At 41.9% G+C, this 288,358-nt stretch overlaps 2 protein-coding genes and 1 long non-coding RNA gene across 8 annotated transcripts; 1 reads left to right on the top strand and 2 right to left on the bottom strand.

Annotated features, from left to right (window-relative positions):
* Window positions 1-150,330: 150,330 nt before the first annotated feature.
* Window positions 150,331-230,987, bottom strand: LOC141946092 (uncharacterized). Its single transcript, XR_012629720.1, has 4 exons — window positions 230,746-230,987; window positions 213,592-213,718; window positions 158,172-158,474; window positions 150,331-150,477 (listed from the first exon to the last, which is right to left on the bottom strand). It is a non-coding gene; the product is annotated as an uncharacterized LOC141946092 (long non-coding RNA).
* Window positions 230,988-233,540: 2,553 nt separating this feature from the next.
* RMP24 (ribonuclease MRP subunit p24) lies at window positions 233,541-240,499 on the top strand. The gene is made up of 5 exons (XM_074875303.1): window positions 233,541-233,675; window positions 233,891-233,913; window positions 234,728-234,927; window positions 238,030-238,238; window positions 238,663-240,499. Exons 1-5 carry the CDS (start codon window positions 233,596-233,598, stop codon window positions 238,814-238,816), a joined length of 666 nt encoding a protein of 221 aa, XP_074731404.1. The 5' UTR covers window positions 233,541-233,595; the 3' UTR covers window positions 238,817-240,499.
* A 2,464-nt stretch (window positions 240,500-242,963) lies between these two features.
* RPRD1A (regulation of nuclear pre-mRNA domain containing 1A) lies at window positions 242,964-288,108 on the bottom strand. 6 transcript variants are annotated; one of them, XR_012629718.1, is made up of 8 exons: window positions 287,787-288,106; window positions 276,578-276,707; window positions 275,761-275,867; window positions 275,584-275,678; window positions 274,519-274,645; window positions 274,244-274,419; window positions 273,023-273,097; window positions 271,120-271,731 (listed from the first exon to the last, which is right to left on the bottom strand). XR_012629718.1 is itself a non-coding variant. In XM_074875255.1 (7 exons), the coding sequence occupies exons 1-7, from the start codon at window positions 287,935-287,937 to the stop codon at window positions 247,483-247,485; spliced, it is 936 nt and encodes a 311-aa protein (XP_074731356.1). In that variant the 5' UTR covers window positions 287,938-288,108; the 3' UTR covers window positions 242,964-247,482. The 6 variants fall into 6 exon arrangements, 4 of the variants coding, with proteins under 4 accessions (XP_074731356.1, XP_074731365.1, XP_074731373.1 ...); XM_074875255.1 differs by lacking the exons at window positions 271,120-271,731; window positions 273,023-273,097 and adding an exon at window positions 242,964-247,632 and having other exon boundaries at window positions 287,787-288,108; XR_012629717.1 differs by having other exon boundaries at window positions 273,023-274,419; window positions 287,787-288,105.
* Window positions 288,109-288,358: the final 250 nt, after the last annotated feature.

Raw genomic sequence — 288,358 nt, 5'->3', positions numbered from 1 at the left:
AGTACAGTTCTCCTTGTAGTCTCTCTAGCTGCTGCTTTAGGTTCCCACTGCAGTCTGATTTCTTTTCAGGCCCTGACAGTGTCAGGGAGGCTGGTCAAGATCACAAACTCAGAAACACCTTGTACTGCTTATCTGATCATGGACCCTTCCTATTATCTTACTTTGCCCAACTCATCTGACAGCTGCTAAATGTACCATGTACATCACTTTGTCAAATGACATCCTCTTCATTGTTGCTGGCAAGTTCTCACTACATTCAGGGTGAAATGCTGCTTAAACATTTTCATTCCAGAGGGACTCTACTCAACACTATGGCATTCAACTCTTTCTTTCTTCCAGGTGTGTCTAAACCCAAACTATTCATTCAGTTTTTCTTAGGGTTTGAAGTTTGAGAACTGCACAGGGCAGAAGGTGCTTGGAAACATGCCTTCAGTGCCCAGTGAGCAGGTCCCAGGGCACCCGAGTACCAGAAAGTGGGTGTTTGACTACCAGGTCCCCTTGCTCAGTTCAGACCTCTAGCAGCTAAGCCACCTGCTTGTGGCTCTCACTTCCCTTCTGGCTACTGTATGTGCACGGGTTCAGCTGCCACTTCCTGACTGGAATTGGTTTGTTCTATGAATATGGTGGAAAGATTATTTATTTCGCAAGTTCCAAAACCATTTTTGTATGCAATAAAGCCTAATGAGTAGCTGTGGTGGAAAATGGCTGAAGAACACTTTTTTAGTATAAGCTTCTGCGTGCATACTAAATATACCTAGACGCACACATAAAAATAATGAAAATATTTTAATGTGTGTCTATATGGTATTTTTGATGGGGTATTTTACAGATGGGTTAGGGTCACATGAACCATGTTTTCCATTTAGAAAAAGAAAATTGAATCATTCTCCATATTTATTGATGGGAATTTTATGCTTGTAAGTAAAGTTATTTTAAGAGTGTAGATAAATGGCCTGCAAAATGAAGCATATTCAAATAGGCAAACTGCTGTGTGTTGACTGAATGCATTTGACATGCTTAACTGCAGTTTTATTAGTCCACTGATATATGTTGCACTGATTAAATGGACACCTTTGTGTTTGGTTGCTGTTCCATGCACATGCAAGTGAACACACATGTACGCAAACACATCAAGCATAATCTCTTTGCATTTACTTGGATATTTTTTGTTAATCAATGCTCTGTGTGTAGTTGTTTAATCTGTAGATTTTAGCAGTGATATTTTATGTGTTGTTTTGAAGAGCCTGCTGTCCTCTGTGACTAGCGGCTGGGTACTGCAGAGTCCAGCTGGGCACCACCGCAGCAGCCAGGCCAGGGAGCAAACAGCCCTCTGCTTGTGGGCTGGGCTGCTTCGCTGCTCAACGTGTATCATCCAGCAGCTGAAACTCACCCATCACAGACCTTTTTCTGTAGGAGGGTGTTTATCCACCAAGTTTGATAGTATTTTTTTGTCTGTTCAGATAAAGCTAAGTTTTTTCAAGAAGATAACAGATTAATAAATTTTGGTTTATTGTATCTACAGGAATACAAGACAGGAACTTAATTTCTTGAAGTTTGGATTAAGACAGTGTGATATCAGTGGTGAGCTCTGAAAAATCATCACTGTTTGGAGAGCAAACCTGCTCCTGTGTTTTACACAGAGACACTGAGGGTCGAAAAAAAGTCAGGGAGCTTGACAGGTGCTCTGGGGTCTAGTGACAATAAAGGATTTTATAGATGAACAGACCTATTTATAGCATTGGAGTCCTATTTGTGTTCCCTGAGCTTAGTTTTAGGTTGTGTGCAACTTGCAGTAAATGAATTGCCTTACCAAGGGATCAATATGGGTCTCCTGGTGGTCCTTCTAGGTAGTGCCTGTCAATGAAGGACCCAAGGACCCTCCTTGCTCCAATGCCCGTCACCCTGCCCTTCTCCTTCATGCTCTGGCATTTGTAGCTGCTAGCATGCAATTGATTTGTTGGTGGGACGTAATGAGCCAGGAGGTGAGAGCACCCTGGAGTGAAGGCAGAGGGATGGCCTGCAGGCTTAACACTTTGCTTGTCTTGGACCTTGTAACACTTCTTGCTTTCTCTGTTTCTGTGGAACTAATGCCAAGTCAGGAATGGTGTTATAATTTTGTCAGAATTATAAAAGGCCCTTAAAATCAGAAAAGCAAAATCCTGGGTTAAATCAGGTTTGTTTTGGATATTATTTTCTCAGCGTGTGTTCTCTTTGTCTACATGTTTAAGTTCAGAAGTTTACTAGTTTGAACTGAAATCAAATCTTTCCTTTGCTGCCTTTTCTGATTGATTACACCAATATTGCAGCCTCAGAAGACATGCTGCCTGCTGGAAGTAGGCACTGGCCCCGGATGGTCTTTTCCTCCTTATTGTGCCCTGGAGCTGCAGTTGCTGCTTCTGGTTACGTGCCAGAGACAAGCACACGTGTCACACATCACATTGCCATTACTAGGGTGTTGTTGCCAGGGCCCAGCAGAAAGACTTCCAGCTCAAGGAGCAGTTGTTGAAAGCTATTGGGGACAAAATTAAAATGAGAGAATCACCTGGTGTCTTCAATATTGTGTGATTGCAGGAATGTGGAAAGAGGAAGAATCCTTAATTAAATCCTTTCGGAAGTCTTAATGAAATCAGATGTTTAATTCTGAAGGTAGACCTGCTTTTAACTAAATAAGGCATATTGGCCTCACATTGAAGAGAATGAACTCAGTTGAAAATCAGCTTTGGTTTCACATTAAATCAAAGTCTCTAGAAATGACAAAGGTTTTGAATAATAACACTCAAAGTTATAAATAGTTTTTTGAAAGCCCAGTTATATTATTAAAATGCAGTTTGTATTACAGAATCACAGAATCATCTAGGTTGGAAAAGACCTTGAAGATCATCCAGTCCAACCATTAACCTAACACTGACAGTTCCCAGCTACACCATATCCCTAAGCGCTATGTCGACTCTATATTGCCTCTCTCAAGGCAAGGTCCACGAGTTGGAGTATATGCATGTCAATACCTGTCAACAGATGAAGCAGGTGGTTGTCTCAAATGTACATCATCATCTTTGTGCAGACTGTATGTATGAACATATGTCACTGTCAGTGTGCATTTCTGTTTAGCTGATGTGCAGCCCCCACACTTTCTTTCCTTTCCTCCTCCCCAAACAGCCTCTGTGAATCTTATTTTTGTTCTTTGAATGTTGGCAACAGTAAGCTATATGGGAAAAAATGTCATTTCTTTGTCTATTTCTCTTTTTGTCCTCCTCCCTTGGGCCTTAATCTACAATTTGCAAATTCTTCACCCTGCCTAGGTGTTCATTCACTTGACTGGAAGTGCACATTGGTGTAGCCTGCCAAGTATTAAGGCAAGTCCTTCAGAGGGCAAGAAGCATAAAAGGGGAAAGGAAGCTTAACAAACTGGGAAAAAGTGCTTGTAGGAATAGAAAAAAGGGCAGACATATTGGGGGCAGGTATAGTGCCACACTTTGAGTTCAGTTTTGTTTAAGTGGGACAGACTTTAAGTTCATGTCTTCTGAACCAGTACTGTGTAGCACACTGCAAGTAATATAATATCCATATATCATATGGATATCTGTACCAGCCAATGTGGCATTCATGTTTATGGATAAAAGTGACCATTGTCATACATGGGTGGGATTAGTGCATTCTGCCTTTTTTTCAGCTGAAGTAGTTCAGAACTTGGTTTAGAAGGATCCCATTTCTCCAGACAGTGTGGGTGGTGGCAGAGCACAGAAGATCACAGAGGAGCAGTGACATGTTGTGCATCTTTCATGTCTGTATTCTACTGACTAGGTGTTGTTAAAATCAAACCAAATCAAAAAAGCTCCTGAAGTCAGGAGCAGTGATGTCTTGTATGTGTGCAGCTCCCTTGCTTACTGCCTCCAGCTCTTAGAGGCTATTCCTTAGATCCACTATGATTCTTCATTTATGGCCTCATCTTGTAAGCAGTGTCTGAAGGAGCAGGCTTGTATCTGTGGAAATACAGTTATCAGAACAAGAGACTCAGAGTTCACGTGGACAAAATTGCATTAAGAGAATAAATAACACCTAACTGCCCTGTTATGGTGTGACGGAAAGACAGAAAGTTTCATAAAGTCTGAAATGTGTTCAGTTTTATGGTGGAAGATGATGTGCTCCAGAGCTGACCTTCAGCCTGGTACCTCTGAGGGCACAAAGGCATACGGGATCTTCTGTCTGAGCAAGAAGGGAGCAGAGGTTAGAAATGAGCACTAGGCATGAGCTCATATTTTTGTACATGAAGTGGAGAGGAATAACCAAAAAGCTGATGTTACAACAGAGGCTTCTAAAAAGCAGTTGTTAATCAGAGCTAATCTGTTCAAGGAAGTAAAATGATGAAAAGGCTATTGGCTTGTGGATGGAAAATGTCTGTTACCACAGATGTAACTCTTTCTTAATTTAACAATTCACACTCTTTCACCTCAACCCCTCACCCCCAACAAAACTCAGCCTTGCTGCTTCTCAGGCTTTGAAATATGGAGTGAGTGTTCAGGATGCCATAATGCACAACCACATCAAAAAGCCATGATAATGTGAACACATCCTTTCTATCTAGGTTTCTAAGTAAGTATGTACACCGGGGTTTATCTAGTGTGGCAGTGGGCAGCAGCCTGTTTTGACCTGTTCCTTCATCTCCTAAGAAATTCCTCAGAAAGTATCTTGGCTGCTGAGTAAAAGGTGAGTTTGTGTAATTTGAACCTTAAAGAGGAATGATGATATTGCTCCCACACAAATGCATCTTTGTGGTAAGGATATGAGGTGGTTTTTAGCTGATCATTAACACTAACTTCGCAAAAAGAATTGTTGGAATGAAACAAAGGGTGGGGTTTTCTTTTTTCAGAAGTCACAAGTTCATGTGGAATAAAAGGTGTCTGTGTGTCTTGGTAAAAGGTTACTGCTTCTGGCACTAAATATCGATACAATCTTACATGTACCAGTACCTGTGATCAGTGTTTTAGATAACAATAGTTACTTCTCAGCTATCTCCAACTCTCAAAACTAGATTTAGTCTATAGGAATCTAAACAGACTTGGTGGTGCAAGACGTTAACTGGGACACACCAGTCAATTTAGCAGAATGATGGGGGTGATCACTTGTGTTGCAATGAGAAACAGGCTTTGTAAATGGATTAATCATATAATTTAAGCTCTGATTCTTGAGATACAATGCTCATGTGCATTCCTTCAAGCCTCCTCTATCTCCTTACCAACATAGGTTGTTGGCAAATTGTAGGCTGGTACACATAAATTAGACCTAAAAATTCCTGCAACCCTCACAGGCTCTGGAATAGCAAACCCAAATCCAGTAGTTTTCAGTTAACCTACTTGAATTACAGAAGACTCGGAGTTGCCTACTAAGCATCTGAGACTGGGACATCTTAGTGAGCATAGTGCTCTTAGGTATAGGGTTACCAAGAAGTTCTTGGAGGTTTTACCTGTGGTATTTCTTAGTGTCCTCTCACTACCAGATGTCCCTTTTCCCATCAGTAACCTGGGACTTCTGTCGCGCCAGTAGTTGCAAGGGTCAGTGTTTCCCTTGTGTGTTCTTTGACATTATCAGCTGACATAAAAGGCATGCTTTAGGCTCTTTGCTGTGACTAGTATTACCTTCCCAACAAAAACTGGCATAGGAGAGATTTACTAAACCATCATAAATGGCCCATTCCTTCAGTTTTGCTCATTCTCTGACAGGCTCAACTCAAACCAGGTGAATAAGCTATCTCATAATTTGGCATTTTATTGGAAGAGCTGAGTATGCAGGTTTTTTTATTGTAGTCTGGATTTCCCAGTGTTTAAAAATATGTAATATAAAGGCAGGGAGGTTAGGGGGATGTTCTGCAGATACTTATAAATGGAAATGTTGCTCTTGAGAGTGTCCTTAGGGTGAACTCCCAAACAATCCTCTAAATCAAGAAAATGAAATGCTCAGATAAGCCTTGATGCAGCCCAAGAAATCCCAGTTTGTTCATGGCTCTTTCCCAAATGATGAGTTGTTTTGCCTGTCTCTGTCCTAAAGTTTGAAGGTCAAGATATGCTGTATCTTTAGGATGTCAACAGAAAAATGTGTGGCTCCACAGTATTCAATTACAGTGAAGTGCACAGTGGAGTGTTAACAACATATTTCTTGTATTTTGGCAAGGAATATGTAGTAATGTTTGCATTCAGATTTTGCTTAAGATCTGATAAGGTCCACTCTGCCCTGTGTATGATGGAACTGGATTATCCAGTCAAAACTGTAGAAGTCTTCTAAAGTTTCTGAGCCTGAGACTGAGCCTCCTTATCAAGCAGATTTTAATCCAACACAGCCTTTATCTACTGGGTTACCACCAAGTCCCATTCATGATATATGGCAGCTTACGTTGGTTCTGTGGTATACTGGCCTCATTTGAGGATGATTGCAAAATTCACATAGATTTTAATGGCAGCAAGAGGGGATGTTTAAGGAGATTATGCAAGCCCTACCATTTGTGTTGGTACATGCCCTTCGTAGTTCTTCAACATCCACAATCCCAGTCATAAAAATTACACAGAATACAGCTTTGCCCAGTCCTTTCAGAAATCATTTATATATTGTCTGTGAATTTGTTTAATTCCTTAACTGGCTACTATCAACATCCACAGTTTCTAGTGGCAGCAAGTCCCAGAAGTTCACTACCTTCTGTGTAAGGAATTGGTTTAATTTTTTTAAGCTGGTTTCTAGCCAGATTCCTTGAGTGCCCTCTAGTTCCTGCAATATGGGTTCTGGTGAACAACAGTTTGGCATTCAGCATGGCCACCAGTTTTGATATTATGTCATTATATTGATATTGCTTTGTATGATATCCCTCAGCTTTGTCCTTTGCAAGTTGAAGACTCTCAGTCTCTTACCATCTCTCCTTGTTGGGCAACTGCACTGTCCCCTTAATCACTTTTGCTAACCTTCTCTGTAGTTTCTTTAATTTCACTATGTCCTTCCCAAGATGCAGAGACCCAAGGCACACACCATTTTCAAGATCTAGGCTGTGAAGTTCTTATGTGGTGGCAAAGTGTTCCTTTCTCTCTTGTTCTTATCTTCCTGAGGATGCCCAACATACTTTAGTGTTTTCTTTCTTCCTGCTCCTGTATGAGTTAGAAAGAGACAAGACCTGTCAAGAATCTCTCTTCTGAGTTGTAGCTGCCTCTCCCAAGCTTCACATTATGTGGGAATAGGTAGGCTATGTTTTCCTAGGTGTATTTCTTTGCTTACATTGACACCAAAGCTCACCTGCCACCTTTCTGCCTGCTCAGCTATGTTCAGCTCCTTCCAAATTATTTACCACCAACATATAAAAAAAGAGCTCAGCATCATGCAAAAACATGGCTATTTCACTGTTCACTCCCATCTCTGAGAAAGATGCTGGCTAGAAACAGTCTCAGCACTGATTACTGGGAGACCCCTCTGCTGACTCTTCCTCATCTTCAAAACTGATCACTAAGGCCTGCCGTTTCCTTCCCATCTCTTCTTCTATTTTTAGTCCAAAGACTTTTTTCTAATCATGAATGAGCTCTGTTTCTTAATAACCTTTGATACGGATCATTGCGTTTGGAAATCCGTGTTGGTTATATTCTCAGATCCTCCCTGCTGTGGGAGAGGGGGAAGGATGTGCTGCTTCCCATGGGGTGCCTGGTTGCAGTGGTCAGCACTGCCGTCTGCAAGGAGCCCAGAGGCTCCCTCTGGGAAAAGGTCTGTGCAGCCCCTTCCAGCACCAGAACAGCAATGCTGTGTTTTGTTCTGCTGAGCTGAAATGCGGTCAGCGTAGCCAGCTGGCATTCAAAATGAGCACCAGCAGAACAACCCACTGTAAGAAAAACACAGCAGTAAACTTGCTTGACTTGATTGATCAGAGTTTGTAAACAGGGAGGGACTCTGCTGCCGATGAAGTGTGTAGATAAAGGAATTGCAAAATGTTAGTACTGGATGTTGAGAAACATCCCACATGTGTCCAAGCATCAGCTGCCCTTAAGAAAACAAGTGGTCTGTAAAGGACCCCTGCCCTGATGGCTGGATTTGCACCTGGATTTGTCACAGAGGTCAAGCATAAGTAACCCTGGCCAGTAGGTAGGAGAGCTGGGATCTGAAGCCAAGATGTACAAGAGGTCCCAGGCCACATATAGCCTGCTAGCCATAAGATTAACTGGCTTCATAATGTACCTTTAGGAAATTAAAATGATTTTTTTAAAAATAATCGACCTAAATGCACTCGCAATAAATCTGCAAATCTACCTGCTTCTCAAGCTTGGCCTGTTAGGGCTGCACCATTAATTTCAGAGCTAGCTGTAAACTAATGAGGTAAATTATCCAGTCGGTCTCATGTGACTGCCGGGACCACCCTGACACAGCGGCTGACTCTCTTACTTTCCCTAGTACCTATACAATAGCAGAGCTGGAAAGTCTGGCTTGGGTATCTTTATACCGCACACAGTATGATGCTGTGTATATTGATGTGTGTTCAGAAAGCAGATTGTAATTGTGATTTATGTGATAAATCACACAAAATGTAATTATGTAAATATGTTAGAAAATGTATACTGTTTAAAGAAAAATGTTTGGTTGATATTGTGATCTGGAAGATGTACGTGTTGTCTCTATGTATGCATTCTAATGCCAGGTGCTACAATGTGCTAGGGTATGAGATTCCCTTTAAACTGTGTGTTACTCAACAAACAGCAGGTGATTAGTCAAGACATGTGATATGTAAAGAATAATTAAGCTTTTGCTTGCAGTTGCTGAGAATCACAGGCTTGGCTGTGACTAGGAGAACATGAAGACACCAGACTGAGATATTCATTGCCAAAACCTAAAATCAGTATCACTGCACACGAAGAGCTTATTTCTTTCAAGGAGAGTTGAAATCCCTAATTGTAAACTCTCTTTACAAATGAAGGTTTAGAGGACCTCCTGGGAACCACAGGGCAGTGAGTGTAACCCCCAGCAACAGGAAGATGATAGAGCTGATAGTGAGCAATAAGAGCACTGGGCAGGTAGATACAAACACAGCCTGTGCGAAGCCATCAGCATGGCTTCTTGAAAGTGAAACCCTACCAGACTAGCCCTCTGGTCCTGTGGGGGTGTCACTAAGTATGTGGATAAGGAGGGCCCAAGAGAGGGAGAGTGTGTGGCTTTCCAAACAGCATTAGGCAAGGGTCCACACCAGAGGTTACTAAAGAAACTAAGTTGCTGTGGGACTGGAGGAAAGACTTTTTTAATTTTTTTTTGTTTGAGGGACAGAAAGCTGGTTAGAGGATGAGATGCTCTGATATGCATTCCATTCAAATTTCAGGCTCTTTGAAAATGGAATAGAGTCTAGTCCAAGTCTAAAATGAAAATTCACATTTTAGCTTCCCTGTGAGACAAAATACTTAATGAAAACTGTGTAGAACAGGCTTCTGGGTGAGCAACCAGTGTGTTCAATGTCATCGATAATGTGCCTGTAGCCTGTTCTTTCCAGGGCTTAAAAGGGTACTTATAGTCAGAAGGAAATTAATGGCCCATGGGCTTGCAGAAGCCAAGTGCATAAAAAGAAGGGGTTTAGGATGTTGACCCTTCACAAGTGATGCTGCTCAGGCCACCCAGCTCATCCCATCTGTGAAACAGAGGGATGAGACTCTTGCAACTGAGCTACCAGTTAAAAAGAAGATGTAAGGAGAACACCACCACAATTTGCTTTCTTTTATTCCTTCTTCCTCTATATCCTAAAAAACCTGCCTGACCATTATTCAGACTCTCATTCCTGCAAATAACATTAATAAAAGTATTTCTAAGGTAGGAAAAGGTGTGTGAAACTTTAGCTCTGAGAAAAGACATTACATGGAAGCGGAAATTACTTTTTGCATTGGAAATATTTGTTCAGCCTTAATGGTATTCACTGGTCCCATGAAACAAAGCAGGGAGAAAGAGCAAAGCTGAATGAATCCAATGCAAGTTTTACCTATAGTTTTTTTTCCTTTACTCAGAGTTGAATTTGATCCATTTTCTTTTGTTTGCTCTAGAATAACAATGATCCTTCACTCCCCCAGCAGTAAACATTGCAGCCTGTGAACATCAGACTTCAGCAAGCAAACTTTCAAAAATCCCTTTGCAGGGTAAATGTCAGGTTGTTGTTCAATTAATTATTTTTAAAAGTGAATTCACATGCAGCGGTGACCTTTAGCTGTGCTGCACACACACTGCTCTTTTTCATGATCTCATTTGGTGTTTCATGTCATGGCCTAATATGAGAGATTGGTGTTGTGAATAGCAGCAGAAGAGATGCTTACAATGCTGTGGCAGGGGAGAGCTGTTTCCTTTGCCCTGCTGGTTTGGGGGGCAAGGAAGGGAGGTCAATGAGACACCGTGACTTCAGAGGGGGGATCTGCTCTCCCTCACCACCTGAGACCTGCTGGGGCCACCTTGGCCTTGGTCAGAGTCACCTGGGATTGGGGAGGAGGGTGAAATGGCAGATCCCCCTTGATATCTTGTTGCCCTTCTCACTGCTGGCATCCTCTGTCACCAGCAAATGAGACACAGCTGGGACTGGTATGCTGAAAGGGAACAAAAAAATGATGTGGTTTGGAGTCCTGTAAATGAGACTGTGATGTCTTGATCCCTCCATCTGGCATATTTTGTTGTCTTACCTGGTGTTGCTTCAACATTCAAATGAGAAAATAACAATGCCTCTTCACAGGTGGACTGAGAACAGCTCTGTTGACAGAAGGCATGCATGTGCATCCCAAGGGAGCAAGCAGCCAGCTGAGGAGTGCTGCAATTTTGTGAGGCTTCTCACAAAGATGCAGGTTTCCGGGTCCTAAGAAAATGCACCCAGAAGCAACAAGAACATTCACCTGAAAAAAAAATGACTGAAATTAATGTAAAACATCAGTGATGGAATCTGAAGTAATTACAGAGATGTTTAGGGCTCTTGCTTGCTCTGCAAGGAAAGAAATAATCCTCACCATGCACCACAGCTCCTTTCCTGAACTCAGAAACTTAAGAAATTCATACCTCACTGGAAGGAGAAAAATAATATTTTTTTTTTAAACTACTGAAGCTACTCCAACAGGTGATAATAATAAAAAAAAAAAATAGCAAGCAAGTGAAACAAGACAGGAGACTGGAGTGCCTGAGTCAGGAGTGCCCCGTTACATGCGCAGGGGAATAGTGGAGCTCTGTGCTACTGCTATGCACTGGCTGGAGACCCAACAGCTTTGCATTATTTAAGTCTATTTGAGTTTTACTCAACTCAAACCCTTACTTGGTTGTTTGAACTTCCCAGCTGCTACAAGCTTCATGTTTTGATTTTCTTTTGCCACCAGACAGTGATTTTTTTTGTCTAGGTACTATACTTCAGAAAATAGTGTTTAATGTTATGAAAATCCCTCCCTTCTGTTTTCTGGAGGATTATTATATCTTCTAATAAAAGCTCAAATGTGAGGCTTGATTTCAAACATTTCTATTTGTCTTCTGCATTTTCCATAATTCCCATGCTCTATATTGTTTATATTATAGACACAGATCCTAGTACTTGCTGTGCAAGCAAAAAACAGTTAGAGGAAATACATCCAGATGCATATATGCCCTTCGATCTTTATTTAGCCCTAGTGCTCAGCTGTTCCTTGCTTGTGGCATGTATATTCCAGTATTGTTTAATATCCACCAAAGTAGTGTAAATATTAGAAACTGTAATTACCCCATTTCTTGCTACTTGCACTGAAGAGTGTTTTCATATGTTAGATGTGTGCCCAAATTTGTGTGTGGTGGCTCAGAACTCAAGTCTGCCCTCCTCTGGAGCAAGAGGAGACCTCTATATATTAGCGGCATGACCATGATTTTGGCTCCCGAGTTACGTTTTCTTCACTATAATAACTGCTGGTTTTCTTGCAGATGACCATAATGGAGGGCAGATGAGGGGTTCGTGGGAACTAAGGACCTCAAGGCAGATGTCCGTGAGAAAACTTCAAGCTTGCGTGCACAGTCATTTCTGACTTACTGCACCTGATGACAGCATCCACTCTTTCACTGCTTTTGTGGTCATGCAACATTGTCAAGGGGTCAAAGTAAATGTTTTACCAGCTATTAAAGATGATGGTGGAGAATGTTTGTGACCAGTACTTCCTCTGAATATTATTTAATTGAAGAGCAGGGAAGATCCTTGCAGTAAGAGATGCTTAATATGCAACACATCAGTGTCTGGGTCCATTTCCTGTCATTAGCCTTCCTGGAAGCACTTTCCGTGACTAATGTGGTCCTTTTATACAGAGTGGGGTCATGCAGTTTGTACCCCTGGGGTAGAAGCACCTGGTTTCTGAAGTAATGCCGTAGCAGCTGATGCTGCCAGCATGACAAAGGGGGACTGAGGTGGCAGGGCTGAAGGGATGTGGGGTCCATCTCCCCCGCCGTCTGACAGGAAGGGAAAAAAAATACTCATAAGCAGTGACAACAAGCCAACTGGCTTATGGAAAATGCCCGGTTTATATCAATCTTTGTGGAAACAGGGCCCATTTCCTAGAAGCTGATACCAACAGGAAGCCAAAACTTGTCTCGGCTTCAAAGGCAAGATCTGGCTCCCCCATCATCCCTGCAGGTGTGTTCCTCTGGGCTGCTGAAGCATGCTAGAAAGAAAAAACAAGCTCCTATTGTCTGCCACATATTTAACCTAGAGATTAGTAAAATGTTTTGGTTTTCTGCGGTCTCAATGTGACATTCAAAGCCTATGTTGCCCTCAGGAGAGTACGAAGACCCTGAGTTATTGCCCCAATGCACCTTTATGTGGTGTTTTGATACTGCAGAATGTCAAATACATAGTATGGTGTAATCCTTAGCCTAGGTTTTCTTCTGAATTGGACTGCTCCTCAGTCTCCCTTCAGAAACATTGTTAAGGTCATTCACTTAAATACAGAAAGACAATTCTCCCTTTTGTCTAACAGAAAAGCATAGCTCTGCCACTGATACATAGGCTTGAACGGCAAAGGTTTTGTGTCTGAGTTACTCCTCTTAGGTGCTACAGGTACAGCACTGGAGTGCTGCTGGTTGTTCACCTAAGTCTTTTAGTCAGTTCCAGTAAAAGCACTTTTCTTTGAGTGAGAACATATTAAAATTAAAATTCAGCTTAATTAGCTGGTCACTGGGGTTGTGCTTATGCATAAAAACTAAATGCTGATGTGGATATGGGAGAGACTCTGGACAAAATAAGGCTAATTGTAGAGCAAAGACTGAACGTCTACAGTGCCTTGATTGCCCTGTGATGTTTTTCTTAAAACCATCCTCAGCAAAGAGGCTCTGAAAATGCCAGCTCAGTCTGGAAACAGGGAATGATACTGGGCTAGGTTAACCATACAGACTTGGAGAAGAAAGACAAGAAGCCAGACATGACATAATGATAAACTGAATGTCATAAGAGTTTCCAGTGGTATTAATATTAGATGATAATGTCCGAGAGCAGCTGGTAATTAGACAGGACAGCTGCTGAGGCCAGTCACTAGTGATGTTGATCTATTCACCCAAAAACCAGAAAAAAGTATTGCAGATGTTTCTTTGTCGCTTTTGTTTTGGCTGTAATGGACACAATAGCTTTTTTCCTCCATTGCAGGTAAAAAATTCATCCCCCAGCCTAACAGATTTGGATTGTTTGAATTGCCACAGGATGTTCTTATTTCTTACTTGTTGTGTTTGGCCTAGGGCTGTAAATCACAAATACCAGGCTGTGTAATTCTGACTTTTATTACGTTAATGTATTTTAAGAGCAGGAAATCTATAGGTTCTTGGCTCACTGCAGCAGAAGCAAAGCATGGTGGGGACTCTGTGGTCAGTAATGTTCTCAGAAATATGCCTCTTGCTGCAAAGGTGACCTCAGGATAATCTTTGCTCAGCTTTTGGTCTGGGTAATGAAGGACATCTCAACCTCTCAGCTCAGGTGTGATCTGGGACATGGGTTCTGGTGGAGGAATTCATTCCCTGAGCGTAGTGAGGGAAGAAGGGGTGAAAAAAATCATGTTAAAAATTTATGTTAAAAATTGTGCTAACAGTGCTGAGACCAGCTTGCAGGTGCAGGATCCTCTTTGTGCAGAATCACTACAATGCTCATTGTTGCATAGCACCAACAGCACAGCCAAGACAGCAGTTGAAGGCTCCTGACTCCCCAGCCTGGTGCATTTTCTACTGGGCCCAGGTGGCAGCATAAACTCTACCTGTAATCCCTTCGGGAAAAAAAATTAATCACCCAAGCATAGGCATTAGTAACTTGGCTTAGTGAAGCAGCCCCAGTGAGCTCCTGACCCACGCTCCACTTCCCAACAAATACCTGTATCCACAAGCAGTTCACACAGCTGCCCAAAGAAGGGGGACAAAGCATGAGGTGCATGGGTGGGCTGGGGAACAGGCTCGAATTCAGGGATATGAAATAATGACCAGGTAGCTGAAAATTTGCTCTGTCCTGCATGCTCTGCACTAGGACTCCAGTTTCTGCTCTTGTTGAAACATGTGTTACTGCTTTTTGGATGTCAGCAGGGAACAAGGGGACTCGACTGCAACCAGTCATCAAAGGTCTGCAGAGCTGAGGCTGTGAGGGACAACACCCTAGGAGGCTCTTTCCCAGTGTCTCTTTTTAATGATATAAGATAGAGGGACTGTGTGTAGAGGTAACATCCATCTCAGTTTCCTCAGTCTCTTTCTAGGTATTAAGCTATCTTAAATAAGCCTCAGTTGTTTCAGGAAGCTCCCCCTCCAGCCCCACTGGTGTTGATAGTGTCACAGCATGCAAAACTGATCTTCATGTGCCGTGGAAATATCCTTCAGGTTTGTGGCTGGCTACCATCAAAATCTACGTTCAGTGGGTATAGCTATGTGAGCATGTCATTTTCCACTCTGCTGTTGCACAGCTATTTTAATTTGGGGGGATGGAGAGGAGAAAAAACAGATTGATAAGCACTTGGTCTGCACAGCCAGGATCTCACCATCCATTTAGGATGGCCTCTGAGCTAACAAACTGTATAACTGTATATTGCTCTGCCTGGGGGGGGGAAAAAAATCTTCCCCATGTGAATAGTCTAACCTGAGAGAGGACTGTCAGTGGCGTTCAGCAGATTGTGTTGTATCTGTGAAGTTGCCAGTGAGCACAAATATTTGCAGGAGAGATGTTCAGCGAGCATCCATCTTTTCAAAGGCATGAAAGATGGATCACTCCTTTTTAATTGCTTCTGAATATCCTACCCTGAATATACTGCTCTCCTTCGACTGTGAAATTGTACTGGAGAGTCTTGAATGTAAGGGTCACGTTATGGCTCTTGACCTTTCTCATTCGTAAGTGCCCTGCCTGCTCAGGAACGCCACAGGTAAGTACTGCTGAACTGCTGGGGCAATTATATCACTAGGATATGTTTTAGACTTTCTTTTATCTGTCGTATGCTGGAAGAATTACACTAAACCAGGTCATAATAGAAATGTTGCAAAATGAAAGTTGAGATAAGAGAGACCTGCTTCAGTAGATGCAAAAGTGGAGAGGGAGGCATGTGAGAGAGAGGGAGATTTGAACTACATCTCCAGGCACAGCCTTTAAAGAAGAGAGGTAGTGGAAGCTAATGCAGTGAAATGAGCTGTAACAAAGCCACACCAGGAATTATTCAGCTGTTCACAAGAATTTTAGAAGAACTGTAATTCAGAAATGATGTGAATATCAAATAAAATGTCCCTTGACTGGAAGCCTTACAAAGAGGAGGAACTAGAAGAAAATTATGGAAAAAACTGTATTACATGTCACCCTCTTTGAGACACTCTGAAAGAGTTCCCCACACCCCACTTAGACCCTTTGGCACACTGTTGTGTAGCATTGTGTATTTCCATGTGGGGTGCTTCTCCTTGAAAGAAATTAAAATGATGGGAAAGCTGGCTTGTCACATTAAATAACATCACATGCTTTTCTGTCGGGGAGGGAAGAAAAAGGAAGAAATACTCTGCTGAGTTCCAAGAAAATAACTGCTGAGGAAATGAGTGCAGCGGCTTGGGTCCTGTCCTTGGAAAGTAACAGCCATGCCAGCATGGAGAAACATGCTCTGTGTCCTGGCAGGGTTCGTAGGTAGGCTTGAATTTCTTCTGCATGCTGTTTGCTGGTGACCTGCAGTCTTGATTGTTCACATCACTGATCTCTCCATCCATCCATAATGATTTTCCAGTTCAAATGTTGTGGGTTTTTTCTAAAATTTGAAATATATTTAAAAATATCAGGACTGTTGACCACCATTTCTGCTCTTGTTTACTAATATCCACTTTTTTCCCTCCAAATTCCCTATCTGCCATTCTTCTCTGGAAATAAGTCGTCCTGAAAGCACCTCGTCATTCTCTTCTCCCTCATCATTACCCTTCACAGCCAGAGCGCACCACCAGGTCGGGTCCTCTGGGCCCCTTGATGTTCTCCTCAGCACTCGCAGGTGTTACCCTTTGGATGACCTGTAGGCTCCCCATTGCTTTAATTTAACGTAAGCCTTCATCTAGAAACACTGAGAAACCACCCACTGCATGTAGGAACATAAGGACCATGGGGGCTATAGAGACCACTGTATATTTGGGGAGGGGAGGAGGACTGGCACCAGATTTGCTTTGAGGTTTACCCGAGCAAAAAAGTCCTCCTTTCTCATGAAAGGAGATGATGACAGCTCTGGAGGAATCACCCATCGAGAAGACAAGAAAAGTGCTCTGATTTCAGTTAGATAGAATTTCTCAGTGGCCTCACTGTGCTCCTTCTCACTTCAGATCTGCTGCAACTAGGAACTTAAAAAAGAGGGTAATATGGGTTTTGCTTGGTTAAGTTGCTGGGGTTATGTGGAGGAAAAGGTGTCTCAAGACACTACAGTAAAACAGTGAGTTGTGGAAATACGTATAAATAATGTATATATAGTATAATATACATTTTATATATATTAGTAATAGATATTATATTTTTGTAACAATCTAAACATTGTTATGCACCTGTTTATGCATGATGTTTAGATGATTTTATAGGCAACTCTACCGGTAAATATTTTTAAAGGCCTGATGAAACAGATATGTTGATTTTTATCCATAAACTGTAGTGACTTTGGAAATTTCCCAACTTGCTTCTTAAAATAATGCTTCAGATACAGTAAGCATAAGAAAAATCCTGCCCTGGAGTATCACAGCTAAACAACAAAACACTAAACTCTCTTCTGCTTTTCCCTCACCTCCATGGCTTCACTACAGAGCTGGGAGACACGTGCCAGCTTTAAAAGAAGAAGAAAAAGTAAATCCATTCTCTTGCTGCTAATTCTAGAGAATGAGGTCCTATAGTAAAAGTTTAAGATTTCTGGCTGATATTTCCTAATTCTGTCTTTCAGTGTCTATTTGATTTTTCTTTTAATTTTGTGTGTGTGTGTGCTGTTTCTAGTCAGTGAACCACCACCTCTAAATTACCATAAAATGCACGTGCATGCATAGGACCACAGGTGGGTGAGGCTCTGTTCTCAGCTGCTGGTGTTAGTTTACATAGCAGCCAGTGCATCTCTACAGCCTTGAAACAAGGCTGGTAGAGCACTTTGCTTTGTTGAGCCCAGGCAGTAATTCCCAGCTGCTGTGTCAGAGGGGAGCCAGGCAGGGGTCCCTGTACCCCACCACATGCCTCTCGAACACAGAGGGTGGGTATACGGGTTATGGGAGGTGATTTGGGCTGTCATCACTGTGGGCACTTCGCTGACAAAGAGAGAAGCCCAGTCAAAGGGTGCTGAAGAATAAATTCAGGTGTAAAAGACCCAGAGACATAATTTATTCAAGGAAGCTGGTACTGCAAAAAGCAAGCAATGGAGCAGGTCAGCATTAGCAGCCAGCTTCGTGCACCTTCTTAGCAGAAGGTTTTGGCATCTGCATGTTTCTTCCAGCCCTCTTTCCCATTCAGAAGGAAACATGAAACAATGTAGATGATTTGTGGCCTATTCTTATTCTTGCTACAGAGAATGAGGGTCCCTTCTGAGTCTGACGGGGAGCAGGTCTCATATCTCCTCTGTATCTGAGCAGGTCTTGTATGTCCTTCAGCCACACAACTCTGTTGTTTTTCTCCCCCTGCTTAAGGAACTCACAGAGGCAGACCCCGGGTGTATTTGTGCTTTTATCTTTAGTCTCAGTTATTAATGGGTCTAATAGTTAACACTCATTTGGATGAGACCTTATTAATCAAAGGCTGCCTGCTCTAGTAAAGATCTAATGGTATTTTAAAGCTCTTCCTCCTAGAGCAGAGCTTTGTGAATGGTTAACCAAAGTTTTCCCTGAGCTCTCTAGTGTGTCACTAAGGACTGCTACTTTCCCTTCCAGGGATGGCTGCTTTTTGGCTGATCTGAAATGCAAAGGGCAAAATCAAACTAAAATACCTGCTCCGTGTTTAAGTTAAATAACAGTACTACTGCTATTCTGAATTCGGTAGCGTTCCCTGAAGTAATTTCCTGGGAAAGGGTTTGGCAGACTTTACTTTCCGACTCATACAAATATGAGCTGTTCTTGCTGCTTTGGAGTGACTGAATTGAGGAGTTTGCATGCTGTGGTGTGGTTTTGATTTCCTTTTTACTTTATCCCTGCATTTTTTTTTCCCCAAGAACATTATAGAACATTATGAATTCATTTGAAAAACACTGTGGGGGTTTTATTTGCTGTTATGCTATACAAAGTTATACCATCAAATATCACCCTTCAGTGGGACTTTTTCTTGGCTAGTTGCGTGGCAAACATTAGCAAGTAACCCTCGATGTCACTATAATGTTTGGAAAAGCTTGTATTAGGATAAAGTAGTTTTCAGTAGGTTTAACTGCAGCGCAAAGTGAAAAAAAATTGGTGCATAACCAAACTGTTCCTGATGGCTTTGTTCTTGTAGCATTGTATCTGTTGGTCAGTTTTAAGTGCTACTCTGATGGCTCCCTCTAGCAATACGTTATATGTTATTACAAACCAAAGAGCAGAGTTCATACTCATGCATTGAAGTTTCGCACAGCCCAGGTAATCAATTCAGCTACTTCATGTTCTTGTTGAAACACCTGCTGGGGCGGGGGGAGTCTGGGGTGGCAGGTTTCACCCACAGGGGAGGGAGGGAAGCCTGTTTTGGGGAGAGCAGGGGCGGTGGTCTGAGCTCAGGGGACAATGGGGAGCAGTAAGGTGCCAATGGTGGGTGCAGCAGGCTGTTTGGCATCTGTGTGACTTCCCTCAGCTGACATCTTGGAGAGGGAAACCTGCAAACGAGGTGGAGGGGGGATCTCTTTGCACTTTGTGCCCCATCTTTGGCAGTGGGGCACTAGGAAGGGAAAAAATGGATTGTAGTTGTGTTATGGTGTCTCCTCCTGCCCTCTGCTTGTTCTGGTAATCTGAAAACTGCCTCTTTGCAGCACCAGCACAGTCAGATGCTGCTCTGTGTTACACCGGGCACCTTGTGGTAGGAGACAAAAGATGTGCCTATGAACACCCATAGAAAGACACTGAAAATAGCTGGAAGTGTCCCAGGACAAACAGAAGCAAACGTGCAGACACAGGGGAAATATTAAAAGAGGATTTACTGTATTTATCCAAGGTATGAAAAGAGCCGTTATTTCCAAACAAAGAGGTAACCTGAGGAAGCTGCAGCTGACAAGGAGGAGCAGATTGAACGGACTCTCCCTTTATTTATGTCATGTCAAAATGTGCCAGGGGCTTTTTGAGCAAATAAAAGGTAAGGCCCTGATATGAATAGCTAACAGTTTAAGGCTAGACCAAACAATGTGTGTTTGCAGGTAACAGTCTGTAGGTTAGGGAAAGGGGAGAGGAGATTAGAGAGGAGATAATCTGCACTCCCCAGGGGGTAGGCACACAGACTAGCCAGATCAGATAGTTCACCTACAGCATTAAATCTGTCTGCCACTATCTGGGTTAACTTGTGCGTTTTTGGGACGGGTACTGCCTTCGCTGCTGGAGCAATCTGACCCTTGAGCACCCTTGCTTTACAGGGTGCTCAGGAGGTGAGGCACCTCTGTGTGCTGCTTCTCTGAGCTTCCTGATGAGAAAATCCTGTAGACCCTGCCCCTGCAGGAGCCTGGAGTGGTGCAGAAAACTTTAAGGTCGCAGTCCCAAGACTCTGACCTAGAAATGCTTCCTATCACCTTATTTTTGGAAACACTAAGTTTGAACTAAACCCAATTCATGTTAACCCCATTTTGCCTTGTTTATCAAGGAATCCAAAGCAATGGTGTTAAAGCTGCAAAACGTAATTTATTTACAAACATGCCAGCAACTCTTCAGCCAGGATCTTTGCCTGGGTTGTATCCCTATTTCCACCTATCAGCTTTTTTCCCTGTGTTTTTTATGATTTTTTTATTGCAATGTATGATCTTGTAGCTGAGACCAATCTTCTTGTAGTTTTAGCTAGGGTCTCAAGTGATCCATGAAGATGGAGCATCCAGGAGGGTCACAGGTAGGACGATGTTGTCTGTGTTCAACTGACCTGATGTAATGATATGAACACTAACCTGTAATGCACGTTCAATATCCTGCAGCAGAGAGATTTTTATGCTGGTGCAGTTAAGTCAATAAACTTGGTAATCACAGTCCTCACAGTTAGCCTCACAGATCCAATGTCTAATCAGAACTACAAACTATTCAGAGGGGTTTTCTTTGCAAATAGGGTTACGTGTAATCAATAGCTCAGTGTATGTGTGTGTGCACAAATACTCATTTAGTAATTCTGGCCAGTGAACACATTCATTAACCTGACCGCCTGATGTTAGCTCAGCCTCCCTCCCCTTTTCACAAACAGGAAAAAGGAATGCATTCATCGATTACACTGCTTTAATTTATTTGTTTAGCTTTAATCTCTGTGCAAGATAAGACTGCTGAGAATTGTCAAATTGCATGCTTTGGAGAATTGAAAAGGCCATTTCCTCCCTATTTCCTACATTATATGATAATGCAAGACACATGGTAGCATTCTCCCTCTCTCCACAAAGCATCAGTTAATGGATATCGCTTTTAGTGTCACTGTTTTATGCTAGTATGGCCCATCATTTATGCACAGAGAAATTAAATAAATATTTAATACTGGTGGAACACAATTGGACTTCGAGTAAACAAATGGGTTTGTTTAGAATGAATTACCTACTAGTCCATCTCTTTGGGAAAGGCTGGCCCTGATTTAATAAAAACATACTGTCTCTGTTTGATATAGTAATTTTGATGTTGAAGGTTTATTTAATTACAATGTTTTTAATTCTTTTTCCTGTGAGTTATTGATGTATTCCCCCTGCCCCCTATCCCTTAGTCCAGTGTTGCCTCTCAATGACAGATTGCTCTCCGCTTGATGTACCTGTTGCTTACTTGTGAGAGTACAAAAATCTTTGCAGCAAAACAGTCCTTCAGCTGGTGTCGGAGGTGGTCTTTGTTATCAAATGCTGCAGGAACTGTTGGTTAAGCAGCTGCTGGCTTTCACTTGAAGCAGGGTTTGCTTTTATTTCAAGGAGGGAGACAGCACTGTTTAGTGCTCCAAGCTGTAGGCAAGTAGTCTAGTAATTTGCTGGGCTTCTGTGCTGGCATGTGGCATGGTGCCCTCTCCAGGGACGATGGCACTGTCAGGTCAACCCAAGGCTAATGTTACAGAAGATAAACTACAGGGGAGGAGACAAGGTGCAAGAGGGAAAGAGAAATGTCAGCAAAGAGGTGGGAATATGCTGGGAGAGAGAGGAACAAGCAGCAGTGAAGGCAGCAGGTAGGGAAGGAGGAGCAATCCTCCACAACCTTGATACTCCCAACAGCATGGATTGCCCCAGAGCACTGACCTTGGCACCCACATGGCTAGAGGCACCTGGAGATGAACATGTGGAGGCAACATTGTGCTATGCCCTTTCTGGAGGGTGCAATTTGGCATGTGTTTTGTTGTGCCAACAGATGGGCAGCATTTTGTTGTCAATGGAGAGCTTCCCTCTCCACCCTGACCACATTGTGTAATGGCTCCAAACTGTCTATGAGGGCACTGATGTTCAGCCTTGGCTTATTCCTGCTAAAACCTTTTCCTGACTTGGCCATGGATGGGCACCGCGCCTCACCTCCCCTGAAGCTGGGGGCTTCCTAAGGCAGGAAGAGGTCCTAGTCTGGGTCTGTGCAGGGCTTGGTACATGGTGGGGTCACAACATTGTTCCCCAACCTTTTCTGTCCAGTTTTTGTAGATGCTTCCCATCATTAGCCTTGGGTTTTGCCATGAGGATCTGAAATGTAGGTAATGGGCCAGAGAGGTCATTCTCCTTTTCCTCTGATATCATTTATACCCAACCCAGCTCGGGCCAGTCATGAATGAAATGCTGTTGTGCTTTCTCTCTGGAAATGGTGGTAGGGCTGACTGTTTCCGAAGTGGGGGAACAGTGCTGCACATCTTGATGGTGGGCCCTAGGAGCCTCTCACTGGTGGGGGGGTGTCCATCTGAAGAGTTAATGGGAGGTGCTGCTTAACCTTGCACCCCAGGGAAGAGACTGTGCTTAACTGGTGAGGAAAAAGGGTAAGGAAACTGAAACACCCACAGGACTTTTGCCTTGTTCCCCTGGGTAATGAAGTGCACAGGGCTTGGACAAGTTGTGGGATTTTGCTCCTGATTGACTCCAGTGGTTGGACAAGAGCACCTACATGCAGAGAGGTGCTAAGCTACTGTGATTTGGGGCATTTATTTGTCAGAGGTCTGTGTCCTGGGTATTTCTCATCAACTCTAAAGTCACACCAACAGCCCTAAAGTTATTGTAGGTTTGTTCGCTTTTTTTTTTAAGGGAGGAAAAAAAAAAAAGAAAGCAGAAATAATGTTTCCCTGCCAGCACTTGCTGTGTTCAGCCCCGGTGCATGATTTTGAATGTAGTGATGTGTATGGTATGTGACACACTCATATCCTCAGAATGGCTGCTTGCACTGGGGAAACACAGCATCCTCCTGAACACCAGCAGAAAGGAAAGGGGAAAGAGAGAGGAGGGGTGTTGCAAACACCATTTACATATCTGTGGGATGAGCTCATCCTCTTCTGCGCAAATGGGAATTGAGAGGATTCATTAAAAAATATAACTCGTTTAGTCTTCTCTGAAAAGTAGAGAAAGCACTGCTCTCTCCCGGTAATGGGCTTAGAGGAGGAGGAGGCTGCATTGCTAATATTCTGCAAGTGTGTAAACATCTCTCTGCTTTGTAAACGATGCTTCTTCCTTTAAAGCAAAACCTGCAAAATTCCCATATTGCTGAGTTTCTAGCCTTCTGGCGCAGGTATGTGACCTCTAGTCAGCAATTTCCACTGCCAGCTAAATGATAGATACCACCTGCATTTGGGAACCAGCACCACCCACCATCACCTAGGCACTTACCTAAGGAAAGAAAATGTTTAGTCTATGAAGTAGCCCCTCTATTTCCCTTGAATGATAGCAACTCTGTGTTGGACAGATGTCCAACTCTCTGCATCATGTCAGAGAAGTTCTACTTATTTGTCCGTGCACCGAACTTTATTACAGCACTTCCAGAGCACATTTATTTTAAGTTAACTTAGACTGCTCTGGAACTGCATCAGAATAAGACACATCTTCACAGCAGCACCTTTTGCTCACTTTCCCTGTCCGGGAAAACCTTCCTGCTTCTCCTCAAGCAGACTTTGCTTGATGTTTTACTCCCATCTAGTGCTTTTTATTAAAACTGCTGGTGCTCTGCTTTTGGCACGGGACTAGTCTGGGCTGGACAAACATCACCTTGTCTCTAACCCAGGTGTTTACCAAATTTCTTTCCATCTGGCTATGAAAACTCCCAGCTCTTTGTCCCTTCCTCCTTCTGGGGAGGGTAGAAGTGCAGGAAGGAGGAAGATCCCTGCAGACTTTTGCTCCTGTCTTTCATGCACAAGGTACTTCTTTCATGATGGTTTTCTTGTCAGAGGAAACTTGAGTTATGCTTGTTTGAAGGGGGCTTCTTAAATACATTCTTGTTGCTATTGATGGGAATGGAAAGACTGCTATATGAAATACAGCTTTTTTCCTGATGTTCAGTGGTGCCTGCTCAGTGTATGTAAAACCTGATTAAAAACTAGAGACGAAAAGTCATTTGTGAGGTAACCAGGTGAAACTTGCCCTATTCCTGGCCCCATATCACTTGCAAAATCTCATCCAGGTTCTTCCAAGTGTTATTAAAACTGGTGAGCCTTCAAGACCATGAAGTCCAAAATGGGGGTCAAGGGTCTCAGCATTTTCAGAGCACTGCATCAGTGTTATCAGTATTTGAAATTCCAGATGAAATACAATGACTTTCCCTCCACTGTCTTGGGGAAGCTCTGAGATGCTTCAGCCCTGAAAGATGGCAGGATACTCCTAAGATGGCTGGTGTAACATGAGGAAGCATTCAGAGGCTGAGGTGAACCTGCAGACACACTTGACCCTGACAGATGCCCCATGTGCCCATATGGCTCCGGGCAGTGGGGGAGCTCCAGGTTGAGCGGGGTTGGCTGTGAGCTCCACCAGCATCTGTGGCTGCTGGGTCCTGGGGAAGCTATTCTGCCTGCATGTGTCTCTAGTGCAGCACTTTCTATATATAAAAACCCCCAAACTCCTCCAGGGAGTACCTGTTGGCCAAAGATGGTGTGCTGGGCTCAGATTTTCCTGTGCAGTAGCACACTGTGCCAACAACAGTAGCACCCTGATGCCTCCCTGGGGACGAGGAGAAGGGAGGTGAGTACACTAAGGCAGCAAGGCACTAGCATGGTCCCGGTTGTGCGTCAGTGGAGATCAGCCCTCCTTCCCTCCCCTCCTGTCCCAGACGGGTGAGGAAGGGACAGGCTTAGCATGGGGGCCTGGCTCCACTGCCCTGCTTGTCCTTCGGATGCGGGTCTCCTGTCCCCACCAGTCACACGGTAGGACTTTACACCTAACTGGGCAAGGTCAAAAGTACCAATTAGTGCCTTGCAGCAAAGCTTCAACACTTCCCTCAGTTTGCAGAGCACATGCACTTTGCACAGGAGGTGCAGGCTTTTGTTTCAGCCTATTGCCTTTCCTTAAGTACCTTTCACAGCCCTCCTCAGAAGTTGCCTCTGGAGGCTTCTGCACCTGCAGCAGCCATGCTGGCAATGGGTTCCCACAGCATGCATCCCTGAAGATGAGCTCTCTCCATAAGAGTGGCTCCCCACCAGTTGCTGTGGATTTCAAAATAAGGGCACCATTGCTCTGGGCATGGTAAATGGTGTCACTGAGGAAGACTGTGGTCTAGTGGGATGAGCTCCTATGAATTTACAATAAAAGTCAGCCTCCTAAATTTGTCAGTGACTGAGGAACCATAGACATTTCCAAAAGTTTCATCCCATGACATTCCTTTTCTTTTCCTGTTTCATTGCTGCCAGGTTGTGGTGTTTTTGTCATTGACTTTATACCTCTTTATTCCTTCTAATTGAATTTCTGACCCAGACATCTCTTTAAACTAATTTGTATGATGAATGTTTTAGGAGCGTGATGAGGAAGTGTAGGGAACCTTATGCTTGTGATTGAATATTTACAGATGTAAGACAAACTTCAAGCCATCTTTGAGTGTTTGACAGTTCATGTCTGATGAAGAAATAAGAGCTCAGGTAAGATGACTGACTCTCATTAAAATTCAGCAGTGGTTATTAGTTTGCTTTTACCTCATGAGCTTTCTGTGGGTGGCATATGACCCAGAATGGTATGATAGTGTAAATATGAAATTGTAGTGCATGGGTTTTGGAGGTGTTCAAAGCAGGCAAATGGGCTATTTGGTCCTTATCATAACTGTAGTTTGCTCTCTTGATACAACTGTTAGCACATTAATTAAAAAGACATTAGAGAAGGTGATCATGTGGTGGGAAAACTGACAATTAAACCAGATTCCTCAGATGGAGGTGCTGTGTTTCAAAGCAAAGCAGCTTTCTGTGGGTTACTGCTGATCAGGTGGGGATCCTGCACAAATCCCGCCTCGGTTGTGCTGCCAAAATATTGACATCTCTCTGGCCTGGATCCCTCTCTACTCTGTCCTCTCCCACTATTTCTTTTCACCTCCAGCAGGACTCGATGGAGCAGGCTGAACATGGAATAGTGTGGTGTCTCCACATTTCTCTGATGTATCTACTCATGGCCACTGATAAATCTACTGCGCTCCCTTTGCTGAGGTTTCAGTCATGCTGAACATAAATGGTTCCTCATTTTACACCCATCACTGAACTTCACTGAGATGTTTTGCTTTTCTTCCCAAGTTTCTGCAGTCCGTCTCTCTCTCTGTCCCCTGTGCTGCTCACAGCATCAATTGTTTCAGCTTGGACCGATTCAACCACTGTGTTTCTTGTGTAGCTGCCCTTTGCTCAATGTTTTACCCACCTCTACACCATCAAAGATCCCTGCTGCTACGAAAAATTCAAGTTCACTTCCACCTCTGTGTGTTACCAATCCACTCTCTAGCTTTTCTCCTCATCTTTCTTCTGCTACTGCTTCATGAGTAAAGTCTATTTCCCTAAATGCTCGATATTTTCCTTCTCCACATCCTTCCTGGATTTCCATTTCTTTTGCCTTCCAGCAGGGTGCACCCTGCTCTGTTTTTTCTCCCAGTGAAGTGGCTTGCTTTCTTTTGCTATTACCCTTCTTTCCCTCTCTTCACGGTCAGTTTAACCACATCCGTGAAACCTCAACTGTATTCCATCTAGGAGCAGAGATTATATTGCTTAAAAGCTATAAAGTTCTGTGTTTGTTTAGTAGTAGCAAAGATAATTTTTGCAAGAAGATGATGAGACTGCAGAGTCAGAGTTCTTCCAACAGCAGAAAATGCACAAAGACAGGCAAAATGTTAAGCAATGTTTATAGGCAGATAAATATCAAATACAATGCACTGATTAATATTCCAGTGGGATGGACTTTGATAAACTGGCATGCCATTCTGCAGGTTTTATTTTTAACAGATGGGAAAGAAAAACAACATTTGGTCTAGAGCTTCTGTCTGTCTGAATGAGGTTTTGCTCATTTTGGGGGCTGTAGCTATTCCAAACATGGCAACCTGATTTAATTAGCTGACTAGGATCCTGCTTTGTCAGTGTGTTTTTTTGTTGTTGTTTTGTTGGCTTTTTTGTTGATTTTTTTTTTTTTTTTTTTTGGTGCCTAAATGCACTCTAACAAAACTGACAGTACTCAGAGCTCACAGACTGATCTGGCCAAGTTTCCGTCTGAAATGTGCAAACAGAATAGCTGATGAAATAATAGACACGTTTATGCTGGAAACCTTTCTCTTTCCTTTTTCAGGGCAAATTGAATATCTATTGATTCATCGTTTCTACCAGATGGGGAGCACAGCAGTAATTCCTCTGTGTTTTTGAAAGCAGTATCTTTCACAGAGTTTGCTTTGGTTGACCAGTTATTTTCCCTCTGATTTGAATCTGTCTCTAACGTGTGCTTTTGGGGTATTGATTACACCAACAGACAAGCTCTGATTATGGTTTTTGCATGGCTGCCAAGGTCCTGCAATGCACAGGGAGACTGTTTTAGTCTGCTCCTCTTGAAAGCCCAAGACTTCTTAAGGATGGGATAAAAAACATGAGGTCCATTAAGCAAAGAAGCAACTCCTGATGCCTAGGAGAGATGCAAAGGCAATCAGACTAGACAGCAATGCTGTGTCCTTTGTGCATATTTAAATATGGGGCTCATGCCAAGTGGGGCTCATAAAAGGGCTCATGCCAAGTCCATCCAAAATGTTTGAGGAATGCCTTGCTGAAAAAGGTCTGTTGTCTTAAATATGAGTTCCAATTACAGCACAAAACCAGCATTATGGGTTTTCATTTTCAAGCATGTTGTGCTGAGCTAAGCTTATAGTTGAGAAGACAAGAGAATTAGCCTGAGTTTATTAATTTTATATGACATTAATAATTGCAATATAATCACCTCCCCAACTAAGCCATGTGGTTACCCACATACAGTGTTGAACTGAAGGAATGGTTCTAGGAACTCGGCTGGACAGTTCCCCAAAAGCTGATGTGATATGTGTCCCTGACCAACTGTCCTTTCTTTTGGCTGGTTTCAAACTCATTTGAAAGGGACATAAAAGTCTCCGAAAAACAAAGTCCCTGTGATAGTCTAGAGGCAGCCAATGAGAAAAAGACAAGGTGTCAGGTCTTACTGAATCTCTTTGTCAGCAGTTGGCAGTGCCTCAGTGTGCGTGTTTACTGGCCGACCTGCTTATAGGTGTTTTCAAATTGTCTGCCACAGATGTTTCCCTTTTTTGGTGCTATCAAAGGCAAATGAGAGTAGGCAGTAGGAGTTATTGCACCTAGGAAGAGAAGAAAGTTTATGGGACATGTCACAAATCCATGGTAAAGAAAGTTCCATTAATTCTGCTGCTTATAAAACAGTTTGGGTATTGAGTTGTTTTTTTCTTTTACAAAAATTCTGAATTTTTCTGTTTGTTTGTTTGTTTTCTGGTTAGTTTATTCAGGGTTAAAAGTTGTTAGAAAAGTCAATCAAAGCAGGAGAATTTTTTTCTCCAGTTTTTCCCTCTGCATATTCCAGATAACACCCCTCTCCCATAAAGTGCTCACGATAGAGAAACCAAGCCAGCAGGTTGATGGCAGAAGAACAGGTCTTCTGCAGGGATTTAAGCCATGTATGTGAACAACAGTGAGAGTTACAACAGGGCTGAACCTGGGGAGAAGGTCACAGCAGTCCCAGGGCTGTGTGATTGCTCGTTTAGTAATTTAAGATGCAGTTGTGCTGCCCACCATTGCAGTTTTTGAATGCACTCGAAAATTATCATTGCATATATTTCCATACATTTACACATGTACATAAGCATACACCTTGTTTCCTGAACATGGGAGCATTTATTGCCTGGACTCCTGTGCTTGACAGAAAATGCATCTGAAATCCACTGCCAACATCTGTGTATGGGTGATTTTCTTCTAGCTATACACCATGTAATACACTCACTGTCAAGTGGCAGAGGTACCCCCTTAACTTCCATTAAAAATCCGTTCTGTGCAGAGCAGCTTCGTGCAGGCCGAGGGGTCATGCATGTGCCAATATCTTTCTGCATAGCCAGACTCCTGGTTTTCTGTCTTTTTTAAAACCTGAGGATGTCCTCCTACCTGTGCACAAACAAGGATGGGAAGAATGTTTGGGGCTCAAATACTAACTCCCAGGAGTTAGGGCAAAGCAATATAATATATCTGTAATTTGGTTCTGTGTATGCACAGTAATGTAGACTTTAATTAAAATATTGTGTTCTGTTATTTTTTCTGCAGATGGCTGCCTCAGTAGGTGCCCAAGAGAACAGCAGAAGAAACTAATGAAATGGAGCAGGACTGTGTAGTGAAGCTGTTTGCTGTCTGGAGGACTTTGGCTTTGCTTGCTGGAATAGTCTGGAAATGCATAATGAATGAGGCAGGATACTGCAGAAAGTCATAAAAAGGTCTCAGAAGGGAGGCTCGACGCCTTTGTGGAGAACTAGGTTCTGCATCTTGTTCAGCCACAAACTTGGTTTCTATCCCTTAAGCTGAAAAGTTGACCACAAAGTGCATGCTTCTCGCTTTCTACATGTCCAAGGCAAGACAGGACTTTTTTTTTAGAGGAGCTAACTGCAGAGGCAGTTGGTGGGAGCTTTGTCTAGATGATGAGCTATAAGAAAGCTCAGTACTCTGGAAAATGAGGTCTCAGCCTTGTTATTCAAAATTTTCAGATGCTTTTGATAGGCCTATACTTAAGTTTCCCCATCTCTTGGTCCTCTATTGGTAAAATGAGGAAAGTTATTCCTAGGTATTTTAACCAAACTGTAAGGAATCCTTAGTGTTTGTGGAATATAAGATGCTGCAGTGAGAACAGCTGGGAGGAAAACACCATTTTTGTTTGAGGCACGATTTGGATGATGTGAAGTAAATAAGGATAAGGGATGCATATTATAATAGCAGGGTAAAAATAAATAGAAATATTTAGCCACTCACTGAGGAAGACAGGGGCTTTGTATAAAAATATAGTCTACAATCATGTAAATAAAGGCTGTATTTTAACTTGAAGCTGAAGTAAGGAAGCTGTGTGGGTGGTTTTAGCTCTGATATTTCTTAGTCACTGAGTTTCTGCTTTAATAGGTAGCTTTTCAGATGTAGTTCTGTATGTAATGGCATGGTAATAACTTCCATAACATGAGCTTAAGATCCCATTAAAAACATACATCTTACTTTAAAACAGACATGGTTGACTAAACAGAATCATGCCTTTCTCTTCCTGACACTCATCTCCTCTCTACCCCCATTTTTCTTGTTGTCACCTCTGTGCTCTCTAGGACAACACACATGGGCCAGTGTCATGGGTTTGCTGCAGGTTTATCGAACCCCTGTGACCTGGCTTTTGAGGGTCCCATCCCTGCCTTTGGACCTGCACAGCTCCTCAAGCAGGCTGCAACGTAAATGACAGCTGGCAGCTTCATAGCTGATGCTTTAGTTGCCATCCCTGCTCTCTCCCCAGCTTTTGAAGCCTCCGTGATACCCAGGGATTTCACTGGAGCGTGTTTGCTGAGCATGAAACCTATCGAGTCAGCACCAACCGATGGCATTGGGGCTTTTTTGTTGGTTTGTTTTTTTTTTTTTACTTTGCCTCAAATGCTCCTGGATTCTTCCATTTAATCCCACTTGAATTAGGGTTTTTGTTTATTTTGTGTAGTTTTCTCTGTATGCATTGCCTTTGTCCAGCTGTGTTTTTTTACAGTGATATGTGATTTCTCTTTCTTTCTCTTGCAGGGAAAAAGGGGTGATGAGAAAACAATGTTGACCACCACACTACTGTACTTTTTGAGGCTGTGGAGTTGTGTGCATCTGTAGGAGTGAGTGATGCTGAATACAGGAAACCTGAAGCCAGAATATATTTTACAGCATGGCAGTTATAATGCAGGATCGTAAGAAATGTTTGCGTTTTAAAATGTTTTATCTTATGTTTAAAGGATAGTGTTTCTGGCAGGGGAAAAAATATATAAGGGCATTAAATGGCTTTCTTTGCAGGCAATTAAACAATGAAGTCAGTCTGAGGCATTTAAATAATTGTAACAGATGTTTATTGCCTAGTGCAGTTTACTGCATCCTATTATTCCCTTTACATACAGGAGAGAAGAACACATGGCAAACTATACCGTAAAAGAAATTCTTTACTGCCTTGTGAGCAATGTGGCTGCTTCTCTGACTTCTTAATTGAATCACCTTGGGAACGAGTCAGTAATAAATAGTATTTGGAGAGCAGACAAGTGACTAGCTGCCTGAAGGAGCAGCAGCAACTGGTGTGCAAAGACGTGGGGCTGGCGGTAAATACCTTTGAGCAAACAAACTGCAGTGGGATTGCTCTAAGAGTGATGCTTGGCTCACTCTCATTACAGATTTTGGTGCCTCCTGAGGTGCGTGTTTCTGGAAACTGTCCTTTCCTGGCATTTGTGTGCTCCACTGAGAGAGGATGGATAACCTGGGTCCTTGGGTAGGCTTTGGACAGGACATTTGTAATCCCAGTTTACCACAGATTTGTTGTCTGGCCTTACTTCTCGTCCCTCATCTCAGTGAGATAAGGTAACAGTTCTTTCCAACCTGCTCAAGATGTTGCATACAATGTAAGGGTCGATGTCCTGGGTCAGGCAAAAGGTGCAAGGAGCCCCATCTCCTGTCATGACCTCTGGCAATGGCCTCAGGTGGATCACTAGGCAATGGTGAAGGACACCATATAGTATTCTCTCCCATATACTCTCCAACCTTTTTTGTTGTAGGGCCAGATATGTTTGCTGTGTCTTTCATAATGTATATATTAGAAGATGTATTTAATTCTGTGTATTTAATAATTTTTTTTCATCCATTCTCACCTTGAATTCATGCAGATATTTAGTGTTCAGAGCAGCCTGCGTAAGACTCTAGGATAGTAAACGTCCTAGAGAAACTCATGAGCAATTCATCACCTAGTTTTTTCTTTAAAAAAAAAAAAACAAAACAAAAGGGTTTGCTCTCTCTGAACAAACAGAAAAGCCCCAACAACTCCCCTCTCAATCCCAAATCCCCAGAAAAAGCCCTGTAGATTTTTAAACTCTTGCCTGGTATCACAACAGTTGTCTTATCCTTGACTTTGGCTAAAATTTGAGGGTTTTTTCAGTGTTTCTTTTCAACTTTTTGGCTCAGTTCAGCCAAAGCTGCTTTGTGAATTTGGGTCAGACTTGGCAAAATTTGAGAATTTTTCAATGTTTAAAGACATACATTTTTTTTCCAGAAAAGTTTCGATGTTTTTAACTTACATAGCATTTGAACACCAAGTTTTGATTATGTAAATCATGAAAGAAACAAAACATTTGTTTGCCCAGCGCTAGTTACGTGGTGCCAAGGTATGCCCACAGGTACGCTTCTACTGTAATCGCTGCAGCTGTTACTCTAAATGCAAGACTTCTTTTTGCTTGTTTCTCTTTCACTCCTCACACTATAGCTTTCTAAAGCTCAAGCTGCCGGTGAAGTGCTGTGCAGGATGTTTTTGGTGTGTGGACTTGGCAGGGCTGTCTTTCTCAGCTACCTTCCATCCTGTGAGGACCGTCTAGGATGTGATTCTTGCTCCCACTTGTTACACTCAAACCATTTTTGTGGATGAAAATCAATCACACTTCATAGATAAAGGCAATTGAAATCTGAACAGTCTAATGCAAGAATTATTATTAGTGCTGATGTGGTTACAGAAAAAGAAGGAATACTTCTATACAGACAAAGTGTTAATAGTAACAATAATACAGTTAAAGTTGTTATTTATGTACCTTCTTAATTTCTACACCTTTTTCTTGGTGTTATGCTTAGTTTTCAACTGTCCTCTGGGCCCAATGTTGATAGCTCCAGTCTGGTCATGGTGGAGGGGTGTCAGGGCCACTCATTGGCATCTGAAGTCCTTCACTGGGAGGAACATGGTGCTGATGTTTTTTTCTTCCTCACTCCTCTTTCCTTCCTTCTTTCTCTCCCCAAAATTTGATTTGTCATTTGACTCTAATACCCTTTTAGACCTTGCTCTTTTCTCATTGTCTGCAGCTCCACCTTACATTGACATTTACTATTTATGCTGCCTTTTATGTATGTTAGATACTGTGCCTTTGTTCTCTTCCTTAACCCTAGAACCAGTTTTGTCCAGCTCCAGGTCTTCACTTCGACCCACCATTGGCGAATTGTTTTATAGTTGTGGGGTCTCCAGGGCCAGCCTGTGCCCCTCACATTATCAACCCATGTCTGTGCTCCTCTGCATCACCTCCTGTGTCTCTACCTCTCAAGGCCTCTGTCTTCTCTAGTGCATCATTATGTTAGAGTTGTAAATATCCCATTTTTTATGGAAAAACTGCTTGCTACTGTGATCTACATAAAATTAGTCTTATATTGTGCAAAGATAAACAAAAGTAAAACAGATTAGCCATAGCCACCTGGTCATCAGAAAAAATGCCATTACAGCTGAACCAAGCTTTGATGTTTCTGAATCGCTCTAGTCTAGTGGTAACCTGCCCTTTCCCAGTGCAGTATTTCACCCTCAGGTAAGTTGCTATTACATGCATGACCTTCACAGGGATCTGCAGTAAAAACACGGCTGGGTGGAAGGTGGGTAGGGCAAGGAGGAGAGGGAGCATAGCAGAATCGGTCAAACCCAGCTGTGGGATGCGGATCAGTGCCTTTGCTCTTCGGTGTAATCAGGAGCTTTTATGAAAAGTCCTGTCAGTTTGTCAGAAATCCTCTAGCAGGTTTTGATCTACTGCTTGTCCTGGCAATGTAAGAGTGTAGCAGATGATAGCTGAACTGGGAGTGTTTAAAATTTCTCTTCTCTCTCCTGATTATTCAAGGAAGCCTTCACTGGAAAGGCTGCATTGCTTCCAAGACACCTTAGGAAAGCCCATATACTTTTCTTAAAGCTAAAGAAATCCCAGTGTAATTTCTCAGCTCTGGTTTGGGGTCATTCCTGGGTGTGCCACTGGGCTTCCTTCAGGAACAGAAACCACCCCACACAAATAGGGATGACAGAAACTGGCTTGAGTGAACAAGGACAACATGTGAGTGACTGAATAACTTAGAGAAGAGACTTGTATTTAAGGACAAGGACAAGCTGAAAGGCCTCCCATCAGAAGTTGCCTACACCTGCCTGTGCCAGGTCTGAAGGGGACTCTCTGTGCTGGAGAGTCTCGCCCATAGCTTTTTTGGATATACCTTACCTGCCTTCCCCACAGACATCATGACACCACAGAGAGAGTGGAGTGATGTGTGCAGGTATTGTCTCTGCTGAAATCAGGGCAAACTTTTTTGCAGTGATGGGACCTGGAGTCTTGCTCAGAGCAACTGGGCCAGCCCTGGTCTCACCTTGGCTGACCAAGCTCAGTGGTGGGATTCTGGAGACCAGAGGGTGAGTCATCTTGGCCTTTAGCTTTCTCATCCCCACCTTTCCCATAACTTGCTAAAACCAGCTTTCTGTCATTTCTCTACTAAGTGAGGCTCTTAGCAACAACCTTTTTGTACATTAGAAAGCAGTAATCAAATCAGTCTGCCTTCTCGATGAAGCAGAACAAATCCATGGCTGTGTTCCCAGCTGTAAACAAAGGTAAACAGATGTGGAACTGTGGTCATCTCCTTCCCAGCAGGAGGGTTTATCAGAAAAACTCCATAAATAATGAAAATGTAAATGGGGCATAAAATTCATTTTTAGACAAAACTGGAAGTATTTTGCCTACCACTTTTCCAGGTTAGGTGGAGAGCAATCCCTGTCTCACCTTATAAAATTAGAGTGATTTTTCTTCTCGGTGAATTTTTTAAAACTTTGAACTTTCCACAAATCCCCTCTCATATTTGATTGTTTTCTTCTTGCTTTCTTGCTGTGTTTGCTGGCTACTTAAAATGAGGAAGTTTTCTTTCCTAGCCATTCTTTTTTCCCTTCCCCCCCCCCCCCCCCTTTTTTTTTTCTTTTTTCTTTTTTTCCCTATTTAGACCTCTTCTTACTCTGTCAGATCTCTCAACTGCACACTATCACCTTTCCCAGTCTATCCCAACCTTCTGGGCACCAACTCATGTGCATGGTTATGAGTTTTCACAAGCTGTATCAGAGTAACTGTAAAGAGGAAGTTGAAAACAATATAAATTTGAGGCAAATGCAGCTGCATTCTCAGTTCATGTCTCATCACTGGGCATAGAAAATGGTATGTATTATTATTCTCTATGTACATTGTCATTATCATTCCCACTTGCAGATCATTTTAGATACTGAGTCTGTTAGGAAAAAAAGCAAAGCAGAACAACCCACCCTCCTGCTATACCTCCAGTCCTGACACAAAATCAATTGTGGTGGATTTCATATTATAGTAACATCTGCTTTGAAATCAAGGAGCAGCTGAGCAGGAGTGGCTCTTGGTTGCAGCTGGCCGAGAGGAGACAGGTACTCCAGAGTCCCTCTGTAAACTGTGGGTCCTCTCTGGAGATTAAGCGGCCTGGGAGCTGGGTTTCCCCTGTTTGCACAAATACTCTGCATCTTATTTGGGTTGGGGAGGCTGCCTGAGCACCTATTCCTGTGCTTTATCTGAAAATCACGTCAAATTGGGGATGCGCCTGCCACACGTCAACATAGCAATGGATTTTTTTCAAAAATGGGATCAGGGAGCTCCTGGTGACTGAAGGCAGATGCCAGGCTGGCCTTCGGGAGAAACCTCTTCTGGAGGCCAAGTGCTGGACAAGCAGCTAATGTATTTTAAAAAGCGAGCCCTTGAAAAGCATTTAGGTTTCATTCAGTGATGCCATAGCACAGAGTCCTAGCTTTTTGGGAAAAGACAAAGTACAAATGCACAGCAAGGTTTGGTAAAAGGGTCTAGAGTCGAGGTTGTTCTTGAATTTGTTGAAGTTTGTTGGGTTTTGGCATTTATTGGGGGATGATGAAATAGCAACCAGAAGATTGCCCCATCATACGGTTCCTTTTAAAAATAAGCCTTACAGTGAGGCTTCCTCTTTGATATGAACAGTGTGGGCTTCCACTTATGCAGGAAAGTCAGCAGTGGGGAGAGCTGCTTGCCAGTGTCACTCCTGTGGGGTGTAGGAAGCCATCAGAGTGTGAGGCTGCACTTAGCCGCGGGGCCAACAGCCGGCACGGGAATTCATGGGAGACGATTTCCAACCTCCCAGTGGCACATTCTTCTTGTCAGAGGTCACAAATCTGCACTTGCACAGCGCTCTGCCTTGTCCACATTGGTCTGCCCTGAGACCGTTCCCTGTCATCCCAGCAGTTAGAGCATATCATAATCCGCAACGTGAAGAGCATTAGTGCTAGTTCCTATTAGAGCATTATGGATTATAGCAATCCTATCCCTTGGGAAATAGTTCAGAATTTCTTCTGTTTCAAATTGGAGAGAAAAGTAGAAAGCTATTTCTGTGGAATGTAAATTAAAGAAAAAACAGTTTGGAAATACTCATGAATTCTGATCATCTCATGTTGCTTCATTATTATTTTTTTTTCCCTTTTTTTGGTAATGTCAGAATATTAAATTGCATAATATTTTATAAAATAGATATATAGAGTTTAAAATATGACAGCAGGCAGAATGTAGTCCCATAATCTGATGAAGCCAAAATGATATATTTAAATAGTATCTAAACAAACTAAGGTAGTTGGAACTGCACCCTATCACACTCAAGTTTCCTCTCTCTCAATCTTGTTTGAAGTCAACATGTTCCTGTGAAAATATCTTCATTTTCATCAAAAAACATTTTTCTGTCTCTTTTGTTGAGAAATCTTGTCTGGTTTGCTTAAGCATCCATAATACACTGTATTTCATGCTACATCTTAACAAAAGCTGGTGAGGATGATGCCTCTGCAGGAGACATTCCCTCTCCTGAGCGAATAGTGAAGTTTTTACTTTGTGGTGGGGTGAGGAGAAAGTAAAAACCAGCTTGATACAATCCAGAATGATAATGTTTATTGTACTCCTGTTGAACTGAAAACCGTTTATTGTAGATTGGAAGAAAAGGATCGCTCCACTCAAATAATTTAATTTTATTTCTATTCTGAGCATCCCTTGGCAAAATCAAGGCAAATGCAGCAAAGGCTGGGTTTAGGCACATCTCACGGGTTATTGTGGATTATGGTTGCCTCTTAACACATATAACTGAATGTGAAGTCACCTGCTCTGGTGCTTGGAGCACTTGGAGAACCTAGTTTAACCTCATCTTCCATGGGAGGTCATTTGCACCCTCGTGTCCCTGGAAACTCTCCTAGCAAGCACCATGAATCAGGCAGTATCCTGGGATGGAGAAATGCTATCTCTTCCGTTAATGGTTTCCAGAATCTATAAAGCAGTTTAATGTTTATTGGAACAAAGTCTGGAACATAAGGGTTTCTCCTCTGAGCCGAGTGCCCTCACCAGATGACAACTGATCTGGCTCATTGAATGCTTTAGTCTTTGTGGAAATTATATCAATTCCAGCAGGAGGAGAAAATGAGGAAAATTTACCCCTGAGTGCCCAGAACTGTGCTGGTAATGTTGCTCTCCTGAAAAGCTGTGAATTTGGGCTCCAGGTCCCCTCCTCTAGTCTGACAGACCTGAAGCCAGGTTTGGGGTCATCCAGACATCTTCAATTTCATTTCATAGTGCTCCTAGGGGCCAGTATGGGAGGGGGGCAAAGGGGTCCCCAATGTTTTTAAGGGAGAAGTAGGAGATTGAAAATGTTGTAATATTAACAAATATTTGGTCTACATGCAGCCTACAGTGGTTTTCTCCTGCCCTTGAAGACAGAGACACAGTGTAACTCTCATCGTGGACTACTGGTCCTAACCTCTTTCTACATTTTTGCATTGGCTAATGCTTGGCTAAGCCGATCTCTGCAGCCACTTTAAGTGACATGATGAAGTGAATGATAGAGTAAGATTTGGTGCCAGTGAGAAAAACAGGGAGGTGCTGATTTAAGGTCCTAGCCCCTCTCATTTCAGCTCACAGGAGAGAAAGCAGAGAGGAGAGCTGCAGCTTGGGGACGGAGAGCCATGGTGCTGGTGCCAGAGGAGAGCTGCTAACTGGAATGAGATTGATGGCTAATAACTCGCATAAGGGCTTGAAGTTATCAGTCAGCGGTGCTCAGTACACACCAATAAAATTCCAGGGAGGTGACCTGCCTTGTCCTGTGCCATTTCTTTAGTTTGTGTCTTGTGAGATCTGGGGGGAGAGGGACGAATGATTTGTTTGCATTAATAAAAGCTTATTATAGCTCTGTGGATTTGCTTTGCAAATTTAACTGTGTTCCTTACTCCAAAGAGTTTATACCTCTAAGTCTTTCATAGAAAATCCATTGAATAAACTCAGTTAATTATTTGAAGAGGAACACTTGTGAGATGGGAATCATCTAACCCTGTTCTTAGAAGTGAATTTACGCCTGCATGAGGTGAATTTGAAACATTATGCTGACTTATTTGCTTCAGTGCCTGGCTAAAAAACTGACTTTTTTGCTTTCTTACTTCTGTCATGATTTGTGTTTTGTGCCAGAAATACACAAAATGGTGCTGTTTCCTGGAGCTGACCACTGCTGTGTCTGACCAGGCTATTCATTTCTTTCCAGCCCGTAGAAATGCCTTTTCTTGTCTGCATCCTTGTTATTAGTACCTCATCTGAGAGAAACATCTGCTACTTGCTCAGTTTCCCTCCTGGACTTGGACCTCCTTCTCATTCTGATCCAGGCTAAGAGCAACCTGAGGAAGAACATCTCCAACACCTTTGTGTGCCCAACCCCTGGATATTGTTTGCCTGTGGCTTCTGGTGGTGGATGGAAGATCAGGGAGGTGAGGTGGGTCTTGGCTTTCCCCCATGGCAGTCCTGGCTGTGCATCCCCTGGGATGTGGAGGCAGATGGATGAGAAGTGTGGTGAGAAGGAGCTCATCCAGTCTCCAGCCCTCATTCCCTGCCTTCCCACCTGCTGCTCCGCTCTGTGGCCTCTCCTGCCAGCTGAAAAGAAGGGCTGATTATCCTCCCTCTTCCCTGCTAGCCAGCAGTGCTGGAGGTAGGTAAGTTTTGGCTGAGCACCATGACAAACCATTGCTGGGGCCAAGCTGAGACCTAACAGATGTACTCTCACAGGATTGAATTGTGCCATCCTCAAGGAACTGGAAAAACAAAGACCTGGTACTGACTGAGCTTAAGGCAGTGATTTTACAGCCTTCATCAGATTGCTGCCCCAGCTTACCTCCCGCTTGAATTATGCCAAGGGAAGGGTCTGTATGTACTCTTTAGAGACCTTTACTGAATCTAAGGTCCTCAGCAACATTGAGCTAGTGAGATTCCTGGGTCTGACTGTAGAGTGGTCGTGCTGTAATGACTTGGCTTCCCTGTTTGTAAAGGCCTTTCCTCGCCCTTAAGTAGAGAGGAAGGGATTTGTGTCCAGTTAGGTGAAAGACACATTAGCTTGGGTCCATCTTTGTAACAAGCTGCTCCCAAATTTGAGTCACGTTCAGATCCAGAGACAAAATTTGTAGCTGGAGCCCACCTGTAGCATTAATGGAAGTGTTTCATTTAAAGCAGCATGGAGCTGGCTGGCAATGCTCGTGAGAAACATCTCGTGCTGTTAGCAGGCACTGGCCCTGCTGGGAAGGGGGGTAAATGAATTCTGCTGGCTCTGGGAGGCAAGAAGCTCATTACTTTCCTGGAGTAGGGAAGTAATAGCGGATGTGAGGAGGCAGCCAGAGAGAGAGAGAGAAAAGTCTTGTATGTGGACACAGCTGCTCTTGACTTAGTGGTGTGGATGCAGGCATGAGAGGGTGAAGGTAGGTGCTGAATGGGGCTGGGCACACACAGGCAAGCAAACCCCCACCACCCACATCCAGTGTTTGGGCTATGTGTCCAGACCTGATGCTGAAAATATGGCTCAAGTGTAGTGTGCGCTCAGTTAGCAGAAATAGTTGCCTAGGTGTGTGTGAGCTCTGTGGGACCCCTGGGCTGGGCATGTACCTGCTTATCCAATGCCCTGCATTACTAGGCTTGCCTGGTCCTGATACTGATGTGAGCTGTGACATCTTCAATAGCAAGACTAGTTGTATTGAGGGAATCCAGCCTCCTCAGCCAGAAGACAGAGACTGGGAGAACGACCCCCCCCGCATTCCAGGAGGAGACAGTCAGTGACCTACTGCATCACATAGACATACACAAGTCTATGGGACCGGAGGGAATACACCCAAGGGTGCTGAAGGAGCTGGCTGGGGTGCTCCAAGCCGCTTTCCATCATTTACCAGCAGTCCTGGCTGACTGGGGAGGTCCCGACAGATTGGAAACTGGCCAATGTGACGCCCATCTATAAGAAGGGTCGGAAGGATGATCCGGGAAATTACAGGCCTGTCAGCTTGACTTCAGTGTCCGGGAAGCAGATGGAGCAGCTCATCCTGAGTACCATCATACAACATGCCCAGTCAGCATGGGTTTATGAAAGGCAGGTCCTGCTTGACAAACCTGATCTCCTTCTACAAGAGTGTGACCTGCTTATTGGATGAGGGAAAGGCTGTGGATGTTGTCTACCTTGACATTAGTAAGGCCTTTGACACCATTTCCCACAGCATTCTCCTGGAGGAACTGGCTGCTCGAGGCTTAGATGATCGCATGCTTTGCTGGGTAAAAAACTGGCTGGATGGCCGGGCCCAAAGAGTTGTGGTGAATGGAGTTAAATCCAGTTGGCGGCCAGTCACGAGTGGTGTCCTCCAGGGCTCGGTTTTGGGGCCACTCCTGTTTAACATCTTTATTGATGATCTAGACGAGGGGATCGAGTGCACCCTCAGTAAGCTTGCAGATGACACCAAGTTGGGTGGGAGTGTTGATCTGCTTGAGGGTAGGGAGGCTCTGCAGAGAGATCTGGACAGGCTGGAGCGATGGGCTAAGGCCAACTGTAGGAGTTTCAATAAGGTCAAATGCCAGGTTCTGCACTTGGGCCACAACAACCCCCAGCAGCGCTACAGGCTTGGGGAGGAGTGGCTGGAGAGCTGCCAGTCAGAGAGGGACCAGGGGGTGTTGATTGACAGCTGGCTGAACAGGAGCCAGCAGTGTGCCCAGGTGGCCAAGAAGGCCAATGGCATCCTGGCTTGCATCAGCAATAGCGTGGCCAGCAGGGACAGGGAAGTGATCTTGCCCCTGTACTCGGCACTGGTGAGGTCACACCTCGATTACTGTGTTCAGTTTTGGGCCCCTCACTACAAAAAGGACATTGAATGACTCAAGTGTGTCCAGAGAACGGCAACGAAGCTGGTGAAGGGTCTGGAGCACAGGTCGTACGAGGAGCGGCTGAGGGAACTGGGGTTGTTTAGTGTGGAGAAGAGGAGGCTGAGGGGAGACCTCATCGCCCTCTACAACTGCCTGAAAGGAGGTTGCAGAGAGATGGAGATGAGTCTCTTTAATGAAGTAACAAGCAATAGGACAAGAGGTAATGGCCTCAAGCTGCACCAGGGAAGGTTTAGACTGGATATTAGGAAGCATTTCTTTAACGAATGGGTTGTTAGGTGTTGGAATGGGCTGCCCAGGGAGGTGGTGGAGTCCCCATCCCTGGAGGTGTTTAAGAGTAGGGTCGACATAGCACTTATGGATATGGTGTAGTAGGGAACTGTCAGTGTTAGGTTAATGGTTGGACTGGATGATCTTCAAGGTCTTTTCCAACCTAGATGATTCTGTGATTCTGTGATGCTATGAGTGGCAGCAGCAAAAGCTCCATTCTTGTCTTCTCCTCCTGGTGTGGCCCTTGGCTTGAGTTTGAACCAAAAGTACTGCACAGATCTGGAGTTCTTTTTCTTTTAATTCTGTCACTCTAAAAGATTTTATATCACTGTGATTTATACAAATTGGGAGGTACAGCTCCCTGGTGTTCTTTCTTTTCTGTCTTAACAGCTTTTAGAGCTGCATTACAGCCAAAAAGAAAGAAAAGAAGAGACAGGTGTTAATTTAGTGGAAAAAGAGGTCAACAGAAAACCTGACTGTACATCTACCAGGCACCTTTTCTGTGTCCAGGGAGTTTCTGCAACCAACAGAGTGGCTAAAGCAAGTTTGCTCATAGCTGCTGCTTGTTTGCTTATGAAAAGCAGGGGCCAACTTCAGAGTTGTGTGGCAGGAGCTCCAAAATGTCGAGCATTTCCCTGGGGTGGTCTGTCTCACTGGGTATGTGCTACCTGGTGAATTTTCCCTCCTGAGCTCAGTGAGCATCAGTTCCAAACACAGGAGGGGTCTGTTCAAATGCTGCCCTGTGTGCAGGGGGTGCTGATGGGCAAAATAAACCCTGAGTGATGGTGGCAAAATTTACTCGGATGGTTGGGTCTGTCACACACCTTGTTCATAACCTCTTTGAGTTTGATTCCTTGAACGTGTGAGAGGAAAGAGGGACTGTGCTTCCAAAATTACTCGAGAGGCTCCCCATAGTCTAATGCTGGACTTTCTGTCTCTCTCGTTAGCAAAGAGGTTACCCTTGCTATGCAGTCAAAAATTGATCCAGAGGGAAGCATTTACCCCTCTTTGACTGTTCAGGATTTGGTCCCTAGATGATATGATTGATACACAGTGTGCTGTATATTTTATTAGGTGAAAAAGTACCCACTGAGGCATAGTATCGTTTCCAAGGGTGACCTTGTGACAGTGGGTGACAGCAGTGCACATAAAAATGATAAAAGCCTGGCTAAAATCCCCAGCTGCATAGGTTGAAGAGATGGCTCAGAAACTGTTGATAGATGGGTAGATTAACAGATATGTGTAGGCTCAGAGACATTGACTTCTTTTAAAAAAGGCAAATTAGGGAAATAAGTTAATTCAGATGAGTGCACAGAAAATCAAGAGAAAGGCAAATGTAATGGGAGAGAGGAGAAAGGTTTGGGCTTTTTTAAAAGAAAGCACTCTTCATAAGGAAATAAGGCCAGACCCAGGTGTTGGTGTGTTGGTTTGCATTGTAGAGGGAAACAGGAGTGTAAACTGTTCTAAATTACTCATGGGTTTCTCTCTCACTGTTAAGTTCTCTCTCTCTGTCTTTACTTCACCTGGTTATTTGTGGTGCGTGTTTGTAGTGAGTTTTCTGGCAGCGTAGATAAATTATCACATTGATTTTTCTTTCTCACTTTTGAGTTGGGGGGGGGCAATGGGGAAGGTTTCTGTGTGTTATATAGAAAGCAGAGTGGCTGTTAACAATCTGCTGGGTTTAGTCTACCACAGGAGAGATGCCCAAACCAGAATTTGGAAACCAAATCCCTTCAACTGCAGGGAAGCTGGGGGTCTGCATCTGAATTTGCCATTCAGGATCATTTCTAGTACCTAATATAGGAGTAAAGAGTTGAATACTGGCTCACCAGGACTGTATATATCACAGTTCAGGACAAAGAATATCATAAATTGATAAAATCAGTGATTGATGTGATCATGGTCAGTGTAACAGATCTGACTGGTTTTTGAGCTGTCATTGCAGTGGGAGTATAGAAGTAATGCCTTCTGTTCAGCACCATTAGGATTTTCATGTCCTACTCTGGCAAGGCAGAGATATTAAAGGTGAACAGCTGAGAAAAGGGCTTGAAGCAGTCAAGGGAAGAGAGAAGGGATTAATATTTCTGCCTAGAACATGGAGATGAAAAGCGAGAGTTGTGCCCATGACAAATAGATTTGCTGACCACGTTGTGTCATTTCTCACTGTGGTTCAGACGGGAAACTAGTGACCAAGAGTTGTTACCTGAATACCCGAGTTACCTTTCGAGGCAGTGGGATCTTCTAGCAGATTGGGAAACACACATACTTAGCCTTCAGTTCCCCAGCCTGTAAAATGTCCCTTAGAGGGTGCAGAAAGTAGTGGAAGAGAAGTGATCATCACTGGAAGTGGTTATTTATTATTAACATTTGCCAACATTCTGCATCTAATCATTCTTCCCGAGTTTGTTGTTGGCAATAATGTGACTCCTACACCATCTTAGCTACCTTTTCATACCCTAGTGTACCCTGAGGAGCAAAAGTGCTGCCCATGGTAAAAGTGTTAATCCAAAGAGTACCATCAGTGCATTGTCAATTATGCTGTGCTGCTCATCAGATCTCCCTGTGGCTGTGCCACATTGGTTCATTGCGGTTTTGGTGGCTTCAGCTTGCATTGCACTCCCGCATCTTCTTGTGTTTTCATTTCTCTACTCTGGGGTGTTGGATAAGACATACGTATCATCTTTTAACTTTGGATTATACATGCCAATGCTTAATCTTAATAGTGTCCTCTGCCACCGTGAAGTGCATGAGCTGAGGCCACTCTGGGGGTTAGCCTGCTTTGTCTGCTTTTGTGGGCAGTAAAATGATGAAGCAAAAGGGTAGAAGTGTGAAAGGTAGAAGGATGGCAACAACGACGGGAGGGCTTGCTGATGGGGAAGTTCATGTCTCTAGCCCTGCCAGTCAGGAGGTTGTTCCAGCTGTCCTGCACAAAGCAGCATATGTGGGACCTAGAGCTGAGGCCAACTCTGTTTCTGACAGTTTGGGAGATCTGCTGGCTCCAAGGCAGGTGTGTCGAGGAGAAAAGTTGGGATTTCAGGGAGTAGGGAAGGGAAAGGTCTGGGTATGGCATGGCAGTCAAGTCCAGCTCTCAGGTTAGCTAGAGTAATGACATGATCCTATGAATATTTACTTCCAACTATTTATAGAGCCATGTGTTAGGTGTTCTTTATGGTTATCTCAGTAGAATTAATGCTTAGAGGATATTCTAAATGAAAAATATTTCCCATGAGTGAGTCAAATCAAATAAATAAATTTGCTGTTCACCATAAAATAGCAAAGGTATACTTAATTTTCCTTCTAGGGTGACATCATTTCTGTGGAGATGCTAACAAAACATCTTGAGTGCATACAGTGCTTTGAAATAAAAATAACTGGAATATAAGGCATTTTGAGTGCAATGCAAAGATGACTGTGAAGGCTGAAAAGAAACATGTACATTTTGACTTGGATTTTTATTTCAGTTTTGGAATTGTCTGATTATATACAGCCACCTCAGTCAAAACTGGTGCATAGTAATTAATATTTCTATGTACATATGCCAAGGAGGCTGAGGACAATAAGAATTGGGATACTGAAATTAAAGCCATCCCTTAAGAAAACACAAGTTCATTACTAGGTACAACTTGTACTATTGCAGGGGAAAAAAAAAAAAAAGCTAAATGAATATTTATTATGGAAAAGGAAAGGTGTTTTACCATACATTTAGAAGTCACAGTGATACTGGAATTCTATTTTGAAAGCAGGTAATGATAATGCCAGAGAGTCATTGCTATCATTGAATATCTTCAAATTTACATGACCAAATAACTCTCACACAGGAATTCAGAAAAGATTTAGCCAAGAAGAACACACATTGGTTGTGAGCAAACTGTGAAGAACACATCAGAGAAGGGTGTGCATGTACATGAATTTGAGAGACATTGGGATTGCATAAGATTATACCAATTTTTTAAAAAGATATTTTGATACCACAGGTAAGTAGCGGCTGATTTGCCTAGCATTAAATTCAATCCAAAGAGAGACATAATTAGAAGAGAAACAGGAAGACACCTGATGCCTCTCAGTATTATTTTGTGGAAAATGTCTTGTGGAATTTAGACAGCTTTTTGATGGGATTACAGATTTAATTCATGATTGTAACTGTTCACGTAATGTACTTCTCTAAGATGTTGGACTTGGTGCCACAGAAGATTCTAATTAAAGGTTAGCAGTGGGTAAACTAAATGTAGCACACATTAAATGGATTAAAACCGGCTCACCAATAAATCTCAAATAGTAATTGCAAATGAGGAATCATCTTGCAAAAGAAGCGTATCCCACAAGGGTTCCTCAGGGATCTCTTCTTGGCTCAATTCCTTTGGTCTTCCCCCAGTCTTTCAGAAGAATGAATAAAAATCATTGCTAATAAAGTTTGTGGATGACATAAAGATGAAAAATAATAAGGACAATTTAGTTCTACAGACTGAACTGAATTATTTGATAAGGCTGGATTTTTCTGAGTGAAATCCTTTTTGATGCAGCCAGATTCAAGGTCATGCTTCCAGAACTGGAGAATTTAGGTCACGCTTACAGGATTAGGGGCTGCTTCCTGGTAGATAGCAACTCTGAAGAAGACATGTGGCAGATAACCCACTGGCCCCTGTTGGGATCTTCTTGCTGAAAGCTGCCTTTGAATACGTACTGAGAAAATTAAGAGTCCTATTCACTATTTCTAGTGTCATGTGCAGGACCAATGAGAGAGTTTCTGGAAGTCTGTGAACACCAACGTTTCTGGGAAAATTCTGAGGAAGCAGGAGGCGTTTACAAAAAAAGGTAAAGGATTGGTTTAAAACTTGAATTATTCCCAGTTATTGTTTTTCTTTTGTTAGTTCATATTTTTGCTCTGCATATTTAATGTGACTCTTGGGCAGAGGAGGAGGATGGAAATTAATCTTGGATTTAACACTGCTAGCTGCTTTATTGTTCAGCAGTGGATAAATAAAATCCCTATCTCTAATTATAAGTAAGCCTGCATGACTGTACACGCAATTATTCTTTTTATCTCCAGACTCTGTCTGTAATACCTACTTTCCTCCTCTTTTATAAGACTGGGCCCAGATGTCACTAGCTGCTACAGACTAGCTGAAAGTCCAAACCCCCCCGACTAAGCAGCAAGAGTTTCAATGTCTGTCACAATCAGCTGAGGAGGTTTGCTTCACAAAGTCCTTTGCTTCACAAAGTCATAAGAACTAGAGCCAGGACAGAAAGAGAAAGGATGCAAAACCCAGCTGAGTAGCGGAGACCTCCACAGGTGTAGCTGAACACGGTGACGGTGCAGCAGAAACTACACAATTATTGTCACTTCAGTACTTTTTTTATATATAGCCTGCACCCAGATTAGTCTAAGAATAAGCCAGGAAAAATCAAAGCTACAGCTAGACCTGAGTGTCTTCATAACCCACAGATGACTCTCGACAGGGAGACGTCTGGTACAGAGCAATGTACCCAGTATAGCACCAGGATGACTTGTGATGCCGTCTCGACAGCAAGACGTCTGGTACAGCAGCAATGTACCCAGTACAGCACCAGTATAACTGGTGATATTATGTCCCAGATAAGTTTGCTCTGTATTTTGCACTAAAGTTCAGAGCAAGAGAAGGAATGGCAATTACAGTGACCTAAAGGTGTGGGGGAAGTGACACAAATGGCTCAGGGTCTGTATGTCCCTTAGGAAGAAGATGAATAAAAGGGTATTTATTAAAAGTATAATACAATAAAGAATGGCCCACATGTAAGACAGGGTAGCACTTCTGTTTTCCCTGTTTCATGAAGTAAGAATGACAACACTAAAGAGGGGGAATTCAGTACTGAAAAAAATAAAATATTTCTTTCTCTGCCTATTTATAATTAAACCACAGAGCAGATTGCCACATGTTGATACTGAAAGACTTTAGTAAGCCTGTGTGTTTGAATTATATTATGCTAATTGCTGTAGCTCACACTGGATTCTCTTGATATTCTTGTGTCTGCCAAGCAAGAATGCCCAGAGTGATCATAACGACTGTTGTTAAAACTGTTGAGGAGTGGACAGATCTCTTAAGCCTCCAGCTTCAGGGCTTAAACTAATCTTCAGCTACCAGAGATCCGTTGGGGACAGGACATGGCTCGGAGGAAAGGTGTGGTGGAGTGTAAGGTACAGGCCACAGTCAGAGCCAAGGCACAGGACCATTTCACCTTGGTTCTGGTTTAGTGTCCTCAGTTCTTAGTTCTGGACTTGCCTTGCCAGTTTTTTCTTCTTCATGTGGTGCAAAGTAGCACAGTGCTTTTGGCTTCAGCAGCATGCTACTGATTTACGCCATACTTTACCTAGACATAAATGCATAAATACGGTGATTAACCCTGCTCCATCAGTCAAACATACAGTCCTTTTTCACAGTACCTGGGGAGAGTTGGCACTTGGGGGAATCTCTCATTTTTTCCATCTAAAAAAATATCTTCCACCTGATATCCAGGAAAAAGATGTTTGCTTCTGGTTGCTGCTTTTTTTTTTTTTTTTTAACTGAGATTGAATAGGCATCCTGTGAGCAACCAGGTGGAGAACTTTGGTCCTGCTGAGCAAGTCCTGCTCTTCAGGTGCTCACTTACAATTTGCAAGCACTTCTGAATATCTGGCTTGTGAACTCTCCCTTTTCTGGATAAAGTTTTTTTGATCCCTTGTATTGTGCAAATACTCTTGCAGGTGGCAGGCATGGTGCAGATAAACCTTCTGATCCTTCAGAACTACCAACCTCTTGTAATCTTGTTTTCCAATTTGTAAATGTTACCCCCACACATACGGCTTCTTGTTACTCTCAGATCTTCACCATTACTTCTTCATTTCAAACAGCATCACCTTCCCTGTCTCTCAATGTGCTGCATCACATTTCCCCAAGAAAAAGAGAGACTTCTCAAAATGATCACTAGATGGCTACACTATCGCACAGGATTTCTCAACTCTGCTTTTCCAGACCTTCAAACCATTTCTCACGGCCCTCTAGTTTGTAATGTCTTTGGTCTGAATTGCATTTCAGCCACAAATGTAATTTTCATATCTTCAATTTTCTTCTCAGCATGTTGCAATATAATTCCACACCATTCAAATTTATTGTATAAAGAAGTTGCTGGGGCTTAAATGGCATCTAACCTCTGAAGCCTCTGGTATTGTCCACCGTTGGAAACAGGATCCTGGACTGTATGCCCCATTGGTTTGATCCAATAGAGCAACTCCTGTCTTTCTGGAGTCTCTGCAGAAAACCTTTGGAGTCAATTGGGCACAACCTGGTGTGTCTATTGACCCGGCTCTGGCTGAGCAGCTCTGAAAGCCCCGAGGCTGGGGACAGGTGTCAGTCCATGATTCAAACCTTCACCAGTCACCACTGCTGTTTTACAGGGATTGAAGGGAATTTCTGAAGGGGGGGGGGGGGGGGGGGGGGGCGGGGAAATCTGCCTATTTGCCTATTATAAGCTAGAGCAGACATTAGAAACAAGAAGCGATAAATATCAGAGAAGTGTTTGCCCTATTCACTACCATGTTTCTGTCTCTCATTCAGATCAAAGACTAATGCAAATGTTAAGCTTTCCAACAAAAATAATTTCTTTCAATAGTTGGCAGGAGGGACCTAATAAAGGCACTCCAGGATTAATTTTTGCCATATATGTTGTGTTCAGATCCATGCAGGACGGCAATGCGTTCTTCCTCTGCCAAAAATCCCTGTTTGTGCCCTTACACAAATCCTCCCACATTCTCGTGAGTAGTTACAATAATGACATTTATCTAATATTGCTAGGTGTTTGTAGCTGCGTAGTCTGAATGTGAATCTGGTCATAAATAATATGATCATCGTCTCCTGTGAGCTAGAGAAATGTTATCTATCTTTTACAGATAAGGGAATTGAGGTAAATAGGGGGAAATGAAGTGAATAACTGCTCTCACCTGCAAGCTGTGGCACCCTGCTATATTCATGGGCGGTGTGGGATGTGAGCGGTTGGTCAGCCCTGGGATGCCAGCCTCCAGGAAGAGGGCAAGTGCTGAGATGGAATGTTGGCATGGGGTCAGGAAAACAAAGGGGGAGAACATTTCATGGAGGGGAAGAGTCCAGTGAAGAGACCTGTTTGAGTGAAAGAAAACACCTGGCTGAGGAATAGGGTGTGTGGTGGCACCATCCCAAGGGGACTAGAAGTTTTCAAATGAGTTGTGTGCTGATAATATTGGTATATTTTCAATGGAGTCCACAAAGGAGGAAAAGCATCAGAGAAAGAGAACTAGCAGAGCACAGGCTGGGTGTCTCCGTCACACAGCCATTTGGAGCTGGGAGGGTGGCATGTGCTCCCCTCCTCAGGCTGCCTGGCTGGGTACCCCAGCAGCGTGGCTGCTCACCAGTAGTCCCGGGGGCACCCAGTCTCTCACAAGGAACAAAGCAAACCTGGATGGTTTGCTGGTGAATTCCCAATCAGAAATAAAGCTCCCCATTTGGCGAACATTCTGCCTGTTGTAAAAGGGAAAATGAAAAGTCAAAATCCCTCCATAAGCGCAGATGAGCTCTGAACTGTGGATTCAAAAAGAGCATCACAGTTGTTCCCTCTGGGCAGGCTGGAGCCAGGGATGAACTTTCTTTGGCTCTAAAAGGTATTTCAGCCATTTAGGAGTCAAGACAATTTGGAAGAAGAGCTTCAAGCTGGCATGGGCTGATTTGTTCACAAAGCTTCAGAAAAATATCTAAAAATGGTATGGTTGGTGTAATTGTCAGATATAAAAATGTGTACGTGAGAGTTCCTAGGAAGCATTGTGAGTTTGACTGTCAGGCAAAACCAGTATTAATTTCAGATAGTAATCTATATCGACAACAGTCTGTTTTCAGGGAGCTACTTTGCAGTCTGTGCTACTGAAATGTAGAGGCAAAGGAAGGTATTGATGGGAGCCAATATCTCCAATTTGACCATCTCAGCAAAACTCCAAATATGATGATCAACATCACAGCAATCATTTCATTTTGTCAGCACAAAACCATGAATCAGCAGTGGCTAATGAGAGACGCCAGTTAATAACAGGATTGCAGCAGAATTGTACGGACTGCTTTAGGCAGTGGCATGTAATTTTGTAAACGGAGCTGGCACTTGTTCGAAGGGAAAGGGTTTAAAGGCAAAGTGTTTCCTTCTGAATCCTCCACCAACCTGTCGTAGAAATACTGATGCGTTGGCGGCAAGGACAGCTGCTTGGCTTTCACCTCTTCTCTAAGTTTCTGCCACAATCCCATATCATCTATCAGGATGCTCAGTGAATAGGTTACATTAAAATCCTACACACCGTTATGCAACTGATGAGAATCCCTAATGACTTGGTGGGTGCTGTGTGGTTCTCCCAAGAGGCTGACGACTACAGTGGCTCTCACTTTTTGCACCATGGAGATGGCAAACACAAGCAAAGGCCTGGGATTTCTAAGGCAGCTTATACAGCACAGTCCTCTGCTCCAAAGCTCCCCAGGAAGCTTTTCTTAGGGACTTCTTTTTCACAAGTAGATGAATAGTTTTGGCTTTATCCAGGAGCAGAGGAGAAAATAACCTGGGTTATGAGTGTGGCCCAAGGTTTTAATAATCCCTTGCTGCCCTCTAAGGCTGCTCTACATTGAGATTTTCCCAGCAATTGTGCCCTTTCACAGTTCACAGGCTATATGCCCCAGCTCACAAACTGTTTTGCTGAGAGGTTAAAGCCAGCTGTGGACCACTAAAGGAGGGGGCAATCATCTATGCAGGAACATACTTGTCCCTGTAGCTTTACAATTGACCTTCCCTCCCAGAACAAACAGCTCTGAGGAAGAGGACGGGCACCCATGCCCCTGCAATATGGCAGACCCTGTCCTAGCCCAGGGGCTGGGTAATGCTCAAAAAACCTCAGGAAAAAAATAAATTAGTTTATATTCTCCGTTCCACCCCAGATCTGCCTGTGGATTTCTTACAGCAGCAACCTGACCTCAAAAACTGCCAATGCGTAACACAGCGTTTCATGTACTGCACACTAGACAATTATTGTGAGAAGGTTGTTTTGTATTAGAAGAGTTACAGAAATGTTGCCTCAGCCGTCAGCTTTCTAGCCAGAAGTGGCTGCCTTCCTTGTCCCTGTGCTAGACTTTTCCACCCAAGTCTCAGGGACTTGTTTCATTGGGGATTAACTTTATTCAGCTTCCATTTTGCAAGAAAGTTACTGACAAGATTAAATAATTTTCCTTTTTTTTTTTTTCCCCCAAACTCGGAGATGAAACAGGCATTGAGTGAATTCAGTGGTCACAAACATAAGATGCAGACTTTCCCATGATTGTGCTTAAACCCCACTTGAAAGAGAGACTTTTTGGAACCATAAAATACTTTTATCTGCAGGATTGAAATTGGGTTAGCAATTTCCTCAAAGAACAGAAGAAAACTGACTGCTCTGGGTCATGCAGTGTGCTTGCATGCCTTTGAAGTAGTCTTTTTAAAATTAATGTCCCAATGCACAGTTAAACTTGCGGGTTTTTTTTTTTTTTGCTGACACTGAGAGGTCTTTGGAGTCAATAAGGTTATTTTTCATCTCGTTTGGATAACCAGAGGATGGTGATAGGAGCTGGGAAGTGCACAGATCTCCACCAGCACTGGGCAGTGAGTTTCGGAGGAACAATTCAAAATATTCATTCAGACTTGGGTTAAGAGTGAGCTGTTCCTGATTCTGGCCACAGTCACTGTCACTGCCGCAGATTTATGTTGTTGTGCTTTCTCTGCTCATTACAATTTTTCAAGAGGAAAAGGCATTCATCAGCTCTGACATCAGACAAAAACTAATGAGTTGTGTTACTGAGCCTATTCAGCAATGAGAGCCCCAAGAAAAGTGTTGCAACTCACTCTGCCCACGTGGACCATGATAATGTGTAAAGAAGCACGAGGCTTGGAGTAATTACAAGCAGAAAATAATTACCCAGCCCCAGCCTCCAAGAGGGAGTGTGCTTGAATGATTTTAACTCTGAACTGGTGGGCAGGATTCATAGATCAGTTCTTGGTCCTGCTAACAGCTGTGGGCAAGTAATTTAAATCCATATTTTGTTTTCTCTGCGAAAGGCATGTGCAGTTGTGGTTTCTGGAGAGAATGGGTAGTGTATAAGTGGGATTCTGATCCTCCTGGCTTTTTGGAGGTGTACTCTAGTGAATGACAACAGAGGATGAACCTTTGATTATTGCAAATAGTTCTGGAGGGAGCCTAGACGTGAAAAATACTAAAAATCAAATGGGTTTAACAATACTTGGAGATAATATTTAGTAGCAGAGATACATCATCTGGACCAGAGTAGTTTCTTTCAGAGCAACTGCTTTCCTCCTTGGCCCCTTTTAAGAACTTTCATAAAACTTGCTTTAATGCTTGTGATGCTCAGGAATCCCACGAGCAACAAATACGTTGATGCTACTTAGTATTTAGGTCCAACTACCTTACTGCTGCATTTCAATCCACCATCTTTTTAATGTTCACCTGTTGTTTGTCCTCTAATATTTGTATTTCAAACCCTGTGGATCAAAGCCAGCTTGTGTTACGTCCATGTGGAGCACCTACTACTGTGAATTGAGGTCATACTGTACTGTCATGTAGTTAATAATTGGTTTTCTGGTCCATACTCTGGCAGATGATCCTCAACTGCCTGGTCCTATTTGGGCTGCTGATACTCTGATGTGGCATTCCTTTGCTTTTCTCATTTTCACCTGTACCATGGTCCACGTAAGCTGTTAAGTACAACTGTGATAGAGCAGGGGATATCATTGTCTTCCTCTGAATACACAGATGCATTCTGACACCTCTTAATTCTCAAGGCCAGGATGTCAATAAAAATTGGAAGCACTGTGGCATCATCATATCTCACCTTCAGTATAATCCTAACACAGGGTCTGTGGCCTTGGGTATGTGATGGATGGGTTTTTATGGCTGTGTTCAGTTGCTTTATAATGGCATATGATGATTGTGCTGTCAATAACTAGCTATAACCTCTGCCTGCTTTACAAGTTGTTCTGCTCCCTTAACTGCTGTTCTACAGCTCTGAGCCCTAAATTTTAAATCTGTGCAAGAAATAATGTGTGTCTGCAAAATTAAGACTTATATTCCTCTTGTTATTAATCAGCCCTTCCCCGGCAGCTCCTGATTTTGCTCCATGCTGTATTAACATGACTGCAGTGCTTGAGATCCATTCCCCCTCTCATCCTTTTATTTCTCTGATTCCTTTTCTAACTTTTAGGCTAAGGAGGGCCATTCAGGCAGAAGGTGGCAGGTGTGAAGTGCTGGAGTTTAACAGGAAACAAAAGAGAATCAGTGAACAATACTTTTATTAGACCGTTTCATGTTAAGAGGGAAAGAAGAGGTTTTCAGAGAATGGAGAAGAAAAATTAGAGAGCAGCACAACTAGATCTGAATTCAAATTGAGGTTAAGTAACCTCAGAGAGTTTCTTGGTTTTTTTTTTCCCCCTAACTCAGGACAGCCCTTGAAGAAAAGTCAACAGATAAAAGAGAAATAGGCCTAAACCTAAATCCTGGTCTTAATTTTCTGAAACCCGGGGGAGTCCAGATTTTGCTCCATGCCCAAGCTTTGCACTTCATGGCCAAGGCAGAGCCAGTTTGGATTTTTTCCCCCAGTTTTCTCCAGCAAAAGCAACAAAAGGAAACACTGTAAGTCATGCTAATGAGATGGATCATAACACCATTTCAGAACCTCCGGTGAGATGCCAGCCACCCTGAGGGCATTAATTAGGTCATGGTGGCTCTGGGCAACCTCACTGAGGACCACCCCACCACCCCCTCTGCCACCGCAGGCCCTGGGGGCTCCAGCTCAGCTCAGGTTAGGGTGCCCCATCCAGCACTGCCCTACATCAGACCCTCCCTGTGGGCAGTTTGTCTCCAGCCTGGTCTTGGACCTGTGCTGCTGGATGGACATTGGACCATGTTGCTGAAAGGTCCAACTTCAGACCTGCCTCCATCTCTGTCTCCTGCTGCTTTCAGCTGGATCCCATTTCATGGACCCAGCTCATCCCCGGCCATGTCTGGGCTGTCACTGAAGCCTGTCACCTGTGCCCCCAGCTCTGCTCTCCCAGCTCAGACCCCCAGGGACAGCACTGATGACACGATGATGTCACCCCAGCTCAGCCTCTCTCCTGGAGCAGCCCAGCTGGCAACGCTCCCTGGCACAAAAGTGAAAATAAGCAAGTGTGATTAGTGCTATGAACTATGTGGCTAACTGGGAAGGTTACAGTCTATTTTGATCTTGCATCTGACTTTTTTTTTGACTCTCTGGTAGTTAAAAATTATTGTAAAATCTGTCATTAGAAATAGTACAAAATAGAAACAAAAAAAAAATGTAATTTTTTTAATGGCAGTCATTCTTTCTTCAAGTTCAAAAAGAAAGACAAACAAAAAAACAAGGAAAGGGGAAATTATTATGAAAAGGAAACTGGTTTGGGTTGGGAAGGAAGTAGGAGAGCATAACTACTGCTCTTGTTTTGCTGCATATTTTTCTAAAAAATTTTTTTTCTGAAAAGCGACCACCCTCTATATCTGCCCAAAAGAGAATCCAGATTACTTTAAAACATACATTTTGCAAAAGATTTAATTTTAAGCAGTTCATTTATTGAAATACAGAGTTTTCTGGTATAAGCCTATCTTCTGGTATGATAGGCCTGAAATAGGATGGAAAGAAGTATTACCAGTTCATAAATTAAAATCTTCCAGATGGAATAATGATCTCTGTGTGGAAGCCATGAGGGTCTTAGAAAATATTAAGAATTTAGCTATTCTAGCCTATAACTTGAGAGAGTTTTGTTAGTCCAAAGCTGGGAATAAAAATGCTATTTTCAAGGGTAGTTTGTTTGCTGCATGCATGATGGCTAGCTCTGTCTTTTTGGGTTATTAGACTTTATGGAGGCTCTTGGCATTTTTTTAGACTTTCATTTTCCTTGGAGTCCTTTCCCCTTTTAATCTGCTAGCAATAGACATATTCTTTTTGGTGTGATGTAGTGTTATCAAGCAGTCACATTGTTATTTATATGAAAATATTATTTGTATGGCATTAGTTGCTATAAAATTTAGGTCTGAGGTCTCCTAGCCCAAGGTCCTGCAAGTGTGAACATGTAGAGGATGGGGTGCTCATGCAAAGAGTCCATGATCTGGACAGGCAGGAGAGGGGAAGGGTCAGCTCAAAGAGGTGAAGCCCTTGATTGGAGCCAGCGCAGTGGGTCAGCATCAACAACTGAATTCACCTTGAGCTGCGCCATTTGGGCACAACATTTATCATCCTGTGGGGCTTGCCCCACAGTCAGGACTGCCCAGTGACTAGGTGAAACCTGAACTGACTGAAATGAAGAAAAAGTGTTTTTTCCTATGGAGTACAAAATAATGTGTTTTAACATAAAATTTCTGCTACTTCACGTGCATGTGATAACATTCACCTTGATATTTCTGTGTCATATTTGTATTGTATGCTAGAGGATGATGGTGTGAGTTAGCTTGAAATAAGCTTTCTTCAAGTGTGGGTGCAACCAGTCTCGGTAACAGGAAGCTCTGGGGACAGCCAGCCCAGGTCTCTGTGCTGAGATGGGAGCACTTCACTGCAGTATGGGCACACTCCATATGTCTTCAAGGGCTTGTGGAGGGTTTACCTAAACTATCTAAGCCATTCCAGCTCCTGAGCAGGTAAAAATGACATTCCAGCAAGGATTATCAGTTAAACCCTAAGTGGCTTCTTGCTCATCACTTTGTTATTTTCAGAGATCAGGTCAAGAGGAACGATCAGGTGCGATGAGGGAATAATCCATTTGCTTCTGCTAAAATATGCCTAACAGAGCAAAAGGGAAATGGGCTATTCTAAAGATAGGGAAATAACCTATCAAAAGAAAGATGGTTTCATAAATATTATTGCTGAGGAAGCAGAAGCTGTATTATTAAAAGAATTATTCTTTTGACCTCTAAATAATTCCAAGTCTATAAAAGGCAGACTTTTGTCAATAAATGAGTGTCATTAAGACAGATCCATACAGAAAAAAGATCATAAATCAAAAGGAGGAGGACTGCAGTATCAGAGCACAGCTACAAATTGCTGTTCTGCTCATTTCTGCATTGTTAGCAACCTCCTGATAAATACAAAATGTGCACAAAATATCTGTAGCTATTTCATCACCAAATGGCCCAGCTTTTGAAAATAGCTGGAGCAGGTGGCATTAGCTGAACACAGGCCTGGAAGAAAAGATGGTTTAGGTTGTGTTCCCATCTTCAATGAGGGCCTCCATAGAACACTGACTTATTTCCACTGGACTTATTTTCATTGCACCTTGCTTCTAGGAACGCTCCAGTGAGGGCTTGTTAGGGTGAAGTGGCCCAGCCTGTGAGGCATGGTGGTGGTGATGTGTTTTAAATGTTGCACCTGATTAACTCCAGGACTTCCAGGGACAATCTGGGTACTCAGGGGCAGAACTAGAATTTTTGGGGGTGATAAAACACTAAGTGAAAAATATGAAAGAGGTTAAACCTCTTATCACACATACTGCTTCAAGATTCTCCTGACATTTATCCAGAGTTTAAAAAACAAAGGGGAGGTGGGAAGATACCCCAATTAACACTCTTGGACTGCTACTTCCATCTTATCTAAGGTCTATTGAGTAATGTATCATAACATGCATAACATGTCCTCTCAGTGGGAAAAAGAAAAATAATTTTGTTAGGGAAAAGTGGGATCTACAGAGTCATCAGCAGAGAATGTCATCAAATTCAAGTGTCCAGCCTAGGTTTAGGGGGCACACTGGGCTGGTGTGGTCGCAGTAGGGATTTCCCACCGTTGACAGAGACAGAGGGAGAGAAGTCTTGCAATGTGTCTGGTCCTCTCTGGCATCCAAACCCATGTAACACACTGCATTTGACTTAACTGAGGCAGTGGCTGAATGATGTCCTGGCCTGAGCATCTTGACTTCTGCTGTGTCCCAGTTCTCCTGCTGGCCTTGTGTGGAAGGGGTGGCCCAAGCACGCTAGCATGGGGCAGGGAGGAAGGGGACCCAGCAGGGTGGTGGGGGAAGAGGTAGGGCCACATTCATGGACAGATAGTAGGTGGTGAGGACCAGGACAGAAAGGGACACGTGTGATGCAGGACCCCTGAGGGGCACTGAAGTGGTGAGGGATGGGGACAGAACAAAAAAGTGCCCTAAGAAGAATAAATGCACTTTGGCATGCAAAGAGCTTGGCCTACAGAAAAATATTACTTTCCCCCATCCTGCCAGCCTGTGAGATAACATTTGTCAAATGATTTGGGACCAGAGCACAACAGAAAGATAAAGATATTATCATCTTCCATTATTAAATCCTGATGGAGGATTTCTTAAATGCAGTCGTTTCAGAGGAATGTGTTATTTTTTTTCCTTTGACATGTGAGATAGTGAAAAAGTAGGACTTTCTCCTCCGAGTTTAGATTGTGGTTTGTCACTGATTAGAGGAACCAGAACTTCTTTGCACTCGGTGGCTCTGAGCCATCTTCATGAAGCTGGTGCAGTAAACACACTCTGACAGTAGGAATTAATGTTATAATCATATCAGGACTGTGAACCATAACTTGTTGATGAAGTTGTGAGAAGTGCACTTACCAGATATAGAATATATGTAGAGCATTTGATGCATTAAATGTCAGATCCCCACAGCCTACATTCCAGAAATAAAAAAGGATAATTAATTTCCATACATCTTGGCACACTCCATTAGAACAGTGACAGCAGAAGTAAATGCTGTTACAAGTGGTTGCTGAAAAACTCTACTGAATTTGGGGAATAAGAACAGCAATTCAGGGTCAGTCTGCAAGTTCATCTTGCTTTGTATCTTCTCTCCATAATGGCTAGCGGCAGAGGTTTAAGGAAAACTTATGACAAGTGAGGGAGCACAGGGTGATATTTTCCCTGATCTTGTGCTACCTTCTAGCAGTCTGGTGCATGGACTTCATGTATTTTCATCATGTGTTTAAGAGCCCTTGTTGAACCTATTTTTTATTTGTCTAACCATTTTATTTTTAACTCAGTTTTATTTTTGGCACCAGCAATGTCTCAGATCAGTGAGTTTCACAGCTTATGTATACATGTGTGAAAGAGCAATTTCTTGTGTCTCTTTTTAAACCTGCCACCTGATAATTTCCCCAGTTTCCTCCTACTTCTTTCATTGCGATATATTATGAAATTGAATAAGAGTTCCTTGTTCACCTTCTCCAGACTGCTCATTAAGACCCTGAGCTAGTTTATTTCCAAGTTGGAAGGCTCTACTCCATATGTCACGTCCCCTCCTCCAGCTCATCTTAGCACAGCTTTTCAGTACTTTGTGTGGTAAGCAAGGAATAGCTGAACTTCAAACCTATTTCTTCCCAGAACTGTTTGCCATATCATGGCACTTCCTTTCCTACAACCCCTACCCTACGATGGTTGTCTTGATCCTACCTGGCACTACATCTACATTTCAGGTCAAGTCATTTCACTTGGGAACTCCTTATCCTTCTAGTTCTTCTTATGAAGTAGAGGAGGTTTTTCCCCATTTTAGAGACTCCTGGAAGCTCTTTTTTGAACAGGAGCAAACCCAGAGCAGTATCTGATAAGCAAGGCACTTGTTCTGCTTTCTCATTTCAGCCTCTGGAGAATGAGTGAAGTTGGTCAGCACAGCTATGCTAACCTGCCTCAGGGGAGACCTCCTCTTTCACAGAGAAGAAGGACAAATGCCAACAAGGCACACAGGTGTCTGTAAGACACAATGAAGAGCTCAACACCTAGAAACGTGCCTGGCTTAGGAAATTCCTGAACCGCATATGGTGCATGGGAGAGTGCTTAGGGAAAGTCTTGTGGCCAGTCCCTATAGTCTTCTCTAGGTGACAGGTTTTGGCTCGTCTTGGAGATAAAGTATGAGGCTAAATGGACATTTGATCTGACCTACTGCAGCTGCCTTTACTCTTAAGACATGAATAGATCAGCTGAGTATTGCTGATCAGAAGATGGGCCAGTTGCACTGGGGTGGATGCAGTTCTGCTCTGAGTACAGATGGGGAGGAGGGTTAGGGAGGGAGGGCGAGTCCCGAGGCCTTTCCCTCCTCTAACAAAGCGGTGTTAGCACAGCAAAGCACACATCTATGTATGACATATTCCCTGCTGAGATGTTAACTGAGATGGCTTTTGGCCTTCAGAGGGCCTCAGCCTGCTCCAAACACCACTCAGACACCTCCCTTTGAGGCTTGAGCATTTTCTTATGTTGTATTTGTGGATCACCTGAAGGAGAGGGGGAACTGGCTGAACCTCAGGGTGGTGCTGAAGGACTTGCTGGTGATCTGCTCCTGAAGAGTCTTGTCCCTACTTTCCTTCCTTTCTTATTGGTAAAGGTATATAAGCCTGTTTGAGCTGGAAAATCTGAAGAACTCATACTAAATTGCATGAAATCTCTTTTCTCTGATGTCGTCAGTTTCAAAAACTTCTGTTCTTAAAGAAAATGGCAATGCCCAAAATATGGTTAACCATTCTGGAACTTTTTTGAAGGCAGATTTTACCTATCAAGTTCAGGAACACAGAAAGACTCCTTGGCTCTTGTAATAAATACCCCTGAAACCTTTCTAAGTGTCTCTCTCACTGTAGCCCTTGTGATTTCAAGAAGTTTGACAAATAGCCCCTGTGTCTTAGGCCCATTCAAGTGATGCTAGAGCATGGCATTCACGCACTTTTTACAGACAGAATTAGAATATAAACCCATAGTCTACTCTTACTATTCCAGGTTTTGGGTTGCAGCACTGACTGAATGGTAGCAGGAATAATTTTGCTGCATGGAGTTAGTTAAATAAATGTCTCATTTTAATTGAACAGCAATAAAGAGTTCTGTGATGAAGACTTCTCACATACATCAACATTTAAATAGCATTACAAGACTAAAGCATTAAAGAAATGAGCGAGGGGGAAATCTATGCTTACACACTGAACACAGCATGCATCAAAAAAATAAAAGCTAGAAAGAGTGATTATTATTTCAGGGTCAGCCTTCTCTGTTTTGCAAGGGCTAATTACTAGTGACAAAATTAGCTGTTGCTGTTATCAGAATTAATATAAACTGTGGAAAGGTGGTGGGAGTGAGGGGCAGAGAAGCAGGAAGGGAAGAGTGTGTAGTTACACTGGAGTTAGACTCTCTTTACAAGCATTAGCATTTCAGTGAGTAATCAAACCTCTGAATTGGGTCTTGATCTTTGAAGGCTTTTGAACCTGTATTTCTGTGGGTGAGCAATCTACCTGAGGTTGTGTTATGATGTAAATTACCTCTACAGATAGTGCTCCTCTGTGCACATTACAGCTTGAGCAGATTTAACCTTTCAGGAATATTCCACAGCCAAAGCCTGCAGGGTGCACCTTGTAGGGGGTTTTCCTTGATGACTGCTGATGAAGGTCTTTGTCCTGGTGTCAAAAAACATTGTCTGTCTTTTTATAACACCTCTGCAGTACAGATTTGAAAGCCATCAACAGAACAAAATGGGAACTTTGCTAGATTTAGTCCTGGTAACACACTTGGCTTAGAAATGTTAAATTAATCTGATTAAATGTTCCCATTTGATTTGTATATTATGTAGGAACCTTGCAGAAGTTGCAGCAACACCTTGCTTTTCTTGACCTTTAGGCTCTGTTTTGGAAAGCTACATGAATTTACACTTCTAGACTGCTGTTTTTAGCTTTGGGTTTTTTTAAGTTTACAGGTAGCTTATTCCTAAACTATAGACACATTTGGGGCACTAGAGAAAATGACAAATTGTTTGAGATACTGTATGTATTATTATGAACTCCTCCTTAGACTGGTTGTGATACAAGGAAATGATCACCTGTTTTGCAACTTATTTACTTATAGCAACTTACGGCAACTTACAATGATTTTTGAATATTGCTTAATAATCCTGCTTGCCCTGACTGTTCTGTGGAAACTTACCAAGGGCTACTGTGTTCATCAAAACAAAGCAGTTTTCTGTGGAAACTTACCAAGAATTACTATGTGCGGCAAAAATATGAGACATGTCCTTGGAAAGCAGATGGGTTCTAACTAGTTTAGTCTTTGTAATGAATAGATAGCCATATATGGATGGTAGAAACCAATATACTGGTGCTTTTAGATAAGATAGAGATGGTAAACCAACTGGAACAACTCTTGTTATTCAAGAAAATATCTAAGAGAATCTGTGCATGCTCCAAGGAAAAGTACAAGGTGAGAAAGACTGTGAGCCTTCCTCCAAAAGACCCCCGAAGACAACCACCAGGAGGCAATGTGCAGGTGCAAAGATAACATAAACTGCTGACACCAGCCTTTTGAACTAACCCAGCCTTACTTATGCATATGTATATTTGTATTATGTGGTCCAATGAATATGTATATCCACACTCTATAAGTTTCTGGTAAAATGTGTTGTTGGTGTGTAAGCTTTGTAGAGAAATCCCCTTGCGCCCCGGCTGGAGTAAACATACCTGCTTTATAACTCTCTCTGAGTTTTAGAGTCTGTTTCCACGAATCAGTTGTCAAAACTGTTTCTTGACTTAGAGAGTAGGCACAGCTATGCCATTCTTTTCTGCTTCAGGACAAATGAACTGGTATTGGAAATGACATTTTCTTTGTGTTCTGTTACATCCTTTTTTGTTTATGTACATGGTACCATTGGTGTTGCTAAGATATCTTTTGTGCCAAGAATGAATACACAGAGTGGTGTATCTTCATGTAACTTGACTGGTGTCAGTACAGTTGTGCTGGAAATGAATACAATCCATTATATTTCTTTCCATAAGCGATGGAGCAAGAGCTTACTCCAGATGTGTTTAGTAGATAGAGCAAATGTATCAGCTGTTGCTGCATGTTGCTCTTGCTTCTGTAGGAAAGGATGGTGCTCACACTCAGCACACATGGGTCTGCACTGTGCAGAACTGGTCACAAAGTGCTCACCGTGTAGGTCTCCACAGTATTTGCCTGAAGCCAGGATTATTTGCCATTTGCATCTTTCTAGCTCATAGAAGGTGCCTTGCAGCCATTCCTGTGACTGGTGCCAGGAGGAAAGCATACCACCTGATTTCTTCTTAAATGAACTATTGTGCACACTTACCTTGGTAGCAGCTCCTGTCAATACTGGATTTGAGTAGTGGATTAAAGGGCAAAGGGCATGTAAAGGCTCACTGTCTCTCTCAAATGCCTTCTCAGCAGATGATTGATAAAGTATGAGAGATTGATTGGAAAGCCTGTAAACTGGCTTTTTCTTTTAGTCCTTGCCTGCCTCTCTCTGCCAGCAGTGTTTTCATGTCTGTCTTACTGAAATATCAGATATTCATGACCTGCAGTCTAGGTTTTCAGAAACATTTGGCAGGAAGATGAACTCCCGTAAGGAGCAGCTGTGGAACAAACTTAACCATCAGAAAAGAAACATTGAGTGGACTGCCTCAGGACTTTTCTGTTTCTTTGGGTTTTTTTTTAAATGTTTTCCTCCTCCCAGCATGCTTGTGCAACGTCCTTCTACATCTAAGGTGTCCCAAGTTAAATTTTGGCTGATGTTTATCTAACACCCATACAGGATGCTGGCACAAGGCCATTTATTTCTCCACGGAGCTGAATAACTCAGAGCCCCATTTCTGTCCTCTGGCTACTGAGAGCAACTGCCCCTCATCCTGGTCCTCAGCTGTGAGTTTACAGGTGGATGGCATCATACTACTCCGTGTTTACATGCAGATAAAAATTTCTGAACACTGCAGGTTTTGGCCTGAAAGTCAATATATTTAGCCTGATATTAAAACTTTTCTAATGATTTTTGGCACAGGTATCTGCAGAAAAATATTGAGCATCTATACTCCAAAAAGCTATCTTTAAGATATTTGAGGCAAAGAACAGCTGTACTCCAAGTCACAAGACTACATGAAAAATGGGTGACTTGGTTGGACTCTGCATGGGAGGAAACACTGACTTATTTCTGGAAGGTTTGAGCAGTGACAGCAAATGCTGGCTCTCCCTCCAGAGCAAGACCCTCTCACTGATCAGGACCCCACTTCCTCTACGCACAAGGTGGTCTCTGTATCAGAAGTACTCCAGGACTTCTTTTTGCGAGAGCCGTGTTACAAGTGACGCAGCACTAGACTGCTGCTGAACCCTGATACAAGCAGGGATAGCAGCCAACTGGCAGAAGACTTTGGTTCTTTTTTGCCCCCACTGTATACAGTATATGTTTGCATTTACATTTGCTTTTGGATACAGAGTTCGTTCATCCATTCAGCAAATGCAAATCATTTCTCTGTTGTAGGTACCCCTTCACCAAGCTCTTCTCCCTGTTTTCTGGAAAAGTAGAGGCGTGGTTGAGCTTGTGGAAATCCAGGTATCCTATTAGCACTGGTTCCTACCCTGCAGTACTCAACCTGTCAGTGTCGATGCTCTTCATGTCTTGTTTCACATGTATGATCTATGTGATCAACTACAGAGCTTCACTTCTCAGCTACAAGGAGTTTTACTAATTAACTCATTTATAGTCTAACTAGTCCCAAGCCTACAGTGAGGAGATTTCACCATTAGAATATTTTTAAAGCACTCTTTCAATTATTAGGGATATTTAACTTTATTTGAACAGCTGTAGAACTGACATGACTGGGGTTCAAAAGTGTACATTTGGCATAAAGTTGGCCTTCCTTTAATTGCAAATTATTGTAAATCTAGCCTTCATAAAGCCACAGAAGCAATAAGACGTCAAAGATTGTTGCACTGTGGTATGTTAGATTGATGCGTGAAACATTCAGTAAAGACTCATCTCAATTATAGGAGTGTAATAGACAGCTTGTGTTTTTTTAAACGACTGGGAGGGGACTCAAAGATGGCAATTAATACCTTATTCCCTATCTTCCTATAACATGGTCCAAATATCTTGCCCCACTGGTGGAAAATATATGTGCCTGTTTGCTCTGGTTCAAACAGACTAAAGAACAAAGCCATATAGTGACGTAAAAAGTAAATGAAACTGAGAGCTGGGGGCAAATACAGAGAAACAAGTGAACTTGTGTCTCTATTTATATCTGTCCCATGTTCACTTTGTGTCACTATTGCCCTAAAATAAATAGCGCTGTGCTTTGCAAAAGTGAGCAGAGCTACCCAGCTGTGTCATTATTTTTTCTGGAAAAAATAATTTTTTTCTGCCACTCAGTGGCACAGTACTGAGCTTAAATCGGACCAGCTAGATGTTAACCGTCTTTAAATCCTGGTCAAGGTGAGACGGATGGGAAAGGGTGAGGTTTGGAGGCCATGGTAGTGTTAAAAATGTAATTAACTTATAGATGTGGAAGACATTTGAGATTTTTTTTTCACTGATTTGACAAAGCTGTGTATTTGGCCTTTCAGAACACATTTTTCTTAACAAAGCTTGGAAAGTTCAGAGTTACAGAAGAGTGCATCCTTTTTCCTTATTAAATATGATATTTTGTATAGCACCTTTGTAAAAGCTTGAGAATTTTCCACTCTATTCCACAGCTGGCTGAAGGTGGTATAATGTTTATGTAAAGAAGTAACGTCCTCCTTTTGTCCTTGTGATGTGGAAATTTAATTGAAAAATTGCAAGTCTGAATACCTCTAATTCTTACGTTCATAATCAGCTTGCAGGTCTTCATGTTAACTTGCTTGACTAAAGTGACTTTTTCAAGTGTTTAAATGTAGATGTACTTGAAATTTTCTTTTTAAACTTTTCCCAATGATGACTTATTTCAAAACAAGATGGAAATTTCTCAGGACTGCAACTTTCTCCAGTTTTTGATTAACTTCCCTTCAAAATTTTCACATTTCAACAAAAGCATTCTTATTGTACCCCCTTTCAAAAGTTCCTTTTGAATTTTTGTATGGAAAGGCATGTTTTTTATTTGCAAGTCAACTTTACCTCAAAGGCTGTAGGAAAACATCTCAGAAGCCATGGTTCTGCGTGTTGGCCAACAACTCCAGTTTTGCAGAACAGGAGCTTTCCCCACCTGTGGGAAAGATTTTCCTTCTTTAGACCTGTGAAGCACTTTACTCATGTTATTCTTCCCTAAAAAGTGTGCACATGTGTGAATGTGTGTGAGAGACAAAAAGGCCAATTGAATGTCAGAGGCCAGATCAGGCTATGTTAGTTTTAGTCTTGTAATGTGAAGTCAGAGAATTGCATCCCTAAAGGGCAGAAGGATGTGAAGGGAGGAAAGCATCAGCTGTGCCAGAGGGAAGTACACAGCTTTTCCCCACCTGCACCAGGTGCCCCTCAGGGTCTCCACGAGGGAAGAGCTCTTCTACCCCTTCCTTCGGCTGACTGCCTTAGCTCCCATGTCTGGACAAGGTGTCCTCAGAGTTCTGTGAAACCAGAGAGTCAAAGGAAAATGGTAAATGAAGAACACTTAATACTTCTAAATTACTTTCACTACTGTATTGTTAACTTGGCAACAAAATGAGTTTGGAATAGGTCCTGGAGATTTTAATTGCTCAAGACAATCACCTTGGTTAAGTCACTGGGGAGATTTCACCTAGGGGAAGAGTACAACAATGCAGTGATTGCAACACATCACTGTAGACGTGAAATAATTCTTGTGTATAAAACATTTGTTACTTTCCTTTGGGTGCTACTACCAAAGTCATCACCATAAACTCAGGAGACACAGGTTGATCTTTCTGATATGTTACTGCTTGTTATAAAGAGGCGTGTAGGAAGGCCAACAAACTCACAGCACAATATAGCATATGCCCTTAAGGACTGGCACTGTAAATAGCAGGGAGGGAAATTAGCAACCAATTAATAAACTGTCAGGGTATCTGTCAATGAGGGAAACAAGACCCAGGTGTCTACATTCACTAGATGATCCCATTTCTGAAAGTATGAATAACTTTGCCGATACCTGTGTAAGATGGGGTCTGGTCTCCTGTGTTACGGAGCTTGTACAGCTGTAGAGCACATTTAGAGCAAAATCTCTCTGAGAGACTTGACAAGAAGGAGAAGACATTTCAAGGACTGCCTTGGACAGCAGACAACACTAGACGAATAGTTCGAGAGGTACGACATAAGCCATAAAAACAGATGGATAAATATGTTTACAGAGAGACATCCTAAGCTTTATCATTTTTTAAGTGTCTGCCACTTGGCAAGCCGTTGATCTCGATTTTCTTTTTCTTTTGTGAAACTCATCTCAGTTTTCACTTGCTGTAAACTGGAGTTGTTCTGTGAAAGCCAGAGGGTCTCAAGTAATTTACAACAGCTGAGGATCTATCTTTTAAAAGAAGACAAGCTCACAGTACCTCGCAGGGATAGAATAAAAACTGTCAGCAATCTCCACCTCTTCCTGCAAGGGCTGTGCGGTTGTGGAATACATCAGAGTGCTGGCAACCCTGACCCAGGCCTGCTTTGGCTAGTCTGGACATGAGGTGGCTGAGGAATTCCAGCTTTTCACTTTTTCCAAACTCCCAGGCATCTTACAAGAAAAATCTTAATAAATGTGATTATCCCAGGGCAATAGCACAACCAGCTGAGCCCTGCCCTGTGCGGTCTATTTGAACCGGTGTACCAGACACACCTCACCTGGAAGTCAGTCTTGCAATCATGGCAATTTATTTTTAGAAAATTAAGTACATGTTCCAGGCAGCAGTCCTGGTATCCTCTGGAGTTAGCTTCCGATTTAATGTGAATAGTCCCAGCTAGAGAACCCTTGTTTAGAGAAGTCTCCTCTCTATAGGCATCTTGACATACACAGACAACTTTTTGTTGCTTTTTTAGAGCAAGCGTCTTATAAAATGCAATATGCTTGAGAAAGGGAGAGAGATGAAAGCAGAATTGTAAAGAAGAAGGAGGTCCTCAAAGCCCCTGTGGTGACGTAGCAGGGGATTTACAAGGTCATGTTGAAGCTACTTAAAAATGTGCTGATGTAGAAAGGATGATGGGAACTCTTGGAGCCAACTGGGAATTGAGTCACTTGTCCCAGCCTGCTGCTGCCTCCGCCTGTGACTAATATTTGCAGCTCACCTTTTTCGTCTTTAAGCAGCTGATGCGACTGATGCTGACTCAACTCCAGGGGATGGAAATGTAAGCCAGACTGAAGCCAGAGGTGATCTTGTTTCCATGCATGGGGTTTTATTTTTCATTGTTTGATTAGGATCACAGCCACATCAAAAACAGTGGAGAAAAAAGAAGGCACGGGTTTTGCCGTTCATGAAAGGCCTTTGGGAATTTTAGCTCTACCTATGGTGGGGGGGAGGTGGTGAAGTTTACAACTAGACCAGCCAATTCATTTCTCTCCCCCTCAACTCCCCCCTGCCATTCCCACACTTGTCTGAGCTTTTTTGTAGGGAAAAGATAGGGGAAGGTGACTGCGACAGATGAGAGTGGTGTTAGTTATATCAGCTGCTGGTGGAAATGGAGCTGAGGAATCCGCCTACTGAGAAATACAGCCAGAAAATAATCTGTCCCAAAGAGTTACTGCAGTCTCTGCATAGGGCACCTGAAGAAGCTTTTGAAGGGCGTCTTTTTTCTTATTACAGTCATATTTTTCAGGTTCACAAGGTGAGCACTGTATATGGGATGCAGCTGGCTACAGTGATTAATGGCTCTTTCTGCTAAGAGTTCCTCTGCAGATACTTTGGCATTTCATGTATTCAGCAAAGCTTATTTCCACTTAACTGCAGTCTCTCTTGGTGGCTCAACATCCATTTGGACCCTTATAAAGTGTATCTGCATGCTAGTTAATCTCTGCTGTTGTCAAGGGGTCTGCCTATGCAGCATGCTGCTTCTTCCTCTTCCCTTGCCCCGGGCTTAAGATGATATCTTCTTACTAACACAGGCTAGCTACATCAGCCTACAAAATCTGCAGTTGAAAATAAAACATTGAAAGCCAATTCCTCTGAAGCACTTGTTTGTTTTCATCTTAAAAAGGAAGTGGCATTTGCCTGTTTTATACCATGCTCTTTAGGTTCCTTAAAGAGATATCTTTCCCTCCTACAGACATCTAACATGCTTTGCATGTGGCAGTGAGGTTGCATGGTTTAATATAGTGGTATCCTAAATGTGATCCATTGAACAGCAACATCAGTTTGCAAAGGGGACACACGCAAGCAAGTGCAAGAATCTGCTCTGGAAGCAGAGCCTGTTTCTCTCTCACAGAGTTTCTCTGTGTGATGTGAGGTATCTCTGGCAGTGGCTGTTACAAACGTGCAAAACTTTACAGGAGAGGCTTTAAAGGTGCAAAGGATGTCCTTTATCTGTTTTCTCTCTCTCAAATGCTCCTCCTGTAGTGCTCTCTGTCCCTGCTGCTCTGACTGCAGTTCAAGGTGTGAGCAGTGGGGAGGAGAGGGGCTGTTCAGGGCATCATCATTGAGATGCTTTTTAAAGAAAAAACAGTTGTTGAAACTACAGGTGCAGGAAGGTGTCTTGTGGTTGGTAAAGGGGGCTATCCTCTCTGGTGGTATGTGTTAGAGATGGCAGCTTAGGCATAAGTAGTGTCACCTCCTGGTTGTTACAGAGTCTCTGTAGCAATGTAGTTGTCAAGAGGTAACTGAAACACTCAATCATTCTTTATATTCACACACCACTGCCCCTGCTCCCCCCCCCCCCCCCCCCCCCCCGTCATGGGTTTTTGCTGGCTTGGTGACGGAATATCAGAGTTACAGACTTTCCTTCCTTCCTGTGTGCCACCCCATCACGTGGACATTATTTCCCATCGTCTTTCCTTTCTGACTGTCCCTACTGCCTGCTCTGTGGGTTTTGAAGTATGTGCTGAATGCTGCTGTGTGCCGGTTTTTTGCCAGTTTTGCCAGTATTATTTCAAGGCATGCTCACACTTTTCCATGCTGAGTTCTCTGTTAATTTGGGATTCACCACAACACCACTGCCTGCCCACTCACACAGTGTTTTACTTCTAAGTTGCTCTCCTCATTTTCAAAACTCTCTCTGGATTGCTCCAGGCTAACTCTTCTGTCTCAGTCTGCTTCTGTCTATCTCTCTGACCTGCCACATAGCTTGACTTTGACTGGTGAGAAGTCTGTCTTCTCTCAGACCCATGCCATCCTGTGTCCTGTGAATTCAAACCTCAGCTAAAACATGTTTCCCCACTTCTGCTTCCTAATTCATTTCTTCTCTGCTAGGTTATTACTATTAGGATGACTAATATCTTACATCTATTTCAATACGTTGATACAGTTAGCAATCTTGAAAGTAGTGTTTGTGTGTGTGCACAGTGGTCTTATTTAACTGTATACAGCAGATTCAAATAGCTTCTTCAAAAACATGTGATGAAGAGATAATGAATTTGATGCAAAATTGCCTTTGGTGCTATTAAGACTAGGAAACAAACTGTAGTCTCTGCTACCTCTCTTGCTTTAGCTTTTGACCCTCTGTACACCCTTGAAGATATCACCTGGACATCTTCTTCCAATGCAGTCCAGTCTCCGTTTGGAGGCAACTGCGAAGCTGACACTACCCAAAAAGTTTGTGCTTGTGCTTTCATTGCCTTTGCTTCAGATACCAGAGTGAATTAACTGTAAACTTTTAGGTGCCCAAATGTTTAGTGGACTTGCCCTTTTTTTTCATTTATTTGCACCTCTGCTGTCTTCCCAGCCTGACACTATGGCTAATTTAAGCAAAAATGGGTAATACACAGGCAGTGAACATGATGGCTATTTGGAGATGGAAGATGATGTATTCCAGGAGCATTAGTACTTGCTCGACACAGGCTTGAGTTGCTAGGGTACAGTTCTGAACTCTTGCAGGCTTTAGGGATGGCTAAGACTGGAGTTTGGTGTCAGATAACTGGGATGAAGAAAACAATACTCAGAATGAATTCAAAGTTCATCCTAAATGCAGATTCTTTAAATCTAGGGTTTAATTCATAGTATTTGTTGTGGGTTTTTTACTTTGGAGATCTCTCCTGGAAATGAGCTTTGCCACCACATTTGCACTAGCATGTGTCTCTGCATTAACACAGTAGATGTGCTCCTGTGTTAGATATTTGTGTGGCAGAGGAGGCAGAGGAAGGTAAGACAAACCTGTTGGGTCTAAGAAAACTTACAGAAAAACAAGGAAGTCCCCCTGTCTCCTTCAAATCCCACCTTACAGACTACAGTGCCTTTGTGTGTGTTACTGGTGGCGATGGAATAGCCAGAGAGATGAAGTGGGGAGGAATGTTTCCTCCCACTTCTTTCACTTCTGTACAGAGAAGGCTGAGTGTGAACCAGACAAAAATGAGATGTATTTGCAAACACTTGGCAGACTTTGACACCAGAGCGTGCCTTTTCTACGCGCACACACCTTTTCAGAGGTCCTTGTTGTGTGAAGGGGAGGTACTGCTCATGCAAACCAGGATGGCAATTTCAGCCCAATGGCTGGAATTCACATAACTGTCAAACTAAATGAGTCTGGAGTGCAAGCAAAGGGAGTTTCAGAAGGCTAAATCTGGAAGTAAACACCACTACGTGCTTCAGGCTTTAAATTGTGAATCATGAATGTCAAACACTTGAAAGTATCAGCATAACATGCTATTTATCACAAAACAAACAACTTAACTCACTGAACACATTTATAGAGGTCTCGTTCTTCTGCCATGGTTGGCTTCCAGACAGATGCAGAACTACTTGTGTAAGGAAGGGTTCCTTTCCTGCAGGACAGAGAGACATGAAATGGCTAACACCGAATGCAGATATTATTCCAGAGGTGCTCTATAATGAAACCACAAGCACTCTCCACAGTCACCTCTTGCGAGTGCATTTACTCCCACAGTGTACCTGAGAGCCAAATGAAGAAAGGCATATTAAGGTGAAAAGGAGCCCCATTGTGACGGTATATAGCAGAGCAGCTTCATGTGTGTCATCTGCTGCAGCACAGAACAAGGATGAGAGGAGCAGAAACAGGTCCCAGCATACCTGTGCCTGTGCATACTCCCCAGAATCACATACTATAAGGTCCCCAGGGTTTCCATACACTAGGCATGGCTTGCAGTGTTGGCTAGGTGTATGTTTTCTGGTGTAGCTATTCTGTGATAGGGTTAAGCCTTCTCCAGCTGGCTCCTCCTAGCTTAAACAAGGCTTGTCACATCCAGAACCCTGGTGAATAATGTTAAAAATAACAGGAGTGGCAAGCACTGGACTGGGTTATCTCCCAGGTGGCGATGATTGCTCTGCAGTATCCTGCTGGAGTCTCCCAAGATTTTCTGCTTATGGAGTGGGGGGACCTGCGTTGTGGCTGGAGCGTTGTAGCAGCCAGGAGGGGCTGTGGGAAACCTGAGGATGCTGGGTCTCCCCACAAGGAGCACTCTCAGTCCTCCTGCTGCAGTGGCTGTGCTGGTTGTCAGTCCTGCAGGGGACACCCAGCCTCCCCCCACCTGCCCCATGCTGCTGGAGGCAGCTGTTAGATACCTCTTCAGGTCCCGGTCTTCTCTAAAGCATCCCTCGTGATGTTACAATTTGAAAGTCAGCTCCAAAGACAAGGTTGTGTGATTAGTGTGTCTTTTAAACCTAAGCGTGTATCTTAATCAGTCTGATTTACTATCTGATTCAGCACATTAGCTGCAGACTGTGCAGATTCCCAAGCTCCGTGGTGTAATGAATATGCATACGTTCAACAGTTGCAATTAGCAAGCAGCCACTGCTGGGGAAAACAAACAACCCAGGATCTAATTCTACCCTTCCCATAGTGACTTCAGTGGGACATCAGCTTAAATGCAAGCCCCTGAACTTGCCCTGCAGAGCAGTGGTTAATAGGCCCTAATGTTTCAAAGACCTATTTAAGTATCAGGGTTTGGGTCAATTCTAATTTTACCTGAACCAGTTTGCCTATTCCTCTGTGACCCAGCCAGGGAAATTGAAAGTACAGAGCACGTACGGTACAGTACAGTACCTACGTCAGTGTTTGTTTCGGGACTGGCCACTTGGGTAAGCTGTCTCCTCTCGCTGAAAGAAATAGAATTAATTATCAAACTTCAAGAAAGTAAAAGGGTTAAGCCTTCCCTTTGGGATTCCCAGCAGATAGGTTCAGCATTATGCAACTGTCATGAGAATTTATGAGGCAGAAGCTGCTGGAGTAACTAGGAAAAATATGCACAATTAAAATTACATTTCTGTTCTTGTCCTTCAGCTTAACCCCTTGGTGGACCATAAACTGAAATGTTCGTGGATTGTTTTTTTTTTTCCCCAGAGGCTTTTCAGATACCCTTACACAAAATCGAAGCTGTGATTGGTATATTCAAATCCTGGGTTTAAGTTTGTTCACAGCCGACACAGTGATTTGCAAAGAAACACTTTCACGTAGTTATTTCCAAAAAACCATTTATATTTAATATAAATCTGTCAAGCATTCAAAACCATATGTAAAGTAATTTTAAATGCATACAGAATCATAGAACATTGTGTTTTATTGTGTTCAGAAGCAGAAAGCAAGGGCCTGACCTGCAGCGGTAGAAATCTGAGCTCAACATTATCCAAAGCTGAAAGAGATAAAGGGTTCCTGTAGCTCTGTACAAGCATGAAAGGAGGTAGAGTTGCACCACTGCATGGGTCTGCTTCCTCTCTTCATGTGGCCTTCCCTCTTCTGTTCCAATCACACCATCCCCATCCTCTGAAGCTGTGCATGGATTGGGGTTGTTGAGATTTTGAGAGGCTCTTGACTAACATAACTGTAAGTGCCCGTCCCTGCATCTAAATAATGTTTCCATTTCATCTTGAATTCAGCCTAAACCAAACCACCAACACCCACTGTGCGAGTTCATCATGACAGCTCACCAAACAAAAGTGGTGACCAGTTCTGGAGCAGTCACTCATCTGATCAGACTCTCCTTCCTAACTACACCTTCAGTAGCATCCCTTGTTTTCAGCTCCTTGCTATGTACCTGTCTCTTCTGTGGGATATTTCTAAAGTCTATACTGGGGCAAAGTCTCCATAACCCATATAGCAAATGTGCATTTTTCACATGTGAATTTCATAACACTCAAAGAAACAAATTGGTACTTGTTCTGCCCTGGATAGAAGCTGCCAAGTGTGGGCCAGGTAAAAATCTCTTTGTAGAGCATGGACCAGTTTCTTTTCCCAGGAAAAAGGAGAATGATGACTCTTCACAGCATGCTAATGCTCTCTGTCTTGTCCCATTTGCCTCCAAAATTTCCATCAAAATTGCACATTCTCATCAAACCTGGCCCGTGAAAATTCAAGGAGTCTGGTTCAGTTTTTGCAAAGCTAGTGACAGGGAGACAAGATCAGGCTTATAATGACACAATATTTTCTACTTAACTATGGTGATATTAGCTTCCCTATATAATGTGTGCTGACTCTGCAGAGGCTTCTAATTCACACTGCTCACATTTATTTGTTTTAATAAAAAGGCAATGGCTGTATCTGTTTAAAGAAGAATTGCTGTATTCATATTCTATCTTAATTTTGTATCATTTTCCTGATGCATGGATGGAGTGGGTGGGAATCTGCCTCTGTGCTGTTTGGAAGTAAGAATGGGAGAAGCACTTTAGAGCCAATTGTGGTGCCTTCTGTAGCACATCAATGCTATTTCCAGGGGGTCATACAAGGGCTGGGGAGCAACCAGCTCACTCACTGTTAGGATCCCCCTTTAGTAATGTGTGGACCTGGCTGTATCACAGGTCACTTCACCTTGTCATGAGCTGGTGGAAGACTTTCTGAGATTGTGTCCAACCTCAGAAAAAAGCAGATGGAAAATTGGCCAGTAGAAAAAAGCAGTCAAAACAGACCAGAAAGCTAGGTTGGAAGGAGAGGAATAGAGCACTGAAATGGATGTGCACATGGAGATTGCACTCTAAAATTCTGACCTGGCACTCCACTAATTACAATACCTGTATCTGTATTCACACCCAGTGTTGTGTATTAGATCTACCTTTGCCAGGTTGTTGGTAGGACAGTTGAAGGAGGAATTTCTTCTCCCTGGTTCAAGATGTTGGTTTACTTTCAGCTGAAAGAAATGTGGTTTGTGGAAAGGAATATACTGAAAGGAATACATTGAATTAATTCCTGAAGGGCATGGGGAGAGGGCAAAAAGGGATGGTTAATGAATGCAGTTTAAGAATGAGAGTTATTTGTCAGATGCAAAGTCCTGGTCAATTTGTGCTCTCAAGTAGCTTGAGATGTCAACTGGAAAGGAGAGAGAGAAAGGAAAGGAAGGGAACTTGCCTTCATGACTGTGAACAAAAATAACATTAAAGCTGTCCTATAACCCTCTCTTATCCATCTCCTCCAAAATGAAAGTCTGAGTGGTTTGCAAAATCTTTTCAAATGAGCCTACATTGGTTTGAACACTGGGAAATGCAGTGTGACAGGCTCTTAGCAGCAGTAGGCACCATATGTAACTGTTGCTGTTCTTTGTGTATGTGCCGTGCATACATATGGTCAGCAATGAAACATGTGTATGGTAAATGAATGAAAAGCAGTCCATGAACTTGCTTCTTTTTTGTTTTCTCTGTATGAGGCAAGTGGATTTATGCATATCAGGTGCACACACATCATGAGTGTGAGAAATAATCAACTGGAGCATTTGAAGGCTGTTTGTGGATTGCCTGCCCAATTCCCTGAGGTGCACCTTGCTAATTTTATTCTCCCTTTAGGAAGAACAATATTTCTTGTTGCTTAACAAAAGAAAAAACCCAGCACCTAGAAAATGCAGTTGTTTCTAAATAAGCACAATTACAAATGCAATGGGGGGAGAACCTTGAAACAAATTGTTTTCAATTCTGATACTGTGAATTCTGATGTCAGGGATGAATGTGTTGGGCAGGGACCGGACTGTGGAGAGGCCTGGCTGTATCTCAGAGGTCTCCCTTACAGTTGCAGGATGGTTCTTCACTGGGGAGCAGAGCAATCCATATCCCTGGATACCATGTGGTTGTGGAGCCAACCTCTGGGAACGACCAAGAGAGGCATGATCCTGGGCAACTACAGGAGACATCAGCCCCAGCAGGAGCCTTGGGTAGATGTCAATGGTTTTCTCTCTTCTGATCTTTGCAAGATCCCTGTTGGACAGTAACACCACTCTTACTAAACAGAGGATCCTACTCCCCCTTCCTATCAGCCGTGTCAAATGATTCACTTCTTTAACAAGGAGTTTCCCTACCATCCTCTGCAGGGACATATTATCTTTATTTTACGGTGAGCAGCAGCAGAAGTACTGACGCTCTTTCCTGGTACAGAACAAGTGACTCCCCTGAGAAAGTTAGTCAGTATAACCCATTTCACCCTTAAGGAATATAGGACCCCAGAGGCAGCGTGTGACTTGCCCAGGCTGGTGTGACGAATCCATAGTGGCACTGGGCTTCTGTGAGAGCCGAGCTCCTGCATGTTTCTCCTCACCACCGGTTTGTGTGATCCATCAGCAGGGCCTGATGCGCCGCACCACAGTAATAGTTACCTAAGCCTGCATGGCTGGCTGCTCTCCGTGCTTCTGCATGCTCCCTGTGCATACATATTGACTGATGAATGCACACCCTGTTGAGTGTTATTGCTTTCTTAATGTGCTGCAGTTTTTTCCCCAATATCCTAACTGAGAATGATTGTTGCTGTTGAACGTCCTTTCTCCATTTGCCGCAACCCATGTTTATTTACAAGAGCACATTTTGCATCAGCTGCCACTCTGTTCTCACTGAAATAGAAGTTTCAAGTTCATAGAACAATAAAAGATATAAATTAGCTATTATAATTAACTGAATGGCATGAATGAGCTTTCAAATACCAGAATATGTTAGGCCCTAATTATACAATACGCAAGCAAGAGCTTAAGCATCTCTGCCCTTCTGTCGGTGCTGGGGACTGGGCACGGCCTCCATCCTGATCTCAGCCCAGCAGGCAGCACTTCATGCCACAGTCCCAGCTGGTGCCAGGCTATGAATGCAGAAGGTGAGGGCTCGCCCACGTTAAGCATCTTTTATTGCCATCCTGCACCATCCTCATTGGACCCCATGAGCAGGCCCAGAAGGGGAGGAGGAGGGAGAAATGCCATTTCCTTGGAAAAGGAGTGTTATTTCCCAGCCTGTACAGCTTTGGAGAGGAATCCTGGCTGCCACTGAGGTTTGACTGCTGGCCCTTTCTATAGGGTTCAGGTAGCCAGGAGACCTTGTTCTGTTTCTGGAGGGGATGAGGCAATTTTCCGCTGGAGTCCCCTGCAACTCCCTATCTGGAGCTGTGCCACCCAGCCACTCCAGGTGCTCACCCACACCATGTTCAGCATCCAGAGCCTGGTCATGAACATCATGCATTACTTTCCTGTACAGACTCCTGCAAACCTTGTTTCTCCTCATCTATTTGAAGTGCTGGTTTGAAGGAGCTGAGGTGGGCTTCCATGGGCCAATGGTGGTGTTTAACCTCCCTGCAAGCCACTGGTGTGTCTGTAGTTAGTTGAGCCCTTCATCATCTTGACAGGAGGTGATTCCACACAGGCAGATCCAAGAGGCAAGAGCATTGTTCATTTTTAGGTGAGGGCAGCCTCTGGAAGGATAGAAAACTTCTGTCTTGCTCAAGTTATAGACTAGAGAAAATCAGAAGCAGGAGGTTGGACTGACTACAACGAAGGGAAACTTTATGTGGACAGGCAACATATTTCCCCAGATCAAGAACATCCTCAAGTAAGGATGCTGTGCTTAGGAGCTGAATCCTTGTGGTGAGGCTTTACAGGTGTTTGGACAGTTTGTTAACAGCAGGAAACACAGAGAGAGCAAGCCCTTTTGCGGCTCATTAAAACCCCAAGTGGATATGTAAACTTAGTTTTGTGTTCTTTCTTATACTTGTTTTAGGGCTTTAAATTGTGTGACCCATATTTAAATCTGTGTAACACGAATCTTCCTTTATTTCTACCTTAACACTTGTTTTTTTGCTGTAAGATGGTGTCATGCTAATGGACCTACATCTAAGATCTCCATGTCTAGATGTGAGGCAGCCCTACAGAAACAAGATATTTGACTGTTCTTACGTCTCTTCAGCCAAGCCAACATAATTTTCGAGGATCCTTGTGGAACTGAAGAGGTTTCTTGACAAAGCTTCATGGTTAATAAAAGTTTAGAAATAGTAATTCATGAATTATAATTAGTATTGAATAATGACTTCTTGGCATACAGTATGGACATGGAAAGAGAGAATGAGCTTTTGGCACAGTCCAGAAAGGTCAGGAGACAGTTCAGTCTGTCCAAATCTTTCACAGAATAGCTATCACTTTTGATAAAATTTTTTGCTTAAGAAAATCTGACACATTTATTATACATCTGCTTTCTATGATACTGCATTATATTATTGTTTTATATTAGTATTTTGTACTGTAATGTTTTGACATTATTGAAAAAAATTATTATTTTCTTACTGATGAAAACAACTAGCAAAACAAAATGTTCTGAGGGCTCCAAACTATTTTTTTTTTTTCAGCTTTGGCATTGCATGGCAAATCTGAGAATGCAGCTTTTTAGAAGAAAAAAATCACACTCCATATATTGGAATTCCTGACCAAGTACAATAAGATTGTACTACATGAACCCTCAAAGGATTAACAAGCATTTAAATCAAAGCTGACTGAATAAATGGTAATGAATAATTTATTCAATTAATTTCTCTTCTATTTTCTCTTTACCAGTTTGTCTACTAATAGATTATGACTAAATTAGTTGTTTTTTGAAATACTTTACAAATAATTCCAGTAAATTATCTGATCAGGAAAAATTTATCAAATTTAACAGAATGTGTAATCATCACACAGAATTTAAAAGGGAAATTTATAGTACCATAGGATTCTTGAACTCCTTTTTGCATAAAGGAAAAAATTATCTGAAACCCACAACTGCTTGAAATAATTTTTATTTCTACATTTGCTGTTTTCATTGCTATTTTTATATAAAGGAAAATAATATGTAAGAGAGTCTTAAGCTATACGTTGGTGTTCAAAAACAAGTCATAGGATGCATTTGATATGCAAATTTCCTTGAATTTTATTTGCATTCATAAGATACATAGCCAGTGTTTATTCTCTGATTGGATGATCTCAGGCTTCCAGATTATTTTCTTATGTGACTACTCAATTACATTTTAAGTTCTGACTTCCAGCAACATCCTAGAAGTCCATATTTCAAGGAAAACTTCTGCCTTAAAGCCATTCACAGGTGTTTCTCCTGTAAGTAAGAATGGATAAAGGTTTTCTTTTATTTTAATATATCAGGTCTGGGAAGATTTTGTATTTCAGTTGTGCTCGTTGTAATTCCTGAATGAAGTCAAAGGTGTTTCTTTTGGAGACGCACACAGCAGTATTTTTCAGTGGTTAAACTGATTTTACCCAAGAAGAAGAAGACTTTGTTTTGCTTTGAAGCATGGGGTGTTTTTCTGGACAGACTGTCCCTGCTCACTTCCTTCCCTGCAGTGGAAAACCTCTTCTAAGCCTATCCCTGACAACAGTGAAGAAGTCACCTGCAGCAGGGGCAAGCACTGCTGTGCCACAGCCATGATGGCCTTCGTTCTCCATTTCACCCCAGCACCACGGGGCTATGTCCCACTGAGGTGGGAGGTGCATGTTACATTAAAAAATATATATAGTGGCAAATAGCTAGGAAGAAGAAAAAAAACTTGCTTCCTCTGTATCTGAGCAGTGAACTGGTGGTGTGGTGCTCTGCTTGCTGGGGCTTGTGAGGGGTGAGCAGGCAGTGGAGGGGTGACAGCAAATACAGCAGCGGTGAGGAATGTGCTTTCTGCAAGGTGGTCAGCAGCAGCTGACACGTGGCTGTATGGCAGACGTGTGGTGGCACCACGCTGCTGACTGAAGAACTGAAAGCTTTGTGCTGAGGGAGTGAGAGATAAAAGATGGTTTACTGTGCTTCATGTATTAGAGCTGTGATTGACAGGTACAGCAATACTTTTTCCTAAATGCCTGTTTCATGTGTCTTGTGAGCACCACAGAGTCTCTCCTTGAAGTGATGTGATATTGATGCAACAAGGCCTGTAACTCCTGCATCTGAAAACTCATTATGTGCATGAATAATTTGCTGAATGTATGCAGATTCAACACGTGTTCATAGCAAAGCATAATTGACACCACTGAAAACTGGCTGGGAGTGGAGGAGTCTAGGCATCTCAGACACTGATCTGAGATGTTTTGAGAATTCTGTTCTCCGCCTTGTAGTTTCATGATGTTTTCATAAATAGATGAAAATGTTGACCCTAAATATGAAGGTTTCTAAGGATTTATCTTGCTTCCTAAATTTGGTTACATGAAACAAAATTGCATTTTAACTGTGTACACAGAATTTTGATTAAATGGCTAACTTAGCATTACTTTTGAATCTAATTTTAATTGGGGCTTTGTTAGAGGCTAAAAATCATTTTTCTCCCTTCTCTCTCCACCAGTGCTGATATGGGTTGAAACTTCTTTGTATATTGCTGTAGCCTATTCCCACACAGCTGGAAACATTAGCATGAATCACTGGTGAACAGAGATAAGCTGCGGTGTCCCTCCTGAACACCGCTCCCCTGGTCCTATACCTAGAATACTTCTGTGTCACTTGCCATTCTCCTTCTGAACAGCTTGACTCTCCTCTCTGAAACAGAAATGTTTTCCCAGCAAAGAAAAGTCAGTCCATTTTGTGATCAAATTTTCCCTGCAACAGTCATGGGATTGTGTCCAGAGAAGGTTCTTCCCCTTGGGAAGGGCAGGAGGTGCTCCTGGGCAGGGTTGGGGCAAGGGACAGAACCAGTGTAATGCCAGGAACAAGCCTTCACAAAGCATCTTGAGTGCAAAGTGTGAGGAGATCACCCATGTGACTGCTGCAGCAATAACATTTCTTCCTCAGAAAAGTTGAGATTTCCAAACATAAAATACAACTGGGTGACACCATGCCCAAGAAGCAGCTTTGCATCTGGCCTCCAGGGCTCAAGTCCTGGGAAAACTCAGTTATGTATTTAATAATGCCTTTAGGAGCAAAATAATTGCCTTGGGAAAGGCTCTCTTTTTCCATTAATTTTGATAGGGGATAAAAATAACTTTAAGCTGTAGTTTTCTTGGGCAAAAGACTGTCCTGGACACACTGATGCCTGTGCAGGTGCTTCAGTTGATTTTGAAGGGGCCAAGGCTTCCCCCCTTTTGCTATTTAATTTGTCTGGATGGGACTCCATGCACCCTTGGCACTAATTCAATAAGAAAGAACAGTGTGCTTTAGTAAAAAGACACTTCAGGCTGGTCCTGTCAATGCTGTGAAGCCAATTTAAGCAATTTTGACTTAAGAAATGTCTAACAACCTTTTCACATACCAGTAGGATGGTTCAGGAAAAGTTAGTGGTTTCAGAGCGATTAATGAAAACTCACCTCTCACTTGGAGCTTAATTAATTCTCATGTTAAATGAATTGTGGTTTTTGCTGTTAACTGAAAGTGTGCTGACCTTCAAATAACATGACACATACCTTAGGAGGAGAAATATTTCAGGGTCCGTTGGTATCATACTGTGCTGTTTTTGGCTGGGTCAGCGTTAATTTTCTTCATAGTAGCTGGTCCACGCCATGTTTTGGATTTGTGCTGAAAATAGTGCTGATAACACAGGGATGTTTTAGTTACTGCTGAGCAGAGCTTATACAGCGTCAAGGCCTTTTCTGCTTCTCACTCCACTCCACCAGCGAGTAGGGAAGTTGGGAGGGGACACAGCTGGTACAGCTGACCAAAGGGATATCCCATAACATATGACATCATGCTCAGAATATAAAGCTAGGGAAAGAAGGAGGAAGATGTTTGGGGTGATGGTGTTTGTCTTCCCAAGTCACCATTACACATGACGGAGCCCTGCTGTCCTGGAGATGACTGAGCACCTGCCTGCCCATGAGAAGTGGTGAATGAATCCCTTGTTTGGCTTTGCTTGTGTGCATGGTTTTTACTTTAAGTAAAAAACTGTCTTTATCTCAACCCATGAGTTTTCTCACTTTTACCCTTCCAATTCTCTCCCCCATCTCACCGGGGGGTGGGGGTGGGGGGGGGAGGGAGGGAGGGAGGGAGGGATGGAGGGAGGGAAGGAGGGAGGGAGGGAGGGGCTGTGTGGTGCTTAGTTTCCAGCTCGGGTTAAACCATGACACATGCCACCTCTGTGTGCTTTGCAGGTATTTGCACATTTCTCTTCTGCTACCTCTGATAAAGACCTTACTCTGAGCAAAATCTGGTCTTTGACAACTTTGGGTTATTCAGCAGTTGCCTTGTGCTGCCCATAAGAGTGGGCATTGACTCTACTCCAGTCATTTTAAATTACATTTTTTTGTAAAGAGTTTAAGCTTGCTCCCAGTAATCTTTTCTGGTTTGGGACTGAAATGCATTTCTTCAAAGCTTTTGAGTTCCCTAAAATTCTTCACTTTATTAATGTAACAGAATAAATACAGAAAATCAGGACATTCTTCTAATACTGTCAAAGTATTTAATAAGAAATTAAAGAGGATTTCTTTTGTTCCTACAATTATAGCTACTGAAGCAAACTGTGGTAGTGAACATTATTTGGTTTTTGATAATTGTGTTATTTGAGAGCAGCTTAGACTACTGTGCATATGGTTACGACCTGTTATCACAGAGGAACATAAGGCAGTGAATACCACTTGAGCAGCAAAGTCCTGTACAGCCAAGAAGGAAACAGTGATTTTTGTGGGTAAAACATTCAATTAGGACATTAAAAAAATCTTGTTTAGGTATGTTCCTCAGCTATATGCTTTCTGTGTGTCCACTCCAAGGTGGTGTTTAGGGGCAAATATTCAAAGATGCAGCATGCAGCTCCCATGGGATTAAAGGGACTTCACTGACTATGTGGGTCTCGTCTTTCTGGGTCTGGTTTCCACCAGGCGATAATGCTTCTTTCATATCCTGTGTATTCCAATCGCAAGCTTTGGATAAAAAAGACTTTCTCTTAGTGAGTGTCATTTCATCAACTACCAAAATGGAGCCAGGGACCAAATAGAGGGAGACCGAGTACAGGTTATACTATATTACATGGGTATGTGTGTGTGTGTATATCCATGTGCGCGTCCACACTGTCTCTCTAGTAACCTTTTCTGTCCCTTTCTAGCTTTGTTAATGTCGAGGTAAAAATGCTTTCTCTGTATTTCCTGTCTTCTTAAATGGCTTTCTTGACTTTCTGTTCTTCATTTTTCATCTGATTTGAATCTAATCTGTGAGGAAGATGAACCTCTGACCTGTCGAAGAACATCACTCTTGTGAATAAGAGTCTATATTAAAAGATTTTTAAATTCCCCACAGAAACAAATGTTTTTAAAGCAGTTCTGTTTCCTTACAAATTTGACTTCTTGTTTTGCATTATATTGCACTAATGTGCGAAACATACAAAGGGCAAATTGGAGTGCTATGAATATGCTTCTGACTATGTGTAATCTACTATATTATACAACATGAAATTTGTTAAAAAGTTAGACAACAAATTATTTCAAAACAGGATGACAGAATGACTGAAGTACCATTTGAAAATATGGAAAGGGTATATCTGCATATTTTAAGCATAGCTTTTCCACAGCTTGTTTTTAAAAGGAAATTCTGGAAAATTTTAGGCAATTCCACAAAACTCCTTGGTTTTGATAGAACTGCACAAACAGAGTCTGGTTCCATAAAACTTTTTTCAACAAAATCTATATAAAACCTTAATTAAAACACAGTCTCTACCAGTGCTACAGGAAATCAGATAACAAAGCAATGACACCCAATATGCTGCTCTAGATGGAATAATTTCCTATTTCATTTACAGTCCTAACAAATGCTTCACTTTCTCTTCATCAAGTCCATATGCATCTTTCTTCGTCCCGGAGATAATATAACAGCAGGCACCGCAGGTTGTGCTTAAACAATCACCATTTGTAAGACCATAAAGCGTATGATACAGTTCTATAGGAGCTTCCCTAATGAAATCAACGGTGCTGTCACTGCACTTACGAGCATTTACACAACAGACTGATCCAACTGCTGGCATCAAGTAACATTTGTTTTGAAATTCAGAGGAGAGACCGTCAAATTCTTCCAGGATTTCACTTCAGGAAAGAAGAATTCAGTAGCCCCCGTTATTTTATTTCTTCTGAAGAATATTGGTCTGAGTATTTTAATTCACAGAGGAAGGAGAAAGAGTGTCTGACCCACCTAACACCTAAATAACCAGTGTACTGTGGGAAAATGAAAATGAAAGAAAATCCAGCCAAAGTTTATTAATCTGAAAAATCGTCAGTCTTACTTCTCTTTGTGTGCTGATCCTGTTTACGCCCAATATGTTCACATATGAGTGGAAAGGAGATTTCGATCAACAGTTTATGCAGCATACACAGTTTTCACGCATTCATGTGTGACCTTTTCTTATCCTGCAGGTACAATTGGTTTCTCAGTGACATATATTTTATTAACTTTTTCATGCTGGGATTGCACTGAAGTAATACCGCTTTTGCTCCTTGGAGTCACATCAGGTGAGAGGATTTCGAATTGCAATTTACAGGAATGGTCTCCTGCAGAGGTCCTAGGGAGGATGGGGATCTCTTACAGAGTGGAGAAACTACCCTTGCCACTTACAGAGGTGGTCCCTCATGATTCGTGAGCAATTTCAGTCTGGTGGGCCCTTTAAAGCTATTTCCATTGTTATGTATTCTTCACCACTCTCAGCTTGATTGTACATTTCAGTGGCTCTGCAGGGCTGTAAGATCCAGGGATTTGTTTTTTGGTAGCAGCCATTCAGCTTCACTGCTCCCCTGTAAAACATCCGTCTCTTCTCCTGGGAGTCAGCAAAAACAGTGTAGGGCAACCAGGAACAGCAGCAAGGAAAATTGAGAGGGGATGTAAAAGGCAGCATGACCAGAGTAGGCAAGCAGACAGTGTTTCTGTCCAGGCTTGTCAGTGGGCCAACTCTGAGACAAACAAGAAACGCAGCAGTCAATCAGCCTACAGTTAAAAATGGTTAAACAGCAGCAACATCATTTTCCTTAACCGAGGATCTGATCAAAAGCTTGCTTAAGTCAGTAGAAAAAGTCTTCCACTGAGATCAGTAGACTTTGGATCTGTCCTCCAAATGTGCTCCACCTCTGGTAATTAAAGTAACTTTTGCTGCTGCCTGTTCCTCTTAGCATCACAGATCCCATGCTTCTGTTATGGAAGAAATGGACTTGCATATGACTAACAGGTGGAGTGGTTGCAAGGAAAGATCACTCCGGAATCTGGCCTGTAAAACATTTATTACTAGTAAAGATGTGAGGGGAAAAAAAAAAAAAAAAAACCCAAAGTGGTTCTCAACCTCTTGGTGAGTTTCCAGAACAGCATGAGGCAGCAAATCCCCAGTTTAGTGGCTGCAAAACAAGTGTTGTTCATTTGGAAATGCCATGAAACAGAAGCCCAGAGCTTTGTTATTGCCACTTTGGAAGTCAAAATGATGAAATGAACCTCTTCCTTTCATCACAGCCTTTGTTAAGGATATGGGAATTTAACATCCAAGGCCCCTTCTGAGATCTCATGGAATACTGTGGACATTAAGAAAAAAGATTGCAGAATTGTAACTATTCACTGCTGTTTCTTTGGTCCAAACATCACCAGGAAGATTATTTTTTAAGAGGGAGGGTTTGAGATGTGAAATCTACATCTGACTCTATGCTTTAGCTGGTAGGACCCAGAGATACCCCTTCATCAAAGCCCAGTTCTGAGTCTCTTCGCTGGCTGTTGCACAGTGTCCCAGACAGTGCCCACCTGGGGCTGGAGCTGTGCTCTTGCTTCTCGCTCTCCATCACCCAGCATATTTTGGATGCCTCTGTGATACTGAGCAGAAACAGCACTCCTAATTAGTAATAAAATAAAGTGTCAGAAGTGCTTATTTTGGTGCTCTGTCCACATCTCTTTACATATCCAGAGGTTTTATGTAGATATTGGCAGAGAGCTGAAGAAAACCCACAGCCCTTTTTCTGCAAAGTGAGAAATTACAGAGGACCAATCTGGGGAATACAGTAAAAGAACATAAAACAAAACCCTATTACCAACACAACACTGTCCATCTTTGCCCTGACCACAGAGAAGTCAGAAGCAAATCTGTCTCATCTTCCTGCCATATATGTTTTGATCATGATCAACAGGTAACTCTTTACCATGCTCAAAGCTATAGCCCTAGCACAGAAGAGACAGAGAACTTCAGGAGACACCTGGACTACGTTGCCACATCCGTGAAGGAGACACCTGTTGCTTGGCAATTGAGCTGCAAGTGTCAAGCTTGCTAGCCTGAGGGAGAACTCTGTGAGTAAAAGGCAAGCACTGCTGTCCTGGAAGGAAAACCACCACTTGTAAGTAACTGAGCACTGTTGATCTGTTACCTGTAGTACCTGCTGTGTTTGTTGTGATGCTGAATGCAATGAGCTCATGCTTTCAGCTATATGTGGGTATTTTTACCCATATTTTGCATGGATTTTCTCTGTTCCCCTACTTGTCTAGCCCTCCCTCACCATAAAAGCACTGCTGCTTGACGTTTCCTGGAGGGAGCAGTCTGTTTCAATTACTGTGGCAAGAGTACACCATCTCTGACAACAAATAGCCATTGTGCTCCTGGCCCCAGAAAAAGGCACGTTAGGGAAATGTGCCTCCAGTTTGCAGGCAACAGTCCAACTCCCTGATTTATTTTCAATATTCAAAACTTCACTCATGCCCTCTCAGTTTGCTCTGCCATCTACAATCCCAAAGAAACAGGCAGTGATCCTACCCATTCAGTGGTTCCAGATTTGCAGGGAGTAAAATGGGGTTTCACAAGTTCCAAGATGAGTAAGAGCACCAAAAACTAGCCCATCTTCACATTTCTCAAAAGGGATGCTAAGCAGCTGTTCACAGAAACAATATCTTCAGTGCAAGAAGGTCTCGGATGCTTCACGTATATTGATAAGTGAAGCCTCACCATGACCTGTGAAGGAGAGAGTTCCTCTGACTCCTCTGTGTACAGGTAGGACAGCAAGAAGTGAGGTCACCTTCCCAGGGCAATGGGCAGCTGGCAACAGAGACAGAAATAGAAAGCCTCTTCCTGACTGTCAGGCCCACAACTTCCTGCTTCCAGGTCTTCCTTCTGTCATCTCAGATTAAATGGTTGAGCTCGACAGCTCAACGTGAGTGGAGATATAAAATAACACAAGCAAATGTCCGTGTTGGGTTAGCACTGTTGTTGCCTGGGTTTAATGTTTGTGCTCAAAGTCATACTTACCCGATATCCTGTGTTAGGATTTCCCTGGAGTTGTTGGCCATACTTCTCCACGCGTCAGCCTGTAATTTGTGAAAACACTACTTTTGCTTCTATTTTTGAGTCGTGTTTCCTATCATTTCCTTCATGGTTATCAGGGCTGGGTAGTTCTGCGAGAGCTTAGTCAGCGTGAGAGAAACCAGCAGTATGCAGGGAAAATGACAGTGATAGCAAACTTCAAAAGGTTCAGAGGTTCAGGCAGAGGCGTAAGCTTATCTGAACCTCTTTGGTGTGGAAATTGAGACAGAGAGTCATGAAAAAAACTCAACTCACTCGTAAGACATCTGGCAGATCAGAGTTTCAGGAGGGTTTGAAGTAACTTGAGAGTGACCTTTCCTGCATTGTATCCATTTTTTGCCTTCCTGTCCACTGTGAATGAGAAGTGTCAGAATTGCACGATGGTTTCAGTACACAGGGTCAGGCTCCCTGCTTCCCCATCCTCTGTACTTCGTCCTTTGTCATCAACACATTGAGGGGCCCAGCCTGCAAACAACAAAAATCCCAGCCAACGAAAGTGTCCTTTTTAAGCTTTACAAGAACGTTTTGGGTCATTTTGGAGGTTGGGAGAGGAAGTGTGTAGAGGTGAATAATTATTTCACGTGAGCAGGCTTATTTGTATGGGGGCAGCTGGACCAACTGGCAGCCTCATAATGTGGAGGTGATATAAGGGTAAAAGTAATATAAAACTGTACAGGATAAATTCCCGCTGACATACACCCCATGCCACTTCAGAGAAATTGATGGCTTGCATGGATTGTAAAAAGAGTACAGATTTTGGCCTTTTGTTTTTATGCAAGGCTACAAATTCCTGACACTGTGATTGTTGCCCTTGATATGAAAGTCACATGCTATGATTCAATGATTTTAGCTCTCCTCAAAAAGCTCATTAATCACTGATTGTACATGTGTATAATTATTCTGCTGGAAATCTCAATCCATTTTTTTTAATGTGAGAGTCAATAGTTAGAGGTCTGTCAAGTCTATTCATTATAAAACCCTGTTGTCAAGAGTATATAACTGGGCTGTAAACATTCATTCTAATCTAAACAATTGCACAGAAAGTGTCTGCTAAAGGAGGTAAATTTAAAAAAAAAAAAAAAAAAAAAAAGAGAGAGAAAAAAATCCATATGGCTGTTTTTAGTTACATGTCCTTTAGTGAAGGTACTATGTTATATCCAGCTCTGCAGGCTCAGGATTAGCACAAGGCTATGGTGCTTCTCTCCTTTCTGCCGGCAGAGGGAAAGAAAAGGCTGCTATTAGTCCCTCCTCCTTCAGATACTGCAGATGGATTTCTGTCCCAGGCAGACAGCAGAGCAGCTCCTGATACCAAAGTCTGGGCTCTAGGCAGAGGTTTCTGTGCCACGAGTGCCTTTCAAGGAGGTGTCTTTAACCAAATCCAGATCCATTCTGTATTTTGCACAAAAGGTATTATGGTGATACGTGGGAGGTTCCATCAAACCATGTCATGGTCCCCTCTGACCTGAAACTTTGTAGTAAGGTAATGCAAACAAACTCTTGCACTGGGTCCCTGACAGGAAGACTGCTGCAGCAGCAAATGCCAGGAACTTATGCCAGAGAGGGCACTGGAGTCCCCCTGGCTGTCTCCCCATGCCTGGTGGATAGGTTTGGTTGGAGGAGCCTGGTGTGCTTCTCGGCACTGCTGTCCCGGGCTCTCCGGGCAAGCAGCTGGCGGTGCCACGTGCAGATAAAATAGGAGCATGACCTTGGGGTGGAATTAGCACCCATTTCAAATCTGCTGATATATGCATGGATCTTCCTACAATTCAGGTCAATTTTTGAGGTCCTCAGGACTGTCTCCACAGCCCTGGGACTTTCATTAATCTCGTAGAAAAGAGCTGTGTGTTGCTATGTGGAGAAACGGTTGCTTGGATGGATAAGGGGGCTGGGATGATAAAACATTGAAGTCCCATCCAGCGGGGGGAATACGGAGGAGCTCAGGCCCTAAGCCCTGAACACTGCCACCTCCACTGTAGGCAGAAAGTAGTTGTGCTGAAAATAACTTTCCCAATTTAAACTGAGAAGTCGCTGATGTTTCCCCTTCCTCTCAGAAAGCAGGCACAAGAGGAATGAGTCAAGCAAGAGGAAATCTCTGGCTTTTCAGCATGCCATTTCAAGCAGGTGTGGTGCTGTGTGTGTCTGCTTAGTAACCACAGAAATGATTTGTGCGCATCATTAGACATTTTGATGTAGAATTGTTACGGCTGCAGAAGCACCTTTTGCAGAACTGGATCAGTGCATAAACAATTCCTTGTAATAATAGTATTTTTAAATGGCCTGTGGTTCCAAACAGCAATAAAGCAAATCAACAAATACTCAGGGAAACAGTCATACCTATGAGCCCCAGCTGCACATCCCCGTGGGACACTGTGCTTCTAAGAGTGTGCCAGCTAAAACAGGCTGAGTAATTGGAAAGGAGGACAAAGCAGCTTTCCATAGCAAGGCACTGGATTAAAAAGTTCCTGAAAGTTTTCTGCTTCTTTCTGTGGGTGTTCCTGCTTTACGAAACAGAATCTGAGGACTAAAGTGATTCAGACTCACCCAGGATACCTGTAGGAGCATTAGGGTTTAAATGTAATGTTTCTTGAAACCCCCGAGTGTACAGCATAGAAAAAGAGGAGGGCTTCCTTGCCTTCCCCCAGTCCTTATGGTCCACCAAGATAACCACCATATGCAGTGGCCACAATGTCTATCAATTAGTAGTGCACAGTGCCTAGGAGAACTGCAGAACCATGCAGTCTGGAAGGGAAGGGCTCTGGGGAGGTCTTATCTCTGTCTCCAAGCAGAGTTAGTACTGCATTCAGACCTGGCTTCGAAGGGCTTTATCCAGTCAAATGCTGGAAACCTCCAAGGATGGAGCCTGCACAACCTTTATGGGTAATCTGCTCCCAAGTCTGACTGCCCTCATGGTGAAAAGGTTTTTCCTTATATCCTGTCTGGACATCCCCTATTTCAGTTTATGACCACTGTCCTGTACTACTACCACGCATCTCAGTGAAGACCCTGGCTTCCATCTTCTCAACAACCTCTTCATAAATACTGGCAGGTTGCTGGTAGGTCCCTCAAAGCTTTCTTTTCCCCAAGCTGAACATACCTTGTTTCCTCAGCTTCATCTCAAGCAGCAAGTGGTGCCACCCCAAACATCTTGGTGGCCTGTTACATAGCTGACTATGTTGGTCAACATCCATGTGTCTGGGGACACAAAATTGGACACAGTAATTTCCATGCAGCTCAACAAGTGCCAAGTAAAGGGAAATGAAATGACATTGTTATTCACCATTCTAACTTTAAAGAAACTCTTGTAGGAAATATTTTTAGTCCTTTGTGATTTAACATTTAGCTCAACCCTAAAATCAGAGTGAAGCCCAAAAGAATCCATGAACTACTTTTTCTCTAAATGTTCCTCACAGCAATGCTAGTAAAAAATTGCTGAAGATGTAAAAAGTATTCAAAATCATAATAGTACATCGAATGCAATTAAAAAATTCTCATCTTTCATTTCAGCACTGTTGGTTCGTTTGTGCATTAGAGACGGCCAGGCTGAGCAAGCATTGCAGGTGTAGATGTCAGGTCTGAGCCATTTCGGGGAGCAGGTGTGCTTGCCTTGGGGCATCTGAGGGAAGGGAGCAGCCAGCTCAGAAAGTCATGAGGAAATAGGATGGTATAGGAATTCCCAGGGTGGGAGTCTGAAGGTGTTACTGAGTGTTATATTGCTAACAGAAGTGCACCTTTCCAAGGGGGATGTTAAACCCGGTGCTGCTGGGCTTCTAATTCACCTCAGTGAGTTAGAAGGTTTCCTTGTGTAGCTGCTGAAGCCTGTTGCTGGCACCTGAGATGGCTTCCTCAGAAATGGCAGACTGTGGTAGAGTCAATAATACCTCACAGACCAGTAGAAATATTAAAATATATGTGTATTTGAAAAATGCCACTGATGAATGGTGAAAGCTGAAAGACTCTGACTTCATTACCCAGACTTTCAGTGAGATATTTTTTTTCTTTTAATCCTTCAGGCAATACTTCCCCCATCTTTTTGCTCCTAAAATCAGATTTCATTTCTTCAGATTTTAATTTTTTGGAGAATAACCTGCTGTAAATCTTTGGAGGGTTCTCAGAAATGTGATGGCTGCTGTGTCAGGCATTTTGATTGAAGAAATACTGCAGCTGAGTTGATAGAAAATAACCTATTACTTGCTTTTATTAACTATTGCCTGATTATTAATTTTTTCCTAAAAAGGATAGAACTATAACTGCTCACAAGCTAGTGTTTCATCTAGGCAGAGAATAAGCCAAAAAGTGTCAAAAGTAAATAGCTAACCCACTGGGATAATGTTACCTTAAAAGTGTTAGAGGATTTGAATATATTTTGTGAGATGGCGTATTTGGACTTCTTCCCATTCTCCCTCTTTTGTTTTGAATGCAGATAGGTTATACGAGCATTGCTTTCACTCACAAAAGCTGTCTGAATCTAAAATGAAGCATTTCAAAATTAAAAAAGGCAAAGCCAGAAAGATTGAGACAGTGAGCAGCCCTCTTGGAGAACTCTGTTTGGAAGTGGTCTCATTAGAGGTTCTAGCGCTGAGACAGGAGAGCGTGTGCACAAAATTCCCTGCGTCACTAAATATGACTTTCAAAACCTCATAATATCTTCTGTAAAAGCTACCATCCTGTCAAACATTTTTACAGTTGATCTCTTTGCTGCTGAAACTATAAAGAAAGCTCAAATAAAATTGCAACTATTTTTGTTATAAAAAAGCCACATCCTTTCTCTTTTTGTGTCCTTGTTCTAAAAACCTGGCTGTACAGCATTTGATCAAGATTTCAAAAAAACAAAACAAAATTCTCCCTCAGGCATAAAGCAATCTTGAGAAGTTTTGGCTCAAGATACAGATATTTATGAGAAAATGAGAACAAGATCTTGGAAACAAAATTCTGCATCAGCCGTAACTGCGCATCACTATTGAGGCTTTAATTATTACGTGGGAAGATGTGGCTAGATATTTAGAAAAGCTGGAGGATTGATATTACTACTAAAAGAAATGGGTCTGGCAGCCGTGATAAAGACAGAGCCCCTGCAGAAGCACAGCTGGTTTCCAGCTCCGTGTCAGGATGCAGCCATGCAGCAGCGGGCAGGCAAAAGGAGGTGATTTTGTGTCTTTTGTAGTGTCCCTGGTAAATCATCTTCTGAAGGGAAATGCCAGAGAGCGAATGGAGCTGGAGTGCCCTTTCTCCACATTGTTCATGTACAGGTCTTGGTCCCGAATTGGGAGCTGATGTTTAGATCAAAAGGACATGTCATACCCGTCTTGACCTGTTTAGTTGTTGGCAACTAGACAGTTGGCTGCTCTGTGCATGTGTGTGAGCCCACACCTGTTTGGATGGTTACCTGCTAATAGTTGGAGCTGAGTTGACAGCACAGATGTCATTAATGGATATTAAGATTTTTGTCAACTCTGACCTGTGTGTAATTTAAATCAGGGGTCTAGAAATGATAGCTGACCACCTCCACGACCTCCTGTCAAGCAGTTATGTCAGTATTTAATGTATACGATTTTTCCAACCATATATGTTCCCTCATTTCTATGTTATTCTATCACTATTTTCTAACCTTTATCTACCTAGAATTTTCTTCAATAAACTGGTGAAATTACTTTGTAGCTCATTTTCAAGGCTGGAGTATGCATTCTTTAAACAGCTGTTAAGCATTAAAAATAGCAAAGAGTAATGATGAATAATCGGGATGATCTGAGTGAAAGATGACAAGAAATGAAGGAAATAATTTAAGGGGGAAAAATGCTATTACCATCAGTAAGACAAAGTAAATAAGAAAATAATTGCAGACGTTACAGTTAGTATTCTTGAGGGACCCCCACCCCAAGCCCTGATACCAGGGACACATCTGATGTACAGTTAGCATCTTTATCAGGTAGGGCTGTGGGGATTATGTTGTCCGTGGGGCAATCTCAAAGGTAGCTCTGTCTTATGCATGTAAAATGTTGGCGTCATCTGGATTCAGAAGCATGAATGCATAGCTTAAGTCTGCGTCGCTCCCCTTTTCTCTGAGCTGCAAAATCTGAGCTTTGCTTTTGCAAGAAACACAACAGTCTCACTCCTTGCCCTTTTCCATTTTCCAAGGAGGTATTTGGGCTGTAGTAAACTCATACTTTTTGTCAGAGAGTTGTCTCTGTGCCAGTAATGGAGCTACAGGCACCAGAAAAAGTGATTGTATGTGACCAGCCCCCAGACTCTGTTCCACAGTTTTCTCTGTGTAGGACATGCAGTGGATTGCAGGATTGAAGCCTTTTCATAACACAGCCAAGCTGTATAATGAAACTTTAATGTCAGAATCTCTCCTCAAACGCAGTAGCTTGACACCTTAACAATTTTTGCCTTTTGTTCTTTGAACCCGTTTTTCTAATTAGGTTGTCTGGTACCTAATGAGGGTTCCCAGTGTGAGCCCCGCCCCCAGCACTGAGCTGGCAACAGTCCATCACCCCTCTTCACTATGATCTGCTGGCTTTACAGCAGTTTTTATCCATCATTTACAAGCAGTGAACAATTTGCTGTCCAGTTTTGTTCTTCCTAAATGCCTGAAGTTGTTTATTCTGGGTTTCTCCTTCTCCTTGGATGACTCCGCTTTGGGTTATCACCCCCTGGATGTGTTAGTAGAATGCAGGTTTTGTTTTACAGTGAACTGCCTTTTGTTACTTCTCGCTTGTAATTCTCTAGATACATACATGTTGCTGTGGTTTTGCCCTTTCTCTTCTGTACCTGAGTGTGCACTTTGCAATCTTTTTTGCATCCGTAATGAAGGTGTTACTCAGAGTCAAAACTGGAGGGAACCCTGTGAACATTTTTCTCCTTCCTCACTGCTGTCTCCTTTCAGTTTTGCATAGGGCTCCTTATCAGGCTCACTTCTGCTGTTGCTCTTCTTGATTAAGTAAATTGTTTATGCTCATCGCTGAACTTTGAGCATACAAACAACCCTGTCCTTTCATCCAGTGGTTGCTCAAAACTTACTTGGAAGGATTTAAGCATGCGCTTAAGTGCTCTGCTGAAGGGAGGCTTCTGGTTTGATTTCATTACTTTTATCCCTTACCTTTTGATTCTGGTCTTATATGTATAAAACATCAATAACTCCCTCTAGAATGGATTCTTTCTTTATCCCATGTCACTTGTTGCTCGTGTTTCCAATGCCCTCTTGAAGTTTTCTAATAGCTCTTTTTGTACTGCTTGGTCCATTATTTTACTGGAGATTGAAGATAAAAGTGCTGGGCAGTAATTGCCAAGATCATTCTTCCTTCTGTGTAAATCAATACTATATTTGCTTTATTCCCAGCCTTTGGGACTTCCATAGTTCTCCATGACTTTCAAAAATAATTGCCAATGGTTCAGTAAATTAACTGGCTAATTCCCTCATCACCTTAGGATGAGTGCAACCAGACCAGCTGATTGATCTGTACAGTGGATATTCAAAATTTCCAACCGTTCCTTTAACCTGCATTACATTAATAGCTATTTGTATAGGACTTCTGTTATTTCCCAATTGCTACATCCTTTTTTTTCTTTTTTATTTGAGAAAAAAATAGTAAGGGGTAATTTGGCCTTTGAAGAAATACTGGTTGTTTCATCTTCCTCTCACTTATTAATGAAACGTCTTTCCGGTCAGATTTCCTTTCCCCTACGAGACAATTGTGAAAGCTATTGTTATTCCCCAATACTGCCTGGGTTAGCATAAATTCAGCTAGGTTTCTCCTGTCCTTGTCATTTGTCTTTTCTCCCGTTTTCTCCAGTTTCTCTTCTATTTGCTGCTGCTCGTTTCTGTGCTCTGTTACCTCTGACCAAAGCAGCTTGCATGGCTGTCACTGACCTATTCCTACAAATAATTAGAAATGAAGCTGGGCCAGAAGGATCCAATCCATCACCAAATTCTGTCCCACCTCTCCCACATTGACCTGGTGTCCTCTTACACCTGGACTTTTTCACTTTCTTTTATTTATCAGCAAAGGAGAAGGAATAGCTTTAGGGCAGATATTTATGACTGATACTTCTATCTTTCCAAGAGAGATGTAATAGGCAGGTGCCAAGATTAAGCAATCCCTGTGCTGCTAGTTTCCCTGAGAGACCCTCCCGGGAGGTGGCTGCCCGCTTTCTCTGTAATTTGTCACTGTGCCCTCAGCCGGTGTATGATGTTTGAGACCAGAGTTCTTTTGTTGTTTTCTCTTTCTCATGCACTTGTAAGGGCACTGACTTACACAACCTGGCAGGACCTTTCCATCTTTAACTACTTTGAAATGGTTTACCTTTTACAGCAGCTCCCTCTGATTCTTTCATTTCTTGGTCGTTTCTTTTTCCCAGAGGCTCAGTTTTATACTTCCCAGCTCTCAAAATGCCCTCACTTTAATAAATGATGGCAGTTTACAAGCTGTGCTTTGGCCACTATTTTTGTTGTGCTTGAAATATTTCTGAATAGATAATTGTCACAAACTCTTTCCAGATTTAGGGCAGATTGTTTCCTGTCCTGTTTCTTGTGGTACTGGATCTCAAACTGGCCTATGCAGTTTGTAGAATGGGTCATCATGTTCTCCTCAGAGTAATGTAATGTAATGTAATGTAATGTAATGTAATGTAGTGCATTGGGCAGCTCACACAACCTGTTTCTTATTTGGAGCTGCTGATACTCTAAAACTGATTTTAAAGGGTGAAATGGTTTCTTCTCTTCTTTGATGTTGTCTCATGTTCATATGCCTCTATTTTACTCATTTTCCCCATGGTGGAGGCTGCTTTCTTTGCTCCTATGACCAGATACTTGGATGTGAACACAGGTTACCATCTACTTGTCTTAGAGGGAGTGCAGGAAAGGGGGCTGGGGGGAAGAACACTGTTATTTTCTTGCTCCGTCTCTTCAAGATCCTTTGATTAACTTTTCCACCACATATCTTTATTACCACACTCCTGGCTTCCCACTGATTATCTCTGTTACAGTCTTCTGAAAACATATGGGTAAGACTTTAGAAACGTATTACAGGAAATATTAAAAGTACTATCTTGTTACTAAATTCATAATTATCCTTCTTTTGAGAGTACCTTATAAAGACCAAGCATGATACCACAGATGGTGTAGTTGGAAACAAGGCGCTTAATTAAAAAAAAAAAAAAAAAGAAAAAGAAAAAAAACCCCAACTCTTAATTTGTATGCTGTCTTGATTTTTCTGGATAGTCCCTATCACCATACTGTTCCAGAAGTCTTGTGCTTCCCTCGTCATATTTCTGTTTAACGCATGTTGTGCATCTTGCCTTGAGAGAAGCAGTCCATGTCCCCAGTTCAACCTTTCCATACTTGCAGAAGTTTCACCTCACGTTGTTTAAATTTCATCACTACCCAGAAGACAAAACTGAGTGTTTCAGGACCCTGATAAAGGGGTCGCAGCGATGGCCACTGGTCATAGTGCCCAGTCTCTGCTCTTCAGGTTTTTTTGTGAGCAGGACTCCATTTGCATTAGGTTGGCATCTGTACTGCCCTGGAAAAAGTAGATGAACTTGGACTCTTTTTGCTTGCATGATTGAAAATATTTTTATGTATGGAAGAAATTCCCATTAAACCCTAAAAAAAGTAATAGAAGTCCAACACGTTAACACAGTAGGTGACTTCCTGTAGTCAGTGGCAGCATCTTTTGCTTCCAGGCAATTTGCCCACTCTGACTTTGTTCTTTATTCCCTGCGGTCTTGTACGCTCAAGAACAGACTCTCAATTAATATTTGCCATGTTGCCTCATTCAGGTAGGTTTGAAAAACTGCCCGTTCATTAGGTACTCCTACTTGAAACATATGAGGTGCTGTGGAGGATGACCAAGGGAAGGGAAGGTCCCCAAAAGCTATTGGAGCTCAGAGAGCAAGCAAACACTGGCTTTGGATCCTAGTAAGTACCTAGGAGGATGCACACCATTGTCCTGGAGGCTGAGGTTTGCCTCTGTGTGCAGGGCTGCTGAAGACAACCTTGGCATTGGTTTCAAGTTCTAGTGTCCTTGATGCTGAAGGGATGATGAAAATCTGCAAAGAAATTTAAAAAACAAATGAAAAAGACAATATGAATGTGAAAGACATCATCCTCCAAGAGTTTAGTTATCAAAGAGAAGGTTAAGAGGTCACTTGAACATGGTCTGTTGATAACTATTTGAGAAGACTGCTGATAATAGAGGGTTCTTAAACTCAGCAAGCAGAATCATTAAGCGAAACCCAGCATTGGGACAGTGAAGTGGTGTGAGTTTGGATCAGCAATAAGAAGCACATTTCTAGCAATGAGGGCAGTTAACCATTTGAACACCTTTGCCTATGTGGTGAGTTCCTTATTGTAAGGTTGCGAAGGCCCCAGGGAGACTGCTCATGGTTAAACTGCACCTGACCAAAAGATGCACCCTCCTGTAGGACACAGAAGGCCAGGAGGTGGATGTGTTTTGCCTGCTTGACACACCAGTCCCAAGCTGGTTATTGACTGTTTTCCCTTTAGACATTGCCACCCATTTGGCTGTCCCTATACAACCAAATTGCAGCTGAAAGGGGATGCATTTATGCAACATTCACTCGCTGATGCTGGGTCCATTTGACCTACTGTCTATAACACACAGAAGTGTGTCATATTTTCTTTTGTCACACCTGTGCCTACCTTCCCAATTTTCCTTGTAGCTATGGGCTGCCTGAAAGATAACAACTCCACACCAAATGCAGGTGTTTTGCCAAAGCTAAGGCTGAGACAAAGTCTATAAAAACGAAGAAAGGCAGGCAAGCTCTGATGGTTCAGACTTTGCTCTAGTCCTGTTATTTAATGAGAAGGTTCCTCTTTATCTTCTCCAAAATTGTTTGCTGTTACAATACTGTTCAAAAAATAATTTCTTATACCTTCTGTCTCACAGCAGGTTATACTGCTACATTTGTTTTCAGTCTTGGTCTGATTGCAAGTATTCTAAAACGTGATTCTTTGTTCTTTTTAAACAAAGCAAAAAACCCTCCAAGCTGAATTTGAAGAAAATGGGCTGTCTTCTTTTAAAGACAGTTTTGAAAGATTTTGGAGGTTTTGAACTGTATAGCTATACAATAACTGTAAAGTTGCTATTGTAATGTCTCTACAACCTTTGCAGGAGCTTGGAGCTCCTATTAGTCTAGGTAATGAGCAATAATAATAGTGATAATGACACTTCTGAATGGTTAAAATAGAGTCTGTGACAATGTGTGTGTCCTATGTGAGATAATCTTATGTCTAATACGGTTCTGAATCTCAAGCTGTATGAAAATCCAGTTTTGAGATGATACGCCGTTCTGAGATAATCTTCCCTGCATAATGAGTTAAGGTATTCAGGCCCTTCTAAATACCAGTTACTGAGTTTATCATTTTATCTTGGAATTTGGACACATCAGAAGAATAATGAATATGAGTGTTACCAAGAGCAGGGGACCTACTGGCATGTAATTTTAGGTGCTTGAAACACCAGCTATTAGAGGTGCAGCTTCACATGCTTGAAATTTAATATTTTTTAATCTACCAAAATCAGCTGGCTATGTTTGGGATCCTCCTTAAACAATGAAGACATGTACAACCCAGCAGAAACCCAGTGTTCTAGGCCTTGGACAAGTTGTTTTTGTTTAAACTGTTTTTGTTTAAATTACAACTTCTAGCATGGGTTTGCCCTCAAACCCAATGAATAAGAAGTCCCAGTTATTTTGTTTCTAGGCCTAGTAGGTTCAGATATACCCAGCAGAGAGCTCTTTGTCTCTAAAACTCTCTGTTTCTAAAGAATGTCCCCCAGAAACCTTTAGCATGAAGAAAGCACACATCCGATAAGAAAGGCAAACTATGCTATAATGCTGTCCCATGCTGTAGTAATGTTCCAGTTCTGGTTCAAGTCAGCAAAAAGAAACTCACAGCGTTAGCATGCTCTCATCTCCTTTTTAAATGCATCTGATAGTCTCCATTCCTGTGACAAATAGAAATTTAGACAAGCAAGGGTCACTGAAATTCGAGGGTTCAGCCTTTGGGTCCAGATAATCTTTCTGTGAGATATGTGATTGTTCATCTAATAGCTAAATACTTAAAGATGCTTATTTAAAAAAAAAAATAAAATAAAATAAAATTTGGCTGTGAGCATCGCTTGAGGACTTTCTCCAGCAATGCTAAACACCTTCCCCTTCCTCCTGGCTGACTGTGTTTCAAAGGTATCCAAAACCTGCACTCCTGAAGCCATAGTCTCCTGCAGGAAGGGCAGCTGCAATACCAGCACACAACAAAGCACGGCCCCAGTAGTGCACGAGATAGCACTGAAGATAATGACCAACTGATGGTAGCCCAATTGGTCGTTATTTCTTTTTTCCTTTCCTCTTCAGAACAACTACAGTAACTCTCCAGAGTAGGAGTAAGCACGCCTCTCTCTTTTTGCTGGCACCTGTTGGTTGGAGTCCCTCGGGGGCTGCTGCCATCCCAGCAGTGCCACCACACTGGGCGAGTGCAGTGCTGGGAGAACACATGGGAGCCCAGGGGCTCAGAAAACCTCTCAGCGTATAGTGAAGATGACATGCATTAAAACGCAAGTTAACGCATATTATCTAAAGTTAACTGAAACCAGTGCATATTAAATGCTTTTCTAGTGTTACTAACATTTATTTTTTTTTAAAGACCTCCGCAGGACTCAGGCCTTGCTAATTCATATTTGTAAGTGAATTCTCAATTTATTTAGAGGAAGATATTCTGAGGAATTCCTTGGAAGTTTGCTGTAGGGATTCTTTGCTGGCTGCCAATACAAAGTTGCACGTAATGAAAAGTTCCTACTCAGATTTTCTATAAAAATGGAAGCAAAGAAAAATATTCAAGTTCTGGAATTTTATATGTAAAGTACAATTCTAATCTTAAATATTTCTCCTATTCCATGCTACCCTGGCTTCTGTATTTATAATCCCTCCATAATCCCTGGGTGTAATTTGCTTAGTTTGCAAGAAAAAGATGAGAGGTTTCCTTTCCCCACATGACTGCATCAGGTTTGTTTAAACGGTGATGCAAATAATGATGAATTATTCTCTTCTCATCTTGTTTATGAGTTATGCACAGACCTATTTTTATGAAGCAATTTGTAGTCTCTAGTTATCTCTAGTCTCTCCTTGCTGGAAAGTCCAACCAAATATTCCTCATTATATTTTCTGCAGACTTCACTGATTCACTATTCATGCTGCTCAGGCAGTAACTGGTCACCTAAGTTTCAATGTGTGGTCTCAGATCACTGAATGGGTGATGGCTGGTTTTGATCATGAGATAAAGGATGCCTCTGTAAGGAATGATATTTCCATACACAAGTATCTCACTCCTACACAAACACAGGCTTTGCAAAGACCAGGTCAAACCTCTCTAAACATCCAAACAGTCAATCAAGGGCTTTTGCAAAGTAGACAGGTGCAGAAAGTTGAGGAAAGGAATGCCTGCTCTGATACCAAAGAATTCACTGAATTCGCTCCCATCTTGCTCTAGTTCACTTCTCCACTTTTGACCTAGGAAGAAACTCAGTCAACATCTTTCGGCAGAGAAAATGGAGACTCAACCTCTTTCTGCTTGCTTGCTCTAGAGCTTGTTGGGAAACGATTCAGCTGAGTGCTGCAATGACACTACTCATTATCAATTTTTCACAGTACACCAGCAAGTTAGTTTTCTTATGGAAAACCTCACTTCATCACTTTTTATCCTTCTCGCCCACAGTCTCCGCCTGAAGGCTGTGATTCTCTCTGCAACATCTCAGTTTGGTTCCCTGGCCAACTGAGAAAGTTAATTAGCTGTTTTCTGCTTTTCTGTGCTTGTGCCTTTCTCTGGGACAGAGAAGCAGCCAGAATTTGGATGCTAAGTGATAACATGAGCATCACAGTGCTGCCGGCCATCCCAGCCACAATGCTTCTCCATACATGTAAGCAGGTTGGCCGCTGAAAACATAAGCTTTGTCATCTCTCCTCCCTGATCCTACCCAAACCTTAAAAGTTCCATAAGACCCTGAAAAAAGGTTCTCCACAGTTCAGGAAAATGTGGAGCTCCCTGTGACCATCCCTGATGTTGCCCGGTGTTGAGGCACTCGCACTCCCAGCCTGGGTGGGCATGGGGTTTGCTCCATATGTCAGGAGGGTTGCAGCAGCTAGGAGAGCAGTTATAACCAGAGAGCAGGCCAGAACTGGAAGAGTGCTGGTGTGATGTGAGGGATCCATACCCAGCTTAGGAGGAGCATGAGGCACGCATATTTACCACAGCTACAGACTTCTGGCAAGTTCCAGTGCATTCATGAAGTTACTGAGAAAAAACAGTAGCTAGCAAAGACCTGCATGGGTTTTCAAGTCTCTGAATTTGCTCAGTAACTGAATTTCATCCCTGCCAACGAAGATAAAATCTAGCCAGTTTTAGTGTGGGATGCCATTAATGCCTGAGGAGACATTAATAACACCAGAACATATTCATAAACTGATCTTCAGTGATTTTTGCATGCTCATCTCTATCTATCTAACATATCCTTCTACTTTCCCCTCTTAGGCAGACTCTTCCTCCGCAATTTGTGAACATGTCTTGCAGAGGGCCGACAGCCCCCTTTTCCAGTGGAGCTGCCACATTGAGCAGTGAAGGTACCCAGAAGGAAAAACAACATTTGGAAAGGTTTGTATTCCAATTCCTGATTTCATGGATTAGTCTGAAAGTTGTATTATCTGTTCTGCCTGAGTGGCAGCTGTTTATAAGCCTTGAGGGAGAAATACTAAATATCACTTTCTCTTTCATAAGAAAGATGATCTTATTTATTTGAACTGGGTTTTATTTTGTGCTTTTTATATGCCCCAAAGCACCAAACGTTACTTCGGCACTCCAGAAGTGTTTTACCCTGTGCCTTTGAATCAGCCCACCCTGTCAGGCTTGGCACACATGTTCAACATTTCAATAACACTTTGTACTTACATGGTAATTGAGATCTCCAAAGTCCCTAACAGAACATGGCCCAACTTCATCCCCTGTAAAAACGATTGACTGTCCCAGTGATACTCTAGCTACTCTTCATAATATTCCTATGGGATAGCTAATATTCCCATGGAGCAGTTAAGAAAATGTAAGATTTGAAGTACAAACCTTCAAAGTGTTTTCTTTTCATGCATTCAAGCTGGCCCCAGCTTTTCATTGTTTCAAAGCTGTTGCAAATGTTCTCTCCATTTTTCTCAAAAACATGACTGAGAACAGAAGGAGAACGGCATCACCATTTTATTCACCATCATATACTTATTTGAGTAAGACTTGCAGTGAAAACAGTCTCCCAGAGAACAACATAGGCCAGAAGAAAGCTGGAAAAAGCAAAGTTTTTGATCTGTGTTTTAAAGGTGGCCACTTAGATTGCTGCCCTTGCTGGTCAAATACATTTGGTTTGTTCTGGTTCCTGGTCCTGTTATCAGCTAAGAGAACTGGGAGTAAGAGATGTCAGCAAGCCCCAGACTGCCCAGCAGATCAATAGCTGAGTTGAGATGAGAATATGGCTCTTACTCCTGGGGTTGCAGTTGAACACGACTGCCTCTTCTGTGTTATCAGAAAAGCCCATTAAGAGCAACCCGTTTATCCCAGGACAAACATACAGATTTAATTTCTTCTTTCTTTTAAGTCCTTTCTAGTTCTCTGTCACCAAACATTGATTTTAAAATGGACGTTTATATTCCTTGGGCAGATTACTTTCAGATATTTGCAGTTCTCTGAACTTGCTCTCTAACATTGGAAAGTGATAATGCTTGTGAATTGAAGCCTGTGATAGACTTTTTAATAGGCAAATAATACCTCCAGATTTACCTGCTGACAATGGAGTTGATGTTAATGGAAGAAGGTATGAACTAAGGGAACTTTGGGGTCTTTTAATGCTAAAAGTCTGCAGCAGGTAGGTTTTTATTTTACAGGCTCCACATACCATCTACTTGTTGTAGTGAGCCTGAGGCTTGCAAATGGGTAAAAATGGATAAAGCAGTTAAAGAGGTGCTGAAGTATTATTAGGTGTGGAGTGCTGAGTGCAAATACTCTGTGCAATTGCCACAGGAGCTGGGCACAGAGGTACATGCTGCTGGGCATTGCCAGCTGGCACCAATGTGCTTAGTGGAGATCCACACCTATTTAAGAGTGTGTTCACCGGGAATAGAGGATGGCAGCCTTAAGCTTAGCTGCATGCCGAGAGAAACAGGCAGTGATCAGGAAGCCATTCTTAATAAGACTGGGCTTATGTACATTTTGCATTTTGTCGATGGTTCCTCTTGGGAAGCCAAACTCAGTGCAGACATGCTGGAAATACACTCCTGAGCTGCACCAGCCAGCCCTGATGCTCCATGGGGTGGTCTGAGCCCTCAGCTGTACTGGTACTGTGAGATTTCAGGCAGGAGGAACTGTGTTCCCCACTTCTGCCTGCAAACTGAAAAGTCACAGTCTCTCTCACTGAGGATGGACACGACTTGCAATGGTGGACAAATCTGTGTGCTAGATAGAACAGGTTTTACTGGTCTTTGGTTTTGATTTTCCTGGGAAATGTGAAAGGAAAGGGGAGAGGAGATCATAGTATGTGTTTAAATTAGCAGAAGGTATTTGGCTCCTTACATGAAGGACACCTCTGAAAACAAACACATCAGAGTAACGGGGGAGGCAATTTGACAAGAGAGAAGCACTTACAATAACGGGATTGCTTCATAGTGAACAATGAGGTCAGGGTTATGAAGAAGTCCAAACCGGGTCAGAGCTCCTCATTTCAAACTAATGAACCACTTGATGACAGGAGCTGGAGTTTCTTGACGAAGGGAATGGACTGTTTGCAGCAAAGTGGTGATGTCAGTGTCAGTAGCAGCACCAAGAGGTTAAAGACGGTAATTTAATTCACTTGGGCAAGCATCTGTCACCTTTCTGGCCAGGAGGGTCTGCAGAAATTCCTCTTCTGGGTTCAAGTTCAACACTTAATCTTCAAAATATCAAGGCCAAACTGAGTTCAGTTTTACATGCTCACGTAGAAGTTCACCTTTTATTCACCAGAAACAGCTTGTTTCATGGCTCATAAATATTAAACTAATATAAATGTAACCTCTGCGCTCTCAGGGCTGATCATGAGTGAGTGAATTTAAGAACTAAAATTTCCGAGCTGCAGTCTCTTTCTCTGTTTTTAGCATCCCCTGCCAGAGGCTGAACAACAGCAACAGCACCTGTGGTCATCTCACTCAGAAATAAACCCCCCTTGATTCCCACCTCCCTTCCTCTGACTCCCCAGTTGTAGCAACTCAGCAACCACAAATATCCCAGCCTGACTCTGTGAGCTTTGAAAACAACAGTAAAAACCTGAATGTCTCCAATGCCCCACCCACAAAATCTGTGCCCCATATAGCGTGAGGGCATTACTGGTGTCTGTGGCACTATGGCCACATCAGTGCTGCCGTGTCCTTCTTCAGCAGTTTGTTGACATGCTGCTGAAAAGCAGCACAGTCTAGAAGTCACTGGTAACAGAAATGTCCAAGTGATTTTGTGCTGTAACTTTTGAGATGAAAAACTTGGCCAGGAAAAAACAGAAGTCATAAGTCTATTTGCCTCACCTACTTACTGTGCGCTTATCTGGAACAGCTTGTGAAATTCTTTGGAAACCTAATGTATTTAGCAGATAGGGGCCAAGACTCTCTGTGAGCTTGCCAAAAGCAAACTTTAATTCACAGTCTTGATACCATGGGAGAGCTATACTTCAAGTGGTCTGATGTAAGACTTTTCTGACATTTATATGGTGAAATACAATTCAGTCCCATATTTAAAGGGGAAAAAAAAGTAAACAGAAAAAGAAAATCTCTTAGGAAAGCTTCGAGGTTGACAATCAACATTTAAAAGTTACCCCAATCACCCTCATTTCTCCTATGGGTGTCTGAGAGAAGTTCTCAGATTCCCCTTTTGTGCAAAGAAAGATATATATAGTTGGCTTTGAATCTCGAAGAATCAAATTTTTCCAGGTGCTGAATGCCCTCAGCTCCTGAGATTTCTGCCTGCTATCGTATGGCACCTAAAAAATAATAGACGTGCTTCTGAGTACTTCTGCCACCAAGCATACCATGCTATTCCAGCTAGAAAAGCTCTAAGGCTACTCTTACTCCTCCTGCTTCCTTCCGCCTTGCCTCTCTTGCTGAGTGCCTTCCTCAGTCTCCCCTGCTGTTTACAGAGACAGGACACAGAGCCTGCTGCCTGTTTCAGATTTCAAACATGGTGCTCACCTCATACCCAGAGAAGAGCACAAAGACACTGAGTAGATGAACAGAGTGATAGAAAGTGAAATTAATGATAAAGAAGTGATTAAAAGGCCATTCTGTAAATTTGCAGTGGAAAAAAAAAGCCTGGCAGGGATTGACGATGTCCCTCGCTGGAGATGGTGCCTGGGGCATTACTGATGCTCTCATGCTGGCGATGACAGGTGTACAAAACCAGAAAGTCACAGGAGCACGAGGCAGCTTTGCAGAGGGAAGCTCAGTCCTCCAGCCGAGCGGCTGAACCTCACGGGTTAGCAGAGACCTTGCGCTGCTGTTGTGACTCGGACAGCATGTGCCTGGTGAAACTTGTTGTCTCCTCTCAGAGGAGGTAAGTGGGGTTGAGTATCTCTCCAAAGCTGGATAGCCTGATGGGGTTGGCACGGAAATGGGCTCAAAGGGAAAAGCTGGTGTCCCAGAGAAGGCATAGGTGGATATTTTACTACATGAGTCACAGGTGACTTGATCTTTGCACAGGGGGTAATCTTGAACTTTATGTGGAGTACCTATGCTATCAAAAGCAGATTAGAGCCTCTCCCCATGCTCTCTTGACAAGCCTTTCTGTCTGCCTGGATGAACATGGTATTAGGAGGCTGACGTTGCTGGAGGGTCTATTTTTCTGATGAGGCAGGAGAGGAAGTCCTGACTGCCTGTTGTTATTCAAGAGCTGATGGCACTTTCTGTGCAGAGAAAGCCAATGACTCTTGCCCTGTGTGAACAGATTATGTTCCACTTCAGTTTCCATGGTATTTTGCTGTTCTTGGCCCAAATAATTGTTCAGTCCTTGTGAGGGCCATGGTGCTGAATAACAAACTGTTTCAGCCCAGACGTAGTGGTATGACAGGACCTGTGATGAAACTTAACTTAGTGCTGATTTAACAGAGTGCTTGTGTCTGCGAAGAACCACCATGGCTGTGGTTTGTATTCAAAGCCTCACAGTATGCTGAGAAAAGCTCCATCAGGCTAGATCCAAAAAGGTACCAATGTGTCTAAAAGTCAGAGGCTGCAACACACAATGCTGAGATGAGCAATCTAGGACCTGGAGCCCTGCATTAGATACCTATGTGCAAGGGAAGTCCCATGTCTCTGGCAGGGGCTCCCAGGTTAGCATGCTGAGCAGATGGCCTACACTGACCAAAAGGGTAGCTGAGCCTAGGGGTGTGCTTGTGGGGCAGTAGGGTGGCACCTCCATCCCTCAGGAGTAGTGGTGGTCATGGGCCAGAAGCTGCTTCTCTGGCTTTTCCTTCAAAAAAATAAACAGAAGTCCAGGGGGCAATGGTTACAGCTGTTTCCCCAAGAGGCAAGATGGCAAGGTTTCATTCCCTCATTTGTCTGGAAGGGACAAAATCTACACAAATTAAGGTATAAACTGGAGGTGAGAGGAGGCATATGCGGGTCTGCCTCCCTCTCAGCTGAGGTGTCCTGCCTCCTAGGGCAGTGATGAGGGAAAGAGGGGCTCTGGCCACCTGGCTATTGTAAGGGAAGTTCCCATTTTCCTCTCATCACTTGGTTTGAAGAGTGACATCTAAGCATGTGACATGAGTTAAGCACGTCCTGAAAACAACTCTCAGATCAGCTGTCTTGTGGATCATAGCTAAAAGTCTAGTTTCCCCATAGGGATCGTCGTTGGGCATAGACCAGGTGTTAAACTCAAGAAAAGAATATTTGCAAAAAACTCAACTCTAGGCATCTAAGACACTCCAGTGAGGAAGAAATCACACCTCTGAAGTCAGCAATCTGGATCCCTCCTGGCTAGATGAGGATTTTTCTAATAGCAGTTTTAGATGCGGTACCATTCAGAGAACTGGTGTTTGTCCAGACCGTCAGGATTATCTTGATACAACAGGAAGTTTTCTGGTGTCTTTTAAAGCATTCACCTCTTCTTTGTCATAGAAAGTTTTATTTGACGGAAGTGACAATCTGCGTGATCCTTTCAATCAAAGCAGTGTGCATTACTCTTTAACGAATCTTATGACTCAGGGTTTTATAAAATATGCCTGGATTCTGCATTACAAGATCCAGTAATAGAGGAATTAACTTACTGTGTACACAGGAGAAAAGCTTCACTCTGGGAAAATTTACAGAGGTTCTGGAAGAGGACCGGCTAGAATTTTGCTCTGAAACAAGGCTGCTGCTTGTATAGCAATTTTTATTGGCAAGTCCATCCCCAAATGTGTTGTTTTATCATTATTTTCCTATTATTCACACTGAAAAAATGTCACCATAAAAATATTACTTGTTCCAGTATATAACTTGGTTACTAAGGTTACTAGATGAGATCTGTTTGGAATGATTTACAGCTCCTAAATACACTTTCCTCCCCCAAGAAGCTGACTGAGAAGAATCTGCCCTAATAAATTAACCATGGTAAATGCAGACTGACCTACAAATTAAGAAATGCAAGGTTAAATACAAACATCGATCAAAGGCAAGAACTATAAATAGATAATGAACTGAAGAAACAATGCCTGCAAAGCAAAAGGCTCCTGGAGTTTTCACGTTTTCTGGCAAATGCTACTTAAGAACTCTGCTCACCGAAAGAGGAGGATACTGCTTATGTGCTTTCAGAGGAAATATTGTGTGGCAGGAAGCCTTGTCACTTCTACGTAGAATAAATCTAGAGAAAAAAAATATCCTCCACACAACTTTGCAGGGAAGTTTGGCACAGCTCCTGCAGAGCCACGGCTGTGACCTGACACACAGTATCACTGCCCTCTCACAGATGAGAAATTGCTTCTTTGATTGTGCAATTTTTATTACTTGTTCCCAATGGACCACAACTGCCATGTGATGAAAAGGGTGCTGTGACCCAAAAGAGCATCTGCTGTTTTGGGGCAAACTGGCAGTCAAGTCTGGGCTTCCTCCTGCTCCCTTTGGAAGTAGGTCTTTTTAACCATTTACTATGTTTTGCACCATTTTTCACTTATTTTGGCTTTGTGTTGTTGGTGAAGTCTGAAGCTGTATTTTACAAAGGGGGATCGTATCCTTCAGCTTGCAGGTGGAACTGAAATCTGTAAAGGTGGGTGAAGTCATTAACACTGAAACATAAATTATACAGGCAAACAAGCAGATTCCCGTGTGTCATCACAGCTCTATTGCCTTCAAGGCAGTTGCACTGACACGTAGTAAGGATCCAGCCTCATATGAACGAGGCCCTCCCAGGCATACATTTTGTTTTTGCAAGGTTGGCATTCCTGTTTTGAAAGTCAGACCCTAAAGCTCTCACCTGAAGTGTGATCCTTTCTCTGCCTTATAATCTACCATCAAAGGTTTTAGGGACACCCTGCTTCATCGGAAACATGATCCCCACTGGAAGTCTCTGAGCCTGCATGGTTGTAAATAACGGAGAGACAGATGCCCTTAGAGATGCAGGACAGTCCCTAGGGAGTTGAGGAGCCTAGGAAATGTTCTCTGCTAAGTAAAATTGCATTTTCATGTAGCTGCCTCTGGCAACAGGGAATATTGTATGTAGCACTGGAAGGGATTTAGGAGCAGATTTAGTACTGGAATGGTACTACTCAGATGAGAGCATTGTCTTTCATAACCACAGAGGAAGAAAAACAAGATGGAAAGGATGTGGTTTAATTAGGCCTCAATATAATAACTCAGTTGGAGATGCCACTTGGAAGCATGCTGTAGAAAACAAGCATCTTAAGGGAAACCTTAAGCCCCTATCTTCTTTGCAGGGCTGTGTCAGCTTTCCCTCTGTCAGGGCCCTGAGAATACAGGAACAGCATGGTTGAGATTGGAAGAGGCCCCTGGAGATCGTCTAGTCCAACCCCCTCTAATCAAAGCAGCATCTGCTAGAGTAGGTTTCTTAGGATCAGGACTGTTAACAGGTTGCTCAAGACTGTGTCCAGTCAGTGTTTTAATATCTCCAAGGACAAAAACTCCACAACATCTCTGGGCAACTTGTCCCAATGTTTGACCAGCTACACAGTAAACATATTTTGATTTCTTATGCTTACTTTCCATGCTAACTACTTCAGATCACTTTCTTGTTCTTCAGGTTTTTGGACATGATTCCCAAAGGGCTTGGTCATCACCTTCCCAGGGGTTGTAAGCGAGGCTGACTAGCCTGTAGTTTCCCAGAGCGCCCTTCTTGCCCTTCTTGAAGATAGGAGTGACATTTATTGTCTTCTAATCCTCAGGAACCCCTCCTAGCCACCATGACCTTTCAAAGATAATCAAGAGTGGCCTCACAATGACAACAGCAAGCTTTCTCAGCACTCATGGATGCAACATGTCAGGTCCCAAAGACTTGTCTACGTTTGATTCTTTTTATGCTCCCTAACCTGGTCCTCCTCCAGCGAGGGTCACTCTTCCTCACTCCAGACTTTCCCAGTGGTCTCAGGTTTCCTGAAGGCAAACCTTACCAGTAAAACAAACACTATGAAGAAAACGTTGAATACCTTGACCTTTTCCACTTTCCGTGTCACCAGGACCTGTCCCATTTGGCAGTGAATGCTACATTTCCCCTAGTCTTTCTCCCAGGGCTGGATGACCCTCAGCAGTCTCTCCATGACATCCTGGATCTGAGCCCCCAGCAAGCAGCAAAACTCCTCAGACAGCAGGTCAGGTCAGCAGATGGGAAACTCCATTCCCCTGCAGCAGGGCATCTCCCACTGCTATAACTCTAATGGAAGTTAATGACCCCATCCAGTCTCAAAAGGGACTCCCAACCACACCTTCTGTCCATGGGCCCAAGAACCCTGTTAAGCTCATGCCCAGGAGCCATGTCCTGGCCTGAGCTACAACATAGCCGATGACACCAAGCTGTGTGGTGCAGTCAACACAGAAGAGGGAAGGGATGCCATCCAGAGGGACCTTGACAGGCTTGAGAGCTTGACCTGGGAAAACCTCATGAAATTCAACAAGGCCAAGTGCAAGATCCTGCACATGAGTCAAGGCAGTCCCATGCACAAATACAGGCTCGTCAATGAATGGATTGAGAGCAGCCCTGCAGAGAAGGGAGTGGATGGAAAACTGACTATGAGCCAGCAGTGTGCACTCCCAGCCCAGAAAGCCAACTGTATCCTGGGCTGCATCAAGAGAAGTGTGGCCAGCAGGTCGAGGGAGATGATTCTTCCCCTCTACTCCACTCTTGTGAGACCCCACCTGCAGTACCTTGTTCAGATCTGGAGACTCCAACATGACAAGGACATGGACCTATTGGAGCAGGTCCAGAGGAGAGCCACAAAGACGATCAGAGGGTTGGAGCACCTCCCTTGTGAGGACAGACTGAGAGAGTCAGGGTTGTTCAGCCTGGAGAAGAGAAGGCTCCAGGGAGATCTTATAGCGGCCTCTCAGTACTTAAAGGGGACCTACAGGAAAGATGGGGAGGGATTATTTCTCAGGGAGTGTAGTGATAGGATGAGGGGTAATGGTTTTAAACTGAAAGAGGGTAGATTCAGATTAGCTCTATGGAAGGAATTCCTTCCTGTGAGGGTGGTGAGACACTGGAACAGGTTGCCCAGAGAAGTTGTACCCCCTCTCTGGAAATGTTCAAGGCCAGGTTGGATGGGGCTTTGATCTAGTAAAAAGTGTTCCTGCCCATGACAGGAGGGTTGGAACTAGATGATCTTTAAGGTCCCTTCCAACCCAAACTATTCTACAATTCTATGATTCTATGATAGGTGTGCCTGTGCCCAGACTTGTCTTTTGCTATCCTGAACAAGCTTCCTGGATGGACCCTGGACCTTTTGTTGTAGGTAATGTTGCCTCCAGTCCTGTCTTCTGGATGAGCCTTGAGCCTGCATTACAGGTATATTGTGGGTAGCTTTGTCCCTAGTCCTGTGTCTGACCCTTTCTCCTGCTTCCAGGATGAGGCCTGGAGATGATTCAGTGCCATCACCTGTCTAACAGTCACAAGATGATTGGAGAAATGTCACTGCCACCTGCCTACTCTGCTAGGGGACAGTGTGGTTGCATCCTATTGGGTTGAGGGCACTGACTGTGCTTGGGTCACCCTTGGGTCCCAGCTTGTCCCTCCTTAACAGCACAGCCCTGCTCTTGCTGCTTGCTGGCAGCCTCAGCCAACCCTCTGGTTCCCTCCACACAGCTTCATCTTCTTTCTCCTTTGTGAGGTTTCTGGAGAAGTCCCTCTCCATAAGTGTGTGTGTTCTAGGGAGACCTTTCTCCCAACCTTGTATGTGTGTAAACGTAGTGTAACAAACTATGAGCAGAGACTTCAGATCCCACATAGGCTTCCCCCAGACTTTGCTTTCAATTCCTGGCAACTGAATGTGCTTTTGAAAGAAGAGGTTTTGCCCTAGAGATTTGCCACAAGGTGTTGCTGCTGGTTAATTCTGTTTCTCCTTCACCCCTCCTCCCTAGCTGAGTCTTAGAGACTTAATTTCCTCGCTGTTATCAACTGAAGGCACATCTGCTTTCTGATTCACTTAAGATGATTTTTAAATCAAGCTGGTACTGCACATGATTCTTTCTAATTGGTACGCTCTGACTTATCACCTTGGAGAAATCCTAGCCATGCCCTAAATCCTGATGATTAAGTCAGCCTCTTAATAATATCCCAAATCACTCCTATGCAGGTGTACAATAATAATTTTATGAGGCAGTTTTTTGGCTGCAGAAAGGTGTAGGAGAGGTGTGAGCCTGTCTCAGAGCATATCGCTCTTTTTAATGCCAACCAAAAACCATCTTGTCACCAAGGCATTGCTGTATGGTGCCAAGGGGTCTGCCTTCCTATCCGCCCCTTGCCAGCTGCTAAAATATCTTCTTTCCTATCACTCCATTCTGGCCAATTTAGCGACCTTCCTCAGGAAACCGGCTGTCTGGTTGTGCACTGAGCACGCCACGTTATGCTTGCGTAACCAGGCACAGCTCCCTTGGCTCATTCGCATCATCTTGAAGTGGGATTTGGAAAATCACTGAACCTGCTGTTCCACAGTACCTCTGTGTACATGGGGATGGTGGCATTTCGTCTCTCCTTGATTTGGCACTGCTCTGGATGACAGTGCTTAAAAGGAAGTGTTTTCCCTTTCACCAGGAGAACACAGTGAGCTCTCTTGCATGTTCCTGCAGCAGAGTTCATCTTTGAGTTAATGCTCTGTCCTGTGAGGAGGGGCTAGTGCCCAGACCAGGCACATGAAACATCTCAGTGTGGCAGTGTGCATCCAATGCTTATATTTTCAGTGATCCATCATCCCAGTGTGGAGCTTTCTGTTGGGGAAGGAGGGAAGAAGAAAGAGATCAAGTGATAGGTGAAGATTACCTGACTACCCTTTGTCTTCTGTCTTGTGAATCCTATAGGCCAAAGCTCCATGTAAATCTGTTCTTGCTGAACCCAACCCAGAAACTGGGGCACTACCTGCCACAGCCTACAGGTCAAGTTGTTCTACGCTGGGACAGCTCTTCTTGAGATACTGCTGGAAAGAGCACAAAGAAACAACGATATGCTGTTACTCAGCAGAGGAAACAGTAGTCCCAGCATACTGGAAGCCTAAATGTTATCAGATGTTCCTCCTCTTCTACTTGCTGTCTCAAAATGGCAGTTCAGCTGGAAAAAAATGAAGAAGACACATGATAAATGCTCACACACACAGATAGCTGTGCTCAGTAACAGCTGTCGGGATGTGCTCACTGCTGACTTGCTGCTGAGGTAAAACGTGAGGAAAAGGTGACAGCTAAGAGGAAGCAGCACTTTCAGATCAGGCAATTTAGATTCTGCCATGGTGCCCACTCACAGAAGCTTTACCTTCTGCTAATGGAAGACTTTCTGAAGGGGCTAAATCCCTCTCTTAGTTCACTCCCATGTCCTCATAAATTCATGACAGCTGATGGGCATCTTTTGTTATAATGACATTGGTCCTCAGATGACTTCTTTACCCACATGCCCTTTGGATTTAAACGACATTAACCAGCAGTGTTACTTGCCTACATATGAGTCAGCTGTTACGTTACGTGTTTTAACAAAGGAATAGCACAGTTGAGTTCACACATTTGTTAAGTGATTTATGAAATTACAGAAAGATTTGTTCAGATAACCTTAATGGATTTTATTAACACAGCACTAATAATTTAGCCCTTTGACAGAGAGAAAAGAGACAGCTCCTTCAGGCATCTTCAACCTAATTTCTCTTGGGTCATGGGAAAGAGTGCAGCAACCCATATACTCTGCTCAGGCCTCACTTTGAAAAAAGAAATGAAAGCATGGTTGGGCAGGTGTGTAACCCTTGGAAACCTATGCCCAGATTTCAGTATGACTGTGCTGGCAATGGCTTTCTCATCAGCTTGGATCTAAGTAATGGGTCAGTCAAGGAATATCTACTTACTCCCACCTCTTTTTTTTTTTTCCTTAAATCTCTGCAACATTTTGGTTAGAAACTTGGCAACCCGTTATAACTTAGAAATTTTTTTTAGTGCAGAGTTGCCATTTCCTGGTCAACAACTATTCATCAACAAAGAGAGGGTTGTGTCCATCTGTCATTACTGCCTTGCATCAGAAAAGCAGTGCCCAGCCTCATTTCTCATTAAGAGCAAGGTCAACACAATGAAGGTGCATGCTTTGCTGTCAGGAGTCCTGAACTGGGTTCCCTTCCCTATCTGGTTCCTTTCTCCTGGCTCATCATGGCACAAGCATGGTCTTAACATCTGGACAAGTGCATATAGCATGGGGAATAAACAAGAGAAGCTAGAGACGTGCACACATGCAGGGCTACGATCTTATCGGCATCACGGAGACATGGTGGGATGGCTCCTATGACTGGAGTGATAAAATGGAAGGGTACAGGCTCTTTAGGAAGGACAAGCAAAGGAGACAAGGAGGGGGTGTCACCCTCTATGTCAATGACCAGCCGGAGTTCATGGAGCTCTGCCTGGGGATGGATGAGGAGCTGACCAAGAGCTTATAGGTCAGGACTAATAGGAAGGCAGGGACAGGTGACATAATAGTGGGAGTCTGCTACAGGCCACCCAACCAGGAAGACCGAGCGGAAGAGGCCCTCTATAGACAGATAGGAGCAGCCTCACATTCGCAAGCCCTGATCCTCATGGGGGACTTCAACCACCCTGATATCTCTTGGAGGGACAAGACAGCAGTGCATATGCAATCCATGAAGTTCCTGGAATGCATTGATGATAAATTCCTTCTCCAAGTGATAGAGGAGCCAATGAGGACAGGTACTATGCTGGACCTTGTTCTCACCAACAAGAAGGGGCTGGTGAGGCATGTGAAGCTCAAGGGCAGCCTTGGCTGCAGTGACCATGAAATGGTAGAGTTCAAGATCCTTAAGGCAGCAAGGAGGGCACGCAGCAAGCTCGCTACTCTGGACTTCAGAAGAGCAGACTTTGATCTCTTCAGGGATCTGCTTGGCAAAGCACATGAGATAAAGCCCTGGAGAGAAGAGGGGCCCAAGAAAGCTGGTTGATATTCAAGGATCATTTCCTCCAACCTCAGGATAGATGCCTCCTGACAAAGAGGAAGTCACATAAGACCACCAGGAGGCCTGCGTGGATGAACAAGGAACTCCTAGACAAGTTCAAACATAAAAAGGAAGCCTACAGTGGGTGGAAGCAAGGACAGGTAGCCTGGGAGGAATACAGAGAAACTATCTGAGCAGCTAGGGATCAGGATAGGAAGGCCAAAGCCATGGTAGAATTGAATCTGGCCAGGGATGTCAAGGGCAACAAAAAAAAAGCCTTTACAGGTACATTGGTGATAAAAGGAAGACTAGGGAAAATGTGGACCCTCTCTGGAAGGAAAAGGGAGACTTGGTCACCTGGAATATAGAGAATGCTAAGGTACTGAATGACTTTCTTGCCTCAGTCTTTACTGGCAAGGGCTCCAGCCACACCACCCAAGACACAGAAGGTAAAAGCAGGAACTTGGAGAAGGAAGCCCACTGTAGGAGAAGATCAGGTTTACGAACATCTAAAGAACCTGAAGGTGCACAAGTCCATGGGACCTGATGAGTTGCATCTGTGGGTCCTGAGGGAACCAGCAGATGAAGTGGCTAAGTCACTATCCATCATATTTGAGAAGTTGTGGCAGTCCAGTAAAGTTCCTGCTGACTGGAAAAGGGGTAAAAGCCCCCATTTTTAAAAAGAAAAATAAAGAGGACGAGGGGAACTACTGACTAATCAGTCTCACCTATGTGGCTGGTAAAATCATGGAGCAAATTCTCCTGGAAAATATGCTAGGGCACGTGGAAAATGAGGAGGTGATTGGTCACAGCCAACATGGGTTCACTAAGGGCAAATCGTGTCTGACAAATTTGGTGGCCTTCTACAATGGGGTTACAGCATTGGTGAATAAGGGAAGAGCAACTGACATCATCTACCTGGACTTGTGCAAAGCTTTTGACACTGTCCAACACAGCATCCTTATCTCTAAATTAGAGAGACACATCTGTTGGATGGACCACTCAGTGGATAAGGAATTGTCTGGATGGTCACACACAGTGTGTTGCAGTCAACAGCTCCATGTCCAAGTGGAGAGAGGTGACAAGCAGCATTCCTCAGGGGTCAGTACTGGGACCAGTGCTGTTTAACATCTTTGTTGGCAACATGGACAGTGGGATTGAGTGTACCCTCATCAAGTTTGCTGATGACACCAAGCTGTGTGGTGCAGTCAACACAGAAGAGGGAAGGGATGCCATCCAGAGGGACCTTGACAGGCTTGAGAGCTTGACCTGGGAAAACCTCATGAAATTCAACAAGGCCAAGTGCAAGATCCTGCACATGAGTCAAGGCAGTCCCATGCACAAATACAGGCTCGTCAATGAATGGATTGAGAGCAGCCCTGCAGAGAAGGGTTTGGGAGTAGTAGTGGATGGAAAACTGACTATGAGCCAGCAGTGTGCACTCCCAGCCCAGAAAGCCAACTGTATCCTGGGCTGCATCAAGAGAAGTGTGGCCAGCAGGTCGAGGGAGATGATTCTTCCCCTCTACTCCACTCTTGTGAGACCCCACCTGCAGTACCTTGTTCAGATCTGGAGACTCCAACATGACAAGGACATGGACCTATTGGAGCAGGTCCAGAGGAGAGCCACAAAGACGATCAGAGGGTTGGAGCACCTCCCTTGTGAGGACAGACTGAGAGAGTCAGGGTTGTTCAGCCTGGAGAAGAGAAGGCTCCAGGGAGATCTTATAGCGGCCTCTCAGTACTTAAAGGGGACCTACAGGAAAGATGGGGAGGGATTATTTCTCAGGGAGTGTAGTGATAGGACGAGGGGTAATGGTTTTAAACTGAAAGAGGGTAGATTCAGATTAGCTCTATGGAAGGAATTCCTTCCTGTGAGGGTGGTGAGACACTGGAACAGGTTGCCCAGAGAAGTTGTACCCCCTCTCTGGAAATGTTCAAGGCCAGGTTGGATGGGGCTTTGATCTAGTAAAAAGTGTTCCTGCCCATGACAGGAGGGTTGGAACTAGATGATCTTTAAGGTCCCTTCCAACTCAAACCATTCTATGATTCTCTGATTCTCTGACCTCTGATAAAAACATTTCAAAATGAGCAGGTGCGAAGATACTCACCTCTGCTATTGGGGTGAGTCTCAGTTTTCCCACCTGGGGTTACAAATGAAAGCTCTGCAATGCTGTAGGTTTAACAAACACAATGGTGAGATGATATTTAAAGCACAAATGTTCTGGGGCAACCAAATATAGAGTCAGGTTTGGGTCCTGACCAGACATTGGTCAGGACCAATGGTGTGAGCACACAGGAAGGCTCTGCACTAAAAGCAAACCCTCTTAGCTGAATGATCAGAGAGTACTCACCGTTTGTAGTCTATAAAAGTTGGTTTATATACAGGGAGAACCTCTACAAAGTATAAACAAGATCAAAATGCAACCTCATTACCAGTTACCTTGGTAAGTGCTGTGCAGCACAGAGCTCTTCAGGAGAGAGTATATGAGGAGAAGAAATGATACAGCCAAAATATTATCTTCTAGGCTCATAGCCTACCGTTGCCTGTGAGTCACTAGGTAAATTCCTTCTCAGGATGGTTTCCTTTGCCAAAGGGAGCACAGTTCTGTTGTCTGCGATACAGTTTCAAAAATGCAGGTTTCTGTTTGTTGGCTCAAGCTGTAGTTAGGCTTTTGTCCCTTCACTTGGGTTATCATGTCTAGTTGCTGGCTTATGGGTGCAAATCAGGTGCCAGAGGAGAGTCAAATTCGATTAGATGCTGTAATTAATTCTGTAGGAATAAAAATGCTTGCAGGAATGCATCTTCTGTCTGCAAGCAGCGATGTTAGGTTCCAGCAAGGCTAAAAATACATCATATTTACTCAAATGTAAAGCAATGGATTAATTTTAAAGCATATTTATGAACAGTCGGAAGTCTCTGCCTATCACAGAGAAAAGACGCAGCCTGTATCTGAATGCCTAGGTCATGCTGAATTCCTTCAAGCCCTGTGGAACAATGCCAAAGGGGGAAATTGGCACCAATTATTTGTCTGGTATTTTGCATCTTGCATCCAAATAATGCAGTGCTTCTTTTACCAATAAGCCTACAGAAACCTAGTAGGAACTTCATTGTTATGATATGGTGAAGGACCAAGGCACAAGGTCAGGGTGCAGCGGGCTTGAAAAATGGGAAGTACTGAATGGGCATGTTATGGGAAGAGTTGTAGTCTGAAGAGATAGGACAGTGAGAAAAGAGGAGAAAGAGGCCTAGAAGTGGCATATAGGAAAATTTTATCTTATATCAGTTTACATTGGACAACAAGCAAAGAGGGATTGTCAAACTTTAGGCAAGCTGGCTTTGTATGAAGAATAATGTACGGCTAAGACAGGGAAATCCACACTGTTCCTGTTCACAAGCAAGCTGTTCAAGGTCAGTTGCTCTTCCAGTCATAAGCCAAGAACTAAGGACTGCATGTCCTTTACACATATATTGTCATTATTAGGTCTGCTCTGCTGTTGACTAGGCTTTGCTCTGCCCATTTGAGTTAAGCAAAGTTTATATGGAGCAAGGCTCAGAAAGTTTCCTTGTGGATATGCTCTGAGCCCTGAGTTTCCATCCCCAGTGAAACAGGGCTCTTTCACGGGCTTGAAACAAGGAGATTCCCTTTTCTGCCCCAGCCCTCAGTTCCCCAAACTCTGTGGGCCACCCTGCTGGGTCTGAAAGCAGAGGAGATCCTACCGACAGACTGATATGGCTGTGATATGTGCCATCCACCGAGGACGATGGTCATGGTACTGCCACTGCTCTCCTCACGAAGTTCTTTAAAGGTGAAATCCTCAGTGTAGATAAATAAAATAAATAGTAACAGCGGCTATCTCAGTCACCCGCTATGTGAAGAATTGCTTGTGATGGTGTCCCATCACTCCATCCCTCAGCTTCACCATGCTTTTTAGGGTAACTTTGTTTTTAAAAAGCTAAAAATAATTTTCCTTTAATCTAGTTTTTTTGTCAACAGTGTAATGTAATCCATGGTTGACTATATTAGCTTTGACATGAAAAATTCATAGCTGCAATGCCGTCCTCAATAAAGAGGATGATGTAGAGATTTATCACTGTAAATGTACTAATATACTAATGGCTTTGATTTAAAACTGTGATATTTCAAGCACCTCATGTGAAAGCAGATGAGAACCAGTGTAGGAAGGAAGCTGCTTAGCACCAAGAACTGGATGCTTTGCTGTAATAACTTCTTTGACTTCAGTAACAACAGTGCTAACAACAGCTAAAATTTAGGTATGTGCAACCTAATTATTTTTCCTGAAGGCTAGGACTTAGTGGCATTTTTATGATTTGGGGAAAGACAGTAGAAGGAAAAAAAAGGGGGTTTTGAGCCATCCTGTGATAAAAATGTGCTAATAACACAAGTTTATTTACTTACCAGATGCATATAGACTCTATTTCCTTTTCAACTCAAAAGGTGGAATCATTAAACATCTCTTTGTAACGTTTTTCATTTCCACTTCATTGTTTTAATTTGTCTCATCTATAACTACTATGTGCCATTTTCACTGCTCTGCCACTTCTCTGCATCCCTTCTCTTCTGTGGATTTTTTCTCTCCTGAAGTGCTCCCTATAAAACTGGAAGTTCAGCATGGACATACAGATTGCCCACTCAACTTCATTTCCTCTATAACTTCTTGTCCATTTTCCCCCAGTATCTCCTGGTAAGGACAAGAGCTGTAAGACAAACACATGGTAGTTTGTTTCCTCATGCCCCAACCCTGTCCCCATACCCCTGACCTTGCTTGTGGACCAGCCCTGTCCCCCTCCCCCCCCCTATTTTGATGCCAGCTGCTCCCTTTCATTTAGCCTGTCTCTTGCTTCCTGTGGGGTGCTGGCAGCTGGGCTGGTTCTTCTCTGCTGTAATACAACATTGCACAGTCTAACACCTGGTGGAACCATACTCCTCTGACCCTGGGCCATGGAGATTCACCTGCTTTCAAGTTCCCTGCCTCCCCTCCCCAGCTGGCCTTCATCTATCTGGAAGGACATTAATGTCATGTCCCTTCCCACTGTGGTTGTTGCAGCACTTTGGAAGGGAGCTTTTGCACTCAGAGCCACAGTGTTTTCTGTGTTTACGCAGCTTGCTGATGCCAAAGCCCAGCCAACTGTCTATTACCAGTGAGACATGGCAGAGAGCACTTGGTAGGGGCTGGAGTGGGGGGTCCCCTTTTCTTGTAATCTCACCTCTGTTATGATGTCTCTCTGGTTAAGACTAGACTTTACCTTAGTGAGGTAGGGACTGTAATTAACAGCACACATCTGTGATTTTCCTTGATGTGACCTTGTGCAAGAGCCACCTAGAACACCAGTATAGATGCACCATGACTGCTGCCATTAGTACCCAGCTGGGAGGCTCAGGTTTCTCCAAGGCATGCCCTTGCTATATGTTAGCAGAGTTGTGTTTGGTACTCACACAGTGTGGGTTTTTTTCAGGAAAAGTGTAAAAAAATGTTTTGGTGTATTTTCCTGTGAAGTTCTTGTACTCTGCACAGAGCTGAATGTCTTCCTTTCACTAGGCTGAACCTGGTAACCCTTTCTAGTCAGAGGGTTGTAATGTCAGCGTGGAGTGAGAGCAAAATAGCAGTGATGTTTTATTTCAGTCAGAGCACTCTGCAAGCTTCTGTCAGTGCATGGACCTACCTCCAACCTGCCTCATTCTTACTTGAAAGTTGCTACCTACCCCTTTTCTCTTAGGGTCACACTCCCAGAGCTTGTACCCTGCCCCATATCTTTCTGCTCCCTGCAGCCTTGTTCTCATTGAACAGGAGAAATGTATTCTGTCCAGGCACCTTGCCTTTGTGTCCTGTATTAACTCTCTTTTCCTAGGGTAACTTCAGATCTTCCCACACTTTCCTCCTCCTCTGTGCTATTTAGTCACATCTGTTGATACTCATGTGTCCCTTGCTCCATCGTTCTTCTATATGTTTTAATTAGGATGTCCAGTTCCTTTAATTTAATCATCTTTTACATTGGTCTTCATCCCTCTTTCTCAGAACCTAATTTCTTGCTGTATTAAGTTCATTCCTCTTGTTGGTTCTTCAGCTGTTAACAAAATGAGGTATAATGAGCATCTATCAAGATCCATTTTCCATTTACCCATGAAACCGTTATGATCACTTTTGATTAAAATACAGATGGGCCTGAATGGAGTTGAGGAATAATTAAAAAGAAGGAAAACTCACCTCAAGGCTTGTTTAAAATTTCATCTGAATCCAACTCTGTATTTCCGTGGTTTTGCCCCATGTCTATGTTCTGTGCTCTCTTATAATCCGCAAATCTCTTTGGTATTAGGAATTCACAGACCATTTGTCTTACATTACCTGTAGTGCTAGGATAAAGCTGAAATATATAAGTCTCAATTTACCTCCCTAGAACTGAAAGATTAGTCATCTGTAAGCAGTCAATTGTGCTGATTACAGTGATCACTAAACCAGCCGCTTCCTCATCTTACTTGTTCTGTTTTAGAACGGGAAATGATTGCATCAGCTTCATTTCTGCCGCATGTTCTCACTCTCTGTTTCTGTCTCTTTTTTTCCTTCTAATTTACATTTATTTTGAACTGAAAATGAAGCATCATAAATTATCTATAGAATACAGCTACTAGACATAAGGTACAGCCCTTACAGAAACAACAGCCTGGCTGAACATGGAATGTTTCTTCTCTACACTAGCGTACCCAAACCAAAGAGATTCATTATAATTCCTTGAATGGTATGTTTGTATCATCCTCCTCTTGCTCATTTGTTTTTTCTGATTATTTTCCCCACCCCAGATGCAACACAATCTATCCGGTGCATCCTGGGCAGATCATCATCTTTTAAGGATGACTTCCCTACCGCACTTAGTGACAGGTGAAGTCATTTCCTTGCAGTTATGCATCTGAGAGGCAGAAGGACGAGAGGGATTGGGCCAAGCACTCCAAATTGCAGAGATTTCTCTTTATGTCAGACGTCGTAAGTATGTGGTACATTCACTGACTGCCAATATTACTGTCAGCATTGATCCTCTTTGGAAATTCCATATTAAACTGCCTTTCAAAGGCATAATGGGGAGCTGGGTGCTGTTTCTGAAAGGCCAAGGTTTCTTTTTCTCTACAGTCTGCCTTATAGCATCCATGTAATACCATTGCAAATGCCCCTACTCTCAACTCTGAACAAGAAGGAGCTAGACATGTGTTTAACTCCTCCTTCCTTCTTTTGCTGTCAGTTTTCACACTAAAAATGTATCTTTTCCTTATTTAAACTGCAGCTGCAAGTACACATCAGATCACTGGAACCGAGGAATCCATGATTCTATTATTCCCATTTCCCTGCATGCTTCTGGTTCTCAAAGCTACTAAGCATGAACGATGTTGAGCCATCCAGGTTCACAGCTAGACTTCGTCTCTGGCTTTCTTCACTAAGACTCCGCAAACTCCCTTTTCTTGAAGACCCGTGCTATAAGGAGTCTGATCTCTGTTATCCGCTCAAAGTGAAACATTTATTTTTCTCTCCTTCATAGCTTTATGTAGAATAGATCTTCAAAAAGCACATTCCTCTCTAAATATTTTTCCCTATATTATACTTAACTATTAGTTGATTGTTCCTTAAAAATTAGCTGACTGTGATGACAAGAACACTGGGTAACAGGGAGTGTGTCCTGTGCTGCCAAACACTGACAACTGTGGCACTTCGTCTGTCTGTAGCTTCATGGAGATTATCTCTGTCTTCCCGGTGGAGGAAGGTTCATCTAGCTCATGACAGGGAGATGGCTTGTGGGTGCACTTGACAGGTAATACCTGAGCTGATATGTTGGATGCTAAAACATGTTCCTAAAGAGCCTGACTGTTGTAGGCTACGGAGAAATCTTTGTTAGGGGATGCCATACCCTGGGGCAGAGGAGGAAGACTTGGGAGCTGCTAAAGCTGAAGGACTGGAGGTCTGAGCTCTGCTCCGATGTTGGTGGCACAAATCTGTCCAGTCCCGGACATGAAGCATGGGTCTCTCTCACTCAGCTCCCCCAGCACATGAAGCAGAAGAGAAGTTGTCTGTATGGACACAGGGATGCCCATAAGCTTGTCACTGGAGCCACACTGCCCTTGTCTGCTCCAGCATGCAGGCAAGATGTGTGCAGGCGGACCAGGTATGCCTGTGTCAGATGTTACTGCATGGTATTGGCAGCATGTGGCACCTTCTCCTGCAGCTGGAGTGTGGGAAGCAACGTTGCAGCTGTCCCAGCAGGCAGCCCTGACCTCTGCCCTTCAGGAGAAGGAGAGTTTTCCAACAGCTGGCTGATGAGCTGATGCCTGTCCTGGCATCCCTCTTTAGCTGTCCTCCTCATAGTTCAGGGGAGGGAAGAGTGAAGTGGGGTATGGACTCTGCTGTTGGGGAATGCAATTTCTCTGTTGCCAGGGAATGCAATTTCCTGGTTCTTTCTGTGCTCACCAGGCACAGATTATTTCTGCCTTCAGCTTTAATGAAGAAACAATGTCAAGAGACAGCAGTTGCAAACCCAATCTAGCATCATCATCTTGCAGGTATGGGCAAAACCAGCTATACCACCATGCTAGTATTTAACTAAGCAGGGTCCTTTCAGAATGAATGTGGTATGACTGAGCATCAAGTTCACCATTTAAAGTGAAAATCAACACTTCCCAGCAGTGAGGTAGATCATTAAACACTTTGTTGCATGAGCCAGCATCACTTTTCTAAAAAAAGGTGTTGGGATGTTCAGCCAAATGAGCAATTCAGTTGGCTTAACTTTCCTGACCGCTTTCTAATTTGGTTTTAATGAAGATATAATTAAGAGGTAATGTCAGTAGAGCAGAACATTGTCACAAGGATAATGGTCTCCTGCTGCTGCATAAATGGTAAGTGCAGTAAATACAGAAGGAAAGCTGAAATGTTTATTTTCAGAGCAGGAGGCATTGATCCTGGGACATTCTTCTGTTTTGATACCTTTATTTCAATTTTGTTAGAAGAATGAGGGGCAGCAGATTCAACCTGTTTTGGCCAGCTCCCGCTTCGCAGGAGTGGGAGGAAAACTCTCGGGGTGGCTCTGCTGCAGTGGGAACACGGTGCTGCTAATGGTGGCTGGCAATTGCTCACTTTAACCTGATTGTCCGATGGCATTCGTGCTGCCATAGGGAATGCAGCAATTGAGAGCCTCAGTCAATCGGTGCTACAGAATAACTTAACCATGATAGTACTCTTTATGAAAGCAAACCTCCTTTCAGAAACGAGCCTTTTTCTTTTTTGACTGGCTGGAGCTTATGAAGTTCGTCTTTTCTGGTGAATAACTTCTGCCTTCCAGCATTGCAATAGCAGAAATAAGGATTTTATGTTCCAGCCCATATCGTTCACCTGCATTGCAATTCAGGTTGCAAAATTATTTCCATTCTGAACTTCAGTTTCCATTTTTTCTTTTAAGTTTTGCAAAACTTCTTTGGGTAGAACTTCTCTTCCCAGGCATTTAAGCCAAGTAATAGATTTAACCATTTTTTGCATTATGAAGGCTGACAAGATATACTATCTCCTAAAGCTAAGACTGTTTTTTCAAGCAGAAAACTGCATGAAATAACTGCAAATGAGACTTATGCTAAAATATGGATAAATCTTGGAAGTTAAAACTTCCTGTGAAATTAGTACTTGCTGAAGAGAACTGCCTTTGTTCTGTCTGAAATATTTGATGTTTTGAATTTGCAAACTAATGACAATTTAGAGCACACAGAATAAATCTTAAATCTTCCAGGATGCCCAAGGAATAATACATCTTATATAGTGCTCATCATCAATAGCTCGCAAAGCATTTTATGCTGATCAGAATGAGGACTAGCCAGATACAGGTTCATTAAAAAAAATCCAGGTTTTTTCCATTCTGAAGTAGAAGAAAATGCAGCCTTCCAAAAATGTTAATAAAAATCGAGAGACCGTGAGCATGCCGTATGTTAAACACATCCAAGCGGAGGGGGATTTGCCTTCCAGCCCAGAGTAGGTCTTGCAGTTAAACATACCCTAACTACTGTGTCACCTGCAGTCATTTTGCTCTTGCCTAGGGAGATGTTCGCAGGGACTGGGACGAGACAGGCTATGTGGGTTTGTGGCCAAGCAGTTGGCTGGAAGATGGAAGCTGCACTTCTGAATCCCTCTTTCGGCTTACGCAGGTTTGATCTGGGTCTGTGATCTTCTGCAAAAGGATACGCTGCTCCACCTTCATCCATCCCAGTGACACGGTGAAGGGCAGATGCTCTTCACCTGCTTCTCCTTTGTGCATTACAACACTTACCAACTCCCTGCTTCCTTGTGTGGAGCACCAAGCAGTTGTTTTCCATTTACTCCTCCACAGCTGAGGTAGAGCACTCTCTCTGATGAAATGGGACATCTCCCTCTGGACCAGAGAAACTTGCCTGCCACACAGAAATTGTTATGACAGATACATTCCTAGAAAAGGCTTGTTTTGTCATATCACCATTTTACAGCCAGAAAAAATTATTTTACGAGCCAGCCAACCCCCAAGTCAGCATCTTAGCATCATCTTCTCAGACAGGAAAGACAAGATATCATACGCTAATGTGAAACCAGTGGCAGAGCTGGGCTTAATACAGAAGCACGCAGTGTCTTGCGCTTTCAGCACATTGCCTTACCCTTGACCGTGGAGAGAAATTGCAGTACTAAAAGCAGTGAGTGTTTTCAGAGATAATGCTGTGAATCTGGAAGGCAACATGAATATAAGTGTCATGGGGCTTCATTTACATCAGGGTCACCCAGTCAGAATTTGGCTTATGATGTGTTGTGCAGTTTTGTGTCTCTGCAGGCTGGGCCCCTTGCAGTCCCCATCATTCCATCAAAGGAGTCTGGAAAAATCACATACAGGAGTTGTGCTTGTGTAAAGTTATATGCGCACAGCCAAAGCAATTGTTAGAAAGTGAAAGGGACCCAGAGTAACATGATTGTTTTGTCCTGAACTGGCTCTTGCTGAGAGACGGGAGAGGGGCAGCTCCCCCAAGCTGAGCGACTCTTCCACCAGCTCAGTAAAAGCTCCTGGGGACAGAAGGAGGCTATGGTCCAGCTGGAAGCTGTTGAGAGGCCACCCATTTCCTCCCAATAAAGTGCCTCATGCAGCTTACCTATGGTATCAGGAGCTGAAGGAAATAATGCAGGACTTTTCTATGCTTCCTGGGGTGAAAGCATCGCTCTTTGGATGCTCTTCATTCTCCTGGGTGAGGAAGCCAACCCTCCTCTGCAAACATGGCATCTGACAACACTCCAGAGGGCATGAGGGGCCAGTAGTCTGGGTCAGTGCCTTTGAGGAAAACACATGCATCCTTGCCCAGCTGAGAGAGGAGGATGGTGGATCCAGAGGGAGAAATCTCTGCCCAAGGGATGTTGCGAATACTGGGAGGGAGTCGGTTGCTGTAATGTAAAGGGCATCTGAGGCTCCTCTCCCACTTTTCTCAGGCCCCTGCAGAGAGGCAGCCACCGAGTACTGGGGGCAGGCAGGGGGCAGCTGCAATGCTGCTGGTGCTGCAGGCACCCCAGGAGGTCCAGCAGCTCAGAGAGGTGAGGAAATGGCCAGAGCAGCTGCCTGGGCCATCCTCAGTCATCCAGGAAAACCCTGAGGCTGCAGCAGGGACAGAGGCAGCCGTGCAATGCTGGCCTCAGCACAAGCAGCAAGGAGAGAGTCCCTAAACCACTGTGCCTGTGAGATGTGCTCTGTGCTTCACTACACCAGCAAAGGGCTGTCACTGAAACAGATTTACAGGGTTGTCTGCTGGAAAGTAAAGCTGGGGAGGAAAGAGCAAGGAGCAACACATTTCCCTTTAAATGAATAGGAAACTCTCAAGACTTCTCCTCACCCTGTGGGAGCATTTCACTTTCCAGTGAACAGCACTATAAATTTTACCTATTGGTAGAAGTAAAGATGTTTTATGGTTGTCCAGACTGAGTTATGATTGACTTCAAGTCTAACAAATCATTCCCTTGCTATCCTCCCACTGGCCTTTTAACCACGCTACACACAGCGCCTGCTTTTCCTTTAAAGATAACCAGGGTGGGAGGGAACAGCTGTCACCAGCACCTAATGAATGACTTTTGAGCCATCCTATAATTTCCCTCTGCTTGGCTATAAGGACACGAGGAAAACAAGCAGAGCAGAAATCCTCTGGCAAGAAGCAAGCTGAGCTGTGCTCCTGAGCATCACACCCGTGCCGTCAGGAGACAGACCGCTTCGTGGGAAGCTGAAGCAGCTTCTTCCTCAGTAAGGTGTGGGGTGCTGGAGGAAGGGACGAGGAGTCAACGGGAGCCTCACCATGAAGGGCTTTTTGACGAAAGGTGCTACGCAACGCTGCATGCTGTAGTGGAGGGGACACGGTGGAGTATTTCCAGCCAGAGATGATGCATTTGTACCAAATCAGTATGCATGCTGTTTTCTCTGTTGGAATATTGTTGTTGTCCTTTATTACATTAAAGGGGAACATCTTTATCTCATGGTGATTTGGGTGGGATGTGACATTGCCTAATGTAAAAGGGGCCTGTAATATCAAGGAGACAACCGTGAAATAACACATTACACACTGAATTGAACAGCAGGCTCATTTACATTCCTTTAATTTGGAAATATGAACATTCAGAAACCTTCTCCACTTGCATTCCCTTATTTGGGAAACATGTAAATTGCATTTATGATAATTTAGTATTTAACTGGTACAAGCATTTCAAATTCCAGAAGCAAACGTTTCAAAATAGACAGGACCTGTGCCAGCTTCCTTTGCAAATGCGTGTGGTAAAAGCCACCTCTGCAGATGACTCCGAATGCAGCGTCTCCAGCTTCTGGACCTGCACTTTGCTAACACTTGTAAAGCAGATGGGATGGCTGGGGTGAGGCTTGTAGGGCTGGACCTTTTGTCCCAGTCACGGTTTAGGCTTATCGTGTGTGGCAGATGGATTTACTTAATCAACTGGGTGTGTGGAGTCATTTTTTGCAGCCTATGAGATCCCAGAATGACAGATGAAGATGACAGCATAGGACCTTTTAGATCAGCTGTGCTCAAACGATGCTGAGAGGCCTCTTCTAGGGCAAATCCAACTGCCACATTCTCTGGTCTTGCCTTGGAAACCTTCTACCAATAGTGACTCATGCTCAGTTGCTCACCAGACAGCTTATTTTATTGCCTGTGTTATAGTCCTTATTATTAAATCGTTTCTCTTGTATCTAAATGGGATTGTTCCACTTTTAATTCGAGACCCTTTTACCATCTCTGCTGCAGGGAAGGTCCATCCTAACAGCACACAGATATTAGCTCTTCTCCTGGCACTAGCTGGGGCTCCCATCTGCCCCATGAATTGTTTTCCATCACACCCGTCACCTGCAGTTCCCTTCAACGTTCCCACCGCCCATCCCTAAGTCCTCTGCCACTTCCCAGTGTCCTTTTAGAAAGTGAGGCTTAAAAATGCACACTATGCTCCAGCTTCAGCCTTACCCAGAGTGCAGAATGCTGCACTCACCATTTCCTTTTTGTTCCATGTTCTTTGCTCTATACACTCCAGGATAGTGATTGCTCTCCTCACAGTGTGAGCTCTCATGCTCTTCATTATACACTACAACCCCAAGGTCTTTTCCTATATTAATGTTTTCTAAATATCTGTGTTGATTGTTGTTATTTCGTTCCAGCATTACTGTCACATTCATCAATATTAAATAAACTTTATTTTGTTGATGTCTTCCCATGTCTCAGGACCTGCCAGATCATTCTGCAATGGGGATTTACTATCCCATTTCACCTATTCATTTTATATTTTATTGTTTTCAGTGCTAGCAAGGTTAAACACAGCGTTGCCTCATAGAGGTCAAATGTTCAGAATACAGAAGGAAATAACAATTTGGATACAATTTTTCTCATTAAATATAAAACTAGTATTTAAAATTTCCCCCCTTGCCCAAACCTGAATAAAAAGAGAGAGGTAAAGAAACAAAACCTAATATCTTCTTTAAAAAAAAGTGGGAAATGTTTGTCAAACCTAAACTTTTATGTGAGCATTTTCATCTGAGGTATATAGTCTGGGGGCAAAGGTGTTCTGAGGTATATAGTTCTGAGGGGCAAAGGTAATTCTGACAAAGGCTGTGAGAAGGCAATACCTGCCTTTTCTTCTGCCTGTTTCACATAAGTAAGAGTGTAGAAATCATTGCTCTGAATAACAGCTCATCCCCTTTCAGGAGAGCTCTGAAACATTTGCCTGAAGTTAACCAGGAGCCATGGCTCAATGGGCTTCCATGCATCTTTGCTGTGCAGAGTAGGGACTGAAGCAAGCACGTGCTGCAAAAAGTCAAAAGCAGTCCCATGAGCAAAATTTTATTAAAAATAAAAAACCAAAACAACAACAACAAAAACAAAAACCCCAAAATATGTCTGAAAACCAGAAATATTATGTCATGTTTTAACTCCAGCTGGCAATTAAACACCAAAGAGCTGCTCACTCACTCCTCCTCCCCCACCAGGGGGATGAGGGAGAGAATCGGAAAAAAAGTTAAATCTGTGGGTTGAGATAAGAACAGTTTAATAATTGAAATAAAATAAAATATACTAATATTGATACTAATGAAAAGGAAGATTACAAAAAAAAAGAGAGACATAAAACCCAAGAAAAACAAGTGATGCACAACACAATTGCTCACCACCCACCACCCACTGACCGATGTCCAGTCAAGTCCCTGAGCAGTGATCCACCCCACCCAGCCAACTACCCCCAGTTTTTATACCAGGCATGACATTCCAAGGTATGGAGTAGCCCTTTGGCTAGTTTGGGTCAGCTGTCCTGGCCATACTCCCTCCCAGCTTCTTGTGGACATCCTCACTGGCAGAGCATGGGAAATTGAAAAATCCTTAATTTAGGATAAGCACTACTTAGCAACAACTGAAACATCACTGCGTTATCAACATTATTCTCACACTGCATCCAAAACACAGCACTGTACTGGCTACTAGGAAGAAAATTAACTCTGTCCCAGCTGAAACCAGGACATATTAGCGTACCGATTTCTTGACATTGTCAATAAATAGCCTTTGATATATTTATGTGTAATTTCCTACAGAAACTCGCACAGATCAAAGAGAAATGACAAGTTGGGGGGAATCCCATCTGTAATAAGAAAGGCACAACTAAATAGAGGTTTAGTTAAATGAAGAAAGACCTCATTGCTCAGACCCCTAGGTCAATGGGCTGAGCTCAGAAGAGCAAATGAGGATCTCACGCCCATTCTTCAGCCATACTCACTTCACAAATCATCTGTCATACACTGTGCACTGAAGCCCTCTCAAAACAAGTGCCTGCTACTGCATGAAGGTGCAAGAAGCTCTGGGTATATGTTGTCCATCTGGGGCTGCTGGTGCTTCTGCAATGGTATCAGGCTATGTCAGCTGTTTGGCACTAAAATAATCCTGACTTTTTTTACAGAGATCCAAAGATAACACCATCTGATGTTCCCTGTGGATGGCTGACTCCCAGATGGCATTACCAGCTCACAGCAAATATTTGAAGTTTTTTAACTGTCTTACTAAGTGTGTACCTGTGTTGCTCATTCCCAATGGGTTTGAGGAACACTGGTTAAGTTACCCCTGAGGCAAAGATGGGTTCAGGAGGGGAGCCCAAACAGGACTCCTTGATTACGTGAGATTTGCTCTGACAGATTCATTTTCAGTAATTGCATCTGCACACCTGATTTAGGGCTCCTCGGCAGACAGTAGTGGAAGCTGATTTCTTTGAAAGTAAATACCCAGCAGCCAGGACTGTAACAGATGTTACGAATGGGACCAGTAATTCACTTAACTGTGTCTCAAAACCCCTCTTTTCTATACATTTCTCCTCAATATTCTCCTGGGCAATCACTAGCCCTGCTAAATTTGTGGTTCTCATTTAATTCCCTGACATGTTCTTATTTTTTAAAGCTTTATTTTCAGCTGTTGAAGTACAAGAAATTGCTTTTGGCCTCAAGCCTTGCTTTCCAAAGAAGCAACAGGAGACTCCACGCCCGGTAACTGAAAGGGAATTCTTTCCGTTTTGGTGTGAGCAGCCCGGAGGATGTTTCTGAACACACCTGCGCTTTTCCACACTGGTCCATGCTCTCGGTGGATGCAAATCTTCTCCTGCTCTGCCAGTGGAGGGCACAGCACACAGACCAAGCCCTCATGATAAAGAAATAACTTTCTCTGAGATGAAAAGCTTGGGTTTAGGCACAGTCACGTACCCCTCTGCCCTAGGGCTTCTTAATTTATCTCTCTCTGCAAAACCACTACCCAGCAAGCAGTTAGTTACACCATGGATAAACTGTCTGCAAGAAAGGAGTGGAGCCCAGGTCTCCTGGCCCAGAGACAGAGCAAGTGGGATCTGTGCCAAGAGCAAGCACTCCGAGAGCAAACAGCCCGTGGTGGGGGGAGAGGCATCTCTCAGGTGCCGCAGGTCAGACTGCAATGGGGGTGCATGGACAGCAGGTGGGACTCCACGGAGGGGTGGCCCCATACCACAACCCCCTGTCATCACAGTCTGCAAGCTGTCACCTAGCTGTTGTTTACATGGGGCTTCTCCTCAGGTTTGGAAACTTCGTCCCAGGGAGCCCTGGAAGGACTCACCCAGTGGGGCAGCCATGCATCCTCTTCAGTCATTCATACAGCCCGTGGCTATACAGCCTGTGGCATCACTCAGGTTAAAAGGTAGGTGCTGCAGATGGCAACAATTGGTGGAACGATGTAGATGCATGTGTAGATGCCATGCGCAAGTAGTCATTCTTTTCACAGATTACATCAGAAATGTTACCGAGATCATTACAAATTTTGTCTGTTGTATAATCTTTTTTTCCTTTACCTAGTCTATAATTACAGCACCTCCAAAAGAAAAAGAAGTGTATTGGATTTTTCTGTCATGATCTATGTTTAGGGCTTGGCAGGATTCAATTTTAATTTCAACTTCAATGATAACATTTTATTACCTGTGTTCATTATTTATAGTTACACACTCCTTATTTATACTGATGTAAATATTTTTCGACTTGCGTCCAGGAAAGTTCTATTATCGTTGGCTGAAAGAAAAGCAGCCTCCCTCTTTTGAATAGCTGGTGTGATTTCAGAAAGATGGGGTCTATAAATTCATCCACCATCACAAAATTTAGCCCTTAATCTAGATGGAAGAGGAATGACAAATACATTACAAAACCCTTCCTGACAGAGCCTGTCCATGCTCTGTTTTCTTGGAATACTGCACAAGGTGACAACATGAATCACAAGTAACAATTCAACGTGAGTTTGGACAAGCTAGAAAATGTGGGGTTTTTTTTTCTTTAGTGGGGGAAGAAATATATTGTGCTACTAAAAACAGAGTTGAGTTGAGAAAAAAAGAGATTGTTTTAAGTATTTTGTGCATTTAGATAACCCAAGAAGATCCCATATGGAATATGAGCAAGTGTTAACAGAAAGATCATTAATCAAGTAATACGCCTACTGGAAACAAAACCCACAACAGCTTAGAGAAAACAGACAAAAAGTTAGCCTGTGGTTAGATAAGTATGTGGATGTCAATGCTGGAGCATTATTTCAGAGAGGAAGCAGCATGAGACTGTGGACAGCCATGGATCAGGCATTTCATCACCCAGCTCTCCAGTACCCCAGGACCCCAGTACTGATCAGCTGACACCCAGCCAGTGGAAAAAGTTTCCTGCTTGCTGGAGAAAGAGAGCATGAGATTGTCCACCAGGAGGAATCCTCTGGTTTACCCAGGAGAATTAAACCCCAGGACTGTAGTGTGATCCATGTGGGCACAGAGACCAGGTTTCCGCTGACTCCAGTCAAGGTGAAGGATTTACCTGCACAGGAAAGTGGTGGGACTGTGGGGATGTCTGTTCCATTCTCCCATGCACAATGGCCCCCTCCTTCCCTCCTTTGCCACCTTCTGCCCATGAGTGGGGCTGTTCAAATCGGTGTTGCTGGGATCTCTAGTTCTTGCTTAGTAATGCTGAAAGCTGAGAAATATCATGTTGAAATTTTCATGCATGAAGGGAAAGGCTTAATTTTAAAAGAATGTATAATAACACAAAATAATTGGTCCCTACATGCAGCAAACATGGGAGTTATTGGTTCAGAACTGCAGAGAGGGGCAATGGGACATTACTGCTCCCATCTTGATGCTGATATTTTTAACTAAATGATTTGGCAGAGCAAATCAAAAAAGCCAAAGCTATAACTGTTTTCTGTTCCCACCCTAATGATCCTAAGTGCTCTGAAGAAATTGCCACTAAACATTTTACCTGAAGTATTTGTGGATCAGGCCTTAAGATTTATTGATAGTAAGACAATAACAGATATTAATGAGTACTTTTCCCAAGCTAGTGTACCCCTGGAGAATTTACAAGTCCTAATGTGCACTAAATGTGAAAAGTACGATTTTAATTCCATCCTGGAGAGTATTTAAATCTTAAAGAAAATTACCAACTAAGTAGGGGATCTGAAGTACAATTGTCAGAGCTGAAACACCCTTTACCTCCCCACACAAAACTAACCAAGTCCATCAATCTCAAAGTTTTTGTACAATATTCCATTGCCAAGAACTGTTTTCAAATTCAGATGAAGGGAAAAAACAACAACAATCCTAAATATATCATTAAAAACTCTGCACAGTAAATAAGACAGACATTAGATCAGCTTAGGGTCCTTGATTTATGCCAGAAACGCAGCCATGCAGCAGCATGAGAGAGTAGAGTGCTCCAGGACTTGTCTAACAAGATGTTAATATTTTTCCACATGCAGTGAAGAGCTCTATAGCAAATCAGAGAAGAAAGCAATCCTCCAAACCCTCCTCGCTTTACAGGTTTGGCAGGGATGCCTTTTTGATCAAGTTCATTTCTTGGATAGGTCCAAATGAGTAGGATTTTTTGGTCTGCCCTGAAATTTGGTGCATCTCACATAGGGAGGGAGGCAGAAGGTGTGGGCTGGGGGAAGCAGACCGGTTTGAGGAGATGGTTCTCCCTATAACAGCTGCTCTTTTCACATTATGTACATGGGTGAATAAGTACAGATGTGTGTGAAGATCTGGGGAAACAAACCATGGTTTCTGAATAAGCTCAGTCTCTCAGCATGTACTCTGCAGTGTCTTGATATCAGTTCACCTTTCATGACGTAACATTGGCGACGATCCTCAGGAAAGCATCTGGCTGCCTTGGTAGGTAAATGAGTAGCAGCTGGGAAAAAAATGTAGTTCATGTGGGGACAGAGGTTTTGAAGGGCTTTCTGAGCTATTGATTTTTGCATGTGCTCAAGGGAGCACAATGGGAAACAGATTTTGTGTCAGCTCAGGTTACCCAGAAATTTCTATAATTTGCCATCCATTTCAGTTGCTAGATTGAACCTGGTTAACACCACTTAATAACCAGCACAAGCAATCTTTGAAGCAAATTGTTAAATGTTTGAGAAAAACCTCTTCCAAGTCCTTGCTAAAGGGACTTTTATCTTAAGTTGCTACACAAAACATTTTGGGTGAATACTGAGATGTGTAATAGGAGAAAACCAGCAGTTACTGTCAGCTGGGATGGCAACTGCCTGGCTATGTGACCCTTTCTACAGGTGAGTGTCATGTGCCAGCGGAGTGCTGGGGTTGCTCTTGTCCAGTTTTCCTCCTTGCCCTCTACACAGCCAGACCTCAGGTGTCCTGAGCCATTCAGCTGTTGGGTGGGCAGAGGATGCAGCTCCCGGCTCCTCTTTCCCCATACGCCACAGGTTTTTTGCTCCTGTCCAGCCTCCTCCTGCTCATACAGACATAGTAGTTATGCAAGAACACCCATGATATTAAGATGTATTTCCAAGCCCCTGTATTCCTTGGATTCCTTATGTCTTTCCTCACAAGCACAAAGGCTGCACTTGCTCTAGGGCCATACCTGCTTCTGTACATGGTGCTGTGCTCACTCCCTGCTGACACGTGTAAGTTGAGGTCCTCTCAAAATACTCTATATGGAGGTGGGGAGCACAAGTTGGCAGTTAATAGCCCTTTTCACACAACTCTTCAAGAACCATCTGCACCCAGGGCCAATTCAAAACACAGCTCTCCCTGTTGCTCCATGCGTAGCTCTCCCTGCTGCTCGCTCAGCTCTAATCATTAGGACCTGATCGCTTCAGGAAAGATGAATGCATTGACGGGGTTTTTTTGCATCCTGTTGTTCATGAATCATTGTTCTTGTCACATAATAACTGTAATTATTACTTTTGTGGACCTTTGGCTGATTGTCTTAGCAGAATAGAAAAAAAAGGAGCAGAAAAGAGGGGGGGGGGGGGGGGCGGTTTGCGAAATCTGACATCTTGGAAATAAAAATAACTTCTTGCCTCTTGCTATTAGAATTGTTCCCTTTAGGTCAGAGCCCATATGCACGCACACGTGCACACATTGCTTCCTCTACTCCACAGTGCCTAGGGTAGTTTGTCTAGTTTTAAATTGGCCAAAGTAGATGAAGGGTGGCAGAAGGTTATTTTTAATCTGTTAATGTGTTATGGGAGACTGTTGCGGCAACAAAGCATAGAAGGTGGAAGAAGGCAGAGGGAAAATGTAAAATATTTTTTTTGAACTAAAGGAGCACATGATGTGAGAATTTCAAAGCTCCTGATACCAGATTGTTATAGTAGCAAAAAAAGAACTTTTTTTTTTTTTCCTGCTTTTCTTATACCCTGAGAGGACATGTCCCTACATAGAAACTGGGAGTCTTGGCTTGACTGAGTCTGTGGTAAAGGGATAAGGGAGAGCCTCATTACTGAACTTTTCCAGAAAGCTCCTGGCTGGTTATATAGCTCAGCATAACAAGGAGTGTCACCACTAATACACCAAGAAGCTATGGATTTTGCACCACACTGTTAGCCTGCCTGACCCTGGGAGATAGTGTGACCTGACAAGATGGGCAATCAGAGGACATCCTCTTCCCTGGGCAGCTGCCAGCTCCCTGCTATTTCTATTCCTTCCCCTTCAAAATATCAATTTATTCCTTCTTCTTATGCTTACTATGTCTTTTTTTCCTTTTTTTTCTTCGCTTTATATAAGAGCATCCTTAGCAATTCAAGACAGGTCCAGCTGTGGTTAATTTGTCATGGAGAAAATAATATCAAATGGAGCAGTGCTGGGGAAACAAACAACCCAGTGCAAAGCCTGCCGCTAATTGATTGATGAAAGGAAAATTAGGGCTGCCTCAAGAAACAATTTCCATAGCAATGGGAATAGAGGGGAAGCTATGCTGTGAATTGTGGGCAACACCCTGCAGCTCTTTGGCCTCTGAATTGCTGGGTGCATCGGCACCAGGAGCGAGATGAGGGCCACTGTGCCTCAGGATCCCACCAACGGCTGGTGTTTGATGCGCCGGTTTAGCATGGGACTTCTCTACCCACCAAGGGACCCCCTGGGCAGGGCATGGCACCAGCTCTGTCCATGGCCAAGCCCAGTTAGGGGACTGCGAGCATGGTGCTGTACTGAAGGATGGAGATAAGCTTCCTCCCCCAATGCCGGCCTCCCCAAAAAAGAAACAGATGCCATGTTTTGTAGTCATTTCTCTTCCTTTTGCATTTCTTTGAGGTAAGAAACAAGATTATGCCTCAGCCTAAGTACTGATTGCTATCACTTCAAACAGACTGACTTTCTTTTATTTTCTCTATAACAAAATCATCCAGGAGACTTCCAAGAAAGAGTTTTTCCCCTTCAGAAAATACTCTGCAGGTGCTGTGGCTAATAGGGGCACACTGGCAATTGTTAAGACCACATTCTTCTTTTCTGATGGTTAAGGTTGCTTGCTTCAAAAGTGACTAATGATATGAGGTATATCTAAAATTTTATTTGCTTGATTGGAAATGTCTTAAGGAAGGCTTGCTTTCAGGGAAGGAAACCCACTGCAGGAGTCTCAGGGTGGGCAACCACAGTCTCCCACGTTGCCAGCTGCTTTTGAAAACCTTGGTCATGCAAGTGTGCGTATAGCAAATTTGTGTGTGCCTTTTGTTTGCCAGGCAGGTCACAAAAGCAAACTCAAGTTCCTGGCAGCTAAATTATGAACAAATGTTCCTCTTAATTTGGTGTAGTACAAAATTAACAGTTTACAAATTATAATAAGCCTCAGAGAAAAAACAGTTCAAAGAGAAAAAAAAAAAGCCTAACTCTGGACTTGAAGCTTGCGAAAACAAATTAATCCATTTTCATAGCTGCCCATTGGGCACACCTTCCCCAAGCTGAACATTTACCAAGGCTTAAATCCCGCTCGGTTATGGCTTGGTGCTGATGGGAATTTGGCACCTAGATAGGAGGAGCCACCTCTTGCAGCACATGGTGCTGTAGCTGGCTTCACTTCTGCTCTTTAAACCCATACCCACCACGTACATTACTGCTTTTGGCAACATTTTGATGGCTGGCTATGACCAAGACTGCATCAGAAGAAAAGAAAAGCAAGGCTGGTGTGATTTCCTCTGTGCTGCCTTTGTCTGGCTCACATTTTTCAACAGTTGCTGCTGAAATAAGTGGAAAAACCAGTCACTAAACAGAGTCTCTCATAACAAGTGGCCTCTTTGTTATTGTCACCAGTATCAGCAGTACCAATGGAAAACATACAGAAGAAACTGTTTGAAAGGTACAGTCTGAAGACAGAGAGAGAAATACAGTCATGACATGTAATGCACCAATTGACCTGAAGATGGATTTGTCTCAAAGCAACACAACATATTTTTTTTCTGTCTGAATTTATGGAAATAAATTTTACAGCACTGTTTTTAGGGACAGACGAAAATTAGCAGGCTGCAAGGAGCATACATATTTCAGGAATTTGGAAAAATTAAGGAGTCAGTGTATCAGACACATGACCTAAGGGACAAAAACAAACTGGAGGGAAAAGGAATAAGTGAAAACAGAGCAGTGCTGAGAATGAAGTTCGTCATTCTACTTCTTGGCAAAAATGTCTACGTTTTTTGCTAAATACCCTTTCAAAAGCATCTGCTTTCTGGCAAAACTGGAGCTGAGAACTATTGAAGTATTGCTATGTTTGGAGCATTTTCTGATATTCAGCTTTCTAGTGTAGAAATTAAAATTTGCTGGGGAGGGAAAACATCTTCTGTTGTTATTGTTGTTGTTGTTGACAATTTTTAGTAAGAAACTTCTCCTTATCTACCTTCACTGGGGAATGAAAAGCTTACATTTGATGCAGAGCTAGAGCAAAAGACAAACAAGGAGAATGACAAAATTAGACAAGTCAAAGCATCCTGATTTGTTTTTTATCTACTCTTTGGTATTTTCTCTTCTTAGCTTCTTGTCTATTTTTCTACTACTTGTCAGGGCTCTTCCTCTAGGCTATCAGCTTTTTGTACAGGGATTGCTACTGAGTTTTCACACAGGTTAGCATGTTGTGGGCTTGACTGGCAGAGGGTTAAGGGTTACAGCATATGCCAGTCACTGCAGACAGACAGCTAGAAGGAAAGGTCATCTGGGCAACCCTTTGCTATAGTAAACAGCAGGGCAGCCCAAACAAGCACACTGAAGTATTTGATACAAAAAAGTGAGCAGAACCCTTCTTTGGCAAGAGACTTAGGCAAATAACCAGCTGAAAACCATCACAACCAGCACTCCTGCTGCCTGACCACAGTCTAAGCATTCAGTCAGACTCCAGAAAGTGTTGTTGCCAAAGGCTGGTAGTTTTCCTACGTGCTGTACCTAGCTCCAGCTTACAGTCTTACATGCCATCAACCCCGAGGTAAGACTACATATCTGCTAGGTAAACTTCAGCAGTCCTCCTCAGTTTAAACTTAAGCACTTGCTTTATGACCTTACTAGGCCTGGATTGGCAAGGGCCTGGTGCCCATTCACATGTATTTACGGGGAAGGCATGATGCTCAGATGGAAGTGGCATTGTTTCTAGAGAAAACAGTCTGGACTAATAGGGTAAGGACAGATCTGATGTGACAGTGCTGACACTAGAGACAGGGGCTGATGCTGCTAGGGTGACATTTTAAATATAATCTTACATGGTTTATTTGCAAAGAACGAACATAATGCTCCAAGAGATGAAGAACTCCACCTGCTCTAGAGTTGTAGCTATAGCAACCTCCACACGATTACATTGCTAATCTGCAGGTGTTGAAGAGGCATAGATAGATGCTGTTGAGTAATTCAGCTCCAAATAGATACTTCGATCTGCATAACAGCTTGCATTTATGTCCCAAATATGGATCATTTCCAGTTCTGCAATTCTTCCTTATAAAAGCAAAATTCCCATTCTTTATTTTATAATGGGAGTCTTAAAACTTGCCCATGCTATCTAACAATCTAGACAGCTCCATTACTTTTGGGTGGGGCAGGAGCAGGGGAAAACAAAAACTTTTCATTGCCCAAAATGCCTAAACTATTTCTTGCATGTTTTATCCAAGTGATTCCTCAACAGGAACAAAATGAAACAAAATAAAATACTTGTTCTACTTTCCTGTATACATGACGTACTGACGTATCAATAGCATCCTCACATTAAAGATGGTCTATTCTGCTGCAGACACTGGCGACAGTCTCTGAATATGTACCAGATCAGATCATACTTTATTAGCAGCCACAAATGTTGATGTTAAAAAACATCAAGCTAACGTCTGTCCTGCTTTACTCTCCACAAGATGTCATTGAACTTGGTGGGGATGCCTGGGATGGAAGTTAAGGCAGAATATGGCTCATCATCAAACAGCTCCAAAGGAACCTGGACCTTTGATAAGCAAAATCTGCAATTCACTGATTCAATAAAAGGAAGGAATTCAACAGCTCCAAGAGGAAAATGACCCTTCATTGTATTCCCTGCTAATCTGCTGGAGCACTCCTTTAGGAGGGTAGTTCAGTCACACACTCATCATTTCATGAAAGCTGGTTAGGACATTTGATGAAGCCTCTAAAGTCAAAATCGCATGCCCCTTCCCTTCTGTCCTTTTTATTCTTTATTTCTTTGCCAACTGAACATCCCACAGCCCAGTTGCTCCCCTCACTTCCTGAAGCAGCCTACACTGCCCTTTTTCTCACCCCCACTTCATTATTTCTTTGTAGGCTCCTTATTTATTTATCTGAATGACTTTTCTGTATTAAAGAACAACAAATCAAAATGGAAAAGCCATTTGAATTATCTCTATGCTTGCCTGTCACAAGAACTGCATGCATGTGACAGTGCAGTGGGCCATGGCACAAGAGCTGAGTGGTTTTTTCCACAGGACCTTGTCTCATCCATTGCTCTGGATGCAGCTCTTCCAACAACATTATCCTATTGCCAAAATCAGATGTTTCTCGTTCCACCCCTAAGCTCCCTGTCCCACTGCCTTTTTGCTGGTCTCGCTTTCATCCCTGCCTCCTGCCCCGCTGACCCCCTGTCCCTATCTCGGTGTCCTTCATTTTGTCACAGCCCCAGCCCCATTGCATCCACTCTCCTGGCCATCCCGGACACCCCTGCCACCAGGAGCCACCAGGGTCCTCCCTAGGACATTTCAAACTCCTTTCCCTGGCTCTTGTGGCTTTTAGTTTGTGCCTCCTGTCACTGTGTGGCCCCAGCTTTGAGGGCTGCCCACCCCTCGCAGGGTTAGGGGACAGCTGGAGGGGAGGACTACAGCATCTTTCTTGGCTACTGACGGGAAGCAGCGCTTTGGTCTTTGGTGTTTTGGTCCTGGGTGTCCTCCATGCTCAAGCCTTGTGCGTTAAACAGATTGGTCCTGCTTGGTTACCCTCTATCAACTGCACTTCCCACCTCAGGTGATCAGTCTGAAATCACAAACCACTTCTTAGTAAAGCCGTATTAAGTTGTGGTGGGTTGACACTGGCTGGATGCCAGGTGCCCACCAAAGCTGTTCTATCACTCCCCCTCCTCAGCTGGGCAGGGGAGAGAAAATATAACAAAAGGCTCATGGGTTGAGATGAGGACAGGGAGAGATCACTCAGCAATTACCATCACAGGCAAAACAGACTTGACTTGGGGAAATTAGGTTAATTTATTACCAATCAAATCAGTTTTGGATAATGAGAAATAAAAACTAAATCTTGAAACACCTTCCCCCCACCTCTCCCTTCTTCCCGGGCTTAACTTTATTCCTGATTTTCTCTACCTCCTCCCTGCAAGCAGTGCAGGGGGGCAGGGGATGGGGGTTGAGGTCAGTTTAATCACACATTGTCGCTGCTGTTCCTTCCTCTTCAGGGGGAGGACTCCTCACATTCTTCCCCTGCTCCAGTGTGGGGTCCCTCCCATGAGATACAGTCCTCCGTGAACTTCTCCACCATGAGTCCTTCCCACAGGCTGCAGCTCTTCACAGACTGTTCCAGTGTGAGTCCCTTCCACAGGGTGCAGTCCTTCAGGAACAGACTGCTCCAGCGTGGGTCCCCCACAGGATCACAAGTCCTGCCAGCAAACCTGCTCCAGCGTGGGCTTCCCACGGGGTCACAGACTCCTTCGGTCATCCACCTGCTCTGGTGTGGGGTCCTCCACAGGCTGCAGGTGGATCTCTGCTCCACCATGCACCTCCATGAGCTGCAGGGGCACAGCCTGCCTCACCATGGTCTTCACCACGGGCTGCAGGGGAATCTCTGCTCCAGTGCCTGGAACACCTCCTCCCCCTCCTTCTTCACTGATCTTGGTGTCTGCAGGGTTGTTTCTCTCGCATATTCTCACTCTTCTCTCCGGCTGCAGTTGCCATTGTGCAGGTTTTTTTCCCCTTCTTAAATACGTTATCCCAGAGATGCTACCACTATTGCTGACGGGCTCAGCTTTGGCCAGCGGCGGGTCCATCTTGAAGCCAGCTGGTGTTAGCTCTGTTGGGCATGGGGAAGCTTCTAGCAGCTTCTCACAGAAGCCATCTGTGTACCACCCCTCCCCCCCCCCCCCCAACCTTGCCATGCAAACTCAATACATAATTATACTCCTATCTTCTAATTCTTTATTAATTAAATCTTCCATCAATTTCTCCATTACTTTGTCTGGGATTGGCATCAAGTAAACTGGACTATTTTTACCTGCATGGTTTCATTTGTCTTGGAATTGTTACACAATACTGACATTAACCTTTGAGAATTTCCACATTATTTCATGACTTATTAAAAATTTACATACACAAGCTGAAAATATCCTGCATTGACTCTTGGGGGACACTTTTGTGGACCTTCAGATTTCAAAAATTGTTAACCTTAGTGCAAGTTGTTCAATATCTTTCTTAATTAGTAATATGTCAGAAAACACATTATTCCAAATAGAGAGCAGAAATAACTGTTGAACAGTTTTGGGTTTTTCTTCATCATTATTAACAACTTGGCTGTCTCTAGCTAGTAATAAGACTACATCATTGGTAGTTCTTCTGCTATTATTCATAAGTTTTCAAGAAACTCTTATTCTTAAACAAAGCCTGATCAGTCATGAACTTTTTTCTGATGTCTTTAGTATCCTTTATCAATTTTCTACCCTTCATAAACTGCTATTTATATGGCTCTTTATTACCTCCCCCTTTTTCCCATATGTTGCATATTGCTTTTTAATTCATTATTCCTGCCTTCATTCTTCCACTGGAAGAGAATGGGCTTTTCACCAATATTATTCAGTTCCTTTACTGTGAAGTAATGGGGTTTTGGCCATTTAATATGTGCTTCTTCCTAATAATTTTTTACACTCAGTTTCACTTCTAACTTTTCTTAGTTTGGGAAACTAGTCTCTTTAAGTACTGAGTGTATATGGTACTTGGAGTTACATAGCTTGTCAGGACAGTAATAGCAGCTATCCATAGGCAGTCTGTGCTTTCTGCTTCAGCACAGTTTTCCTTGTTACACAGCCCAATGTCAAAGGAGGACACCAGTCTGCACCCGGACCAGGGCTGCAAAGGGCCTTGTGTCTCTGAGGGACACTGGTTTGGTTTCATAGGCAGATGTAGTTTACAAAGCAGTTCCCTGGCAGAGGAGGTTTGCTGCCTCCAAGATGCCTGCTGTCCCCAAACCAGTAATGGTGGAGAATGTGCCACCTCCCCTCTTACAGCCTGTACCCTGCCCAGTTTTCCCCAGTGCTTTTAACACTGCCATCATACAAAGCCTTCCAGGCGGTTTCAGTAGGGCAGTTATATTGGATTTCTTTCCATCAGTGATTACTTTCAGTTCCTCCTGCTTGTTTCCCAAACTCCTCATGTTAGTCTATAAACCCATGGAAAACAAGTGCTCTGGTGTTGCAGGAGGTGGGAGAGGGTCTCCAGCCAAGGGGGAGCCCCTGATCTGCATAATCCTGTGGGAACGGGAAACTCAGAGGAAGGAAAAGGCTGGCTTAGAGGTCAGGCAGGGCAGAGATGAACTGAACTCTCCTTCTTAATCCTCTGCTTCGACTGCAAGACTTATCCTTCCTTCCGAATTGCTTTTGAGCTGTATTGCTCCCAGATGTGCAGAAGTGTTTTTAGCTAGCCCAAATAGCCTCTCCGTTATCTAGTTGAGAGGAAAATGTCATATATTGCTGAAGGAAAATCTTAACTTTTTCTCTGTATGTGCATGCTAGCCCATAGCAGAAATAGTTCCAGCTAAAAAAATATTATTTTGGGAATCAAAATCAGCACTTTTTCTTGTTTGAGTGTTTTATTTTTCACTTTGCTTGGCACTTCAAGTGCAAGGTCATGTGGCAAATCATTACACCAGCAATGTTTATCTCCATTTGAAGAACTCTGTCAAGAATTGATTTGAAAAAGGTTTGGGTAGTGCCTATTTTTTTTTCTTGACAACAGCTCCATTATTCAAAGACTATTTATGCAAAATCATTTGCTGCAGAGGTATCTTCATTTTAATTGCAGAAAGAAATCTTTTTTTAAAAAAAAAAGAAAAATAAAAAAGTCAATATACTTGAAGCAGGAGTAATCATTTTTTAAATTATAATGTTAAATTTTAGCACCCCCACTCTGATGGATTCTATCAGAAAACCGGTGAAATATTGTTTAGAGACACCTCTGGAGATCGCCTGGGCAAACCTCCCTCTTGAAGTTGGAGCAGCATCAACCTAGCTCAGGCCAGCCTGCGCTTTCACACACAGACACAACACACACACACATTTCTGTCTATCTCTGTATGTATACACATACACACCAAATTACAATTTTTATTGGCTTTCACTATTTCTAGTAGTTTTTCAAACCTTACACAGGTGCCATATCTTGGAAATACAGCTTTTAACACCAGCTGGTTTCACTCTGCTAAGTGTTTTATCTAGAAGATTAGATTACACACCCTAGGGAAGAAAGCGACTTAACCACATTGTACAGCAGGTAAAGTGCTTTGGGCTCTGCATTGTTTCATTAAGACCAATATGAGGAAGCAGCAAGACTTATCTTAATCTTGCTGATCACCTCAATTAACATGGTCCCTATAGTGTCCTCCTTGATATCTAATCCCCACGTTTTCTTGTTCTATGTGTTTTGCTCTGATAATGTTATCAGATCATTGCTAAGGGTATAAAAGTACATATTAAGTAAGCGAGGATGTGGCAGTTATTGAGAGAAGCCATGTGCTTAATTAACATGGAAATCAAGCAATGGACTATTAAGTCTTTCACGTAAGGGAAAGAAATGTACTAGATACAGGCCCTAAAAATAAAAAGAAAGAAAAAAAAGAAGGAAAAAGTACACAGGGAAGCAGGCTAATTATACGCAGAATTCAAAAGCAATGCCATTCATAACAACCTGTCTACTCCTGGCAAACACTTTCATCATTTGGAAATAACTTTTCATACACAGCAACATAAGCAAGCAGCAAAAAAAGGGGGGGGCTGTCATCCCACATCTCACACATCCAAGACATAGTGAAATTATCTCTATACTCATGGGACTTTTCCTTATTCCTGAGGATTGCCTCTACTTCCAGAGCAGTCCTGGGTGCATTTCTCAGAAATGCAAAGACAAATAAAGATGAAGATTCAGACCCAGGGAACTCGATGAAATGATGATCTATATCTTTCCAGCCAATTCTGCAAACGATGCCTAGCATAAACATTGCTGTGGTTAAAAAAAAATAAAAAATTAAAAAATTTAAAAGTTCCCTGGGAAAGAGAAAAAGTGAGTTTGTCAGTTTGGGAGGCTGACAACCTTGAACTGACAGTGAGCACTGCTACCAGAAGCAATTCCCCATTGGCTACCAGAAGCAAGCCCCCATTGGCAATGGCCAGTATTGCTTTCTCCTCTCTGATGTGCCATCTGATGCTCTGGTTGGCTTTCAATAAGTGTCCCAGGGCCAGGCTGCCATGGTGAGTGGCACGACCATTGCAGTGAGAGCACCTGCAGGTCCTTCCCCTGGGCAGTGGGGAGGCAGGCTGCGCTTTCCCTCCCCAGGTTGCACCCTGCAACGAAACCTCATCTCAGGGGTCACGTCCCCATCAGTATGAGCTTTCTTTCCTCTGAAGTCTAATGGTGAGAGCCGCTGGTGACTGTCTCAGTTTAGGGATTTTTCTTCTGTTTCCGCCCCCATTCTACCCTATCCGCAGCATGCAACACAGAGGATCATGTTTTGGAGAAGGGTGGAGGATGAAATGTTAGTTTCAAAACCTGCATATTTAATCATGTGAATCCTAAAACATTTTGTCTGGATCAATCTTTTAAATCACCTCAGCACTTAGACCTCACTGAGTAACTGCCATGAAAGAGAACAAACAGAGGCTCTGATGCAACTGCTGCAAAGAGTTTTTCCTCTCCTCTTTCCTCTGCCAAAATTTTAAGTGCTGTACACCTGTTTCTGAGCTAGGAAACCCACTCTGTCTTTTGTATTGCCTTTCCTAACTGGCTTCCTGACTATACGTTACAGTGACATGCCAGGACAGACCCGAAAGGAAATGTTTCTGGAGGAGGAACAGCCTTCTACTAGTGAAGTCCTATGTAAGAATTTCCCATCCTTACTACTTGCAATGCAAACAGAACCTCATTTGCATTTCTGTGGTTTAAATGTAGATGGTCTAAGATAAGTCATTGTCAGATGCCTGTAAATATTGATGAGTGCTTCCAGACCTGGCTTGTAACCATTTCTTTCTCTTCTGTCACAACCTGAGAGCTGCCTATTAACAGAGATGTCTATGGAGCTTCTGGGAGGGAAATGCATACCTTTACTTAGTGGGTGACAGCAAAAGAAAAGAAGAAAGTTAGGGAAGAGAATTTCCAGATGAATAATGAATTGAGCCAGGTTGGAGGCTGGTGAATCTTAATTAGAAATCTGACATATCAGCAGCCTCCCATCTTTCTGCTCCCTGCACTCGAACTCAGTAGCAGCTGTGTGTCTGTGTGTTCCCCACCTGTTGGTGACCACAATGCCAGCAATGGGGCCTCTTGTTGGATCAGGGTGAGGCACAGGCACCCAGGTTGGGGACAGCACTGCTGCTTCTCTCGTGAAGACAAAAGGACAGAGAATGTGCCAGCAAAAAGGATGGGGAAAGGTGACTCTGTGGCCACCGCGCCTCCCTCCAGAGATTATCAGCAGGTCTGGTGAATTGTATTAATCTTGTCTATTGTGAATAGATCTTGTCACTTCTTCTTTCTGCTTTTATTTTTTTCCTAATGGGAGTTTCAGCACTTCTATTTGAGATGTCTTAGTGAAGTGCCTGAAGTTACAAGGCAGGGAGCAAGAACATCAATCTGCATCTGCTCTCTCCTGCAGAGAGTTGTCATCATTCATCTTGTCTGGACTAGCAGGTGAGGAACCCAAAGGGCAGCCCTAGAACTAGAAGGCAGGTGAGGTTCTCCCAGGCTGCACTGTGAGAAGGTCACATCCTTAGGCCTCAGTTTCTCCAACTCTAAAATGAGAAAAACACTTATTGCTCCAATTTATTTCATGTTTTAGAGTAAAAGCACTCCATAAGTGCTACGGTTTATTATTCTAATGTGACTGTAAAATCATGATGTCTTTATTGCAAAATGATCTTTAAAACATGAAGCATTAGGATGGTGACTGAAATCATTAGTATCAAATTGTTCTGCTTTTGCCCTGTCACATTGATACTTCAAAGAAAAATTGTCTCGTGGGCGTTTATAAGATTTTATGAGGATAACTTGTCTTTTCAAACCTTGTTCAGGGGAGAGGGCAAAAAAGCCCCCAGATGTTTTCTTAATGAAAAAGGACTAGGGTTTCTCCCTGTTTAATTCTGAGGCTGTCCTTTAATACTGAAATTCCAAACCCACTAACAATCAATGTGATGAATGATCAGCATGATGAAAATGAGCCTCCGATTGTTCAGCAGTGGTGCAGGCAGATGTCCCCACACCTCAGTCCCATCCGAGGCTGTTGAGTTCACCGAGACATTGAAGGGAGAGACGGCCATGGTGCCCCTTCCCTCCCACTGTCTGCAGAAGGGGAGCGGAGGTGTCTCTGCTCCCTCGTGCAAGTGCCCTCTGGCAGGGACCACATTGGCCTGCTGCATTTGGGTGCTTGACAGAGCACAGGGAAGCCACATCCATGACACAGCTCTCCCAAGCACAACCTCAGCAGCAGTACAGTATAAACAAGATGGCATTGTGCATTGCGCAGCTGCTGGGCTTGTAAAGTGGGTAGTTCTTCAGAATGTCCTATCTTCTCTGTCTAACAGGTTATATTCCACAGAATCACAGAATCACAGAATCAACTAGGTTGGAAAGGACCTTGAAGATCATCTAGTCCAACCATTAACCTAACACTGCCAGTTCCCATCTACACCATATCTCTCAGCGCTATGTCGCTATGTTCCCACCAGGTTAACAAGGGTTTGAGTCTTTCTCCTCCCTTTCCATCCTCTTTCAGGCTGGACTGCATCTCCAAATCATGTATCCTCTTCCAGCAGAAAACCCAGGTGGCATTTCAGCAGACTCGGTGAGTGCACTCTGTTATGTGGGGACACACCATGAACAGCTTTCCTCCATCAGCAGCTCCACTGGGGCAACTTTCTCACTCTCCTTCAGCTTGTCATTCCTGCATCTTCCCTTCCCTTGTGTACATGTGTCCTGGTTTTGGCTGCAATAGAGTTAATTTTCTTCCTAGTAGCTGGTACAGTGCTGTGTTTTGAATTTAGTATGAGAATAATGTCGATAACACACTGATGTTTTTAGTTGTTGTTAGGTAATGTTTATACTAAGTCAAGGATTTTTCAGCTTCTCATGCCCTGCTAGCAAGAAGGCTGGAGGGGCACAAGAAGCTGGGAGGGGACACAGCCAGGACAGCTGACCAGAACAGACCAAAGGGATATTCCATGCCACATGACATCATGCCCAGTATATAAACTGGGGGGAGTTGGCCAGGAGGGGCAGATCGCTGCTTGGGGACTGGATGAGCAACAGTCAGTGGGTGGTGAGCAATTGCATTGTGCATCACTTGTCTTTCCTGGGTTTTATTTCATTCTCTTTTTGTTATTGTCCTTTTCATTACTATTATTATATTTTAATTTTTAATTTCAATTACTAAACTGTTCTTATCTCAACCCATGAGTTTTACTTGTCTTCAATTCTCCTCCCCATCCCACCAGGGATGAGGAGTGAGCAAGTGGCTGCATGGTGCTTAGTTGCTGGCTGGGGTTAAACCATGACACCATGTTTTGCAGATCATGAACATGCTTGTGGTTGCCCTGTTTTGACCCAATCCACATGTGCAAAGAGGGAAGCTTTCTTCTTCTTCTCACTGCACATGGCATGGTATTACCATGTTCCTTTTTTTTTCCAGCCCATTTATTTAGCAAAAAATGCTACTGGCAAATTTGTTTACTTGCTTCTTCACTCCCTCTTTTCTTTCCTGCCAGGTCCCCTAAATGACTGTGGGATTTGCTAGGTAGTTTCCAAACAAATTTGATTGAACGGAAGTGGCTTTGAACACTACAAGTATAGTGATGAATTAAATGTGTCTGGAGCTGCCGCGTGGCACAGAACAGTTCTTGTCCATGCTACTCAACTCTTTTCTCCCCACACTGTGTATTGGGAATGGTCCTGGGCCTGACTCCTACATCATGTCCAGGAACTGCTGGGAGAGTGCTGGTCAGCACGGGCCAAAGTGGGGCGAGGTATCACCATCACCATTTGGCTGTGTAGATGACAGTGTGCCCGTGGCCATGGCTTAACTCTGATGCAGCTACTGAGTATGACTACTATCTAGTTTTATGGCAAACCAGTTCATTAGCATTTAAATTGATTCTTAAATATTTTCCTAGAAATTCACAGCAATATAAGCCTTAAATCCAGGACTGGTAATGTTGTGATTTTTATGTCTAATTTTAGATTTAATTTTTAGTCCAATAGATTGCGATTATATGGCCATGCAATTCCAGAGAGCTGCTTTAAAATGCACAGATTTGTGTTTTGCCTTTAATGAGTAAAAGAAAAAAAGAAAAAAGGAAGTAGGCACTACTCCATATCCCTATGCAAAACTGACGGCAAATCCTGAAATTTTTGGATATAAACGCCTCATGCATTCTAGTTACATGGCTTACAAATTAAAAGCCTAGACAGAAGATACATCTTTTAAACTGTGTACAGGATACAAAATATAAATCAAAAGGACCTGGACAATCCTGTGAGTTGAAGAACGTAGGTGTCAGTCAGTGAATACCTACATTGTTCCGAACTTGGTGTAAAATACAAGTGAAAAGGGTTGAATGGCCCTGTCCAGCCTCTATCCACACCTGATGGGATTCAGCCATCACAGTGCTCTCTGTATGACAGCACCTGCCTGACCAGTGCCTCCAGCTGGAGAGGAGCAGTGGTGGTGGCTTGCAGGGTGTAAGTTACAGTCACAGTATGTTGACATTGATGGTGTGTGGACATAAGCAATGCCCCCTGCCTGTCTCAGCTGTATGCTTCAGGACATTAGTTTCTCTGCTAAATTTCACCACCCACCCTGGAAGCATTAAAAAAAAATATTTCATATGGGTACAAAAAGGCAAAACTCATCATAAGCCAAACTTCTATGGCTTTTCAGTGACCTTTGGGGATTGGGAGCATGTTTTCGCTCCATTTAGTTGATCCTGTTGGTTAATGTCACCCCATGTCAATCCTTGTGATTTTTGTGGTTTCGAGAGGTGGGGGTTTTCCAGCTGTGGTTTCCATGGCTGAGTACTCTGTTGCCACTTACCTCAGTCACGACTGAAAGGGGAAATTCTTCAGAGACTGACAAGTTAACAAACGGACACTTTAGCAATATTGCATTGCTCATCTGCTTTAATCTGTATTTTAATTTGCTGAGGAAGATATAAAGGCTGCTTTTTCAGGTGTGAGTTACCACAAGACCCTGGGGGAAAAGAAAGAAACTGTTTAAGTGAAGGAAGTGCTTGTGCTATTATAGCCACAGAAGGCTGACTTCACTCAGTCCTGCCCTGTTGACAAGTGCTGCTAACGCTGTATATGAAACACCCCTTCACAGGCTTCTTTGGGAGCTCTGATGTGGGAACCGTTTTAGATGATGAAGTACCACAACACTGACAATTGCACATCTTCAGTATCACATTAAAAATGAAAAAAGTTGCTTGAAAACATCCTTGTTGAGTATTAGTCAGTGAAGATGTCTGACTTTAGTGTGAGAAAGGCTAGGTCAAGCTCTACATGTTTCTTATCCATTTAACAAGCATTGCTGTAGGGAATCTAATGGTAGAGAGAAATTACTGTCACTGAATTTTATTTTATTGAACTAAATCTTCAATACGAAGGGTGTGACCGCAATTTCTCTTTAACAATAAAAGTTTGATTATGAACTGAATGTCACCAGTTCAGCAGAGTGTGTATCACTAAGTGCTAAATTCATTTCCTTGCCAGGGACATATTTCTGTTCATTAAAACATTAGGCTACTACACAGTTTTTTGTACTGTATCAAAGGGGACACTGAGAAGTCAAGAGATTCGCATTTCCTCTCCCACACTTCTTTTACAAGACTCACTGTACTTGTAAAAATCACAGTTTAAAAACTCAGAAAGTTATGTGAAGAGATGAGGTTAAATTGAAAGCTTACAAGCAAATCCTCTTGATGCAATTTGAATTCAAGTTTACATCCAGGTGTTACAGATTGTTCAAACCAATCCATGGCTCCGAACCTTCAAAAACCAGCTGATCCCAATGGGATTGTGAACTTTGCATCTTTGAGTACCTATATGGTTTGTTACAAAAGATAATGCATTTATTTCCATGAACCTAGCCCAAACCTCAGTACAGTCAATGGGAACCTCATCACAGACTTCAGTGGACTTTGAACCAAAAGCTATAGCATTACCAAAAAAACCCCAAACAACAAAACAAACAAAAAAATTCAAAGGAATGATGGGTTGCTCTCCCTCCAGAGAACACAAAGTGGCTTCAGTTTTATGTTCACACTTCCACCCTACCTCCCAAACTTGTCTCTTCTGTGCATCTTGTGGAATGTCATATTTCTTAAACAATTTTTTATAGTTCTAACATAGGAATAAAGTAAAAACAGAGTCGTGCATAACTCTAACACCGTAATTCTAGGTGTTACGCTCAGGGCTTCATGCAGACTGGTGCAGGGACTGAGAGTTCCCTCCCTGGTTTTAATCAGGGTTGGATTAAGCCCTTCACTTTTGAATATACCTTTGTCAAATGGTTCCCAAAATCAGGCAACTGAACTGTTTTGGTGTTAATGTTTCCCTCGTCCAGAGATGTCTGACACTGGCTGAAAGATGCTTCCCTCACTCACAGCCCTGGGAGAGGGTCAGGAAACAACTAAATGTGTCAGAACTTGCAGAGGTGACATGTCCTAGCCTAAGATGAAGCAGATCCCTTGCTGAATATAGCCAGAAGGATTTGACCATAAAAGGACAGTTACTATCTACCTAAATGATCTTGCTAATATCTTTTTCTCTCAGTGACTACATCCTTTTATATTTTATATAGCTGGTGTACCAAATGCATAAACCTTTTCTCCTGATAGCCCATTAGGTATGCTTTTGAGGTACAATCTCAGTAATGACTTCCTTCCAATGTAATTGTATTTTAATTACACATTTAAGGCCAAATTCTTTCCTGGTCTATCCTAACTAAAACTCTTTGTAACCTTATTAATTTTAATTAAGTAGAAGTTGGTGCAAAATTTCTAGCTGCTGAATTTTGCATTAAAAATTTTAAATTCCTTTAAACATGGATTCAATTTCCATAAGCACTTCAATTAGTAGTGTGCTTCCTCATTTAGTCTTTCAGGGCAATAACATGAAATATATGAAACATAAAGTCCTTTCCAACAGATGATATTAGGACATAGCCCACCTTTAAATGCTTTCCATTTGCCACAGCTACCTGAGAGGTGTTGGCTACAGGCCCTAACAAGACTTCTCTCTTACTAACACCAGTAGCAGTGGTACTCCATAAGGGACAGTAGAAATTGCTTTTGAGTTCTTTTACTCAAGTATTTCTCTATGCTCATTTCTGGAGGAGGGAGGGCCAGGCACAGGGTCTATGAGGGAAGCCTTCAGAGATGGCATCAGGAAAGGTACAGCAAGAGGGTGACCTGCAGCTGGAGATAAACTGTCCCTGTATAAGAGGTGGGACAGAGTTTATGTCATCAGTCAGTGTGGTATGTGCATCCCTGCAGCTGCAGCCTCGCTAAAGAACTGCCCCATTGTCCAGGCAAAGAAAGACAGCCTGGAAACAGAGCAGGCAAGCCACCAGAAGGGACTTGGGTCACTGAGAGCTCAAAAAGCTAGTCTGAAGTCTCCGTGTGAGCATGGATTCAGCAGAGGGAAGAACTGAATTGATACATGGAGTTGGCCATGAAAGACAGTGAGAAAACATGGAAATAAAACTTTTTACTGTCTCACTGAGCAAGGAGGACAAGAAGTGACCTCAGAGAGACTGTTTTCAAAACAATACTTGGAACAATTGAACCATTGAGAAAGTTATTTGAAGACTTGACCTGGACAGAATAAGACTGTAGGGGGATGTAGGAAATTTTGTTCAAAACTGAGAATAAAAATAAGGGGCAACAGAGCCTTATGTTTCAGACGTTAAGATCTCTGACACTATGCATATCTTTGGAGACATTATGGAGACCCTAATTAAAAACAGAGTTGCCTGCAGGATTCCAGCTTGCAAGTGAAATTATTGAGAGAAACGAATCCAGCCCTGGAGAAATTAGCCAGCATCACAAAGAAGTCACTGCTGAGTGCTCAGACAACTATAACACATGTCGCTGGGACTCCAAAGCTCTCAGGTGAGGAGAGGGTACTGCCCAGCAATGTCTCTGGCAATACACCGAGCAGGGCATGCTGTGCAGAGTACCACACAGATGTCTGTTTGCAAAACCTTTACATCCCAGAAGGAAGGCTCTGGCAATTGCTATAACTTACTGCCCACAATGAGCATTGCAGGACATGCCTGTTCTAACTCCCAGCATTTTTCTTAAATAGCCACCCAGCAGTTCCAGCAAAGATCTGACATCATCTACCCAACATACACTAAACACGTGGGAGACAGGCTTGCCTGAGCACAGCCACAGAGCATATCCTTCGGCCAAGCATGAGTGCCTGCAGCAAATGCTGTCAGACAGGGAAAACAGTGATCTGGCAGGGAGATGGCCCAGCCTGACCCCTGGAAAAAAAAATGGACAGGTCTGTTTGCTTTTAATAACAGGAATGTGTACAGCCACCACAGTTCATTGCCCAAGCTCCACAGAGACTGGCTGCCTCACAGCAGCCTTCAAGTTTTTGGGAGCCATAGGTTCAAAGGGAGTGAGGATCCAGTTTTTGATCTGGGGCAAAACAGTGGTGAAATGTGATTTGAGCCTGAATAGTGGAAGCAAAAGTCTGCCTAAGAGAAATTCCCGGGAGAGGAGTTAAAATAGCAGGAGACAGAGCTGGATCTGAGAAAGACAGAAGACAGTTACAGTCATGTTGGACATGATACACTGTAAAATAGTGTGTGTAAAATAGTGTGCAGCAACAGGTCAGAAGCCTGGTGTGAGTTTTAGGGGTACATCTGCAATTGCTAGCTGTGCACAGAGTCCCATGACACAAAGAGGAAACCGGGGGTCATACACATGTCTGTCTGACCCTTCTAAAGCCTCTCCAGTTTCAGCCCAAACACAGAGAGAATGGGATGCTTTTGGCCCTGGAGGGTCAGGGCAGTCTCTTACCAGCCTCTGCACCAGCCTCACAGGAATCCTTAATGTCAAAATCATGAGGATTGTCATTTCTAAGGTGGTATAGACAGATACAGGACACAGGGAGACTGAAAACAATTTAGAGATTGAAAAGTCTTAGAAAACCCCAGAGATGCTTGTTATAAGCAATATCATTTACTGTTATAGCCCATGGCATTGGCCAGATGTTACAAACCTTGTCATATGAAAGAGCCGGAGCAGCTGATGCCACCCTCAAGCCCAAGAGGAGAAGGTTACAAGCTTCAGCTGGGAAGTTCTTGAACAGACGGGCAACTCTGTTATTCAAGACCTCCTATCTGAGATTGTACAGCACTGTAATACCAGATCACCACAGCCTCGAAAAATCAGTACTCTTCCTCATGAAGGGGTAGCCAGCTGCAGTCCAACCAGGAGAGAACAGCATCTACACCGTGGATGCTACTGGCAGGGAAAAACCAAAACTGAAAGATTTATCAACATGGAACAATAGAGTTGCTGATGAGGCGGGGGAGAACTGGAGGTCAAACCAGCACAGGATGTCACATGGGCTGTCCTGAACTAGCAGACTGTGAACAATTAAATAGGTATATTTTGTTAATATTTGTTTCATGTTAAAGTTTGTTGTTAACATTTGTTGTTTGGGTAACAAAGATTTTTTCCTCAAAGGTTAGGAAAGGTAACCATAGGATCCTCTGGCACAAGGCAGCTGGACCTCTCTCTTTAGGATTGCAGAGGTCCCGGTTACACACATATGTACTGACACTGCTTAAAGCTGGCCTCTGCCAGGTGCCTGGGCTCTGTGTGATGGCTGAGCAGCATGGCTACAGCATCGTCCATAGCTGCAGTACCTCTGAAAAGAGCTTTTTTCAGTAACAAACTTGTTTCATTTTTACAAGCAACCAAATGCTTTTTGGCTGTTGCTCAGCATGTATTACCTGACATTCCAGGCATTTCTGGCAACTGGGAGGAGAGTCAGGCAGTGAGGAACTACTCTGTGTACTGAGAGTACTGAGCTGAACTTACTTTCTTGTTTTGCCAAGTTTTGGCAGGCAGGTAAATTTTTTAAAGGGGATACTTACCTCTAAATGCAACACGTAACTCGTTTTGATGCAGGCTATCCATCTAGTGTGCTATGCTTATGGGGACAAAGGATCACCAGTTAATGTGACTCTGAGAATTAAAAAGGAAATATGTGCTTTTTCTATCAGAGAAAGAGTGGCTTGAGTTAAAATATTTCAAGGTATTGTGCAGTTCTGTCGAAGTTCAAAGCTTTCTTCCTCACCTGCTTAAATGAAGAAAAGTTGAGCTTAATGGTACATTTCTGCATAATTGAAAATGCACAAAGACAGGAAGAGGGACAAAAAGAGCGAACTGGAAGCATTTTCCCATATATGTGCAAGTCACTTGAGCTTGGCCAATAGAACCTGCAGTTTCAAGCCATTTAGACACTTCAGAAAATTTGTCTGGTTATGAAGCATGCTTACTGGGCAGCTGCAACGTCGGCCAATACTCTGTCCTGCAGTCAGCCCTGGGGAAAGAGGGGACTCTCAGCAGGCTGCAGCCAGCATCCTGGGCGGCTTCCAGCCCTTGCCTCTTTCCAACAGTAAATAAAAGCATAATGAAATAAGAACAGCTAATGCCAACTCCCAAAAGTTGATGTTCAAAGGAGGACCATGAGATCAGACCAGCACAAGCAGCATCTCCCCTCTCCTCTGAGTACTTTGCAGCCATCTGTGGCCCAGACACACCCTGAGCCAAACTCGTTTTCTCTCTACTCAGTAGCTCTCAGTGCATTTCCTCTTCCATGAATTCATCCAGCCTTCTCTCAAGACTGCTCCAGTGATCAATTTTTTCTAAGCAGTCAGTCACACCAAGGAAGAATGGAATCAATATTCACTTTGGTCTTGGCCTCTCCAGCCCTTGGCCGTTCCTTTATGTGTCCCTGTGCTAACAACCTCATGTGAGGGACATAAGATCAGCAGCTACCGGGAGGGCCCTGTGCCATACAAATTTCAAAATAATATTTGTTCTTTGTCTCTTAAGGACACAGAGTGCAGCCAACACTCCCGTCCTGTTATTTCACCTTTTTCTGTACATACAATGCATCTGGCAAATAAGCACTAAAGTAAATGTAAGGAAAAAAATAAAAATAGAAGCTCACAAATGAAACCAAAAAGCCAAATCAACATGAAAAATGTATTGCTGAGGTTATGTTTCATGTACATATATACATGCTAGTGTGTCCTTGTTTGAGTGGCAGGGTTATTTTGGTAGCAGGGAGGGGGCTACAGCGGTGGCCCCCTCTGAGAGGCTTCTCGAAGCTCCCCTGGCTCAAAGTTGGACCTGCCTTTGCATCAAGGCTGGGCCAATTAGCTGCACCTGTGTGATAACATATTTAAGAAAGGGAACCTGGGAGGAGTTGTGGGAGTTGTGAGGAGAAGTTGCAAGGAGAACATCTGTGCGAACACTGAGGTCAGTGGAAGAAAGGAGAAGGGGGGGGAGGTGCTCCAGAGCAAAGAACCCCTGTATCCCATGGTGAGACATCAGGGCTACCCCTCCTGCCACCCATGGAAGTCTCCGGTGGAGCAAATACTGATTTGCAGCCTGTGGGGGCCCCATGCCGGGACAGGTGACTGCGCCCAAAGGAGACCAGGACCCCATGGGAAGAAGGCCCCGCTGTTGTAGTTGGGTGCTGGGAGGATTGCAACACACGGGGCTGACCCACATGCCTGTGAGAGTGACTCATGTCGGAGTTGTTTTGTGGAGGACTGTCTCCTGGGAGAGGGGGACCGTGCTGGAACAGGGGAGGAATGCCAGCAGTGCTCCCCCCACCCCGAAGTGGAAGAAGTGACAGGAGTGACTGCACTCCCCATTCCCTGCCCACTGTGACGCTGGGGGAGAGGAGGTAGAGATATTGGGAGCAAAGCTGAGCCTGGGAAGAAGAGAAGGGTAGGGGGAAGGTGTTTTCAAGATGTGGTAATGCTTCTCACAGCCCTACTCTGTCTGTTAATTGTTGTTGTTAGTGTCTGTGTTAAATTTATGTTCTTTTTTTTCTTCCTCTAACAAGTCTGTCTTTTGCCTGTGCCTTAAAGGATGACATCAGCCCTCCTTGTCCTTATCTCAAATTCCTGGGTCTTTTGCTTCCCTCTTTCTCAGGGCTGGGGGAGAAGGAGGGACTGAGCGGCTGAGTGGTGTTCGGTTGCCCTCTGAGATCAAACCACGACACAGTGTTTAGTAACATGCAGAAAATGCAGATGTGACTTAATCCTTCTAAGATTTTATGCTAGTTTCTCCCTCTGCAAAATAAAATTCTCAGGGGAGGAAGAATGGTATGAAAGAACTAGGAATCATGATGTCAAGATGGTCAGTATTATTGACGTTTTTCTTTTCATATTTTAATTTGACAGAATTAGCTAAACACATTTCCTAAAAGAATGAACCCAAATTGGATTCAGTTGAGTTGCTTAGTGAAAGAATGAATTATTTCCTTAATTTCCCCCAGGAAAGAAAGGTCTGCATTACTCGTACATGCCATCAAACTCAAACGGTGTGAAGAAGTCTCGAGTTACTCAGCAATGAAATGTTGTGGAGTAAATGGGATGCAATCATTAAAAACCCTCATCTGAGCAGCGAAGGAGAAAATTCCTTTGTGATACATGTAGGTGACATTATCCTGGGAACACCCTTCCTGCAGGTGTGGGGCTTCCTTGCAGATATTCCCCAGGAGAAGTCTGCACATAGTTTGCTAACATGGTTGTAGATTTATGTCTTTGTTTTCTTAGAAATATGGAACTTCGTAGATTCATTGATTTTTCAGTCTAGAATTAAACATTACAATCATGTTGCACATCAGTCCTTATAGGCTCGCCACAGACTTTTAAGTTCTTTCTTCAAGCTTGTATTTTCTAGCTAAATTGAAGCATGTCTTCTGCAAGGAAAAAAAAAAAAATAAAATCCAGCCTTGACTTAAAGACATCAGGTGTTAGAAAACTGTCAGACAGAATCTGATTCCTGGTCTGAGTTGTCTTGTGGTTTTCATCATGTGGTTCATCGGTCCCTGGGCATCTGTGGACTACCTCTAATGTGATCATGAAATGTGATCGAGGAAATTAAGTTCTTGGTCTCTACATAGCAATTGACCTGTGTAAAATGTCCTTGAAAGCCTATATTTCCACTGAAAGAAGTTGAAGGATCTATAAATTTTAAAAATTACTTACCTAGTATCTAAAAGTGCCAGCACTAGACCCCTCAGAGAAAGATGCAACCAGCCCCATATTCTGTAATTATAAAGTAATGTGTCAGAAGGGGATATTATTCCTATCCCAACCTTTTACGAAGCTTGTTTATGTCCTGAAGTATAAGTTTATTTCACTAATTTTTTTGAGATGACTTTTATTCCATGCTGTAGCTCAGAGCGACTTGTTGAAAAACAATATTAGGTTAGCGGTCAGTTTTCTAAACTACAGCACAGTATCTGATGTCCCTTTCTTCAGCATTATCCTTCAATAAGCTATTAATTCCAGCCCATAGCCCTGTAGAATCTGAAAACGCTACATAAATAAATTGTATTGTAGATATTTGAGTGTGGTGGCTGTCATGACAAAAAAAAAAAAAAAAAGTCTGAATGGAAAAAATAGCAGTTACTGTATGTCAAAAGAAGACAAAAATTGCCCAACTCTCATATCGAGCCTTACCTGAAGAGGCAAAGATGGGATGTGTTGTGGTGGAAGTGGCATTCTCAGGGACTGCGGAGAAGAGGCTGACTTGTGAGACAGTCTCACATCTGCCTTGGTGGGACTAGGTGTCAGACACCTGTGTGGAGACCTGAGCAGCTTCTCTACTCACTCTTTGTCTGAAGTCTGGTCACTTTTGGTTTTGAGCCTTGTATTACCATGCTTGCACTGTTGGGCACTGGAGGCCTCATCCTCCTCACGTCCTTAGTCTTGATGACATTAATGGACATGTTGATGAAGGAGACACACAGGCCCAGACCTAACCTTTGAGGAAAAAAAAATAGAAGTGAAATAGATTTTGAAGTAGGGAGCACTTTTCCTGTGTTGAAGAGTCACAACAGTTCTGAAATGAGAAGGCATATTTTAGTGATTAGTTGCAGTTAATCTTAAGAATGCTTTAGGCTTTGTAATAAGTCAAACACAGTATCGTCTCCTCCTTGGAGGAGTGAGATGTGGGGTTTCTGAATGGAAGAACAAAAGCATTACAAATGAGATATTTGCAACAATTCCTCCACAGCGGCTATCCACACTACATAATATTTCCCTCTAAAACAGAAATCTGCCTTGAATAAATGGAAAAAAATGACATCAAGAGAGAGAAGTCATATCTACAAACTCATGTAAATCAGAAGTTCATTAGGGGAGCATGCAAAGAAGCTTTTGGAAGGTAATTTTGCCACAAACTAGTTTTCACAAGAATGAAGTAAAGCTTTCAAAAGCATGATTGCTCTAAGTAATTCAAATTATCTACTCTACCTGATACTAAGACTTCCCATAGAGATTATAAAGCACTTAAATTTTTACTGGCTTTGTTACAGAAATTCCCGAGGAAGGTTTCAATCCATTCACAAGCACTGCTGTGAGAAGGAAAGAAAAGATGCCAGAAGTTTTCAAACCCACCTCCAGCACAGCTAGAGTTAAATGTTTTTTACAGTATTGCCTCTATATCATAAAGCTCTTTGTTCAGATATTTACCACTGAGTATTTACCACTCTGGACCGAAACTTGATGTACAAGAGTTCGGCCAAGAAACAATATTTCCTGATGCTTGGTCCCCTTCTTTTTTCTAGCGCTGAAATCAAAGAAGATGCTGTGCTCTACAGTTTCCAAGCATGACTGTGCTCCTATTACTCAGAAGATGACTTTAATTTTAAAATTAAATGATGCGGGCTTATAGCCTAGACTGTTGATTCTGTTTTAAGCATCAGACAAGTTCCACAGCGCTGGTGGCCACCGGTGGCAGAGGCTGCCCACCCGTTGCTCGGAGGCGTGTAAACTCCCCTAGGGCATCTCCTGTTTTGTAGCAGTCCAAAGTCTGGCTTTTATTTAGGCAAAACTCCCACCGGCACCCACAGGGGTATGTTATAGCAAGGGTCATTACAGAAGGTATTGCTCACCGGGGTGGCAGTTTCTGTCCCTGCCCCATAGCAAGCAAGACCCACATTTTGCAGTGTGGAAGCACTTACTTTGTGGGTACACAAAAGTGCTCGGACATTTTACCCCTCTCACAGCACAGCAGCAGCATTTAGCACTGTGGCTGTATTTTCATCTGACTTGCCAAGAAGCCGCACCAGACTCGACTGGTTGCAGCATTTTCCAGGATGTCTCCTCAGGGTAGCTGAAAGGGTTATGGATCAGGGCAGGTGAAAGCTGGCCTGGCTTCAATTGAAACCATTTCTAGCTAGGGTTTTGTACTTACATACAAGGTGTTTTGCTGAGTTCTGCTTTGTGTGCTGAAGTTTGAATGACTCCAAGCACAACAACATAAAAAGAGAGCAAAAAAGGCGATGCAGAGCAGGAAGCCTTTTGTGGAATAAAAAGGCCAAGGAATGAATCTTCTTAGAAGCTCCCTTGCAAGCACCACTGCGTGCTGTGCATTGAAACCCACAGGTGAAAATCCGGGCCTTCTGAGGATGGGGGAGCTTTGCCTTTGGCTTTGGTGTATCCAGGCCTCCAGGCAAGGTCGCCACTTTGCTGTCTTCCAAGTCCTGTAGCTTGTACATGCCTGCAAAGTTCCTGTGGGTCACAGCAGCTGCGTGAGGCACCCACATGTCATCCTGAGCAGAGCGGGAGGAATGAGGCAGCAGAGAAGTTGCAGAAAATACACCATTCTGGTAAAGTGGGAAAATGTCTGTAGTACTGTTTGGCTGCTTCCTCTCCTATTTGCATCTTGCTGCCTGCATCAAATACACGGCTAAGACTAGCTATTCAACTAATCAGTAGCAGACCAGCAGAAAAGGTGACATAAATAGGGTCTCCTGGGGGCCTCCCTTCAAAGCAGTTGGCAGTCATCTGGGAGAGAAAGTTGCTCACCAGCTTCTCTGAGGCTGGTGCATGCAGGAATCTCCCAGCCCAAAGCATGGCCTCAAGAAAGACCTAGAGCTTCTGAAAATGGCTGTGTTCTATTAATAATTGAGAGAATCACAGAGCTAAAGGGGCAAATACCTTCAGATAAGGCATCCATGGCCTCTTGCAGAAATAGGGTTGCCTTCAAAGAGCAAGCAAAACATTTCTAGTTTTCTTCCAGCATTGCCTCTTGCATTTACTCCAGCACACTATATTTGGTATGGTTGTTTCTGTAGGAGAACTACTCTCTAACAACTGTCATCGCGTAGCAGAAGCAAACCTCCTGGGAGTTTAAGGCAGTTTTTATTTAGACCCACGCTTTGTTATGATACCAAGTTTAGCCTCAGCCATACTGCATGCTGAAATCCCGGTGTCTGTGGCTGCTCACAAGATAAAGGTCTGTGTTTCTTTGGTTTCACTGTATTTCACAGCATCACTGCCCATGCAAAATTCTGCTTCTGTTAATCTGAACCTTCGACTGTAGCTCAGACGTGTGGAGATGGAGAGAGAAGGTGGTCACAAAGACAGCATGCAGTGTACGCTGATGGGGACAAGAAACAGCACAAAGTTGTGTAGTTGTCAGCACAAAGAAAGGGAGGCTGGTCTTGGAGCAGCAATGTTTGGGATGGAAGGCAGGAAGATCAATTTAACTTCTTTGATGTGCCATATCTTGCTGGTACAGTTTTAAATGCTGTTCCTGGCTGCCACATTAACATTCATTACCATGGGTCCTCTTTCTGTGGTGAAGACTTTCTCTCAGAGAAGGTCCCTAAACTTTTTTAGCTTGAGATGATGTTATGTTTTAAATTACAACACAAATACACGCACGCACATATGCGCCAACTTATACTATCCGTAGGAGATCTGTGTATCGTACTGTGTAATTTTAGTTTTCCATCACAGCAGCATTTAAATTATGGATTTGCTTAAAAAAGAAAAAAGAAAACAAAACATAACTCATCCAACTTGTAAGTACAACACCCTGAGTTGTCCTATTTGTTCATCTTCCATTCATCTGGAGTTTGGGAGGCATCAAGTGATGCAGACCTTTGAATCTGCCCCCTCAGAAACTGACAACTCAGAACATTGTACACTCTCTGTTATTATTCCAAAATATCAGCTTGCACACTCCAAAACTGTTTAAGAAATACTGATTTGATCATACTCCCCCACATTTTTGCAACTGCCATCTTTTACTGTGAATGTTAATACACTGAGTGGGACAATGGTGGTTTTTCGCTGCTGTAAAGAACAATCTTTTTCCTCATAAATTCCAGGAACAGCTTCTTTCTGCTGCTCTAGCTGTTTCATGTAACAAATAATCTTTGCCATAGGAGAATTTGGTTCATCATGCAGATTTGTGTTCTTTATAAGTGGAAAATAATAGCAGACAGTTTTCCTTGTGTGTCAGTGTTTTTATTTCAGTCAAGGTTGATACATATATTTATTGAGGAGAAATGTGCAAATCAGCCTGTGTAAGAAACCCTACTGCTGCTGACATGGCAAGTTTTGGGGTGCCATTCTGGTGTAGCACACTCCCTCCTCTGTGCAAAGCAGTCCTCACATGAGTTTCACGTGGCACAGCCTACGTGGGGGCTCTCCTGAGGCACAGACCTTTGTACAGGCACACACCACCCTCCTCTGCCTCCACTGCAGGGACAGAGGGAGATGATGGCTTGTCCAGAGCAAAGCAACACATCCCATTAGTACATCTTTCCGCTGCAGTCAGTTCAGGTCTGCGAATCCATTTCAGTGCTGTACGTTAGAGCAAGCCAGTCACTGGTCTAAATCAGACAGCAGGATGAATCTGCTGTAATGGGGTCTGGGGGGTTTCAAAGCTGACCATTAAACCTCTCTTTCGTGCAAATAAATGAGTGTGTATGCATACACCCATGTGCACACACTCACACACACACATGCACACATTCTTTAGGCCTTACAGAAGATCAGCCAGCACTTGGGTTTTGGCTGGGGGGGCTTGGTAGGAGCCCAATGAAAGTTCTCACGGCTGAGATGAAAACCATGCCTGATGGTACAGCTGGAAGAGCTGTTTGGAGAAGCCTGAGTGCTCCCAGAATAGTACAGTTTCTCTAACATAACTACAAGCAACACATCAAGCTCCAAACAGCTTCTTTTTTAAAATTTGGATCTAAGGGGGTAGAGGAGGGGACAAGCAGTGGAGGGCTGACAATGACAAGAAGGCATTTGTTTGAAGGAAAAGAACCAATCTACTAAACTCTTAAAGACTTACAGCATCAAGTCTTGGCAATCATCTCATCACTTTCCCCAAATCACTCCAAGGAACATGATAATGTCAGGATTCTGGTGACTTTAAAAATAAAGAACTGCATAACGCTTAAGGTTACAACATGGCATTTTGTAATGGCATAATAATAAATGCAACCCTATCTGGAAATGTATGAAATAACTGCTTTTTTTTTTTTTTTTCCCCTGGGCTGAATGGTGGCAGTTGCTCTTGCATAATCATATACTCCAGCTATGTGTAGCACATGGAGGCCCTAACATTGTGAAAACACCACTATATTTTGCAGTAACGCCTCTGTATTGTAATTTTAAAAAATGTTCCTAACCATTAGCATCCCATAGCATGGCTTATGGTTTCATATATTCACAGACATTTAATGCCCCTGGGCTGGTTTTCGGCAGGGATTATTTGTGTGGTTGTTCTTCACTGCTCCCTGAAGGCTTCACGGACCTTCCCAAGTTCCAGTGCAGTCTGGTGAGTGCAGTTCAGCATGTCTCAGCTCCTCCATGGAAAGAAAGGAAAGATGTTGTGGTTAGACTCAGACATTTAGTTTTCTTAGGCATCATATGCTTCCCTACCCTCTGGACAGCTTAGTTCTCCAGCCTACAGCTCTGGCTTTCCCTGCTGTCTTGGTCGTGTGCAGAAAGTACAATCCAATTACTTCTTCCATGTGGAGAAGATGTAGAGAGTCAGCAGTGATAGATAGATCCCTGCAGGGCAGAAAGACCCATCCTCTGCGAAATAATGAACCCTGTAGCAAAAAAAAAAAAAAAATAAATAAAAAAAAAACCAACTTGAAAAAACACAGCTTCACAACTGAAGAGCCCACAGCCTTGAGTGAGCTGAAGTTGAAAGTTCACGTAGTTTTGAATCATTGCTTCAGGCTCTCTTCAGAGTCAAAGGGATCTCAGTTTACACATTGGTTATACCTTTAATCTTGCTTTAGCGGCTGCAATCAAGTCAAAAGTTTTTACTGTTTGGGAGGTTTTTTGAGTGAAAGCTGATACCGCGTGTGGGGAGAGAGGGCTTTCTTCAATTCCACAGACCCGAAATAATCAGTACCCCGGTGTGAGCTCCACTTTGTTCAGATGCACTGTAGGCCAAAACTTCTTTCCTAGTCCTGGACTACTGTTCTGGATATTCTTCACAGAGGTGTGGGCACGGACATTTCTGAAGCAAGCACTGGCATTATCAATCACAGCAGCCCCCGAGCAAGTGATCTGATTTTCAAAGTGATGAAATGAAAGCTGCCGGTGCTTTTTCACCTCTGAACATCAGAGACTGTGCTCACAGCCTTCTCTGGATGGAGGCATTTGATATTAGCCACTGTTTTGAAAATTGTCCCCTCTTTTATGTTATGAACATGGATGCAAAAACCTAAGCAGTGCTGTCATTTGCAATAAGAAGCAGTGAATATCCACTTATCACTGCTGCACCATGATCACATTAGTTATAAACACAGGTAATTGACTGTCTTTGATGTCATTGCATTCATTATTATGTATTTCTTTGCCTACTTTGGAAATCAGCATATTTGGGGATCTTCTTAATGGAAGCAGTGTCATTTGAATATGTATAAAATTGTGGATCTTGCAAAACAGTCCTCTAACTGTTGATTTTTGAAAATTTTCCCTCCTCCCAAAATGCAGTTTTGCCAGTTATAGCTCTGTGAAATGCAAACATCATTCACTACATGGCAGAGCACAGCTTGGAAAAACCTTCCTAATGCTATTTGTCCATCTTGCAGATGTGGCGATGTTCACTTTCTCTGTTTACTGAGGAGTCTGAACTTCACCACCACAAAATAAAGAACAGATACTTTAGAGGCAAGCACCCACTTCACATTGCACGTGCACTGGTGTAATTCACAAGAAGCAGTGCACGCCATGTGGGTGTCGCCTGCGTCATCTGGTCAGAGAAGAGAATATTCCCCCATGTGATGAGTAACGCCCTCAGCAAAGCCTGAGCTGGGTGATGACAGCCCTGCTCTCATGGATGAGCATCTGCATCGTCAGATAGTTTCAGAGAAACCAGCTGGTGGCAGAATCAGTCTTTGTGACTGTAACCACTTCTTCTCAGGTGACCTGTACATCCTTTTTCGAAAAAGCTGGCAAATGCATTTGAAATACATGCAGAGATTTTTTTGAGCCTGTCAATAGTCAATTTAACCCATGGAAGGTAATTTCCGGGGACTGTAGAACAAGTGGGTGCAGTTTTCAAAAACCTCTGCCCTCTCTCCATAGACTGATGCCTAATAATGGTGAGTTTATTAGTCTTACCACCCATGAGGCAGAAGCATCTGTTTCTATCCAGCATGGACAAATGGAGTTGCCTCCAGGACTGCTGACCCCCCTGTCAAAATTCATTGGCAGCAGGTCAGTGAGATCAAACTCTGGTGTGGGGTTTGTTGAAGGAGCAACCTGCCACACACACATCCTTGCCCAGACAAGCAGGACTGCATAAACCTCATTTCTTTAGGAATTCAGACTCAAAAAATATTTCCCTCTTTATATTATGTATTTCATTCAGCTGTGCTTCAATCACTGTTCACCAGTCTGCCTTGCTCTTGTAAGGCTGGAGAAGTCATAAATATGGCAGCTCCCTTTGAGCGTTAATGCTGGATGCTGTCCATGACTGCTGAGCTGCAATATGTGATCCAGCGATACCACAAAGTGAGAGTTTATATTCCTTCCTTATTACATATTTTTAGTGTGTAAATCCACAGAGCAGAAAAAATATACAGGGGAGCGAATGGTCATGGGGAAAGTAATCTGCGTATAAAGCAGCGGCAGATACCTCTTCTGCCTGGGACTCCTCCTGTTGGGAAGTTTCACACCAGGCTGAACAAAACCTTCAACCACTGGTGTTTTTTTCTTGTGCCTGAGTTAAGGGCAAGGGGAGGGGGGTCACTGACATTGTTTATCCATTATTCATTTAGCAATGGCTCCAGGGAGCAACTTAATGTCATGTATTTTTCACTTACATGAATTGCAATAGACTCTTTTCTTCTTCAAGCCTGCCTGCACTGGGAAATTTTCTAAGTTGTTTTACAAATGGCACAGCTTAAACTGTTTGGGGGCTGCAGCAAAGACCTGGTTATAGACAGCTTGAAGTGAGTGATCAGTTTTTACTGACATGGTTTCAGACTCTGGCACTAACTACACCTACTGAACACTGAATTATTAAGACTATATAATCCAAAAATATTTTGCATTTGTTGAAACACACAATATCTATCTCCCTTGGACTGAAAATACTTCTATTCCCCAAATTGCTCATTCTCTCTTGAAAGGACTGGCTTTTACTGGGAGATTTGAGTTTTTCTTGCTATGTTTTCCTAGCCTTCTTTAAGCTGGGTATTTTAAATCAATGTATCTCTAACAGGTCCAGATCAGATTTTCAGTGCAGCCTTTACTGACAGAATCAAAATTACATGAAGTATTGCATTTTGAGGCAGTGATATGTGTGCAGTCAAGAAGAGGTAGTTTCTGATCTGGCCAGGTGAAATGCTCCCAGTTAAATCCTATCACTTGCAAGGCTCTGTGCAACCAACACACTTGTGCATTAATAAATCTGAGGGGCTGGAAAGAGAAAAATTTACTTTCTGGGTCTAATAGGAAGGATGTGGATAAAATCACAGCTGAAAACATAGAGCAGAAAACCTTGGTGGATCCCCAAGAGACAGAGATGGTAGATCCTTTGCTGAAAGAAGGTGGCTGAGGAGGAGGAGGAGGTGCTACGCAGAAAGGAACATCCATCTCTGCACTCAAGACCTCCCAGTCCTGACATGAGAAGTATCTGGGTCATTAGATGTAGCTGATTAAAAATTATCCCATAGGAACAAAGACACATTTTCTGAAGACTAGTGAGATTTGCTGAATTTCAGCTGGAGTCAGATGCACGTGCTTCACTCCTTTAGACAGTCTCCAAAAATAGTAGAAGCAAGGTGGGATGTTAAAGCATGAGTCCAAGTCCTCGTGCGAGAACGCCTTCCTCAGTGTGGGAGGCATTCCTGCCTCAAGATAAGGTACTGCCCAGGTAAAGGTAGCAGAGATCATGCCCAGGAGGCAATGGTCAATCAGATGTGCATAGCCCGTGTCCTGGGAGCAGCAGAAGTCCCTGCTTTTCCTGTAGATCCTGACTCCCCTCCCTACTGGAATTCTGGCACAGGAAGGCAGGGGTTGTGCTTCACAATGTGCCTGGGATGAGACCACAGGGAAGAGGAGAAGGAAGGCAGAGAAAACAAGTTGGTTCTCAGCCTTTACCACCCGTGAACCTCTGCATGTCATTTCCCTCCTGGGAACTGATCCAGGGCTCCCTGTGAAATCAGGGGGCATGTGGTCATATGAAGAGGTGCTAGGTCCATCCCAAAGGAGAGAGGGTCTTCTGAAGCAGAAATCAGTTATATTTCCCCTCAGTGCTCTCCTGTCTTCTCAGGTGGGCGGTGGCCTCCTGGAGTGGCTTTGGCTTCCAGGGTCCCCAGGCCTGTGCCACAGCTTTGGGGGATGGCAAGAGGTAACTGGAGATGTTCACCTACCTCTTCAAAGGGACTGCTGGTCACCTTTTCCCTACACCTTTTCTTTCCAAGGCTAGCCATCAATAATAAGGCGATTCAGTAGTCTGTGGCAAGGCTGTAAACCCTGATTTACATCAGCGGGTGAGGACCTCTCTGTGTAGTGGGAGGCACCAGCTTGTTCACACCTCCTTATCCTCTATCTGCCCAGGAGGAGGCCTGATTCCCAGGCTGGAGTTTCTGGCTGGCCAAGTGACGCAGCACAGGACCCTGCCCTCAGTGTTCTGGAACCCCCCTGTCTCTCTCCACCAGCTCCACAGCCAAACCAGGCTTACACCCCAGGCTTAAAGCTAGGCGCCCAAAGATAGGCCATGCAAAGGTCTCCCTTGAGCTCTGCGTTGAGTGCGAAGGATGCCTGAGAGCACACATCACCTTTCCATCATGCCAGAATTCATTTCAGTGCAAAAAAGTTTTGTACTTGCAGAGACTGGAGGGCGTCCTGTCCCTCCTTTTCTTGCCTCCAAGAAGCTAAAATTCACACATAAAATCCAGGCTAAGATGTTTATGGCTGTATAATCAGTAAAAAGCATGCTGAAATGAGACAGCAAGCCTCTTATGTCTTCTGAGAAATGATTGTATGTAGTCCTTGGTGCTAAACTGTCTAGACTGTCTTCTATCTAATGAAATCTCATCTCTGCCTCTACCAAACATTTAACTAAACTCTGGGATTTACAAATTTGCTTTAGTTTATTCTTATTCCAGCTGACACAGTGTGGTGGAGAAATGCCTTACTAGTTTTATTGAGGCATTTCTGTGGTTCTCCAGGTTGCTACATCACCCACAATGCAGATCCCCTCAGAACTGGTGGCTGAAACACACCTCCCGTGCCCTCCCTTGGTTAGGCTGGGGGTCAGGTGTGGCTACATTGACTACAGTGACAAGGGCAGCAGGCACCTCTGATCCTCGCACAATCTCTGCTCAGATTCAGGTCTGAAGTGCAGCCTTTGGGCAGCATGATATGGATCATCAACTGTGTCACAAAACTTCCTCATTTCCTCCAGGGCAGCCAGATGTGTCAAGTTTTGGCTTTTTTGGTCTCAGAAGCCTGCAGCTTGCTGATTCACCAGCACAAGATTTGATGATTCCTACCCTCTGGTGTTGTTTCCTGGTCTACAGTTACACTGGCTGGTTGTGGTGACCAGCTGGCAAGCTAAGGAGGAACCTTCAAAGAGACAGTGTGCTGGAGTCAAAGGAGTCTTGCAGTGAACAAGGAAGCCTGTGTCTTATGTGTCATTCACTTTTAATATGGTCAGGTGTCCCTTTGGAGAGTCTGGGTGTCCCCTGACTATGTGTTAGGCACTACATTCCTGTAACATACAGAAATATGGGAGTGTGAAACCCTTTTGAGGCTCTATTGGAAGCTGCCTTGTGTCTTCCCATCCTGGCCACAGGCAAGTGCTAGATGCAGTCGAAGATCAAACTTTTTCCCAGCATTTGGGCTGTGCTGCAGTGCGTCAGAGCTACCCCAGCCTCCTGCTGTGTCCTAAATGGCGGTACAACTCCAGCTACAGTCCCCTGAGAAAGGGGTTGGAGGTGACCCCGTTGTGCCACAAGCAGGCATCCATATAGCCAAAGCAGGGAACGGCAGCAGCATACCAATGTTGGCCCCCCAGAAAAGAGCAGGCCCTCCCCAAACAGAAGGTAGGTTGCAATGAGCCACAGGCAGGATTTGAAGCACCCAACGTTGATAACGTAACAACAACTACGGACCGCTGAGGAGCAAAGAACAAGATTCTTTCCCACAAATGCAAGGTTAATACTTTCTATCCCATTCATTAGCTATGCTTAATTTACATTCTTTTTCATTTGGCTGTGAAAACACTGGCATAAGTGTGAATGCAAACTCCATTTAAATACCTTTATTTAGATCCATTCTTCCTCTTCTAGTGAAAGTTTTGGTGACAGGCAAACTTCTGATGGACAGCTTGCATTCACATTGACTATCTGTGGGTTTTGATCTGTTACAAATTAGTTCATATCCAGATATTGCCTTAATTGTTTACATACTAATTAGGGACAGAAAACATACAGACTTGGCTTTATTTAGCAATTTAAACCTCAGGTTTAACTGAGTGGTTAGTAGACAAACTGTTACATTGTGAAGGTTTTGGGTTTTTTTCCCCCTTGCCCTATAATATTTTACTTTGATTAAAGCTGTACTGAGGTAAAATTCCACATCTCACACGAAAAGCAATTTACCTCTGCTCTTATTGAAGTTAACTGTACTTATTTGTCCTAGCATAATGTTTTTTTCTCGCTGCATTCTAACTGCAGTGCTTTATCATATGAACCAAGTTAGATTTAATCAAATTCAGTTTGTGTTGTGAATTTTAAGATATTCATTCAATTAGCTGGAATAAAAGCAGAACATTTGGAAGAAAGATTAAAGTCAAAAAATGCTGGTGCTGAGCTGGGTGTTCAGTGCTCCTTCTGCACCTTTGTCACCCTGAAACATTTCTCATGCTTGAAAAATCTCCCTGATCTTTTTTTTTCTTTCTGTTTCTCAGATTGCTGGTGATGTTCATGGGATGGGGAAGATAAGAGTCATTTTATCAGGTTGTGACATGACATGCAGGTGCGTTCAAGACCTGAGCAGTTTCCCTTCTGCTGTGTCTGTCATGAACTTTTACTGGGCACTGATGGACAATAATGGGACCACATTCAAGCTGGGGGTTTTTTTAATATGTTGGAGGTCACGGGAAAGCCACAGTGCTGCTCCCCAGTTGCACTCCAGTCTTATCATTGCCCCTCGACTGCTTTCCTATTATTGTCCTTGTTGCCACCCGGTGAGAAAATTGTCATCACTCACTCATGCTTGCCTTTTGGACCTGGGTACACAGCTCAGGGAGACCAGCGCAGGAGTTGAGGGACACTGAGGACTTTGGTCAGACCCTAACGCCCCTTTCTAGCAAGTGAGCTACTTTCTCTTCTCACTCTTTCTATTGCTTCCCCTTAAAATGACTTATTTGCACATGTACTATTTTTGGTGTATCAGGCTGGTTTTACTGTGTTGTCCTGTGTACTGAATGCAATACCCACTAATTATTACTAGCATATTACCATTATTAAGAAAATTTTGATGCTTGTTGCTACTATGTCTTATGGCTGTAATTTTCCTTATCTGGGAATTCTTGATTAATTTGGCTTAGGTTCACCAGCCTGAGTGATTTGAAAAGGCCATTGTAAAATAATAGAAATGAAAATGTCTTGGTGCAGTTAGACTCCACTCCCTCAACTGAAAAATGTGGTGTTTTTACATTTTGAGACAGTTTCTCAGACAGCCAGACAAGGTGACATTAAACAAATCACGCTAATTACAACACAATTTATGTAGAGAGATTTTACTGGCCTGCTAATACTTGGCAGGAGCTGCCAGTTACAAATGTTTCAAAAAAAAGAGCATTTCCAGCATTAACTTTTTTGGTTCTTAGGGAAATGGAATGATGGAGCCTGTTGAGCTTCCTTGTTTGTGCCAAGGGAAGCAGTGCCCCGTCCAAGAGCAGAAGCAGGGGGCAAAAACCTGAGTTCGAGTCATGGGTTTCAGACAGAGTTGCATAGACTGTGCTGCGGCCATGGGATCACTCCTGAATGCACCCCATGCCAAATAAAATCAACAAGAATCTGTGTGATCCCTGGAGGCTTTGCATCTCTCTGTCCTTCGTTATCCAACACCAGGTGCCCTGCTTTGTGTGTGTCATCCACAGAGGTACACACAAGACATTGCCGTTCTGGTCTGGGGACATTTTGCATGGTTGATGGTACATCATAGAACAGAGGGGAAGATCACACCCTCTGTCCATTAGCTGCCTCATCAACAGAACAAGGAATAAAAATTTACCTATAAAATTTGCCAGCCGCACCATGAATTTGTTTCCCATGAGCTTGTAAAGCACTTTAAGCTTAAACCTCAGAGATATGTAGGGTTTTCCTCCTATTCACTTAGCTTAAGACTCTGATCATGCAAGATGCTACTTCTCCCCATCCAAGCCCAGCTAGTGGTTACCTTCACCTTCGCAGAACTGACAAAAGGGTGTGGGGCACCCACTCCTCACCCACATCGATGCTTACACCGTAGTATAAATGCTGTGGTTTACAAGAAGCCACCTTGTCCTGGGAGGTGTTCAGATGCATCATGCTGGTTTTGTTGCAGGGACAACAGCAGCCTGGTCATAGCAAATAGCTTTGGGGGCAGGGCCAGGGGGAGAAAGCAGAGGGGGGAGAAGGCTGGTAACAGCCTCTCACTGTCGGGGTTTACTGAATGAGTCTCTGCCAGAGCCGCCTGGCCGGAGCTCCACTCCACTGACCACATATGGGAATGCAAAGCTCTGGGTTAGACCCCTAAGTTAAGGGAGAGTGAGGTGGCATGGGGAAGTGACTTCAAAAACATGCTGCTCAGAGCTAAATGAGCTCAGGCCCTTGCTCTTGTCTTATCTGGGACAGCCAGAAAGAGAATCAGATAATCAGCTCACTCTCTGGAACTGTAGAAATGCCCTGGCAAGCTTTTCCTCATGTGCTCAAAGGAGGATGGTGTGAATAAATGTGATTTGGAGATTCTCAAATAGGCTGGTGGGCGGGATGCCTCACTCTGGAGGTGGGTTCAGATCCTCCGCCAAAGCAAGCTGAACTCAACTCTCTGAATTGGTAGCTGAATGCAGGGCTCCCAGCACTCAGCTGAGTTGCCCTTATTCTTCCTCTGTCATTTGTGTAGCCTGTGCCTGGCTTTAGTATCCCTTTGAGATGCCTCTAAGCATGGGCATAACTCTGCAGAGCTTGGGAATCTTCTTCCTGGGTTTCTTACATTTTTCTCCCAGGTAGATTTGCAAGCAACTCTGCATCTATGCTTCAGGGGCTTCATGCTGCTGGTGGGAACTGATGATCTCTGGTGAGTCCTGGATACTTATGGAAATTACCCAGAAATACAGCTGTATTTTTGAGAAGGTCACAAGTACTGTAAATGGTAGATTTAGCATCAGCTGGAGATAGGAAGACCTTAATGGGCCTTGGTGGAGGTGGCAATTTTTGCATGCATAACGGAAATGCAAACTCCTGCCCTGCATAATAGCACCATTAAGTCCTGCAGTGCTTGCACATCAAGTGAGAGCCCCTTTGGAGCTGTCGCCTTTGGCTCAGAGTGATTTGAGAAAGCTGCAGAGAAGAGGTTTGCGGGGCAGGGACAGAGTACTACAAGGGGCAAAGCTTCCATGGCGAATGAAGCGTCCTGGCCTCACCAGTCATAGGAATTCCTGGGAACTGAAGATAATCAGCACCTTGCCTCAGCAACCTCTGGAGTTACACCTGAACACAAGCAGACGCTCTCCCTGGGTGGCAACACACAGAGCTAATTTTCCTTTACAGCTGCACCTGATGGCATGTGTGACTGTTGCTTGCCTGAGTACAGGCGTATTTTCACGCTTGACTCACAGTTAGTCCAGTGCCACAAGCCAACACTGCCCGTGGTTACATGGAAATTTAGTAGGATTGGGAACACGTATAGCAGGGGAGAGAAATAAGCCAGAAGAGTTATTTCAAGCAGATGTTGGTGATAGCTGCTGGTAGCAACAGTAAGTTATCAAAAGGAAATATATATATCTCTTCAGAATAAAAAACAGCACCTGCACCTGAACAGGGTTTGGTAACCGCTAAATGGCTCCATAGGCAAGAGGAGAGCTTTATGGACAGAAAGTTTTGCATAAAGCAGTTGTTGTTTACACCTGAAACTTACGTACAAATAAAACCATCGCTCTTTACTGCCAATCCTCCTCTACTCCAGCCAAAGCAGCCTGTGGAGCTGCATGACAGTGCTCCTTGCAATTGTTCCTCACAGGTGTAGCTTTTAAATGCATTCACCAACGATTGTCCAGGTCAACTCACATGATGAGTCCCCTTTAATCCAACAAAGCACCGTGTTAAGAAAAGCAGGGAGGACATTATTCAGAAAGGGGAACTTTGGCCTTGGACGGAAAAAGGAGAACATGGAGTTAATTTTCTGCTTTGAACTGCCCTGCAGAGAGTTTAGCTTTTTTCCACTGAGTGTCAGGGGAGACCATGGAGACAGGCCACCACAGACAGTTGTTTTCTTGTGCAGCTGCTTCACTTGCCTTCCCTTCCACCAGCAGCAACCACAGCCCCACAGACTGACCTTCACCTGAATAAAAAATGAAGCCTAAATTGTAAAACACTATAAAACATTAGGTCTGAAAGCCAACCTTTTTCTCCCTCCCCATTTCTATTCCTTTTATACAACTGCCACCATCATCTGTTTCTCCTGTATGTTCCTCCTTGCTAAGGTAGGTCACATAAGGTGTCTTCACCTTGAGAGGGTCAATTTTGGGAGTTGTGACCCTCTGGTACCTCTCACTGTGGCTGCACATGCCTTGCAATGGCAAGCCCCAGCTGTTACACATGTGCCAGGGACCCCCATGACCCTCAGCACCAAAACTGCCCTGTGCCAGGTCTGTGTTTGACTTGAAGAAGGCAGCAAGCGCTGGGTTATTGTGCTCTCTTCTACACCCCTGAAAGCCACCAGGAGCCTGGGGTGAGAAAGTGCCACTCCGATGGAGGGGACATGAGAAGGGGACCAAGGGACTAAAGCCCTGCTGGTGCTCACTGGGTGCTCGCAGTGACTGGGAGGAGCACAGGGAGGTAGTGAGAAGGTAAGAAAGTCTGGGAGAGGCAAGGAAGAGGGGAGCTGGGGGCTGAAGTAGCCCCAAGAGGAAAGACATGGAGGAAGGAGATGGAGAGCAGAAACGATTTGCCAATCATAGCAAGGGAAAGAGGTAGTGATGGCAGTAGGAAGCCCTGAGCATCATTATACTCTGCTGCATAATCGTAACACAGTGTTGTCACAGCTACGCTTTAAAAAAAATAACAATCACAAACTCAGAAAAGCTTGAAATTAACTTAAAAATATAGAGACTAATTAAAACTCTAAATTTTAGTCTTTCTTTTCACTTATCTTGTGAAAGGAGGACACTGGTCACGTCTTCAGGCTTTTTCCTAGAAATTAACATTTGAGAAAACAATTCTCACTGAGCTGTGTGACAGGGGCACTGGGGAAAACATCAGGTATTACAAACTTTACCACTACACAGCAAGCACTAGCAAGTAGGGGATTAGGTCTTCTCTGGACCTGCCCCTGTAAATTCCTGGTAGCCTGGTTTTTTGCAGAGGCAGCTTTGATTTAGCAGCAGAGAACGGAGGTGGAAGTGACAGACCACATAATCCCTCCTGGATACTTTCCTTTTGTAGTTGCGTGTGACAGCATCACTTAATCTTGGCTAGAAATGGGAATGCACAGTTTCTCTTTGTGTGGGGAGAATGGATATTTCCCATGCAGGCATTCACAGTCATCCATACATTTCAATAGGCAGTGGGAAAAAGAGTCCAGTCCCAGCTAGCATGGCTTCAAGAGACAGTTTCCAAGCAGAGGTTAAGCCGGGGCTCACAGCCTGCTGCCTGGGCACGTGTGCAGCAAAAAAACAAGCCACAGACCCATACACCACATGTGAAGCACCACCAGGTACAGTGTTGTCCCCCTGGTAAGCTTGGCTTAACACTCATAAACTCCTGACAAACAGCCAGAGTCTCCAAACTGTCTGGACAAAATTTCCAGATGGAAAAAGAGCATATTTCTAGAGAAATCTGGGCTGTATCCAAAGCAAAAAAAAATCCAGTTTCCTATTCAGACACCAAGTGATAGCCAGGCCCAGCCTTCGGATTCACAAATGCAAACCCCAGGTCTCCATGTCTCTTCAGACAGTGTGAAAGCTAATTTGGGCATCTGTAGAAAATCCGGATAAAATCAAGCTTATCTTAATCTTTCATCCAGTGAGACATTTGATGTATTTGAAAGTTTATCTCATCTTTTAAAATCACCTGTGTCTCCCTTTTAAATTCTGAAATCATCACACCCATAATAAATCGCTTTATCGAAGTTCAGCTTCTTGAAATTAAATTAGAATAGGAAGTGGCTGTAGAGACAGATACACAAAATAAAACAAGCAGGGCGGTTTGCAGTGATGCATATTGTCTGTAACGATATATATCAGTGGGCCCTCATATTACAAACACCTTCCTACCACTATGGAATGCATTAAATGACACTTTTTAATGCATTTTTTTCGTCTCCAGTAAGAAAAAGCGATTTGACTGGATATCTCACTTGCCTGAGCCAAACCCCAGGGTGTGTAGTGTCATCCATGTCACTGAGAATATTTCTGGTAGATTTCTTTCTAAGGACTCTTCCTCCTAGCTGAAGTAATCAAAAACAACAAATAAGAAATGGCTTAAGTTTATTTCCTTGCTTACATGTTTTCTGTCTCCTGAAATATATCTTACAAGCATGATGAATATGATCTGGAAGAGATAATATTTACATTCATAAATATATGCATACATAAATTAGCCCTATGCTAGATTAGACTACAGATCGTTTCTTCTAGGTAAAACACTTTTCCACTTTACATCCTTTTTTTTTAAGACTGTTATATTTTCTGAGATTGGATAGATCATCCAAAGCCACAGATACTCAAATTGCCTCTCAAGAAAGTCTTCATCATTCCTTGGAATTCTATTTTTTTCTCAGGGAAAAAACCCAGTAGTTTTTGCTAACTGTGTTCAATTTATGTTTAAACTATTGATTAATCAAGAGGTTTAAATAGTTAAAAGTCCGCTACCCATGAAGCAGCTCCTGATGACACCAGGTACCACTGCTTAGAATCGTGATGGCTCCACTCACCTTTTTCACCTCAGAAAGACCAAAGAAAAGCCCCCAAGAGGCACTGTTATGCATATTGAAAAATCTCCCATCAAACACCGTTGACAGAGACTCGGCAGGGGCCCTTGTTGCAGTCCCCTGTCGGGGAGCACCCTGGGCTTGTGCTGAGGCTTTTTGGGGTCCCTGCGTCACACTCCCCATCACTGGGGGCTCCTTTCCCCTCTGCCCCAGCTCCACCGGGTGACACTGTTTGTCCTCTGTCTCCTTCCACTCAGACTGGTATCTAGCATCTTCTGAGAACTTTCTGCTGACTGAGTTTCATCTGTACATCGATGGGGGATTTGTGGCTGCTTCTGCGCGGCTTACCGGCTGTGCCAGCTCTAGTTTCCCACTCAGCGGCTCCTTCTGCTTGACCATGGCTGGCAAAACAAGCAAGTCAGCAAGTCCTTTCTCTTTTCAGCTGTTTCCCAGCAAAAGAAACATTAGCACGTCAGACTGCCAGACAACACACCACAGAGATTCTCCCACATATTGCTTCTTTTCTTCCTTTTTTCATGTCAAGCGCTAAAGAGGTGGGTGACAGATTTCCAATGGGGGCGGGAATTTATGCTGAGCACTGCTCTTTCGACCTCTCCCTCTTTTACACTTGAACGGGAAGGGCCCCTGAAGTGAGACACTAAAGCCAACAGCTTATCCACAAAGCCCCTGGCTAATTAGTCATTTATAAAAAAATAAAATGCAATCTGTCAAGAGAGGAAAGAGGGGTTTAAAAGGATATACCTTTATAGTTATAAATTGCTGAAAAAAAAATAATTACAGGATAATGTGCAAAGGGTCAATTCAATAAAAGGAGGGGAAGAGACACCTGAGTTTCCTTAAACTCACCGGGGAGGCAGCTGAGTTCGGGGCGCTTGCTGTACATACATGTAGCTGGATAATTGCTGGGTTAGGAACTGAAATAGCAGCATGTGGGCATCATCCAAAGGAGCAAGCAGACACAGAAAAAAAAAAAAAAATCACCAGCCCAGCCTTGGGCAAAGTTTCGCTGCATACAGAGTAGATCAACTATTTATTTCTGAAATTTACACTTTGTAAAGCATAAATAAGCAGGGAGGATCAGCGTGGTCCCCCAGCAAGGTACATACCCTGTGACAGATACTGCGGTTGGCTGTATCTAATGAGTGCAGGCCCAGAAACGAGACTAGAGCCCTGCAGGAGTTGCAAGCTCTCACGTTGCATTTTTCAGAAAGCAGCTCAATTAATCTGAAGGTTAACTTAATTAAGTAAAGCTCACCTCCTTATCAGGCTCTTCTAGGCTTTTACATCCTACCAGGTACTGAGGAGCCATTCATTAGGCCTCACAATGTGCCTCTGAGCTAGGTAAATGCGTGCTAATCGTTTTTCACAGAGGGTTTGGACAAAGGCAGAACAGTTAAGCCCAAAGTTTTGAATGTCTGGCCTTAGGACTTGTGTAGGCACCCAAAGGAAAACCCGGGGCAGGGGAAGGAACACCACAGCGCCCGGGGAATGGTGAGATCCAGACAAAGGAGGAGAAAGAGACCCGAAATGAACAGTCAGCCGAAACACCGATGCTTGTTTGCCAAACCCCAAACTGTGTGCTGCCCGTTCCTCTCAGGGCTGGCTTGACTGGAGAAAAACCACAGCCACTCCCCTCCCTGCAGCTGGGAGGCCCCGGGGAGCCCAGGGAACTGTGATAATAAGGATCGTTTCTGATCCATTTTAGGGTCCTGCTTTCCTCTTAGAAAAAAGAAGAGCTCACACCCATCAGTGGGTGTCAGCCCCAGCAGGCCAGGCACAGCGCTTACCCCGCTGGAAACCCGACCCACAAACGCAGCTCGTGTGGCCTGTATGCAGCGAGCACACCGAGCCGCAGTGGGCCTGAGCGCCGCCACGCACAGAATCACAGAATCACAGAATCATCTAGGTTGAAAAGGACCTTGAAGATCATCTAGTCCAACCGTTAACCTAACACTGACAGTTCCCAACCACACCACACCCCCAAGCGCTATGTCAACCCTACTCTTAAACACCTCCAGGGATGGGGACTCCACCACCTCCCTGGGCAGCCCATTCCAACGCCTAACAACCCGTTCTGTAAAGAAATGCTTCCTAGTATCTAGTCTAAACCTTCCCTGGCGCAACTTGAGGCCATTACCTCTTGTCCTATCTCTTATTTCTTGGTTAAAGAGGCTCATCCCCAGCTCTCTGCAACCTCCTTTCAGGTAGCTGTAGAGGGCGATGAGGTCTCCCCTCAGCCTCCTCTTCTCCAGACTAAACAACCCCAGTTCCCTCAGCCGCTCCTCGTACGACATGTGCTCTAGACCCTTCACCAGCTTTGTTGCCCTTCTCTGGACACGCTCGAGTCATTCAATGTCCTTTTTGTAGTGAGGGGCCCAAAACTGAACACAGTAATCGAGGTGCGGCCTCACCAGTGTCGAGTACAGGGGCAAGATCACTTCCCTGTCCCTGCTGGCCACGCTATTTCTGATGCAAGCCAGGATGCCATTGGCCTTCCTGGCCACCTGGGCACACTGCTGGCTCATGTTCAGAACACCTTGCTGAGGGTGCAATGTGGAGTCGGCGCACAGATGAATGCATGGCAGTGTTGGAGACGGGGGAAACCAGCTCTTGTTCTTACATGCTGGAGAAGGGAGTTTGTCCTGCAGTCCTACAGTCACATGTACCTCTGCAAAAGAAACCTAAAGGAACTGGTCAAGGTCACCAAGAGAGAGAAAAACAAAGCTGAAAGAGTTTTCAATACATCCTGCCTTGAGTACATGTCCCAGTTACACTCTTCGTGCCTGTCCTTGCACTCCCAAGTTATAATTCCATACTCCCACTTTTCTTTTCCTATAAAAGAACAAAAATAATGTAATGTGTATTATTACAGGAAGCACAATGCCATAATCAGGTTAAGAAAACAATTGACTGAATGCTGATGTATATTACTGAAAACTTAATTCCGAAAAGCTTCATTTGCTCATTCGGGATGCTTGTCTGGTTTATAATGTGACTTCTTGTTACAAGTATTTTTAAGGACAGATACTTCCGAGAATGAGAGGAGCCTGATGGTCTTGTGAATTTGGCATGCAAATTTACCAGGGAGATTGAACCTCTGTTTCCTCACCTATCAGTGCTAATAAAAAGTGTGTGTATTTGCTTCATAGAAAGAAAGAGAAAAAGAGAAAGAGAAAGAGAAAGAGAAAGAGAAAGAGAAAGAGAAAGAGAAAGAGAAAGAGAAAGAGAAAGAGAAAGAGAAAGAGAAAGAGAAAGAGAAAGAGAAAGAGAAAGAAGGAGAGATACAAGGGAGGAAGGAGGAAGGGAGGAAGCACGTGGACCTAGAGGGGCACGAGAGGTTTAGCAGCAGAGATGAGAAGAGCTGTGTGTACATCACTAGCACACTGTCCCTGTCTCTGTTATCATTCCACCAGTTCTGTATCTGCCTTGAAAATAAGTTCCTTGGTGCTGCTTAATTACCGCATAGTCTCTGAAGTTTCAGAGACCAATACATCTCCCAGTAACCCTGTTTTCATCTTGTCCTATTCTCGGCATTTTCAAAAATGCACCACCTCCCACCCCAGCCTCAACCAGTCACATTCATCTTTTTCCATCTTACCTCAGAGCTTCCTCAGCATTTTTTATACCTAATTTCATGAATCAAAGTGGTTGCTTTAAAGGCTGATTTTTCCCCTACGCTGCTGTTTTGGAGGTAACAGCCTCAGTAGCTGACTAGGATCTTTCCTTTCTCCTACTAGAACAGAGTCTGTGTTTTAAGGACACATTTTGCTCACCTTCATGTTCATATCTACCTCATTTTAAACAAGCAAGCATTTATCTTGAAAAAATGAAATCTGTGATAGCCCCAACCTCCCCAAGACTTATCCTAGAGGAACAGCTATGTGTGCTCTGACGCAGGAGCTCATCAGACAACACCCCATGAAAGTGAGAGTGTCTCTTCTCTGCCTAACCTGGAAGAGGTCGCTCCCAAATCTTAGCCATTTTTCAGGGACTTTAGATGATCTTAATTTCAGTATCTCTTGCTTTCCTGTGCTGAAATTAAATCACACGTGCTGTGAGCAGCCTAACAAAGCTAGCACAGCTCTGTATGGTGTACAGACTGTTTTTCCAAACGTTAAGCATTTGGCATATGAGGTCACACTCGGCCAACTACACAGCAGAGGGCAATGGTTAAAAAGTGTCCCCTCTAAAAAAAGGACCAATTTTAGTGGCAAACCACCAGCAGCAAGAGATTATGCCAAGTGTAAATAATGAAAGCATGATAAAAGTATATGCTTTTTTTCCCTCCTTGATCCCTTTATTATATTTTCTGGTATAAAACTAATAACTTGCTGTTGCCCACCAGTTTCCTCATTTATAGAAGAGTTAGAGTCCCCTTGAGGTTTGAGAGGTTGACTCTGCAGTAAAGAACTGCATGGGTTTGTGCAGACCTCTCCTGGCTCACGGGGAAGGCCAGGAGGAGCGCTCAGGGTGGTGTGCCAGCAAACTGGAGTTGTGAAGTACATGCTGAGGTAGCCCTGTAAAGCAAAACAAAACAGAGGAGTAGAGCTGGAAACACATTGTTGAAAGGGGCGTAAGTGGAAACTTTTGCCAAGCAGTGTGGAACTGCCAAACCCACAAACGGTTTGAGATTACCTCCCAGTTCATGACTTGGAAAATGTATTCTGTGTTAAGAGCTACACATGCTCCTAAGAGACCATAGTTTAGCCTAAAAGTCAGTCTGATTAATTCATACACAGGCCAGGACTGGGAGCAACACGGAGGTTGGAGCAACAGAATAGAGCTGGAGAAAAAAAGAAAGTAATCAAGAGAAAACACACTTCGGAGCTCTGTGGTAGTGGAGATACTGGGTGCTCATAGTAATCAGTGGGATTGATGCTGGGGCACCTTTAGAAAAGGCAGCAGATAATGAGAAACTGGACTAAGAACAAATCGAGGTGGAAAAAATTTACTGCTGTCTCTGCTGAGAGACTGTGGTAGGAAGATGGTGAAAATTCTAGAAGAGGCCAAACAAAAAATCCACTGGAACCAGCAGAGTGTTTTTAAATCATGTCCTTTAATAATCTACTATTTGCATTACCATAACATGCCATTGCATCATTCGGGCATGCAAACAATTGTTGAGTTCCCAACTTCTGCTGCTGGAAAAAAATGATGACCTAGGGGAAAGAATTTCTGTAGTAAATACCTCAGCATGAATAATAAGATGAGGTTATTTAAGTGACAGCTCCTTGAAAAATTAGCCTAACTTCCTAATAACTGTACTACATAGCTTGAAGAAATTTAACTTTATCTTTACCTCCCACACAGTAAATCTCCCTATCACATTCCTTCCTTGCTTCATTGCTATTTCTTTGCTTAATAATCAGCTACTTAAAAGATTGGGGATAATGTTAATAATGGGCAAATTAGATACACAGAAAAGAAATGTTTTCTGTGCTTTCAGAGATACCCAGCATGACTGTCATTAAACCAAAACTGAGACTTGAGGAGGGAGCACAGAAACCTGGGCAGGCTGCAGTGGAACAGGCAAGGACTCTGGCTAACTTAGTGTCGAGCAGACAATGTTAGTCACTGTTGCAATGGTAGAATATTTAGCAACGGGAGCTCCTCTCTCCTTCAGCATTTTTCTCCCATAAACTAATTAAGCCATAATATTATGAGTGCTTCCTTTCAGGCTAGGCTTTCCTTTTAGCATGACTATGGGCAGGCTGGGCAAAGGTGGGTTATTGCTGTGATGAAAAAACTGGCACTACATTTTGCCTCAGTCTCCTTTATTAATTTTTTTCAAGCTCTATACAAAGCCACTTGCATGCCCAATGGCTCAATCTCACTTCCAATTAAGTCAATGATGAAACTCACATTGACTTAAATGGGAGCAGGTTTGCATCCCAAAGGCTAACAGTCAAGGCTTTTAACAGTCAGACTACTAATAGGGAAAGTAGAAAGAGTTAGAAAATGTCCTCTTCTTCTCTTTTCTTAGGAGCAGTAATTCAAAGTGAATAGAGTAGGCATGTTCAGTTTGAAATTATTTTCAGGGAGAAAAAATACGTAGTGAGTCTATTTATAATGCGGTGATTCAGCTCTTCTTATAATATGTGTGGATGGATCTGTTGCAGAGAAGGAGGCAGCACATAGCAAGAATTATCGACTTGCCCTTTAAATATTTTGCAAGCCCTTTCTTAGCCCTAACTGTATTCAGCCCTTACTATATTACCTAGCCTGTGCAGCAGAGTACACTTCTGTTAAAATGTTTTGGCCAATTAACTTGGTTATATTGGAGTCTACTGATGAATAAAGAGCAAAAGACCCAGCACGCTCCAGGCGCTTTCTCAGCACTGGCCTCCTGCTATGGACAGAGTCCATATGAGGCCCAGGAAGAAAGAGAATTTTGTTTTTCTTTTTACAACATTGACAAAATTAATCAAAAGGAAAAGATTAGATTAACAATGGCCACATTAATGTTAATTTCTCTCACATGAACCCATATACTTGGGGGGGGGGCAGGTAATCCACAAGTAAAAAAAAGCCTAGAGAAAGGACTTTGGGGATAGCCTGGCAGAGATGCCCAGCATTTAAATTTCCCGCAAACCCTTCAAAGGCAGTTGCTCCCACTCAGCCCAGTTTCCCCAGCATCTGTGTGGTTCCACTCCTCACAGAGGACAGAGGCACCTGCACAGAAGGGCAGCCCTTTGGGAGCAGTGTTTTGGGTGGTGACAACCTGCTGGCAGCGATAATCAATTTCTCCTCCTTTCCCCCCATTCCCCTGCCTCGCACCAGCAGAGGAGGAGGGATGCAGGCTGCAGAGTGACTAAGCTGCAGACCCCAGCGCACAGGGGCTTCTGCTGGTGGTGAGCAAGTAGGGAGGACATTGCTATCACCGATTGGGCGTTGAAATTTGCTACCTTGCGGGGCTGTGTGCTGCAGTGAGCCAGTGCCTGGTGGATACTAAGCTCAATTCCAGCAGGCATGCAGCTGGCAGGCTGCCACGGGAACCCTGCGGCTCCTTGCCTGGCGTCGCCCCAGTACGTACAATGGAGTCATTCTGGGGAGGTTGACACCATGGAAAGTTTGGAACCTTCTGCCAGTTGGATTTAATGTTTCTTCAGGACGCCCATGACAGCCATAGTTGTAACTGCATGCCATGTGTGGGAACAGAGAAGCCTGCCCTGCCCTGCCCTTTTCTGTCTATTCTGGGTATTGTTTGTTCATCACCTGGTAGATGCGTTCCACCTATAGTTATGTCTTTCATCTCAGTGCCTTTTCTACTCCTTGCTTTTCTCTGGCTAGCAGAGTAGAAGGAAACATGTTTGCCTTTTGCAGTGCTTATTATCAAGTTCAAATGGAGAACGCTGAACTATAGCACTGCCTGAGTAACTAACCTGGTACGATATGCCCATGCAGGAGGGAGAGGTAAAGGAAACAGCTTTTGTGAATGACATTCAAGTTCAGATTGCATGTCTGCAACTCTGGCTTGTGCAGCAAAGACTGGGAGCAAAGTTTCATGACCCATTACTCTAACAGGAAGCCAGGTGGCTCCGCAGAAGTTGATGGAGTTGTTCTGGATGAACACAAAGGTAACAGGCATCTATAGCATTGGCTCCCAAATGTTTGCACCTCTTCTCTCTTCAGTCCATCACCTGGAGAGTACACCTGCGCACACCCACACATGCACTGTTTTTGTCTCCTTTTCTGTACCATTCTCCTTTTCAAACCTTTTTTGATTGTCATGGCTTCAGAATTCAAAACAGTCCCAGCCTCCTTCTCTAATTAAAGCAGAGATTGTGGTTTTGCTTTTCTGAGTCAAATGATGAGGGCCAACGGCATTCCAAACAACCACAAAGTTGATACTGAAATAGTAGCTTGGTACAAGTACAAATTGCAAAACCTCTTGGAGGAGGAGGCAGTGTAGTTCTGGAGGCCCTGGGTTAGGGTCCCTTCCTCTAATTCTCTCTGTCCCTCAGCCCCTGACTCTTCCTCCCTCCCTCCCTCCCCCCCTCCCAGGCCGCTTATGACCTGACCTCCGCCCCTATGACCTGTGCGGAGGGCCTTTACCCACTCCCATGCTGTGGACGCCCTAATCCCAGCACGCTTCCCTCCTGCTCCAGCTGCACCGCATGACCTACAGACCCCCTCTGGCATGATGATGGTGGGGAAAAGATGTACCAATGGCATCACGCAGGAAATCCCACCGATCTCCCTGCTGCTGCTGGCTCTGCCTCATCTTTGGAGAGCAGAAACAGCAGAGAAAAGAGTCAGAAGTGCATTGGGGCCAGACAGGAGCCCACAGTTGAGGTGAGGGCACCCAGCAACTCTGGTATGGTTTGGTACCACATGCATGAAGACCAGCAATGCTGTTGCACTGTCAGCCAACAGCAGGATGCAGGAGCATTCAGGACAGGGCTTGTACAGCCACCGCAGCCACTCTGCCTTTAAAAAAGGTAGACAACTTTGAAAAATGTCCTCCCACAGCTAGCTAGCTTCGCAGGCCAGTGTGGAGAGGGAAGAAATCTCCTCACTTTCCTGCTGCTACAGGCACTGATCTGACTCACTCCATCACTCCCACTGGGATTTTGAGTTGACCCTCTGTCAGAGTTACCCGATTGCTCTGCCAGATCTTGCCTTGCTCCCTTCCTTCACCCACAGGGAGAAGGGATATCCCCCAACTGGCCTGCCCTGCCCCACCTGGCCCCATTGAAGGAGCTCTACAGGGACGCCTGTGCTTGCCAAGCCTCTTTGGCTCGGCTTAATTTACACTACTGGAAGTTCACCCAAGGCTCTTAATGGATGTTTCCCCTGTATCATGACTACTGATAAACATTCTTCATTAAAGTACTAAATTAATCTCTGCTGAATATGTGCGACACAGCCTGAAGCCCACCTCAATCTCCATTAACTGCATTGTTCTTGCAGCTGAGAGAAATAAGATTTATTTTTGTCAGTAAAGTGAACAAACACCACCTGTGATCCACTCAGGAAGCTGACCTGAGCTAGAAGGTGACATTTTTACTGTTCCTTTTTGACTATAACCAAGGCTAATGGTGCATGGATTATTGTGCTTCCAGCAAAGCCGTCTTTTTCAGTTGAAAATGAGGTTTTTGTCAACTAAATTCTCGGTGAAACAAAGACATGTACACCATACATATAATAATTCAATTTAAAAAACATACTGAAAGAAAGGAGCTTTGAAGAATGGTGCTGTAAATGACAGATAAGAAATTTTTTTTGTGGGTTGAGTGAATTGCCACTTTTATTTGCATGCTCTACATAGTGATCACAGACTGAATCAGCCTGCAAATATGAACAGCCCCTTTGCTTTCCAAGCAACTCACTGGCTAAAGTAACTTATATATTGACACTGTTTTATGGATAAACAGGCTAAGTCAGTTCCTCATCCTGTCAGTATGGAGCTCTGACAATCAGTAAGTTCATGTTTTGAAGGGGGATGGAGAAACTCTTTCACTGAACTGCATGGGACTTTCAAAGCATAAACAGAGCTTAAATGAGGGCAAGCATACTTCTTTATTACACCTCTTTTTCACAGTTCATGCAACTCCTAGAAAGTTCAGAGCCCATAAGAGTGCAGGCTGTTTCCATACATGTTGCAAAGCAGGTTTCCTACTGCAAAGTCAAACAGTATGTGCCAAGCAGACAGTGCCTTCCCACTTTGTCCTTCAAGATGTACTGTGCCTGATTTCTGCACATGGCACGACAGTGTTAAAAATACAGTCCGGATTTATGTATTAGAGCCTGTGTTCTGCTATGTGCTCTCTCCTGGGACTGTCTGAGGGTCTGAGCCTTAACAGAGCTCAACAACTTGAGTGCTTGTTAAATCAGAGGGGTCTGAGGGTGCTCAGAGAAAGGGGAGAAGAATGGGGAAGCAGAGAACAGATGAAATCACAAAATGTTCAGGCATGCTTGGGATAAACTTTTAGATTTTGTGTCCCACACTCAGTCTCCTTCTCTATCACCATCTGGGAACACAAGATAAAATCAGAGCCCCTATGGGGAGAGCTAGGATGATCGTGTTGCCTTGTGCAAGAAGCCAGACCAGGTGGGAATCACATGCTCCAATTCAGGACCCAAAGGATGTGTACACCTCATGTGAAAGGAGAGGAGAGGAGATAGAAAAGACTGTTTTAAAGGAATACTTTAGGTCTGTTCAGGACTAAGCTTTGGTTCATTATTTGAAGCAAATCTTGGGAAGCAGATCAATTATCGACAGTAAGACTAATGCTGTAATGATTATTACTGTCAAAGGCACCTAACTCCTTCAGATTCCCTTGAAAATCCCTGTATTGCTGCATGTTGCACTGATGGAGTGGAGTAAGGGCTCTGATTAGTACAGGAAGAAAAAGCGCCCACCATTTTCATGCTTCATCTATGGTTTCCACAGCAGATTTGGCAACATCTCAAACCTTCCTCAACCCTATACCTATTATCAGTTACGTTATGTTACAGTGCTGCATTTTAATTGCTGTGTTTTCTGAGACAGAGGGAGCTGAATCTAAATATATCTCAAGCACCAGCAGTGATATTTAGCACAGCTACTGTAATTAAGTATTCAGCCATCGCCAACAAATAAACTTCTCACATGAGGAAATAGGTTCTCTGAAAAACACCTGAATGTTTGACAAAATTCCATTTTCTGTTATTTTAATATCATTAAGAGGCTTTGGCTTTCTTGATTGGCAGGGTGTGCATCTAAACTGCCAAGAAATTACCCATTTTCCATCACAGCTCTCTTCCTTTTATGAATGCAGACACTGACAGCTCTAACAAAGATGCTCAACTAGGAAGCTTTTTCTCCTTTAAGAGAAATGAAATATTGCTGAGTTAAAACCACTAATTACAGTTTATAATAACAATACTTCCTGGGAAAAAAAAAATAAACTATACTTAACTGCTGGATTTTTTTCTTTAAACTAGCGGTTTGGCTACAGTTTGATGGCTAACTATTTGCAAAAATCTTCTCAACTGATACAGTCTAGCTGGTAGATTTCAGAGAAAAAAAATACCCCTCTCTCACAGTATAGACATATTTTTCTGTCAAACCATTTGCTTTGTATTTCTAATGCAAACCTTAATGTATGCAATAGGAAGCAAAGAATGTGAATAAAGATCACTGCAAAAAACCCGAAGTACATCCTTCACTTCGAGTAGTTTAGAAAGCTCTTGAAATTTTTGCTAGCCCATATGGGATACTTTAGAAAGGGGAAAATCAGTAGGTAAAATGCTCAGGCTGGAGCAAATGGGTGCAACTGCAGAGATTTATACCCAGACCTCCACTCTTCTATCCAAGTGCATGTGTCCCTGTTTTCTCCTGAAGTGTTGTCTCCTCCAAGGTCTTCCACTAGGACTGGAAGTTTTTTTCACTCCCTTTTCCCTCAGAAAATGCCTGAACATGACTTGTATTTGAGAATACTGAGATACAGAGCTTCTCTAGCAAGAATTTTCAAATTATCAGGTTTTACGTTCTTGGGATTGACAGAGATGCTGGAGGCAGAGACATGCACACACACAGATGCAACAGCCAGGCTTTTCAACCCAATGGGAATTAATGGGGCAATGTTTGGCACTGGAGCATCAGTCTCCCATAAGTTATTTTGCTAATTCTTTCTGCTGACTTACACCAAAGATCAGAAGGACAAACGGAATAGTATAAATGGCATTGAAAACTAAGCCAGAAGTACTGACCCAGAAGGCCACTTTCTGAATGAAAGCACTCTCTCTAATTTAAATGATTGCTACACAAAGTGTGCAGGAAATACTGAGCCCGATCAGAGATGTGAAGGTGATAATATTTATTTACCTTTCTTATAACTACCATTTTATTTTTCCCATGGGAAATAGCAATCTAAAATGGACTAGAAAACCACAATATTTATCAGGAAAGAGAATCTTCAAAAAAATCTGCCTTGTGATGATCCAAGGACGGCTCCTGCTAATCCCTTGAGCTTTGTTTTGTGTGTATTGCTACTGAAATCAATGAATACAGAATGGGGCAAAGTCTGAATAATCATAGACAGTCTGGAAACATACTCTAAATTATTCAGATCTTACCCCAAAATTTAACCGTGTTTATTGTCACATGAGGAGACATGTAGCTTCTTAAAATATGTCAAAATGGAAGGGTCGGAATGAGAACATTTTTAATCACCCATGTTATTTTACCAACTCAAAATACAAATCCAGAGTCCTTTTCTGGGTATTTCAGTGGCATACACGTTTTTAATGCAGATATTTAAAACATTCTATCCCAGTATATTATCCAGTGTAATGCAGTATTAAAAAGGAAGATTTCAGCTGAGTATACTTTAATACTTTATTAGATGGGCCATGCTGGCATGAAATGTTTTAAACAAGTTGCAAAGTTAAGCAAAACAACAAAATCGTGTTGCAGCTCCTACTCAAGCTGAGGCTCAACCTGAAGTCAGCTGCTGAAGAAGTGAAAAATTTGTCCCAGTGAGAAACAAAAAAATTCCATGCTAATCATCGGCATGTTCTCTGCTCAAAACATGTGAGGCTACTTAATTCTATTTCAACTGAAAGCTCACACCTACAGCTGCTGAAGTACATAAATAAAACTGCTGAGTTTCAAAAAGGCAGATCATGAGATACTTGCAAACCATTTAGTGTTTCATTCAGTGATTCTAGTCAAATTTGCAGAAAGAAACAAAAAGACCAATGCCAGTGGCATTGTAAGCACAGTAACTTTTACTACCTGATTCGGATCTTTCAATCTGCATTCAAGAACAGGCAGAAATCTGACATCTCCTCTGGATCTAGGAGAAAGCTTCAAAGGCTAATGCCAAGGATCACATTCCTGAGTCTGCTTCTCTCAGAGTTCAGTGAAGTTCCATGCCCGCACCCGTCTCTCACTCTCTCTTTACACCTCTTTCATGTCGGTTTCTTCTACTTGTCTCAGACTCGGTTGAAAAGATGTGCCCCTCTGGCTGCAACACAAGACACGAGGGTTCAGAAAAGCTCCCATGTCCTGTGTTGTAGCCGGAGGTCTCACAATAGTTTAGAGCAAACCCTCTGGAGTGCAGGCTCCTTTCGCAGGCAGAGCTCTTTTCCTGCACTTTTGAATTCAACCTATGTGTCAATCTGCAAAAGAGAAGCAGACAAGAATGGAAATCAGGTGCTTGTGGACAGCACGCAGATAACACTGTGTGCTATTGCTACTGTCAACATTGCAAATGGAAAAACGACCCAAGTAGCTGCCAACCTGGGCCAGAAAGGTCAAGTTCAGACCCGGAGTTAAAAGCTACCATTCGGTTGACCTCAGCAAAGACATGCCAGCTCACAGCAGTCTGAATTAGCCCTACTGCCTTTCCAGCATGATATCCAGAGCTTGCAGACTGAAAGCATTTCTTTGGCAAGTTTGCCAGCACCTATTCTTTCAATGGCAGATAAAGCTAAGCAAGTAATTAGCAACTAATCATGTATAAACAAATTCTGCCTTTTGTTTCTTGTTTGCAAATTGCCCTTACACGGATCACAACATTTCCTAATTTGTTATGCAGAATTATTTATGAATGCCTTCATAATTAATAATTCCAGGTCTGCAGATCACTCGTAAGGAGTTGTGAACATTTGCAAATCACACTGAATTTCTGAATTATATAAGCCCTGTAAAACTTATTCCTGATGAGGTTAGTTGTCTAATTAACTGATACTGTGGATACGCAGCTCAAGACATCACTTTTGGTAAACATTCAAACTTCTGAATTTAAAATGGGCACCGTTGAGCATAATTTCTGCTAATAAAGCTCTGTGCCAAATATCCACAGAAAACAACCCCTAGAAATGGTTCAAAGAGTTAAATTGAAATTCATTTATGAATCCAAGTGGATATTCACAGGACAGCATGTTTTTTTACTGCTTGCTCAACTCAAGTCATAAATTAATGCTAACGAAAATATTCAGAGCTGTTGTTGAATTTCTTATGAGCACAGTATTTACTTGTATGTGTTTCTTTTCCTTGTGAACTTAGAATTCATCCCAACTGAAATGCTTTGAGAGGCAGAGCTTGAAAAGACTTTTTTTTTTTTTTTTTAATAAATGTCAATCCAGTACAGTACATTGCTGTACATTACAATAAAGATCAGCAATTTGGAGCCAGGTATACAAGACAAGATTATTGCTATCTCTGTTCAAAATATCTCTGGCAGATTTATTGCTTTTTTGTCCCTGACTCTCTACATATCACTTTTATGCTGTCGCTACTTTGTTTGGTACTTTTGCTTCTTCAAACAAACTTGGAAGAAGTGGGAGAGGAAATGAAGTGTACTTAGCTGCTATTTTTATGAAGATGACCCACAGAATGCCTGTTCAGGCACTCTGATGATAAGTGCTCACATCAATAGAACTTAGTAAATTACATAAGCTGTTTGCTCTAAAATGTCAAACTTCTGTTCAAAAGATTTTTAAATTTTTTTTTTTTTTAAACTTTCCTATCTACTTCAAATAAAACTCAAAGCTATCAGCTTTGTTCATTTCCAGACTTATCTCGCATGGAATAAAGTACAGTTCAACCAGTCACAGCTCAGATTAGGCAAAGGACAAAGCTATGAATTAAAAGATCTTTCCATATAAATGCATCAAAAGCAATGCCATCAGTATTTTTGACAATAACGTGGCTCTTAAGGTTGTCTAATGATGAGTGGAACAACGGTTTTCAGCCATTAGTCTGCAACTTGAAGAACCCCCAGATCTTTTTGTGTATGTATTCTGAGATTTTTTGCTATGAATTATATAGTTTATCTAGAAATTAGTTATTTCCAGCCACCTGCCTTTCTTATCTCAGCTGCATAGTAAAAAAAACCCAACCATTTTTACATTCAGTGTGAAAAAAAACCCCATGCAAAGCTCCATCTGTCTTACCAATTCCCTAAACTGGGCCTATATAGGCACTAAAAGGAAATCAAAACACAGAGTACTAGAAACTCGGGACCCAGAATTAATCTGCTTGTTACAGAAAAATTATGTTCAGATAAAGCTAAAATATTCGCTCCATCCCTATTACAGCAAGGAAATTCAAGGTTAGAGCTGAAATTGCATCCTTAAAGACTTGCTGATGCCCTGTGGAAAAAGCATGAAAATCATTTGGGTTAAAAGAAGATTCTGCTTAATTAGTCTATATTTCCTTCTTTTGTGTCTCCTCAGTTTTGTTCACTGAAGGAACTTCCAAGAGAAGTTACTCTGAGTTCACAAGTCTCTCTGGAACAGTCTCATTGTGTGACGCCTCAAATAGGAAGCAGGATGCGTGAGAACTGCCTGCTCTATACAATGCATCCTTTTACCTGTTTTATACTACCAACAGGGGTAAGTCAATTTATGGCTAAATGGGAAACCTGCTCATTCCTCAGGATTCATTTCCCTAGTCTGACAATACAATCATCTTTCACTCCATGGCTATAAACTTTGAGTCATGATGAATACTGATGGGATGGAGGACGAGGGAGAGATTTGCAAATCACCTCTTGCATGGTGTTTCACTCTCCTCTTCCCCGACGTGAGTGGGAAGCTGCTACAGCCAGCTGCAGTGGAAGATCATTGAAATTTGGCCTCTCAGAACTGGTCAGCGTAATCTTCACAGTGAGCCCTTCGAGAACAATCAGTGGTGATATCATTAGCCAGATCTAGTCATTACTGCTATGGTTTGCATAAGGAGCAAGGACGGATATAATGTGCTCATATGACTACAGAGGCGTCCAAGGGGTCCTTCCCCAGGGTGAGGAGCTGCCATTCCACACCCGGCCATCAAATCAAACCTCTAAACCGGAGGTCTGAGAGGAATTCTGACTTTCACGACCAAACCCACCCTTAAAATCTGGTGGTGTGGCTGGACTCAAAATGGGAAGAGGATTATTTTCCAGTTCCAGAAACACACCACAGGGATACCAAACCACAGAATGTGAATTTGAACTCAAGCCAGGGTGATTTGTCTTCATCTTCAACCATTAAATGTAAACTAGCACTTTCCTTTGGATCTGGATACTGCCTTCTCTGCCCATTACTATTATTAGTTAAGGGAAACATTTCTTGACACTGTTGGAATCAATTTTTTTCCCAGCCCCCATTCTTTGTTACAATTTTTGAGTTTGTGACAAATACCATTTTGTTCTTCTAATTAAATTTCACATCTGTTCCACACCAGTTCACCTTATTCTTTGGAGAGGACAGTCTTGCTGGGGCACACTAAAAATTTCAGTTGTTTTATAGAAAAATAAAGGTATGTGTTACAATTTACCTAACCACTGTGAATTAATTTGGTGTTTAAGGTGACACTGTACTAATTACATATTAGCACATTAATGTAGCTGCAGGCTGTAATCATTTTTCTTTGAATGAACAGTGCACACTTCCAGCAAAGTCCTCAAGAACTGTTTTGGAATGCAAGAAAGCAATAATCAATTCTCTTGTTGCTGCTACTTCAATATAAAGTGAAGAATTGTCTAACTTTGTTTTGAAGAACATCAATCTCTGTTTATTATTAGTAAAACATTTTAGACAAACTCTGCCCTTTCATGAACACAAACCCTTGTTGTACTCAATAGGTACATATCACCTCAGGCAGAATTTGGCCCACCATGACCTTAAGCTCTCCATGAGCCTAAACTTCTTCTAATCTGTATTCACTGTGGGATTTCCCTCATTCCAGACTCCAAAGCCTTATAGCCATGCAACTTGGGACAAGGCCTCTGCAAGACATGTGGCAGTTCTGCTTTGACATGGTCATGCACAAGCATTTATCAGCGGTGACTGTTAAACTAACTAGCATAATTTGAGAGAGTGAAAGGAAGGAATTTACTTTTAAACATGGGAAGCTTTATACAATATTTTTTGAATTAAAGATTGTGATTTAAAATAATCCTGTAAATTGAAAATCTATATCTGATGTAGCTGAAGGGGGACTTCTAGACCTAACTGTCTTAAATACAGATTTTAAATCAATATGAGTAGTTTTGGAGCATTACCATTCAAGGATTTTGTGCCACCGCTGTTAAAGCATTATTAATTCATGTTCTTATCTTTCTCATTTCATAAAGTGTAAGGGTTTTTTTGGTGCAAGTCTATTAATGTAGGAACTATAATCCATCTTTTTCTATTTCGCCTTGGTATTGTCTCCCCAGATCAAAGTTAGATTATAACACAGAGCGAATTTCATAAATTATTTTGAATGATTTTACAGAAAAAAAAAAAGGAGAAAAAAATGCAAGTTAAAGTCAGAAGCACATCACATATGACAAAATTTACCAAGAAGCAGTCAAGACTGCTTGAGATAATCTGCTAAAACCCAGCAATAAAAAGTTTGTTTAATTTCTAAAGATGGCAGATGTCATAAAGAAGAGGCTGATGCAAAAATAAAGCCTCCAGAGTCTGGCAGTTCTGTTCAGATGTCAATAAAAGATAATGTAACCTGTCAAATTTGCAAGCATGTTTTATCCAACCATTGCATTCTACCTTCACCACTCAAGCATTACCTTCCAGGAAACATCCGCATCTGCCTGATTATCCTGAAGTAATTCTGATGAAGAGAGCAGGTTGCAAATTAAAACTCTTCCTAGTTTTCTCTCTCTCTCCCCCCCCCCCCCCCCCCTTTTTTAATCCTTCATTTTTTACATTTCAGCTAATTTTTTCTTGAAAGGTTAAGGAGCTAGCAATTATTTCAATGGCTCTTGCAGCTTTAGGCTAAGTGTCTCATCTGGCCTTTATTTTAAGGATCTTCCCTTCATGCTTCATACTCGATGTCTCTTGTTGAACACTGAGGTTACTCTAGAGTGGCGGTACAACGATAACTTGGGAGATACCAAGTCTTGTCCCTACTAGAGCATACAGACTGTGGTATGGAGATGGCCTGCAGTTGCCATGGATAGGTTGTCATGTATCACACTCTTGAGCTGGTGTTGCATCACCAGACAAAATACTAAAGGCTACTGCTGGTTTTATGCTGATTTAGATTATTCCCTTCTGGGAAAGGTTTTTTCTTTCCTGTATCCATTATGATTTTTCCAAACATTTTTTATTAGTAGTCTTCTATTAAGTCAGCCTTCACATTTTTTAACATCAGTTCATACATCGTGACTTTGTGAAGTTTTGGAGGTTGCTTGACTATTTTCATTGTATATGTTCAGTTCTGGAAAGAGGCCCAAAAAAAGCCCACAGTCTCAACAAATCGAGCATTTATTTTGAGGCTTCTGCTGACAGCCCTCATCACTGAACTGAGAAAGTTTGCATCATATCCCCATGATACCTCTTTGTATTGTTATGCTTGATGGATTCAATCATCCTGGCCACTGTGTTTCTGGAGAATCTGTCCAAATTCTGTATCAACCTTCAAAGAAAGTCTGAAAGTCAAAAGCTCTGTTGCTTGCTTTCCAGCTGTACAGCAAACATGCATAAAATTCATGAATCAATCAAGATCACAGCTATTTCAGGAGCCTGGAAGGGTGGAGCATTGGGTCAAGGTGAAAATGTTTGTGCTACTGATTCTCCAGCATCAGTGTTTAGCAAACCTGCCCCTGTGCAAGCATCACCTCCTTAGGCACAGCTGGTTTATGCTGGGGGCGGGGGGGGGTGTGCGCCCCGGCTGCAGTTCATTATCCAGCAGCTTGGGTAGCACAGAGAAAGTCTATCCACAGGCAAATCTAAAACTGAGCCAGGCATTAACTGCTAAACAGAAAGTGTCTCTTTCCTAAATCAAGAAAAAGAGAGGGGAAGCTGGCCCAGCACTTCCACTCACCACAGAAGAAATCCCACTTTCATGTGGCCACTTTCACCCCAGGATCACCCCACGTTTAAAATAAAGGCTCTCAACGCAAGCTCTATCTTGTCAGGCAGTGCCATCCTCCCTGTTCCTGCGGGGTGAGGAGACTGCCATTGTCATTATAGCAGGCCGTAATTTTTTTTTCCCCTTCTTATTCAGCTGTGACTCGAGCTGTCCTTCTCCCACAGAAATGTGCTTGTGTAACAGCATCCGCATCCTGCTTATGCGGATGTAACGCTTTCTGGGTACCAATTTACAAAGCAGAGTTAGGCAGTAAATTATTAAAACTGACCTAATTAATTAAATGAAATAGCACCAAGGGAAGGCATGTGGCTATACCTGTGGACTGATATAACAGTCTCATCTAGTGGTTACCCTTCACTGATACAGTGACCCTCAGACAAACGTCTCCACGGGCTGGAGACATGCCATTGAATATTGCTTCCTTGAGAACTGAGCAGCTATTACAGACATTTTATGTCTGGGAGTGCTGCTGCTCACTAGCTTATCTACGGAAAGTGTGGGGCAGAATCAGCAATGAAAATAAGATTTTAAAGCTGGGACAGAACAGGCATCTGCTGATGTATGTAAAAATCCTCTGCAGCTTTTGAGCTGGTGGCCAGAGAGCACCAGAAAATATAGTTGGATACAGCGTGCCTGGTGTGCCACACTGACATACAGAAACAAGCCTCCCAGGTGCCGTCAGCCACATGCAGCACTTGCCACGTAGCTCCTCCTAGCCAGCCTCCAGATCTGAAGTGCAAATAAAGCCTGTAAACTTCACCTCCCCAGAAACTGATTTCCATATTCACTGTTAAGCCCCTGTCAGTGTTGTCTGTGGTATGTAATTGAAACATGGTGAATAATGGAGCCAATGATGGATTTAGAGATGTTCTAAATTTGCTGGTCTGTAGGTGGTTTTGTCCACTGTTACTTCCTTCCAGTACTAAGCACTGACTATTGCTTCCAGAATTAAATACTCTATATGAAAAAAGTGTTCCCACAGCACAACTGACAGAAATTTGAAATGATATAATAATAATGTACAGTCCATTTGCTGTCTAATGTATGTGTGGGATTGAATAGCTCTTTGCGATACATTCCCTCCTTGCTAAATTACTCTAACTTCAAACTGAATTAAAGTAGTTAGTTGCCACTACACCATTGAACTCTGATAGCTGGATGCATTCCAAACCTTGGGACTGAAGTTGCTTTTCTTGCAAATTCACAAATAACAGAAAAAGACAAGATTTAAAAAACCCCACTTATTCCGTTCTCTAAGCTCTGCTTTGTCCACCAGTCTGGAAAGTGTGATTAGGACCATGAAACATGTATTAGCTGGAAATGTCCTGCCAAGGCAAGGGTCTGCTGCATATGTTGTCCCAGTCTCTTCTTCCACTGCAGTAGTACAGCTACGTCTCAGACTGTGGCAGTGTGTTTACCCATGTACCAATTGATACATTTAAGAAGCACACCCTTGCTGGTAATTTTTGCTTACACAATGACTTGCCAGCAAAGTTATGGCAAACCCATGTGGATACCCCTACCAAATTCAATACAACAGCTTCTAACACCATTAGCTCATGTCCCTCTGTTTTCCGTTAGTGCCAGCTATGCTGAACTGTGTGGGAACATACTAAATTATGGAACATACAAAATTATACTAAATTATTACACTATACAAGTATTGCACCTAGAATCCTACACACAGGGCACACGTTAGCTCTAGCTTAGTTGCTGCTTAGGTATGTTAGACTGTAACTGTGACTGTACTAAAAGTCATGCACTCAGGCATTGCCATTTACTGAAGTGTCTACACTAGAGCTGAGTACAGTATTTGCTTTTGAACGGGTCCCACTGTACCACATTGGCGAAGGGGCAAAGTCAGTAAGACACTGTTTGCACTGGACATGTCTGGTACCTGTTTTATTGCATTTGGTCGGTAGTGAAGGATGTAGGCAGATACAGCCTGATGGAACCGGCTACCAGAGAAGCATCCTGCTGTATTCTCCATGTCTTTGACTACTCTTTAATTCAATGGCATTTTCATGCAAAGTCCTTCTGACACTTAGCGAGCACAAGTATGTCCATTCCAGTTCTTAAGAACATAAAAAACTGTGCTACCATCCTATCCATAGGTGCCCTTCTGTAACATGGCCCTGGAGAACAAATGAATTCACTTAAGGAAGGAATAACATACAAGGCATTTTTTGAAGTTCAGACTATTGAAGTACAGTATTTGAGCACTTCATATACTTCAATGACTCTTCTTGCAGCTAGCTGCAAAAGAAGAAGAACAGACACACAAAAATAGTAAGTAACTAGTCTGAGGTCACACAGATCGTGGCTACAGTGTCTGGCAAGGACAGCATCAAAGCTTAAATATTCTCAAAACTAAGCATGTCCACTGTACAAGGGTGGGCCTGAAAGCACATTTGCTGGTACAGCTGGGAAATGTTCTCCAGAGCATGTGCCCTAGCAAGACCAGCCCATTAGTGCACAGTTTTCACAGCCCGCTCACACACATTGTCCACCTCCTGCCTCCAAGTCAGCCGCATGGAAGGAGGTGAAGAAGAGGCAAAGAACATCACCCTTGCAGCTACTCTGGAGACAACCCTTTCAAAGTGCTGTAGATAGATCAGAGACACTGAACTGGTTTTCCTGAATATCATTTAATGCTTTCCCCATTTCCCAGGGTCAAAGGTGGAAAACCTCAAATTTTGGGCAACTTCAGGGGCATCATGTTCACTACTGGGAATAAAATGAACAGATAACAGAACAGAAGGTTCCCAAAGATAGCTGTGGGAGTGAAAATGGGAAAATGGAAACAGAAAAGAATCAAGTCTCTATACATTCATTATGGGAATCATTCAGCAGTATAGTCTTTGGTTGCTATAGGTGTCACTAGCTCTTCTGCAACATTGTTAATAAAAAACAGCAGCAACAAAAAATACTTTGGATGGACTTTGTATTTAAGTTAATTAAAACAGCTTAGATTAATCAGCATCATGCATTTACACAGAGTGCATGTGTCATCTGTGTGAAGTGTCTCTCAGTAAATCTAGATTAGAGTTTGTGGTCCAATTTTAATTCAAGTGAGTTGGCTGTAAATTAATTTAAAGACAGTAAATGGCAACCAGAGCACACTAAGAATGCTTGGTTCAGTGTGGGTTAGGCTCTAGAGCAGAGACTGTCCAGTGACAGCAAATACAGTTGAGTTGGATGCCAAGGGATAGCAGAGAAGTTTTTGGTGGGACATGACACAAACTTGGAGCTCTGTACATTTTCTACAGCCAGTCAGATGAGAGGACAGAGTTGGAGAAGGTTTACAGCTATGCATATATGAGGGACAGCAAAAGTAACTGGTAGTTTCCAGAGAAATGTTTCCAGTAGTCTGGACTGTCTGCGTGTGAGAAGTAGCACGAGGCAACCAGCGTAGACTGTGGGTGCATATGATACAGCAGGGGAACGTGATGCTGAGAGCTGACTCTTGTGTGATGGAGCTGGCGGTGAGCTTCAGTTTTTGCCAGCACTCTGGTGTAGCAGGGCTAAAATCCACTGGGCACCAACCTCCTGTCAGCTTCAACAGAAGAATATCTACTTAAATAATCTTTTGAGGATTTGTGTATAAAATGGTATTACTGATGTCATCTGTCAATCCACCCAGGGAAGTCTTCATGTCCAGCTTGGGAAATACTGCTTATAGAGGTGTGAGAAGGTGGCAGTCTGGGAAATGTGTAAAATCACATATTTGTATAAGCAACAAGAAAAATTACAATAATGGCAATACTAGTATTCAGTAGATGAAGACTTGTATCTCTCTCCTTAAGAGGCCACAGACAGGTAAAATTAGCCCTGGTAGCTGTTCTAGTATTCAGACAGACAGATTACCTCTGTAGTCCCACATAAAAGAATGCAGGTAAAGGAGAAATTAGCTATTGAATAAAAATCTTCTCTGGGGTTCAAATGTTCAAAAATTCTTCCCGCTGTAAATACTGTTTTTCTAGCTCAAAACTAAGTAAAAAAGAAAAGCAATCTCCATCACTCAAAATTATGCTCATTTACAAAACATGTACAGAAACATGCCCTACAACAAATCTCTGTGTCTTGTTATAAGCAGGGAGGCATCAAAATCCATAATAACAGCATTTATAAGAGAAAGATCAATATGGCATCTGGTATTTCAAAGGCAGAAAATGATTCTATTAAATTTCTACTGGTAGAAAATGCACCGGACAAAATACCTAAAACCCATAGTGGGCTTTAGCCTCTCACACTATGCCACTGAATAAATCACAGGGAGAACATCATAAAATTATTTCTAAAAGATGCACTAGGGCCTGCTTTACCCTCTTCTGATTGAAACAACAGTTCTCCAAGACAAGATTGTGGCTCAAGATGTCACTGACCTTCTCCAACTTACCTCTTATCAGAGTGTCTCTGCTGTCATTGGGATGTGGGGGTAAAGCTTAAGGTTTGGGGTTTTTTGCCCTGGGTGCCACTGTTCTAATACTGTGCGTGTGTGTGTGTAACTAATTTAGTTGTGTTACAGGAAAAACAATTAAAAGGGTAACAGAGAGTTAAACACTTTGATTTTGATTCCCATTTTAGATACATAAAAGCAAAACCTAAGAACGGCCACAGTGAGTTAGACCAAAGGTCTGTCCACTCAAGGAGAGCACCCTGTTTTTATAGAATTAAGAGATCTCTGAACACAGTTTTTGCTCCTGGGACTGTTGACTATCTCTCGTTCTGGTGTCTTGATTAAAAAAAACCCCAAAGTATGGCCGTAAGTGGATGGCTATGAAACAGGACAACCATATATGAAACTTCTTGCTAATACTCTCTCTGCCTTTAATGATTTTAGCCCAGGACCTTATTTCTCTGAATGTGGGCTTTATATATTTTGCAACACTCAGTCGATTTATTTTCATGAGATTCAGTCATCCCTTGTAAATTTACCTATCCTTTGGCAAGGAGTTTCAGAAGTCATTACCTATTGTGGGAAGAACAGAATGAGACAGCCCTTGCCAGTGGGAAGTTATGGTGCCAGCCCACTGGCTGTCAGTGTTGTCATGTACTCTGCTGGTAACTCATAAATGGAACTACAGAGAAAAATAGTTTTGAAGTGTGATGATGAAGTAGATGTTGATGGATATTTGCAGAGAGTAGTCCCCCAGCATGAGGGACATCAGAGAAGAAAGCACGGAAGCGTCCATTTGCAAACCTGAGAGACCATGGAAGAGGGCCTGTAGGCTGCACCAACCTACTGCATTACCTGCAGGGAGATTCTACCCACGGCTGCCTCAGACCTTCCCAGAATGGGTGGTTCTATGGATATAGCACTGAAGATGAGCTCAGGAAGAGCAATATAGAGTCAGGCTGTCTTTCAAATACAAGATTAAGACAGATACCGCTAGGCCAGGAAGAAGTCTGGAAAGCTGTATGTTTGCTCCTTACCCTTTATATAAGCGATCAGTCATCCTGTTCCTTCATTTCTGCAAGATCTGGAATGACTGTGCATTCAGAGAGGAGGCTAGACCAAAGCAGCAGCTCCTTTTTTCCCTTGAAACCTGTGTGAAGGCCCATTTTGCTGCAATAAACTCTGACCCTTTTTACAGTCAAATACAAATACCGCTATTCATGGCACCTGTAAATGGCCTTGTCTTAAGAGTAATGCTCAGTGCTGAAGACAGTGACATTAAATCAAGTTAAGAGACTGGATTTTTACATGCACCTGAGATAAAACATAGCAACTGGTACGCAGTCTTACAAATCTGTACATTGATAGTAATTAATACCAGTCATTAACCTGGGAGCCACAAGGGCTTATGGTGTCTGAAGGCCTCCAGTGGATGCTAATAAAGCCAGGCTTTTATACAAGGAACAGAGCAGTTATGGATAAAAGCAGTAGGATAGATGTGACAACCAGCAATTTTAACTTATCACCTTGGGGCTTTATTTTTGAAAGCTTTTACTTCCCACTGATTGCAGGCTTCCAATTTTGTGTTGTCATGTAATAAATTACAAAAATTATCTTCCCTTTTTTTTGGGGGGGTATGGTGCTTCATAGACAAAGTGTCTAAAAAGCTTCTTTTTTTAACAGAATGAGTTAAGTATTGCTGCCATGGTGATTATGAGAAGAAATCAGCACCAAACAGTAGCCTAGAAATCTGGATACATATTAAAAATTCTCAGTAGCCAGGGTATTTGATTTCAGTCAGGCTTTTACTGTGTGTATGGAGGGGGTGGTGGTGGAAGGCTGGAGCAGAAAGGTCATTTTGAAAAGCAGATCTTCAAACCTTTTCCTGAAAGCAAGAGGACTGTCTACCTTACTAATTTGTCTGAAGGAGATCCGAAGGAGATCACTCCTAGCAGGGAGGTGAACCTCCTCCTCTCAGCAGGGGTGTGAAGGAGAAGGCTTTGTCATGCCTGAGGTGGCTGTAAGGGTGGCACCACTGTGCTGATCATTTAAAAGCTGTCCTGTTTGACCAGGACCTTCCCTATTTAGCATTAAGGTAGTCTTGACTCTTGCATATATCAAGGACTAACAGAGTTTATAAACATTCACTGCCACATTTACTGCCCACTGAATTTATATTGTAAATAAGTATTCTAGACCAAGAGGTCTAGTTTGCTGACAGTGCACATGCTTGATCATAACAATCATAAAAAGTCAGCAATGGATGCAAACAGAAAACTTAGAAGAGCCATTGTGAAGCTAGTAAAAATGTTTTCAATATTTAATTAATTATCTCCTATGTATCACCCACAACAAGAGGACAAAGATGTTGTGGGATAATTAGAGAACTAAAAGCACAAAGCCATAAAAAAATGCCCTACTTAAAACCTGCAACTTATCTAGAGCGGATGTAAAACCAGCAATAGCCTGTTAAGCACCTGCCTAACAGGCAAAGTCTTGGCATCAGAAAAAGGTAGTGAGATCAAAGATGGAAAATTTCTGCCATTAATGTCCTCCGTGGCTGACTTGAGAAGGGAGCCCAGGGACTGACAGCTAAACTGACCTCTTCCAGGGACATGGAGATGTAGGTGGTCACTTCAAACTGCTTGGTTCCCTACCATGCAGGGCATTAAAGATTAGTCACATTTTACAGTCAGTGACATTAAACTCTTTCATAGTGATCCATGTGCTCTAAGTTATAATATATTATTTATAATATTTTAATCACCTAAAGTTCAGGGACCTCAAAGCACATATTAATTAATGCCTGTTTTAATTACCTCTGCCTCAGAGAGAGGGAGGAGACAAAACTGTGCAGCACTACACTCCAGCACCATAATTAAACCCACAACACACAATATAATACACATCAGGACTTAAAGCAGTGGAAGGTTGGTGATCACTATGGCAGCCTCCCACTCCTATAACTTCCTTTTTCCTTAACATCATTCTTCTTTCCTCCCTGCATCTTCTTGTGAATGGCAGTTTCCACAAGGGAAAAGGGGAAAGATCTCTGCTCCTCATGGGCCAAACTCAGCCCTGCTCTTGCAGTAACATGACCATCTTCAGTGAAGATACTCTATACTCCATTGTACCTGGAAGAATATATTATTATTATTATTATTATTATTATTATTATTATTATTATTATTATTAACCTGTTGTGCAGCTATCTTCACATGTAATTTTTTTTCCTTTTTGGCTACCAGCCACGGTGGATCTGTCTGCAGGCACAGAAACCTCTGCTTTGCTGCTTTCAAGCATTCTGCCTCCTTCCCCTGTCTAAGAATCCCTGAAGATACTTTATTTTAAATTCACAGCTGCTGGATTCTGAAAGGAAAAAAAGGGTTCTTCATATTTTCTGACTCTTCCAAATAAATTAACTGTGGACTGAAAGGGCAAGTCAGTGCAAAGGTCATACAGTCAGTCAATGGAAAAGCATCAATACAACACTCAGTAGTGATGATCCCTAGCATCCCACCCTTGTCCGCTGAATGACCAAGTTAGGAAATTCCAATCACTGCCATTTGAGCATCTTCTTACATACATTTTAGACATTAAAGACAAATAAAACTCCAATAAAGTGAGATGCTGATCCTAAGTCCCTGGAAATCAGTAACAGTTTTCCTGTTGATTTCAAGGTTTTTAGGATAGATAAGACCTTAAGAGCTTAATAATGATATTAGGAAAAAATTGCCTAACTCTGTACTGGTACTATCATATAGCATTAGTTTTCAACCTTTTTGCTTGCAGCTCCTTAAAATTTACTCAATTTTCTTAGCAAAGTTCTACAGACGCCTTAGCTTACATTCTCATACACTGAAAACATCTGCTAAGGGGAAGGAACGGACATTCATATAAAAATCCCCAAAACCTTACCAGTAACTAAATACAGGAAAGTTCTGTTCTCTCTTTCTTATTTCATGATAATTACCAAATTCTTTCAACTCTAAATTGCAATGAATTTCCCTCAGTTTCACTCCCCCCACTGATTCAATAAAATTTCTCCAAATAAATAATGAAATTGAATAGTTAAGCTTGCAGAAATTGCTATTACTTTATCAATGCCTGAGCCAACAAAAGCATTTTTCATGCACCTGCATAAAAGAGAAGGAACTGAATAGCTTTTAAGAAATGTGCTACATTTTAATATGTCCTGGTGACATCCAGAAGCACATCTACAATGCTGAAAGGAGTGGAGATGGAAGAATGGGTGGAGAGGGCTCCACTGATAACACTATCTGAGCTCAGAGCACTCAGAAATACCAAGAAATTTTGTACACTCATGTTTCTTTGTAATGATGTTAGAACAGTGGTGCCTTGCTCTAGAAACAATTCTTGGCCAATGAGTTTTGCATCAAATCCTAACTCATCATTTTAGTAATTTCTAAAAAGCAAACCAATGTAAAATGTTAATGTTTCAGTATCTTTTACTCTTAAATGTAATATTTCACTTTATTATTTATTTGCATTTGCTATTATTTTACTTTACTGTATTATAATTTATTTTGCAATGTTAACTCATTTTAGGATATACCTAAAGTGTTTTATTAATTCTGATAGTTTTGTTAAAATGACACGACAGCATATTTAGTTGATTATAGCAGGTTTCCTTCCACTACTTAGCATCAAGTGACTGTAGAGACGTTAATGTATGCCTAAATTAGACCAAGCAGCAAGTGAGTTTAGACTGGATTAACCTTCCCCAAAGTTTTAGAGGAGCTCATTAATGTTGCTCTGCAAAGCATCTATAGTCTTATAATGGAGCCATTATGTGATATTGTTATGCTACTTACTTCCCAAGCTCCCAACGCCTTGCAAGTAATTGACTTTTTATGCCCTGTTATTCTCACTGACAATTTTCAGGTTGTATCATCACAATTCTTAATTTTGATTTCTCACATAAAGTAAAGTTTCCCGAAGTCCTCCTTATATTTTGTATCTTTACTAGAAGGACCAGTAAGAAAAGGGGAAAACAAAAGGCCAGGATGTCACTATCCTTATTCGTATCTGTGAATAATGCTTTGCTCCATAAATAATTCACTGAAGTCATAGTGTAAGGTACAGGTGTTAGCTTGTCACAAATTTAGCCTCATATAGATATAACCAGTATATTCATGAACCCTTGGGGTCTGGGAGAAGACTTGCTTGCCTTTTGAAGCTGAAAATAACAACAAGCAACCAAAATTTTAGGAAAACTATTTACAAGGAAAAAATACACAGGTACATTAGTGTTTCAGTAGCTGAACCCCAGCCTGAGGACGCAGCTTGAGACAAAAGCTTCTCTCAGAACCCCTTGAATTTGGACAGATGCAAAACTGAACTGGGTCCTGGGGACATCTTTAAATAGAGCACAACAGAGTGTTCGGTTTACTGGAGGCAAAGGCTACAGCCAAGCGTCATTGAAAACCTACTTCATTTTTTCACCTAGCTTCTGTTTTCTCATTAATGCATATCCATGTATAAATGCTGAAAGGTTAACAAAGATTTTAAAGAAAAAACAGAAAACAAACAGGTTCAGTGACCTCTGCAGACCATTTGCAGAAACTAGAGGATGCTGCACCAGAATCTTTGAAGTCAAAGAAGGGCAGGTGAATGGATACAAAGACTGACACTGCAGATTGATTTTCCACAGAAAGTTGACAGTCATTTTGGAACTACATAAAAAAAGGTCATTATTTTTCCCTTTTGTTCCCAGCTTCTCTCTTCTTTTTAACCCTCAAGGAACTAACTTCTTTTAACCATGAACTGAAGTGCATTGGGGCAACTTAATTTCAATAAATTAAGCACCAGCTGTTCTTTAGAGCTCCATTTCAAAAAAAAATATTAATTAACTATTAAATATTTAATTATTAAATATACTTCCTGCATGTGTGCATGCTAAAATGCAAAATGCTGGGCCCACTTCTCTGGCTCTCTGCATTCAGGTGGCAGAGGCAGAAGTGGAAACCAGATGGAACACGGCAGATGGGTATTCTGCTGCTGCAAAGAAGTCCCTGGAGCTGTAAAAGGTAATGCAGTCCAGCTACTGAAAATTACACTTCAGGCAAGATGACTAACTAGAATAATCACAAAATCAGCAACAGAAAGGAAAAAATAACTTCCTGCAATAAAATGAGAAAGAAGTACAAAAGATAGAGACAAACTAGGAGGTTGACTTTGCAACACCTTGTGGTAATGAGCAGTGATCAAGATTACAATGAAGAGATTCATGCCTGAAAGCTGGCCTGCTTCTTCCAAGTATAGCAGATGATCTAATAAAAGATAATCTCTCCTCTAAAACCTTGCCTCTCTTAGATTTTTAATCCATTATGAATAGAAAAACTACTGCCATTTCATATTTCATTTGGAGATTTTAAAGAGCTTTACAAAGAGGTTTACAGTTATCACTGGGATTCTTGATATATAAAGTACGATGGACTATATCCTCAGAAAGACAAATATTCCTTGAAGCTTTGATACTTTACAATCCACATCCTGACTTGGATACTGATGTGCTATTAGATAGCACATGGGAACAGTTAGGTGCCTCAGCATTGGACGTATGGAAGGCCAACCTGATGAGGCTGACCAAGTAGCACTGCTAGAGATGGAGATGCCCCTCTCTTTTCCCCCTTCTCCCCAACACAGCTGCTATCATAAGCTGCAGCTGGCGCTCCTCTTCTGCAATTCATAGTTATGAACCCTCTCCTGAAGATGGACACTTAAGCCATCCGTTTCTCACAAAATACAGACAAGATCCTCTCCAACCCCCTTGGAGCTCTCACTTGGGATCTCAAATCCCAGCTTCAAATCCTGCAAATGTCTGAAGGTGTTTGGCCCCTTCTCCTCTATCCCTTGGTACAGTTCATTCATTCTACCCCCACCCCCAGTCCAATGAACATTTAATCACTTCCTAGAAATTGGAAGAGCTTCAACTGAGGGAATAACAATCTTGACTCCATGTCAACTCACCCTTTCTCAAAGGTTATTCTATAGCCTGGTGTTTAAGCTGCTTCTCCTGTGAGGCAGAAAATGCAAATTCATATCTACTCAAGCAGTGGTGGGATTTGAGGTGGGATCTCCCAACTACTGGATGAATGCCACTAGACCAGACTGAGGGTGTCAATGCCATGCTCAAAGAATATCTATAACACTGGATCCTGCAGGTGAGCCACTGTTGTGGTTTGAGCCCAGAGGGCAACTGAGCACCACGCAGCTTCTCAGTCACTCCTCCCCCTCAGGGATGGGGAGGAGAAAATAAAAGGCTCAGGGATTGGGACAAGGACAGGGAGAGATGACTCACCCATTACGGTCACAGGCAAAAGACAGACTCCTTAGAGGAAGAAAAGGAACATCAATTTAATTTGAACACCACCACGACTTAGTTTACCAATCAAACAAAGAAAAATAATAAGAAACACAACCACATCTTAAAAACACCTCCCCCCCACCCCTCCTTTCTTCCTGGGTTTGATTTCGCTCCTGATTTCTCTTCCTCCTCCCCATCAGTGGTGCAGCAGGGCAGGGGATGGGGGTTGTGGTCAGTTCATCACACGTTGTCTCTGCCGCTCCTTCCTCCTCAGGGGGAGGACTCCTCCCACCCTTCCCCTGGTCCAGCGTGGGGTCCCTCTCATGGGAGACAGTCCCCCCCACACTTTCTCCAACATGAGTTCCGTGGGCTGCAGTCCTCCCAGCAATGAACTGCTCCAGCACAGGCTTCCCTCAGAGTCCCAGCCTTCTTCGGGTGCAGCCACCTGCTCCAGTGTGGAGTCCTCCACAGGCTGCAGGTGGGCATCTGCTCCACCATGCACCTCCATGGGCTGCAGGGGCACAGCCTGTCCTCTCACCAGGGGCTGCAGGGGGGTCTCTGCTCCCCTCTCTCTTCCTCCTTTCTTCCACTGACCTTGGTGTTTTCATAGGTGTCTCCCCCACAACTCCTCCTCACAACCCACGTTCCCCTTCTCAAATACATTATCACAGAGGCACAACCACCGTCACTAACTGGCCTGGCCTTGACCAGAGGCGGGCCTGACTTGCAGCCAGGGGAGCATCGAGAAGCCTCTCACAGGAGCCACTGCTATAGCCCCCAACCCCGCCACCAAAACCATACCACACACACAAACCCAACACAGCCATCCATTTCTAAGTTTGAAATCCTGACAGGTCTGAGTGCAAGACAGATACTGAACTGCTCAGCAACATCAAGGCTGGAGACATTCTGGGCATGTAGAGGAACAAGTCTTAAGACACATCAGGAACGTCTTAACATTAGACACTTAGACTACACCTGATATTCAGAGACAAGTGGTTCTGCACATATGTGATTGCAAAGACCTAGATATTTTCTTATCTTGGAAATATATACCTTCACACTTTCAGCATGTCCAAGCAACACCAGCTTCCAAATCTAGAACGCAAAACAGCAGGCTGTGAACAGAAGAGAAATCTGGGGTACATTAATTCAGGCTTTGTAATTTAGTAGCTAAACTGCCTAATAAGATCCTGGATACTACAGATATGTGGAGAACCTGGTGATGGCATGAAGGTGTTCTAGGAGATAGAAAATGAGGACAAAGCTCTCCATACCTGGGGTCAAACTTTCCAAGTTGTCTCAGTTAAAGTTATGTTTTTTTCATATGGCAGTATCCCATGTGTACATTACCTGTGCAGCTGAGCACAGTTGGGCATTAACTTGTCTGAATCCATTCCCATTCAACTGCAGGCACAAACCCTGTGGAGACCATGTAATCTACCATGAATTTTGCACAAATCTCACTATATAAGTCATTTTACATTCATACAAAAGGAAGCTTTTAATATCATACGCTAGGCAGCTATTAAAATTTCATGGGTGTACGAGATGGACACATTTTATGACCCCTGAACTAATTATTGTGCCATTACTACCCTTGGTGCTTTCTACATTTGCTGACCCTAGACTATACTTACATACCTCTCTTCACATGATTTCAGACTGAGTATGACTTTCCTCTCATACCCATTTTCATTTAACTCTGATCTGTCCCTTTTTTGAAATTCTGAGCTGGTTTTCATAAAAATCTTATCTACAATCAAAGTTCTGATTCTCTTTAATGCTCTGGGATATGGCCTTATCTCATGCTATTATTAAAAACTGAAAGCTCTTCTACAGGTATATTTTTGACCTCTGCTCTTCTCTATTTGGAACAAAACCTGCAGCAGCATGGCCAAGAATAGAAGCGGCATCACTCAGCTCCCAATTCTGTACTTTAACCACTAGATGATGCTTCCTGTGAGTATATAAAATTTCATTTAAATGAAAAACTCTCACTATGCTTGCTTCCGCTTATGATGTCTTAATATTATTTTTTACGTCCTGCCTCTCCTTGACCTCCCTTGTCCTCCTGGACCTAGCAGATTTTCAAGGTCCGTTACAACAGTGGAGGAAGGTTTATGTGGCTACTTGTCACTCAGCCTGTACATGAAAGGTTCCCACCCAGCAGCTGGGGCTAGCTATTACATCATAGTCAGACCTGTTTGAACAAAGGACTCCATGACTCTGTGTGAACAAACCTTCTGAGAACGCAGACATTTTAGGAAACAAGCAGAAACCTTTCGAGGATATTACCACCAGCAAGGCATTTGTATTACCTAAGAGTTCAGCACTTTCAATATGTGATGAAACATCCAAAAGTCCTTTTTTTGCAGCCACATGTATAAATTGAGATGCATTCCACTTAAACTGAGGGCACTATATTTGTATAAAATAGTGTAAAGACAGTCAATTCCAGCCAATCACCATTACAGTAAAATTAAAACAACACTATGCTTCTGTAGATAAAGTTACCAGGTAAGTGGATAAAGAGTTGTTAGTATATTGTGCTCTGACAAGAAATTGAGACTACCAAGAAATTAAGAAATAAGTAGAAGTGAATAAATGGGTCAATAAAACAGGCTATATTGCACATCAATCTATTGCAAAAGCTTTTAATAGTAAAACTAGGCCTTATTTCTGACTATCGGTCATGAAGTTGTGTTCTGAGTGCAGAAGGAAAGTAAAAGAAACATGCTATTTTCTACAAAAGCTTGGGTTCTATTTAAAAAAATCTTGTCAATCAGAAATGGGGAGGAGTATCTAAGAGCAACTGTAGCAATAGTCATTATCTTCTGAAAAATCAGGGCACCACAATGTATTTGACCAGCAGTATGTTCATGCAATTTTGATCAGGAATAACATTAGCCTGCTAAGCTCCAAATTTGCACAGCACTTTAGTACTCAGCTTTTCACTGAGTTGGTAAACAGTCATGGTGAATTAACTATTCGCTGCATTGTGAGATGGTCAAAATTGAAACTTCTGTTCCGCAGGAAATCCCAACCCTTCAGAATTTGATTATGCTCTAAATCAGGAAGAATGTCATTACTTCAGAATTTCCCATTAAACAAATGTCTTGAAGAAAAGAGATTCAGGAATCTAAACCAAAAGCTTTTGGTAATGACAAAACAATTTATTTTCATCTGACTGAATGGTTTTAGTTTGATGTAGTAAGAAGGTTTACATCAATTGTATCTAAATGCTATCTAAACCACTTTAGATTACATTTCATCTCATCACAGTAATACGGTTAACATTAACATATAACGCAAAAGGACAAAATAAAGAACTGGCTTACTAAACCAGAAGATTTTTACAAAACTGAAATAATTATTTCTCACAGTTCTCCATGGATATCTGCACTGTATCTGTTATAAAATCTTAAAATATTGACTACCCTTCATTCACTGGTAACAACAAAACAACCCTCCCTTTCCCTGCCCCAAAATTATTCCATTGAAAAATGTGATTAGTTCTGGCCTCACTGAAGCGAGTGGAAATTTTGGCATTGACATCAATGAAGTCAGAACTTTATTCACTGATTTCAGAAGGACTACTTGTGTACTTAAATACATGCAAAACCAAGTCCTGTATTGATCTGGAACCTTAACAACAAAACTTCAAGGAAAATGACCTCATCTCAATCTCAGCTAAGAGCATAGAGCAAGACTCTTAAATATAGAGCATAGACTCTCAAACAAGCAAAAGCAATGTCTAGCCAGATTCTGAGAACATTTTCCATGAATTTACATCATCTGGAACAACAGCAAAAATAGATTATTTCAAAATCAGTATGACCAGTTCACCAATTTTAAAGTATCTTCAACCACAGGAAAATAGTGACACACTATTTTTACCATACACTTAGAAAAAAATCATTACCATTACTGCATTATTAAAATCTGCGCACTTATAAATAAGGTATTGATTTCTGACATTAAGGAGATACTGTTCTCAACAGTTAATATAATAAAACTAAACCATACAGTAACATAAACAAAAGGAGAATTCACCAAATGTGGGCAAATATGCCTCAGGCACCATCTGTTATGTGCCCATCTGCCCACGGGGCAGATTGCTACCATCTAGCATTATCAAGAGGCTCCCTGTATTTCTCAGGAAGCGAGTACAAACATTTCCAACGACTCATGGTGCTAAATATATGTTTCTCTGTCAGTAAGATATTGCCTTCCATCTTGGTTATGCCTGAGAGAGACCGTTTCTTTTTTTTTGTGAGTTCAGGAAAAAAAAATAAAAAAAAGAGTAGATGCCTAATCCCTTGAGCATGTGCTTTAGTACAGATTTGAAAAGCCTCCTGGGGCCCTTTTGTGATGGAACAGGCAGGGCTTCATTGCCCACATATAGACTTCTTCGCCCATCTACGCTGCCCAGCACTTTTCTGATGGCACCCTGGAGATTAAAATTCTTCTGGATGTCCACTGGCCTGGACATAAACACGAAGCTAAAGATTCTTCCATCATTTTAGGCCAATATAGTCTGAAGTGACAGCCCCATTGCTGCAAATGATAAAAGACTAACAACTATCCCCACCTACCTCCAAAACCAACCACCAGGGCAAAGTAAAAGGCATCTTAATTTTAAACAATAGAGAAGTATATTTAAGAGAAAGTAGGAAAAAAATATTTCAAGCACGAATCATGCAATGCAAATGACTGAAAAATGCCGTTGGAATTTTCAGAATGATCACTTAAAAGCTTCTTTGTTTTCTTTAAACGAATGTCTATTTTTGGTACATTAACTCGGCATTTTTTGTATCAGAACGTGGAATGTACACTACAATCTAAACTTCATATGAACATTAGCCGGAGCTTTGCAACTACTTTCATCCAAACAGATGACTGCATTTAATACTGCAGTATAATCTTGCTTAGTCTCCAAAATAAATTTGCAAAGGGAGTGGAATACCGTGAGGATAATTAATGTGATAGGGAGGTTTTTTCATCTTGATGTCATTATTTAAGACTGACTAAATTAAATTTGTTATGTTAAGTAACCTGGGGCACCAAATGGAATTGGAACCCTGCTTCCTAGGTACAGAAATATAGTAGGAAACAAAGCCCTGTCACGAAGCAGACTACCTAAGCAGCCAGGCCCTGTCAACCCTATTATGACTGGCCCAAGAGCAACTGACCTATGTTCCCTGAGCAAATACATAACAGAGATGGAAACTGAGCAGGGATCTCCCAAGTCCCAAGGTCTTAAGCACAAGTCCCAGCCATCACTATAGAAGAACCTGCACTGACCCCACTGGATCTATATTTGAACTACAGCAGCCAGATAGAAGACAAAACAGAGATGGGGAGCAAGTAAGCATCCACTGAAATGCTAGTCTAAGGACCAACTGTCTGTGTTGACAGATGTGTTGTACCATTTTGACAATGCAATTCCACTGAAGTTCTCTAATCACCATTTATTGTTGGATATTGTTAGTGAATTTGCCAAGTTTTACATGTACAAAGAAAGATTAAATACCTTGCTCTATTAATGTTATACAAATTTTATCCTATGTTTATTAATTATCTCTACGGACAGCAAAGGCAAATAAGGTGTTTAACAGTGATGAGAATTAATGGCCTGATAGAACATGCAAAAATTTCACCAGAAACTCATGGATAATGGCCAGAATTCAACATTGCCCCAAGCATAAAACTAGAGTAACTGCAAGGATGATTCCAGGTCCATTAAGGTTCAGTAAACATTCAGCATCTGTGGGTTCCTTATGGTTTTTAATAAGCCAGAATGAAAGGGTTAAGCACATAATTCTGTACCCCTTTTTCTTTCTTCCTTTATGTTTTTCCTTTTTTAAAAAAGAAGAGTCTCCCTAGAGGTCCCCCAAGGTCTGAATCTATTGCCGGATTTAATCACTTTTGGTGCCTTTCCTTCTTCTTTGCAGCAAATTTTGTCTGAGCACTCCTGGGACTGGTGTTGAATTACAGATTCACCAATGATTTGCTGCTTACTCTACATTATCCCACAAGTGCTGAGGCAAACAGTTCTTTGCCAGGATCAAATGATGTTCTATATTCGCCTGCAGTTTAAAATCTTGTTAATGTTGACACTTCTGATGAAAGCTCCACAGTGAAGCTGGAGTGAGGGAAACCTGCAGGCTTTGGTGACTGCCAAATAAATGGGTACTCAGGGCACAAAGTTTTTTCAATGTCCTCTACATGCCCACAGGGGCATCATCAACTTAGGCGACATCTTTACCAGAAACAATGTCAAATAGAAGACCTGACACACCCTGTCTGTGGGTGATGTCGCTGATAGGTGACAGAGTGACCGTTTGCTACCCTAAGTTGCTAAACTAGGGTGTCTGAGAAAGAACTTTGCTCTAAAGTCAATTAACTTTAATGGAAAGACTCCAAATTACTTCAGTGATCTTTGGACCAAGCTCAATAAGAACTAATTAGGTCTCCATTCCAAAGGTTAGTTGTCAGAATTATTAATGGATTTTTGTTTGTTTGTTTTTAATATTGGATGAGAGGGTCTTTTTTTAATTATTTAGAGGGACTGACATCACTTTGACGACATAAGTTGCAAATAGAGATGCCAGTATTTAAAGAATTAATTTCAGATAAGACAAGTAGCAAAATTTTACACATTGTACTAATGTGGTCCACTTTATGGGGATGAAGGAAATACAAACTACAGTTAGTGACACCTGTAATTTAGTTCTGTGGTATTTACTATACTCCACAGCCTTACCAAACCTACAACTAGGCTTACTGACTATAGCTTCCACTTCTGCCACCAATATCTAGGACCAGAGCTGGACTTTTCAGAACTCACCTCACTCCCTCTTTTTAAAACTCCTGACACAGAAGAAGATTGTATGTCTGAAAAACTTACCACAGGAGAGAAGATACTTCAAGAAAGATGATGATAAAGGTTCCTCATGTAGGAGTGGTACCACAGCAAATGGCTGAGCAGTCTTGACACTTTCTAAAATTTATTTATTCTGGCAGCAGATCATCACCTGCAAATCAAATTAAGAAATGCTCAAAATCTGAAAGTCACAAATTAGACTAGGGTGAAATATATGATGTCATTTAGCTGATGATTTTTCTCCTATTTATTTTTCCTTATAAATTGTCCCAGTAGGCCATGAATTTTTTTCTTTGGACTTTCTCCATTACTGAAAAAAATTTCCTAAATAATTTCCACATATTGGTCAGTAGCTTATTGCTTTTTTTAAAGGAAGTTTTCCTGGAAATTGCAGGAAATACTTAAAAGTTCAAAGTATAATAAATACAATACACTCAAATTGTATTTATACATACAAGCATACAAGATGGGAAACAGAGATGTAATTCTTCCCTGAGAATTGGTCAGACAACAAAATTATTTACCTTGGAGCACAGTCTTCAAAAAAAGACCTAAAATCTGCCTTTGGATACTAGAATCCAATCCTCTCTGGTGCTAACAAAATGTCAAGTCGTATTCTGGCAGAACGTGGGCCTGCACCTTTGCTGCTGAACTGTGAAAACCTAGTTATAGGAGAATAGGAGAGTCTGTCTTTGTGGCATAACAGAGGAGATGAGAGAAAAGTCATAGCTCACACCCTCACACTGCATTCAAAGGCAAAGAGCAAAAAAGCTCTTCCTGTGGGCAGGACCTCTTCCCTCCTTTCTCCCTGACAGGGACTAATTCCCCTGAAATACAAGGGGGGAAAGGAGGATGGTTGCTCCCCTCTCCTTCATCTCCCGCCTCCCTTGTACTCAGCAAAGGGACAAGCTCAGGTGAATTCTGGCACAGAGGTTTTCAACAGGCTGCCCCCACCTCTCCCTTTGCCAGAGGCCATGTCAGCTAAAACACACATCTGCTCCATACCCCCTCCAAGTCACAGGTCACTCACTATCTTAAAGCAGATGAAACATCAGGGTACAAATGGGATGCACTGAAGGTCACCTGGTGGAAGTCATGGTGGGCGTAGGTACATGCAGACTCATCGTTTGCTTTGTGTGTGGACAGGAACCACTGGCAAACCCATTTGGTCTGAAGTGTTGGTCTGCAGAGCTGCCTTGTCTCTTGCTGAGTTGACTGCAGGGTTAACTGCAGAGCTATGGTGTACCCTGTACAAATCCAAGCTTTAGAGCAGTGACACTGTTGACTTGAGCTACAGCCAATGAAGGTGTGGGCGAACAGCCTTTCTGAAAACCAGTTTCTCAACAATCTTGTAGTTGCACTGAGTAACCGTTACTCAGATTTCTAATTAATAGACAGACCATATAGAAGATCTTGGGTTAATAGAAAGAAAAATTGGAAGAGCTCAGATGCACTAAATATCTGTGCTGACCCTAGCCTAAAGGCTCAATTATGATGTGTAAGTATCTTTGCAACTTGTGTTAAAAATAATAACAGAACTGTCACTAATTTATGCCCAGTCAATCAGAATGATCCATAATGTGGAAGTTTTTAACAAGCTGCTGTCCAACAGTTTTGACATGTTTTAAAACAAGCCATCCTGAGCAGCCCTGTAGAGGCTAATGCTTCTAAGCTTAATGACTCTCCAAAGAGGAGGAGGCATAAAGATTTAGCAACTCAATAGACATGACTGCACAGACCTCTGCAGCCAGCTTGGAAATGACAAACAATTTGTTAATAGAGAAGCTTTATTTTTATATTATTTTTTGCCAATGAAGTGAAAACAGAGCATTGATTAAGCAATCCAAGCTAAGAATATTCTACCCAAATTGGAGTTTTCAGACTGGCAACTGGTTTCAAGGCTTTCAAATACAACTTCTGCTTGTTGTTTGATGTTTAAAGATACCTGTCCTAGAGCCAGAGACAGTATTTGGTGTCAAGCTGACACTGTAGTTCACAGATGGATTTCAGTTGGGTGGGCCATGCCGCATGCACAACACTTGTGTAAAAAATGCTTTTTGTCTCAAATGCTACAAACTGAGAGAAAGGATTAATAGAGCCATCAAGAAAAAAGTTCTCCGTACAAACAGAGTATGGCTGAAGAATACCAATAGCCCAACATGTTCTTAACTCACCATCACCCCTCTCTTCCTCCTATCAGATGAAGTCATTTGTATATAAATTCAGACTAAGCCTGTCACATGCATCACTAGGTTTCTGCATAGCTCAAATTCTAAGCTTATTTCGTGTGAAGTAGTTTTACTGAAGTCATCATACGTATTCAACAGTAAATGAGAAATAGGTGTCTAGAGGTAATTAAAAATATTTGTGTTTTTTTCCTTTGCAGAGAATTCAATTTTCCAGGGGAGCCTTAAATACAAGCTTTTGGACCTCACATATTAAAGTCTGAGTGACTCATATTCTCATTCCCTTGTGTAGCTACATTATTAGACTGTATTTCCCTCAATTCATCAGAGAATAGGCTATGTCCAGAGCCATAAAGCAGAGATAGTAGCATGTCACGGAAGATTAGGTCCAGACAGGAAAACAGGCCCCTGAGTAGAACAGGAGCAAGAAGCATCTAAATTGTAATACTCAGAAGGTATTATGAAGCCTTTCTGGAATTAAAAATAATATGATTTTGTGGTTGAATATTTGGGTTTTGAGGTAGTTTGGGTTTTTATTAAAATAAACCTGCAAAAAGAACATGCCTTTCACTACAAATCTCCTGGAAATGCTGCATGAAAAATTTTCATCCTAATCGGGTCAGTTTGTTTGGACAGACTGCTGAGTAAATAAATACCTATGCCACATTATTTGTATTGTAGATCTTTCTCCACAGCTAAGAAAAATCAACACAGGCATATAAACCAAGTCAAAAATATGCATTATGCTTAACAAATAAGTATTAGAAGAAATTATACATTTTTTCAACTAGTGATCTGTACATTTTACACGTCTGAAAATTAAACCAGTTATTTTTGTCTCTCTGGGTTTTAAATCAACACCCATCACTCCAGTAGGCTGTTAACAGAGGGAGTGTCCTTGATGTAGTAGAATTGTTTTCCTGAAAAGTTCATGCAGGAGTACAAATCCTAAGGCTAAGATCCTGTTTTCTGAAAATTTTGCTCAGAAAGCCAGCACATAAACTGGAAGCAACAGCTTTCCGTTACCATGATTTATCATTCCCGTTTAACCTACTCCCTCTACATTCTTGATAGAAAAGCTTCTAATTGTTTGAATACCTCTTTCTTCCCTGAAAAAAGACAATCAGACCAAGAGAACAAAACAAAGATTTGTGTTGGCTATTTTAGAACAGAGACAGGGGAAAAAACATTACCAGTGGTAAAATTAATTGGATTTTTTTTTGTTGTTGAGATGAATTACTGAGCACAAGATTTGTTGGGTGAGTAACTGCAACACTGGTGCCAGCAGAAACCCTCTTGCAGTGCTCTTTACAACACTGTGCTGGTACCTGACAATTCTGTAGTATTAATAGCCTAAGTACCATCTTGATCAGAATTTCTTTGAAATTCCTTAATATAACATTATGTGAGCACTTCTATGAGATTTGTTCCTGTTCTTTTGGTAAATACAATATGTAGTTTCGCTGCCAGAGAGGGAAGTAATAGCTTTGTACGTACAGTCTTCAAAACAAAATTCTGCTTCCTTTTCTTTCCTATGACCCTGGATCCTGCCTTGCTGACACAGCGGCAAGTACTGAATCACATACAGATTCCTCCTTAATCTCTCCTGAATCTTTGTGACACACACAGGATTGACATTTCAGTGAAGTTTTATTGGACAAACAGATTCACTCAGATGCTGCTGAAGTAAATGGATGTATTTATACACAGAAGAGATTTGGAGGGGTTTTTTTATTCCCACAGCAAAAAATGACACTATTCAAAGTAGCTGTGTCCATTAGATTTTTAAAAAAAGTATTCTTTTTTCATTATCTCATTATTTTAAATGTATTTCATAATTTATTTGTAGTGGAAAAAGGATTTATAAGTAGAAACCACAGGAGAGTCAAAATTCAGGTCACATTTGTGCAGTTCACCAGCTAATCTGAAAATCTAAATGTACTGAGACTTCCTAATATCTTCTCAGAATTCTGTGTACTGTTACTTATGAATAGGCTCAATTTAAACGGAAGCTTTTTATATACCAAAAAATATTTTCTGCATTGTCATCTACTTCCTTGTTCAGTCATTTCATGTCTACTGCTCAAAATTTGTACATTAACAGCCAAATCAGGTTTTGACCCACCCACTGCCTTCTCTGTAACAGATTAATAGCTATTACATACTCCCCTACTGGATTGGCTAAAAAATGCAGTGGCACCAGTAGAAAACATACCATGCTTTCCTCTTCTACCAACAACTTTGTCATATAGTGACAGATTATTAAAGTAAGTGAACAGCAGGAAAGTAAATGAAATTTAGTCTCTCTTCATTGCCAGTATCCTACTGAAATTTTCAACTCATATTAAAGACTGTAGTGGAAGAAAATAGGAAGAATCTTCCTGAAACTGAGAGAGATTGAGAAGTCAAGGAGACTGGGTTCAGCTACTGCTCATGCCCTGGATGAGTGACACTGGCTTATTTCCCACATTTCACAGTGACCATAAACAAATACGTTTGCTTCCTTTGGCCCTGAATGTATTTTACATATTTCAGTTGCAAGCTCTTTGGGGCAGAGTCTGCTGCTGAGTATGCTTTTCTTGTGTTAATGCAACACAGCCATGATGTATCTTGAGACCTGACAAAATTCCAAGAAGTAAGTAGTTACGAAGGAACTTTCTCCATCCAACAATTTAGTTCTGTGAAAGACCATTTTCCTGAGCATACTTACACGTCAGAGTGCCAAAAGAAAATCTAATAATACTTTAAAAGACAGCAATAAAACCTGAATCAAGTGGCAAAAAGGCTATTAGAGAAATACTGGGCACCTGGACAAATCCATGCATCCTTCAGTTTTCAAGCAGTTTCATCTTCCAAAATATTCTGCACTTCTTTTGATACTGCATATGTACCTCTTAAACAGCTTTTACAGTTCAGCTAGAAAAGCCACCACTGTGAGAAAATTCTGTACCTGATGAAAGTACTTTAAGGAATGTAGACTCTGATCTGCAACCCTTTTCTCACACAAATAATCTTCATAGCTTTGATTATGACACGAGTAGGATCATTTATGTAAGAAAGAAGCAAGGTAGGCAAAGGAACTTAAGAATTGCACTAACATAGTAAAGCATTGTAAAACGACAATAAAAATGGCATTTAAGCTCTCTCAAGTTCTGTCTATTCCGTAGTACAGAAAAAAAAAAAAAGTAAACTGAGCAAGTAGCTTTTACAAAGCTGCAGCCAGCAACTAGCAGGACCTTGTAAGAAGAGATCCCAGATCTAACCTGAATGAATAACCATGTCAAAAACAAGGTACTGGAAACAGGCAGAGTCCACACAAAATGCCAAAGGTACTGTCCACAACCTAAGAACATCTGAGAAGTCAGAAAGTACAAAGATAAGGTTTGAACTGCCAAGAATCCAACTGAGTTACACCTTGCAAAGAATATGAAAACAAATATTGAATAAAATAAGACAAAGAAAAATGCTGTGCCATTGTGGAGGAATAGAGTTTAAAGACAACACAAGGAAAAGCCTTGAATAAGTATTTTGCCACGGTTTTCAATTAGAAGTTTTAAGTTTAATTTAGAGACAAAGATAAGGTGAACAATGAGAATGTGGGTACGCAAATAGAAGCTACCACAGCTAACACAAAAGCTTGATTCAAAAAGTGAAATGCATCAAACTTGAAGTCTGGTTAACTGTTATCTCTGACTTCTAAAAATTTCTGACACATGTAATGCTGGTTCAGTGACAAATATTTTTAATAGCACCATCAAGTTGGGAGTGAAACTGAAAAATAGTAAATACGGCTTCTTTACTTAAAAAAAAATATGTGAAGAAAAATAAGAGAAGGCAGTTGGGAAATTACAAGCTGTATCATTTGACCTCATTAGTATGAAAGGCCTTAAAATACATTTTGAGGGAGACAATATATAAAGACACAGAGATAAATGAAGAATGGGATAAAATGCAACAGCCATTTACCAAAGGGACACCATACAAACTACCCACATAGTTTTCTAAGATGAGGTAAGTGATTTTCTGAACAGATGAAGTGTAATAGATCTCATCTTTCAGGACTTTAGGAATGCATTTGACACCATGTTATACATTATTAAGGACTCTGAGGACTAAGCAGAACACTCTTTTGGTGGCTAAAAAACAGCTAAAGGAGAAGTAGTAACAGTTAAGTGCTATTATGAAGGGATGCAACAAATCAACTGCGATTAGCAGTAAGGGTGTTCAGGATCCATCCTGGGGCTTCTGCTGTCCTTTCATAGCTCTTGATCAGGTAGAGACTGTGACCGGGATAGAAGAGAACCGGTGTGCTCTTGTACTGCCAATACAGAAGAGTAGTGAAACTATACAAATAGAGCAGCTTGAAGATGGGAGCCATAGAAATGGAGTAAACAGTATGGTCATGTGCAGAAAATTCAAATGTAACTTGGGAGATGACCAGGTAGAGACAAATGAGGACTGTAGTCACCAATGAAAGGATGACTAAATGGGTAACATGATGAAAAAGCCAAGTGAGAGACTATAGGACATGAGGACAGAGATTTTCAGTGGAACCCAGGAGACATCTGTGATCACGTCCAAAGTGCGGGTTGTGCCTCACCTGAAACCCTTACATACATTCAAGAAAGATGAACTCAAATGGGGAAAAGTAGAGGGAATAGCTTCTGAAATGAGTGGAGGAATGGAGATCCTCCATCCAAAGTTACTAACAGAGCTAAGTGGTTTAGCCTAGCAATGAAGGAGCTAAGTAAGGATATAACTGCTGCCTAGAAATGCTTTGAGGAAGACACCTCTAGGTGGGAGAAGTGTTATGTAAGTTAAAGAGCAATAATAGCACGAGGGAAAAAAAAAAGGAATTATACATGCCACACATTCATCTAGGCTGTAAAGAAGGGACCTAGCAATAAGCCTTTGTCTTAAATAGTCTCCCAGATACAAGAGTTAGGGCAAAATTACAGCCTTCAAGTTGGAGCTTAAGATACAGCTGGAAGTATCACATGCTGTAACACCCTTTACAATTGCCCCGACCCATTGCTTGCATCCACTGGTCACAGAATGTCTTTTAGCTCTTCCATGAACAGTGTGATGGTGATATTTTTACTGCTTGGATGTTACTGGTGTCATTTTGGGGGACATATCCAACAACATTTACCATTCCATTTTTCCTGTACAGTCTTCATTACAAAATGAATGTAAAACTAATTACACAGATAAAGACTTCCGTGATAATGCAGGCTACTTGTAAGTGAAAATAAATAAATAGAAGACTGTAGGGCCCAAGATTATTTGAATAGCTAGGGCTCACACAAATACAATCAACAGGAGCTTTAATTAAGAATAATTAAGTCTTTTGTGAAATAATCCAGGGCAAACTGTAGAATTGTTTTAAAATTGTTATTAGCTGCTCAGATGGAGTTTGTCAGATGGGTTTTCAGTGCTCTAAAGCTGAGAAATTTAACAGAAATAGTATGTTGCTGTACTTTCAAAACTTGTGGAGAGATGCATCTCTCCTGAAGAGAGTAAAGATTTGGCACTTTGTATGATGAGAGAGGATCTGGCCCAAACACTCCTGTTTGCAGATGATGACTTTACTGTATTATTCACTTTGTCTTGGCACAGTCAATCAACAGAGGAAGTGCAGCGGAAATAACAAAGCCTCTTCTCTATTTGCTGATAAAATTTTTAGCACATTTAAGGAGAAATCTGAACCACAGTAATTTCTGCACCCCAGAAAAACGTGTTGAGCAGAGAGAAAAGGACAGAGAGGACATCAGTACTTGCAAAAGGCAAAACAAAACCCAGGAAAATGTCTCCATAAAGGGAATGTGAAAAAATAACTCTTAAAACACATTTTAAGGAAGTATCTGAAAGACCTTTTCCAGGACATAGCGCCCATTTATATCCATTACGTTTCCACCTATTTGAACACAAAACAGTGGATTTATACTAGGGATGAATCTAATCCGTGTGTGTATTCAAAATAAAAGGTTCAAGGAACTAGCCAGGAGAACAGCATTTTTATCAAATAGAATTCCTTTGTATTCATCCTCACATTATCAGAAATGCGGCTATTTCCTAATTAGCACATCTCCAACTTTAACCTTTTGTCTTGACTGCAATCTCTTAGATTAGCAGTTTAGTTCAGCCTCCTCAAAACTTCTTCTTTCATAAATTGACTATTTCTATGGTAACAGCTGCCACTTTCATTCTACAAGCATCAAGAAAATGTGGTTTCCTTTGTAGCAGTGGGCCAGGCTGGGTGTGCAACTTTGGCCTTTGTCAATGCTCTTTTCAGACAAAACTGTTTATTCCAGAAGAAGAGGAAACAGGTGCAAGCGCAATTCAGGAGGCAGTTTTTGGCTGATCCATGAAGCAGGACTGGCAACAGTCTGGAATGGAGCTGTCGGATGACCCACCTGCAATGCCAGTATGTTCTGCAGCTGCAAGAGGGAAGGACAAGCACATTCAACAGCAGCCACGAAACTTAAATCAGTATTTTCTGTGCGGTTTTCTTTTGTTTTGTTTTGGTTTTTTTTCCTTTTTTGCTTGTTTCTTTGGTGGCTACACAAACAGTAGCAAGACATCAGCTTAATATCTCCACAAGAACAGTTGAGAAACACTTAATGTAAATCAAGGGTTCTCATTCAAAGAGCATTGAACTTAAGCCAAAAAGAACATCAGTTCATTGCTGAGAAGCTGACACAGCTTTAATGATCAGTGTCTTCATCTTCAACACCCACACTAGTCTATAACCAAAGTCCTAATCTCAGCTGAAGTCAATTCCCAAAGTAGCATCAACTTCAGTGGGACCAGCAAACATTCACAACAAAGGTACTTTGTCTCCTGCCAGTCATGTGACATTTTTTTGGAAGTTTATCAAACTGGAGGCTTTTTCCAGAAAACCCATCTGTTCTATATGAACTCACTCTGACACCTTTACATTCTTTGAAACTGAAGGTTTCCAAGTCAATCTGTTAAACTGAGAACGGATAAAGTGGGATTCACATCTACTTCTCCAGCAATCCACTGAAATAATTGCGTTTTCCCTTAGTCACAAATGTAAGATTCTGTCAGAAAAGAGAGCTGCAATTTTCCAAAGTTAGTATTGCATGTTCAGTTTCTTAAATTGGTCTTTAAAATATATTTTTAATTTTTTAATGAAATTTTTAGCACTCATGTAAAGGACTGGCAGACAGCAAAGAGACTGAAAAATTAAACACAACTCTAGCAGCCTATTCTTTCCTTTTCTGAATTCCCCATTAACCCTTTCAGCACTAGACCAGGTGATTGGTTTCCTTTCCTTACACACTTCTCATTCCAGGCATACCAATACCTGTTGGTAATTAGACACTTGGAAAACTTGAACTCAGTTTGGATTTGGGCCTACTGCTTTAAATCAAAATTACCAAGTGTTTGAGGACAGAAAAATCACAGATCTGTTTTTCTGAAAGTGAACAGTCAATGGCTGCAGTTGTGCAACCTACATAAACTCTTTCTCTGCCCATTTCAACAGGCATTAAGACAGTTTAGAAATGGACTCATTTCTAAGCCTCATATCTGAGTGTTTATCATGCTTCTACATCTGCAGATTTTGTTACCGTCATAAGGTACCAAACCCAATACCAACAGTAAAGCCTACAGCTTCTCCTACTGTAGGCCAAAAAGGCAAATGATGCCACTAGTTAGAAATGAATAGCAGGCTATAAACATCCTGCAGGCACTAAGACTGTATATGTACATGAGTATCCCAGAACCTGGATGCCATTCAGATTCAAAACCTAATTCTGTTGCTGGATCATAATCCAGAAAGGGCCAAACTAAATCTCTTGGTTCTGGGCTCACACTGAGAAAGCCTGGGTTTGAGTTTGAGCTGAGAGTCCTAAGCTCATGTTTATTTTCACTTCAGCTCACAAAAAATTGGTGAATAATCCAGAACTGTTCATCCAGGAAAGATTCCAAAGGCTTGCCAAGTTCCAGACAATAGTCCATAGAAAAAAACAAGTGCACAGATCTGCTGGCAGGAGATGCCTCTATCCACACTCAGCTTGCATGCGTTCCTAGGGTGGTTCTCAAAAATGGGACACCCTTGGGAAGGGAAAGATGAGGGAGTTAATTGAACCGTACCTGTGAATGCCATGAATACCCCTTAGATTGAATGCAAAGGAACACCAAATTAATTACTGCAGATTAATGAAAAGGAGGAAAAGGTTGGCAGGAAGGGTTGCCTGCATGACTGGCAACATCACAGCAACAAAAGCATTTTACAGGAGAACTCATAGATTCTGCACTGTAGATGTTTGCCATCTCAGTAGTAATAGTCTATATTCTGATGCCACATCCCAGTTTTGCTATCACACTCCAGGCACCAGGACTGTTAAGGTATTACTTTGATACCCCACAATACTAGCCTGCACCCTGTTTGGTGCCTTCCTCTGCAGTCTGGCCCAACTTCCACCTGGGAGAGGGGTGTGACTCTACCTGCACTGGCTGCTGGACTCAGGAGAGGCACAGGAGGCAAGCAGTGCTCATTTTCCACTTTCCTCAAGGGCTGTTCTTTCTCCCCAGTAAAACACCAGAGCAGAGCTGCTGTACCTGTATGTTTTACAAGGATCTGTGGATCCTAGAGCATTCAAGGACCAGGTGGTACCAAGGTGGAAAGTCCCACACTACAGAAGGATAGAGAGGAGGGGATCCCACTTCCAATGCCTTTCAAATTAAATTCTTAAAGGGTAAGTCCTGGCTTCTCTCCTACCACCCCCGCAACATCAGCTCAGATCTTACAGGAAGTAGGATAGTGAGGAGATCACTGCTGTGACCCAGAAGTTCCACAAAGCTCACTCACCCTTGCTCAGAAATTCTAACAGGATTGCCATATTTAGTGTCTTTACTATACTTTTTTTTTTTTTTTTTATCAGTAATATGGGAGATTCAAATGGTGTTGCTTTGTCTTCACACTACTTGTAAGTATCTCCAACTTCTGGCAAGCAGTGCATCACAGGCCCTACCTCATGCCAGGGAGACATAAACAGCATCCCTGCATCACTGTCTGAGTTTTAAGCTTTTCTGCACGCTTTTACCATATATTAATGGAACTCAGCCCACACCAATTGGTGAGCTAATTGCTGTCAGAGCAGATGGTAAGATAGGCCTGAAAAAAATATTTGGTACTTTTTTACCATGTGAGAGAAATGTAAGAGGGAAAGGATGTCTTTTCCATTTCCTGAGGGCTGCAACAAAAGTCAAAGCAAGCTTTTATGATCAGTGGAGTTTGAGGAACAATTATCCAGCTCCAGTGGATGCATACCTTACATCTAGCTCTATCTGATTCTCTCCTCTGTGGTTTAGTTTGCCTCCTGGGCACATCATGTGCTGAGAGTTCATAGACTGCCAGTGTGCTAGTTCAGTCTGCTCCAGGCACCAGTGTTCAGACAGCAGCATTGTGAAGCAATCTGAGATACCAAAACCAAGAGCAAATTCTTAAGGTACTCATGATAAAGAGGTAACATTTGTTTCTACATTCTGTGCAGTTATCTTGGAGGCATGCTAGCACAGTAATGCCCTCTGTGAAACTATTGCTCAGTGCTAACTTTCCAGTGGCAGCCACCATAAATATTCAGAGATATAAATAGCACCGCACTATAAAAAGTAACAATAGCAAAGGTCTATGTGAGATCAGACCTCAAAACATGACACTGCAGAAGAGATGCTGCATTGGAGCTATTCAGGCAGAAGGCTTCGTATTTGGAAAAGAAGGAAGAATAGCTTGCCAACTGGCATTCCAGCAGTTAGCTGCTGGCCAGGATTTTCCAAGTTGCACTTTATACGCCTAGTTTCACAAAGGTCACACTAGCAAACTGTTAGGGCTTAACAGATCAAAGATGCAGTTGGCTCTTATTCCAAGGCCCTCTCCCCGATTTAAATACTGATGACAATGGAACAAACATCTCAATAGCTGCACAGAAAGGCCAATGCACAAATGTGCTATACTCAACATATGGAAGAAATCTGAAGCCTTTCAAACCACTTATGTTTTCAAGAGAAAGCTGTGGATATCAACAGCAGAATGAAAAATCTAAAATGGGAGGAAGAAGCCTCTATCCTACCATGCTAATTTGTATTGTTAGAAAGGAAAGTAAACAGCAATGTTAGCTATGCTGAGGATTTTCAAAAGTTGTATTGATTTTGGGTTTCCTTTCAAAAATAATGTTTTAATGACTATGCAGCATGCTGGGTCTGTGGCACTGGTAGTGTGTCCATCACCATGGTACCTGAGCACTCAAGCAAATGATTAACCAGCAGAGCAAATGAAACAAGCAGAGAGCCAACAGGCACTGTGACAAGTTCTTCATAGACCTGCCAGTACATCTCTATCTGGACCTTCACTCCTTCAGGCTTTCCACTGTCCTATCTTTCACCCATGTTCTTACGATAACCAGATCTTTTTTTCCAAACAGTGCTAAGGGGTGCAGAGATCTCAGGCTGGCTTAGAAGGAAGGATAAGATTAATAAAAAAGCCCAAAACACAAATCTTTTCATCTGGAAAACATTGCTTAAGGACACAGTAAGGAAAAAATTAATTTTCATTTGCACAAACCAATTATGAATTGCCAAACTTTGTTATGTCTGCCATGCCACCAGCCTGGCTACTTTAAAATTACTTTTCTGAAGAGGGAAAACAAGTCTTTTCCTCACTGAGGGCCAAAATGACCTTTCAGGAGACTGATGCAGACCATATATGAATACTACTGTTAGCATTATCTAACAATAATGAAAAGAATACATAAAAACATATGGCTATGGGCCTTCTGGAAAAAGTCCAGAGATTGCATCAGCCCCTCCCCATACTTCAAATAAGTAGCAAGTTAATGACAACTCCGATGATGTGTGTTTAACACATGTGCGTGTAACTACTTTGAGCTTTTCTGGCTTGGCATGCTTACGCAGAGACCTCTGGGGTTTTAGAAAAAACTATTCTGTTGAATCATCTACCCCTTGCTGTGTTGCTTTCTGTACAAAATCTCCGAGGAGCACAGGAAAGCAGAGGGCCTTGCAGGCAGGCCAACTTTAGAAAGGCTAGCTCCTTTCAGTACTGGAGAATTATGCAGCTGTAATACAACCCTCACTGAAGAAGTTTCCTGTTTTCCATCACTAGTCAAGACAATAATGCTGCAGTCTAATTAAATTATTGTCATGTGGAGTTTTTCCTCTTTACTGTAGCTGCTTCAGACTTAAGAAGTAGTTACATGATCTCCATTCTAGTTTTTCCCTTTAAAAGAGGAGTAAGTTTTGGGGACAATGCCACATTACCAGCAATGAAGATTCAAGTGCTCTCTTCCCAATGCAGGTACAATGTGCTTGTGCTACCACTGTGCCTCAGCAGCAGTTTTGAAGCAGGTGAGGAGCACTGCACCACTCACCCATATTCCAACTGTGAAACTCTGGCTTAAAGTTCACTCTAAGTAGCAGTCTGATTCTATTACCTCTCTTGTGTCTAAATCATATCCCTCATTGTCATCTCTAAAGACTCAAATCTTCTGTGCACTTTATCAGGCTTCATAATTGAAGCTAATGGAAGATACATTTGTTTAGCTGTTGTAAACAGCTTTGAAGACCTCAGTCTCAGCAAGGGTGATGATTTAAGGATGTCAGCTGGGCAAACAGTTTAATTTTGAATGAATTTAGCCAAAATTGATTACTGGAAAACTGATATGAATCTTTCAAGTTCATATTATTTCACATAATCTTGGCAGTAAATATTCCACCCCTTCTTGCCATCTGATCACCAAGCGTAAAAGTGGAAGCATCAGCAATGATGTCAGCTTCTCAGACATGACACCAACTTTGGGTACTATAAACAGGTGTGAGAAGATACTTTTCAACTGTGGCAGGGAGTACAGCCCTCAAATGGTTTAGCCCTCAGCTGACTAAATTTCTGCATAATACCAATTCTGTTAAGCAGCCTGAAAATAATGGCCAAAGCGTTTCATGACAAAGCCCGGGAACACAAAACTCAGAAACCAACAAATGCAGAGAACTATTTCATGACAGTTATTTATTGGAAGTACCTGTTTCTCATTCTCTCTGGTCCATTTTCAAATGAATTAAAATAATAATTTAGAGGGGAAAGAAAATTATCTTAAAATAGTCATGGTTTTTTTTTTCCTCTCCCAGGTAATTTGGAGTCAGGAAGAATCCAAAATAACAACATGAGTGTTGAAATTACAGGGTAAGGTTGGAAACCTCTAGAAGTCATCTAGTCCAACCTCATGCTCAAACCAGTGCCACCTTAGAATTAAAAGGAAAAGAAAATAATTTTAAGCAAGAAGAAATAAAAAATGAAGACTTCCCCTATCTCTTTTTTGCACCAGAAGAAAAAAAAAGGCAAGAAATGTTTTTCTGAAACACATAGCTCTTCCATGTTGTTCACAAGTAAACATGGCCAATATGGAAAATATCTACAGCTGCCTGCTTTGGTTGACCTAGTTCCCTTTCTGTCTTGATGCAGGTAACATTTAGCACAGCGTGTGGCAAACTCTGACTCAGTTGCCAGCACTGCTCTGCCACACTCCAGGCCAGAAAAAGCTAGGAATGCTGCATGTTCAGCTCCAGTGACAGAGAAAATGCTCCTCATCATCCATTAGCAGTCCCCTTCAAATTAATTAAGGAATGACCCCCACAGCTGCTGACGAGGGTTCCACCCCATCTTTTGGCTGGGAAAGCAAAGCCTCTAGGGCAGGGCCTGGACTATACAGCAAAGAAGAACAGGGTGGGGGAACCTTATGAGATCTGAGTGAAACCCAGATGACTCATCAGAAAGTGAAATGTTCCTGTTTTGGCAGGAGGCTGAAGTAGCAGCCCTGGGTTGTGCTGCAGCACAGCAATAAATGACCCTGAGGGCTTGGGACAAACTCCTGTGCACACCGATATTCCTAACAGTAGGGCTATCTCACATCTCATTAAGCAAAGAGGTTTACATGACAATTAACACATTAATTAGCAGCATCTTTTTCACAGGTGGAACTTTGGCTTGAGATTTCAACATTTTTAGACAGCTGTTTCGTGAGTGAAAATGAAAGAATAGTTTCTTATGACTCAGGGTGACAAGGACTCATATCCAGAACTGGCCTAGGAGTGTATTTGCCTATGCACTGAAGGACACTACAACTAGACGATGGCCTTTCCCATAACTTCTACACAAGGAGGGCATCCTTGTACATCTGCAGCTTGCCATTCAAAGCTCAGCCCTTAGCCTGGGCAAGATGCCAGGCTGGCCACTTCATAAGCTGACCATAACAAGGCCTAACGTACCACAAAGTCACACAGAGGCAAAGCAAAGCCTGGACTTGAACTAGTATTAGCTCCCATTTCTCAACCCCAGCTGCTGACCCGTGTGGCTCCCCACTACAAAAATCCCTTTGATTATATCTGTAGAGATATGGCCCATAAGAAAACTCTTCAGCAAACACCAACAAGCAATCATGCTAATTTCACTGAAAATAGGTATCAGCTATAAGAGAATGTTTATTGCCTTAGAGCTTCACATTTTAGATAAAGAACTAATAATTGCTACCAGAGACCGCTTTAAAGAAGAGTTGGTACACAAGTAGGGATTTCGTTAAACTTGCAGCTATGTTTCTGAGGTTTTTGTTCAATACCATCTTTCATTTCTGTTATCTTTTGAGAGAATGCATTTGCAGGCATACAAGAAAATCTAGAGTACTGGAAATGTAATGAAAGGAAGAAAAAATTGAAGACTGGAACTGGAACTTGTAGCTTTCAAGATCTGGGGGATTCTGATATCATTGAGTCTCTTTCCTGTGAGATAGATGTTGCCAAGCCATGCAAAACAGTGACATGCTTTATATAGGTTATCTTTCACTTCCCTCAGGTACATACTGCAAGGAAGCTGTGTTCTAAACAATGTATAAACAAACAATCTTCATATTAATCTTTTACATATTTGGCACTCAAAGCACAGATAAATCAGTGTGCCGTAGCCTTACCTGTCATACCACTTACAAAATAAATCCAGGCTTAGGAGGAACACTAGATAACTTTTCCTTTAATTAGCTTTTCAAAGCTGATGGTATGTTTTAGAATATGATTCATTTCTTTTATTTATCAGCCTGTCATGTTTCAGATGGGTACTGTCTGACCTCTAGATACCCTTGCACTTGCTCTGTGATATCCCCAGAATGTCAGTACTTCAATTCTTCATCTTTCATTTCCCAAACGTTTCTTATTGGTCACTTCTGGTACCAGTGGCAGCTGAAGTGGAAGTTTATCCTCTGATAATCTGTACTGCTTTAATGGTTCCCAGCATCCTGAGGATATTCTCCAAGTGTTATGGTGACACCAGCTGAGATCTTGGCAATAGAAAAGTGTTTCATATGCTTATTTCCTAACTTAGTCTCTTGGGTTTTTTTCTGCTTTCCCAACCCTCTGTTAGCCCCTTGATTTCTGTGGCTTAACTCCTTTTGTTATTGCTATATTCTTTATTATCACTTCTCATATCTTTCTGATAATAAAGCCTTTGAAGAATCTGACAGCACTCCCACCATGCATCCAAAACCTCTTAATAAATTTCTCCAAACCTCCAAGTCACATTTGTCCAAAAGCTTAGCAAAAATCCCCTCTAAAAGGAACAACGATGGTCACATCTTCTTTATATATTTCTCTGTAAACGAGTCTTGGAACTATAGCACATAAACCTTGTAAAATGATGAGCATGTTTCAAACAGTTCTAATGTAAAATATTACACATAAAACAAGTCACCAGTTTTAGCATGTCTCCAAAATAACGTAGGCTTAGAAATGCTTATCCTTGTAGCATCCCTATCCTTTTTTCCTAAGATAAAATTAGTCTTGCACCAGCATGCCTGAAAAAGCAAAATTCTCATATAATTTCAATCACTCAGTTTTCTCAAGACTTTTATACAGCTGACTGAACACCTATTATCTCACCTGAAAGAGAAGCTGTGAGTTTGCTCACCTCAGTCACCTGCAGGATCTTTGAAATGCCTCCTCTTCTGTTCCTTCCAAAGAGTGCCTTCCCGCATCTCCCAGTCCATTCCCGAGTCCACTGATCATGCAGCCATCAATAAGTTCTGGCTAAGTTATCCTACGTAACTCTGAACAAAAAAGGAGAGACTCACAGATGCTGCAGAAGGTCTTCTTTGCTCTCTTTGAAAATTTTGTTTTCTTGGTGGTCTGTCACAGTCAGGTCTCCAGTAGTAAACTGAACAACCTATCCTCCTGGCTCTTCTTTTCTTCTTTTTCTTTTCTGTAAACACATAATCAGTGCTTCAAATCCTTTAGGTATCACAAACTGTATTTCTCTATTGCCCTCTACTGACTGCTAGCTAACACCGCCTTCCTGGAGAATTGGCAAGCAGCAGATACACAGTACGTACGCTTTCCTACACCGCCCTCCCTCAAATCAATAATGATACACGATGACCAAAAGTCAACACAAATCATTCTATTTTTTCCTTTGTTACAAAACACCAGGCAAGATTTACAGCTTGTTGGGCAGCCGTGGTAGCTACAAAACACTAAACAACAGAAGCAGGAAGCAGTTAGTAACACGGGTTTGCTAATGTGTTTTTTTGGGTGAACAAAAGCCAGGAAAAAGTAGAGACAAATGCATTCTGCCTTGAAATGCGGGTGAATTCACCCCACTGATACCATAAATATTGTACCAGGGAACCAAGAGTTATCTGGCTTTAAGGGTCTGGTCCTGCCAGCACTGGATGCACTGACATACCGACTTTTCATGGGAGCTCTGCAGAAAGGGGCTCGTAGAGAGCCATGAATTGGGGACCATGGTTTCTTGGTCATTTTCCTTTTGTCTCTGGAGTTTTATTTGTTTAGCACATTCAGCATCACACCTAACGTGAGAAACATGGTTTCTGCCTCACGAGACAGGTATTGGGACAAGACACATGACACACAGGATATGAATGGCACTGGGAGGTGCTGTTTGCACTGCTTTTCAGACAAAGATGATCTATAATGCGAAGAGAAACCAGCAAACTAATGTAAAAAAAAATGCAGCAGCATTTCAGACAAGCTGGAATAGACTGAGGGGGAAAAAAAGTGGGGATAAGAAGCGTGTAAGGGTGCGGGGGAGGCAGGGAGAGAAATAAAAATGAATCTTTTGCATTGTGTTAGTCACCGCTTCATTACTACAGTACAGGGCTTGTTAACCAAGTCACTCAGGCACTTGGTCTCACCAAAAAAAAAAAAGTTATCCCAAGGTGCTGGTGTAAATGCTCTGGCCGGCCCGCACCACTCCCCGGGTCAGGGAGGAGTCAGGTCCCAGCTCCAGACAACAGGAAAATCCCCAGCATTTTCCATTTGCTAGGCAGAGGCTGGGAGAGAACACGGCAGGATCTTGTCTCACCATTCCTCCTCTGCAGCCAAGTCCCCTAGGGGGCAAACATGGTTAAAAATGATAAAAAGAGCCCACCCCCCAAAAACTGTTGAAATTATTTTTGCTTACTCGTGTTCAAAAAATACTTTTTTTTTTTCCACCGCTATTAATAAATAGGAATATTTCATTTGCCAAAAATCTGTTGACTGATGAACAGTGGTTGTATTTTGAACAGATATGACGTCCCTGCTCTTCTACTCAGGAAAGGTAGAGTTCACACAAAAACTATCACGAACAAAGCCAGCAACTTGGCAACAAAAAAATGTAATATTGAAAGGTCCATTGAAAGATTTATTTTTAATTAAAAAATAAAGTCAGCAGAGGCCCTAACTGTAGCTATTAGGAACATTTCATTAACAAGCCCAGCTTTATTGACTGCACTGTAAAGCTCTTCTATTAAAGGAAGCCCAGAAATTCAATTTTTCCCATGCTTTTCTACTTCTAAAGCCCTCGGCTACTCCATGTTAGAAAATAAGAAATAATTATTCAAATTCCTTGATAGAATATTGAAGGCTGCTCAGATGAACACCTCTCCTAAATGAACACCATTACCAATAGATCAAAGAGGAAGAATGTCTAGCAAATGAATGGGGCTGAGGGAATTAATAAAACACACATCAAACGTTGAAAAGCTGTGGGTTTTCTTTTTTTTTTTTCTTTTTAATAGGAGCACATTTGCAGAGCGATAAAGCAAAGCATGTAGCTGCCAAAATTCATAAAAAGGCATCTAAATAGAGCGGGAGGTAGCTGAAGTTCAGCACTTTTGAACATCAAGCGGCATTCTGGAGCAGCGGGTTGGAATTCTTCACGTGACAACTCTTTACAGAGAAATCTATTTTTTTGTCCCCTAAGGTAAAAGTTTTCTTGCCCCCACACAAAAAAAAGCTGCTAACACGCTGAAGACACGAGCGGCTCCTGAGCACGGACATCGCTTTCTGCCGCTCCTTCACGGCCCCGGCGCGGGCCGCTCAGCCCCCGCTGGCCAAGCCACCGCGTCCCTCACGGCGGCTCCGCCAACGGACACGCGCAGCCGTTGCTGCCGGCCCCAGCGGACCCCCGCCCCGGCGTCCCGGGCACCGGTCGGGCACGAAGCCGTCGCCAAGGCAGCCCGCCCCGGCGGCGAAGCAAGGGCTGCTCCTGCACCGGCTGCCTCCCCGCTCGCCCCCCGGGCACGGGCCGCGCCCCTTCCCCCTGACCCGGCCCAACACCGCGGGGTGCGCCGTGCAGGGCACGGCGGGCCCGTCCGAGCCCGGAACCATGATGCTGCGGCCGCGGGGACCCGCCGGGCCCCGGCGAAACGCTGCACATCCCCCCCCTCCCCTCCTCCCCTCCGCCCCCTTCCCTTCCCCGCCCCCGGCCGCCGGACCTGGCTGGCGGCGGCTTCCGGCGGGGCGGGCGTGGAGCGCCATGGGGCGGCAGCGGCGGTTCCTGGAGGTGGCGGCGGAGGGGCTGGCGGGCGCCTGCCCGGGCCAGGCGCGGTTCCTGCTGTAAGCACCCCGCGGCGACCCTCAGGGCCGGGAAGGGCGCGGGGGGGGAAGGCGGGAAGCGAAGCGGCGAGGGACGGCGCGCGGCGGCTGGAGGGGATGGGAGGGGAGCTAGCGGTGACGCACGGGGGTGGCCCCGCCCCCTGTCCTCGCGCCTGCTGTGGCGCGCCGCCGCGTGGCGGGGCCGCGCCGTGACGCTGTGCTCTTTTCCCGCGCAGGTGGACGCTCCGCAACTCCCGAGGCGAGTGAGGAGTCCCGGGCGCAGACGGCGGGGCCGGGGCTGCGGCCCGGCGGCAGGAGGCCGCAGAGGCGGGGCGGGGCGGCCACCGCCAGGGGAGCCGCGTAGCAGCGTGCCCGGCGGTGGGAGAGCAGCGCGCAGGGGCTGCCCGGGCGGCCGGAGGGCGGGCAGGGGCGCGCAGGCGTTCCCTGAGCCTCCGTTTTCCTCTTCCCCCTGCACTGCCCCTGCAAAACTGTGCCGGGGGTGCTTCGGCGCCGCGGGCAGAAGTGACGGGCTGGCCAGACAGCGTGGTCCTGGTGCGTCCACAGCGGTTGAGGGAGAGATGCTCGTGTCCGGCTCTGGCAGCCCAAAGGAACAGGGCAGATACAGGAGGGTGCCTCTCAGTATTAGGTCTGAAATTTATCTCAAAGCATTTCTTCGTCCCAGGCTGAGTTGCTGTCTTCTTCATGCACTTGTAACGAGGAAAAAGAGCTTTACAAGGCTTTGGTGTCACTGACCTGGCCACGGAGTGTGCTTGCATGGAGGACCTTGTAGAATTGTGAACCTCCGTCGTTAAAGATTTGCAGGAAGGAATTGCAGTTTTTCAGGAAAATTTACGTATTGTCTAAATTTATGCTGTGCATAAACTTAGTGTGAATTGTGCTCAGCTGAGCACATGCTGGTGCACGTACTGGCACTCAACTTCTTCTTGTGTTCTAGTTGCATCTGAAACAAAAACATCTACCTAGATAATGTTAAAATAGAAACATTTGATTTTAATGTTTGCCTGTAAAACGTAATTATTTCATTTACATTTCACTCTTTTATTAATCTGTAGATAATGAATGTGGATTAGAAAGGGTGTGTCCTTACTGCTTCCAGTTCCTGGTTCCTGATAGCTACCGGGTGCGTCTCAAACCAAAGATGAAAGTGACTCCACAGATAGAGAAGGTTCTTAAACAGGAAGCGAAGAGCCATAAACTTAATATGAAACAGACGAAGCTTTTGAAAAAGTACAGGGAGTCAAGAAGTGTTCTGGTAAGGATATTTACTTGGAACTGCCAAATAGCTGATATTTCCTTGAAACCTTTCAGTGGCGTAAAAAAGAAAAGATGCCTACACACTTCTTTTGTCATGAGCATATAACTCTTCCTTTCTTTTGGGATAAATTCTGTTCGCAATCAAAATTTTTAAAATCTGTCCTCCACAATAAAGACAATGACAACAATAGTAAGCTTCCCCCCCAAAAAACAAACACAATCCCACATGTCAGAGGAGCTACGCAAACAGCTCTGCCCTCCCTTTAGATCTCTTTAGCAGCGCTCTGGGTGGACTGCAGATGTCTAAGATCTGGCTGAAAATTAAGTAATATCTTCCTGCCAGGAAGCTCTGGTATTTCCACTGTCAGCTACTGTGTCATTTCCATAGCTCTGCAAAAAATGGCAGGAGTGGCAGATTTTTGCCTGTTCTGTTCTTCCTAGGAATGTGGCAGATCTAGGACCAGACAACTCTACTAGATGCGGGGCCTTAATACAGCCATGTAGATCCTAAAAGCCATTAGAATCCTTAGAAATCCATTGCTAAGAATACCCAAAAATACACCTGGTAAGAAAAATATGCCATTGGCTGAAGTCAGGCTGGTTTTGCCAGTATGCGTAGCTTGACATTTACTGCCTTTGTTTCAGCTCTGAAGAAGAGCTTGAGTGACTGATAGATTGTCATTTTTTTTCGGTTTTATCAGTTGTGTGAAAATATATTTGCTCAACTTAACAAGCTTTACTTCATTTATTTCAGTAGGCTCTCACGGCTACATCAGGTTATTGTTACCTTCTGTACGAATTGAATTTCTTACATTTGTCTGAATATTTCTGTTTATAGGAGATCTTTCAAAGCTAAACCACACAGGTAATTTAAACAAGTTAATGCTGCTCCTGGGGCTTCAGTTCTTTTTACTAAAGTTAATCAGGAATGTAAGATTTAATTACTATTTTTTATACTAATTACTATTATTTGAAGAATAATAGTAGACATTTAATCTAGTGTTGCCAAGGCATGCACTACTATTAAAACAGGTTATGTGAATGGATGTTTTAATAAATGAGACAGCACCCTATTGAGCCCAGCAGTTGCTGGCACACTTGGCATTTTCTCAGATGAAAGTCTGCTGGTTTGGGGAGTAAAATTTGCAAAACCAAAAATTATTAAAGAGTCAATAACACAAAATTAAACTGAGGAGGTATCACAGAGGTTCTCAGCTGTCAGGACAAAGTAGGGCGCTCTAGGAAGGCACCTTTGATATTACTCTCTCCAAATTGTAGATCATAGTTGAGCAGCAGAAAGGGCATCTGAGAAGTTGGAGTCTTTGCTTTATTTTTCTGGGATCAAAAACGTTTAGTGTACATTAAGAACTGTCTCTTTAGACAACTGATGAACACTGTCCTATGGAATTCTGTAGCTGGAGAGGTTTGTAGGACATGTTGTGCATTCATATGAGTAGTTTAAAATTCAGTTTTAAATAGGTCCAGTTTAAACTCTGGGTAATACTCTAATCTTGGGATGTAATTACAGTTTGCTGCACTTGTGTTCTGCTCTGTTCTGTTTGCATTTGTGCTGTGGATTATGATTTAAGTATTTCTGGTCTTAAGTGTTTAAAATACTGACAGCAGCTGACAGCTTTCAAAATTAGCAATGTAAATCCCTATAATCTAATACCTGAGACTTGTGAAAATGAAAATTTGAGTGTGGTTGAAAATTAAACCAAGCAACAATGTGTCAGGTTGTGCCTCTCTCCTACCTTAGCAAGTGGAACTTGATTTGAGAAAGCTCCTATGTTATATGCCTTTTCACGGCAGAAGCAATTTCAGGGCTTTTAAAATTTTTGGAGTTAACTGCACGTGCATTTCAGGGAATGAAAACTAGCTGTACAGTGCTATGATTAATCCGCTAATTCCTGCATTGTAAGGTGTTCTCCATTTATATTCTGTGGGGTGATAAATCATCATGTGATGCTTTACCCATCTTAGTTTCATTTAGAAGAACTGAAAATACATCAATACCTGAGCTGTATAAGTTAATGATTTTTCTCTTTTTTTAGTTTTTAGACTGACAAAATAATGTCTAGAGACAGTCAAAACACTTAACTGAAAACGTTTCATTTCAGCATTTCTAAACGTAATGCTTTCTAAGCAATCTGAATTTAGGTAAATTTACACACTTTGAAGAATGATTTGGTATAGATGTTTTCAAAACTTCTTAGACATTTTTGTGACATTCTTTTGAGTATGTTTGTTTAACCAGAAACATCATGTAACTGTTTTTCAGTCTGTGTAATTGTGTGCCTCAAAAAGTTGTCTGTCTGTATTACTCTTATGTCTCTTAATAACAGTAGTTGCCATGGCAGTAAGGGATATTAGGCATACCTGACAGTCTCTGTGACTGTCTGACATTATTTGTTCTGATGCACCTCTGCAACATACTCTGCTGCTGGAAGTTCCCCTCAGCCTAGAAGTAAATAAATAGAAGAGAAAGTGCCTTTTGCTTAGAACCTCCTCCATACTGTAGTAAGTATTTTTACACTGATAGAAAGCCTCTTCTTTGTTCACTTAAGACTTGTGTTATTAGTTATGGATGACTATTTTTGAGAGTTTGGTAGTTAAATATTTTATCTCAAGACTCCCTGCAAAGTGCGTAATATAACTTCATCGGGGGTAGAATATGCTAATGAATTTAGATCACACTGTATGCCATGTTTTTTAGCAAAATACAGATACCCCTAGTGTATACTCAGGATATCATACATCCAGTTCAGGTGCTGTTTCATCTTTCTGTTTTGACAGGGTTGTTTTCCATATTTCACTGTACAACATCACATTCAGAGTTACGGGTCTCCTGAAATTAATTGCTAGGGGATTGGAGTAATTTCTAGATAAACCCATAGGATGTGTTTGGCTTAAGAAGCCTGAATGAAAATACTAGGTGTAAAGTATGTGTTGCTTTTTAAGATGTCATGTTTCACTTAAGCAAAAATTTAATTTGTGTCATGATATTTGGAGAATAGTTTGAATAATTATTTCAATGCTTTATAACATGAAGGTGGAAAGACTGAAAGAATGGTTGGTATTTCCTTTCTTCTCTCCATAGCTGGTTACTTGCAACTCATGCAACAAAACAACAAGACATTATGGTAAAAGCAGGGATTTTCTGACTACCACGACACAAACTTCTGGCACTCCAAGTATTAAATCTAGCCTGAGCACACCTGATGTAAAATTCCAGTCTGCAAACAAAGTGACACCTGTAAGCTGCAGTAGGTTGGGATCTAAAGGGAACAGTCCCTCATCACTTCCCAGGTACCTGTTTCTCTGCTATTTAAAGAGGCACTTTGCTGAGTAGAATGTATTACACCTCGTTGGGAAAGGGCGTCATGTGCTGAGTTCAGATCAGCCACTTAATAAAATTTAAATTGATAACAAAGTATTTTTCTTCAGTGGTTTGATTGAGGAGATCGATTTTAACTTTTCAACCTTTAAAATCAAAGATTCTAATGAAAAGTGACTGTGTGCAAAGAATGCCCAATTATGTTTTTGTCATTAATGTGAAATGTCTGGCTTAAAATTTGCATAACAAAGTTACACTTCTGACTTCTCACTTCCATATGAAAATACACTGTTTATGTTGAAAATTTTCACTCAAATTCTATATATGCACTTTCATAGTTACATTACATTAATTCTGATTCCTCACTTTAAGACATTTGAGTCTTTTGTTTTTCAGAACGTGTGTATCCGGACAGGCAACAACCAGCTCTGTGTCCAAGACTCCCCGAAACTCCAAATTTCACTTTTCTAAGCTAAAACGGATGCTTAACCTAGAAGAAAAAGAGCGAAGCCAGAAGGCAGATTTGAAAACCTTCTTGACTTTACTTTAGTTATTACGTTATTTCAAAGTAATAAAGATTACAGCAATAAGTATTCTTCCAGTTTTAGTAAATCAACAAAGTGATTTCTTTAAAACTCAGCCTAACAGCATGTACCCTGTGAAAGTACAGACCGTATCTTTTAGAAGCAAGCTCTGTTTCTAAGGGGCCTGACTGTCTGCAAGAGGGAGATGGGAAAACAGCCAGTCTAATATGCTTGGGAATCCTGAACATGTTTTTCAGTCTCTAGTGGCCCAGGAATTAACAGCCAGGATCTGTCCTTTGGGGAGGCTGACAATACTGGATCCATCAGTGGGTCCACCAAGGTGACAGACCTGGAAGCGGTTTGGGGGTGGGGAGGTTGCAGTCTGCTCCTCCTCACTCTCTGACTGTTTTTAAGATAATGCATCACAACAGAGTTTGAAAGATCTCATCCCTGCTTTGCATGTTTGAATAAAACAAAGACACTTTCACTGGTGCTTTCTGTAGGTACAGTATTTTCAAGGGTCTCTTGTACTGTCCTGTAGTGTCGCTGTCTTTTGATACCCGTAGTAATTTTAGCACAGCCTTTACAAAGGTTCCAAAACAACTTAGTCTTTAAGGCAGCGCTCGTATAAAAAGGGAGATAAACCAGTGTATCACCTGATTAAGTTTCTTCATTTTCGTAAGAATGTTCTCTCTGATTTGGACTGGAGGCGAATACTGATCCAGGATAACGCAGAGCCTTACAAGACTGTGCTGTAATGTGGGATGCTCTCAGTGCTGACTGATGGCTCCATGATAGATTGCTGTTGGCACCCTGATTTGTTACTGCTACTAGAGTGACAGAGTCATAAAGAACAGGGGATGCTTCCTTCCCAGTTGCTCAGGTGCTACCAAAATGGGTTACCGTTGTCTTGTTCAGAAATGACAAAGTAGAGAACCTTTTTCCTAAATGTCTTTCAGTTTTACCAGGCTTCTGAATTGCTTCCTGGACTTCAATCTGGAAAACTAGGTTTGCCCTGGACAGTAGTGAAGTATTTTGGTGTGAACAGATGATTGTCAAGCTTAAAGCGGTCTCCACTGTCAGATTTTACATTTTCAATTCAGCACAGAGGTGAGAAAGGACTGCAGAAAGTCACCATTCAGGACTGAGTTTATAGCCTGCCCTGCCTATAGCCTGCAGTGACAGTTCTGCAAATTGTGCTTCAGATTTCCCCTCTGAAAAGAAAATCAGTTAAAAACATTTAAATGCTTGGCTTTAAAGGTCTGTCTTTTACTTTTTTTTTTGTATTCTAATGAATAGTTTCCTTTTAAGTGTATTCAGACTCAACACTGCTTAAGGAATAGGATGAGCAAGTAAGTTGTCAGACTTGAAAGCAATCCAGGGCAGGGGAGAATAGTCTGTTGCAAATTCTACTTACAATCTCAAAGATTGGCACGTAACCTTTTTATAACTCCTGTACCCCATAACTTTGAAAGGTTCACTGCCATTTGTTTCTTATTTCTTACGTACATGTAGGATCAAATTAACTCTTATTCTTTGATCAAAGTACAGACCTTTTCCAGTGTAGAACTTGGCATTAATTCACCTGTTGTTGCTGTATTTATGTTCCAGTCCTCTGGAAGAATACTTCAGTCTTGTCGATGGAAAAAGTGCATTATACTAAAGTATTTGAAAAACAAGTTTCTTAATAAATGTTTGTATTAAAAGTACACACATTAGGTACTTGTGGTGGTGCAGCCCCCTGCTCCTGGGCTGCTTGGTGCGATTTCCTCCCCCCCACCCCTCCCCGGGCCACATACCAACCCAAGATGGATTACAAAAGGCAGTGGGCCAGAGCATTAAGGCAGCCCCTTGACATACCTGGCTCCTGCTTGGGAATGGTAATGACAATCAGTTGCCTCCTGACAGCCTAATACATCTGTACCTGTGTCGGGGCCCAGAGGGGATGATACTAGAACTTCAAAACTTGCGCAACTGTTGGAAAGTACCAGAGTGTTTCATCATCCGAGTTGGACTGAAGTCAGTTATCTCAGATCCTGTAAATAGCAACCCCAAGTAAGACCCTTTGAGCTCTCCTGGATCGCAGTGGGCTGTGACCAGCATCTCTCCTGAGCTGGGATGCCTCTCAGGCTCAGACTTCTCGCAGTTTGAAGATTGTCTGCCCAGAAAGCCGATGGAAGGCCAGGGTGAAATACCAATGCACTGTGAGTATTTGCTCCAAACTTGAGGAAAGGGAAATTTTAACTATAGGCTAGCCTCTTCCATCCACCTCTTTACCTATCTATGTGTTTCACTATGCACGATTACATTTATGAGGGTGGATGTTTATATATTTCACTGGATATCCAAATATTTCTGTGCTGTATGTGTGTACGTCTTGTATATACACTTTGATTCAGAATACCTTATAGTAATTTAGTGTGAATCTTGTCATATAGGAATCTGTAATCAAGTCACTATTTTAATATTTTACCAAATCACTTTGTTAATCTTTAAATCAATCAACCATTAAGTGCTGCTAAAATTTAACCTTTGATCTGCCTCACACCATTAATAAATCTTAAATTGCTATTAAATAATAACTATGTGAGATGATAGACAGATCAATAGATACCTTCATCCACGACTAGTGGTGTGCTTCCTGTGAGGCTTACATGAATGCAGCATGGGCATCTGCTGTGTTTTACACCAACATTAAGGTGTTAGATCAAGCCAAGAGTATGCTTTTGAAGCAGGTCTCCCAATTGCCCCTGTTTACTGTGGTTTTTACGCAGTACCGAGTGGTGTCAAAGTACAAGTCACATTCCTTTTGGATAAAACTACAGATAATGGATAAAAGACATGATCTGGGGCACAACCAGTGTGCTGCGAAGGCTAATGGGCAACTTAGCTACAGGATCACAGGAGAGCTGGTCTGAAGTACCCATCTCCAAAAAGTGTATTGTGGATGGCAGGCACTGAGCTTCAGGTAATCTGTACTCCAGGTATATTAGTATTGCAATGTGCTATTTGTTAACGTAGACAGATTCTTGTCATGCTCCAAACACCATCTTTTTCTTTGTAATTACCAGAGTTGTCAGACACGTCCAGATGTGTTGCTATAAGGGATCAACTGTTGCAAGCTATCAGACTTCAGTGTGGAAAAAAAAATCATTCAGTATGTGCCATTCCTTGTTTTATGAGTGTGCTTCAAAAAGCTGGGCAGAAATAAGTGTTGGTACTTTCTATCTGAAGTGCTTTTATGTTATTTCTAAGCCTCTAATAGAGTCTTTTTCTGTTACTGGACTTTCACAGAATCAGTGTTGAAAAACATATATATAGAGACACACGTATATATGTATATACATACATATATATATACACACACATATATATGCGTCTGATGCACTCTTCCTTTCTGAATATGTTACATTCCTGTACTTGGTGAGACACTGCAAGTTAATTATCGGCTGAAACAGACTATTGCCGAGTGTCCCCGCCAAACCTCTGCCATGCAGCATTACTGGTTTGTGTTTGAAGAGTTGGAAGAACAACTCCATAGGGAGGAAATGGCCCCACTGAAATCAGAATTTCACCCAGACTTTGTAAAGCAAGACCGAGAAGGTTCTCTGTTTAGTGTACACCTCTGTGTACAGGCCTTTAAATACAGAGTGAGAGTTATTTCCCAGCTCATACAAATTCTACTTATGCAATGGTATGTATATCACTGTCAGTAATAGCATCATACCATATATTGAAAATGTCACAAAGTGGGTCTTAATATAACCAGCTCAAGCATGTTTTATTTTGAAACATCAGCTTGAGCCATTTTCCTATTTTTGAGTATCAGGAACCTCAAGCTGGCATAGTATAACTGGTTCCCTCACACCCAGCCCTGCCTCTGAAGAAACACAAACTTCGGCCAAACTAGATGGTATATGAACAATATTTCTTTTTAAGAAATTTGTAGTTCTAGAGATATGACCTCAGACTTTTTAATGCACTGCTTCCTCAGTGAAAACTATTACTCCCTGTATTTATATTTTGTGTGACAAACTTCAAAATTAGTATCGCCCATTTCCCCAGCATCATTATGAGATTTTGGTTGACTCCTAAGTATAGGAAGCAGTTTACATTAAAGCCATTTCACACCATGAGATTGAGTAGGCAAGCAATAAACAATGATTTCAATGATGTTTTTACAACAGTGTTTTATTCTATTAAATATGAAAGAGCATACATACAGGTGTTATTCTGAGGACATAAATTACACAAGGATTACATGTTCTGTCAGAAAAGCACAATAATGAAACATCTTTACATTTCAAACTTTTCTTGTTAGCTTTTAACAAATGAGTCTATTTCTGTTGCAAACAAGTAACAAGTGTTATTGAACTTCTGCAAATTCCCACAAAAACGTCATGCTTAGTAGGATACTTTAAATATTGTAAAGATGAAATCAGAATTAGATTTCTAAATAACAAGATGGAAGAGATTTACTACTTAATCAAGATAAATGACACACTGAAATAGGAGTCGAGACAAAATTGGTCATTCATTAAAAAAAAATTCCACTTCAGACACTACATTTGAGTCTGCTTTCTTTACTTGCAGGAATAGTCACTGTGATTATATGCATGAGTAATGAGCAGAACTGGCCCTAAATATTTATAAATATAACCACGAAATTTTAGACGTGCTGGTTTTCTAGTTCACTAATTTTTCCGCTGAAAAAACCCCACATCCATGAATCTATTTGCTTATGTTTCAAAAGGTTGAAATCCAGCTCTTCTGTAAAGGGCCAAACAAGCCTGTGTATGATTTCTATGTCTTCCGTGGTCATCTGCACAGGTGCCTGCTGCATCCTACATACGTATTTTGGGTCATCATTGAAGTACCGGACTGAGCTACCGCTGACTTGTGAGAGCAGTATTAGTCTATGGAAGTCCTAACACATTGTCTTGTTAAACTTCAGGTAAACAGGAATGTAATTTTATCGTAACAAAAGCTCTCAGTTCGACATTCAGAAGACTACTCAGGTAAAATACATAATAAGCACGTAGTTTGGTTTGTGTTGCTAGGGATTAACTGAGGTGTTTTAATATATTAATACAAACATTAACAGTGAAACAGACAAGCTAATGTTACTGCAGGCTGTAGTTTAATTTTCAAGAGGAGTAACAAAACACAATTTCTAAGAATGGTAATTTTTGTAACTAAGGACTTCACATTTATTTTTAAAACCACAGAAGTGGGGTAATATTCCTGATATCTTTCAAAACATTCTGCAAAAAACACAGCTTGAGCCTGCAGACACTAGAATATAAAAGCAGTCCCGATGACCTCCAAGGTAAGCATTCTCATATGGCAAAGAGCTGCAGGAATCTCTGCTTTTTTCAGAGAATGCTCAATAAAAGTGCAATATAGTGAAGCAAATGATCTAATAATTTTTCTTTTATTATTAGATTAAAAATGTTCAGATATTTTATAATTGTGCCTTTTGTAGGGTGGGCATTCTGGACTGAGTAGAGTCAGACCATGTTAGAAGAGACAGACAGGGTACACCCACACATCTTCTTTCCCAGGGTGCTAACACCCTAAAGCAATTCCATTGTATAATCCCATCCACAGCTAAAACATTGTGCTGTCCAGTTTCACACTGTAACTTCTGTTTTACAAAAGTTGACATTTGTTTTGCTTTGTATCTCCACTCAGGCGTGATCTCCCTTTCAGCTCCTAGGCATCCTTCCTTTCCCCACCCAGCCTCTTTTCTTCCTGAGATGTCAGAAGTATGTATGTTAAGCTTTGGAACCTGAGAATTTGGAGGTATTTTTTGATACTACAGGGCTGCATTTGTATTGTACCATGTCATCTCCTGCTACACTATTACAGTTACAATATAAATCTTCTAACTAGTTGATACCTGATGCCTTTCCTACATAAATAAAAAACAATGTACCATTCAGCCACTAATATATGACACCTGCTGTAAGAGTGACCTTTACCTTCCACAAGTCCTCTTTTCCAAACAAATGTTGAGGGATCATTTCCAAAAACCCAGCTATGAAATATTCCTTGAAGTAAACAATTTCACAGTAAAATAAAGAAAAATATATTCAGAAAATAGCACTCTCTCAAAATTAAAACTTACATATATCAAGAAATTGAGATTTTTCCTCATTCTTTTATCTGTTCTATAGTATCTGTATATAAGCAACATTATCACTAAGAGTTATGAATAGGAAAAACAATTCTACTGAAGTGTCATGTCTTTTTTAATACTCTTGAGAGATCAAGAAAATTCAGCATTCAACTTTATTATTATAATTGTTTTTAATTAAGGTAGCAAAAGACTGTTTAAGCTTAATTCCCTATGGTTTTGAGTATCCAAGACTCAGATCCTTCAAAGCACTCTAAACAAGCCATGCCACTGCACTTATGATCACCTCTGGGTACAAAACCTTAAGTTTTCCACGGATGGGATTCAACCATGAATTCACTATTTATCCTTCTTGTTTTATGATTTGTTTTTTAATTCATAATAGTTTAAGCTGTTTATTTATCACAAATTTGGTGCTATTCTTTAGCAAGACTGAGCTTTAACTGCAACTGTAATGCACATACATGTATATAAGAATTTATGAGCTGAGTTTAGCATACTAGAACAGAAATATTTAAAACATTAAAATTGTACCTGAACATTCATTCTTATCAAGAATCTATGGTGAAAAGATGCCAGTAAGTGTTATTCAATTTAGCATACTAGACTTAAACTGAAGAAACACTCTTCTGGAATCATTATAGTTAGCTCTTTTTTCCTGTGGAGTGGAAAATTGCCACTCAAAACTTAAAAATCTTTGGACAGCTAGTGAGCTCTGATGAACTATTTCCAACATTCCTATCTGTCAGTCAGAGTTTTCGATGGAATTAGTAGTCTACATTGCATGCTATGGAATGCTATGTCAACAGCTTGTATTTTTATCTTTTGGGTTTTTTTCCCTACTTACTGAGATCTAATTCATGGCAACTTGAGAAAAGATAACTGGACCGAGGTGCTTATGTCCAAGTGTATCTATTTTAAAAAGAAAGATTATTCACATCCAACAAGTATTCTAGCGATTAGCCCTATAGAAGTCAATAACAAGTGACAGATCACTATCTTCAAAATAGTCCAGGAGTGAAATTGTTGAATTGTTGTGGTTTTTGAAAAGGAAGATTAAATTTTTCTAAAAAAATTTGCTTTCATGAGAAAGGAGTATTATACTTGTAAACTGTGAACTTAACTGATGCAAAAGAATGCCTCACAAGTGCAAAGCCATGAACAAAATGCAATCATTAAATACTCCAATGATATATCCAACTCAAACACTTGCAGCCCAGGTTTTTAAGGTCATCTAAATGCCAAAGGTAGGCATTTTTTAAATCACTCCTCAACAATTATGTGTCTAAATCCAATTGACTGAAAAGCCTACACTTTCTGGCAATCTGCTAGATGCTTGTCTGCATCTTTAAGATTTTAAGTGAACTTAAAAGCTGGTGCATAGTACGGTAACAAGGACTTTTCACAAATTCAGCTACCTGTAGACAAATACCACATTTGTGCCATGCAAAGGACTTATTTAAAAACAGACACTCAGCAATAATTTTCTACTGTTTGACTTATACGCAGGCCTGAACTGTCTTCTCCTGTTCTGTGAGAAAAGACAATCAAGATCTAGAAATGTTTGCTGGACTGGGTGGAGGTGGGGGGCTGGAAGCCCATGCTGGCCTCCGGGGTTTCTCAGTGGAAGAGGATGTACAGCATGGCTGCATTATCGTGTTACTGCATGTATGGATGGTACACAGCATTGTCAAATTTTAATAATGGACATTTAACAATTGGGACAATTTAGAGAATGACCTTTCAATTTAATTAAAGCTGTAAAATGGCTTCACATTTCTGGGATTAACCTTTTTAGATGGAGACGGATGTTCCAGAAAGGGATTAGAGTACAAGTGAATGGTCCCTCAATTTAGAAACTAAGCAGCTGTGAAAAGAAAGTTACAATTTTGAAACATAATTAAACTGGTCGATTGTATAGTTTCTTACCCTGACTTTTAAATGATACTAAAATACTGAAATATTTTGAGTCATTTAAAGATCTGCTCAGTGTAATATGATCTATGTTTCCCAACACAAAATTGGTTACTAACATTTACTTCAGAAAAACCCACCTGACTTGGTTTGGGAGTGGGTAATTTAAATGTAATGGACAGTAAGATCACTTTTAACTTTGCATTAAATTGCATCAACCTTCTTGCAAACACAAGCTTGTGGTTTCCATATTTCACTCCCTCACTAGCAACTGAAATGTCTTGAGTTAGAAGTATGTGTTGATTATATGTTGATCTACATTAAATATAGGGTACGTAAGAAAAATCTTAGGATGTTTTTTTACAGGGCACCCAACTAAAATCTTTACAAAAGATAAGATAATTACCCATTCTTCAATGTAATAGACACAGGTGCCACTTTTATAAATGTACCCTTATGTTCACTCGCCAATAAAATAGTAAACAAATCAACTTTTTAAACCATTTTTTATAAATTATTAGAGTATTTTTACTGACACTCTCCAACAATATACAAAAATAATACTACAAGAGTACCAATCAGTCTGACCTACCCCTCATTTCACAGAAAAGTAGAGGTTATGGAAGGATGTTCTTGTAATTAATCATCGCTATAGATGTCTCCTGCAAACGGTAAGTGTACGTGGCTGCCCGTGACGTTGGGAAGTCGCGAGAGATCAGGCAGGTTCTGGATGCGTGACCTGAGCTCTTTCCGTACTTGGGACACTCTGGCTAGCTTGCGTTTGTACTCCTGCAATGCAAAAGAATTCAACATGAGGCTTTTTTGCTAATACCATCCCTACTACCTACTGCACTTGACATTTTCCAAATAAAGTACACCTTCTGCAAGTTAGATGACTATACATTCTTTAACACATGAAAACCCAGAGAACTGGGTATTTTGGAGGCAGAGGCATCAGCTCTAGCATTTTCTCAGTGTCTGACTTCAGAAGCATAGCCATGGGATTATTTTGCTTTGAATTGTAAGTATGTAAATGCTAAACAAGGAAGACAATCCCAGTTAACACAACTACGTGCGTTTCTCCATGTGACTAGTAGAACGGGATTATTCTTAGAAACTGTACTAAGGATAATTGATACACATACTCTACTATCACTCACAGAGTATGGGAGGATAAAATTCCTAATGTCAAAGAAGTTACTTTCAGCTCATACTGATGAAAGAATAAAACCCAACCAAATACCACCTAATCAGGCCTGTTGATCAGTCCCATCAAGCTGACGAATCATAGGTATTTCGTATGAAATTTTATGATAAAAAACATATTACATCAGTATATTTATGGATCTAACCCTGAGTTTTCAGAAACTTTTTGAATCAGGGATTTAGGATTTCACATTGTGTTGGAATACAGGTCAAATCACTCATAATTCATATATTTACTGATTATGAGGCACTTTTCACATGGAACAACATTATACAATATAAAGTATTTAACACTGTAAACCAGTGCACTAGAATATAGTTACTGCTCACCTATTAAGAATACAAGACATAATGGAGAAGAATACCAGCTTGTATAAAATGAAATCAGTAGGAAGATTAGGGTACAATTTACAGGAGTACTTACATTTCAAAAACTTGGAAACATACTTTGGAGAGCAGAAGAAACTAAGTATTAGCAGGCAAAGCGACACTTCATGAAAATATGGTGTAATTCACAACGCATCAAATGCAGACGCTTTCTAGTGCAGCTGCAGATTTTGCTGCAGCCTGGGAAAGGCTGGAAATAAATAGTTAACCTACAACTTGGATAATCAGCCCATGGATAACCAAGATCTCATGATTATAACCACCTCTAAATGATAGTGGGGGAAAAAAAACCCTACATCATCTTGTAAAAGTGCCGAATATAAACACTTACAAGTTCCAGCAAGTCTAAAAACACATGCAAATGTCTACAAAAGATAACAATCATGCTATTTACAAGGTCTAAACATAATTTTAAACATTTTCTATACTGTTAGTAGCATGGAGTAGAAAGGAACGCCAATGAAAAGGCCTATTGGTAGTAGAACCCAGTATAGTAGTACAAATGTTAAATACCTGGGACATGGTCAAGATAATTGGACAAGGTCCAACACACATAAAACTAAAGCAACTATTAGCAGCAATGTGGCCTTTTTACCAAGGGCAGTAAGATAACCACAAGAAATCTTAAATTCTTAATGAGAAGGCAATACATAGCTAAAAAAGAAAGCAATTAAATCTTTACATAGAAAAGGAGAAAAAATTGTCCCTGAATTAGGTTCAATTCCTTGATATAATTTATATATAAGAATTAAATATTACATACAGATCAGAGTCTTATGAGATACAAAACACAGTGAAAATACTACAGATGCCTCGACAGCAGAACTGTAAACACTTGCTGACAGTACACAGGGCAAAGCAGCATTCCTTTTATAATACAGATGACCAAAAAAAGTCTTGCAGCTGCAAGTCCCTTGGTCCTAGGAAAACCGTCACTTGCTCACACTTGCCCAAAAAATTCTCTGGTGCAAGTGACTTCAGGACATGGCTGTGGAAATGAAGGGCTGTATCTTGATACTGTATCCTTACAGTAATGCCCAAAGGCCACAAATACTTTACTGTTTCATCTCTAATATTACAGCAGCATCTAGAAGCCTCTGAGCTGATTCTGTGCAAGAGACATAGTCTTCTGCCAGCATGTAAGCCAACAACAGAATACTTCTTGCTCCTTTTGCTGTTTTATTCCAGATTGCAGAGGAAAAGATAGGTTTCATTGTTTAGTAAAACAAACAATCTGGCAATATACAAAACACTAGTTAACCAGAATCGCTATTTTCAGAAGCAGGATGGCTGGAGTTTGAGCGTTAGGCAACAAGGGCTTTGAGCCAGCTGATACTGTAAAGGAGACCTGGCCTCCGTTGTGGAAGTCGTACTGCTGTACAGAAGAGGATGAGTAGAACTGTAAGTAGAGTCAAAACACTCAAAAGGCCCAAATTTGGGAAAAGAAATTAACTATAAAATCATTCCAGCAGTTAATCCTTGTAAATGGTGTTTGAATCAGCTAAATCCTGACTAAGTTCATTCTCTGTCAATGAAGAGTGTGAAACAGCCAATCAGTATCCCTTCATAAGCTGGAAGTGTGATGCTAGGCAAATACACACAGATCACACTTAGCAGCTATATTCTCTCAAGACTTTACTCCAAAATCTGAAATGTGCTTTAAATTAGATTGCTAGTTGCTCGACTCCATAAAAATTCCCTTTAGCTGATAATAAATCATTTCCATAGTAACATCACATCTCTGACATCCAGCATTTTCCACATAGATTTTGCCTGGGACTGGTTGCCTAGTGAATATCAGCTTGATCAGTATTACTGACAGTAGGTTCCTTTTTCTCACTAAGAAAAATGTTCTCATAAATTCCGTCTCCCATATAATACAATCTTCTTCCTCTTGCCAACACCTTTAGCATAATGCACACTCTCAGGGAGTCAAAACTTGTTCCTTGTGCCTTCTCAGAAATAAAGACCTCTGAGAAAGTTTGCTCAAGGTTTTTACTGTAAAACTAGAGTAAATAAAACATTACATAAGGTTTTATAGTTCGTTATATTATTGATGCAGTATAAGCTACAGAATGAAATTTTAATACAATTTTGGTAATCCAAAGCATATGTGAGATCTGCAACTACAGGTTAGATGTCCATCACAATCTTCCCCCACAAGTAGAAATATTATTCACCTTATCCAGAGCACCTCATTTTCCATGACACTCCCCAAACCATTCCAGAAATCAGTGGAAATGTCCAGTTTTCATGACTGGTGAGCAAGTTCAAAAGAGGGCTGATTTTCAAGTACAGTGGCTTAGCAGTTTTGAGGTACTTCCAAAGGGGCTGCTTTTCACAGTTTGATTCTATTTAAAATCACTAGTCACTTCTGAAAGGGTTTGCTTACGTACTTTTAAGGCTGCTAATATAGTCCTGGCATTTCCCAAGTATTCCTGGGCTGTTGGAATACAAGTATGAAGTACTCATTATCAACAATACTTGTTAAATGTACAGCCTTTATTATTTTATCTTAATAGCATGCACATGTACCTACAACCTTCTTCCTCGGTGTATACATTGAGAGTGTGACTTAATTAAGGCAGAGGAGCTGGAATGGGGACATCTAGGTGCTACTTCTGATACTGTTGGTCCATTAGAAATGCTGTACACTATACAACTGAGTAACAATTTACCCATATTGTTGACACTTCTAACTGCAGAAATCCTCATGGAGAATTTCATTTTCATTATGCTGACTTTAAGATATACTTCAAATTATCCCTGTGTAAATGAGGCAAGATTCAAGCTATTTACTTCAAACAGTCAAGGACAGGTGGAAGCATGGTGTCTTCTTTTGCTACACTGAGCATAATCTGCATTGCTTGCCACCTGTGGAGAACCTTACTCTTGGGATATATGGGCAACCTGATGTATGGAATTGAAGTCTCTTCAATTTCTTCAGCAGTCTAAGATAACATTACTTCCAAGCAATAATTTTTTGTACTTCCAGTCACAGCCGTAAATTTATGAGATAATTAGAAGAACTTATTTTGCTCATTAGAATCCCACTGATTACTACAGTTGCCATTACTCAACAGTGCAGAATATGGATATTTTGTGAAAGCAATGCTAACAACATATGGATTCCACACCCAAATTAATAGTACTTCTCTACCAAATAAGTACCAGGCAAAAAAGCCAAATAATTTTTGATTAGACACCACAATCATCATGAATAATAAAAATGTGGGCAGGTCAAACAGGCTGTGCACTGCAGAGAATATTTTCCCTTCCAATTGAAATAGACTGAAATAGATCTTAATATAGAGTTTCTGCAATTACTATAGAGAGGTGCTACAGCTAAAACAACTTGGAACTTCATGGATATGCTTTCTGTTTACAACATTAATATGACTTTGAACCCTCATCTGATCAGTAAAGCTATGACATGCATCGAAATATTGCAAGGCAGAAAATGTACAGCAAAGCGAAGGAAGCAAAGTCTGGTTCCAAAGCAAGAATAAAAGGTTTGCAGAAAACACAAATATTTAATCTGCACCTTGTTAGCTACAGAAAAAAAGGTAAGGTGGAAATCAATACTCTCGATACAGAAAAACAAAACCCAAAAGGCTTAAAAGCCTTTTAAGGTGTTGAGGGCATGTGTGTACATTGACATCCATGGTCTGTAGGTACATTGTATTTAAAACTGAGATCTCTGACTTTCTAGGTCCATTCCAAACTTCCAGTTTCAGGTGCAGATGTCGGAGCTGTGTCACAGAGCAAAGCCTTCTCACGTGCTGTGTCCAACAGCACAGAAACCACTAGAAATCTTCAAAGGCTCAGACGAAGGCAAATGGCATGTGATACCCTAATATCTAGATTCTGAAGTTCAGAAACACAGTATTTGTTTATAGACTCCACCTTGTTAAAATCTAATGCCTCACCCAGTCTGGGAATTTTTCTGCAAGGAAGACCAACAACTAGACTTGAGGACTCAGATAAGCCTATCTCTCCAGAAAACAGATGAGCAGGGTTAAATTTTGTGCTGCCTTTAAAATTTTGGCATGGCACACGTTCTTCACCAGTGTGATTAAAGGCTCAACCTATTTACCAGTGTTAAAGATGAACAAAACCCTGGAATAACTTTAAGACACTGAACAGAGTCTGAACACATCTATATGCTTCACACACACACAGAGGCAAGGTTGGAAAACCAAGGACAAGCTTAGAAAGGGACTGACTTGGCTAATCTTCCATTACACATTTTGCCTGTTCACTACAAAACAGATTTTTGGAAGAAAGCTTCACCTTTACCGTACGTTAGCATCTATGAGTTTTCCATTAGGTTCTACCACATTTAGAGCAAAATAAATAGCACTGAAGCAATGACCACCTACCTAGTGACTGCTCTGTTTATTCCTTGTTGTTCTATACATTGCCCGATGCATTACTTATTGTACTCATTACTCTGTACGCAAATTTACTAATATTATCATAGGTTTTCTAATGGCATACCTCACCATTACAAAACACAATTTATTCTTCAGAAAACTTCTTTGATCTGATAGATCAAAATGAAATGCATCCCCCAATTCTGAGTATCCCATTTTTCTTGATACTTAAAAGTACCAAGAACTTAATGCTTCAAAGCACATTTTCTAAATTAAGTTTAAATATTAGAGACTCCTCAGCTTGTCTGCAAATGAAGCAAGAGGAAGCAATGAACTCAGAAGTTTGAAACCCACAAACTAAATTAGTGACCATCTGGGGAAAGCTTGATTAATGACTTTGTCTACCATCAACTGTTATGCTGTGGTACAGACAGGAATACACTGCAGATCTTCAAATCATAAATTCCTGAGTGCAGCAGTAGTAAATAGGAACAAAGCATTTTACTAGGACATTTCCCATCTGGAGGGTGATTATCAGAAATGTGAAATCCTTCACAGTGGTCACCAAATACCCCTCCCATTCCTTGAAAATGTAATTTCTTTGTCCAGCTCCTTCCTGCCTAAACTTGGGTCTCAAATTTCATTCTCCCTTCTTGACTCCTCATCTCCATTCCTTGAACACTGTTACTAGAGCCAACCTCTTTGTCCAGCAAGGCTGTTCAATGCCTCTCAGACTTGTCATGCCTGTATTCACATGCAATACAAACACAACTGGTTTTTGCCTCTCTTTCTGGCTCCATATCTGAATTCCTCCCTCTCCAGTCCTGGTCTGCATTCATCACTTAGTCTATAGTTTTGGCTGCATCTGGTTCCAGTTCCACCTATTTCTCCCCAGTCTTACACTCAGACTGTCCCTCTTCTCTGCCTATATAATATCTCTGTCAGATCTCTCTATCACCTCACACAAGCTTTTGCTTCCATTCTCTTAGGCCAAAAGAATTCCAGTTCCTCCCATTTCAGTCCTACATGACATCATGATTTTCTAGGCGGTCACTCCTTTCTTCTCAGCCTCCTTTTTCATTCTTTACTGTAATGTCTAGTCCTGGATACCTTCTTAATCTCTGCAGACTCTGGTGCCAAGTTCCATGGAACTTGTCAAGTTTTGCATTCAAACCCATCAGCTTCTACCTCCCCATTATTTAGACTCATGGAAGCCATGAACAATCTGCCCATGGAAGTTTTCTGCTCTCATATCAGGTGCTTGGCCCACGATCAGCCTAGAGAACAACTGTATACAGTTACAATTGCAGAAGTCTTCTTTACACCAAGCTGAAAAACTCCCTGGCAGAGAAGCTCTTCATGGAAGTTAGTAACATTTTAAGAAATCTCTGATGAGCCTATTAGAAGTAAGATTTTTCCAAGGCTTGCAATTTCATTAAATTCAGGTTGATTTTCATTAGTAAATCAAAATGCATGTCCCAGACAGAAAGATGGATTTCCCCATTCCATAATACTTTGAGAATGAACATGAATTACATAATCTCAATGAAAAGGTAATTTTTAAAGATTGTTTTATTACAAAATTGTCAACTGTGTTGGCAAAAAGTCGGTCAATGTTTGGGAAAGTTAAAAATAAAAAAAACAGGGACTTAATTACCAGGAGTATTACTAGGCTTGCTTAGTTTATATTTACCTCCATTCAATCTTAAAAGGTCCACAGTGATGAATATTAATAAAATAAAATAAATTCCTATTTAAAGACATTGATTTAATTAAGAGAATTTTTAATGCACAATGACTTAATTTAAAGCATTTCATGATGTCAGATATTAGCAGCAGCTTGAAAAAAAAGATGCCTGCTTGAGGTTAAATTTGGTCTCCTTGTGTTTTATTATGTGATACAGCATTTTTACCTGGTTGAAAATTTATCCATTATAATAAACTCAAAGCTACACATTTCCAAGAGATGCTTAAGTTACACTGAATTTTTAAGTTTCAAATCTTAGCTGACAGAATGAAGTTTTGGAGAACTCCTGATGACAAGCAATCAGGCACTTCAGAACAATTCTGAGCAATTTTGCTCAAACAAATATTCAAGTTGATACTCTATACAGACACATAAGAGATAAAGCAGAATAGTTTTGAAAATAAGAAAATAAAAACAAATTAAATGGCTGCAGGCTTAGAGATAGCTTATTAAAGTTTCAAATATTCACAAATGATCTGAAGGAAATCCAAATTAAAGGATATCAGGGTTCAGTTTTAAAGGAATCTATGAATAAAAAATTTTGATGGTCTATTAGAAAAAACATGCCTTTAGCAATACATTTAAGAACAGTTGTGTAAACTCTTCAGGCTCAAATATTTACTGTACCTAACAGCTGAACTGTAAAAATTGTGTATGTCAGATGCACATTCCTTACGTCATGCAACCCTTGCCTGCAGGTCATTACAACAGCCTCAGTTCCAACTTCAGATTCCACATGTACAACTCATCTTTCTGAAGCTAATGCTGTGGGTGTCAAACCACAAAAACAGGGAGTTTGATGTTCATTATTTAACAGAGACAAGTGGACATCTGAAAGTATGAAAATTCTGTAAAGCCAAGACTACATATAACTATTTTGAAGATGAAAACTGCATCTGAGAATGAAAGTAACACTGCAGGTCACTAGGGAGGGGATTTATCTATAGCTAGCCAAGAGACAACTGTTTCAGATCCTTTTCTTTTGTCAAAGACACATCTCATAAAGTAGAAGCATGAGACCTAGTTTTACTGTAGCAAGGCTAAGTACTAGTAGCAGTCTAATCCAAGCAGCAGAGAGCTTAAAGCAGGCTAATGTATATAGTTTTTGCAACTGCACTATAGAGCCACTCAGTGTTAACCTGTGAGCAAGAAAGAAAATTAATGAGAAGTGTTTGTGTCAATAGTGTTTTATTGACTTGACATTGGGTATTAGCTATATTTCAAGTGAAATAAAAGTAATACAGATAGAGGACCTCAACTTTCTGCTACAGGTGAGCCCAGGCTGTTGATGCTGCTCATTTAAGTATTCTATCAGTGCAGGTCTATCTGTGCAAAACTGGTCTTGGACATTTTGAACAAGCTCTTCAAACTAATTTTTTTTTTTTTTTTTTTAAATTATGTATTTCTGTCTTTTATTTTCCCAGTTCATAAATGACTCTTATCTAACTTTACAATTCTAGAACAGTCTTACCCGAAGAGCATGTGGCTATTTCTTAAAGAGATTTTTAAAGAACGGTTCTCAAAATAAGCCAAGAAATGTCAGGGCGTCATCCAAACTTTCATATTACACTTGTCAACTCATTCTCACAATTTCATTAAGTAGGCTTAGAATCCATGTCTCTAAAATGGATGTTTCAAGAAGAGAATTTAGTTACAGCTCAGATACACGCATTCACAAGCCTGATTTGCTTTAATGGTAAGTTGAAAGTGCTCAGCGTCACTTGAGAATTGAAACTATAGTTTATGTGACTAATGAGAATAATTATCTGTGTAAGGCAAACTGTTGATATGCTGCATGGTAATTCTGGTTTTCTCTCCTTTTGTGAGTGTGAAATAGATACTTCAAATGCAGTATTCAGTGATGGGGATGGGAGCATGGGAAAGGTAAAGCTGGAAAAGAAAAACTACATAGCAGCAGTAGATATTCTGACCTACGTCTTGAAACTGCCCCTCGTATGTCCTGTGGGAATATCTCCAAGGAAAACTCTACCATGCATGAAGCAAGTAAACAATTGCACCCCTTCTAGAGCCAACAAGAAAGAAGCAGAATTTTAATTTCCAAACAATGCACATAAAGTTCTATCATTTAAAAAACAGTGCTTACCCTCAAGCTTTAGTATTAAAATATTATGGTGAGAAAGTTTTGCATAAGGGAAGAAATACCAGTGGAGAGCACAGAACAATTACAGGAAAAATTCACAATTTAGAAGTCTCTTATCAAACAACGAATTTCAGGCAGAAAATTTGGCACACCCACCCATTTTTTACCCAATTCTGAATTGCTCAAATAGCTAGTTTTATTCTATAATAAAAAGAGTGTAAAAAGAGGTTGTCAGGGCAGAAATTATGAGCAACCAGAGAAGAAAAAGTCTAGAGAGAAAGCAAGACACAGAACAAGACCATTAAAAAGAACAAACAAATACATTTACAGTGTTTTTCGAAGTTTTCTTTTCCCATTATGAACTATTTTCCTCCCAAAAGCCTACAGCTTGCCATAACCCCACTAATGCACATCCTTCTGTAATCTACTGATAAAAGAAAACATGTATCAGAGGTTAGCAATCATTTCTGTCTAAAATGTCTTAGCTTTTTAAAGCATCTTTCATCCAATTAAGCCACCTATATTTCATTAAAAAGGCCTTTAAAATTATTATCCTGGTTTATATAGAAGCTCTAAGAGTACCTGTGGGGTTTTCTGTTTTGTAGGTCTGTATTTCTATCCAGTTGTGGATGAAGTGACCTCAGAAGATCAGGTCATCAGGAGAACATAGTAAGTTAAATGTTTTTAAAGTAATTTATTACTAAGATATTTAGAAGTGAAATCACAAGTAATTCAGTAGACGTGTTACAGAGGAAAAATGCAAATAATGTAAAAAATTATTCTGTTCTTTCAATTTTCATCTAATTTTTAATAAATGTGTAATTTTGGAATGGAGTGGAACACAGGGAATAATAATTGTTTGCAAAGTACAGCATTTCAGATATTCCTGATAAAGATTCTAATGATTAAGATTTCTGAATATTAAGTACGCAGTAATAAAATATCTAAATGCAGTTACTCTTTTTCATTGGTTTCTTTACTGTTATCTCTTAAACTAATTAGTTGGGTTTCCACAGTGTTGAAAAAAATGGAAATATACAAAGTAGTATCTTAAATTCCTTGTTTTGCCATGTGCTTCTTTGCATGTCAGTATGCAAGTCTCTGAGGTACATTTTCACCAGGTACATTACCCTGCTTTTTTTGTATGAGATGTTCCAAATTTCCCTCTCATTTATACAAAATCCACTCTCACAAACTTGATACAGTTTTACATTTGTATCAAATGTTCCAGAGAAAAACTCAGGCTCTACTTCCATTTGTACAGTTAAAAGAAGAACCTAAAATCTTTTAAAAAGGTGTTTTTCCTTGGTTTTCCTCAGGAAAGCAGGGAAGTATGTTGGTTTTATCAGATTTGCTGTCCAAATTGCAAAATAATTACATCTGCCTCAGTGCGCTGGTGAGCTGCTTCAAATTCCCTGAGAAAAAAAGACCTGAAGTAACAATGCGGACTGTACCCTTGCTGCAGAAAAGGGCTTACCGTTGTGGCAAACTGAATTGAACGCAAATCAAATATACATGGCTTGTAGGGCAATTTAAGAACTTTTAAAATACCTGTCCATCTCTTTTCTACTTGTTCAGTAAACCGTTAAGACTGTTCTGTCCATAAGCTCATACTTCCAGATCTCTTGTAAACATGAGGTTTGAAAGAAAAAATAAAAATAAACTGTGTCTAGAATCTGATGACTGGGACTTCCATCAAGGGAAACAAAACCAGCAGGTCTGAACCTGCAGCTGAAGTTCAGGCAACAGCTGGATCAACTGGCTGGCACAGCAAAACCAGCCTGTCAGTACATATTTTAAGATTTCTGGTCTGCTGGACGTGATCAGTTGCGGGGTAGAGTAAGCATTTATGAAGAACAACATAAATGCCCTCTGGGTATATGCTTCCAGCCTGCTATGAGGTAGAGGGCTCGAGTATTAGGCTTCGGTATGCCACTTTGCTTTCACTCTGCAGTGCAACCATCATGCAAAAAGGCTATACTTCCCCCATGTAGGAGGGGAAACATGATAATGAACAGCACTAAATCCAAGGTATACTTATGGTAAATGATGATTTAACCATGACTTATAATAAAATATAAAGACTTGCACCCAAACTTAAGATACCATCTGAAAGAGTGACCATAAAAGTCACCATGCATTCAAATTTTTTTTTTTTTTTAAAGGGCTTGCCTTGTAAAGCAAAAGGTAATTTCTCTACTGGCACCCTGCAAACCCACTGCGAGTGAAAAAAATTAAGCTAGCCAGGCACTGCAAGCCCTAGGGGGCTTAGTAGCCCAAGTGAGTCCCTCAGTGACTCCCAGGAAGCTCTGGCATGTCTTTGATACTGCAACAACATAGCAAGAGGAGCCTCTGCTGAGAGAGGGCAAGTAACTGCTGATGGCGCAGAGAGAGCACAACTGTCTCCACCTTTCACAGCCAGAAAGAACAAACTGCAAAACCATGATTTTGTCACTGTTCGGGGAAAGTGACTTGCTCACAGCTACGTTATCAAGAAGAGTCAAGACAATGGGGCCAAGTAAAACCAGCAAAAAAACCCTCCCCACAGTCATTCATATGTAGGTTGAAATCTGCAGCTGTGTAGGGCATATTTCATTATGTTTCCAGAGCAACTGAACTCTGTAGGAGAAAGTTCATTGTGCAACATGACAAAAGCTGTGTGATGTAGCATAAAAGCATGCTAGGTGCTCAAATTTTGGAAGAAAAAGTACTGTTAAACACAGATGCGTCATGAAAAAATAGGCATCATACTGTAATGAATAGGTCTGTATGCAGCAGCATAAGAGAAAGCTCCTCAGCCATTAAATTTTGTGGGCTGTGTAGAACATGTCTCATGCAGAAATTGTTTAAATCCAAGTTTGGACCTCGCAAAGTTGTCACAATTGTACAGTATCCCTCCCTCCTGCTACAGCATGGAGAGCTTGACTGCTGTCCCTCACAAGTTTGTCTGCGCACTTAAGTTTTTCACTGATAGCTTTGTTTTTATTGGAGCTCTAATGAAACTCAGTATTTTCCAACAACTTTCTCCTACTGAAACGTGGGCACTGGCTCACATGCAGAAAATAAATTTGCTCTAAATCTTAAATCACATAATACAATTATGATTTCTTAAATTAACAAATACATATTTAAATGCTAAGCCTTTATCAATTACATTGAAAGATGCAAATGGGGAGTCTGTGCTCAGCATTTTATAACTGAAGATACCTAAAATCTAGATTATACATCTTGTTCTTTATTACTTTTGGTATTTTTAAGAGTAGCTTCTGTAAACTCTCTTGCCCTTTTAGTTATTACCTAACTGGATGTCAGCTATTCAGACACCAGAAGACAACGAGTACTTACTTAAGAGGCAACTCCAAAACTGAAGTTCAAGTGATCAAGATTATTCTACAGTCCACATATGAATTACCCTCAGAAGCCTAAGAATTATTGCTTACTGTTTAACAGAAGCATAAAGTTAAAACCTACAGCTGCTTTTGAGTATGTACAATTTTTCTGATCATGTTGCATGAAAAGAACATCAATTTTCCACTGACTACAGTGGCTGTTATCCAGCATGGCTTCAAGGATTTGGGGCTAGGATATTTGCCAAGTCGTACATGCATACATAGAGAGCAGAGGACACGAATGGAAAAAATGAGGTGCTCCTAGTCAGCATGGTGACAGGAAGCTTCTCCATCTTGAACTGAAAGATTTGGAAAAAAATATGCTTATAATCATATTATGTTTTGCATATACATCAAAACAACAATTTTCAACTACCTGGCTTGAAAGCAGTTGCACGATCCTTTGGAGTCCAAACTTACTAACACTGATTAGCCCAATAATAAAGCAGCACCCCTCTAGGACTCAAGGATTAGCACTAAGTGTAACAGCTCTACTGGAGTATGGATTGAGAATAAAGGAGGATCTTGGTGTTCCACAAAACTGGCCTGGATTCCTCTCAACGCAAAAGGCAGAAGACACTCACCAGCCAGAATGTGTAAAAAAAAAAAAAAAAAAGTTTCAAGGTGCTTCTTTCTAGAAATGCTGAGAACATGGGTACAAAATGGCTGCAGAAGAAACAGCCCATTACATTTCCAATGGCAGTAGGATGATTTTCGCTTACAGGCATGGCAGCAAGAGAATACACTGACAATCCACATAAATTACAAGTGAGAAGCTAGCCAGGAAATCAAAGGAGTAGTCGTTTAAAGACTACTTTCTGTAGGATAACCTAGTCACATTAAATTTCTCGTTGCTGTGTTTTAAGACAGCACTACAATACTAGAATAAATCCAGAAAATCAGGGAGGAACACATTGTCTGAAAAAGTTCTTGCAGGTTCCCCAGAACCAAACCAGCACGTAGTGACTGTACTTTTTGCTTTGAGTTTGTACCTGCATCACTGTTTGTGCTTTATCCCACAATCTTTCAGCCTTAGGATAAAAAGGCTTTGAGATAACATTGCTGAACAAGAACACCTGATTTCTTCCACAGATAATAATATTGTAAGTAGGGACTTTCCATTCCTACATCTTCAGATAATGACATAGTTAAGCACAGTAACTGTGGTATGTCCAAGAGAGCAAATTATTAGGTGTACACATAGACAGAATTTAATTCTCTCTACAGAGGTTGCATTTAATCTCATCCTATGCCAAATGATGGGTTTCTCCACTGGAAATGGCACTCAATTCACTACACGACCTGTGACAGCAAGCACAAGAAATGTCTGGCTTTCAAGATGGCATGCTAAATTGTTTTGCTAAGCAGTGAGTGTACGCAATACTAATTACAGTGGTACAGCTTCTAGATCTAAATTGTGTAAAACTGAATGTTTAATGTACCACTGGTTTAAAAAACAGCAGCGACAAAAATCACCACCACCACAGAAAAGCTTTCCTAGGGCAGACGGCAGAAAATGGGGAAAGAGAAAACCACAATTTACTGGCACCAATGCAGCATCTGTCGCTTATGTTGGTTATTATGGAATCATAGATGAGTGAAAGACTAAAAACATATGGCTGGAAGCTACCCATCAAATACCAGTTTAACTAAGCCCCTGTTTTTTTCTGGATGCCAAATAATTATCAGTATCTGAGAGGCCAAATACTCCAGAATAAGGTTGTTACAATGATGGCACAGCTTGCTCAATTTATCTGTCAAACATACTGACTTTATAAATGAGCCACCACCTTTTGACCACAGTTCACTATGGCTGATGGATGTCAATTATCTCCATCAGAAAACAGGTAACTTAAAATGGGAGATTTTATGATGTTTCTAGAATACATCTAGAATTAAACCAGGTTTCACCTTGATACTCAGAACTCTTAGGCAATGCATAGCACCAGATTGAGCTTCAGCTTCACAGGAAACGACTGATTTCCTATCTACTGCCCCTGCAGAATCATTCCTCCTACTCCGGTAGATACTAGCAACCTAGAAATAAATTACATTAAAACTCTGTGTATTTGAGACATTGCAGCTTTAACACTTGGGGGAGTTATACCGTCTGCTCAGTCTTCTGCCTTCTATCGTCTTCACGATCAAAGGGCTCACATTTACTGAGATCAGGACAGCTCTGAGGCTTGTTTTTAAAGACATTACAAGGAGCTCAGCGCTCCACATAAAATCCAAGAACTTGTTTACAGGCACAACTCTGTAACAAACTAATGATGTTGTCTCTCTACCTCCTTTGGTGTCTGATGAATGAAGTATTTGGGCCAGAGTAAAATGAACCTTTTCTGAATGCTACTGACTGAAGAGAAATAAGGGATGAAAAGAAATACATAATTAGGAATGGAAAGGGGTAATGAGAACCTAACATTTGAGAAACTAGAGCAAAGTATCTACTTGACCTCTAGGACCAGCCAGATGTAAATGTTGCTTCTCCAGCATTCTTCACTTTGTTTTATTGTTATTTTTGACATGTTGTTAATGTGCCATTTTCAAAACATAAATCTTCTGAATAGTGGAACACAAAGCTCAAATGCTTATCTCTAACTTTCAATTCTGTGTCTTTCAAAACTCACTCTCTCTCTTGCAATGTAATAAGTAACAAAGCAGCCACTACACATTTCCTATTCCCAAACTCTTCATGCAGCAGAGCTTTAAAACCGTTGCACGTGTCGACTGAAAAACTGAATCTCCACATGTGGTTTACAGGGCCTCAAAGATGGAGCAGCATACAAAAGTCTGGTTTGGATGCATGGGGAGGAGGGAAAAAAAAACAACCAACAAAAAACCACAAAAGGAAACATTTAACTTGCAGGAAGATCAAAAGCATAATTTTACAGTGATCTCCATTAATTAACACTGGCCTACACTTAAATCAAAGGCTCACAGAATTGCTTCAAATACTTTAGGACTTGTGCTAAATCACAAAATACTGATTAGTACTCCAGCCCTCTGGTGCACATCTACTGTAACTTCTACAATTATTTTAAAAAGCATGTGGCATTCTTCCTCCCTCACACCCACTTACAAATGATGCGTACACTATGGCAAACAAATCCAGCTATGGAGAACTGATCTCTTGCACCAAGAAACCAGTCTGATTCAGGGAGATTAGGCTGGGGCCAGATAATGCTGTTAACAGTAATTTATCTCCTCAGAGTCCTTATTTTGTCCACTAACAAAAATGTAAAACACATTTGTCTCTTATGTTCACTGAATTTTCTGTCTAAAAAGCCACAGTACATTCCTCTCCTGCCTGTGCCCCTCAAAAATATCATTCTCATTGGTTTAAAAAGTGTTGTGTTTTATCTTTTTAAAATTTGGTAGTGTAGAAGTGTGGAAAAACAAGTTACTAAAAATCCTTCTTGACATTTAGACAACAAAGTGTTCCAAATATTCCCATTTATATATGTACCTTCCCATTTATCTACTGAAACTCTTCAATTTGAAAGGTTTTGACAGCCGATTTTTCTTCATTTTCTTGATGAAGCAGTGTACTTTTTTTGATAATGGTGCAAACGGGGTTTTTTAATTAATTTGCATTCATAATGTATTTCCAAATTACCAAACCACTGAGAATTTAGAACTTGCTGTAAGGTCAATTTCACAGATGAAGAAAACTAAACAGAAAGGTGCTTTTGTGAAAAACAAGAATTTAAACCTAATAGCAAATCAGGCAAGAAAATAAAGCAGCTAGTGATGTTGGAGAGAGCAGCTCAAAACACTGGCTCTTCAGACTAATACTTTCAGAGAAAAATTTTGTTTCAATCTTATTATCATATGCAAATATTTTAAACCCTCAACAGTACCATTTATTCAAGATGAGGCAGCACAGTGGTGAAAAGATGTCCTGTGAATGATATTTGATTCCTGTAAAGAAGTGGCTAAACATCCTAACTCCATCCCAGTTAGCTCAATTCTCCAGCCCGTCTCCATCACAGTAACTTCCTCCCCGGCTCCAACTCTCCCCTCCCTATCCCAATTTCCCTTGATGTCCTCTACATTGCCCAGCTATTCTTGTGGCAAAGAGCAGCGGAGGTTATGGCTGGTTCCACACTACACAGGCTGACTGGATAGCAGACTAGGGGGAGAGGAGCTACTGAAGCATTCCTTTGGGCCTCTCTTCTATCCACTTATTCACAAAACTAATTTTATCAAACTTTTAAGGAACTGTATTAACATTGTTTCCCTGTCAAATGAAGGAAGAATTGATAAGACTGGCAGCATGACCACAACAGTCAAGTCTCCCAGGAAATCAGACTAGCACAATACCTATAAGACTTCCAGAACAGCAGTCCGCTGTCTCCTCTTCCACCAATCACTGTCAGCAGTAGCTGAGAAGTGTCAGAAAAATGTTTTGCCCTCTCTAATCAAGAAAACTTAATGCACTTTTTATCTCAGAGATACATCTTCATACTATATTAGTAGAATGAATTTCCAAGACAACATAGAGCTCATCCACAGAATTCATACATTGTCCTGAGTTGTTTCCTTGCATTCTGTTTCTCCTTTTTTCCATCATTTTTTATCTTCAGCATTCCAGATTTTGGCAGTGGAAAAACTTTACCAACAATCCTGAAGTAGACTAATCCTGAATCTTTTTACTTTTGGCAGAACTGAAAAACATCACAACTGTTTCAGTCTGAATGCAGAAGTAAACGTACTCTGACCATTCCTTTGGTCTAGAATTAAATTTTAAGGCAAGTGTAAGGACCGCTTCACACCCTTATCGGGTGATGGTGAGCACTCCTGTGACAAAGAACTTCTTCCATTTCTCCCCAGCTAAGACACTAATTCTCAGCAAGCACAACTGATGTGGAATACATTGTTTCCTCACTGTTGCTGAAACAGCTCTCCCAATTGCTCTCTCACTGTTCCATTACACCTGCCAGAATAACTAATGCATTTGGCTTCAAAAGACAGTCAATAATGACAGCTGGTGTTTTTACAGTGTCCTCAACCATGTTTTAATTCATGGCTTCCAAGTTGTTCTCCCCTCCCCTGCAGACACCTGTACCATACCCGGCTCAGTCAGGAAAATCTAGGTATGAATAATTCAGTTTCTAGAACAACCCATTTTGAAATAAAGTGCTAGGAGAAAACCCAGAAAAATCGTTTGTGTGTGTGCGTGTGTATAAACATATACATGATCATAAATCTCAGCTTCCAATTCCAATCAATGCAAGAACAAACCCTTCTACCAGGTAGTTGTAGCATTGTGCGAAAGTCCTGCAAGTTCTCCTCCTCCCATTCCCCCCCCTCAGCATTTCGATTCAGAGTACACACATTGTGTGTGTGTGTTTCAGTATGGAGGTAAGCCTTCCAGCTTGGCTCCTCCAGGGAAAAAGGCTATCGTTATTCTTGGAGATTAGTTTTCAGAATCAGGCCAGTATTAACTAAACTACAGTTGCTACCAACTGAAAGGAAACTTTATTCAAAACGCTGCATTTCACCTGCATGCTTTAACTGAAAGATAAAGACAGTTTTTGTGAACTGGGTGCTTCAGGAACAGTAACAACACTGGATGCAAGTTTTCTTTAAATGCTGTCTCATAAGACAGCTAGTTGTTGTCCACTTGTAGACTGTTTCCTTGCTATGCACATTCAAATTCTTCAAAAAGGGATCAGCCCTGTCCACAAATGCACAAGTGCTACTATGTTCTGCATCAGATTTTATGCAATTCACTTTTTCTGTCTAACACTATGCTGGTTTTAAATGGAAACAGCGAAAGTTTGTAACCGAGACAGAATGAAATCTGCTTTGTATTGTTTCAGCAAGGCTGAGAGAAAAAGCAAGCTGATGTTCTAGGCACTTCTCTTCTTTCTTCTGTCAAGATTCCCAGAAGCACTTCTTGTCAGCCCTTCCAACCAACCACTCAAATCATTATCAGAAATTCAGCAAAACATCTAACTACCCATATCGGTCATAGTGAAGAGTAACTTGAGTGTAGTCCTTCCTTTTAACTTCATAGAGAAGCTTGTTAGACAAAAAAATTTAACGTTTTTAGATTTTAATGGTGTCAGAAAAATTTTCCAAGTGTAACTTTTGAGTATCAGCCTAACAGCACAGGCTTTAATTAGGACAAAATTTAAAGAGAATGCTAAGGAGCACAGGCTTTGAGTCAAACACAATGACGTTCAAATACACATGGGCTTATTTTCTTGTTAAACAAAACTACCAGAAGACTAAAGCAACTACCAGTTGCTAAAGCAACAGATCTCTATTCAGTTTGTTTATATAAGTAATCTCAAATTGTAGAGCAGACTTTTCTGATAGCTTCCCCTTCCCTTTTCCCTTCCATCCATGTTTTCTTTTTTGAAACTTGATTTCAAATGTTTTCTTTGTAACTCTCAAACTGAGTCAGAAAGCCCAAAGTTTAGTCTGTGTAGTTACCACCTGTCATTCCAATGTAGTCTTACATTTCTATTTAGAGTTTACAGTTGCTTCAACAAACAATTCCAAAAGCAAGTTTCCAGTTGTGGGAGGGACACAAGCAGGGTTTATAGTTCTGCTGACTTTGTATTCAGAATACAGATTAAGAAATATGTTCTTAAACTTTAATAGGTCTAGCAACACAAACATCCGAATTTTAAAAAATCTAAACAGCAACAATATTACTGTGGAAAATTAAAGCTAGCAGAAGAGGTGTAGTCTTAACTTGAAAGACTACATTGCTACTACTGACATAAATAGGTGCTACACTTTCAATATTTCTTACATCCCAGTTCTTACATCCATTTCTTATATCCAGTTGTTTTTTTTTTTTTCTTCCAGCAAACATCTGAATAAAGCAAAGGGAACATCTGCTGCAGAAAGCACCAGTCACTTGCTAATCTACAGCTGTCCTTCAAAAACTTAAGGAGAAGTTCTAGATAGAGTACTGATTATTCCATTTTCAATTTCCCATCATCTCAGATGTTTGCACAAAAACCGAATCCATTACATACCTGCAAAACTTGTTCTTCTGAGGATGACACAAATAGATCCATTCATTTTGGTTAACAGTATCAAATTTTTGGCTTGCAACAGCCAGGAACATTCTGTCTAAGTGTCTCAGGAACAGCAAGTCCTACCTAGATAAGACCAGCATCTTCTCTCAATATTTTTATAACGAGGAATTCAAAAGGTACCTCAAGGGTATTAAAGTACCTAGTATCTTTTACTTCCTTTCCCCCCCCCCCCTTTCCAATAAAAAGTAATGCAGTGAAGGTTAAAAAAAAAAAAACACCCTTCACAAATAAGGGTGAAATTGGCAAAAGGTTTTATAAATACAGAAGTCGTAACATTTTTATTACAGTTTCAAAAACAGAGCATCTTCAGTGTGACAAGAAATGCCTTAAAACATGATGAATCGAAGCAAAAAGTTATTATTTTACAAGGAAGAGCTAAGTACAACCTACAACCTGCCCAATCTCTTAGAAAAGCCAGGATTTATACTCAAATATCTGGCAATTCAATTTAGAAAGTGGAAGTCTTCAAGTGTTTCTGTTGCTCTGAATGACAACATAGAGCTCTGAAGTCTAATACTCTTTCAGGTACAAACTGGGAAACTATGTACCATGGTATCTGAGGCTGCAGTCGTTAAGTCACAATATAAAAAAAGGGATATTTATTGCTCACGTACAGAGAGGTTATAAGCTTGTTGTAAGAAATGAGGCATTATTCCCATAAAATGGGTACAGCACAGAGGAACAAAATGCACTGACCACTTGACTTTGCTGTGTTTGACATAAGGGCTGCTGTTCTCCACTCCAGTCCAGCAAATTACTTCTACAAAACTTAACCATTGCAACTGCACCTCCTGCCACTGAAAAAAATGCTCATGCAAACAAAAGAATCACCACATTTAAAAGACAGGTTAGCAACCTGTAAGCATGCTTAACAAGCCTACTTCTATTGCAGGCAAGAGACACAACCTGTGTCTCATTTTAAACATCCCCTCACATTAACTTCTAACCTAATAAACCTTACAGAGAGATGAGTATTGCAGTGATTGCTTAATTCTCCCCAGTCATCTTCAGGTAGATAATTCAAACTACTGAGTTTACTGAAGTTTAGTTAGGGCAGGGGGTGGTGGTGGTGGTGTTGGGGTGGTTTGGTTAGTTTTTGGTTTTTTTTTAAACGCACACAAAACCCCCAGTGACTATATTCATTAAAGGACTTGCACTGTGCAACTCAACTTTAAGATGAATAGAGCATTTACACTACACAAAGCATCTCCAATGGTCATTCAAAGCCAACCTATGAGCAAGGGCTCTGAACCATTCTACACAAATCTCTAAGCATAGGGGCCTGTTTCTGAATCATATTCGATTTAGTACAGGGCAGGATGGGGAGAATTAGCACGAAGAGAATCAGTCCATTAGAGATCCTCAGCCTACATTTCGCTCTTGATGGTTGCTATGTACATTTCTCTGAAAAAACAGTGAGTTACTTGAAACTGGCCCACAAAATAAAGAAAATAATTCTGGCAAAGGCCGTTCCCTTTTTTATTATAAAGAGATCCACAGCCATATTCTCCTCAGCCCAAGAATATCTAGATCAATTCAAACACCTGTTTGAGTAGAAGTCATATACTCCTTGAACTGGAAGCACTGTCAACCCAGCTTCAATTTCTGAAGCTGTAATCCTGAACAGAAATTCATGCAATGGTTCATAATGTCAAGAGATCACTTTTTGGTATCACTATTCACAGGCAGTCTTTTCCTGCCAAGCATGTATCAGAAGACCTTAAATACTCAAAACAGTCCGGATGAGTATGGATGAACCTTATTGCCCACTGTTATTTCCCAGCTACTGGTTCTGTAATCATTGCACTATTAGTAGCAGGTACAGCACAGCTCAGTTCTAACTCAAGATTAACTTGAACTACTGTGGTGCTGCCACATTTAGGGACTTGTAGATTACCTACAATGCTGCAACCTCCACCCCATAACAAAAAGCAGTGTAGGATTCATGCTACAAATCAATTTTCCTCAACTTCAACCAAAGCTCAGCAAAATACTTTAGCTGCTCAGCTGCAAGGTTATGAAGAAATGAATTCCAATTATTTTAAGAGGACTTGAAAAGTATGAAGCATGACTGAAGGTATTACATTAAGTTCATCTGGTACTGACAGAAAGAAACTGGCATACAAAGGTACTAGGTAAGTATAAAGAGTCTAAAGAAAAAAAAAACACCACAGCAATAAAAGCACTACAGCATGTGATAATACAAAAGCCATGGTGGAGGGAAACAGCAGACAACAGCATTGATCCAGTCTTGCACTGAGAAACAAAACCTGAACACAAGAGGCCTGTTATACCACTGCTATCCCTGAATTCTTTGCTGAACATTTTTGTCTGCATTTGAAGTCATTAAGCTGGAACTGAACAGAAAGAACCTCACAAAAAACCTTTCACTCCAGAGCTAGACTAGCATGACTAACTGCTTGCTGTTTACCCCTAAAAACCCCATGACAAAAATCAAACCCTTTAGGAAGACAAGTCAAGCCATAAAGCTCAATCATGAAATAAAAATGCATTGATCATATAATATTCTCTCAACATGCTAAGAAACCACAATTATAACCAGATGTGTGAGTGTAAGGATATGAATATTGTTTATACAGCTGCAGAAAATAAGGAATGCAAGATGGCAACATCACCAATAAGTGTCTTAATTAAATGCAAGCTGTTAAAACACAGCAGGCCTCCCAGAGTAGCAAAAATTCACAAAAAGTTGGATTTAGCAACAAGATGTTCCCCAATTTAAAGTGGTAAATTGATAGAAACACTATGTAAGAAACTGGGTCATTCGGTATACACTAAGTGCAGTGATGCTACATTTTTCCGTAATAAAGGTGAGAGGAGGCTGTAGTTTTTCTAGAAGACGGACATATGATCCCCTGCCCACACTTGTTAGTAAGTCATGTAGAATTCTGAACTATCAAAGACTTTATTTGAAATTTAGTAAGAGTTTATTTACTCTGTAATCAATGAGACTGTGGAAGAGGCAAAAGTATAGCAATATGAAAAAACAGTAAATCAAGTACTTCTCCTGTTCATGTCATTTCTGTATTTTTAAGGCCATGTTAATTCTAGAATATCTACAGGACAGTCTTTATCAAAAGGAGATGAGCATACCCAGATGCAAATTTATGTATACGTAATTTTCTGTTCCTGCATAACCTAAAAAGCTCTTTTTATCAGCCTTCAGTGAGATCAACAGATCAACCAACACTTCTATTCAAAAACTAGGGGATGGGCAGAGAGGTGGGAGCAGGACACAATGAGGAAGCAGAGAGGGAGGAGTTGGCCAAAGTAGCAGAAAACAGGAAGTGCTATTAGTCCTCAAAGTTCTCAGAAAAAAGGGTACCTACAAGTCTTCTTGCAAAAATTTCCATTTTCTCCAACAGATAGAATCACATCTACCTATAAATCCTATATAAGTTTCCAGACACAGCTGCAGTATGCTGAACCTTAAATATTTATACTACTTTGAAATTTACAGAAGTGAAGGGAAAATACTCTTTAGGACATTCCTAAATTTGAGACGGGCTCTAAAGGGGCATAAAATACATCTTCTCTGTCACCTACATAAAATGTAAAATAGATGTACATTAATAAAGCAAAAGTTCTTTATTGTGCTTGTGAAGGACAAGTTCTACATCCATCACTTCTCATTTCTGATGTTCATGTAAACCCAACAGCTAGAGTATAAGTTAAAAAGAGAAAGTCTGAAAGTCTTGTTTTCACAGCTCTTTCCTTTTGGTAATGGCAGCTTCAATGCAAGTGACACCCAAACTTCTGCATTTGGAATTTCAAATGGTTTAACTGGAAGGACTTGAGTTTTAGGAACAACCATGTGAAAATTTTAATCTTCAAGAAAAAGGAATGACACTGGATAGTTACTTATCCACCTCAGGCATAAACTCAGAAATGTTTGTGAGAATATAGATGAAAATAGCAGAGGTTTGGTACGAGTAGTTACAGAATTCCTCCTCTTCAGTTTTCAAAAACAACAGACAATACAAGATTTTGATTCTTAAATTTATTTTTAGCAGGATGTGTGTACTAATGGATGGTGACATCATTAGAAGATAGGTCCATGTCCACCACCTGCAACAGAAGCTAGACAGATGTTAAAGAAAACAATTTAAGAGTTAAAAGATGACACTACTTACCCAGAGCAGACTTATGAAAGTCACCTACTAAGCAGTACAGTTAGCTTTTGATGCAGACATGATAGCTTATATTATTTATCTGTTGCCAAAATTTCCTGTCAAGATTTAATGCATACATTACCTTGATTTTGATGGGAATCATGCACTTCTGTGTAGAAATAACTATCAGAGAAACTTTTATTCTTAAAACACTACTTATGGAAAGATTGGTTATTTGAAGTTACTTACCTGTAAATTTTCTTCAGAAGATAAAAGAGCTGCTAATTTAGGTCTAAAGCTCCCATCTAAAGTTTCAAGTTAGCAAGAATTCTCTGGGAACTCAAATTCTAATACTGTTAAACCAGGTCAACAGCAGGTAACATTTCTAGATTCCACTAAGAATACAACCACTTGTTTCTTACCATACCTGGGTGTCTGACAACAGTAAGGTAGTATCATCAATCTGTGAGCATATAGCTGAGATCCTAATTCAGAAAGAAATGAAGACTCACTATGTTACAACCCAGAGACCACGTTATACTCGAAAAAAAAAGTCAATAGCTGGAAGTCTAACAAAGGAAACAAGCTTGTCTAGAACAAATTAATTTCACCAGAAATTGAACCTGGGCAGAAAAATCTAGGGACAGACAGTTCAGTGCTACATCAAATCAGAAGCTGAGAAGCAAGGCTCAAACTGATGTATGGTATTTCCTAAGACTGTAAAAAACAGAGTCTTTGCTTCAGAAAACAAATGCAACTGCCTACAGGTATTTGGTATTTACATCAGAAGATAACCCTTTCTTAAAAAAAAAGAAAAAGATAAACTAAGTCAGCTGGCCCTACAGACAGTATCATGAAGACATCCTGATCTTACATTTCAAAACTTCAGAATATTTATCAGCCTGCACTTCCCAAATAAAAAGGTACTATTGGTAGTGAGCATAAAGTCACTTCACTCATTTTAACACAAGTTTAGAAACTTGATTTTAAGGTTCTTGCTCTTCACAATCTCTTGGTTCGTAGCTCCTTATTAGTACCCTGGGCTGACACCATCTTGGCTGATAGTTCTTTATTAGTAACCTGCATATATACCACACTAATCATCCTAAAAACATTCTTAACAGTATACCTCAACATCCTAGGACTTCATCAGTTCAAAACAGACTGCTACAGATCCTGGAGACTATCTCCTGCTTTTTAAAGACAGACTTCTGAAACCAGTCCAAAACTAGAAGTGTGCTGTATTAGAATGAGATTCTTCTACAGTTTAAATAATTCAGCCAAGAAACCCAGTTTTAATTACCATGACAGCCTGGGAATATGCAACTACTTTCTCTTACAGTTATGAACTGTTTGATCTAGTAATACTGGGAAATTAAACTGGTTTGTATTTGTTGAAAACAACAAGTCAGGGTGGGTTATGTTCATTTGTAATTTCTGATTAAATGAGCTCTCTTGTTTTTAAAGAAGTATAAATCTGTCTGAAGGACTAAATCACTGCCTTTTGAGCAATTCAATATCCCAGTGGTCTACTATACCTAAACCAGGTCTAATTGCTGGTAATGATCTACAAAAAGAAATGAGTGCCTCAAAGCAATCAGTCCTACACTGGTACTGTGGGAACTTGTCCTTCAAACACATTACACACACACAGAGGGAATGTAGGGCAGGTGATGAAAAGCTTAAGGCTTCCTTTTCTTTATCTTCCAGGTTCCACTGTGCAGTTGGATCAGTTGCTACGGCAATCAGCACTACCGTGCATACCACCTATCTTACATGAAGCTGGTTGATATTCTTCCCACAGGATAAACACAGCGAAGTTGATAGGAAGAACCTTCATCAATTGCTTTTCTGCGAGGCACAGAGCAAAGGAAGTCAGGAGATGAGTAGTCTAGGAATGACAACCAATCTGAATGATCACTTTGGATACATTCTGAACAGCATTTTCCTGAACAAAGACACCGAAAAATCTGAACTCAAGTTATGAAATTATAAAAGGGGAAAGAAACCAGAGAGTAAAAAAAAGGTTGACAGGCCTATATGATGAAACCTGAAAAGCAATTAATTTGTGCACCACGTAACCATATGCTGCAGTTACAGGGCACTGCAACTGTTCAGCTATCTCCCCTTGCAAAAGGATGCAGCTTCAGTTCTATTACTGTAATACCCAAGTTAACACTGGAAACTACGTCTCAAAGCTGAGACAAGGGATTTGGGAAGCAATGGACATGAAATTATGGACCTATTTAGAATATGTGAGATGTTCAACGGGAGGTCTGACAATATTGCGCCGTAGGAAAGGAAAACAGATGACTGGTAATAGCGAAGAACGGAATAATTTAGGGGATCATTTGCTCATAATGAGCTGTTCACTCTGCATCTTCCTTTTATTAATGATTTGTCCTGTCCTAATGGTGCTAGTGCTGCTAACCAGCTGTGTTAGAGGTTGTAGAAGCCAAAACTACATTCTACTAGGTTTAATGGATGCTTGAGTCAGCTTAAAAAGGTGTGCTGAAACCAGTAATTAAATTCTTATCCTTTAAATGGCTTCACAAACCCACAACTATCAGAAAGATCATTCTATTCACTAAAAGGATATTATTAAACAATGTAATACATAACTAAGACTTACAACAATGAATGAAAAGAATAAGAAAAAATTTACTCTATGAAGAATTGAGTTCGTATCATTCAGGATAAGACTCTACCTGCACTACTAAAACTAAGTCTGTACATATAATGAAGACTGAATAGCCTCAAAACCAGAAAGACAAACACTGAAGTGATTACAGTTGTAACATTACCTAGTGTTGAGCTGGTTTAATAGGTTTAGAACACTAGAACCAAAAGAAATCTTGATAATAATATGCCGGAAGCAAAGATCTAACAGTGGCAGTTAACTATTTACCTTTGGAGAGAAAAGTTGTTTAGGCAAACTAAAAACATTTGCAAGAACAAGCTTTAGTGAAGAATGGACTAAAACAAAACATTACGCACTTCCAGCTTATGTTCTTTCTCTGCAAGGAATTCTTTTTGACATCGGAGAAAGTCCGACAACATTCGAGTTAGCTGTTTTCTATCATCTATTTCAGCTGCCAACCTGCCATTGTAATCCGCCAGCAACATACATGCATCATCTACCATTTTGGAAAGTTGCTCTCCAGATTCCTTATCTAAAAAGCAAGCAGAGAAAAACAAGTAAAGCATGGTTTCATTATACACTGTCAAGTTCTCAGAACAGCATTTCCATTACTGGATTCCCCAACCCTCACCTGTTATTCTGTCTAACAGGGACACATCTTGAACCTCTATAGGCAAAGAAGCTATTCTCTGATGAACTGCTGCATCCCCAGAGGCAGCGTTTTCTAGTTCTTGTAATGCTCTAATGAGATCTGTGGTCTGAAAAAAGCATGCAAGATTGAGAACTAGTTTAAAGAAACAGATCCTAGTACAAAACAGTATTTCACAATAAGCTTACTGAATAAATTTGATGGCAATTTTAACAGCATTCATGATAACAGCATTAGAGCAGCATTCTATCCCCTCTCAGACTGAAACCAAAACAAAGCCAAGCCATTAATCCTCAGAACACTGCAGCGTTCCTAGTTTTAAAAGGTCACCTTCCTAAAATAGATTTTTCATTTAAATTATTGGTATAGGACTACTTGTAAATCTTTTCGACAGTAGTGATTATTTTACAGTACCTTTCATTTTACTATACATTTTTGAAATTATTTTTCTTGTAGTTTTGCTTCACTATTGCATCAGACTAGATCAGTGCACTTCTTTTGGAAGTAGGACTGATGTTCATAGAAGCCCAGATGTCTGTTACAGAGAAACATACTAAATTGTGATTGAGGACAGTCATTCCTTGATGTAACAAAAAGCTTTGTGAGGTGGGGCAGTACCATAACAAAAACACACAAGAATTATAAAAGCCATAACAACACAAGACAGACAAGAACTTTCCCAACTGTCATGATTGCAACATTGAGAAATATTTTACTGATAAAGTGATAGCAACCTTATTTTAACACGTGTTACTCATTACCACCCCGGAATCCAAATGAGAACGTAAAACACTGTGGAAATCCTGATGTGAACAAAACTGAATTTATAGTTCATACATTCTGGTTTAGTGTCAAACTGACTGAAGTTACAGCATGCTCCACTTGTAACTTAAAGCACTGTGAAGAAAAGTTTCAGGTGTAGTCACCCTTGCTCAGAAACAGTACCTCATTAAAAAGAAAACCAGAGACCACTCAAAAACAAGAGTTACTGAAAATGTCTGTAATCAAACTATGTGCAAATAGAGAATTTTATAAACATGCTTTTACCTGTGGAGGGTCAGTGGGAGAACTTCGAGGTGAACAGTTATTTTCATCAACTTTTATCTGTTCATATGTGCGCTTCCTCACTTTTCTATCTCCATCTAAATGAAAACAAACAGAGGAGTCAGGGAAACAATATTTCAAACAAGAGACTGAATCTTCATACACACACAAAATACTTACATAAAGCTTGCCTAAGTTGTTCTAATACATCATTTTCATAAACAGACCTTTCTTCCCAGATAGACAGCACTCGGCCAAGGTGTTTCTTACAACTGTCATCAGACTCACTGTTACAAGGAAAAAAGCAAAAATCAGCACCAGGTAAAAGTACAGAACTTCCATATGATTGTCTTCCACAGGAAGACCCTGGCATACCTTCGCATTATCAAAGTATCAGAAGTTCAATAATCTCAGAAAATAATAAAATCACATTTCAAAGAAAAGAAAGCAAAGACCAGTTCAAGACATCTTAGCAAGCGTATAAAAAAAGGTGGCCAATGCCCAATTCCCTCTTTCTGTTTGCTTGCTCAACCCATAAGTCTGTAGGTCTGTAACCCTATTACACAAACACTGGAAATAGGTTTGTGTTGCTTCAGCAGCTGTGTACCATGTGAATATAATTCTGTATCAAGACTCTAGCATCCTCATGCAACAAGATCAGTGGCTGCTGGGGAAAAACAAATCATGCAACACCAGTAATGAAACATATCAAATTGTGGCAGCATATAAACAGACTGAAAGCAAGTCTTAATTTATGGCATAGCTAACAGCTTTCTAAGGCAAAAAGGACTGAATGCAGATGAATTTACTATGTAACTTCATCCAACGGCATTAAGACTATGCAAGATCAAAAGAATACTGAATAAATTAAATTAACAAGACTTCAAGTACAGAAATAGCACAGAAGGACTAGCTGGGCCAGAAGAGATGAGCTGAGGACTTCCCTAAATACGCCTCAAATACAGTATGATGAAGGACACTGCACATAACAGTTTACCTTGAAACATGCTTAAAAGCCTCCACTATTACTGGAGCAAAGTCTTTCGTAAATTCTGGTCCTTTCCTTTTGCTGTTCTGTATGACATCATTGGCCAAGTACAGGAATGTCAGCTTCCTATTTGGTTTTGCTAATAAAAAGAGCAATAAACAAGAATAATTAGAATATTTTTGGTTCCTCCAACTAATACCTATTTATCCACATTTATACTAAAACCAAAAAATACAAATCAAATTTGTTTTTCCTAGTCTCCTTACTGCTTACAACATTTCACTCTAATTTTGTATTTAAAAATGTGAAAAGACTTTGGTCACCCATCGACTTTTCTCTCCCTTCTGCTGTAACTCTTTGCTCAGATTCTCCCTCCTCATAATATGACACAAGTTTCCTCTAGCACCATCTCCAAAAATAAACAGAAAAAACCATGATATTCCAAAGTGTTCTTCAGCCCCCAACTATTTTCATGTGTTTTCATGAGCCTTATGTGATTTGTCTCTTTGGTAGTCTTCACAGATTTCTTCCAAGTACTTCATCTTCCCTCTGAGCTTGCATAAATTTCTTACACCCATGGAGTCCTTTGACAAAGAGCTTCACAGATCCACAATCATTCATGTGAAGAACTTCCTCCTTTTGGTTTGAATTTCACTCAGTCTTATATAACCACCCCTCATTCTCATATTTGAGCAAACTGAACAGTCAATCCCATGTCAATCACTCCATATCACTGTGACACTCCCCTCCCCCATCTCCTAATCATTAAAACACTCAAGTGTCTGCAGCTGTAATATCAAGAAAACATTTTCAAGAATCACTTTCAGGTTGCTGCGCTGTATCTCTTCTCAAAGTGTCTTAAGCGTTCTACCCCATTTCCATTAACATGCAGTAGATCACAAGCTTCCAATTTACAAGTTGCTTTTGAAAATTTATTTCATGTTTTCTAAGTGTTCCTACTCAGGTGTTTTCATTTACCAACACACTTCATCTAATCTTCATTAGGCTACAACTTTCTCAGACCTACAACTTTTATTGTAACACTTCTAACCTTGTGTTAGCATCATAAAAATTTTCAATATCCATTACCACTACACAGTCTCTGTATGTATGCTGTGACTTTAAAAAGAGGTTTCTCCTGAAAGACAAAAATCTAAGTTTTTTCTGCCCTCTTGAGGAAAGCAGCACTGTGGTGAAGCCAATCTAGGATTTCTTAAAACTTGTGTTTAGTTTCCAGTATGATTTGATTTTGTTAACTTTCACTCCAACCTCTCAAACGTGCAGAACCACTACCCTCACATACAAACAAAAAAATTCAATGTCAATATGCTTCCATTCTAAGGAAATGTTTTTGAGAGTAAGTTTTCCATTACAGAAAGGCTCCTCTGAAGGATTTCTCCTTGGAGCATTGTATTTTTCCTATCCTCTCGGTCAGATATATCCAACAAATAAAGAGTTTGGGATTAAGTGGGAACACACACACCCCACCCCACCCCCCGTGTTAGAAATAAAAATGCACGTATTTCTTAGAACCAAAGCAAACTAAAAAGTGGCAAAAAAAGTCTGCTTCGAACAGTGAAGTCACTACATGCAAACACCCAGGAAATTAATCTATTTGGGTCAAAATCTGGCTAAACTAAAATGTAGATTTTATAAACTTATGCTACTTAATTTCTGTATTAAAAACTGACTGACCATATAGCAACACATCTCCTTCCTCCGTTTCAGGTAAATCCAGTTCTGACACATAGAAAGCTTTGAATTATTCAAGGCGAGAATCTTAGAAACCACACCTTGTCTCACAAGTGCACCAAAGTTAACTAGCATTTACCAAAACTGACCCTGTCCCCTCCCCCATTTCTTAATCAGCCCAGACTTAGGACTCAAAATCTAACAGAGCAGATTGTTCCCCATACTATATCCTCTGAACTGCATGCAGTGGAGGTCCTTGTCCATCCATTTCACAGGAAAAAAAAAAAAAAGTCATGTTTTAATCCTCAGTGATGTAGCTCATTTGTGACAGACCTCAACCTTCTTGTTTCCAACAAGTAACGAATCAACTGAGCTGGTAAAGACAGGAGATATATGCAGTGCCATGAAGTCAGGCGATGTTGATTCTCACAAAGCCTAGACTTGATCTATTCACTACAGTAGAGAGATCAATATACCATGTTTGGAAAAAGCATGCAAAAACCCAGAAAGTCACTTTCAAGCTTATTTCCTCCAGTATTACCTTTTCAGCTTCCTACCACAATTCAACAGAAACAAAACTGCATATAATGAACAAAAAATCCTCAAAACACTATTAAGCTATCTATGGCTTTGGTAAGAAATTCAACTAATGTTCTACCTTTATATTCACAAAGAAGACTGTGAAGTAAAGTTTAATTCCTCTTGCTGTAAGAATGCTCTGTGCAAAATTCCAAAGCTAAAAATTATGCCTACTCTCAAGCAGCATTCCCTTTCACTTCACAAATCTCCAGGATTTACATACTGGCCTACTACTGCTGTGCCTTACACACAAGACTAAAATGCAATGTAACCTTCAGCAACTGAGGCTGACAACTCTGAGCTGAGAAAACCTGAAGTGTTCTACTGCTACTATGACTGTAAATTAACTACTGAAGTCTGAAATACAAAATTAAATTCCAGACCAGATAGATCTGTTCTGAAAAGAATTACCTGTTTAAAGCATCTCTCTTCAGTAGCAGTCACAGTAACTTTTCAGCCCTGGGCTTTGATATACCTCACAACATGAAAAGGGATCAAAGAACAGTTATGACTATTTTAAAAAGTGTCCTCAAAGCATGTCAAGGCTATTAGCAAAAGCACTCTTACTATCAGAAGCAAATGAAAGAAAAAAGATAAGATCTTCGGTTAAGGAAGGATCTGCCAGAGTGTATAGTGTCAGAAGTAACTAGCTCACAGCATCTCTGGTACACTAACTCTGCAAACACAAAACTGCTAAGAAAGCATCCATGTTGGACTAAGTCATCTTCTCAGAAGCTCTGTGCAGTGTTCATGTAACTCTTCTACTTGTTTCAGTTAGATTTACCATTACCCACCAAAGCAGCTCCCTGAAGCGCTGGGTTCTGAAACATTTTAATAGGTGCTGGTTGGTGTAAGGGCCTTAGTAAGCAGATTCCTCTTAAAAGCATCCACAATGAGACTAACTGGGATTGGCACCTCAGGCACCTACGATGGAGAGACTTAGCATCCTCATTTATCAAGTCTTAGTTTTCAGCAATCTATACTTCTTAGGAACACATACCTGTTAGTCTGGCCTGGGTATTCCTGGTTCTCTGCCACTCCAATAAAGATGCCCTGATACTGTAGCTTGAGTCCATAATACTTAGAGAACTCTAACACTGACAAGCCACCAGTTTAGTGCAAGAACCTCCAAGTATTTTATCTCGGAAGGCAGTGAGCATGTTATTTTCACTGAGGTTAACTCCAGCAATCAAAGCCAGCATAATCACCCATATTTGTCTTCTCCAGTTTTCCCTGCCAGCATTGGAAATTGAGCTCCCATGAAGATTGCTAGAAACACGGCCATTAGTTTCACGCTGTTCTAACATCTCTTCCCTAGAGCCAAGAGATATTTGCTGCCTTAAACATACAGGAAAAAACTACAGAGAAACACACAAAGATAAGGGATTTCACTTACATCCCACCACAAGTGTATAGACTATTGACCCATTTGAAAATTTTACACCAGGCTTTAACCTTCTACAGACTGGATCTGCTATGCCAACTGACCTTGAATGGAAGTATCATTTAACAAGATGTTTTAAGAAAATGAGCATCAGTAGGTTAAAATCCCACAACAGTTATCAGCACTAAACAGTTTCTTTGTTACTAAAGTTCTCTAATATGGATTCAAATAAAGATTTTGCTCAACTGCTTTTGAATTACATCAGTCTACATATATGCAGCAGAGTATATGAGTGTCAGCACTTCTCCCAAAATCCCTGGGACATTTCCCATGTCATAGCATGCTCCACACCTTTGCAAGAGAAGCTACACGACATCTTTGAAAACACCTGACAAGCTTTCAAGGTTTTTATTACAAGACCTGACTCACCTTTTTTAAGTCAAGCAGCACTGAAACTTGAGTGCAAGATCACTGATCTTTCACACTGGGAGCTGAGTTTTTATGCAAGCTGATTAAGTGCAGGATCTTTGGTAACATGACTGAAAGTATATCTGTAAAAAGCCACTTGAGAGGCTACCACCAGAAAGGACAATTCAAAGATAATATCCATAAAAGGCATGTTGTACAATGAGGACTTAATTGTAAAATTCATTAACCTTCTGTTACAAAAAGGTTAAAATAAGTGTTCAACATTGCACAGTCACCTAATTCTCCTGGTGAATTTTACCAAGGTTTGAGAACTGCTGCGTTTCCTTTTCAAAGCGGGCAATGAGAGCGCCCACAGAATGTGTGTTCAAGGTTTGAGCGCCCAAGTATCTTGACTTAAGAGTTTGGACTCTAGTAGACAAAAGTAACATAGCAACAGCCACTGCTGGGAAAGAGGCCATCAGCATCAAATTACCACGGAGATGCAAGAAAGTTGGTCACAAACCAAGGAAATAATTCCAACATAATTACTCTGTAGAGGCTTCCCACTGCACTTAGTGTATCTTGAATTACCTGAATGCATGAAACAAAACAATTCCTTCACTGCCTTGCCTGGCCAGTACAATGTCAAGATGGATATGAATCAACAGCAACAACAACAGTTTTAGGACAGGAAAAAGACACCGCACTTAAGTGTTCAGAACCAGAACTACGAAAGGCAGGTACAGATAAGACACCAGGACACGAGTGGTACGGCAATAAATGAATATAGATTTATACACAGTGCATTCTTTCAAAACTAATATTAGAGAGTCAACTGGTCAGGCTGGATTACACAATCCAAATGTGACTGGTTTAAGTGAAAGATTCTTACATCGCTAATCTGCTGCTCCTGGCTGCAGGTAATTTTGTAAATCATATCTGTAGCAAATACTTTTTTCTAACTTGACACAATTCATGTTCACCTGAAATTTTGCCTGTTGTTGGTTCATCTCCAAACCTTTTTGCACAGATTCATGTGGATAAGCAAGAAGGTACCCACAAGCACATCCATCTTAAGTTTCTTATTGGCTTCCTTGAGGCTTACGAACCAGTGAAATCAGTAAGCCACGGTTTTGTTTCTTTTAAATAAAATAAAATCTATTTATTCTCTCAAGTGTATCACACTGCTCAATGACACTATACCGCTATTAAGTAAATAATCTTACAACCACCAACAGAGAAAGATTCCTTCTGGTGGCAGAAAAACTACACTATATAGTACAGAAAATAATTGCCTTAAATCAGGAACTTGTTTCCTGAAATCCATTTCACATCTTCAGGGCAATGTACTTCCACGACTTTTGGCTGTGATTCTGCTCCAAAGCAGCTGACTGAGTATCAGGGTAATTCAGATGTAGTACAACTTTCAAATCTGGTTTCAATGTTGCTAGGCCTTCTCAATTTGCCTACTAAGATCCTTCATCTTCCAAATTTCAGCAGCATTGAGAAACTGCCACAACATCCACTAGCTTCAGAAAAATGTATTGCATTAATGACAACAGCTATGAGTGAGGACCCAAACACTAGCTTATGTCCCAGAAGCAGAAGTTGTAGACGAACAGCCAAAAATAGTCACTTCTTATACCACTCAATGATTTCAACACCACAAAACCAAAAAAAGTTCAAGCATAATAAAGTGGAACAGCAGGTAAACTGGCAGAGTTGAGTGCTAAAAATACATCCCTCTGTAGCAGCCCAGATGTACTTAAACAATCGGAGCTGTCTTAAAGACAATAGACAATGACTCTGCTAACCTGGATAAGCTTTTCAGCGAAGACAATGATCAGTGTGACATGAGTGGGGTGACAGATGACAGCCAAAACAAGAGGTCAAGTGATTGGGGGAGGGAGGAAGGGAAGGAGGGGTGTTCAGCATCGGTTTGAGAGTGACTAATCTATGAGATGCCATGTCAGGCTCTGAGGAAACTGATACCTGAATCTGAAATTAGGTTTAAAGATACAGCATGACAACTATTAAAATATCACTAGGATGTAAAAACCTAACAAGTGACAGAGCCAGACCTGGAAAAGCTAACAGAAAATGAGTTGACAGGATAAGAAGATACTACAGACAACTAATCGGAGCTTGAAATAAAAAGTCACATAACTCAAAGAGCTAGCAACTTTTTTTTCCTTTAAAAAGAACACATTTTAACTCAGTACAGCAAATACCACATGGAGCCTACTGAACAAGCACTTACTACATGAAGCAAACCCCTGAAACGAGGGTTTCAGAATCCTGAAACCAGGGAGCAAGAGAACATACCTGATTTGCAAATAATAAAAAATAAGTCTCAACAGCCTCCATCCCAGAAGAGCCTCTTCAAGGGTGTTCCTAAGGGTTTTCTCAGCAGTCATTCAGTGGCTGCAGGCTTACACAACAAAATTGTATGTGTAATGCCACGACTTAGTTTAAAAAAACCACCTGTAAATCAAGCCCTTTATGGATACACAAAATTAAATAGTTTTAATGGGCCCATCAGTTGCATTTTGGCAATGACTGATGTATTCACATGACAGTTAATTAATTAGTACTACTTAAATACTGAGTAAGCTTATGACTACTAAGTAGTTATTAACTATTTAACTTTGAGTGTTACATTTCATACATCTGAAATCTAGCTGAAGCAGGATCATTTTCCTCAGTACACACTTTCCAAGCCTTTACAGAATTCTAACCCCCACTCAGAAGCTCTCTAAAATAATGAGGTTATGTGGCAACATTATCACAACAGTTAATCCACACAAACTACTCTGAAGCAATCGTGAATCTGCCATATCACAAGTACCAAAGGAAAAAAGCCACTTTTCTAGAATAAAAATCCAAACTGCACGAGATTCTCATGTAAGACACTTACTACAAATGAAGCACTGAAGGAGCAGCCTCCCCACCAAATTATTTATTCCATAAATCAACCACGAAATCCAAAAGAATGCAGACTCATGATCAGCACAGGTCAGTGCTAACACAGGCTGTGGCCTAAAGGTGTGATACTATCCTCACAGTCTCCTTTCTGCCAGCACCAGCTTTCCAGGAGGGAACTCATTTATTCCAAAACTAGTTATTGGTTTTGCTGGATTTTCATCAGCAGCATGACACAAGATACTGTCAGGAAAAAAAAAAAGCATCAGAAATATTTAATGACATATTTAACCAACAGCAGAGTGGAAAAGGAGCTGTTGTCATTGTAGACCTCTGCTTATCTGTCAAAACAGGAGAAATCTTTGTTATTTCATTACTACTGTCATTTAAGTTAAAGGCATTCTATTAATCTTTTCTCATCATCTTACTCATCAATGAGCAAAAGATCAAACTAGAGAATCTATTCTCCACTAATCTTACTAATAGATAGTGAAAAAAACCCCACTACACACACCAAAATGTGGAGTACCTTGAATGATACCCGAGTGATTTTGCACAGATGCGGAATCAGGAATGCTTAATACCCCAGGCATAGCACCAGCTCTGCCACAGCCCCAACCTAGGGACACAGTTCATCCACACATTTTTCATTAGCACATATTTGAGGTCAGCCATTAAACAGCATGTCTCTACACTCAGTCTCTTGAAGCATAAAATATGCAACTCCTTATCATAATTTCATCAAACCACTGATTGTATAAGACCACATCCTTTCCTTAAATATTTGTGACAGTTACTGGGAGTGTCTGGACAATTCAGAGTTATCAGTACTTTCACAAGACAGTCTATTCTAGAATAATTATACTAGCCTTCCTCCAATTTTTGATTATTTTTAAGAATGACCCTGTGAGTTCCACATGCCAGTATTTTAAGAATTACATATAGAAGTTGTGGTAGTATTAGAGAAAAAGCATATATGCATACTCCTTCAGCAGAGTTACATCAACTGTCTTGATACAACTTTAGCAACACTGGAGTTGAGCAAGACAAATCCAATGTTAGGCAACTGCTCCAAGTTATGACCAAGATGTGTAAGTTTTGACCATTCTCTATGTTTACATCTAAGTGCAAGAATTCACCAAGAGAATCAATGAAAGTTCAACTGTAGAAAACCTGTAGATGAAGGTGTATGGAACCGATGATCTGTAGAGATGCCCTAATATGGGACCTGAACACTACTGAGTAACCCAAGCAAACAGAAAGGGACTAAGATTTTATGTTGCCTAAGTTATACGCACATTTGAAAGGATGCCTCTTCACCTCTACTCCAACATGATATAAAGACAATTACTATTAAAAAAAAAAAAATCAGAACCACTCACTCAGGAACAAGAGAGCTGTGATCCTAGCACTTGTTTTCATGAATAACTAAAGACAACTTCAGAAAGCTTCATGCAAGCTGACCTGACAAAAGGGATCTTTTACCAAAACTGAAAGCATCCACAAAAAAATGTAGCATCACAGTGTATTATGTTCAACTCTGTTGGTTATACAATGTTCCATGAGCCTGTAAGGGAGTAGGCTGGAAAGAAAGTCTGGAGATGGGGGTGATAATAAAAAAAGGGATACAATGAAAGGAAATAAAACTTAGAAAGGCAAGGTTCCATTTTCAGTTCCAGGACACTACTGGCTAGCAAAAGCACCAATGCCAATCATTTTTGTGTCTATATTCCCCAAATAGAGATCATTTTCTTCTCAGGTAGGTGGGAAATAATTTTTCTAGTCTGGATGGTGGGCAAGTCAGGAGCCTTAAACTCACTCCATTTATGGCCTCATTGCCAGAGTTCTGCTTTGTGATGTTTTATGCAAGTCCCTTCACCACCGCATACTGGGTTTCCTTCTCATCTTCCACCGGCTGTCTGCTTAGACTCCTAAATCATCCTTTGGGGATTAGGGACCCTCTTACAATTCTGTGTTGTAATTAGCAAAAAGTTATACTGGGCAAATGTAAGCTAACATTTATGAAGCTCAGGTACTATTACTGGAGATGAAAAATTAAAATACATCTCGTGTTTATTAACTATGCCAGCTTCAAATGAAGTGGTAGAGGAACATACAAAAGAAGAAACATTTCACATTCGGCCTAAAAGCCCAGAAGAAAAGGTGCAGAACCTTGAAAGCAACTCAGCTACTCCTACCAGAGGTAGACTATCACATGCTTTCCACAGACCCTTGAAGGCTGGCTTCCAAAAAGAAGTTATCAGAAAAATCTTACTTTGAAGCAACAAAAGCTGGATGACAACTTCAAGAAACTGAAGTAAAACCAATTATAGCAGCTATGCTCATCCGAAGCTCAAAACAGGCTTAAAAGTGGAAGCCAGACATTGAAAGCTGAGGAAAAGCAAAGCATACCCATGAGCTCTTAAAATCGTCATCCTTGCCTCTCAATGCCATCTTCAAACATGTAGTCCATGTTTCAAACATTTCATTTCTCCAATTAGCCAAACAGCACAACAAGAAAATCATGCTAACACTAAAGTTAAGGACTGACCATTAATATTACATATTATGAACTGGTATTAATTAAGAAGAGCAATCAAAACTCTGGCTCTGTGCCCATTAGTTTAAGATACCTTTCTGATATCCTTCAGAACACCAAACACTCAAATGTTTGTGTAGAAGGTCCAGAAATGTGAAAGGTTTCAGATACAAATGCGAGATCCATTCATTTGTTCTTGGAACAAAAAAGAAAGCTCGCAACAAACATACAGTGAAAATATGAATAATTCATGAAATATATTTCATAAAATGAAATATGCCACCAAATATGTTTGTCTTTAGGCAACAAAAAAATAATTTAACTCATGCTTGAAAGTTCAAAAGATAACATTTCACACAAAAAGCGTATTTTAAACAAAAACACAGTACTCGTGAAAGGCTACAAAGTTTATAGGAACATATTTCCATACTATAAAGTTTAGTATTAGCTTCACACTCAAGATTTTTATTTTAAAGGTAGTCCAATCCATTTGCTATGAAGTTACGCACCCTAACCAAGAGGTAGTTGTGATCCAGCCATGCACTCTTTGTATTCCATTACACATCATTTCTGCAAGTCAACTATTTCTCCTAGCCGTGTGAAACTAAGAGAGTGGTTTCTTTTTTGTAAGTCCTGTAATAGCCAAGTGTTATTTTTCCTCTCCACTTGAAAACTTTTCCCATTAAAGATCCACATATTAATGGGGCTACAAAGGAAGCTATTGGAAAACAGTAACATTTCCTACAGCAAGGTAGAGTTTTAGCTAGCAATTTTTCTTTTTCTTAAATGAGTCAACTTAAGATCAAGTTATTTTCCAGTCAGGTCAAATAAACCTTCACATGCCATTTCTGCCTTTCAGACCCTCAACAACTGCCTATAGCTGCAAGTTCTTTCTGTTAAAAAGAAACCCACAGCAGCCTGTAAGTCTATACGCTCAACATCAAATACTCAATATAGCTGAAGAAACACACATTTTTGCCATCTGGCAAAAACAGGAAGTAAAAACCACTCTGGACACATTAAACTGCTGTTTCCCCAGGGTATTCCCATCCTCAGCTGCCCTACAAGAATAGTTAGTGGCATGAGTGGACAAAGCCACCGTGTCAGGAAATTCAAATAGTATTACAGCTAACCATCGTTACAGATGATGACAGTGCCTAAAAAGGGTCGTCTTGGAAGAGCAGTAACTACCAGCATTAAAACAAAAAGCCCCGAACCCCGTGATTGCCGCCTTCCTTCCCTTTTCCCACTTTCCTCTCTCCTTTCTCAAAAACGGGAAGTAAAACATGAGAAGTAGCCTCGTCAGAAGCATTTCACTGACGGAACAAGGGGGAACGGGAGGGAGAAAAGAGGAGCCAGGGGAGTAGAGATAAAAAAGAGGGAGAAGCACCTCCCAGCCCACAGCCATGAAGAAACTCAGACCCCGGGTTTAACACTTGCCCCAGTAGCTCCGTTCTCTCCAGGGGTCGGGGCGGACGGGCCGGCCGGCTGGCCCTCCCCCTCTCTCTCTCTCCCCCTTCCTCCTTCCCAGGCTCGACAGGCCGAAGAGTCCTGCCATCCTCCTCTCAGCAGCCGCACACCGAGAGCGGCCTCCTCCTACCGCGGCCACCGCCCCCGAGGTAGGCCCCACCCGGCACCCGAAGGCGGGAAAAGGCCCAGCGGCGGCGGCATGGCAGCGGCCGTGCCGGCCTCACCTTTTCGCAGCTCCCGCTCCCACACGCTGACAATGAGCGCCGAGTGCTTGCGGTGGTGGATGAGCCACAGGCTGAGGGTCTGCACGCTCTGCTGCGAGTTGCTCAGCTCCGACAGCTTTCGCTCCAGCGCCGCCTCCGAAAACGCCGACATAACTGGGCCGCGCTCGGCCCCGCCGCCGCCGCCGCAGCCGCCGCCGCCGCCCCCACCGGCCCGGCTCGGCCGCGCTCAGTCCCCGCCTCTCCGCCCCAGCGGGGGAGGAGCTGGGCGAGCCCCGTCCCTTCCCGCCTCGCCGGCCGCCACTTCCGCGCACCCCGGCAGCCCGCCGCTAACAAAATGGCGGCGGCTGAACGTCCCGGAGAGCCGCCCGGCCACACCCCCTTCTCCTCCTTTCCTCACTTCCGGCAGAGACCCACAACGAGGCGGCCGTGGGGCGGGGCAGGGCGGGTACCGAGGGCGGTGCTCCCTCACTGCTGCCTTCTGGCGCCCCGCTGGGCAGGTCTTGCCCCGCCTCGGCCTGCCGACCGTGGAGAGGGGCCGCTCGGTGGTGACTTCCCTCAGCCCGAGCTCGCCA

Source organism: Strix uralensis, chromosome 1, assembly GCF_047716275.1.
Source record: "Strix uralensis isolate ZFMK-TIS-50842 chromosome 1, bStrUra1, whole genome shotgun sequence".
Lineage (NCBI taxonomy): Eukaryota > Metazoa > Chordata > Aves > Strigiformes > Strigidae > Strix > Strix uralensis.
Note: the sequence above shows the minus strand (reverse complement) of the source record. Positions and strands in the feature narration are given on the sequence as shown.

Coding starts and splice junctions, on each gene's coding strand:
- RPRD1A (XM_074875255.1), bottom strand. CDS start 287,937: ATGTCGGCGTTTTCGGAGGCGGCGCTGGAGCGAAAGCTGTCGGAGCTG. Junction 275,868..276,577: donor GCTTTTAAGCATGTTTCAAG/GTAAACTGTTAT, acceptor TCCTTGTAACAG/TGAGTCTGATGACAGTTGTA. Junction 274,646..275,583: donor CTCCCACTGACCCTCCACAG/GTAAAAGCATGT, acceptor TGCTTTTTTCAG/ACCACAGATCTCATTAGAGC.
- RMP24 (XM_074875303.1), top strand. CDS start 233,596: ATGGGGCGGCAGCGGCGGTTCCTGGAGGTGGCGGCGGAGGGGCTGGCG. Junction 234,928..238,029: donor GGGAGTCAAGAAGTGTTCTG/GTAAGGATATTT, acceptor TTCTCTCCATAG/CTGGTTACTTGCAACTCATG. Junction 238,239..238,662: donor AGTCCCTCATCACTTCCCAG/GTACCTGTTTCT, acceptor TTTGTTTTTCAG/AACGTGTGTATCCGGACAGG.